The 263,960-nt window shown below is 50.4% G+C and overlaps 6 protein-coding genes, 2 non-coding genes and 1 pseudogene across 24 annotated transcripts; 6 read left to right on the top strand and 3 right to left on the bottom strand.

The window, feature by feature from the left end:
* Window positions 1–35,672: 35,672 nt before the first annotated feature.
* ULK1 (unc-51 like autophagy activating kinase 1) lies at window positions 35,673–58,679 on the top strand. Its single transcript, XM_043902137.1, has 28 exons — window positions 35,673–36,010; window positions 36,346–36,438; window positions 36,521–36,562; window positions 44,331–44,363; window positions 44,667–44,703; window positions 45,400–45,573; window positions 45,650–45,723; window positions 46,031–46,132; window positions 47,168–47,226; window positions 47,317–47,399; window positions 47,844–47,894; window positions 48,236–48,324; window positions 49,176–49,329; window positions 50,003–50,063; window positions 50,272–50,361; window positions 50,872–50,997; window positions 51,415–51,563; window positions 51,687–51,773; window positions 52,549–52,817; window positions 53,489–53,682; window positions 53,967–54,076; window positions 54,166–54,309; window positions 54,740–54,930; window positions 55,027–55,199; window positions 55,286–55,404; window positions 55,729–55,886; window positions 56,745–56,880; window positions 56,965–58,679. The coding sequence occupies exons 1-28, from the start codon at window positions 35,900–35,902 to the stop codon at window positions 57,018–57,020; spliced, it is 3,165 nt and encodes a 1,054-aa protein (XP_043758072.1). The 5' UTR covers window positions 35,673–35,899; the 3' UTR covers window positions 57,021–58,679.
* A 3,644-nt stretch (window positions 58,680–62,323) lies between these two features.
* PUS1 (pseudouridine synthase 1) lies at window positions 62,324–72,605 on the top strand. Of its 4 annotated transcripts, none has more exons than XM_043902140.1 (6): window positions 62,324–62,446; window positions 63,188–63,419; window positions 66,249–66,386; window positions 67,243–67,345; window positions 70,035–70,726; window positions 72,290–72,605. In XM_043902140.1, exons 2-6 carry the CDS (start codon window positions 63,198–63,200, stop codon window positions 72,335–72,337), a joined length of 1,203 nt encoding a protein of 400 aa, XP_043758075.1. In that variant the 5' UTR covers window positions 62,324–62,446; window positions 63,188–63,197; the 3' UTR covers window positions 72,338–72,605. The 4 variants fall into 4 exon arrangements, with proteins under 4 accessions (XP_043758075.1, XP_043758074.1, XP_043758073.1 ...); XM_043902139.1 differs by having other exon boundaries at window positions 62,324–62,405; XM_043902138.1 differs by having other exon boundaries at window positions 62,412–62,879.
* Window positions 72,606–78,171: 5,566 nt separating this feature from the next.
* LOC122694020 (small kinetochore-associated protein-like) lies at window positions 78,172–81,838 on the bottom strand. Its single transcript, XM_043902156.1, has 2 exons — window positions 81,445–81,838; window positions 78,172–79,922 (listed from the first exon to the last, which is right to left on the bottom strand). The coding sequence occupies exons 1-2, from the start codon at window positions 81,536–81,538 to the stop codon at window positions 79,123–79,125; spliced, it is 894 nt and encodes a 297-aa protein (XP_043758091.1). The 5' UTR covers window positions 81,539–81,838; the 3' UTR covers window positions 78,172–79,122.
* A 24-nt stretch (window positions 81,839–81,862) lies between these two features.
* EP400 (E1A binding protein p400) lies at window positions 81,863–189,378 on the top strand. Of its 12 annotated transcripts, none has more exons than XM_043902143.1 (54): window positions 81,863–82,033; window positions 103,451–104,811; window positions 106,291–106,401; window positions 117,598–117,688; window positions 119,059–119,166; window positions 119,674–120,059; window positions 122,056–122,352; window positions 122,833–123,018; window positions 124,139–124,279; window positions 125,330–125,408; window positions 126,091–126,140; window positions 126,549–126,606; window positions 127,438–127,527; window positions 132,124–132,231; window positions 133,180–133,370; window positions 133,618–133,795; window positions 138,408–138,544; window positions 139,566–139,735; window positions 140,053–140,227; window positions 140,310–140,446; window positions 140,992–141,178; window positions 143,488–143,654; window positions 145,113–145,282; window positions 146,105–146,347; window positions 148,187–148,351; window positions 149,561–149,716; window positions 150,949–151,043; window positions 151,546–151,817; window positions 153,003–153,205; window positions 153,295–153,464; window positions 156,245–156,441; window positions 158,454–158,565; window positions 158,715–158,858; window positions 162,456–162,599; window positions 162,810–162,893; window positions 163,198–163,332; window positions 163,609–163,653; window positions 163,756–163,909; window positions 164,030–164,271; window positions 164,405–164,578; window positions 166,349–166,485; window positions 166,607–166,663; window positions 168,223–168,301; window positions 168,395–168,646; window positions 169,638–169,683; window positions 169,766–169,875; window positions 172,208–172,415; window positions 172,529–172,716; window positions 174,357–174,575; window positions 176,382–176,577; window positions 176,941–177,065; window positions 178,548–178,694; window positions 184,279–184,356; window positions 186,392–189,378. In XM_043902143.1, the coding sequence occupies exons 2-54, from the start codon at window positions 103,486–103,488 to the stop codon at window positions 186,662–186,664; spliced, it is 9,393 nt and encodes a 3,130-aa protein (XP_043758078.1). In that variant the 5' UTR covers window positions 81,863–82,033; window positions 103,451–103,485; the 3' UTR covers window positions 186,665–189,378. The 12 variants fall into 12 exon arrangements, with proteins under 12 accessions (XP_043758078.1, XP_043758077.1, XP_043758079.1 ...); XM_043902142.1 differs by having other exon boundaries at window positions 81,864–82,033; window positions 169,635–169,683; XM_043902144.1 differs by having other exon boundaries at window positions 81,864–82,033; window positions 117,601–117,688; window positions 169,635–169,683.
* LOC122695762 lies at window positions 93,071–93,177 on the bottom strand. Its single transcript, XR_006341517.1, has one exon. It is a non-coding gene; the product is annotated as a U6 spliceosomal RNA (small nuclear RNA).
* Window positions 155,871–156,000, top strand: LOC122695918. Its single transcript, XR_006341649.1, has one exon. It is a non-coding gene; the product is annotated as a small nucleolar RNA SNORA49 (small nucleolar RNA).
* A 1,477-nt stretch (window positions 189,379–190,855) lies between the features above and the next one.
* Window positions 190,856–199,408, top strand: LOC122694019 (annotated as a pseudogene). Its single transcript, XR_006341081.1, has 2 exons — window positions 190,856–191,145; window positions 197,213–199,408. The product of XR_006341081.1 is annotated as a putative tRNA (cytidine(32)/guanosine(34)-2'-O)-methyltransferase (transcript).
* A 4,589-nt stretch (window positions 199,409–203,997) lies between these two features.
* Window positions 203,998–210,569, bottom strand: DDX51 (DEAD-box helicase 51). 2 transcript variants are annotated; one of them, XM_043902158.1, is made up of 15 exons: window positions 210,266–210,569; window positions 210,028–210,179; window positions 208,026–208,176; window positions 207,570–207,715; window positions 207,413–207,484; window positions 207,213–207,319; window positions 206,939–207,047; window positions 206,723–206,868; window positions 206,362–206,560; window positions 206,168–206,283; window positions 205,963–206,079; window positions 205,676–205,777; window positions 205,497–205,560; window positions 205,251–205,385; window positions 203,998–205,066 (listed from the first exon to the last, which is right to left on the bottom strand). In XM_043902158.1, exons 1-15 carry the CDS (start codon window positions 210,567–210,569, stop codon window positions 205,040–205,042), a joined length of 1,947 nt encoding a protein of 648 aa, XP_043758093.1. In that variant the 3' UTR covers window positions 203,998–205,039. The 2 variants fall into 2 exon arrangements, with proteins under 2 accessions (XP_043758093.1, XP_043758092.1); XM_043902157.1 differs by having other exon boundaries at window positions 205,676–205,873.
* Window positions 210,565–216,403, top strand: NOC4L (nucleolar complex associated 4 homolog). The gene is made up of 15 exons (XM_043902159.1): window positions 210,565–210,808; window positions 211,139–211,259; window positions 211,755–211,861; window positions 212,128–212,235; window positions 212,391–212,540; window positions 212,625–212,724; window positions 212,804–212,838; window positions 213,184–213,234; window positions 213,325–213,436; window positions 213,673–213,733; window positions 214,132–214,242; window positions 214,395–214,555; window positions 214,642–214,724; window positions 215,016–215,129; window positions 215,232–216,403. The coding sequence occupies exons 1-15, from the start codon at window positions 210,608–210,610 to the stop codon at window positions 215,349–215,351; spliced, it is 1,635 nt and encodes a 544-aa protein (XP_043758094.1). The 5' UTR covers window positions 210,565–210,607; the 3' UTR covers window positions 215,352–216,403.
* Window positions 216,404–263,960: the final 47,557 nt, after the last annotated feature.

A 263,960-nucleotide genomic window follows, 5' to 3' on the forward strand; every position in this document is an offset into this window, starting at 1 on the left:
GTCAGGGACTAGAGCTTCCACATACGATCTTTGGGGGGACACCAACACTCAATCCGTAACCCACAGGTAGAGCAAGCCACAGCACTGAGGCTGTCCACCAGAGGGGACCGAGGCCAGACCCAGATTCCAGCCACACCTCATCCCCATAGGAGCAAATTGTGAGGGATGAGGGGGCTCTGGGTGACTCCCTCCAAAGGATAATCATGACGATACAGTTACTGGTACTGTTCTGCACTTCACAAACACATGGGAGGGAATGTGCTTAGGTCCATTTTCCAGATGAGGAAACTGAGGCTCAGAGAAGCACAGTGACTTGCTGAAGCTCAGCCACTTAGTGGGTAGATGGTCTTGCTCTGGGATCCTGCTCCCAAGGTGTGGCTGTCCTTGTGTGGGGACAGGGTGTGATTATGGGATGGCAGCGTGGATGTTCCTTGCTGGAATCCCGTGAGCAACTTTTCCTCCAGGGCTCTGGGGACTAACCAGCACCCAGCTGGAGTCGTCCCAGCTCCCAGGCGTCCCCCAGGCCTGCCACCCCAGCCAGACATTGGGCCCCTGCTGGTTCTGCAGCCCCAGCCCTCCCTGAGTCAGCAAAGGGTGACAGGACCCCAGGGGGTCCAAAGAAATGAGAGGACCTGAAGCAGATGGACCCCAGCACAGCTGCCCGCTCCCCTGCCTCCCCAAGGAGCTGCAGCAGCCACACCCATCTGCTCTCTCCTATTTCTGGGTTCTCACCTGGACTTGCAGCCAGGTGGTGGCCAGGGCCGCGTCCTCCTCCTCCGTGAGGCTGGTTGGCTGTCGCTGGAGAACCCGTGTGGCCTGGGTTTCCTTGCTCTGTGGCTGGTGCCAAGGGCGAGAGTCCCCAGATGGGCAGAAGTCACAGGTCACTTCTTCCATCTCAAGCCTGCTGGCCGCAAGGGAAGGGAACAGACCCCTCCTCTCAATGGGTAATGAGAGTGGGTCCATAGTCTGAGGAACTATGTGAGGTTGAAGGACTTCTTTTGCCCATCTTAGAAAACTCAACTGGCCACCCTACTCCACATGGGAAAACCAGGGGTCCAAGCACCCCAAAACTGCTCCTCCATGGGTGGACAGCAGGCCACTCCCGCTGCTCAGGAAGAGATCCTGCTCTTACCTCCGCCCAGCTTGCCAGCTCTTCTGACCCCCTTGCAAGCCACCATCCCCGGTGCCTCCTGACTGCTCCCTCTTTTCCCCACCTGACAGCCACATGACCCATGAAAAGCTTCATCAGACCAGGTCCCTCTGGTCTCAAAGCCCTCACGTGGGCCCCATGGCTTTGTGGGTGGGGTAAAAACCCAGTCCTTACTATGGCCTAGAACTGCCCCCCCCACCCTACCCCTCTTCCTCTGTCCTTTGTCTCCCATCCCCTGTTCCCTTCACTCCAGCCACGCTGACCCAGCCCCTCCCAGACCATAGCTCCTGCCCCAGGACAGACTCAGGTCCCCAGGCCTGTCTACAGTGTCACCTTCAAAGCGGTGCCTCTCTGACCAACCCCTGAAATTGCAAACAGCCCTCCTTCCCCACAAACACACCCAGACCCTTTCCCACCTTTATTTTCTCCTTACTACCACCTGACCTATTATTTAGTCAATTTCTAGACTCAGCTTGAATTTTGTTAACTGTCTTGCCTCTCCACTAGAGTATAAAGATTTGGCCTATTTTGTTCAATGCCCTGGTCCGGGGTTACTAAATGTTTGTTGAGAGAGTACACGGATGGGGGAAATGCCACAGGTGGATTTGGGCCCCTCGCTGGTGTCTTGTCTGGGCCTTCTTTTTCCTGCAGAGTCTTGTCTAGAGTCTGGAAGGGACTCTGGAGTCCCCTCTTCCTCCTGGTCCAGGAAGCGACCTTTGGGAGAGCCGTTGCTCAAGTTGGATGAAAACCAGGACTCTCCTGTACAGACCTGGCCCCTAGTTCTAGGCCAGACCAAGGGTGCAGCGCCCAAACTCCCTGGGACTTAAACAAGCTCCATGCTCAGGTCTCCCGCAATCAGGCCTTCATCCTGGGGTCTCTTTTTTTTTGGCCTTGCTGCAAGGCTTGTGACATTCTTGTTCCCGGACCAGGGATCAAACCTGCACCCCCCTGCCCCGGCAGTGAAAGCTTGGAGTTCCAACCCCTGGAGTGCCAGGGAATTCCCAGTCCATGGTGTTTGAATCTCTCCCCATCCAGTGTTAGTTTCAGAGGGGAGAGGTAAGCATCTTACGATCAACTATTGGGAGACCCAGAGGTGGCGCAGCAGAGAGCAACACACGGACCTCAAATGAGCCCAGGGTGAAGACAGGACAGGCTCAGCAGACAGAGGCCACCCAGAGGCCTCAAGATCTCCTGTCCGTCTGTTTAGTGATGATCCATGAGACACGAACAAGCGATTCCTGAACAGTATGGCTTGTCACGGAGACACAGGGGCACTGAGCTAGAAGTATTGACTGAGCCCACACAGGGCATGGTGGCCCCTGAGAGGATGGCACCGTGGCCTTTACTCTCAGGCCTATTTCACAATCAGGTCCAGGAGTCAACAGGTTAGGGTTATATAAGACGTGTGCTCTGCGTGGGGCAGGAGTCCAGGGGGAAAAGTGAGTAAATAGAAGGAAAATGGGTGGTGACCGAGTGTGGCAAACCAGGGGTGGGAGTTCCAGAAAGAACGAAGCCTCCAGGGGTCTCTGCGGAGCAGCCAGGGCTGAGAGCTATCTGGGGACTGTCCAGGGGATCATGGAATGTGAGCTCCAGGAGCCCACCCTGGTCACAGTCATGGCCAGAGGAGGTGGCCGCTGGCCAGGGTTGCATCACCCCAGCGATGCCCCAGGAGCCTCGTGCCACAGCGGCCTGGACCCTGATGCAATCCTCTGCCATTGGGCAGCCTGGCTGCCCTGCCAGCCTGGACTCTGCCCTTCGTGGGGCCCAGCCCCCACTGCAATCTCCAGCTGCCCCCTTCTTCCAGTCTCCATCTAGAAGCCCTTGGGGTTATGGCCCTGTGGCGCCAAGCAAGTCACTTCTAGTCTCTGAACCTTCCTTTCCCACCTCCCGAGCAGCCCTGGGGTTTGAGGAGCCACGTGGGGGCTGCTGGGGACGTGAGTTCCCTAGCCAGGCCTCTGTTTACATTTGCTCTTCTCCTTGATGGTGGGACTCCAACTAGCTACTCAACTGCTTCATCTGTGAATTGGGGATAAATGTACCTGCCTGGTGGGCTGGTACCACACCTGGAGGAGATGAACCAGCCGGGCCACAGGTGCAGTACCAGAGTCTGCTAGTGTGATGACTGAATTTCACTGAGTCGTCAGTGAACAGTTTTTCACATGAAATTAGGGATGTGTCTTAAAATTGATGAGGGTTCTTAAAAAAAAAAAAATTGATGAGGGGTCAAAGTACAGCCCACCGCATTTTGCTTTTCCTTGTTGTTCAGTCACTCTATCCTGTCTGACTCTTTGTGACCCCACAGACTGCAGCATGCCAGGCTTCCCTGTCCTTCACCATCTCCCAGAGTCTGCTCAGATGCATGTCCATTGAGTCGATGATACCATCCAACCATCTCGTCCTCTGTCTCCCCTTTCTCCTCCTGCCCTCAATCTTTCCCAGCATCAGGGTCTTTTCCAATGAGTCAGCTCTTTGCATCAGGTGGCCAAAGTATTGGAGCTTCAATAGAAAGAGTAACAGCTGCTCTTTCTAGCAGCTTATAAATAAACCAGGGTCTTTTCCACCAATGACATTTAGATGTGATGGAACACAGAAGTGTTACTAAGCACAGCTGTGCAGGCCGTGACAAAATCCACAGAGGGGAAGTTGGGGAAGGGCTCTGTGAACCAGGAGTGATGTTAACAGTGCCTGGGCTCGGGGTCCCCAGAGAAGATCCTGGGCACCACAGCCCCTAGACCCTTGATCCCTTTCCGGGAGTCTAAGAGACTCCAAGACACCCACAGACCGTCTTGATCTCTCAATCCAGAGGCAGAAGAGATGGGTGAACAGGTCAGTGCCACCATCAATAAAAGGAGGGTCATGAGCAGTGATGATCACAGTGGCTGGGGTCAAGGTGGGGATGGGGCACTTTTAGACCAGGTGGTCCCGGAGGGCCTCTCGGAGGAGGTGACATTTGAATGAAACCTGCATGACAGGAGGGCATGGGGGAGCGTTCCCGGCAAAGCGAACAGCCTCAGGTCTCAGGCTGGAGCCAGCCTAAGAGGAAACAGAAAGGGACCGATAGTGGAGCTGCCCTCACCACGTTATCGGTGGCAGGACAAAGAGGAGGCAAGAGGGCGGCTCTGGGCATTTGGGAGGTGGGGTGGCAGGTGCCTGGGAGGGGTCAGAGGGTGGCCAGCAGAGGTGTACCTTATATTTGATCCAGTGCACCCCTTACCATCGCCATGGGAGGGACTGTGCAGACCAAAAGTGTCCCCAGACCAGGCGGCCCTCTGGCTGGAAACAGGCAGCTGGGCATTGGGGACAGTGCTGGGGGGAACCCGAGGGTCTTCTTTCTGAGCCCAAGCCCCTCCCCTCGGGGTGAGATACTGAGACAGCAGCCACACCCCAGCTCACACCTCGGGTTACGGCTCCCTCCCCACGGAAACTGACATGTAGATTTGACTTCCCTTTTCATGTATTCATACTTTGTTTCAGCTCATACCTTTCTCAACAATTGTGTGATTAAATACACATGACACAAAACTGATCATTGGTGATACTGAGTACACTCCCAGAGCTGTGTGGCAAACCCCCCACCCGGTTCCCAAATATTTTTCTCATCTAAAGGGAAGCCCCATGCCCACGAGCAGTACCCTCCAGCCCCGTGCCAACCCCCAGTGAACACAAATCTACTTTAAGTCTCTGTACATTTGCTTATTTGGGGAAACTCTTCTGGAAGGAAATCATACAATAGTTGCTATTTTCTTTAAAATATATATATATTTGTTTATCTATGTATCTGGCCTGTGGGATCTTTAGCTGTGGCCTGTGGAATCTAGTTCCCTGACCAGGGTTTGAACCTCAGCCCCTTGCATGGGAAGTGTGGAGTCTTAGCCCCTGGGCCACCAGGGAAGTCTTGAGTCTGGCTTCTTTAACATAACGTGGTTTCAAGGTTCATTCACACTGTAGCGTGAATCAGAGCTTCATTCATTTTTACGGTTGAATCATATTCTCTTGTACGGCTGGGCCACACTGATTTATTCATTCCTCTGTGGACACCGGGGCTGGTGATTGTGGGTTTCACTGCTGTGAACGTGGGTGTGTGTTTCTGCTGAGCTCTGGTTTTAGTTCTCCAGGGGATAGACATAGGAGTAGAAGCACCGGCTTTACAGGGGAACCCAAGTGGGCTTCTGCGAGCATGGCAGGGGTGCATGTGGTGGCCACACTGACTCACCCAGCCCAAGCCAGGCTTGGAAGAGCAAAGCTCCTCAGCCTCCCACACACCCCTCCACCTAGCCGTGACCCAGCAGCTGTGCCTGGGGAGCCGGTGCTGACTGGACCTAGCATCAGGGCTGGAGCCGAGGAGTTCCCACCCACCGGCCCACTGGACAGTCTGCAGCTCAAAACTGATAGGGACAAAGTAGATGATTAAATAGTTAATCCCATCAGGGGGTTATAAGTGGAAAAACATGGGAGACCCCTGTACGTTAATGATTACTGAAGAGAGCAGGTTTGCTTAAATACAAAACCAAGCAGGCTTGCTTAGCAACAAAGCCTTGCCACAGAAGCACGAGACATGTCCCCAAACAGTAAGACAATGGTGGCATGAGCCCCACATCCTGCCCAGTGAACTCCTCAGGTTAATGATCCCTAGGACATGTTGTCTGCACACATGAGGAACAATTTGTGCGCCTAACTTGAAATGTACAGACAAGAAAACTCCCCTGCCCAACCTGGAGGAGAAACTGATGATGAAAGCATGATGTCTTCTCAAGAAAGACAAAGGTGGTCTTCTCCCCCTCCCCGCTTTTCCTTTGATTATAGCCCAGTAAATTCTCACCTGCCCACTTGTAAGCCCCACAAGCATCCTATTCTAGCACCTATATCCTTAGGCACTCAGTCGTGTCCGACTCTTTGCAACCCCATGGACTGTTGCCCACCAGGCTCCTCTGTCCATGGGGATTCTCCAGGCAAGGACACGGGAATGGGTTGTCATGCCCTCCTCCAGCGGATCTTCCCATCCCAGGAATCGAACCAGGGTCTCCTGCATTGCAAGCAGATTTTTTTTACCAGCTGAGCTACCAGAGAAGCACCATCCTATTTTAGTAAATCACTTCGCCTCTTGCTGAATTCTCTCTGTGATGAGATATACAGGATTGTGGTACTGGGGCATTTCCCCCACCCGGAAATGCCGCCCAAATGGTTTCAAAAGCATAAGTGCTTGTAACACCTTTGCTCGGGTTTGTGCAATACTGGGCACCCTCCACGTCCTGCAGAGGCTCTGCTGCACCGCTGAGGGCATCTGGGTTTGAGACCTAGGAACCTGCCTTGGTCCAGGGAGGGGTAGGGTCTCCTGAAAAGGCCCACCAGGAAAGTCCCTTTCCAGGTGAGACCAGGGATGCCGAGGTGTGGGCTCTGCCGGGATGCCCAGGTATGGGCTAAGCTGGACCTATTGTTGCTAAAACCTTAGCTCTCTGTGCACCTTACTTTGCCAGGCAAAGGGGGAACACAGTAGGCAAGTGCTTCAAGAACCAAGCCCGTCTCCATACTGAGTAGGGAGAGCTTAGGCAGGGGTATGTGATAAGGATCAAGGCAGTAACAGTCTTAGTTCCTTCTTCTGCAAAGTTTCAAAAGGAGGGTGTGCTGTGTGCTCAGCTGTTTCCATCGTGTCCAACTCTTTGCAACCCCATGGAGCCCACCAGGCTCCTCTGTCCGTGGGATTCTCCAGGCAAGAATATTGGAATGGGCTGCCATTTCCTTCTCCAGGGGATCTTCCCAATCCTCATTCCCTGCGACTCCTGCATTGCAGGCTGATTGTTTATCTACTGAGCCATCTGGGAAGCTCAAAAGGGTGGGTTGCTGACATGATTAGGGTGAGTGTGTGTGTTGGGGGGCGGGGGGCTGGGCGAGGAGTATGGTGTCTTAGCTGATCTCTATCCTAATCTTGATGAGCCTCTCTGGTCCCTTTGACCTGGCCTCAGGTGGTTTCATTGCTGCTTCTCCCTTTGATTAGCCTCTGTCCTGCCCTTTGAAACTGAGAGGAAGTCATGGAGGCTGGAGTCTTATCCCCCATACCTACAAGGAATGGGGGATAAAAAGGCCTCCATGCCCAGGAACCCCACAAAGCCCTGCTGGGCATCACTATCTCCTTGGCGGGGGGGTCGCCTACTGTGGCTAGGGTGTGAGGGGTGTGAGAGCACAGAACAGAGGGGACCCCTGTAGGGACACTGAGGTAATTACCCCACAAAAGCCATGTATTAGGCAAACTCATCTGGAACCAGTACCAAAGTTTGGCCACCTGATGCAAAGAGCATCTTTTTCACTGGAAAAGACCCTGATGCTGGGAAAGATTGAGGGCAAGAGGAGAAGGAGGAGACAAAGGATAAGATGGTTGGATAGCATCACCAGCTCAATGGACATGAGTTTGAGCAAACTCAGGGAGATAGTGAAGGACAGGGAAGCCTGGGGTGCTGCAGTTCATGGGGTCACAGAGAGTCAGACATGACTTAGTGACTGAAGAACAACAGCCAGAGTTTATCACTTATCAGCATGGGAAGTAGCAGGATATAAGAGAGTGCCCTTCTCGAAGGGTTTGGAGAATGTGGTTTAGGTATGTGGGAAAAAGGGGAACAGATGTCTGTTTTGTTTCAGGTGATCCTAAAACATTTTGCCCCCATCAGTTTGTAGACAAAGAATGTCACCTGCCTTTTCAGTAAACAAAGGATCCTGTGGCCATAAAGCCATGAGCTACTGCAGCTGACCCTGTGGTACACCCTGAGGGGAATTCAAGATGCAGAAAAACAGGATACTGGCCCTAAGTAGTTAAGATGTATATTCAAGAATGAGTGAGAGAGAAGGGGGAAAAAAAAAGACATATCACAGGAATTATTTCAATCAGCGGGGACTCTTTTATCTTACCATACAAAGAAAGGCACTAAACTCATTAATCTGAGGACTTTGCTGGTGGAGTAGTTGATAAGAATCCTCCTGCCAATGCAGAGGACAGGGGTTCGATCCCTGGTCTGGCAAGATTCCACATGTCTCAGAGCTACTAAGCCTGTGTGTCACAACTACTGAGCCTGCACTCTAGGGCCTGTGTGATGCAACTCCTGAAGCCTGCATGTGCTAGAGCCTGTGCAACGCAACAAGAGAAGCCTCCACAGTGAGAAGCGTGTGCTCCACAATGAAGCCAAGATAGATCTCGATGTAAATGCATATGGAAAAAGCAAGTCTCATTATCACCTGGCTTTGTCCTCTGACTTTTGACCCCAAGGAGCCTTTATGTTCATGTGCAGCATCTCCCTTGCCCCAGAATGGGAAACATACGACCTCTTGATGATTTACTCTCACACAAGGTTTAGCCCCTGTCTGTTCCTGCCCTGACTATTATCTTAAGGTGTCCACATGAGACAAAGCCTGGCTATTTACCGTTTCTGTTTACTTCCATTTCAGAGAGCAAACAGGAGTCTGGTTGTAAATGTCTAACCAGGAGCCCATCTATCTACTGCCTGAAGAAATGTAAACAGGAGGCCTGTTGTAAATGCCTAGCCTGGGGCCCATCCATCTCCTGCCTCAGTCTCAGAAAATGTTGGCTGCCTGCCTGCGTTCAGCTGACACTCATCCCCGACTTCGTTCACCACAGAGCTATTTGTGGAGCACCATGGCCTTCCCTGGTGGCTCAGACCGTAAAGCGTCTGCCTGCAATGAGGGAGACCCGGGTTCAATCCCTGAATCGGGAAGATCCCTGGAGAAGGAAATCGCAACCCACTCCAGTATCCTTGCCTGGAGAATCCCATGGACGGAGGAGCCTGGTAGGCTACAGTCCACAGGATCGCAAAGAGTCGGACATGACTGAGCGACTTCACTTCACTTCACCCTTACTCCCTTCCATGAGCTGTTCCAGGCACAAGGGATGGCAGATAACCTGAGCCCCAAGGGCGGATCCTCCTCCACCCTGGCCCAGCCTGCTGGTGCATGAACAGTCACTTCAAAAAAGAGGCTGGAAGGAGTTGCAATTTGAGGCAGCAAAGAGCTATTCTTTGATTAATTTTTTATTTTATTTATTTTTGGCTGTGCTGGGTTTAGTTGCTTTGCGAGGGCTTTCCCTAGTTGCAGTGAGTGGGGGCTACTCTTTCTTGCCATGCATAGACTCATTGCCGTGGCTTCTCTTGTTGCAGAGCGCAGGCTCTAGAGCGTGCAGACTCAGTGGTTGTGGCTCCCAGGCTCTGCCCCGGCTCAGTAGTTGTGGGAGCTCGTGGCATGTGGGATCTTCCTGGACCAGGAATCTAACCTACGTCCCCTGCCCTGGCAAGTGGATTCTTATCCACTGTGTCACTAGGGAAGTCCAAGAAATGCTCTTTGAAATGGACACTGTCTGGTACCAAGTGCTGTCGTGGGCCAGTGTTGAGGGACGGAGGACTCAAGGTCAGGGGGCTCCGGTGGGTGTGTGGTGGTGGTTTAGTCGCTGAGTCATTTCTGACTCTTGCGATCATGATCCCATGAACTGTAGCCTACCAGGCGCTTCTGTTCAGGGGATTTTCCAGGCGAGAATACTGGAATGGGTTGCCATTTCCTTCTCCAAACCCTTTCCTTCTCTGCAACCGTTTCGGAACACAAATTGGCATGATTTTGTAAAGTGGAACCTTAGCATACTTAGTTGCTCTGCAATTCCACCCCTCGATATGACCCCAGAGAAACTCGGGCAGTGGACATGAAGGAGAACGTTTGTGGCAGCCGGTTCCAAATAACAAAAATCTGGAAACAACCCACACGTCCATCATCAGGAAGAATCGTGGTTCTGGGCTAGATCTTACAGGGTGGTGTTAGGCAGCAATGAGGACAATGAGATGCTGCTGCTGCTGCTAAGTCGCTTCAGTCGTGTCCGACTCTGTGCGACCCCATTGATGGCAGCCCACTAGGCTCCCCCCTCCCTGGAATTTCCCAGGCAAGAACACTAGAGTGGGTTGCCATTTCCTTCTCCAATGCATGAAAGTGAAAAGTGAAAGTGAAGTTGCTAATGAGATGCTGCTGTAGGATAATTCGGAATGGATCTTGGCAACACAATGAGTAGAGCAAGATGCAAAAGACTACAAGTGCTACTGTTAATGATGATTAAGAAAGGAAAAACTAGGATTCAGAGCTATAAAAGTGAAGAGGTGTTAAAGAGTTTGCTTAAGGAGGGCCCCAGGCAGACGTTAGAAATTTCAAAAGAAAAGAGAGACTTCCCTGGTGGTCCAGTGATTAGGACTCTGCTTCTGCTACAGGGTTGCAGGTTCAATCCCTGATTAGGGAACTGACAGCCTGCATGCCTGGCTGTTAAGGTCAAAAAAAAGGAGAAAAAGATACCTTTATAGATAAGGAATATTGAAAATACATATGTAAAAGGAGGAAAGTCTGTGTTTTCCCCCGGGGGTGGAAGGAAGATAAGCTCTGTGGATATGAAAGAATTTGCATGTCTCTCAGTTACTGACAACTTGCAAAGTGTTGTAAAACAGCTCAGAAACAAATGGAAGCCCTGAAGCAGCACTGTGTGTCCCTGATCCTTGGAATATTTTTCCATTCCTACACTTTCAGCCTGCATTTGTCCTTAAATCTAAACAGAGCAGCTTATAGAAGGCAGCACATAGTTGAGTCTGGGTTTTTTAATCCATTCAGCCATTCAATGGCTTTTCTTTTAGGGAGTTTAATCCATTTGCATTTGTGAATTTACATTTACATTTATGTAATTATAATCCAATTACACAAAGTAATTACTAATAAGGAAGGATTTGCTCTTGCCATTTTGTTCATGCTCTTGCCATTTCCCTTCATCTTTCTTTTTTTAAAAATTTATTTAAAATTTAAAATTTTACGGTGTGTCTTCCTTGTTGCATGTAGGTTTTCTCTAGTTGCAGCAAGCGACAAGAGTTGGGCTACTCCCTAGTTCTGATGCACAGGCTTCTCGTTGCGATGGCTTCTTTTGCTCCGGAGCGCTGGCTCTGGGGCATGGGCTTCAGCAGCCGTGGCTCCCAAGCTCTAGGGCACAGATTCAGTATTTGTGATGCACGGGCCTAGTTGCTCCCCAGCATGTGGGATCTTCCCGGACTGTTGCAGGAAAGAGAAACCTCTTCCAGGGCCCGAGAATGAGCTTTTATCTAACACTCTGAAATGAATTATCTGAAGAGACACCCGAGCTGACAAAGCAAGAGAGTTTATTGGGAAGGGACGCCCTGGTGGAGAGCAGCAGGTTAAGCGAATCCAGGAGGACCGCTCTGCCACGTGGCTCTCAGTCTTGGGTTTTATGGTGATGGGATTCGTTTCTGGGTTGTCTTTGGCCGATCGCTGTGACTCAGGGTCCTTCCTGGTGGCGCACACATTACTCATGATGGATGCCAGTGAGAAGGATTCTGGGAGGTGGTTGGACATGTGGCGTTTCCTTTTGACCTTTCCCAAACCCTTCTGGTTGGTGGTTGCTTATTAGTTCCATGTTACTTACCAGGACTTTCTGTTGTAAAACAGCTCACGCCAGTGGTTACTCTGGTGCCTGGCCAGGGTAGGCGGTTTCCGTCAGTGCTTCCCTACGAGGACCAGGAGTGGGACCAGTGTCCCCTGCATCGTAAGGCGGATTCTTAACCACTGGACCACCAGGGAAGCACCATCTTATAATCTCTTTTCCTTTTGCCGGCTTCCTTGGGTTTGCTGATTTTTTTTTTTAATATTGGTATGCTTTGATTGCTTTCTCCTCTTTTGTGTAACTCCATAGGTAATTTTTTGTGTGTGGTTACTTTGGGATATACATACACTGTCTTAGTTATAAAACCCAACTTTAAGCTGATAACTTATGTTCAGTTGCATACAAAAGCCCTAAGTTACCTTCCCACCCTACACACACTTTTTTTTTTAACTGAAGTATAGTTGATTGAATTAGACTGTATTATATTGTATTAGATTCAGGTGTACAACAGCAATTCAATGTCTTTATAGATTGTACTCTATTTAAAGTTATTAGAAAGCATTATTTTCCTTGTGCTTTATGATAGATGCCTGTAGCATCTTCATTTTATTTATAATAGTTTGTGCTTCTTAATCCCCATCCCAATCTTGCCCCTCCCCTCCCCCACTGGTAACCACTAGTTTGTTCTCTGAATCTGTGAGTCTGTATCTGTTTTGTTATGTTCATAGACGTGCTTTACTTTTTAAGATTGCAGATATAAATTACAACATAGAGTATCTGTCTTTATTTCACTAAGCATAATACCCTCCAGGTCCATTCATGTGTTGCAAATAGCAAAATTTCATTCTTTTTTATGGCTGAGTAATATTGCATTGTATATATGTACACTACATCTTCTTTATCCACTTATCTATTGATTAGCATTTAGGTTTCTTCTATATCTTGGCTATTGTAAATAATGATGCTATGAACATTGAGTTGAATGTATCTTTTCAATTTTGTGTTTATGATTTCTTTGACTCTATACCCAGGAGTAAAACTGCTGGACTATATGGTAGTTTTATTTTCAGTTTTTTTTTTTTTTTTTTTGGTTTTTAAGGAACCACCATAATGTTTTTGTTAGTGACTGCACCAGTTTACATTCCCACCACACATGCACACACACATCTTATGGTATTATTGTCACAATTTACGTCTATTCATATTGTGTATTTTAGCATGTTTATTAATTATAGTTACTGTTTAATACTTTTGTCTTCAAACTGTTATACTAGAATTAAAAGTGATTTACCACCACCATTGCAGTGATGTGCTACATTTGTCTATATATTTACCTTCACCAACAAATTTCTTACTTTCTTATGGTACAGTGTTGTGTTTTTATAAACACAGTCAGTTTTCTAAAACTTGAGAACAAACAAAACTGAAAAAAAAGAACCCACTAACCAATGTAGGAGACAGCAAAAACGTGGGTTCAATCCCCGGGTCGGGAAGATCTCCTGGAGGAGGGCATGGCAACCCACTCCAGTATTTTAGCCTGGAGAATCCCATGGACAGAGGAGCCTGGCGGGCTATAGTCCATGGGGTCACAAAGAGTCAGACACGACTGAGGTGACTTAACGCGGTACATGCTAAGAAGAATACTGAAGTGGGTTGCCGTGCCCTCCTCCAGGGGATCTTTCCGACCCAGGGATTGAACCCGTGTCCCTTATGTCTCCTGCATTGGCAGGCAGGTTCTTTACCACTAGTGCTGGGAAGCACGTACAGATACATGAATATATATATACAGGTACATACATATGTACATTATATATATATAACACACATATATATAATATGTGTAAAGATTATTTTGTAAAAACAAGGGAAGGATGAAATTTCATGGGTGAATCTTATGGACATAACTCTTCCTGAAAGAAGCCAGACACAGGGACTGAGGTCTGCATCATCCATTTTTATCAAGTTCAAAAACAGGCAGCATCGCTCTGTGGTGAAAGAGCCCGAGACAGTGGTTCACTGTCAGGGGTGATGGAGGCCACCTGAGAGTTTTCTGGGGCTGGGAAAGCACCACATTTTGAGCTGGGCAGTGGTCACATAGGTGGAAACAATTGTAAAAATTAATCACCGTATCCTTCAGATTAATGCACTAACTGTGTTGATTAAACCCGAGTATCCTGCATTGCAGGCAGATTCTTTACTGATTGAGCCACCAGGGAAGCCATTGTTAAGTTACGTCTCAATTAAAATTAAAGCAAAAAGAGGACCTCCCTACTGTCGCAGTGGATAAGAATCTGACTGCCACTGCAAGCAACACGGGTTCGATACCTGGTCTGGGAAGATTCTACAGGCCAAGGAGCGAGGAAGCCCATGCACCACAACTTCTGAGCCCACACTCTAGGGTCATCAAGCCGCGACTATCAAGCCCATGCACGGCAACTACTGAAGCTTCTAGAGCTTCTAGAGTCTGTGCTCCACAACACGAGGAGCCACAGCAATGAGAAGTCTGTGCAACACAACAAAGAATAGCCCCCGCTCACTGCAACTAGAGAAACACGTGCACAGCAACAAAGACCCAGCGCAGGCAAAAATAAAGAAAAGTAAAATTATTTTTAAAATTTTAAGCAAAGGAATAATAAACCCAGGTACTGATAACTTCCGGCTGAGGGATTGAGCAGACAGGATGGGAAGGAACACAGACAGAAATGGAAATTATTGGCAATGTCACCCCTCTTAGCTTAGTGGGGGGTTCAGGGTTGTTTGCTGTCTGATTATGTCTTCCATGTGTGCTACACATGTTATTTTCTATGTTGCTGTTTTTTAGTGGCTAAGTCTTGTTTCCCTCTTTGCAAACCCCTGGACTATATCATGACAGGTTCCTCTGTCCTCCACTATCTCCTGGGGTTTGCTCAAATCCATGTTGAGTCAGTGATGCTGTGTAACCATCTCACCTTCTGCTGCCCCCTTCTCCTTTTGCCATCAATCTTTCCCAGCATCAGGGTCTTTTCCAGTGAGTCGGCTCTTCGCATCAGGTGGCCAAAAGACTGGAGCCTCAGCTTCAGCATCAGTCCTTTCAATGAATATTCAGGGTTTATTTCCTCGAGGATTGACTGGTTTGATCTCCTTGCTGCCCAAGGAACTCTCAAGTCTTCTCCAGCACCACAATTTGAAAGCATCAGTTCTTCAGCACTCAGCCTTCTTTATGCATACATGACTACAGGAAAAACCATACGTTTGACTATATGGACCTTTGCTGGCAAAGTGGTATCTCTGCTTTTTAATACGCTGCCTAGGTTTGTCATAGCTTTCCTTCCAAGGAGTTAAGTGTCTTTTAATTTCGTGGCTGTAATCACCATCTGCAGTGATTTATGGGGGCCCAAGAAAATAAAATTTGTCACTGCTTCCACTTTCCCCCTATTTGCAATGAAGTGATGGGACCAGATGCCATGATCTTAGTTTTTTTTAATATTGTTTCAAGCCAGCTTTTCCACTCTCCTCTCTCACCCTCCTCAAGAGACTCTTTAGTTCCTCTTTACCCTGTGCCATTAGAGTGGTATCATCTGCATATCTGAGGTTGTTGATATTTCTCCCAACAACCTTAATTCCACCTTGTGATTCATCCAGCCCAGTGTTTTGCATAATGTACTCTGCATATAAGTTAAATAAGCAGAGTAACAATATACAGCCTTGTTGTACTCTTTTGAACAATTTTGAACTAGTCAATTATTGTATGTCCAGCTCCAACTGTTGCTTCTTGACCTGCATACAGCAATCTCAGGAAACAGGTAAGGTGGTCTAGTATTCCCATCTCTTAAAGAATTTTCCACAGTTTGTCGTGGACGTCTTTCTGGAGCTCCCCTACTTTCTCCATGATCCACTGAGTGTCGACGATTTGATCTCTGGTTCCTCTGCCTCTTTGAAACCCAGTTTAAACATCTGGAAGTTCTTGGTTCACGTACTGCTAAAGCCTAGCTTGAAGGATTTTGAACATAACCTTGCTAGCATATGAAATGAGCTCAATAGTATGGTAGTTTGAACTTTCTTTGGCATTGCCCTTCTTTGGGATTGGAATGAAAACTGACCTTTCTCAATTCTGTGGCCACTGCTGAGTTTTCCAACTTTGTTGGCATATTGAGTGCAGAGCTTTAACAGCATCATCTTTTAGGATTTTAAATAGCTCAGCTGGAATTCCATCACATCCACTAGTTTTGTTTGTAGTAACACTTCCTAAGGCTGACTTTGGCTCCACACTCCAGGATGTCGGCTCTAGGTGAGTGACCACACCATCGTGGTTATCTGGGACTTTAAGACCTCTCTTGTATAGTTCTTCTGTGTATTCTTGCCACCTCTCCTCAATCGTTTCTGCTTCAGTTAAGTCCTTACCATTTCTGTCCTTTAACGTGCCCATCGTTGCATGAAATATTCCCTTGATATTTCAAATTTTCTTGAGGGGATCTCTAGTCTTTTCCCATTTTGTTGTTTTCCTCTATTTCTTTGCATTGTTCACCACCAGACACATTCACAACTAAGCATCATTTCTGCTTTCCCCCAGCCACTTCTTCTTTCTGGAGCTATTAGTAATTGCCCTCTGCTCTTCCCTAGTAGAATATTGGACACCTTCTGATCGAGATAGGGGGTAGGGAGGGGCTCATCTTCTGGCACCATATCTTTTTGCTTTTTTATACTGTCCATGGGGTTCTCTAGACAAGAATACCGAAGTGGGTTCCCATTTCCTCCTCCAGTGGACCACATTTTGTCAGAATTCTTTGCTATGACCCATCCATCTTGGATGGCCTTGCACGGTATGGCTCATAGCTTCATTGAGCTACACAAGCCCCTTCTCCAGGACAAGACTGTGTTCCATGGACAGGATTTTGTGTGTAATTGAATGTCAATAAACATTTTCAAAATAGATAGGAATGAATGTCCAATAAGTACTTTTTTATATCTCTTACGCAGAATTTATTTTCTGTTTGTCGTAAAAAATGTCAAGCTTAGAAAATAGTTCATTGAGCAGTCACACAATGCCTAAATTTAATCATTGTTAGCGTTTTGCCATATTGCTTCGCTTATTTTTGTCCTTGCTGAAGTAATTTTACATAAAATAGACCTTGTTTCATTTCCACTGCATTTTGCAAAAATGTAGACTTGCGTTTTTTTGGACCAATTAAGGTGGTAAGTGAATTACATTACTTGGAAAACATAATTTGCTTTATCAGGAGACTTCATTGTCTTAATGCAAAAAAGTTTCAAGTGCAATGATTTCAGGCAAGACTGGAAGTAGTGAAGGAGCTAAGTTTTTGAAATTTGTTCAATAAATATTTCCTGAGTACCTGGTAAAAGCAAGATACTATGTATTAGGTGCTGTGAAAGAAATCCAATTGCATGAGACCTGATCCTTGCTTTCACAATTTGGAAAGTGAAATAAAATATTTATGCAGGTGTCCCCCAATTTTTAAAAATAAAGTAACATCATGACACATTATCCTAACTGCTTTGTATACCTCTCTTTCAGAATCAAGATATTTTTATATGTAATTACATGTCAATTAAAAAGAAAAAGGTCATTTTCCTATAAGACAGCAACAGCACTGTCATACTTTCCAAAACTGACAATAATGCCCTAATGTCATTTCACATGTGACCATATTCAAAGTTGCCCCCTTGTCCCCCCAAATGTCTTTACAGTGGATTTGTCCAATCACGCCTAGTCCAGAGCCATGGTTACATTTGTAAATCTCCTTTAATCTACAACACACACTTATTTTCCCATGCTCTTAACTTGATGAGCAGCTAGGATTGATTGTCCCGAGACAAGTTTATTTATTTTTTGAAGTTTAATTTTATTTAGTATTGGAGTATAGTTGATTTACAATGTTGTGTTAATTTCAGGTGTAACCTATATGGTTACTATAGAATCCTGAGTAAAGTTCCCTGTGCTGTATAGTAGGTCCTTGTTGGTTATATATTTTATATATTGTACTGTATATATGTTAATCTCAAACTCCTAACTTATCCTCACCCTCCACTTTTCCCCTTTGGTAACCATAAAGGTTTTTTTGAAGTCTGTGAATCTTTTTCTGTTTTATAAATAAGTTCATTTGTGTCATTTTTTAGATTCCACATATGTGAGGTCATAGGATATTTGTCCAAGACAAGAACTTTATGTTTTTTTTAACTTAAAAAAAAAATTTATTTATTTGGCAGCCCTGGGTCTTAGTCACGGCATCCAGGATCTTTAGTTGTGGGATGCAGTGTCCCTGACCAGGGACTGAACCCAGGTCCCTTGCATTGTGAGCATGGAGTCTTAGCCACTGGACCACCACAGAAGTCCCCCAAGACAGGTACTTTAGGCAAAGTAGACCAGAGAGAAGTGATGGAGGTGGGGTGAGGGGGCGTGGCTTTGCTTTAAGTGGCCAGGGATGCCCTTAGAGGAGGAGACAAGTGGGCTGAGCCAAGAGTCAGCCACGCAAATTTCTAGGGGGAGGGTGTGCCCTGCAAGGGTGAGGCACAGGCTCAGCATGTTTGGGGAGGAATGTGGAGGCCGGAGAGGGAAGGCCAGTGGGCAGGAGGAAGTGCTAGAAGTGCAGCCAGAGGAGGTGGGGAGCTGGATCATGAGGAGCTGAACAAGCCAGCGGACAAGGCTGGCGCAGACATTCCGGTTGGATGACCTCCCATATCTATGAATCATCTGCTGGGCATGAGCTGCGTGCTGGGCACGACACATGCCCATCCTCACGACAGCCCAGTGAATTCCTGACTATCAGGATTTGCTAGGCTCTGCGGCAGTGACAGACAGCTCCACAAAGCTCTGAGACTTGAAGCACACAGGTTTATTTCTTGCTCCTGCTATGTGGTCCTCCATCGCAGGGTTGGCTGGGGGCTCTGGAACAAACATTTGACTGTCTGACATCGGCTTACGGGGGGCGAGCTCAGGAGGGGCCATTAGGAGCTCCCTTCTGGAAGCTTCTACGGATAAGTCATGGGCCAGAATCCATAGCATGGCTGTAACCATGAGAAGGGCAGAAAGTTTGTGCCCAGGAGCTGGGAAGCTGGAGACATCCTCATAGCGTTGTGGCCCCATTGTACAGATGACAAAGCTAGTTTAAAAAAGATAAAAGTGCGTTGCCCAAGGCCTCACACCTGGTAATGGGAAAGGCAGGGAGAGTTGACCTGGACTTTGGCTCTGATGGCAGAGGCCACAGCAGGAAGATGTGCCGGGTGTGGTGGGCGTGGCTGCTCTTCCCTGCCCTGACACAGGGCACAAGCGTGCTGTCCATCTGCCTCAGAAGGCTGGAATCTGCCTCCAGACAGATTCCAGACTTGCTTCCTACCCTGAAGACTCCCCAGGTTCCCAGGGGGCCACGCAGCTGATGGTGGGGGCTGGGACCAGGAGCCGCTGGCCTTCTCTGCCCGGGCCTCCCCTACCTGCGTTTTCTCCCCTGAGAGGGGTGTCCTGCACACTCTGTGCCCCACATCCAGACCAGGCTCTGGACCCTGGAAGCTGTGGCACCCGGACTTCTGATTTCTTCCAAGTTTGGTCAAGCAGAGGCCCTTAGTCCCTCCTCCTTCACAGCTGTGAGCTCTGTGACCACCTCTCCATCCACCCACCCAGCTCCAGCAGCCCCTGAAGGCTGATGAAGTCCCAGCTCCTCACAGCTCTGGAACTGGGCTTCATTAATGTCCAGTGAAGCTCTCCAGAATGGAATCCTGTTTTCCACCAGGATACTGACTGACGGGGGGTGGTAAGGATTATGGTCACTTCATCAGGAAGGTCTGGAGGTGAGGCATGGACCTCACACATGACTGCTCACACAACAACTTCCACTGAGTGCTTCCCGAGGGCCAGGTACCAACTGGGGTTCTGGAAAACCCCTTCCATCATGGAACTCATGTTCCAGTGAGGGCAACAGACAATAGACGCCATCAAACAAGGTCCATTAGATGATGCTAGGTTTCCTGGAGGAAAACAGAACAGCAAAGGGGGATTGAGTGTGTGGGAAGGGTCACAAGTCTAATTGGGAGGTCAGTACCTGAGGGAAGGGGTGCTGGGGGAGATCTGGGGAAGACAGTTCCCTCCCAGCAGAGTAAACAGCAAGTGCAAAGGCCCTGGGGCAGAAGCAATGCCCTATGTGTTCAGGAGGAGCATGGAGGCTGGATGGGGAGGCCAAGGTGTCCAGCCTGGAGCATGAGGACCTGGGCTCCTGTTTGGAGTTACCTGGGAGTCCTTGGAGAGGAGGTGCACATTCCGACTTGGGATTTTCCAGAACTGTCAGCCTGCAGAAGTGAGAAGAAACTGCAGTGGGAACCAGCTAGAGGCTGGGGATGTGACCCAGGAGGGAGATGCTGGCGGCAGAAACCAGCGCCTCCCACCTGAAGCAGGTGCTGTACTGGGTAGGATAGAGTCCCCAGAAATTCATGTCCACCCGGAACCTCAGAATGTGAGCTTATTTAGAGAGAAGGTTTTTGCAGATGTACTTAGTTGAGTTGAGGTCATGTTCAATTAGGGTGGGTTCTAAATCCAGTGACTCAGGGCTTCCCTGGAGGGGAACACGCCTGCCAATGCAGGAGATACAGGTTTGATCCTTGATCCTGGAAGATTCCACATGCTTTGGAGCAACTAATCCCTTGCACCACAACTATTAAGCCTGCACTCTAGAGCTGTGGAGCTGCAACGATGGAAGCCCGTGCACCCTAGGGCCCATGCTCTGCGGCAAAAGAAGCCACTGCAATGTGAAGCCTATGCAATGCAGCTAGAGAGAAGCCCCTGCTCTCCGCAACTACGGAAAAGCCAGCACAGCAAGAGACCCAGCGCAGCCAAATATAAACAAATAGGTTAAATTATTGTTGTTTTTTTTTTAATAAATCCAATGACTCATATTCTCATAAGAGGAGAGGACACACAGACACAGGAGAGGAGGCCATGTAAAGAAGCAGGCAGAGGTGGAGAGACGCAGCCATAAGACAAAGGCTGTCTGGAGTCCCACAGCTGGCCATAGCAGGAGCCTCCCCACCCAGGGCCTCCAGAGGGAGCGCAGCCCTGCCCACACCTTGATTTTGGATTTCTGGCCTCCAAGGCTGTGTGGGTGGTCATTTGTTACAACAACCCCGGGAAATGAATCCCTGTGGTGGGACGTGGCAGGACTCTAGATGTGTCTTTGAATATAGAGCCAACAGGGTTTCCAGATGTGGGAGAAAGTGTGGGTCAAGGACACTGCAGGGTTCTGGCCTATACAGCACAAAGGATGGAGCTGGCATCTTTTAGTTACTGGGATGCCTTCAGTAAATGTGACCTGGAGTTGCTAGTCTGCCCACCCTGTCCCGAGACCAGCAGGGAAACAGCCAAGATGCTCCTGGGCTGGGGCTGCCTCAGCAGAGGTCCCTGCCTCTCCCTGCACCCCGCTGTGGCCCCAGCAGGATTGCTCTGATCAAAGACCCTCAGTGGGCAGAATGCACAGTCCCCTGATGTCCCCTGACAGGCTAGGGCCACCCTAACCTCAGACAGCAGGGCCTGGAGCTGAGGGGAAATTTTGAGGGATGGGGAAAGAGCTACGACTCCTCTCAAGATGCCTCTGGGCCTTCTCCTCCTTTCTGACGGGGGCCCCAGGGCCTTTGCACTGGCCGATCCGTCCTGCCCAACTCACTTTGCCACCAGCTCCTGTCCACATGAGCGCTTTGACCCTGCCCTGAACAGGTCTCCTCTCCCCACAGACCTGGGGTTTCTTCACCTGGAAATTGGGATAAGTGCTCATAGCAGGATTCTGTGCAATAGCCAAAGGTAGGTTAAAAAAAAAAAAAGTCAGGCTCAGATGGTAAAGAATCTGCCTGCAATTCTTTACCAGGAGACCTGGGTTTGATCCCTGGGTCAGGAAGATCCCGTGGAGAAGGGAATGCAACCCACTTCAGTATTCTTGCCTGGAGAATTCCACGGACAGAGGAGCCTAACAGGTTACAGCCCAGGGGGTCACAAAGAGTCGGACATGACTTAGCGACTAACAAACACACTTACCTGTTCAATTAAAAAATGTGGAGCATCATTCAGCAAGAGAAAGGAGTAAGGCACCAATATATGTCACAGCATAGAGGTACCTTGGAAAGAATATGCCGAGTGAAAGAAACCAGACACAAACAAAGCAATAAATAAATTAAATAGAAGAAGGAAAAAAAAAGAGCAGAAATGTCAGACATAAAAGACCATGCATTGTACGATTCCATTCATATAAAATGTTCAGAAGGGGTAAATCCAGAGAGACAGAAAGACTAGTGGTCGCCAGGGGCTGGGGCGGGGAGGGGGTGGTGCCTATCAGTGGATGTCGGGTTCCTATTTGGTGTGTTGAATATGTTGTGGAATTAGATGATGATGGTCACAGAGCTACATATGCTAAAAACCACTAAGTGTCCACTTTAAAAACCTGAATGTTATGGCATGTGAATTATAGCATACAAACATTTTTAATTATGAAAAATAGAGTGCTGCCTGACCTGCCTGCCTCTGGGTGCCAGCAATTGGAAAAGCAGCCTGGGTTGGAGGATGCGAGGCGTCAGGGGTGCCTGAGAGAGGTGTGGGGTGCCACCCCCCGTGCACCGCCCTCAAGGCACACTGGCGAATGTGGGTGCTGGTCCACAGCTGAGCTCCAGGACGCCAGCGTGTGGCTCTGGGCTAGGCCTCAGCTTTCTCACCTGTGGAATGGTCTAGTGGTTAGGACTTCAAGCTGCCACAGCTAGGGGCACAGGTTCAATCCCAGTCTGGGAACTGAGATCCCATAAGCCAAACAGTGCAGACAAAGAGAAAAAAAAAAAAAAGGATGGGGAGGGTAATGGTACCCACCTGGGTGTGGAAATGAAAGGATGTGGGTTGGTTTCCAAGAAGAACCTAGAGCCAGGCCTGGACAGGGCGCTGTGCTATCCATCCCCTCACAGATCCCTTGGAGCGCCTCTCCCCAAGCCAGAGCCCCTTGAGATGTCTTTTCTGAGGTGCGATTCACATAACACAAAATCACCCGTTTTAAAATGAGCAACTCAAGGACGTTTAGTACTTCCACAACGCTGTGCAGCCACCACCTCTGTCTGGTTCCAGAGCATTACATCACCCTGAAATAAACCCCGTTCCCATTAGCAGTCCCTCCCCACTCCCCTCCTCCTTCCCGCTCGCTCGGGGGCAACCTGTCTCTGCGAGTTCACCTCTTTCAGATGTTTCATATAAATGGACCACCCATGTGGGACCTTAGACTTTCCCTCATTTGAGGCTGCCAGGAGATAAGAAAATAAAAATATGTCCCCACATGGTTATATGAATTGTCCTTTTAAAAAAAAAATTCTAAACAAACCTCAGATGCACTATTTGGTTGAATCTTAGTTTGTAATGTAGTGTCACTAGCAAACTGAACTTATTTTATCTGTAATATAAAAATGCATGAATTCGCCAACCCCCGCCAAGAAGTAGGGTATCAACAGTAACTTCTTTCACCCGCCTCTGTGCCCCACACTGTCTCATCCCTCCCAGGAACCATTGATTTTGTGTTGGATGGCAGTTTTAGCACAAACAGACAATCACCCACATGTTCATCATACATGCATCACAATATCATGTTGAGTTTTAATTGTCTTCAGCTTTGTAGACAGGGTGTCATGTTCTAGGTCATCTTCTAGGACTCATTTTTCCCCATCGCATATTATGAAAGTAGAAAACATCTTAGTTGTTGCAGGAAGTTGGCATCTGTTCCTTTTTTCACCACTGGGTAATAGTCCACTGAATATTATGTTAAACATATTATAACAAAGTTGGGGGAGCTCTAGGTTTTTTTTTTCCTTTTATAAAGATTACTGCTGGAACTCCCCTAGTGGTCCAGTGGCTAAGACTCCATGCTCCCAACACAGGGGGTCCAGGTTCAGTCCCTGGTCAGGGAACGAGACCCCTCATGCTTGAGCTTGCATGCTGCAACTAAAGATCCTCCATGCCACCACGAGCCACAACTCAGACCTTGTGCAGCCAAAGAAATATGAAAAAAAATAAAAAAGACTACTGCTGTAAACATCCTAAGTTCCCCTTTGTGAGTGTGAGTGAGTCCAGGGCATGGGCCTGGACGGGGTTCCACAGGAAGAGGGAGCCATGCTCTGTCAGCAGAGAGTAGAGGAGGGTCTCTGGGGATGGATGGGCAGGTGAGCTCCTGGACACGCCCAGGCCCTGTCCCCGCCCATTCATTTGCTCATTCATTCATCGATCAACAATAATGGATTGAAGTTCTCCTAAGTTCCTTTTAAGTTAATGACAGATTCAAGTTTTCTGTGTTAGAGCTTGGACACTAGTGGAGAGAGTTAAGCCTGTGAGCCACAACTGCTGAGCCCAAGCTCTAGAGCCTGCAAGTCACAATCACTAAGCCCATGTGAAGTCTCTCTTCACAACAAGAGAAGTCACTGCTGTGAGAAGCCTGCTGCACATCACAACTAAAGAGAGCCCTTGTCCAACAGCAAAGACCCAGAGTAGCCAAAATAAATTAAAAAATGACAAAGACAGTTAAGGACAAGGTAGGAAGAAAATGATGTAGGGATGAAGGATTCTTACTTTTTAAATCTTAAGCACTTTGGAGTGGGTGAACATTAGCTTTCTATTGGAAGTAAGTGAAACAAGGATTTAAGTGTCTCTCAACCCACTTCCCTCAGCTTCGCAAGTGGCTCAAGTGGTAAGGAACTGGCTTGCAATGCAGGAGATGTAGGTAGACCCCTGGGTCAGGCAGATCCCCTGGAGAAGGAAATGGCAACCCACTCCAGTATTCTTGCTTAGAGAATCCCATGGACAGAGGAACCCGGTGGACTACAGTCCATGGGATCACAAAAGAGTTAGACACAGCTGAGGACACGTCCCCACTTCCTAGACCCTTGATTGTGTTCTTTGGTCCACAGCGCACTATTGTTAGAATGCCTGGAGAGGAGGGGGCTTCTTTAGATGGAATGGAAATCAGGGAAAGCCTCTGGAGGAGGTGACTTTAGAGCTGAAACTAGCATTTGGCCCAAGATTGGGTCAGTGCAAAGGCCCTGTGGCTGGGACAGGTAGAGTGGGGCTGGATGAGGGAGGTGAAGAGGGAAGAAGACAGCATCGCTCTGAGGAGTGTGGCTGAAAAGGAGGCAGCAGGACTAAGGGATCCTGGGGTGGTCCAGACTCCAGACAGGGGTTTGTGTGGCCAGGGCATGGAGCTGGGGGAGAGAGAGGACAGCAGGTTGTGGTTGGGAGGCAGGAGGAGCATGGGCATCCTCAGAAGACACACCTAGGTGCTACTTAAAACTGGGGCTACTAGAGGGAGAACAGGTTTGCCAGGTTGGGAGAGCAAGAGCTCACAGGATTCCGGAGTTGGGGCCCAGAGACTTAGAGAAAGCCCCAAGTCCTGGTCCCTGCCCCAGGCCTGGCAGGGGCTTGGGCATGACTTTAAGATGTCCCCCAAGGCTCCTGACTGTCTGTCATCCGTCAGCAGGGTGGCTACTGTCCATGTCAGCCTGAGTCACCCACCCAGTAGGATATGAAGGCCTTGGGGCAGTCTGCTTTGACTTCTCCAGGAACAAGTCTGGCCAGCTGACGGCCCTGAGCCAGCTTGAGTCTCACTCAGGAGCTGCTGACTTCCAGGGCTGGGAAGATGCAGGGTAAATCTCGAGTCACTGGACGCAGCAGTCACTCACTCCTCCCTCCAGCCTTCGCTGACACTGACTCCTGATGTGTATCCTAGGGCCACACCACCAGCACCCCCAGGGCAGCGTCAGTGGGCACAGTGGGAAGCCCGCATACACATCAGCAGTCACTGCTCCTCCCCATCCCCATAGCCCCTGCCAGCCACCGGTCCTCTCTCTGTCTCCATGGATTTGCCTGTCTGAACATTTCACATAAATGCATACAAGATGTGGCCTTTTGTGTCTGGCTTCTTTCACTTCCCAGGATGTTTTCTGGGTTCATCCAGGCTGTAGGTGTCAGTGCTTCCATATGTGGCATGCAAGAGCTTTAGTTACAGCTTGCAAACTCTCAGTTGTGGCATGTGGGATCTAGTTCCCCACCCAGGGATCAAACCCAGGCCCCCTGCATTGGGAGTGTGGAGTTTTACCCACTGGACCACCGGGGAAGAGCCCCCAGTGCTTCCTTTTAAAATTGAGGTATAATTCACACACAATTAAATACTTGTATTTCGGGACCTCCCTGGTGGTCCTGAAACTGTTTACCTCAGGCTGGGACTTGAACCTATGTGCTGGGACTCGAACCTGGCCAAAACCCAGCTTGGGACTCTAACCCCTGGGGCTAGGGCTCAAACCCAGCCAAAACTCAACTCAGTCTTCCAACTGAGATCACAGACCTGGTTTCAGGACCTAATGAAGCTCTGGTTCTTGATGTTTCATTGCAGAAAGAATTCAGTGAGAGACAAAGTGATAGATAAGACGTGGTTTTATTTGAAGAGAAACAAATTCCACAGACATCTCAGAAGGTGAGTGTGGCCTTGGAATGTGGTGTGGTTAGCTTTTATGAGCTGGGTAATTTCATAGGCTAATGAGTGGGAGGATTATTCCAATCATCTGGGGAAAGGGGAAGATGTCCAGGAATTGGGCCACCCCCGAGTTTTCGGTCTTTGATGGTCTTTTTGGCCTTGGAACTGTCATGGCACCCTGGATGTGTCATTTAACTTGCTGGTGTGTTAGACTGAGCATGTAAAGGACGTAGGTGTAGTCAAAGTTTACTGCCATCCAGATCCCACTTGACTCAAATGAGTTTATGTTGTGTCCTCGGGCTATGTCATTCTTTCTATGTCATTCTTTGTGTCCTGCCCTCTTCTCTCCCTGTCAGTCCAGGGGTTAAGAATCTGCCTTCCAATGCAGGAGTTACAGGTTTGACCCCTGACTGAACTGAAATCCCCTGAGACTCCTGGTCAAAAAAATGAAAACATAAGAAACAGAAGCAATATTGTAACAAATTCAATAAAGACTTTAAAAATGGTCAACATCAAAAGACCTTTAAGAAATACTGACATTTCAAGGGTGTTGAGAACTGTATAAAGCCCTGTATCTATCACCATCCCAATTACTATAGAACATTTGTCACCTGCAAGGTCCCACCTGTCCTTTCTCAGTCAATCCTCCCAACCCAGACAACCAACAAGTGATCCAGTTTCTGACAGATGAATTCCACACAGGATGAGTCACTGCAGGAGAGGTCTTCTGTGTCTGGCTCCCCCCTCTCTGCATCCAGGGTGTCAAGTTTCACCCACGAGGGTGCAAGGACCAGATGCTTTTTCTCTCCACTCCAGAGTGTGGATATACTCCTCTGTGTCTGCCTTCACCTGTTGAGGGACATTTGTTTCCACCTCTGGGCTACTCTGAATAAAGCTGTAAATAACATTTCCCATCAGGGACTCTGTGTAAACATCTAGGAGTGGATTGCTGGGTAGTAGGGTAAGTTGAGGGCTTCGATGGTGGCCCCACTGTAAAGAATGCAGCTGCCAGGGCAGGAGATGCGGGTTCGATCTGTGGGCCGGGAAGATCCCCTGGAGAAGGGCATGGGACCCTTCAGTGTTCTTGCCTGGGAAACCCCATGGACAAGGAGCCTGGTGGGCTACAGTCCATGGTGTTGCAGAGTCAGACAGGACTGAGCAACTAAAACAGCAAGGTAAGTTTATGTTTAGCGTTCCCTGCCTGGGGGTCACAAGTGTAGCCCTTCCCTCTGGGCTTGGAGCTGGAAGAGATTGGCTGAGAAGCCATGGTGGGTATGGCCTTGAGGTTCACCCAGTTCAGTTCAGTTCAGTTCAGTCACTCAGTCCTGTCTGATTCTTTGCGACCCCATGGACTGCAGCACACCAGACCTCCCCGTCTATTACCAACTCCCGGAATTTACTCAGACTCATGTCCATTGAGTCCGTTATGCCATCCAACCATCTCATCCTCTGTCATCCCCTTCTCCTCCTGCCTTCAATCTTTCCCCAGCATCAGGGTCTTTTCAAATGAGTCAGTTCTTCGCATCAGGTGGCCAAAGTATTGGAGCTTCAGCTTCAACATCAGTCCTTCCAATGAATATTCAGGACTGATTTCCTTTAGGATGGACTGGTTGGATCTCCTTGCAGTCCAAGGGACTCTCAAGAGTCTTCTCCAATACCATAGTTCAAAAGCATCAATTCTTTGGTGCTCAGCTTTCTTTACAATCCAACTCTCACATCCATACATGACTACTGGAAAAACCATAGCTTTGACTAGACAAACCTTTGTTGACAAAGTAATGTCTCTGCTTTTTAATATGCTGTCTAGGTTTGGTCACAACTTTTCTTCCAAGGAGTAAGCATCTTTTAATTTCATGGCCACAGTCACCATCTGCAGTGATTTTGGAGCCCCAAAAAATGAAGTCTGCCATTGTTTCCCCATCTATTTGCCATGAAGTGATGGGACCGAATGCCATGATCTTAGTTTTCTAAATGTTCAGCTTTAAGCCAACTTTTCAACTCTCCTCTTTCACTTTCATCAAGAGGCTCTTAAGTTCTTCTTCATGGTGTCATCTGCATATCTGAGGTTATTGATATTTCTCCTGGAAATCTTGATTCCAGCTTGTGATTCATCCAGCCCAGCATTTCTCATGATGTACTCTACACATAAGTTAAATGAGCAGTGTGACAATATACAGCCTTGACATATTCCTTTTCCTATTTGGAACCAGTCTGCTGTTCCATGTCCCAGGGGCCCCTTCAAATTCTCATCCTGCCCAATACTGAGCTTAGAACCAATACTAGCCCCAGGGCAAAAGCCATTCTGCCTTGCTGATGTTTAAACAAAGTCTGAAGCCCCTGAAAAGAGTCTAGGCCCTGGGAAGCTTTGCTTAACATCCCCTAGGGGAGGACAAAGATCTTTCCTGGATGAGATCACTCCTCTCCCTTCAGCAGTGTGCTCTCCTGGCTGGAATTAGCTTGGAGGTGGTGGCATTCTAGGGAACTCCTCTTGAGGAAGCAGGCTGTCTACATTGTTCTAATTAATCCTCTTTATTATCCTGGGTGAGATAACCCAGGCTCAGAGGACCTAGGTGGCTACCCTAGCCTCCACCCTGTGCCTGGAGGGGACCCACCCAGGCAATGTCATCCATTCAGTTGTCCAACCCATGTGGGGGTAGGGATCAGGGCTAGAGGAGGAGGAGGGCCATCAGCAAGTAGTGTTTCAGTGGAATTTGAGGAGCAGATTTATCTGTGGGCATCACAGACTGGGGTAATACAGACAGAAATTCCTAGGTTTTGTTTGTGTCTACCACTCTTTGGAAAAATGACCCAAAACTTGTCAGTAATGACTTCACCATGCTCTTTTGTGGTCCTGTTGGAGCATCATTGAAGGATTACTTAATAATTCAAGGCCAGGGTCACCAAACTCATTTTGTAAAGGGCCAGATGGAAAATATGGCTTTGTGGGTCACACAGCCATCTTTGCAGCTACTTAGCTTTCCAGGTACAGCTTGGAAACAGCCAGAGACAATAAATAAGCAAGTGGGTGTGGCTGTGTTTCTTTCCTTTTCTTTTTTTTTTTTTGTGGCTGTGTTTCAATAAACTTTATTTACCAAGGTAGGCAATTAATCTCCAGAAAGTATAAAAAAAACTACAACTCAAATAATCCAATTAGAAACTGGTCAAAGGACTTGAGTAGGCATTTCTCCAAAGAAGATAAACAAATGGCCAATAAGCACATAAGATGCTCAACATCACTAATCATTAAGGAAATGCAAATCAAAACCACAGTGACAAACCACAATCACTAGGACAGCTATTTTTAAAAAAGCAGAAAACAATAAGTGTTGGTGAGGATGCGGAGAGGTTGTGATTGCTGATGGGAATGTAAAATGGTGCAGCTTCAGTGAAAACCAGTATGGTGGCTCCCCAAAATACTAAAAATAGAATTACTAGTAACCCGACTTCTGGGTATATAGCTAAAAGAATTGAAAACAAGATCTGGCAGAGACACATACACACTCATCATATCCATAGCCACAGTATCCACAATAGCTAAAATGTGGAAGCAACCCAAGTGTCCATCAGTGGATGAATGGGTAAATAAAATGTAGTATATACATACAATGGAATATTGTTCAGCTTTTAAAAAGAAGGAAATTCTGACACACACTACAACACCGATGAAACTTTGGACACTATGCTAAGGGAAATAAGGCAGATGTTAAAAGACTGTAGGATTCCAGTCTGATGAAGTACCTAGAATTGTCAAATCCACAGTGACAGAAAGTGGGATGGTGGGTGCCAGGGGTGTTAGTTGGTTTTTGCGGAGTGGCACATTAGTGTTTAATGGGAATAGAATTTCAGTTTGGGAAGATGAAAAAGTTCTGGAGATGATGGTGGCGATGGCTGCACTGAATTGTACACTTTAAAATGGTTAATTTAAGATGACAAATTTTAAGTTATGTATATTTTAAAGCTATTAAAAAATAATAAGAAAGAAAAACACAAGAGGAGGGCTGGATTTGGTCCCTTAGACCATAAGTTTGCGATCCTTGTTGCAGGGGTTCTGCACCTGTGTTTACCTTTCTGTTGACTATAGAGTGAAAGCTAAGGGTCTATGACATGATCTCCATGTTAACTTGCAGGTTTTTGTCAAACAGAAGATAAATGATTTCTCTGAAATAGAAAAGATAATCAAAGGTTAAGGTTTTACCCTGGGAAACAATAACCAGTCCTGAATGTGACTGACCCATCTTATTCTAACATTCTTCTTTTCAAATCCTGTAAATAACCAATTCCTCAAATTTCACCCAGAAACCATCTTTCTTATTTGGTTGGTTCCCTCATTATGGAATTAACTAGACGTCTAGCCCACTTTTTAAGAGTTTTTAACTTCTTGGAAATTACACTGGTGAGGTCACGATGACATGAGCCTTCCATCTGTTTTAAGGCACACATCCCCTCTCCCCTACTAATCAATCACAGAACTCTTAAGAACTCTAAAGCTTAAGGCTGTGAGGAGCCACCAATAGCCCCTTTGAAATAACACCCGTTCACTATTCCTTTCACAGAAGGTGGCAGCCGTACTGGAGTCCTGTCTGGGTGGGCAGGTGGCACCTCTATGGAAGGTGGTGTGTTTTGGGTATTGAGTAAGCAAGTAGGAGGTGGTCTTCATTCTTTCAGCAAGTTTCTTTACTGATTGTTGGTCACTGAGCTGACCACTGGAGGTCAGAGATGAACAGGATTTAATCCTTGCCTTCAGGAGTTTGGGGGGCTTTCCTGGTGGCTTAGATGGTAAAGAATCTGCCTGCAATGCAGGACACCGAGGTTTGATCCCTGGGTCAGGAAGATTCCCCTGGAGAAAGGAATGGTGGCTGCTGCTGCTAAGTTGCATCAGATCAGTCATGTCCGACTCTGTGCGACCCCATAGACGGCAGCCCACCAGGCTCCCCCATCCCTGGGATTCTCCAGGCTGGAACACTGGAGTGGGCTGCCATTGCCTTCTCCAATGCATGAAAGTGAAAAGTGAAGTCGCTCAGTCACGTCTGACTCTTAGTGACCCCACAGACAGCAGCCTACCAGGCTCCTCCGTCCATGGGATTTTCCAGGAAAGAGTACTGGAGTGGGTCACCAGTGTGGCTACCTGCTCCAATATTCTTGCCTGGAGAATTCCATGGACAGAGGAGCTTGATGGGCTACAGTCCATGGGGTCACAAAGAGTTGGGCACGATGGAGAGAGTTTCACTTTTGGAGGTTTGGAGAAGGATGAGGAGCAAGGGCTTACAGTGGAGAGGCACCACTTCCACAGACCATAGGAGTCTACCTCCAAAGGGTTGATGTGGACATGAGTTACCTCCTATAACTCATATACTATCCTGAGTATAGCAAGGATAGTTGATTCTCACGGTTCAAGGTACTGGGAATGAAAACTGTCACCTGCCACATCCTTCAGTAAACAAAGGGTATTGCAGCCATCAAGCCATCACATTACAGCTGCCCAGATGGGGCACTCTGAGGCAACTGGGGCTGAAATGCACAGGATACTGGCCCCAGATTGCTGGGGTGCACATGAAAGGAATGATTTCAATGAGCTCAGACTTTGTGTCTTCCCATACACAGAAAAGTGCTAAATTCCTTAAGTTGAGATATCTGGTTTTCCTTGATGAAGAGTAATCTCTCTCTTTTTTTTTTTTTTTTAAATTTACAGAAGGTTTCACACTGAGACAGAACAGGTTACAATGTATTTGTACAAAGCAGATCTTCCCTTTAAATTAAAAATTTTTTTTACTTTATTTTTTTTATTATTGTTTTTTTTAAAATAATTTATTTATTTTTTCAGTGGGTTTTGTCATACATTGACATGAATCAGCAATAGATTTACACGTATTCCCCATCCCGATCCCCCCTCCCACCTCCCTCTCCACCCGATTCCTCTGGGTCTTCCCAGTGCACCAGGCTCGAGCACTTGTCTCATGCATCCCACCTGGGCTGGTGATATGTTTCACCATAGATAATATACATGCTGTTCTTTCGAAACATCCCACCCTCACCTTCTCCCACAGAGTCCAAAAGTCTGTTCTGTACTTCTGTGTCTCTTTTTCTGTTTTGCATATAAGGTTGTCGTTACCATCTTTCTAAATTCCATATATATGTGTTAGTATGCTGTAATGTTCTTTATCTTCCTGGCTTACTTCACTCTGTATAATGGGCTCCAGTTTCATCCATCTCATTAGAACTGGTTCAAATGAATTCTTTTTAACGGCTGAGTAATATTCCATGGTGTATATGTACCACAGCTTCCTTATCCATTCATCTGCTGATGGGCATCTAGGTTGCTTCCATGTCCTGGCTATTATAAACAGTGCTGCGATGAACATTGGGGTGCACGTGTCTCTTTCAGATCTGGTTTCCTCAGTGTGTATGCCCAGAAGTGGGATTGCTGGGTCATATGGCAGTTCTATTTCCAGTTTTTTAAGGAATCTCCACACTGTTCTCCATAGCGGCTGTACTAGTTTGCATTCCCTTGATGAAGAGTAATCTCTTGATGTTCCAACTACCTGGTCTTTGTTGCAAGTCTATGTATCCTGGCTCCCCCTTTGCTTCTTTGGAGTGGTCCCCTCTCAGAGTTATCTGAGATACCATGTCCTAGGCTTAAGTCCTCAGTTTTGTCCTTCAAATAAAGCATAACTCTCAAATTTTAAGTTGTGCATTTTTTTCAGTCAACAGTACCTATGCTCTAAGATGCTGCCACCAACACAGGATTAACAAGATTCAGAATCTGCTCCAGGAAAAATATAGAGTTAGGTTCCTGCTACCCTCGAATCACATTTTTGCCAACTGTTCAATCCATCATGTTGTCTTTATGTGTGTTTTTGTTCTTATTTGATACAGACTGTTGATTCATTAATATTGTTTCATTTTAAACAGTGAAATCACCAAGAAAAAGCACAAAGATTCAAGGAGTGTGGCCCTAAGTAGCTCACAGAACACCTGTTTGCAATGTGAGAGCTGCCAACACAAGGCAGTCCCCTCCCTCACTCTCAGGAGGGTATGAGGGCCTCAGGAGACTCAAACTTTTTGCCCGTGAAAGCATATACGTATGGATTTGAAAGTTATAAAAAAAAAGTTAATAAACAGGCAAATTTGCAAATATGGAATCCGAATAATGAGGATGGACTTGGCACAGACCATGGTGGTCATGTCCCACAGAGGAGGGCGGCAGCCTGGGCCACTGCAGGACCCAAGGGCATGGGGATCAAACACATCTAGCCTCCCTGCCTTTCCTCCCTCGAGGGCCTAGAAAACTTTTCCAGGTGCATATTTCATCTCATCTGCCCCCTCCTAACTTCTACCCCATCAATTCACAAGTTAAGAGTAAAGATCTCCTTCCCAGGGTGGGCTGGACTCTTTCTAGCAATCTTAGCCCCTCCTGTCTGCCCTGCTCATTCTCTTCACTTTCCTGGGTTGAAATTTTACAACTCTTTCTGCAGTCATTGCTCATCTTGTTTCCCAACCCCAACCACTGAACAGCAAGGTCTTGGGCTTCCCTGGTGGCTCAGTGGTAAAAGAATCCACCTGCCAATGCAGGTGACATGGGTTCCATCCTTGGTCTGGGACGATCCCACATGCCACGGAGCAACTAAACCTATGCGCCGCAACTACTGAGCCTGTACTTCAGAGCCCAGGAGCCACAACTACTGAACCCATGCACCACAGTCGCTGAAGCCTCAGCACTTAGAGCCCATGCTCTGCAACAGGAGAAGCCACTGCAATGGGAAGCCGGCACACCCACCGCAACTACAGAAAAGCCCCTGCTCACCACGACTAGAGAAAAGGCCACATGAAGCAACAAAGACCCAGCATAGCCAAAAATAAAATAAATAAATAAAATTATATATTTTTAAAAAGGAAGGTCTTGAAGGAGGGGATTCTCTCTTTTTGTCCTGTGGCAACTCCTGGCATTAAATAGTCAATGAATGAAGTAGGGGTACAGATGAGGAGGTAAGGGCAGGCTACGGCTGACCACGTGGCACTGCAATACCTGGTCCTTGGAAAACAAAGATAACCCATTGTCCAGTCCCGCTCTGATGGCCTCTGGCCCCAGTCCAGGGTAGAGAGCCCGCATGTCCTGAGGCTTGGAGTGGGGTTCCTCCCTGAGTGGCCTGGGAGCCTGCCCCTCAGAACTGCATCCCCACAGGCTGATGCAACCATCCAGGGCTATTACTGAAGATTGGGAGTGGCAACAAAGATTGTTGAAGATTCTGCATTTCCAAAAGCAATACTTGAAGGTGATAAGAGCAATTCACACTAGTACTCAAGGAGTAAGGTGAAAAGGACTTACTCTTCCCAAAGCAACTGCTGTTAACAGTTTCTCCTGTGAGAATCCAGACTCTTGTCAGCTATGTGACTTTTGAGCCTACTACCTAACCTCTCTGGGCCTTCAATGTTCTCATCTATAAAACAGGGATTTAATAGTAAGTACCTCATGGAATCACTGTAAAGAAAAATGTATTAATATATAAAAAGACAATAGCCTGGCAAATGGTAAGCAATAGTTAGCTGTTATAAATTATACAATGTACTGTTAATACATACATATAGTACTAAGTACCCTGTACCTGTATGTGCTCAGTTGCTTTCATGTCTGACTCTTTGCAACCCCATGGAGTATAGCCCATCAGGCTCCTCTGGCCAAGGAGTTTTCCAGGCAAAAATATTGGAGCAGGTAGCCATTTCCAGGGGATCTCCCGACCAAGGGATGGAACTTGCTTCTCTTTCGTCTCCTGCTTTGGCAGGCAGATACTTTCCCATTGTCCCACCTGGAAAGCCCTCTATATATGTATACGAATATATGTATACATTTGTAGGTATTGTATACACATCTCCTTCTCCAGTGACTTTCTAAAATGACAGTGACCAGTTCATTGTTTGAAATCTTGCTTTCATTGAATTATATACTTTGGAGCACTTTTTTTTTGGCCAAGAGCCATGGCATGTGGAATCTTCCCCAAGCAGGGATTTAAACCCCTGTAGCGGAAGGGTAGAGTCTTAACCACTGAACCACCAGGGAAGTCCTGGAGCACTTTTTATCTGACCATCTCTGCCTTTAAGAATCTGCTGTGTATTATTCCGTAGAAAAGATGCACCGGGATTGACCTAACCTTTAGGACTTCTGGGCTATTTCTTCAGTTTGGTGCAGTTTGGGGGAAAAGTTTGTAACTATTGAGCACAATTTTAAATGTTTAACCTGCAATGCAGTAGTTGTTTTTCGAAGAATTTATTCTATCCAATCCCCAGCCCTGGGGTACGCAGAACACGTCCCAGGTATTAATGGCGACTATGGCAAATGTGCACCGCTCGGGTGTACAGACAAAGGACGTAGCGCAAGGCTGCTGGAGGAGAACTGGCTGGAGGACCAATCTTGGCCTATGCCCAAGCTTGTAGCTCCCATGCCGTTCCCAAAGGGGAGGGCCTGTTACTGTCCCCGCCTAACCATTCGATAGGTCCCGCCCCTAATAGGACCCGCCCACTATAGCCCCGCCCCACAACCGGCTCCACCACCTACTAAGCGCGGCCACCGGCCAGGTCCCGCCCCTCCCAGGCCAGACACGCACCAGTCCCCGCCCCTTCCTGGACAGACCCGCCCCCAGGCTCCGCCCCACCCGGCGCTCAATGCGCTTGCGCGGGCGTCTCAGGCTCCGGGCCCCGGCGGCAGCGGCTCTTTTGTTTGCCCGCCGGAGCCCGAGTCGGATCCAAAGCTAGGGTCTCATCCCGGGTCAGGACGGGGTTGGAGTCGAATCGCGTCCGCATCCCGGGCTGCCCGATGGGGTGCGCCCCCTGCCTACCGCCCCCGGTGTGTGCCGTCGCCTGAGCCCCGGCCTGCCTGGCCCGGCCCGCGCCATGGAGCCCGGCCGCGGCGGCCTGGAGGCCGTGGGCAAGTTCGAGTTCTCGCGCAAGGACCTGATTGGGCACGGCGCTTTCGCCGTGGTCTTCAAGGGGCGCCACCGCGAGGTGAGGGTCAGACGAGCCCGGGCAGAGCCCTGCAGAGGGCGGCCCCGCGCCCCGGTCCCCCCACCTTCAGCTCCAGGGACCCCCTTATCCCTACCGCCGGGCACCCCCCGTCCCCACCTCCACATCCCAGAGACCCCTCATCCCGCCGGGGACCCCACATGTACATAGCCAGGCGTTCCCTCATCTCCACCCTACAGCCCGGGGACCGTATCCCTCTCATAGACTCCTGACCGGTCATCTCCAGGGACCTACCAGGTGCTTACCTGGCTTGGGCAAGGCCTTCAAGGGGTTGCCAGGTTCTCGGCATTTGAGGGACACCCACGCTTGGTTTTCAGAAACACGACCTGGAGGTCGCGGTCAAGTGCATTAATAAGAAGAATCTCGCCAAGTCTCAGACTCTCCTAGGGAAGGAAATAAAGATCCTCAAGGTGAGCCGACACCAGAAGCCGGAGGGGCGAGGGTGGTGGGTGAGTCCACCTCACTCACCGGAAACTTGGCTTTCTGTCCTAGGAATTGAAACATGAAAACATCGTGGCTTTGTACGACTTTCAGGTAAGGCTTGGGGCTGTGGTTGTGGTGGGAGGGGGGGGTCTGCCCCTCCCCAGGCTGGCCCCAGCGCAGCCTCAGGCCCTGGTGACTCCCGTTCCCAGGCCAGCTAACTGCTGGAGACCCTGTCAGGAGTAGATTGTTCTGGGCCAGCATCTCGTTTTGGAGAAAGGAGCTGGGCACCCCCATGTGTGGATGGGTGTTGGAGGCCTGATGGGACCTTGGAGACCCCACCTTCAGCCCTGTTGTTGGGTCTGAGCTTCCTCTGGGCATGTTAGGAGAGCTCCCGCCCTCCCTGGCCCCTGAACTGCCACGGGCACCAGCACTTTTCCACCGAGGGAGGTCTGGCTACTGTGTAGCCCTCCGGAAGTGTCTGACCCAGTGGTCCCGAAGGTGAGTCCTGTCCCCAGCCCAGGCCCAGGGCTATCCTGCCGGCCTGGACCACCTGTCTGGGCCGCCCGATTGTTTGTTGACATTACTCCAGTGGCCTGGCATTGGCCAGTGTCTCCCTGCGTCAGACTGGGGGAGGGGAGGAGCCAAGGGAGATTCCTTCTTGCTGGCAGTTGGGGCCAGCCACCCAGGCCGGAGGCAGGAGGGAGGCAGGCACCCAGCTGATGAGGCCACCCCAGGCCTAGCTGGCCCAGAAAGCCGAGGCCAGCTTCCCCCAGTGCCCCTGGCCTGTGGGCCTGGCGGCGGGGCCCAGCCTTGGCCCGGGTCTGAGACCCTGGAGACCCAGTTTGGGACCGAGGAACCTGAGGCAGCAAATCTGAGGGCCAAAGTGCTGACTAATGGTTTTGAAACCTGTTTACTGAGGCCACGGGACCAGCCCCGGGCTGAGGGGAAGTTCCCAGCCCGACTTTGTTTTGGTGGCCTCCTCCCTCCTGCCCTGTCCTCTCCCTCCCTCTTCAGAGCTGGGCTGTGGCCTTGGGTGCTGTGGCATGACATGAGGTGACTTGGGGAGGGCCCACGTCCAATGTGACAGGAGAGCGAGTGCTTGGAAGCTGTGTCCTGGGGCTAAGAGGGCGGCCTCCTGTCTCCTCCTCCTCTTTTTCCTCTCCCACTCTTCCCTACCCACCCCCGCTCCACACACACACACATACACGCGTCTCTCCCTTCTTCCCATCCTGGCTGGGCCACACACCTGGTTGTGGGCAGTGCTACTTCCTCCAGGGCTGGCAATGCTGTGGCTTCCCCTGTGCGGAGGAAGTGCTTAGGGGCCAGCCAGCCTCTCCTTTCCAGGCTGCTCACCTGGGGCTCTGTGCTGTCAGCCCTCAGAGTGTAAGGTGGCTTCCCAAGTCCTGAGACACCAGTCTGAGACATGCTTTGTTTAGTTGCTAAGTCATATCCGACTCTTGTGATCATATGGACTGTAGCCCGCCAGGTTCCTATGTCCTTGGGATTTCCCAGGCAAGAATACTGAAGTGGGTTGTCGTTACCTTCTCCATTGAGACACCCATGGGACCTGGGAAATCATGGCTTTAAAAAACAATTAATGTTTTGACTTAAAAAACAAAAATGAAGAAGCAGTACGAAGGGGGTGTGGAAAAAGGTGACTCTACCACCCCTGTCCCAATGAGCCCCATCTCCCCCAGAGTGGGAGACACATCACTGGGGTTAAGACACATCCTCACGCACCTTTTTGCTGCCACACCATCCACTGTTCTACTATGGTATTTTTGCTTAAGTCTTGGAGAAAGTCTGTGTCACTCCATATTAACTGTCTCAGTCCCAAGGTGAGAAATGACACCCCCTCTCCTCCCAGGAAAATTATCCCCCATTTCTTCTGCAAGATTTCAGAGCCCAGGCTCTGAAGCTAGGTGACCTAGTTCCAGTCCTGGTTCTGCCACTTAAACTAGCTGTGTGCCCTTGGACAAGTATCTTAATTTCTCTGTGCCTCCATCTCTTTCTCTGTAAAACAGAGTCTGGAGTTGTTTGGTTGAAACTGGTGTGCTAGTAAGCCCTGTGTGTCTTAGTGTTGTTAATGATTGTGACTGTAGGTGTTATTTGCAGCCGTGGGGCGTTCATGGGCCCATATTCCACAGTTGACCTCACCAATCCGCCGCTGATGGAACATGGGGTTATTCTGGGATTCTGACATGTCAGCAGTGTGGTGGTGACTCTCCTTGATTCACCTTTGCCATGTGTATGTGCAGGGTGGATTCCTAGAAGTAAGAGGATGCGTATTTTAGTTGGGAATAGTTGCCAGATTGTGGTCCATTGAGGATGGACTGTGGAAATAGCAGTGCTGCCTGTGAGAGGGCCTGTCTCCCCACATCCTTGCCAGGAGATCTGTTATCAGAGTTTCATCTTGGCCTCTCTGAGTGGTGGAAGATGGCATCTCGTATGGTTTTGTTTCTCACTTTTGAGTGAGGCTCAGCATCTCTCCTTGTGCGCATGAACACTAGGAATGTCTCCTGCCCAGGGATGTATTCCAGTAGGTCTTGTGATTCCCAAAGCTGGACAGCATGGTGGTGGATGGCATGGACCCTGTGCCATACTGCCTTTCTGGGCCCAGCTCCCCCATTTACTTACCTGTGTGACCTTGGGCAAATCACTCAGCCTCCTGGTGCCTCTGTTTCCCAGAAAATTAGAGATTTTAACAGTACACCTGTGTTGTAGGGTGGTTGTGATGACAGCTTGAGTCTGTATATATATCAAGTGCTTAGACCTGTTCATGCTAAGTCACTTCCAGTTGTGTCCGACTCTTTGCAACCCTGTGGACTGTAGGCTGCCAGGCTTCTCTGTCATGGGATTCTCCAGGCAAGAATACTGGAGTGGGTTGTCATGCCCTCCTCCTTGCGATCTTAGCAACCCAGGGATCGAACCCGAGTCTCTTGTGTCTCCTATGCTGGCAGGCGGGTTCTTTACCACCAGTACTACCTGGGAAGCCTGTTTAGACCTGTACTTGATACTTAATAAGAGCTATATAAATATCATTGATTTGTAGGAACTCTTTATATATTAAGGAAAGCCCTTCTGTGATAGTTTACAAATATTCCCCCTCAGGTTGCCTCTCGTCTGTTGAGGTGGTTTTTGTTTTGGGGCCATATGGAATAGTGACTGTTGTCAGGCCAGGCTGATGTGGGTGGGTGTTAGGTAGGCACCTGGCTGGGGTGGGGGGTAGGGTGGGGGATGGGGGTGGTGCTCTGTCCTGAGGCCTGCAGACTTGTGGGGAGGCACCTGGAGCCCTGGCCTTTCCTTGAGGGGTAGAGGTTGGGCCCTCAGTCTTACCCTAGCCTGCTGTGTGGTGTCCAGATGTGCTCTTTCTGGAAAGAGCAACCATCCCCAGAATCTGGGGACCAGCTCTGCCCAGCGTGCCCTGGGAGGAGGGCCTTCCTGAGGCCGGCACGCCGTCTGGCTGGTTCCCACAGCTGGATGACTCACTCTTGCCAGCCTGGCCGACAGAGCCAGCCTCTTGTGACTTTGGGCTGGTGGACACCTCGTCGGGGGTGGGGGGGGAGGGGAGGTGGTCTGCCTCCCTGTTGGAACTTTGAGGACAGTGCCAGCCCTTGGCCTTGCTTTTTTCAGAGCCCCGGCTCAGTAGTGGGTGGACTTGGCCGTCCCAGGGAGAACCGTGTAAATTCCGTGTTTTCCGTTCTGGAAGTGTCCCTGCTTTTCCCGAACCCGGGGCAGGCCCGGCATGCGGGAAGAAGGGGGCTGGAGAGAGCAGCCGGCCTCCCCTTCCCCCCTCCCAGGAGCCGCAGGCACACAATGGAAGCTGAAGGAGGCTCCCTGAGGACGGAGGGTGGGCCTTCCTCCTCAGGGTGGGGCCGGGCATCCCTTCCTGTCTGGGCGCTGTCCAGGAGAGCCCAGCCTGGGGGCAGGGAGCAGCCTTGCTCCCGTGGGCGGCTGGGTTCTGGTGCTGGCTGTGGCTTTTGCCACCTTGTTGGAAGCCAAGACAGCCCACTCCCCAGGAGGTAACTAGGTCAGTGCCCGCCCACCCACCTGCCCACCAGGCCCAGCCCAGGATCACCAGACAGAGTGGGCTCGGCCCAGCCTGGGAGCTCGGATCCTATTAAGCAAAGCACCTTAGCACCCTGTGGCGGGGCAGCCTCCTACGTGCCTGGGCGCCCGTGCCAGGCTGCCCAGGACACCTGGCCCTGACACCCAGGCCAACCCCATCCCCAGGGCCTGTGGGCACACCGCTGAGAGACTGAGAGGGTTTGTGTCATCCTGCCTTGGAGGCCTTGCCCATTCACCTCAGGCGCACAGGTCGGGGCTCACCGCCCCCTGCCTTGGGGGCCGCATGGTGGGGTGGTCAGGACTCCGGTACCCAGCACTTCCCCTCCCTCACCAGTTGTGTGAGAAGCAGAATTGCAGGATCTCTATCTGCCCTCAAATAGGAGGACATCACTGGGACCTGCCCAGTCCTCAGGTTGCGCTGGGGGTGACTGGCGTGATAGAGGTGGGGGCCCTGGTGTGCTCCCTGCAGGACCCGGGGGTCTGGGGGGCCAGCGCCTCAGTCGTGTGGGTATTCTTGTGTTAATGACGTAACGGACCCCTGAGGACAAGAATATGGCTGGTCACGCTCATCTGCCTACCTTCTCTCGCTCCGGCGATCACTGCAGCCCCAGGAGGCAGTCAGGAGTCTAGACTGAGTCTGGACTGACCTCTAAGGAGGAGGCCTGCCCTCTGGAGCCCACTTGGTCCCCACTCCCTGGGGGAGTTTGTGAAGACCAAATTTAGCTTATGAGGAGGCAGGCCGAGGCAGAACCTTTTCAGGCTCTGAGTGGGCAGCAGCCTGCCAGGGGCTGACCAGCTGTGCCCTTGAGGCCGCGCTAACCTCTCTTCCCCCAAGGGGCCCAGAGAGTCATATTCTTCAGGGATGGGTGGGTGGTGGGGGTCACCCGGCGAGGCCCCAGGTGGCAGGAGGGCCTGGGCACGCAGCCTCCTTGGAAAAGTGTTCCACTGGGGGCCCTGCAAGCCCTGTCGTTGGGGCTCTTTGTCGTTGGACCTGGCCTGGGGTTGGCATGAGGGGTGGCAGGACCTTGGGCACATTTCCTGACCTCCTCAGGGAATGGCCGAGGCTTGTGCCAGCCAGCTGGTTTAGTGCCTTACAAGCTGATGCCACTGGCAGGGAGACAGGCCCTGGCCTAAGGGGCCCTCTGACGCTAGGCTTGAATCCCACGTGGTGAGGTTTGGTGGGTGTGACTCCTCCGCCCCCCAGCCTTGACCCTCTATGCCCAGTAGGACCTGTGGGGTATGGGGCGGGCCCCAGGCCTAGGAGCCGCAGGGCAACGGGCCCTGTGGGCTGGCACCTCGGGAGGGAGTGCGTCTGGCTTGCATTTGGAAGCTCCCTGGCTGGAGTAGGTATGGTGGGAATGGGGGTCCCGTGGATTCCTGGGTGCAAAAGCATGTTGTCACTGAGGCCACAGGGACATCCTGGTGAGGAGGTGATCATGAGGTGTGGGTGCACCAGATTTGGGGGATGACGGGCAGTGTGGAGTGCATCTCCCAGCCTCATCCCCAAGCAGGCATGGTGGTGGCATCGTTCCTGCCAGGCCTGGGTGACTCTCTGGGGACAGACACCCCGTGGGCATGGATGCTGCATCTGTCTCCTGTCCTTGTCAATCAGTCCCTGGCTTGGTGGGTGAGTTGGGGGCTTTTCTGGGGAGCAGGGACCCTGAGTACCCACTCTGCTGCCCCTTTGGCTGCACGGCCCAGGTGAGGGGCCGAGCCTCTGGGCCACTGGAGACAAGGGTGCTCCCTGGTGAGTGAGTTTGGGAGCCTGCTCAGCACGTCCGCAGAGGTGGCCGTGGTCAGGGTGACAGCAGGTGAGGGAGCAGGTGGCCTGGGTGTCACGGGGAGTGGGTGTTCCGATCTCCGGGGTTATTTCTGGGTCCTTATCTTTGGCACCTCCCTCCGCCCTCTGCTGGGTCCTCTGCTGGGAGCCTCCAGCTCTGCTCCTGAGCCTCCATGTGCCTTCCTCTGTCGTGATCTCCCTCTTTCTGTCCCCTGTCTCCCTGTGTGCCTTCCCCCCTGGCCTGGGCCCCCCCAACCAGTCCCCGTGTGACCTCTTGGGACTCCCTCCCGCCCCTACCCTGAGTTATCTCTGCCCACAGCTGGCCTGGGAGGGCGGGGCCTGTAGGCAGCTCCCACGCTCTCACTCCTGGGGGGAGGGGCAGGGCCCCTGTGGACTTCTGTGGACAGAGCCTGCCCCCCTCCTGGAGGAGCCCCAGCTGGGCACTTTGGAGGCTTCTTGCATGCCTGGTGGGACGCAGAGAGTAACCAGCCTGGGGAGGTGGGGTGGGGACGTGTGGAAATGGGCTTGATCTGGGCCCCAGCCAGCACCAAGAGGTTTCTGTGTTGACCTCATCCCTGCTCCCTGGGGTATCTCCACCCCAGACCCACAGACCCTCTGTTGGTAGAGCAGTGGAGGCGGAGTGGAGGGGTTGTCTTATTACAAGGCACTGACAGTTACACAGGGGGTGTCGCTCGTGGCTTTATGTCCCTATTGGTGTGGATCTGAGCCCGGAATCAACCTCCTGGGGGCAGGGTGACTGAGTCAGGGTCCTCCGTCCTGCTGGATGGAATGGGGACATGTCTGGGACCTGAGTAGGGGTGGAAGGCGGTGGCCCGCTGCTGAGGGGTCAAGTCTATCTGGGCCTTGTGTGCCCTCCCCCAGAGATCACTGAGAAATGTCCCTCCTGCAGCCACCTCCCCCTTGGGAGAGCCTTGCCTTGAGAGCTACAGGGCCAACTCACACACTTGCCCCCTTGCGTGGGGGTGGGTTAGAAGTTGGAGTTTCTGGGAGTAACGTGCTGGGAGGGAATGAGGACTTGGTGATTTGGGGGGGTGGCGGGTACGGGGGCGGGGCTCTTCCTGGTTTCTAAGACCCTGCAATGTACTGGTGCTGAAGGGGCTTGGGGACCTTGTCCTGACTGGCAGAATCCCCACAGTTAGGGAAAACCCCACCTGGAGAAGATTGGAGGGGATGGTCTGCAGGAGAGCAGAGAGGTTAGGTTCACACCTGCCTGGTTGACTTGGCTTCTGCAGCCTGTTTCCTCATCAGTGACCTGGGATCTCAAGGGCACCTCCCGTAGGAATACTGGTGGGGGTTCCGCACTAGCCCAGGCAACGGGCCCCTCAGTCCTGCAGCTGTGGACCAAGCCAAGGATGCTAGTGTCTCTTCGAGGCCATGGGTGGCCAAGGGCTGAGCTGGAAGCTGGCCTGGTGCTCCTGGCCAGCAGTGGGCTGGCAGCATTGACCTGTAATCCTTTTGGCATCTTTGAGTCTGAAGGCAGGAGAGGTTGCCTTGGCCCAAGAGACAAGGCCCTCGTACCCCAGTTGTGTCGTTTTTGCAGGCCTGAATCCCCCACCAGGTGGGTCTACTCGGCCACAACTCTCCACTCAATAGGACGGGAAGTCTGGTCAGGACCTCAGGGCTGGAGCTGACCCTGACCCTGTTGGAGTTCTGGGGTTGCTGGGAGCCCTCCCTGGAAGGTGGGGTTGTCACTCCAGCCCTGACATCTCTCCTGGGACCTCAGCCCCTTTCCCAGCCTAGACAAACAGAGTGATGTGAATGGCTCCTCCTCCTGTCACTCAAGCTCACTTGGCCCTCAGATGTCCTTATGTCCTGGTCACTAACCAACTGGCTGAGCCCTGGCGTGACCCCTGGAGCCACTGCCTGAGGCCAGGCGGTGTGTTGAGGGCAGCTGCAGAGGCCGGGCGCCCAGGTCGCATTGGGGCTAAGCCAGGCTTCCCAGATGGTTGCCAGACTGGGGGACTGGGCATGCTCCCCGCCACCTCTCACTGCCTCTTCTGTGTCCTGCAGGAAATGGCCAATTCCGTCTACCTGGTCATGGAGGTGAGTCCTGGCGGCCAGCTGTGAGGACTGGGAGACTGGGCCCTCCTGGTTCGCAGGCCCCTTGTCATCAGGGGGTTAGAAGTTGTCCTCATGTCTGTGGGCTTATCAAGCCAGCAGCCCAGCGGCCACAGCAGGGGCTGAAGGGGTGGTGAGCGTCCCTGTTGACCTCCTTGAGAGTTGCAAGGCACGTCTGCCCCAAGTGCCAAGGGAGCAGGTGTCCTGGGGTTGGGTGATGGGGAGACCTGGGCTGGGCTGCGGGGTCTCCCCGGCAGCTGACGAAGACATGCGGCTGGTCTTTTGCAGTACTGTAACGGCGGGGATCTGGCCGACTACCTGCACAGTGAGTGGACACCCATGGCTGGATGGGCTGCACGTTCGGGCTCACCCTGACCCAGTGTGAGAGGTGGCCTGATGTGAACGAGCTCTCTTAGGCCTAATGGTGGCGGCGCCTGCTGGGAAGGATGGAATGGGGACTGAAGCCCTGTTTGGGTTACATGCTGTGTCAAAACCATGAGGGATGGCCTTGCAGGGCGGACTTGGTCTGGAAGGGTCACTCTTGAGCTGGGCTCCATTCAGTCTGCTGGGATGTGGTGCCCTGCGGGGTGTCCCTATGGCCACTGGTTGGCGACTCCGCAGGATTCAGGCCTGTCCTGAGCGCTCTGGACTCCAGAGATCCCTGGCTATACACAGGGGGCCGGCCTCCCCAGGGTCCTGGCAAAAGTGGGGAGCTACTCTCACCTGTTGGATCAGCCCTTCACTGGTTGAAGCTGGACCTGGGGCTTGTCAAGAAGCCGCTGGCCATGGTGTTTACCTTGAGCAGTAGGTGGAGGAAGCTGCTGAGAAGTGGTCCTAACCTGAGAAGGGGCAGGGTGCGCTGGGCAACACCATGGAGCTGGCAGGTGGGGAGGGGACCCCGGAGCAGCTCAGGGTCAGGTGGTGTGAAGGATGGGTTCAGAGACTGCAGGGGAGCTGGAGGAGGCCCCTCACTCTGGGTGCCCGAGTGAGCCGCATCCACCTGAACCCTGTCTCCCTGCAGCCATGCGAACACTAAGCGAGGACACCATCCGGCTCTTCCTGCAGCAGATTGCGGGCGCCATGCGGCTCCTCCACAGCAAGGGCATCATCCACCGGGACCTGAAGCCCCAGAACATCCTGCTGTCCAACCCTGGCGGGCGCCGTGCCAACCCCAACAACATCCGGGTCAAGATTGGTGAGGCGGGGTGGCTGGGGCCCAGGGGGCCCAGGGGCCTCAGCCACGCTCCTCACACATCTCTCTTTGCCTGCAGCCGACTTCGGTTTCGCCCGGTACCTGCAGAGCAACATGATGGCAGCCACACTTTGTGGCTCCCCCATGTACATGGTAGGTGGATACCCCCAGCCCCTGCTGCCTTGTCCTGTCAAAGGGGGCCTCCATCCACACGGGAGTGGGGTTCCCTCCCATGTCCAGAGCTGAGCCCCATCCTGTGGTCTCACCTTGGGTGGCAGGCGACATGGATGTACCATTTGTTCCCCGCCATGTCTGGCGTTTGACACTTGGCTGGTGTCTGTTCTGACTGGGTGGCACCTGGCTGGTATGTGTTCTGATTGGCTGACGCCTGGCTAGAGGCAGACTTTGGTCAGCACAGTTCAGTGTCCGTGCTCACCACACAAACTTGTACACCCCGGAGGCCCCAGAGGTCATCATGTCCCAGCACTATGACGGGAAGGCAGACCTGTGGAGCATCGGCACCATCGTGTACCAGTGCCTGACGGGGAAGGCGCCGTTCCAGGTGAGGGGCCCAGGGCAGAGGGCTCTGGTGCAGGTGTGGGCATGCTCATCTCTGAAGCCTGCCATAGTCGTGGGTCGTTACAGTCCTGCAGCCTCCCCTCCACTTGCATGACGTGGTCACCCAGCTTCCCACTGTGCAGTCACTTCAGGGCCCTATCCTGCTTAGAGCCAAGGCTGGAGTCTCCACTGGCTCTGGGGCACTCCTGTGTGTGTCCATGTGTATGTTTGAACCAAGTGTCATGGCCTCCCTCCCACCCATTCCAGTGCCGGAGTGAGCCAGGATGTTGATACCAGGACCCCAAGCTCTGGGGTGTACCCTACATTTGGAAGGCAGTGGCCTGTCCTGTGCTGGACCCCAGAGGCGCATGCATCTGAGCCCACCCCACAGGGACACGCATCCTGCAGTGACCCCACGGCCTGACCTGGCAGCTCTCCTTTGCCACCAGCTTGCCCCAGAGCCTCTGTGCCCAGTGACCTAGGCTAGCCTCCACCCCCCCTCCCTCCCCCCGCCTACTGTTTTCCCCGTGTGGGCAAGCACAGGGCTGTCCCTGGCTGGCATGCCGGCCTTGGGAATGTTGTACCCTCGTGCCTGGAACAGTGCCTGGCACATCGCAGGGCTCAGTGAATGATTAATGAACACGCATGTGCCAGCCATGTGTTATCAAGGGAGGCAGGGCCCTCTTGGGGAGCGAACTTACTCTGGGGCCCTCTTCTGGAGCTGGCGCATGGGCTACTTTTCAATTTCAAGAAGCAAACAACCAGTTACAGCAGTTACCCAGAAGTCATCTCCAGCAGGTGGGCCCAGCAACCTTCTCTGGGTGCTCCTGGCCTCTGCCTTTGCGCGGGTCCCCGCAATTCCACAGACTGAGTGGGGAGAAGGGGTGCCCCTTCCTTGGATGCATGTGAGGGCCCTCAGTGTTCAGACAGACAGGCTAGCAGTGCTGGACCACGGACCTTTTCAGGGTCAGAGGCTCAGAGTGGGCAGTGGCCATGTGGAGCGGGCACTCACACCTCACCCCCTGTCCCCGCTTTCCAGGCCAGCAGTCCCCAGGACCTCCGCCTCTTCTACGAGAAGAATAAGACGCTGGTCCCTACGTGAGTGCTCCCCCCCGGTGGCAGACCCCCGCCTGCTTCCTCTCTGCCTCGACCAGACTGCCCTGTCAACGCTGTGTTCTGTGCCCCCAGCATCCCCCGGGAGACCTCGGCCCCACTGAGACAGCTGCTCCTGGCTCTGCTTCAGCGCAACCACAAAGACCGCATGGACTTCGGTGAGTGCCAGCCGCCCGTCCCCTCTACTCCTTCTGACAGGCCTGGGGGACGGGCCCTTCTAGCTCTTGGCCCTGCACCCCTCATCCTGCAGCCCCAGCTTCCAGGGCCCCTGTGACCACAAGTGAGTGGGTTTCCCCGTTCCCACAGCTCCTTTCCCAGCTGCGCAGATAGAAAAACCCCCACTTGTGCAACAGGCAGCGTTGCTGGGAACTGTCGGAAGGGTGGGTGGAGCCGGGCCTGGGCCATACTGGGGGTGCCAGATGTGTTCAAGAGCTGCCAGCTGGGGCTCTGTCTCCCTCTGCGCCTGGCGTGAGGCAGCCAGGACAGGGGCCAGAGCCTGCTGGAGCTCAGGCCCACGGGAAGGGATGGTGGGGGCCCAGCCTTCACCCTGGGAGCCCTGGTGTCGGACCCTCCTGAGCCCTGGCCCAACCTTTCTCCTGCAGATGAGTTTTTCCATCACCCCTTTCTTGATGCCAGTGCTGCTGTGAAGAAGTGTGAGTTCCCTGAGGGTCCTAGGACGCCCGTGCCTCCCTTCTCCCCATGGGCTTCTTCCAGCCCCACCCCAGGAGGTTGGGGGGTACCAGCTCCCCGGTACTGCTCCAGCTTGTAGGCCCCAGGGGCCCCTGGGGCTCGAGCGCAGCTGACTTGGTGCAGCGGGATTGGGGAGGTGGGGGCAGGGGCCTCGCACAGGTCCTCTGCCTGGCTTTCTCTGGGGATGGGGTGGGGCCCTGGCCAGCTTCTGTCCTCGGCATGGGGTTGTCGTGGGCGGGGTGGGAGTGTGCAGGGCCCGGGGAGCATCCTGTGCTGACGTGCGCTGGCCCACACCCTCCCCCAGCCCCGCCCGTGCCCGTGCCCTCGTACCCGAGCTCCGGGTCTGGCAGCAGCTCCAGCAGCAGCTCCACCTCACACCTGGCCTCCCCGCCGGTGAGTCACGCGTGGGGCTGGGGCTACGGGCTCCTCTCCCCTCGGCTTTGGGGCATATAGATGGCTGCAGGAACCCTGTCGGGGCTTCTGTCCTACCCCAACCCCCACATTTATTTCTGCAGTGCTGTCTGGTCAGATAACACCAGACTTACACATTCTGCTTGTGGATGTGGAGTGGATAGAAGTGGGTGAAGTCCCCTTTCAGGGCCTCCTCCCCACTCATGTCGCGGAGGCTGACCTGATGGCCATCAGCGGGTTCAGGGCTGCATCAACTCTGGACCTTATTGTGCATGGGTGGACACGGACAGGGGCCCCGGGCAGGATTGTGTGCAGGGGTCCCCGTGTTCTGGGACCCAATTCCTACAGCCCACGTTCCCAGCACAGGGCTGGGGAGAGGTCTGCCGAGGTTGTGCGCAGGGTTGGGGGCACTGGGACTTGAACCTCCACCTGTCCATCCGTCCGTCCTGCTAGGCAGGGACCAAGGCTGGACTGGTGGCGGAGAGAACACCTCTCTGATGCCCCGTCTGCTGAGCGTGGCGCAGGGCTAGCGCACAGGCAGCCTTGCCCCTGTACACGTCCCCAGTGCGCCAGGCTGTACGACCCTTCACAGGACGGAGGGAGCAGTGGAGGGTCGCCTGAAAGGGGGTCTCTCTGGAGCTTGTGGGAGTGAAGCGCCTCCTCACCCTGGGGGTGCAGGTAGCTCCATGAGATGACTGTCCTTGTGAGGAAGTCGCAGGCCAGGTGTGACCCAGTGGGGAGAAGATCACGTAGAGCCCTGGCCTCGTCCCCAGCAGCCCCGCTTCCCCCAGGCCCTGGGCCTGAGTCTCAGCGGGCTCCCCTCTGACCCCCAGTCCTTGGGGGAGATGCAACAGGAGCTCCAGAAGACTCTGACCTCCCCAGCCGAGGCCGCCGGCTTCCTGCAGGGCTCCCGGGACTCAGGCGGCAGCAGCAAGGACTCATCCTGCGACACCGACGACTTTGTCATGGTCCCGGCCCAGTTTCCAGGTGAGGGGCCCCCCACGGGGTGGGCAGGGGCTCATTCCAGACGTGCCAGACACACCCCTAAGAAGGGACTCGGAAGCTCCCACCCCAGATGAGCTTGGTCATCGAGTCAGAGCTGAGTCCTGCCTTTGGCCACGCACAGGCCCTGCGCCCCGAAGTGTCCAGAGCATCCAGAGCACCTACCCATCTGTATCTGAGTTGTAGCCTCTGCCCCGCAACCCTTCCAAAGCCCTGTCCTGGGGTCCTCGGTTCCTCTCCAGACCCTAGATGCTGGCACGTCTCTCACTGGCCCTGGCCACCAAGACTACTGAGATGGGGCTGGGTGGAAGCCAGCCCTGGTGTCCAGCGGGCCACCCTGAGCCTGTCAGCTTGGCTCTGATGCAGAGGAGGGGCCCGGTACCCAGCCGAGGGCAGCGCAAGGCGGGCAGCAGGAGGGAAGGTGGGAACCTGAAGATCCGGGAGGAGGAGTCAGACCCAGATTGGGAGGTGCGGACACCTGGCCTGAGGTTGGCTCAAGGCTGGTGGGTAGGGGAGGTACCAGGGTCTCCTGAGTCCAGACAGGCAAAGGGAGGCGGCAGTGTGAGTGCCAGAGCAGGGACAGGAGAGTGCTGGGCCCCGCGTGGCCCCCACCACCCCAGGAGGAGGTGCGGGTCCAGCCTGACCCATCTGTCCACAGGTGACCTGGTGGCTGAGGCAGCAGGTGCCAAGCCGCCACCGGACAGCCTGATGTGCAGTGGGTAAGCATCCCCCCGGCCCGTGCCCCTTGACCCTGTTTTTGGGGGGAGGGCAGTGCCTGCTCTCAGGTTCTCTTCCGTCCCTCCGGGTCAGAGTGTGGGCAGGGCCAGGTCCGCTGTGCCCAGTGCAGGATGGAGTCCCGAGGGTGACGCCAGAGCCTGTGTGCCCGTTTGTCCTGAGTGTGGGGACTGCCTGTTGCTCTGTCCCCAGGAGCTCGCTGGCAGCCTCCACAGGCCTGGACAGCCGTGGCCGGACCCCGTCTCCTTCGCCGCCCTGCGGCAGCTCCCTTAGCCCCTCAGGGTGAGTGGGGCAGGGGCCACCTGGGCTCCCCTTGGCGTCACGGCACGCCAGCGCCAAGCCGGGCCGTGCAGGAAGCAGTCATGTCCAGAGGCTGGGCAGGCTGCCAGGCCCCTCATGGGTGGTCCAGCGGAAGGGAGGTTTTGTGGTGGGAAGGATGCAAGGTGGGGGCTGGGGCCCACGGGGGCTGTAGAAACTGCCAGAGACCAGCGTCATCAGCCCCGCTCCCTGAGCTTGTAGGGCCAGGGGGGGCAGGGGTGCCCAGAACCCACAGGAGCAGCTCACTCACTGTCCTCTGTCCCTTTCCTACTGGCTGGTCCCAACCAGAAGCCACCTGAGTGCAGAGGAGCAGGGAGGGAGTGCCAACAGATAGTCCCCCATTGGAAGCAGTAGTGGCCGTGTGCAGAGACAGGGAAGCAGGTGGCTGGAGTGGCCTCTGCCCCGGGATATTGGGCCTGGGGTTCAGCCCAGTGCCTGGCCTGCAGTGACCCTGACTCCCTCCGCCCACCACAGCCGGACCGGCACGTTCTGCAGCAGCAGGTGTGGGGCCTCTGTCCCCATCCCAGTCCCCACGCAGATACAGAACTACCAGCGCATAGAGCAGAACCTGCAGTCACCCACCCAGTACCAGACAGCGCGGTGAGTGCCGGGGCCCCCCGCCGGCCAGGCTCGTCTGTGGCAGGAGCCCCACTCGGGTGGTGCAGGGCCATCTCTCGAGCGCGGTCGTGCAGGCTGCGCACTGTGTAACTGTCAGTGCCGCCACCTGCTTCGTGGACGTTCTGGCTCTTGAGCTGTATGGTGGCTGCTTGTGTTTGTAAAACTGATGGTGATTTGTGTTAAGTTCCAAAAGAGAGTAGGGAGGGGGTACGTTTTAAAATTAATTCCCAGAAGCCCCTCTGAGTTGGCAGTCACCCTGGCAGGGACTGGGGACCCCCAGCTGGTTTTGGCTCCTGGCGAGGCTCATTATTTGAATGGAGTGGGACAGACACGTGGCATGCTCGTGGCCCTTGCCGAGCGTGGCTGGGGACCTCACACCTTATACCTGCTTGTCCCCAGGTCCTCCGCCATCCGCAGGTCAGGCAGCACCAGTCCTTTGGGATTTGCACGGGCCAGCCCATCACCCCCGTCCCACGCTGAGCACGGAGCTGCCCTGGCCAGGAAGCTGTCCCTGGGCGGGGGCCGGCCATACACACCATCTCCCCAGGGTGAGCCTGTATACTGTTGGGAGACCCAGCCTCTGAGCTGGGACTGGGTGTCTCCACCCTGGGGCAGGGGTGGGTCTTGCTCGCCATCCCATGTTGACCCTGGCAATTTCTCTTTCCCCCAAGTCGGAACCATCCCTGAGCGGCCAGGCTGGAGCGGGGCACCCTCCCCTCAAGCATCTGAGATGCGGGGTGGCAGGTCCCCTCGTCCAGGTGGGTGCAGCCCCAGTCTGATTGATGGGTTTGAGGGTGGAGCTGGGGAGGGGCAGAGGAGCTGGGCTTAACCTCCCCAGGCTGACCTGTCATTGCTTAGAACAGTGGTTGTCTTCCTGTCCACAACTATCTTTTTTTTTTTTAAAGATTTATTTAATTATAATTTTATGTCTTTATTTTTGGCTATGCTGGGTCTTATGGTGCTGTACAGGCTTTTCTCTAGTTGTGGAGAGCAGTTTTGCAGGCTTCTCATTGTGGTGGCTTTTGTTGCAGCACACAGGCTCAGTAATCGCAATTCCTAGGCTCTAGAGCACAGGCTGATTAATTGTGGAGCACAGGCTTAGTTGCTCCACGGCATGTGGGATCTTCCCGGATCGGGGATCAAACCCAGGTCTCCTGCTTTGGCAGGTAGATTCTTTACCATTGAGCCACCAGGGAAGCCCTCCTAAGCATCAGTTCTTATGAGTTGAAGAGAGAAAGGAAATTCCATAAGACTGTTTAACAAGCTCCAGCTTTCAGGTTATGGAGGCTGACTTCGGGGTTCACATTCAGCCCCCACTCCTGTCATGCTGTGTGATCTTGGGCAGGTGTCTCAGTGTCTCTGTGCCTGTTTCCTAGGGTACACAGTGGAGCATGGGTGCAGTGAGGCTCGGGTGACTGAGGGTAAAGAGGATCCTGAGCAGGCTGGGGACCTCCATACACGATTGGCTGGTGGCGTGGGCGGGTCCTGGCGTCCGCGGACGGCTGTGACTGGGCCCATCCTGTCCCCTCCCAGGCTCCTCCGCGCCTGAGCACTCTCCCCACACCACCGGGCTGGGCTGCCGCCTGCACAGCGCCCCCAACCTGTCTGACCTGCACGTCGTCCGTCCCAAGCTGCCCAAGCCCCCCACGGACCCACTGGGGGTGGCGTTCGGCCACCCGCAGGCCAGCCCCCCCCAGCCCTCCCACGGACTTCAGTCCTGCCGGCCCCTGCGCGGCTCGCCCAAGCTGCCCGACTTCCTGCAGCGGAACCCCCTGCCCCCTATCCTGGGCTCCCCCACCAAGGTAACAGGGCCCCAGACCTCCAGGGGATGGGTGGGAGTGACGCTGTACCTCTCCCACGTGCCTGGGCCACTGGGCTTTCTCCCTGGTGGGATTCCCGCAGGACATGAGGGTCCCCAGAAGCCGGAGGTCGGGCCTGCATGCTCCAGCACAGCTGGGCCTGCCCTCTGCACCCAGATATTTTGCACCGACTGGTGGCTGACTCCATAAATCTCCCCATTTACACGCGGAGTCCCGCGATGAAGACTGGCCCCCAAAGGCAAAACATCTCTTGGCCCTTGATGGGAAGTGTCCTGACCCTGGTCCAGCGTCCAGAGCACCAGAGAACCTAACCTGCTGCCATGGGCAGATGATTTAATTCATCCCTGGCTTCAGTTTTTCTGTATGTGAAACGGGGCTAGGACCTGCAGCCACCTGATGGTGTCTCTGTGAGGGCATAGATGTACACGTGTGTGCCCGGTGTGGTACATGTCTACATGTGTGCCTTTGCTGCAGCACAGGATGGAGTCAGCCACACACAAGTCCCACTTCTTTGCTGTGAAGACCCGGGTCAGTGAGGGCTGGGGCTTTGTGGAGGCATGGGGCCTTGCAGATTCAGGCCAGCACTGCTGACCATGTCAGGATGTTAGTGTCACCGTGCATGTCATTCTCAGCACCTTCCCTGCCCCTCCTAGACTGTGCCCGCATTTGAGTTCACCAAGACCCCCAGCTCCCAGAACCTGCTGACCCTCCTGGCCCGGCAAGGTGTGGTCATGACGCCGCCACGGAACCGGACGCTGCCCGACCTCTCTGAGGCAGGGCCCTTCCAGGGGCAGCAGCTGGGCCCCGGCCTGCGGCCCACCGAGGACACCAAGGGCCCTTTCGGAAGGTGAGTGTTGAGGATTCCCCCAACACTGCCTGGGGAGTTGAGGCCCGGCCTACCTGCTGTTTGCCTGCACCTGACTCCCTCCACCACCCCTCTGAGCCTCAGTTTGCACATCTGTTCAATGGGTGACAGTAACCGCCTGGGATGGGCAGGGCTGGGCACGCTGACCAGGCTGTGAGGTTCCTCAGGCCCTGCCTGGGGGGTGTGGGGAGCCAGCCCTGGGAAGTGGGTAGACTGGTACCCCCGAGGCGGCTCACGGCACCTCTCCACCACCCTTCACCCTGCAGGTCCCTCAGCACCGGCCGCCTCACGGATCTGCTCCTTAAGGCTGCGTTTGGGACGCAGGCTCCCGACTCAGGCAGCACGGACAGCCTGCAGGAGAAGCCCATGGAGATTGGTGCGCCGGAGGGGGCCAGTGGGCAGCTCTCTGGGAAGTGGGGGGACCTGTGGCGGGAGGAACCTGAGCGCCTCTTCTTACTCCCCCAGCGCCCTCTGCTGGCTTCGGAGGGAACCTGCACCCAGGAGCTCGCGCTGGGGGCGCCAGCAGCCCTTCCCCCGTAGTGTTCACAGTGGGCTCGCCCCCCAGCGGGACCACGCCACCCCAGGGCCCCCGCACCACCATGTTCTCAGGTGAGGACTGTCTGGTGGCCTCGAAGCTGCAGTGAGTCCGTGGCCCACGCCCTCCTTCAGGAAGCGGGAGGGGCGGTGGCTGATGGCACCCGTGGAGCCGGGGTGGTACCCTGGGCACCAGGGCACCGCCCCCATGCTGAGGCCTTGGGAGGGTCCTCCCAGTAGGGTCAGGGGTCTGGGGCTCAGAGCTGCCTCTGGGTGGGCACAGGTCACGCAGACAGGCCTCTGCAGCCCCAGCCTCTGAACTCGAGGGTCCCACCTGCAGTGGACGGAGGCCCGGGAGTGGTGAGGCCGCCACTGTGGGCTCTGCTCCCTGGAGGGAGAGAAGCCAGGTGGTGGGGACCAGACTTGGTGTCTCAGAGTGGCAGAAGATGGATGGGGAAGGGGTGGCCGTGGTGGGAGCCCCTGCTCACCAGCCCTCTCCCCACAGTGGGTTCCTCCAGCTCCCTCAGCTCGGCCGGCTCCTCCTCCGCCCGCCACCTGGCGCCCGGGGCCTACAGCGAGGCCACCCTCGAGGTCCCCGCCCCCCACTGCTGCAGCTTTGCCGACCCTGTCACCGCCAACCTGGAGGGGGCTGTGACCTTCGAGGCCCCCGACCTCCCCGAGGAGACTTTGATGGAGGTGAGGGCGGGGGCCGGGGTAAGGCCGGCATGATCTCTGGGCAGGGCTGGTCACGGGGCTGTCGAGGTCCGTCGCTCAGCCGCCCCGTCTCCCCAGCAAGAGCACACGGAGATCCTGCACAGCCTGCGCTTCACGCTCGTCTTCGTCCAGCACGTCCTGGAGATCGCGGCCCTGAAGGGCAGCGCCAGCGAGGCGGCCGTGGGGCCCGAGGACCAGCTGCAGGAGAGCGTGGTGGCCGACCAGATCAGCCTGCTGAGCCGCGAGTGGGGGTGGGTGTGCCCAGTGGGTGCCCAGCGGGGAGGCCGCCTGGGCTGTGGGCTTCCCAGCACCCTGACACATCCGGGCCGCCCTCCAGTTTTGCAGAGCAGCTGGTGCTCTACCTGAAGGTGGCCGAGCTCCTGTCCTCGGGCCTGCAGACCGCCATCGACCAGATCCGAGCTGGCAAGCTCTGCCTATCGTCCACCGTGAAGCAAGGTGAGTGCAGATGGCTCGGGCTCCCAGCAGGGTCGGGGCAGGAGGCTGTGAGCTCGTGGGGAAGACAGGATACAGTGATGCGGGAGGCCTTTCTAAGGTTACCTGGTGCAGGCCCCATCCAAGTGGGCGAACAGCCAGGGAGATGGTAGAAGGCCAGGTGCAAAGGCCCTGAAGCAGGACCCTGTGTGTCTGGGGGTGGGAAGGTGCTGTGTGTGTTGCTGGGGCAGAATGCATGGGAGGTGGGGTCAGAAAGCTGCCCCGGGGATGGAGTGAGTTGCTCCCTACTCTGGAGGTCAGCCTGAGCTGCGAGGTCCCCTCCTGCAGTGGTGCGGAAACTGAATGAGCTGTACAAGACCAGCGTGGTGTCCTGCCAAAGTCTGAGCCTGCGGCTGCAGCGCTTCTTCCTGGACAAACAGCGGCTCCTGGACCGCATCCAGAGCGTCACTGCCGAGAAGCTCATCTTTAGCCATGCAGTGCAGACGGTAGGACCTGTGGGACCCCGCGTGGGGAGGAGCTGGGAGAGCGGGCCAAGAGTGGGCAGGGCTGGTTGATGGCCACAGCTCTGCCAGACTGCAGAGGGCATTGCTCCACCATGCTGTCTGCTCTGCCAACCAGTGATACACAGGCCCCTCCAGCCCCAGCCGGGAGCCCAGAGCTCACCTGAGCTTCAGCCCCACAGTGTAGCCCCGTAGTCCAAGTGTATCTTTGGCCGCACCCCTCTCTAAAACAGTTTTCTTACCAAGAAAACAGGGGACCTGGTTTTCAAGCCTCTTCACAGGTGAGTTGGTTTCTTCTGCAGTAGAAGAAACCTGTGCAGGCAGTCCAGCTCAGAAGACACAGCGTGAAGACAGCTAGGGGCGTGGAGGGGCCCTGCTCAGTGCTCTGCCTCTGTTGCTTTCCAAAAAGAGTGGCTTCTAAGGCAATCTCTGATTTTTGAAAAAAAGTCACTTGTAGTAAAAGCAATATTTGAATAAACATTTGGGAAAAGTCTGCCTTCTCATCCCCAAACTCCTGGGGTGACCATTGCTAAGTAATGCCATCGCTGGCCAGCACTAATAATGACTGGGACCAGGTCCAAAATAGTGAGTGGGATCAGGTCCAAGGGAGCCCTCTCCCAGGTTGCAGTGCTGACCTGGGGGCAGAGCTAGCCACCCTTGGGGTCTGACCTGCAACCCCGACTGCCCGAGGTGAGCAAGCATCTGTTTCAGCCTCACGTGACTTGGACAGCACCTGCACCACCCTGCCCCGTCTCTTATGCCCTCCAGCCTGCAAGCAGGCAGCCCCGGGTCCTCCTCCCTGTTGGGGGGCAGCCAGACCCAGCCTCCACCCTCGCCTGGCAGGTGCAGTCAGCTGCCCTGGACGAGATGTTCCACCGCCGGGAGGACTGTGTCCAGCGCTACCACAAGGCCCTGCTGCTCATGGAGGGGCTGCAGCAGATTCTCACGGACCAGGCGGACGTGGAGAACATCGCGAAGTGTCAGTGCTGCTGGGCCCGGGGGAGCGGGAGGGGGCAGCCGGGCACCCGCTCACTGGGTACCCTCTTTCCCTCCCTCACTGCAGGCAAACTGTGCATTGAGCGGAGACTCTCGGCCCTGCTGACCGGCATCTGTGCCTGACCTCTTGGAGGCCTGGCCTGTGCTGCTGAAAGGACTGGACCTTCTCTGCAGATCCCTGGGACGGGGAGCAGTGTGCTGGTCAGGCTGAAAGAGACAAGCCTGTGGCCTTGACACTGCTCGCTGGTGCTGGGAAAAGGACCTCGGCTCCCCACCCAGCGGCCAGAGCCAGGCCTCAAGCCATGTCTCCATCTCCTGGGCTCCTCGGCCGTCGACTTCAGAGCGGTGGAGGGCCCCACCCAGAACCTCAGCACAGGCCAGTCCCCTGGCCTGGCTAACGGGCAGAACTCCTAGCCCAGCCAGCGACCGGAACTTCTCTCTCGGCTGCCTCGATGGCAGGTGGGGATGCATGGGCATCCCCCGACCCCACCCAGACCCCAGGGCCGTCATGCTGAAAACAGGAGACCCTGAGACCATGATGCCCACTCAAGCCAAAGCCGCCAGGCCTGCCCAGTGGATCCACCCGGGAAAAGGTGTATCTTCCTGGCTCCCTCCGCTGCCCTTCCCTGAGACCACCACCCAGCTTTGTGAATCACCCAGCACTTTATGCAGGCGGACTGGACCCAGGGCTGCCACTCGGTCCTGGCTGTTGCACTACGAGGCGTGTGTGCACACCTGTATTCACATGTACGTGTGTAAACAGCCCCGCGAGCACGTGTGCTGTGCCCGCCACCTGGGACCCTCTTTGGGAGACAGCCGTCTTATTTAAATGTTCTTTTAGGGACGGACAGTACGAAGCACTGCGCTTCCAGAATCCAGCACAGACGTTGCAGTCTTTCACATTTTCCTCCTGAAACGTGTCTTATTTTCTGCAGCTCTTACTTTTACTTCTTTTTCTTTTTTTAAGAAAACTCATACGAGTTGATGTTTTGTTTTGAAAGGGTGGGAGCAGATCAGGGACAGCCTCGGCAGCGATGCCGAGACCTGGGGGGCTGATGGTTCTGGGCGCATGTGGTCTGCGCTTAGCTGTCTGCCCTACCCTCACCCTCACTTCCTGCCTGAAGATGGTGGGCAGGTGATGACCGTGTTTGTGCAAAAGCCTCCCAGTCCAGCTAGCAGTAGGTTTTGACATCAAGTCATCCCCCACACACCCAGGTCCTGGGCACATTTCGGGGGTTGGCGGAAAAGCCCTCTTCCAGGCCCTAGGGTGCCCTTCCCTGATCTGCCCAGCCCTGCCCAACTCCTCTCAAACCTGTTCACAAGGATGCAGAGGGGGCCCCAGTTCATCACCCACAGCTTTGAGGTCTCACCCCAGGCCCAGGCGAAGACCCTCATGTGTTTGTCTCTTGGTGATACTTGAAATCTTGCCTCTGTGCTTGGACCTAAAAGCAGCAAGCAGCCCTGGGACCTGTTTCTGTCTCATCACCAGTGACTTGAGTTTCTCCTCCAACGCAGAATGTGTTCGTATTTATTGCTTTATGATCAGCTGGAATCAGGGCTACTGGGAGGCCAGGGCCATGGGAGTAGCCACTCGCAGCTCTGTTCGCTGCCAGCCTCCCAGGGCATAGGGTGCGTGCTGCCAGCCCGTCCTGTTCTCCATGACACAGCTCTCCTCTCGATCTACCTTAAAAAACGTTTTGTGTGACCCCCACCCACACACACACACCTTTATGTTAAACTGTGTAATATCAATTTAAGGAAATAAACGTCTGGATTTGTTGAGCTGCTGTTACTGATGGTTTGTCACTGTCTTGTTCTGTCACCTTTCTCGGTCCCCCCATCCCCATGTCCTGCAGCATCACCTGGAGTTTGGGGATCAGGCTCAAGTCAAGGCTGAGGAGCTCAGTCTTCTGGGGGTTCACTGGCCGCCGGACCGTAACAGCAGCCACAGCATTTCCATCCCCACCCTCGGTGCAGGAGGGGCCCCCGCTCCACGTTAGTGTGGGTGTGAGAGTTGATTTGCACTACCCTGATGGTTAGTGACTCCAAATGTCTTCTCACGGGTTTGTCAGCAATTTCTAGATCTTTTCTATTTTAAGTTCCTTACCCATCCTTGAATTGGATGGTTTCTCTATTGTTGAGTGGTAAGGTTTGCATTTTTTAGACTACATATTGTTTCAATAGATTAAAAATAACTCATTAAGTTACCAAAGAGGCTAACCACAATGTGAGACGAAAGTTCGTGGAAAGGTAGCGTTAAGAGGAAGTGGAAGGTGGGGCCCCAAAAGGCCGGGTCCCAGCAGGGCTGCTCCAGTCTGGCTTCCTGGAGCGCGTGCTCCCTTCTCTGTAGACAGGAAGGGTCGTGCTGGTGGAGAGGCAGCCCCTTCCGTTGTGTGGGGCTCCCCCGTATGTTAGAAACGCCAAAAGAGGATTAAGACAACCATGGCATTTTGTTGTCATGTTTAATAGACTTCATTTCTTATAGCAGTTTTAGATTCACAGAAACAGTGTGCAAGAAGTACAGAGAGCTCGCACACACTACTCCCTCTCCCCTTCTGCCGCCTTCGCTGCCCCATTAATAACTTGCATGGGTGAGATTCATCTGTTACCACTGTTGAACCGACATCAACACATCATCACCCAGAGTCCACGGTTTATGTTGTGATTCACTCTTGGTGCACATGCTGTGGGTTTGGACACGTGTACAGTGATGTACCATTTCAGTATCATTTCACTGCCCTGAAAAATCTGCACTGTGTTCATTCCACCGACGTCAGTCCCCGTCCCTTTACTGTCTCCATAATTTTGCCTCTTCCAGAATGCTGGAATCATACCGTGTGTCGTTTACTCAGAGTGGCTTCTTCATGTCTTTTCATGGCTTGATGGCTCATTTCTTTTCAGTGCTGAATGATACCCCCGTCTGGAGTTACCCAGTTTATTTATCTGTTCGCCTACCAAAGGATGCCCTCTGGCTTCTCAGTGTTTATGGGTGAAGCTGCTACAAACTTCCCTGTGCAGGAGCGTGACATGAAGGGGGGCCCAGGAGAACTGGCCGGGCCTCGGGATGCAGCAAGCACACAGGAGGGGCTGGCTGCCTGCTTGCTTTCTGCAGACCTTGCGTTGCACGTTCCTGGCATGCTCACAGGGACCCTCAGCCAGGAGGCCCCACTCAGGGGCCTGTCCCACTTCAAACTGCCCCCTGGGCACCTATCCCAACCTCACAGGCTTCAGTGTGCACTCCATAGGTCAGAGATGGCGAGATCAGAGCTGCTGGCGTCCGGATGAAAGAGCAGGCGTGGCCGGTTTGCAGGAAGCCGCCTCGGTGGGCTTTTCCTTTCGTTCTGTCTCACCTGACGCAGGACCCGAGGGCAGGGCCCCAGGTTTCTATGGTCCCCGCCTGTTGACTCGGGCCCCCCGCCCCCAGGCACAACTCGCCGTCTTGGACCTGCCCCTGAGCCTGCCCTCACCCAGCCCGGGGTTTCTGTTCCAGTACAGTGGGCTTCTTGGTTCACTCAGGCAGGGAGAGGCTGACTGATCTCCAGGACACAACCCAAAGTCCCCATCATTGAGTTTCAACAGCTCTCCTCAGCAGCTCTGGTTCCTCTGCCGTTTCAGCCATCACAGTTGCCCAGGTCGTGTGCTCACATGAACAGCTCAGCCTGGGCCCCTGTGTCCATCTGCAAGTGCCAGAGCGGGGCCCACGCCTCCGGAGCTGCAGAGGCTGAGAGCCGGAAAGAACTGGCCCCTGACAATGAGTCTCTGTCTATGGTGAGGGGTGGGGGTGGGGGGCTCTGTGTGAAGGTGCTCTGCTGTTTCTCAAGGCCACTCAGCCACTTGAGTTCCTCAGACCACACATGACCTTGACCTTTACTCATGCCTGGAACCCTGGTACCGCTCTTTCTTCCCTTCCCCCAGAGGGATGGGCTGTCCTGGGGCCATGGGGGGGGGGGGGGGCGGGCGTTGTTTAGCACAAGTCAGCTGTCCCCTCCCATCTGCCTGAGCTCTTGTCCAACCAGGTCTGACTTGTGTGCAGAGGAGGAGGCTGAGTAGAGTTTGATCCACGAAAGAATCCTTGTCAGCAGTCACGGATCTACTTTCTTTCTTTGTGGATTTGCTTGTTCTGGACATTTCACATAGAGTTGACCCATGAACAACACGGTGGTTAGGGTCACAGACCCCTCAAGCAGTTTGGAAATCCACATATAACTGGACAGTTAGCTCTCCGTATCCATGGTTACACATCTGTGGATTCAACCACTGGCAGACTGAGTCATACTGCAGTTCGGATTTAGTGACACAAACCCCGTATAAGTGGAGCTGCATACTCAGCCCTGCATTGTTAAGGGATCAACCACACATGGAGCCACGCAAGATATGGCCTTTTGCATGTGGAGGCCCCCATGTCCACGGGGACCAAGCAGGAGCAGGATAAGAAGGCCGGAGTGGCTTCTCCCGCTGAACGTGTTCTCAGGTACCCCCGATGTAGCATGTGTCAGTACTTCTGAGTCATTCTTCACTAGGCATTTACTACTTGATCACATACTCTCTGACTGTTGGTTTGTTATGACCTGTCCCCCCAGGAATGGGAGCTTCCTGTGGACAGGGGTTCTGCTCCTCATCTGTTCCCAGCCTCTGGAGGCACCAGTAACCTAGCAGGTGCTCAGTAAATAGCTGCTGACCAAGTAACCCACTCAGGGAGATCTGAGTCCCATGCCTTCAGCAGACTTCCTTCCACCTTCTGTGGGTTCTGTTGCTCATTCCACCCACCCATAGTCTTCCAAACCCCACGCATGGATGACTTTCCCAACTGTCTTCCACCAGTTCCCAGGAGGTCATCACTCCCTGGAGCCTCAACATGACTCACTCTCTCCCTTGGATTTCGGGGCCTCTCAGTGTAAAATGGGGACAAGAAAACCTTCCTCAAGGTTTCATGAGGATTGAAGAAGCTAACATGCATCCAAGCCACTAGAGCAGCACGTGGCACATGGCAAGTGCTATCTTAGGACAGGTTTGTGGGAAGGCGCTGGTCTGCACGCTGTTGAAAGAGGCTCTCATTCCAGATGCCAGGGCTTGCTGCTGTGAAACTTCAGGCAAGGGGCTCAGCCTCTTTGTCCCTCGGGTCCCTCTTCAGTAACGAGGAGATCCTATGGTGCTTGCTCCTTAGGATGGGCGAAAGGACTGAATGAACTGACACGTGTAACACGGAGCAGCGCCTGGGAGCGTTAGCTGCGAGGATAATTCGTTCGCTCTAAAATGGTGCATTCACAGTGCCACGAACCGACCGGGAGTCGGCGGCGGCGGCGGCGAACCTGGCTCCAGGCTCCAGACCCCGCCCCTAAGCCACGCCCAGTCCCGCCCCCCGACACCAAGCTCCGCCCTAAGCCGCCTCGAGCCGCCTCGACCCGCCTCTCCCAGAAGGACTTTTGTCCACGTCCGGCCGCCGTCCGGCAGTGCTCTCTACTTCCGCCTTCTCCCACGTGGTCAGGTTCGGGCTCAGTCCGCGGCTCCGTGAGTGGGGCCGGGTCAGGGAGTGCCCCACTGGTCCCGGCGTAGGTGGCCGGGGTCTCCCCGACTCCCGAGGGAGAGCCGGCTGGGCGGGGCGAGAGGACGAAGGGGGAGCAGGAGGGACTAGGGAGGTCAGAGGTCAGCCTGGGGGTCAGGAAGTCTGAGGTTATCCGCGGGCGGGGCTGGAGCGGGAGAGGGTCCCAGGAAGGTTAGAGTTCAGAAGGGGCGGGGCTGGAGCGTGGCGAGGGTGGCGGGGAGTTCGGGAGGGGTGGGCTGGTGTGTAGGGGCCCCGGGGAGGTCAGGGATTTAAAGGGCCTGGGAGGGTGCGTCCCGGGGGAGATCAGGGGTCGGGCGCGTGCCCCCTCACCCCCGCCACTCCCTGCACTGTATGGGGCTCCCCGGCCTGCGGGCGGCGGCCTGGGCCCTGAGGAGAGCCTGCGGACCGTGGACCCCGCACCTGGGACCGCGCCTCCTTTGGTAATGACGGTGCACTTGTCTGTGACCCTGGGGTAGCACGCTGACCCCCACTGAGCCCGACTGCATGCCCGGCGAGCGCCAAGCCCTGATCGCGTTAAGTGCTGTCACTGCTCCATTTCTCGGACAGTGAAACGAGGCCAAGTTAGTGGTTGGGCAAGATCTACAGTTAGGGCCCAGCTGGGGTTTGGACGCCGCGGTGGTCAGCCCAGGGTGTTTACCGGCCCATGCTGCCACGGTCACTCTTTCACTGTGTTTCCTTCTGTGTTGCTCACCGCCCCGCACCCTACCCCCCAACCATGTCTTTTCAGTTTGCACCCGATGGCCGGGAACGGGGAGGCCCCCATGCCTGTGGGAACCAAACAGGAGCAGAACAAGAAGGCCCGGAGTGGCTGGCAGGGTCCCACCAGGATCTGGGAGGAAACAGAGCAGCAGGCGAAGAAGCTCAAGAGCAGTGAGGATGGGGAGCAGCAGAGGAAGCTGCCCAAGCGGAAGATCGTGCTGCTTATGGCTTATTCTGGGAAGGGCTACCACGGCATGCAGGTGAGGGCGCCCTGAGGGGCCTGGGCAGCTCTGACCTCTCAAGGCCACCGTGTGCTTGGGGCAGGGACCTCAGAGTGACATTTGCCCTGTGAGCCATCTCAGGAAATGGCAGAAAGCGAGGTCTCATTCTTCACCTATTCTATTGGGTGGTTTCCATCAAGTAAGAATCAAATGGAAGCAGCTTTGAGACTTGTGTCATCTAATACATTGCTTGGATACTTGTGGGGGGTGTTCACAAGCCTCCTAAGGTGAGTAAGGTACTAGGCCTGCTGATGACCAAGCATTGTGGCCTCGGGCAAGTGACTGGAGCTCTCCGTGCCTCGCTTCCTCTTCTTTAAGATCACAGTACTGGCATGAAGAGTCATTATTAGGCTGACTGATGCTGTTTGCTAGGATTGGGACAGTGCCGGGGATGCTCAGAAGAGGCTGCTGTTTCTCTTTGTCAGAGTCATGAAGGTGACAGTTTGCAGGTACATGGGCACATGAGAATTCCCTGCCCAGCCCCACCATGCAGTCCTTTCCTGAAAAGCAGAAGGGTCTGGGTGCCCCGACAGATGCACGTGGGTTTTCTTCTTGTTCCTTGTGGTCAGCTCTGTGGCTCTTAGACTTTGGTTTCTTGTTCTGTAAACGTCTTTAAGCTTGACTCCCAGGGAGTAATTCATGCTGTGTAAAGTATCTAACTCAAGCAGAAGTTTAAGAAAACGATGCCCAACCTTACCAAGGGCTGTGGTAGCCTTTACTGTGAATAACAGTAGTAATGAGCTACTTCATTTCCTATTTCATTATTTTCTTTAAAGTATAAGGTTGCACCCATGAACCCAATTTGATGACCACTGGCAGACTGTGACAGTGGGTGAAAACAGTGCTTCGGTCCCACATAGTGGAACAGGCTAACCACCTCCGCTGCTCTTTGTGGTTACTTAAATGCTTTTTTGAGGGTGACTTTGATCACATGTGTTGTTGCCTTATCGCTGGCTTGAGAATTTTGTCATGTCTCATCATATTCAGTTTGCCTCAGTTTCCTCGTTAGGAGAATGAATGAAGGGTGGAGAGTGACAGTATCCCACATGGTGACAGGACACCGTGGGATATGTGGAAGCGTTGTTATCCCTGTTTCCTAATATCTATGCCAATCACTGGAGGAGCATTTACAGCTTCTTGCTGAGTGATTGGCTTATGGTGCCATGGAAACTGTAAGGTGGACTTTGGGAAGAACCTTCCCACTGTGATGAGCCTTGACGAAGTGCTTGTAGGACTGTGTCCCTTCCTTGTCAAAGGTTTTCTTTGAGAATGTCAGGGTGGTGATCTCACCAATGTCACGGGATCCTGCAGGACTGGACTGGGGTTACACTGCATCCCTCACCAATAGCACATTCCCATCTGCACCCACTAGATGCTGATCGTACCCTGGGGTGGCTTCCATCTTTAGCAGGGGGGCCTGCCTCCCTGTAGTGATGCAGGAGGGCGTGCTCAGGACCTGAGGTGGTGGAGGGGGGGTACCCTAGGTTGCTGGGGGAGGGGATTCCCTAGGGTGATGAGGGAGACGAGTCCCTCTTTGGCTGGGTGCTGCAGACAGATGGGTCTTAAGCAGGAGGGTACTGGTCTCATATCTGACTTGTTATTCAGTTGTGTCTGACTCTTCGTGACCCCAAGGACTGCAGCATGCCAGGCTCCCCTGTCCTTCACTATCTCCTGGAGTTTGCTCACATCCACTGAGTCAGGAATGCTATCCAACCATCTCATCCTCTGTCACTCCCTTCTCCTCATGCCCTCAATCTTTCCCAGCATCGGGGTCTTTTCCAGTGAGGCGGCTCTTTGCATCAGGTGGCCAAAGTGTTGGAGCTTGTTTCCAAAGAATATTCAGGATTGATTTCCTTTAGGTTGACTGGTTTGATCTTCTTGCTGTCCAAGGGACTTTCAAAAGTCTTCTCCACCCAGCCCTGGTGGGGTTGCCCCATCCCCACCACAGCAGTATTGCTCACTCCCTCGACCCCAGAGGGCAGCCCTGGACCCATGAGCCCAGCGGGTGTGTACAGTGCAGACTGGGGTCTCCTGGGGTCCTGCCACTTGCCTCCCCTACTCAGCTCCAGAAGAGAGAGCTGCGGCTGGTAAAGAGCTTGGGCCCCAGGCACTGACCCTACAACTTGAGGACTTCTGGTAACAGTAGCAGCTGTAGGGGTGATGTCTGAGCCAGCACACAACTGCCATCAACTGTGCGCTGGCCTGGTGGTGTCGCTGACATGCTCATGACATTACAGAGAAACTGTGTTAGAGTTGACTTTGCCTTGATAATTACTGTGAACACTTTGTTCATTTTTTTTCTTTTTTATTCACAAACTAAACCCATCAGGAAATTTTAAAGTTAAGAAAGAAGTCTTCTCCAGCATCACAGTTCAAAAGCATCAGTTCTTCGGAGCTTAGCCTTCTTCATGGTCCAGCTCTCATATCCATACATGACTACTGGAAAAGCCATAGCTTTGACTAGACAGACCTTTGTTGGCAGAGATATCTCTGCTTTTTAATATGCTGTCTAGGTTTGTCATGGCTTTTCTTCCAAGGAGCAAGAGTCTTTTAATATCCGACTAGGTAGAGGGAAATGTTGTCTCAGGTGAGGCCAATGTTGGCTGCCCAGGGTTGGAAATTTCTAGGACTGTGGGGACCCACAGGTGGCTTTCCTACTTCTCTAGGTCAGGGGATGAGCTGCAGGGTCTCTCCGTGCCCACGGGTGTGGGCACACCACACATGCCCCTCCCTGGACCAGCCCCGGCCTGGGGCCCCTTACGGTAGGTAGTGACTCGGAAGAAACAATTTTTCTTCTCTTTTCCTCAGAGGAATGTTGGGTCCTCGAAATTCAAGACCATCGAAGATGACCTGGTGTCGGCCCTGGTACGCTCGGGCTGTATCCCTGAGAATCACGGGGAGGACATGCGGAAGATGTCTTTCCAGCGCTGTGCCCGGACGGACAAGGTAGGTGCTGTCCCCACATCCCCGGCAGGTGTGAGCAGTACTGAAGCTGCCCGTCTGTGGTTTGTGTTTGTCCTTGTCCCACTTTCCCTCTTAGTGTCTCTATCTCTCAAGATTCTCTTGGTCACAAGTGACAGATGCACAGATCAAGCTAGCCTAAGTGGAAAGAAATTTGTTGCCTCATGCGACCAAGAAGCTGGGGCATTTCCGGCTCAGGTGTGGCCAGACCTAGGTGCTTGGGGCCACAGGGCCTGATATCCTGTCTATTCTTTCTCTTTGGCTGCTCCTGTGAGTGGCACAGTGGCCACGACATCTGCCTTAGATCCATCCATCTCAGGCTCATGATACAAACAGGACCATGCGGCCGCAGAGGTGTAATACACAAATGGTTACTGCACTCATCCTGAGCACAGAGCTCGATCAGTTATGTAACCAGCGCCCTATCCCCAAAGGATTCCTGCTATTGCAACTCAGATGGTTACCTCTTCCTTGCTCTGCCCTGGAGTTTTGTCATCTAACTTGCATTTTCTTTTTTTCCTAAGTTTTGGAGAATCACGTCAAAGGTGGGACTTTATCTCCTATCTGCAGGATGTCATAGATTTGTTCCCTAGCTTTATGTTCTGTTGAGCTTCAAAGTTCACTTGTAATGTTTTATGAGTGGCACAGCATTCACTCCCTTGGTATACAGAGCACTGTTCTCGTCTCTGATTATTCCCTTCAGATGCATTTCTAGAAGCAGAATTCCTCCGTGGAAAGACGCAGCGTGTGCGTGGTCCTTCTGCTGAAGAGACCAGCGTGCCGAGCGTCGTGCTCCAAGTGCAAGGCCCAGCTGGCCCTCCCACGTCTGCTTCCTTTGCAGGGCGTGTCTGCGGCCGGCCAGGTCGTGTCCCTGAAGGTGTGGCTGATTGATGACATTTTAGAAAAGATCAACAGCCACCTTCCGTCTCACATTCGGATTCTGGGTAAGCCATGTGTCACCGGGGCTGCGCACCAGGTGGTGGCCGGTCCCAACAGGGACACACAACTTCTTTTCTCGCTGAGTTTCTCTATTGTGGAGATAAGACAACAGAGCAGTTCCTTAGCGGTTGGTTGCAGTGGCTGTACGTCAGTTACAGAAAAGGATTCAGGACTCGTGTCTCCTTCAGGAAGGGGCACAGCCAGACAGACAGACTCAGGCCTTCGGTGCAGCACTTTGGCACTACATGTGCCTTGTTTTAACCAAATGCTTGGGTATAAAAGTCTGGATTTGATCAAATTAAAACAGGGGCAATTATTCCCTTTTGTAATAGGCCTGATAATGGGATTTCTAGGACCTTTTCTTTTTTTTTTTTAAATCCAGTCTGACTGTCTGCCTTTTAGGTGGCGTATATATGCCATTGGTGTTAATAATTATTATAATGTGTGCTGGGATGGCTGGGCGTAGATCTTCTTGCCTCCTGTTTCTCTCTGTCCCATCTGTTACTTTGATCCCCTCCTCTGTTTGTCACTCCTTTTGGATTAATTGATGTTTCTTATAATTGCTTTTAATTATCACTTTGGGCTTCCTTTTGGCTCAGCTGGTAAAGAGTCTGCCTGCAAAGTGGGAGACCTGAGTTTGATACCTGGATTGGGAATTTCCCCTGGAGAAAGGAGCAATTTGGTTAGTTAATGCTATGACTCGCTATAGGTTTTTTTTTTGTTTGTTTTTTTAAGTGATTGCTTTGGGGTTTAAATTTAAAGCAAGAGTTGGCAAACTTTTTCTGCAGAGGGCCAGAGGGCCACAGAAGTCATGTCTTGACTCTTTGCAACCACATGGACTGTAGCCCGCCAGGCTCATCTGTCCATGGTATTTTCTAGGTAAGAATTCTGGAGTGGGTTACCATGTCCTTCTCCAGGGGATCTTCCTGATCCAGGGATCAAATCTGTGTCTCCTGCATTGGCAGGTGGATTCTTCACCATTGAGGCTCCAGGGAAGCCTGAATTTACTTCTAGTATAACATAGTTTTGTTTTTATTACACTGTGGTCTTTCTCTCCCTGGTAGGGTAATCCCTCTTGAAAACCTCCTTTTAGAGCCAGTCCTCTTAAAGTCCCATTTGATGCTTCTTAACAGTCATTTCCCCAGGGAATATTCTAATGTTTGCCATGGGTTATTCCCCAGTTTTGCTAAAACAATACCAAACCCTATGCACAGTCGCAGCTGTTGACACTGCCTCTATAACATGACACCACACGACCATTAGCAGCCCAGCTGTATGCTCCACTGCCCCCTCCCCCAGCCTCTTGGCGGTTATGTTCCACACAATGGAAATTACGTGCTGAAGCATACTTGTGGTGCTCAGTGTCGACCAAGATGAATTCTTAAAGCAAGACAGACAACAAAAATAAGATTACCCCAAATCAAACATAACAGCAGAAACAGGTGGTGGAGAGCACAGGGCAGGTGCAGCCTTGAACTGGCAGTGGCGGGTGGAGGGGCAGGGGCAGCTTGGAGGCACTGGCTGCTGTGGAGGGCTGTTCGGGGGGGCATCGACTCACCCCTTGATATCTGAAGCCAAAGTTGGCCTTTAAGTCAGGCTCCTTGTGAGGCTGACTCCTTGCAACTTGGTTGTGCCTTCAGCATGAGGACAGCCATGCAGCAGGGAGCATCCAGGCCACGGGGGACTCTCTGGTCCCCAGCTCCCAGAAACCATCTCTACCAACAGTTCTCACCATCCTTGTAGAAATTTTCTGTACAAATATAGACATAATCTCTATATATGTATTCCTGTCACAAAAAGAATTCCCCTTCCTGTAGTTCTCCATTTTGCTTTTCTTTCTTTTTTGTTTATAATTTATTTTTTGTTGTTGTTGTCCCTCTGGGTCTTCACTGCTGCGAGGGCTTTCTCTAGTTGTGGCAAGTGGGCACTACACTTTTAATTGCAGTGCACAGGCTTCTCATTGCGGCGGCTTCTTTTGTTGAGAGCACAGGCTGTAGGTGCTCAGACTCAGTAGTTGTGGTGCACGAGCTTAGCTGTCCTGAAACATGTGGGATCTTTCCAGACCAGGGATCGAACCCATGTCCCCTGCATTGGCAGATGGATTTTTATCCACTGTACCACCAGGGAAGCCCCATTTTGCTTTTTTTTTTTTCACTGAACAGTTAAATATATTTGGAGCTCCTGCCAGTGCAGTGAGCCCTCAGCCAGAGGCCTCCGGTCCAGGTGACGTGCCACCTGCCCTGCGGGCCTGCCTCCCATTTCATCCTGCAGATGTCTAGGAGCCACTGATGGCTTTCCTATTGCTGGGCTTTTTAAGTTTCTTTTGCTGTTGATCACAATGCTGCCCCTGGCCTCACCTGCAGGATGGCTTCTGAGCCATGGGTTCTGAGTCAGGGACACCAGCTGGTGCTTTGGTCTCCATGGCAACTGGTCCCCCTGTGCTGGGTCCCCCTGGGATCCGAGAGGCGAGAGCAGGATGTCCAGCACCTTGGCCGACCCTGGGTTCTGACAGATGCTTAAGAGTTGACTGTACTGGTTGGTTTGGCTCTGAGATGGAGTGTCTGGTGGACTGAGTGTTTAGCACATGGAGCTGGGTCCCCCTCGGGCTCATCTGGGTTTGGGAGGCCAGGTGCTAGCGCTCAGAGCTGGTCATGGGTGTCATCAGTCTGTCCTCATCGCTTCCTCTGCCTCCAGGACTGAAGAGGGTCACGGGCGGCTTCAACTCCAAGAACAAGTGCGACGCCAGGACCTACTTCTACATGCTGCCCACGTTTGCCTTTGCCCACAAGGATCACGACTCGCAGGATGAGACGTACAGGCTGAGCGCAGAGACACTGGGGCATGTGAACCGGCTCCTGGCCTGCTACAAGGGCACCCACAACTTCCACAACTTCACCTCCCAGAAGGGGCCTCACGAGCCCAGCGCCCGGCGTTACATCCTCGACATGTTCTGTGAGGAGCCCTTTGTGCGTGAGGGCATGGAGTTCGCTGTGATCAAGGTCAAGGGCCAGAGCTTCATGACGCACCAGATCAGGAAGATGGTGGGGCTGGTGGTGGCCATCGTCAAGGGCTATGCGCCTGAGAGTGTGCTGGAGCGCTGCTGGGGCGAGGCCAAGGTGGACGTGCCCAAGGCGCCGGGGCTCGGCCTGGTCCTGGAGCGGGTGCACTTCGAGAAGTACAACCAGCGCTTTGGCCACGACGGGCTGCACGAGCCACTGGACTGGGCGCGGGAGGAGGCAGAGGTCACGGCCTTCAAGGAGCAGCACATTTACCCCACAATCATTAGCACCGAGCGCCAGGAGAGGTCCATGGCCCAGTGGCTGAGTACCCTGCCGATGCACAACTTCAGCGCCACTGCCCACGCTGCCGCTGGCCTGGGCATCAAGGTGGGGCTGGGGGCTAGGGACCACGGGGACCATGGGGGCTGGCGCCGGCCTTCCCAGGAGCTCAGCCAGGCGCTCGTCCACACCTGTCATTGATTGCGCCCATTCTATAGATGAGCAAGGGTAGGTGCCAAGAGCTGCGTCATTCCTCCAGGGTCAAAGCAGTGGCAGGAGCAAAGGCCAGGGCAGAGGTTCTGGTGGCTGGCTCATCTGCTCTGTGCTTGGTGACCCTGGGTGAGGGACACGCTCAGTGGCCCATCTTCCCAAGTGTGAGAGGGAGGTGACACTGGGACGTCCTTCTCTGGCTCACGCACTTGGTCGGTGCGCATGTGTCTGACTCCAGAACGTGGGATTGCTTGGGCCCAGGACACTGAGCAGCCCAGCGGTGTTCTCCTCGCCCAGGGTGGTGTTCCTGTCCAGGCATACGGTACTGCCCTCCATCTGCGGGGGAATGCAGGCTGGTGCAGACCCTGCATTTTGGCCCAGCTCCCAATCAGGCCGCTCTGCTCAGCAAGCAAGGGAGCCAGGCTTGCTGTCAGTACCTCCCAGGGCCCTGGCTCCAAGTGTGACTCATCTGTTATGTAACTACCAACCTTATGTTAGAAGGAGAACATCCATGATTTAAGGTGCTGGAGCTAAAAGTTAACATTTTAACTTTAGTTCTCAATTCTTTATCCTACAGTGAGGGAGGTCCCCAAAGCCCATGTTCTCTCGTGGTGGCCCAGCAGGCAGTCAGAGGGTGAGATCCCCACCTGGAGCTATGGGAGATTTCTTCCCACGTTCTAGATATCCAGAAAGACACTGTCCTTCCTCCACAGCTGGGCTTGTAAACTCAGGTGCATCCAGGGAAGGGAAGTAAGCAGGGTGGGCCCAGTGTAAAGAAAGCAGGCGTGCAGGTCAGATGGTAAGTAGCATGCAGTGTCAGGAGGCAATAGGGCTTGGTGGAGACTGTAGCCAACAGGAGAGCTCTTGCTCCACCTGAAGGGGCAGGTGCGGTCGGTTCAGCCAAGGGAGGTGGGCCCAAGTGTTGTCAGAGCTTACATTTTTTTTTTCCGGAGAAACTAGCATTCCAGGATTTTATATGAAATATTCTACCCTTTATTTATGTACTTTGGGTTGCACTTCTACCCTTTGATGGTAGATGGTTATCAGTTTTCCCAAGCACCATGAGGCCAAGTCAAGCATATGTACAGATAGGACCTGGGGCCAGGCTTGCCCTCTGCTTGATTCTGTGAATAGAGGTCTCTGGCCATTTGCCATCTGTACATACTGCTGAGGGGCTTGTACTTGTCCAGCTTTGCAGTGGTCCAGATTTATGTTCCCAGGGTTCTGCAGTGGTGGCCTCTGGACATTTGAAGGAGCCCAGTGAAGACCTCCCTTCTTATTCCCAGCCCCTGGCTTTCCCAGTCTTAAGACAGGTTCTTGAACCAGTTGGGAGAGACATGGAGTCAGGCAGGTCACGCCTCAGGCAGGTCAGGGCAGCCTGACCTCCACCCTGGGAGGAAGTGCCTGTCCCTGAACAGCTTGGTTCCTCACGGCTGTCTCCTGTGTGCTGTTGCCTTGCAGGCCCCCAGCTCCCTGGAAGGCAGTGACGGGGTCGGGGACAGTGACTGAGGCCCCGGGAGCGTCTTGGAAGTGGCCCATGACACGTGTCGGACCTGCCAGCCTGCTGTTGGCTGCGTGCCTTCGCCAGATGGGAGAGCCCCCACGCGTGCCCTCTTCACCTCAGGGTCTTGAGACCTGCATCATTCTGAGTTTTCCTCACAGGGAGAACCTGCTGCAAATCTATTTTCAGCTCAACACGTTGACTACACACACCTGAGCATGTAAAGACTTATTTTTTTAAAGAAGCGATTTTCTTATTAAATAAGTACAAACTTGGCTTAGTCACTTGTGTTCATTTTTGAGCTGGGGCGCTGGGCATGTGGGATTCTTAGTTCCCCAACCAGGGATTGAAGCTGGGCTCCCTGCAGAGGCCTAAGGACTGGACCACCAGGGAATTCCCACTTAAGATACTTCTTTGACTTTTTTCTTGGTCTTTTCTGTGGGTCTTTCATGGAGAGAGACGGTATGTGCTGTGTTAGTGACAGGCCTGGCTCTGCCTCCACTCTGAGCTGTGAGAAGAGTGGGTTAGTCAGTGCGCATGTGCGGGCAGGCAAGCTGGTAGAGGCCGGAGTGGGCGGGACGCTCTTGGCAGGATGGGCATTTAGGTTCTCAGGATGGGGCTCGGTGGCCTGGAGAGATGCACAGACAAGAAGAGAACAGGGCGACTGTTGGGCCATGCAGAGCAGTCCCCAGCGCCAGAGAACATGGGTTCTTTCTGTGTGTCCACCTGGCCCCCTGCATATAGCTTTCATCTGGATCCATCCATCCCTGGCATGTTCCACACTTAAGGAAGAAGCATGAGACCCAGGTGGGAGGGCTGAGGGCAGAAGGAAGGGGCACATTGTTGAACCTATCCCTTAGCAAGCTCTCCTGCCAGCAACTGCATCCCATAATTGGCTAGAAGTGTGTCATGTGGTCTTCCATAGCTGCAAGGGAGGCAGGGAATGCTTTTTAAGTGGTGCCCTGCAGAAGAACAGTGATGTTCTGTCAGCAAGGAAGAGAGGGTCAGGAGGTGGCAGTCGCTGAGTAGCAGCAGAAGTTCATTTCAGTCCAGTTGCTCAGTTGTGTCTGATTCTTTGCGACCCCACAGACTGCAGCATGCCAGGCTTCCTGTCCATCACCAACTCCTGGAACTTACGAAAACTCATGTCCATCAAGTTGGTGATGCCATCCAACCATCTCATCCTCTGTCCCCTTCTCCTGCTTTCAGTCTTTCCCAGAATTAAGGTCTTTTCCAATGAGTCAGTTCTTCACATCAGGTGGCCAAAATATTGGCGTTTCAGCTTCAGCATCAGTCCTTCCAATGAATATTCAGGACTGATTTCCTTTAGGATGGACTGGTTGGATCTCCTTGCAGTCCAAGAGACTCTCAAGTCTTCTCCAACACCATAGTTCAAAAGCATCAGTTCTTCAGTGCTCAGTTTTCTTTATAGTCCAAACTCTCACATCCATACATGACTACTGGAAAAACCACAGCTTTGACTAGATGGACCTTTGTTGGCAAAGCAATGTCTCTGCTTTTTAATATGCTGTCTAGGTTGGTCATAACTTTTCTGCCAAGGAGCAAGCGTCTTTTAATTTCATGGCTGTAGTCACCGTCTGTAGTGATTTGAGAGCCTCCAAAAATAAAGTCTGTTACTGTTTCCATTGTTTCCCAATCTATTTGCCATGAAGTGATGGGACTAGACGCCATGATCTTAGTTTCCTGAATGTTGAGTTTTAAGCCAACTTTTTCACTCTTCTCTTGCACTTTCATCGACAGACTCTTTAGTTCTTGTTTGTTTTCTGCCATAAGAGTGGTGTCATCTGCATGTCTGAGGTTATCAATTTCTCCCAGCAATCTTGATTCCAACTTGTCTTTCATCCACGCCTGCATTTCTCATGACATACTCTGCATATAAGTTAAATAAGCAGGGTGACAATATACAGCCTTGACGTACTTCTTTCCCAATCTGGAACCAGTCTGTTGTTCCATGTCCAGTTCTAACTGTTACTTCTCGACCTGCATACAGATTTCTCAGGAGGCAGGTCAGGTGGTCTGGTATTCCCATCTCTTTAAGAATTTTCCCCAGTTTGTTGTGATCCACACAGTCAAAGGCTTTGGCATAGTCAATAAAGCAGATGTTTTTCAGGAACTCTTGCTTTTTCGATGATCCAACGGATGTTGGCAATTTGATCTCTGATTCCTCTGCCTTTCCTGATTCCAACTTGAACATCTGGAAGTTCATGGTTCACGTACTGTTGAAGTCTGGCTTGGAGAATTTTGAGGATTACTTTGCCAGCGGAGACCCAGGAGCTTTCAAGTGGAGAAGTGGTATGTGTGTGTGTTGGGCCTGTGTGGGTACATGTGTCATCTGAGATGCAGACATTCATGTGCTGTGTGGTATGTGTTTACCCATGTGTATGCACGTGTGGTGTGCAAGTGGTCTATACATGTGTATTTATGTCATATATAAGTGTAGGTGATGTTTGTGCACAGATAGCTGTGTGTGCACAGATACCTATGTGTGCATGTGATATATGTGTGTGTTGCACACCCATGTGCACAATGGGGTGGATCTCTTTGAGGGGCTATTCCATTTGGGAGAACAGATGGAGTTGGGCAGTAGAATCAGGAAGACTGGCAGTGGGGGAGGCACTGTGGCTGGGGAGAGGCCGAGGGAGGTGTGCCTTTGGGTCACTGCAGGTGGTCCCTGGACTACTGGGACAGGAGGGAGGGTTTAATGCTGACTTGGGCCTTGTGTCTGATGAATTGATGAGCTGGGCCATTAACAGGTGGGGTGATTGAGAACAGGATGGGCTTGAAGGAGAAATACTGGGGGTTGTCTTTAAGCATGTTAATTTTACCTGTGATAGGGCTTTGTAAGTCACTTTTTAAGTCACCAGGGCAGAAAGTAACCTAAAAACTGCTCTGATCATGGGGTTCTCCCCGTGAAAAGTTACATGGTCTTGGTTTCAGGGTCAAACTAGACAATTCCAAAGTGGGACTCCAGGCAATTAGTGGGTAATCATTTCAGTCATCTTGGAGGATCCATAGGTATGTGATATTTTAAAATAATATGTGTTTGGAGGGACTTCCCTGGCCGTCCAGGGGCTAGGACTCTGCCTCCATTGCAGGAGGCATAGGTTTGATCAACCCAAAGTCCCTAAATATCCCTCCCCTGCAGGTAAGTCTTCAGTCTCTTGGTTGGCCATTTCTGCGTTTTCCCTTTGCTCCCCTTTTCCCATTTGTTGGCACCAATGGCCCCATGACTGGAGATGTGTGATCCCTGGCCCAGAGCTGAGTCCAGGGCTGGGGGTTCAGGTCAAGAAGTCACTCACAACTAGACCTCCCTTATAGGAGAGACTCAAATTTGTCAACTCCTGCCGCAAGTACAGCCAGGAGCAGCAAGGAAGCCACCTCCTGGTAACTCCACTCCTGCAGAGATGCAGCCAGTAGGAGGGGCTGGGACTCTGGCCTCCAAGGAGTCTGAGGGGTGTAGTTTTTTAAATTTCCAAATTTACTAAGTGGGAGGTGGAGTGAAGATTGAAAGGGCCTCCCTATCAGTGCTCAGAAACACGAAATTGAACTTTCCTGGTGGTTCAGTGGTTAAGAATCTGCCAGCCAATGCAGGGGACACAGGTTCGATCCCTGTGTCTGGGAATCGGGAATCTTCCTGGTCTGGAAAGATCCCATATGCCGAGGAGCAACTAAGCTGAGCACTGCAACTATAGAAACCTGCAGCTTGTGCTCTGTAGCAGATCAGCGCCTGCCCCCCTTCATCTCCACAATTAGAGAATTTCACACTACTTGTGGCTCAGTTGGTAAAGAAGCTGCCTGCAATGTGGGAGACCTGGGTTCGATCCCTGGGTTGGGAAGATCCCCTGGAGAAGGGAAAGGCTACCCACTCCAGTATTCTGGCCTGGAGAATTCCATGGACTATATGAATTGGACAGGACTGAGCAACTTTCACTTTTAAAGCCTGAGTGCACAGCAATGAAGACCCAACACAGCCAAAAATAAAATGACAAAAATGTTTTAAAAAGTAAAAGAAACATGTAATCACTCCGCTCTGCTCTTTTATCCAACTAATTATCCCCTTTTATGCTCCTTTATGGTCTCCCTTTTATAGTCAAGTTTGTTTTTTTTTTTCTTTTTCTGTGTGTTTAATATCAGAGGTGATATTTGCATCTGCATTTTGCTGAGGAGTTGGATCACTTTAGCCTGAATCTTTTTTAAAATAGATTGGTAACTGAGGTATAATTCATGCACCACAAAGCTCATCCTTTCAAAGTGCACAATTCAGTGGTATTTAGTAGATACACAAAGTGGTGCAATTGTCAGCACTACCTAAATTCATATATACACATAAACATTGGCTGTGCTGGGTCTTTGCTGGGGCACATGGGCTTTCTCTAGTTGTGGTAAGTGGGCTTCTCTTGCTGCAGAACACGGGCTCTAGAGTATGTGGGTTCACTGGTTTCCAAGCACAGGCTCTTTAGTCATGTTGCACAGGCTTAGTTGCCCTGTGGCATGCCCTGCGGCATGTTCACGGCCCAGGGATCGAACCTGCATCCCCTGCATTGGAAGGCAGATTCTGAACCACTGGACCACCAGGGAAGTCCCTGTAAATTTGATATAAATGAAATCATGATACATGGGCTTTGTGTCTGACTTCCTTAACTTACTACAGTATTTTCAAGGTTCATCTATGTTGTAGTCTATGTCAAATTCCATCCTTTTTTTTGCTGAATAATATTCCATTATATATAACTTTATATAATATATAATAATACGTAATACTCCATTTTATATATATATATATATATATATATATATATATATATATATATATATACACACACACACACACACTCAAGTTAAACAGATTTATTAGCCCCAGCGGCCACAGCAGCCAGCTCTTGGCAGACGGAGGTTTTGGGACCAGTGAGGTGCATTGACGGTCCAGTACAAACTACAGTACTAAATCAGGCCCTGAGAGAGTGCCCAGGGTCCCTCCCTCCCACCCAGCTGGTGGGAGGCAGGAGTGCAGGCTCAGTTCCCGGCTGAATGGCTCCAGGCTGGAGGCTTCCTGGACTGGTCTCAGCTGCCCTTGGTAAAAGGGAGTTCAAGCGCCCACACCCAGTGTGACATAGTTTATTGATTCATCAGTTGATGGACATTTTGGTTGTTTCCATTTCTTGGGGATTGAGTAATGCTGCTAAGAATATTTTTACATGCACTTTCATGTGGATGTGTTTTTAATTCTCTTGATACTTAGTAGTGGTATTCCTGGGTCATATGTTAAGTCCTAATAACTCTTTTGTGGAACTGCCAAGCCATTTTTTTCAAGTGGCTGAATCATTTATTTTTTATTTTAAAAAGTATTTAAGTCCTGTCAGTTCTCAGTTGTGGCAAGAGGGATTTTTGTTGTGGCATGCAAACTCTTAGTTGTGGCATGTGGGATCTAGTTCCCTGACCGGGGATTGAACCCAAGCCCCCTGCATTCAGACTGTGGCTTAGTCATTGGACTACCAGGGAAGTCCCTGACTGCATCATTTTAAATTCTGACTAGCAGCAGATGAGGTTTCTAATTTTTCCAATAGGCTTGTAAACACTTGTTACCTGACTCTTTGGTTTAAGCCATCCTAGTGGTTTTGGTTTATATTTCCCTGATCCCTAAAGTTGCTGAACATCTTTTCATGTGCTTATTTGTACACCTTCTTTTGAGGCATATATTCAAGCCCTTTGCCCATTAAAATTTTTTTTAATTGACGTATAGTTGATTTACAATGTTGTGTTAATTTCTTTTGTACAGCAAAGTGACTCAGCTTTATATATATATATAAAACTATATATATATAGATAGATGAGGAGGATTATTTTTTTTTAATTTGAAACATCACAAAAGCAATCCGGATTTCTAACATGGTAGTAATACAGATTTTAAGCAACATCCAGTTTATACAGTTCTGGATTAATATTTTAATGTCTTATGCCCAGTTCAATACTTTAAAGCAGAATTAGGAATAAAGCAGTAAATATTATAAAATGCATTTTGTACATTTTGGAAAAAACAAATTCCTTCATTACAGCAAATGTTTTTGCAAAAGAGTAAAACAGCAAATAGATTAACTTTTCTAAGGTAACATGCACTTTTTATAATGTAATAAAAAAAAGTGGCTCAAGTAAGTATACAAGATCTATACTATTTCACGCCATCTGCTCAAAATTTTTTTTTTTTTTAGATTAAAAGCTCCAAGTTGTATTGTTTCATACGTCTTATTGCTATCTATACCTTCACCCCATTATGAAGCCATTTCAAGTAACTTTCAGTTCATAAATTTACAGTGAGGTTACAGAGCCCAGCCAGGATGGGACAGAATGTGTTCCAAGTTAGGAAGGGATGTGACTCCTCAGTGATGTCTCCCACAGAGCATGTATGCTTCACTGTTTCTTTCTGCACATCTTCTGGCTTCTCTGGTTGTGGCTGGTTTAGAGTCTCCTGATGCTAATGATGTGCTGCTTTTTGATCCTAGGAGGCTGATCCAAGCTTTCAGGCCCCCTCTCCTGTAGGCCCTAATTATGAACTGTGAGGTTCAGGAGAGCTGGACAATCTGAAGGCTGGGAACGAATGCTTGCTTAAGGGAGGAATTGCCATTCCAACATCAATTGTCTTTAATCCTACTGCAGAAACTGTTTTTATTCTGGGGATGGTGAGTCCTAGAAGATCATGGCCAAGAAGCAGATGTCCTAAGTAGCTTCCTCTGAGAGTCTATCCCCAAGAGAGAGCCATGTGGCCACCTGCTTTTTATCATATTTCTAATAGCTGTTCCATTTCCTCAAGGGCTGTTGTGAAATCATTTACTTGACTGCTACATAAGGTCTGTTGTTCAAGGAACTGGGCTCTCTCTTCTTTCATCTTCAACTTTACCTTTAAGGCCTGTAACTCTTCCATCTGCTTTTTGGCTGTTTCGTTAAAAAGCTTCAGTTCATCTTGCAAAGTTTGTAACAGCAGCATGGAGTCCATGTGATCTTCGGTCGAGTCCTGCTGTGATGCCAGGGTCTCACTGCCTGGGGTGAGGCCTTTGCTTTCTAAAATTGCCAAACAGTTGTCCTGAAACTTCTCCAGCAACTCTACTTTTTGAGTCAGGTCCTTCAGCTCTCCCTGAGTTTCAATCAATTTCTGGTGCAACTGCTTGTTGACAGCCTCTAAGAGCTGGTTCTTATCCTTGAGCTCTTCTTCTGATTTCTGTTTACTCAATGGTTTGTAGCTCTTCCTCAGGTTCCTTCTGGAGGTATCTGTAGCCTTCACCTGCCCATTTTCTCGTCTCGGTTTGATGATTTTTGTAACATCATTCTCTGAAGCTCCCGAATGAGGTCTGGAAACATCAACTTCTTTGGACTTAACAGGTAACTGGCTCTTAAAAGTGGCTCGAGTTTGTGCATCTGCGGGCAGGCCGCTGCTCAGCACACAGGAGGGTTGCAGGGTGTACACTGTCTTAACCACGCTGGTCATCGTAACGAGGCGGCAAGGCTGGGGCCCAGGTGCCTGCTGCTGCTGCCCGCACGCCTCGTCGCTCTGGTTCAAAAGATGCTCGGCAATAACTCCATCTGCTCAAATTAAGTATTGCAAAATCTACACTGTTTCAAGTTATTTCAAGTATGGGCTTCCCAGGTGGCACAGTGGTAAAGAGTCTACCTGTCACCAATGCAAGAGATGCAGAAGTGGGTACGAACCCTGGGTCAGGAAGATACGCTGGAGCAGAAAATGGCAACCCACTGCAGTATTCTTGCCTGGAAAATTTTTTTGGACAGAGGAGCTAGGAGGCCATAGTCCATGGGGTCCCAAAGAGTTGGACACGACCTAGCACACACACATACACACACACGTGTGTGTGTGTATGTGTATAAAATCTTTTTCATATTCTTTTTCATGATGGTTTGTCACAGGATATTGAACATAATTCCCTGTGGTATACAGTAGGATCTTGTTATCCATTCCTTTGCCCATTTTAGAATTAATCGTCTTTTAATTATTTAGTTGCAAGTTCTGTATTCTGGATACAAGTCCCTTATTTGGCATACGATTTGCAAATATTTCCTCTCATTCTGTGGGTTTTCTTTTCTTAATGGTGTTATCTGAAGCACAAGTTTTTTATTTTGATTATGTCCAACCTATTGTTTTTATTACTTCTGTTTTTGGTGTCATAAAAAACCACTGCCTGATCTATGATACTGAAGATTTGTATCTATGTTACTTTCTGAGAGTTTTGTAATTTTAGCACTTACATTTAGGTCTTTGATCCAGTTTTATTTCATTTTTGCATATAGCATGAGGTTGGGATCCAACTCCATTCTTTATGAAAGCAGCTCTTTTGTCCCTGTCCTGTCAACCCATTTCTGTCCCCCTCTGACCTTAAAAGAACCTAATTACATGAATGAGATCACTAGGTAACTTAACCAAACTCCTGACTTGTGCTCTCCTTATTGCCCACTATGCCCGTGCCTAACATGTTGATTCTTTTCCTACTTTGAAAGAAGTCAGAATGAAGAATGAAGTAAAGAATGACTAGTTCTTTAAAAAAAAAAAAAAAAAAGAATGACTAGTTCTCTCCCCACAGCGGCTCCCTCAGCAATCCTGAGGGCAGTTCACTCGGGCAATATCTGAAGAGTCAGACAGTCTGCACACGGAGGAAGAGGATGCAGAACCCACCCTCCTGATTGATGATTCCCTGAGGTTCTCTCCGCTTTTTCCCTTTAAAAACTGTCAAGACTGAGCAGAATCTTCAGAGTTGGTCTCAGGACATAAGAACACCTCCTGCCTAGAACACCAGATTTCTTTTTCTTTGCCAAAATTAATTAATTAATTATTTTGGTTGCGTTAGGTCTTAGTTACAGCACACCGGATCTCTGTCCTCTATTGTGACCCTGCACAGACTCTCTAGTTGCGGTACACGGATTTAGTTGCCTGAGAAGGAATCAAACCTGTGTCCTCTGTACTGCAAGATGGATTCTTAACCACTGGCAGTTCCGATTGCCAATTTTTCTGATTAAAGCACCTTCCCTCTCTCCCGACTCTTGCCTCTCTTTATTGGCTTTGAGCAACCAGTAAGTTGAGTAGAGTAACACTTACAGGTGGACACCCGATCTCCCCGAGTCCTTTTGTTTGCTTCTGAGGCATGACTTCCTCTGCTCCCGCCCAGGTTCTGCACCTCCTCCTCACTCATCCCTGGACTGGCCTTTTCACCTGCTTGGCCCGCCCAGCTGTCAGCCCCTCGCCCCACCCGCGGCGGCCCCAGCCAGCCCTACTTCTCGGAGAGGCGGCTCCACAGGCTTTCGCGGTCTCCTCCCCAAGCCTAGAGCCGGCGCTTAATAGGCGATTCGGCCGGCCGGAGTGAACGCATGCCCCCACCGTCGTCTACGCAGCGCTCTCATGGCAACCTCCACTCTCCACAAAGCAGGGACCACTCCGCCGCCAGCCCAACAGCCCTCGCCCTCGCCTTGCGGGTCTAGCTCTCCCAGCCGCCTCGGCGCCTCCCGCTCCACAGACGTCACGCCAACGCGCAGCTGCGAGCGCGCGGCGCGCGTCCCTTCCGGCTCGCCGTAGCAGCCGCGCCGCCGCTTCTTCCGGCCGGGCCCCGGATGTGTCGAGCGGAACGGCGCTGTCTGGGCCCGGACCCCAGACCCAGCCCCAGAGCTGAGGAACGCGGCCCACACCCGGGGTAGGTGTGGGCGTGGCGCGGACGACCGACTTGCGGGTTAGATGGCCCGCGCCCCGGTCTCGGTTCGCCCTGGAGCCCCCGGGCAGAGGCCCGGGGCGCCGAGGAGGGAGGCCCGGAGTGGCGCTGGCTGTGGGACGGCACTGAATCTGTGTGGGGACCGCGGGTCGTGACGGGGGCCGCCGGCGGCCGGGGGCGCTGCGGGTTCGCTGCCTGCCGGCTCGTTCCTCCCTGTGAGTGGGGTGCCTCGCGTTGTTTTTTCTGCGCGGGGTTAAAGTTAGGTCCGGTGCTTTCTTTTCACCTGGTTTTCCGGGTTCGATGCTCGACTCCTTCCTTCCACAGGATGGGAATCGCACCACTTTGCTTCGCGCGAGGTGCTCCGCGCAGGGATAGGCTTGTCAGACCCGTCGTCCAGGAACCCCTGCGCCGCTCTCTCCAGCTCCTCTCCGTCGCCCACTAGCATCCCTTAAGTGGCGAAGCCCTTTCGCCCCCGGGCCTTTGCGCTGCCCGCCCGCCCTGCCCGGAACTCACCTTCCTGCAGAGATCTGCAACCCGCATCTCTGCTCAGACGTCAGCTTATCAGTTAGAGAAAAATAATAGAGCGGGATGCTAGTAGTGTTTAACCAGGGCGTTATAGATACGTTTTTTCTCTTCGTTTATTTGTGTTTTCTGATGGATTGGATTTTTCTTTTTTACGTGATATGTACCATGAAATAGTTTCTGTGACTTTTTTAGTGGAACCAATGAAATAGAAATATGCTTTCTGAATGATTGGAAAAAAAGTAAAAATACATCTTAAAACTAAATATTCAACCACCCAAAGATAAGCATAATTAACAGTTTCTTTGTGGCCTCTTGTCCTTTTCATTTAATTTTTTTTTTACAATTGATATTGTACAATGTAATTTTATGTGCTTTTAAAAACATGTAGTTAGCATGATCAGGTGCCATTAAATCTTCTATAACAGTTGCTGTTAGAAGGGCAATATCTGTAAGCCATTGGCTGTTTAATCTCTCGTATTGGATCCACCCATTCTTGCCTTTTCCAGCCCGTGACTCTAATATTCTTGTTTTACCTTCAGTTTATCTTCTCTCCAGAGTGTTTCCATCAATATGCAAATTCTCCAGCTACCGTTACCCTTTCTAGATCTTCAGATCTTCTTGTTTAGTTGCTAAATCTTGTCTGACTCTTTTGCAATCCCCTGAACTGTAGCCCGCCAGGCTTCTCTGTGGGATTTCCCAGACAAGAATACTGGAGTGGGTTGTCATTTCCTTCTCTAGGGGATCTTCTCAACACGTAATTGAACCCTCATCTCTTGCATTGGCAGGTGTATTCTTTACCACTGAACGACCAGGGAAACTCTTTCTTGGTCTTCGCTTCCTTTTATACCAGAATTAGGAAGAATCCTGAACTCCTATTTCCTTTTCTCTCATTTCTCTTGAACATGGTTCCGGCTAAGCTTTTGGTCCCACCTCTCCTCTGAAACAGCTCCTCTTGGGGTTAGGGACCACTCTATTGCCAAGTCCCCCTGTTGGTAGTCTTTAGTTAGGCCTCCCATGGCTTTCCTGAATCACTCTCCCCTGGTGGCACTGGGACACAACTCAGTTGGTTGTCCTTTTATCTTGAAGGCTGCTGTCCCTAGCTTCTTTGCTGGCTCCTTCTCATCTGCTTAACTGCTACAAATTGTACTGCCTCGGAGTGGCCCTCCCACCTCCTCTCTGGTCTCTACCCTGGGGTAATCTCATGCCAGGTCATGGCTAGGCCACTTGTCAATACTCTCAGAATGTGTAGCTCCTAGCTGGATCTTCCCGTCCCAAACAGCTGCTTTTACTTGTGTGTAATCTACTGATACCCTGTTGCATCTCAGTCAGAGGTAACTCCCTTCTTCCTGTTGCTCAGGACAGAGCTCCTTGTGTGGTCTCTGCATTTCTTCCAGGTACCAAATTTGATTGGTCGGCATTCAGACCTGGCGCTTCTCACTGCCTTCTTGGGTGCAGCTCTCATTTACGCCCGCTACATCATCTTGCCTGGGTTATTCCAGTGACCTCCCTGCTCTCCACTCACCTGAGCTGAGCTGCTCTGCAGATGACTCTTAATGCAGATCTAGGTGATGCACCGCTTAGTTCAGAGCCCTCCGTGGTTTCTCATCTCCCTCAGAAAAAAAGCCAGAGTCCCTAAGGCAGTTTATGAAGCCCCTTGCGGCTAGGTTCCTGCTGCCCCTGTGACTTCATGTCCTGACACTCCACTGGTTGTCACCTGGCTCCAGCTACACCCTACCTCGGCCCGCATCGGCTCTGCCTGACACATCAGGTCCCTGCGTGCCACAGGTCTGCTTCTTACTCAGTTCTCTTTTCAGAAGTTCCCTCCTCGGCGAGCCTGCTGGGTAACCCAGGGCCTTGTCCTCGCCCACACGCTCCTATCCCTTACCCTGACTTTGCCATTGCACGGATGGTCTGGCACTTACAGTTTTGTTCATTGCCTCACTGCCCCCTCCCCTCCCCCCGAGCCTAGGGGCAGGAGCTACGCTTTGTTCACTCTCCTACACACAGTGCTTCAGCTCATGTCTGATGGAGTACGTACTTAGTAAATGTTGAGTAAGTAAATTAATGAACAAATTCTTTCCTAAAGCAGATTAATTTGGTAGGGACCTAGGCCTACAGGGTATTAAAAGTTATAGGGGTTGCTGAGGAATAGACTTCACCTGCTGTAAGTTAGAGGAGAGAAGTTGGCTTTTCTTAGTAGAGCGAAGCTTATGCAGGAGGTGAGGTTTGATGTAGATTTTGGGTTTTGTAGGTGGAAATGAAAAGAATTGGATTTGACTCCTCCAGTGGAAAATGAGAGCTCTTGAGGCCCTTGAAGGAAGGATTCAGCTGCCAGATTTCACATTCAAGGGCCTTGTGTGAAGCTGGATGTCCCACACTGGCAGTGTGGTGCCCTTCAGATGGATAGGGGTCATCCATCTTCTGTTTTGAGTTCTCTTGTTGGCATTCTCTCTGCACAGCAGGCCCCACCCCCTCCAACAGATCTGGACATACCCCGGCACCCCCACCCCAGGTCCCATGTTCCCATTGTGTGGCAGTGAATGCCTGGTGCATCTGCCCCCTTCCTCCAGGAGGGCGAGCAGCTGATGGTGGCTGTGACTTGCACATCTTCCTCTGGAGCCTGGCTCTGAGGAAGGGGGCTGAGGAGCCCCCTATAGAGGGACCAAGTACCTGTTGCCTTTAGAAGTCAAGACCCTGACCCTTAAGAGTTTTCTTCAGGGTAGAGCATCCTTTGAACCTGTCATCTCAGGCCCACCCCCTCTGTGATTTCTGCTTTATTTCTAATCAACAGAAATTTTTAACTTGTTTTGGTGCATTATGATATTATAGAAATGAATTTTAAAAGTCATTTATGTTCTGAGTGAAAGGGAAGGTCTTTGGACATCCACACTTTGTTATTTTACTTAGCTTTCTTTTTTTTTTTTTTTTAATGTTTATGTAATAGTATTCACTTTTTTGGTATAGAATTCAGAGAATTTTGACAGATGTCTAATTTCCGCAGTAGTTAGAGTACAAAGAAGTTCCTTCCCTCCCAAAAATTCCCTTGTGCTGCCACTCTGTAGTCAGCTCCTGCCTAAGTGCTCAGTAGCCTCTGACCCCTATGTGTGTGTTTGTGTTTTTTCCAGGATGTCAGTTAAAGGAGCTTACACAGTGTGGGGCCTTTTGAGTCTAGCTTCTTCCACTGAGCATAATGCATTTGAGATTCATCCAGGTTGCTACATATACCAAGAATGTGTCTCTTTTTATGGAGGTGTGGTCTGCAGTGTGGATGGACTACAGTTTATCCATTTACTCGTTGAAGGGCTTTGGGTTGTTGCCAGCCTTTTAATACAAGTAATGAATGAACAAGTCACACTGCGTTATAGTCAGACAGTACAGAAGTACCCCACAGTACAGAAGTACCCCGAGCATGCTGAAGTGCCCCTTTGCTCTTTCTTCTCATTCTTGACTTTCCCAAACTAACTGATTTGGTATCCATTTCTTTTGTTTTTTAATTTTTTAAAACTTTACTTATCTTTGGCTGTGCTGGGTCTTCGTCGCTGTGCAGGCTTTTCTCCAGCTGTGGTGAGCAGGGGGCCACTCTGGGTTGCGGCGCTCGGGCTTCTCACTGTGGCGCGTCCACACTGTTGTAGAGCTCGGGCTCTCGGGTGTGTGGGCTTCAGTAGCCGTGGCTCCGAGGCTCTAGAGCCCAAATTCAATAGCTCAGGTGCACTGTTTTCATGGCTCCTCGACATGTGGGATCTTTACGGATCAGGGATTGAACCTGTGTCTCCTACATTGGCAGGCAGATTATTTACCACTGAGCCAGCAGGGAAGCTCAGTTTTGGTTTATTTTTAAATTAAAAAATTTTTTTTGAAAACATTGGCAGCTTGCAGCATCTTAGTTCCCTGACCAGGAATTGAACCTTGGCCTTCTGCAGTGAAAGCACCTAATCCTAACCACTGGGTCACCAGGGAATTCCTCACTGTCCATTTATTTTATTTTTTAAAGGTTTATTTATTTTTGACTGTGCTGGGTCTTCACTGCTGCTGGCTTTTGCTAGTTGTGACAAACGGAGGCTACTCTCTAGTTGCTGTGGGCAGGCTTCTCATTGTAGTGGCTTCTCTTGTTGTGGTGCTTGGGCTTAGTTGCCCGGCATGTGGGATCTTCCCAGACCAGGGATGGAACCTGTGTCCCCTGCACTGGCAAGTGGATTCATAGCCACTGAACCACAGAGAAGCCCCTCTATTTCTTTTAAAAGTGTATTATTATAAACAGCATAGAAAAAGTGAAAAGTCGCTCAGTTGTGTCCAACTCTTTGAGACCCCATGGACTGTAGCCCGCCAGACTCCTCTGTCAATGGAATTCTCCAGGAAAGAAAACTGAAGTGGGTAGCTGTTCCCTTCTCCAGGGGATCTTCTCAACCCAGGGATTGAACCCACCTCTCCTGTATTGCAGGCAGATTCTTTACCATCTGAGCCACCAGGAAAGCCCAAGAATCCTGGAGTGGGTGGCCTATCCTTTCTCCAGAGGATCTTCTTGACCCAAGAATTGAACCTGGGTCTCCTGCATTGCAGGCAGATTCTTTACCAGCTGAGCTTCCAGGGAAGCTCTTTTTAAAAATATATTGAGGCATGTGACTCAGTAGGAATACCGTGCGTGTGTGTATGCTGTTGCTTCAGCTGTGTCTGACTCTTTGAGACCCTATGGACGGTAGCCCTGGAGGCTTCTCTGTCCATGGGATTCTCTAGGCAAGGATACTTGAGTGAATTGTCATACCCTTCCTCCAGGAGATCTTCCCAACTCAGGCATCGAACCCGACCAAGTCTCCTGCCTCTCCTGCATTGCAGGCAGGTTCTTCACCCACTGAGCCACCTGGGAAGCTCAAGCAGCATATATCGAGTCTTATTTTCTTAATCCAGATTGAGACTGTAGGATTTTAATTGGATATTTGGTCTATTTAATTTTTAAACGCTTTGGAGTAACTTTAGATGTACAGAAAAGTTGCAAAAATAGATTTCTTTCTATGCATTAGAACCTATGTTCTCTGTGAAGGTGATATTTCCCACAAGGGGGTCAGAATGGTTCTTGGGAGGAGGGTGAAAAAAAATTGGATATGACAGTGTTTTGTGCCCTCCTGAAGGGCCATAGTTCTTCACAGAGATACAGCATAGCTGTGGTTTAAATCTTCACGGGCGGTGTTTGGGAGAGATAGGCCTAAATAGATTTCTTAGGGGGACAGTAGGGGGAAAAAAGACTGAGAAATAGCACCAGAATAATACACTGGGCTTTTGTGGCTTTATTGCCTGGAGTTTGAGGAAGCACTTCTTCAGTTTGGCTTGAATGTTCCTCTCAAACTGAGATAGAGCCCACTTACTGTAGTCCAGGGGGCTCTGGCCCATCGGGTTAAGGACCTGCCACCACTGCCATGATTTTGATCAGAAGGGACATTGGTGGCATCAAGTCTGGGCTTCCCTCTTTACATTGCAGCCCCTCAAGAGGTCATTTCTCTGTAGTAACACATGTAATGCATCCTAGACAGTTTTGTTTTATTTTTTTTAGAACACAGCAAATTGCTTTTACTTTGATATGCATCCACATCTCAGCATTTAGTCATCCTAGACAGTTTTAAAAATTAGTCCATTTTATCTTTTGGAACTTGCATATATTAGGGTCTAGTATGGAACCTTCATAACTTGCCCTAAGGTGGAAGAATGAAGTTTTGTTAGCAAATAGGACTTTTGTTACAGCCCTGTATTTATTAAGTGACATGTGACATTGCCATCTTAATAGATGCTAACATTCTGCTATGAAAAATTTCAAAGATATACCAGGACTGAAAGAATTTTATAGTAAATGCCTATATACCCACCACTCAATTTTCTTATTAACATTTTACTGACCTGCTTTATCACACATCCATCCACCCATCATCTTTTGAAAATTTGGGGGAGCGATTCAAGGTGAGTGAAAGCGTTGTTTTTAACATGTTTAAGCCCTTTTTTACTCCGTCTGGCAGATGTAATTGCTCCATTTTGGGGGTGTCTATCAAGTCCCTTAGGCCAGCACAAAGACAGCTTATAAAAAGCCCATGAGTACTGGTTACCAGGGAGTAGAGGGCAGAGAACATTCTCTGCGGAGGGAAGTTCTGGAGAATGGCAGTGCTTTCCCAGGAAAAGAGGGAGGTTTCATATGGCTAGACTTGGAAGGAAGGTTCTTGTGGTGTAGCTGCCACAGTCCTGCTGATCGGGGTCAGTCTCTGTCCCGGCCTGGGCGCCTCTTGGACTGCTTTCTCACAGAAGTGAGATGTGGTGGTCACGCGGGCCTCAGGCTCCCCGGCTGGTGCTGTGCACATTGCCGCAGCGCAGAGGCCTGTTCTGTGTGGGGGCGTGGCTCCCACGGTGCTGAGCTGTGAACTTCACCGTGGCCTTTCTTAACCCACTTGTGCCCATCACCACACCTGCCAGTCTGAACTCTTCTTGGTTTTCAGGAGTGTGAGTGTGTGTGCATCAGTAGCTCTGTTTGAGGAGAGCCCCAGGTAGAAAGGAGAAGCTTTACTCAATCTTCTTGGATTTGTTTGTAGTCCCATCAGTGACATGATTTGAAGTACGCATAGTGTTAAATGAGGGCATGGCTCTATTTTTTCAAAGATGAGAACCACTGTCCTAAAATTTCCTAACCTTTCTCTCCATCTTCCCTCACCACCCCGGGAGAGGCTGTGTACGTTGCTGCTTGTCCTGCAGAGCTCTCAGCTTCCAGTTTGCCTCCATTCTGCCAGGATGTCATTGCTTTTAGGCATTTCAGGAGAAAGAATTAGGAAATGTGTTTTAGGGAAAGACCATGAGTTGATGCTGACTCCTAATTCTTATCCAGTGTTGTGGAGTTGATTGGTGTTCCTTCCCGGTTCCCGTGGTGATTGCTGTGCTGTGCTGAGTCGTGTCCAGCTCTTTTGCAACCCAGTAGGCTGCAGCCCGCCAGGCTCCTCTGTCCATGGGGTTTCCCAGGCAAGAATACTGGAGTGGGTTGCCATTTCCTACTCCAGGGGATCTCTCCAACGCAGGGATCGAACCTGAGTCTCCTGCTTTAGCAGGAGGATTCTTTACCACTGAACTATCAAGGGAGCCTCCGTTGTTGATTATGTTGTCCTTTTCAGAGTTTCTGTTTATATTCAGCTTTAGGGAGTTCTTCATTCTTGCCGATTTAATCTTACTTTTTGAACATGTAGCACTTTAAACCTGATTCTAAAAGTCAAAATGATACAGATGGTGTACTCAGAAGCGCCCCTTCCTTCACTGTCCTGTGAGTCAGCTTGCACTTACCCCCTTCATTTCTGGCTTATTCTTCCTAAATTCTTTCCTTTTTTTTTTTTTTGCAAAAGTAAGCAGATATTTACAGGGCATCATTGCTTTCGAGACTCTTGGTGGATATAACTAGGAAATATATTTTTTAAGGAAAAAATATGTATACGTACATGCGTGCTAAGTTGCTTTAGTCTTTTCTGACTCTTTGTGACCCTGTGGACTGAAGCTTAACAGGCTCTCTGTCCATGGGATTCTCCAGGCAAGAACACTGGAGTGGGTTGCCATGCCCTCCTCCAGAGGATCTTCCTGACCCAGGAATCAAACCCACATCTCTTTCTCTTTTTAAAAAATTTTTTTCGAGTCTTTATTGAATTTGTTATGGTATTACTTCTGTTTTTTTTATGTTTCTTGGGTTTTTTTGAAGAGACATATGGGATCTTCGGTCCCTGACCATTGTCAAGCCTGCGCCTCTGCATTAAGGTGAAGTCTTAGCCCCTGGACCGCCCGAGAAGTCCTGAACCCACATCTCTTAAGTCTCCTGCATTGTCAGGAGAGTTCTTTTTTTTTTTTTTTTAGGAGAGTTCTTTACCCCTAGCGCCATCTGGAAATATATGTGTATCAGCTTATTTTTTTTTTGGAATGTAATTGACATACAACATTATATTAGTTTCAGGTGTCCAACATGATAATTTGACATTTGCATACATTACACAGTGATCACTACAGTAAGTCTACTTACCGTCTGTCCCCATATAAAGTTACAAATTTTTTTCTTACGATGAGAACTTTCAAGATTTACCGTCTTAGCAACTTTCAAATATGCAGTGCAATATTATTGATTATAGTTATCACACTCTATTATCCCATGACTTATTTATACTGGAAACTTGTACCTTTTGATCCCCTTAACCCTTTTCACCTGCCATCCAACCCTCACTGCAGCCACCAGTTTGTTCTCTGTATCTATGAGTTTTGCTTAGCTTTCACATACAAGTGAAATCATACAGTATTTATCTTTCTTGGTCTGACTTATTTCACTTAGCACAATACCCTGAAGTTCCATCCATGTCATTGGAAATGGCAGGATTTTATTCTTTTTTATGCCTGAGTAATATTCCATCACATCCATCTCTCTACCTCACATTTCTTAATCCGTTGATCTGTTAATGGACACTTCAGTTGCTTCCATATCTTGGCTGTGGTAAATAATGCTGCATATGAACATAGAAGTATTCATATCTTTTCAAATATTTTCATATCTTTTCAACATGTCTTTTCACATTAATGTTCTTTTTTTCTTCAGATAAAGTGGAATCACTGGTAGTGGAATTGTCATATGATGATGATCTAGTCGCTAAGTTGTATCTGACTCTTGTGACCCCATGGACTATAGCCTGCCTGTTCATGGGATTCTCCAGGCAAAAATACTGGAGTGGGTTGCCATTGCCTTCTCCATGTCATATGGTAGTTTTGATTTTTATTTTTTTGAGGAACCTCCATATTCTTTTCCATAGTGCCTGCACTACTTCTTTCCATCAGCAGTGCATGAGGTTTCCCTTTTTTCTAGATCTTTAGCAAAACTTGTCATTTGTCTTTTTTGATAATAGCCATTCTAACAGGTGTGAGGTGATACCTTGTGGTTTTGATTTGTATTTCCCTAAATGATTAGTGACTGGTTCCAAATAGGAAAAGGAGTACGTCAAGGCTGTACATTGTCACCCTGCTTACTTAACTTATATGCAGAGTACATCATGAGAAACGCTGGGCTGGAAGAAGCACAAGCTGGAATCAAGATTGCTGGGAGAAATATCAATAACCTCAGATATACAGATGACACCACCCTTATGGCAGAAAGTGAAGAGGAACTAAAAAGCCTCTTGATGAAAGTGAAAGAGGAGAGTGAAAAAGTTGGCTTAAAGCTCAACATTCGGAAAACTAGGATCATGACATCTGGTCCCATCACTTCATGGGAAATAGATGGAGAATCAGTGGAAGCAGTGTCAGACTTTATTTTTCTGGGCTCCAAAATCACTGCAGATGGTGACTGCAGCCATGAAATTAAAAGACGCTTACTCCTTGGAAGGAAAGTTATGACCAACCTAGATAGCATATTAAAAAGCAGAGACATTACTTTGCCAACAAAGGTCCGTCTAGTCAAGGCTCTGGTTTTTCCAGTGGTCATGTATGGATGTGAGAGTTGGACTGTAAAGAAAGCTGAGCACCGAAAAATTGATGCTTTTGAACTGTGGTGTTGGAGAAGACTCTTGAGAGTCCCTTGGACTGCAAGGAGATCCAACCAGTCCATCCTAAAGGAGATCAATCCTGGGTGTTCATTGGAAGGACTGATGCTGAAGCTGAAACTCCAGTGCTTTGGCCACCTGATGCGAAGAGTTGACTCATTGGAAAAGACCCTGATGCTGGGAGGGATTGGGGGCAGGAGGAGAAGGGGACAACAGAGGATGAGATGGCTGGATGGCATCACTGACCTGATGGACGTGAGTTTGAGTAAACTCCAGGAGTTGGTGATGGACAGGGAGGCCTGGCGTGTTGTGATTCATGGGGTCGCAAAGAGTTGGACACGACTGAGGGACTGAATTGAACTGAATGATTAGTGATGTGGATCATATGTTCATGTATCTGTTGGCCATCTATTTCTTCTTTGGAAAAATGTGTCTTTAATCTTCTGTCCATTTTCACTTCGATTGTTTGTTATTGACTGTTGGAGTTCTTCATATATTTTGGGTGTTAACCCCTTATTAAATATTTGATTTATAAGTATCTTCTCCCATTTAGTAGCTTGCTTTTTATTTTTTTGATGGTTTTCTTTGCTGTGCAGAGCTTTTAAGTTTGATATCTCCCATTTGTTTATTTTTGCTTTTGTTGCCATTGCCTTTGGAATCAGATCCAGAAAAGAATTCTCCAAGAGAGAATCAAGAAGCTTAACTACCGATATTTTCTTCTAGGAATTTTATGATCTTTGTTCAGACTTTCAAGTCATTAAGTTGAATTAATCTTTGCATGTGGTTTAAGATAGTAGTCCATTTTATTCTCTTGCATATAGCTCTCCATTTTCCCCAGCACCATTTATTTTCAAGACTTTTTCCCATTGTTTATTCTTGCCTCCTTTGTCATAAATTAATTGATCATATAAGTGCGGGTTTATTTCTAGACTTTCTTCTGTTCCATTGATCTGTGGGTTGGTTTTTTTTTTTTTTTTAAAATATGGAACGCTTCACGAATTTGCGTGTCATCCTTGCGCAGGGGCCATGCTAATCTTCTCTGTATCGTTCCAATTGTAGTATATGTGCTGCCGAAGCGAGCACTGTGGGTTGGTTTTTATGCCAATACCATACTGTGATTACTAACACTTTGTAATGTAGTTTGGAATGAGGGAGCTTGATGTCTCTAGCGTTGTTCTTCTTTTTCAAGATTACTTTGGCTAGTCATGATGGATACTTTGGCTATCCATCATTTGTATGGTTCCATACAAATTTTTATGGAATTTTTATTTATCCCAAAAATGGGATTTTGGGATTTTGATAGGGATTGCAGTTAATCTGTACGTTGCTTTAGGTAGTATGGACATTTTAACAATATTAATCCTTCTAATCTGTGAGCACAGGTTAGCTTTCCGTTTATTTGTGTCATCTTCAGTTTCTTTCATTGCTGTTGTATAGTCCTTAGTGTACAAGACTTTGACCTGCTTGGTCAGAAAATTCCTAAATATCTTTATTATTATTTTTTTTAATCTTTATTCTTTTTGATGCAATTGTAAATGGGATTTTTTCCCCTTAATTTCTCTGATAATTCTTAGTGTATGAAAAATAACTAAGATTTTTGCATACTGATTTTGTATTTTGCAACTTTACTGAATTCGTTTAACTCGTAACAGTTTTTTTGGTGGCGTCTTGAGGATTTTCTGTATATCATATGGTGTCATCTGAAGATAGTGACAGTTTTACTGCTTCCCTTTTTTAAAGAATAAGTTTTATTTAATTTTGTCTATGCTGGGTCTTTGTTGCCTTGCTCGGGCTTTCTCTGGTTGCAGTGAGCGGGGTCTGCTCTTCACTGCACGGGCTTCTCATTGCAGTGGCTTTTCTTGTTACAGAACCCAGGCTCTAGGTGCGCAGGCTTCAGCAGCTGTGGCTTGCCAGCCCTAGAGCGCAGGCTCAGTGGCATTGGCACACAGGCTTAGTTGCTCTGCAGCATGTGGAATCTTCCTGGACCAGGGATTGAACCCGTGTCCCTACCTTGGCAGGCAGATTCTTGTCCATTGTGCCACCAGGGAAGTCCCTGCTTCCTTTTTGATTTGGATGCCTTTTACTCTCTTTCCCTGTCTAATTGCTGTGCCTGGGGCTTCCAAAAGTATGTTGAGTCCAAGTGGCAAAAGTGGGCATCCTTGTCTTGTTCCTGATATGAGAGGAAATGCTTTCAGCTTTTCACTGTTGAGTATGGTACAGCTATGAGCTTGTCACATGAAGCCTTTATTATGTTGATGTTTGTTCCCTCTATACCCACTTTGTTAAAAGAGTTTGTATTCTAAATGGATGTTGAATTTTTGTCAGATGCTTTTTCTGCATCTATTGAGGTGATCATATGATTTTTATCCTTCATTTTGTTAATGTGGTGTTTCACATTGATTTGCTGATGTTGAACCATCCTTGTAGCCCTGGAATAAGTCCTTGTTGATCACAGTGTATTATCCTTGTAATGTATTGTTGAATTCAGTTTGCTGATATTTTGTTGAGGATTTTTACCTCTGTTCATTGAGGATGTTAACCTGTAATTTTCTTTGTGGTGGTGTTGTGTAGTTTTACATTATCAGTAATGCTGGCTTTGTAAAATGATTTTGGGAGTGCTGCCTCTTCATTTTTTTTTTTTTTTTTGAGGGGAGGTGCTGCACTACGTGTGGGATCTTAGTTCCCCTAGCAGAGATCAAACCCATGCTCTCTGGATTGACAATGTGGAGTCTTAACCACTGGACCATCAGGGAAGTCCCGTCTCTTCATTTTTTTGGGAAGAGTTTGAGAAGGATAGGCAGTAAATCTTTGAATGTCTGTTAGAATTTGTAAAAAAAGAATGAAGGAAAGGTATATTTCTAGCCTTCCAGTAGTTCATCTGTCTTTCTTTTTCCCTTTCTTATACAAAGTGTTTAAAGTGAATGTGCCATAATATAGTCAACCAGTCTCTGAAATATTATGGATGTGTAGTTTATTTCTGGTATTTTGTATTTAGAAATAATGCCATAGTGAATAAACTTTGTGCTCTTGTGTTTTCATTTTGGAGGTGGATATTCCTGGTGAATTTGTAGTGGAACTGCTGGGCCCAAGGGTAAGAGCATGTGCAGTTTGTTCAGTGGTGCCAGACCCCTCTGTCGGGTTGGACAGAGCTGGGAGGGCCTGATTTTCGAGAACCGCGCCCGTTGTCTGGCCTTTGAATTTTCTTAGGCTGATAGATGAGAAATGATGTTTCAGCTTAGTTTTAATTCACTTTTCTTTTATTATGAGTGATGGGCTTACACGTGAATGTGCTTGAGAAATTCAACTTCAAGTCTTATCTTGGAATTTCACTTTGTTTTACTGATGTTTGCAATGGAAAATCCCGTTTTATAAATATAGGCGAGGAGCTAATCAAGAATTTGGTTGATTGAATTGAATCAAGCATTTGGTTCATTGCTTGTGAGCAGCCTTGTAGAGACATACTGAAACAGTGTTTTTGTGTTGGTTAAGAAGCCAGGTCTGGGTTCTGGTCGATCCTGGCCACTGTGTTAGGAAGTGGACCTGGCCTCTTTTCTGGCAGGCCAGACCATCTTAGGTTTCTGTCTGCGCGTCTTTGCGGCATGTGAGGGGCTCTTTGAACCAGATGCTGTGCATTGGATGTAGGGGCTTCCTCCCTTTCAGAAATGGCCCTCTTGATAGTGTAGTATAGAAATATTTTTCCAGACTACTAGCTGTGCTCCCTGGGTGAGGAATAGTGCCTCGCCCTGGCTGTGGGTGTGGGGAGGCACACTACTGTAGTGGTGACCGCAGTCAGCCCGGTGGCCTGGAGCTTCTGCTCAGCTCCTGCTTCTTATTGCTGGGTGGGATGCGACCCAGTGTGGTGAGGATTTGGATTTTTCTAATGAATGAAGCTGACAACTTGCATTTTTATGGGAATTCTCCTGATTTAAAAATATTTGAAATAAATCCAAACAGCAGATAACATCATACAGACCAAACAAAGTATTTTTAGAAGATATTTCGGAAAAATATTTCTATACTGTACTATCAAGAGGGCCATTTCTGAAAGGGAGGAAGCCTCCATGTCCAGGGTACAGCATCTGGTTCAGAGAGCCCCTCACGGGCCGTGAAGACATGTGGACAGAAACCTGAGATGGCCAGGGTGCCCATGACCTCCGGCATCTCCTTCTGAGAGACGTCGGAACTCCGCAGGTGATGGAACAGCACGTTGAGCCCTGGCTCTGTGTGTCTCCTTGGTCTAGGTCTTCAGCACGGTAATGTTGCAGCAATTTGCCTGTCTCTGCTTTTCTTCTGCTTGCTGATTTACTCACCAGGCAATTACTGGCTATCTGTGATGTGCAGGCACTGTTCTCAGTGTTGGTGGTTCCTCACTGAGCCCATTCCAACAGCCCTCCTTTACTCTACATGCAACTGTGGCTGGCCAGAGATGTTTCTTTTAATGTGTATAGAGACAGCTAGAAATATGTATACACCCATATATATATATTGTCACACTGGAGTGTTAAAAACATGTGTATAGATATACATATATTAACATATGCTACACAGATGTTCAGCTTTACTCAACTTGACCCTGAGTATTCATTGGAAGGACTGATGCTGAAGCTCCAGTACTTTGGCCACCTGATGTGAAGAGCCGAGTCATGGGAAAAGACCCTGATGCTGGGAAAGATTGAGGGCAGGAGAAGAGGGTGATGGAGGATGAGGTGGTTGGATAGCATCACTGACTCAATGGACATGAGTTTGAGCAAACTCTGGGAGATAGTGGAGGACAGAGGAGCCTGATGTGCTATAGCCTGTGGGGTCGCAGAGTCGGACACGACTTATCTCCTGAGCAACAACAACAGTTTTTGGACATACAAGTATTTTCTCATTCTTTTAGTGGCTGCTTCTAAGGAGTGGTTTTACAAAATTTTGTTAAAAGTTCCCTATAGGTGAGCATTTACACCAATTGCAGTTTTGACCTTATAAATATCACAGTGAACATTGTTGGACAATTGTATATTCCCGTGACTAAATCCTTGGAAGCTGAGTTCCCTGATCAGTGTACGTTAGCACTGTGTCAGATGATGCCACGCTGCCCTCCAGCAAGCCAGATCTCTGCTTTCCTTCCCTTGTGTGTATGGCGGGGTCCCCATTTCCCAGCAGCCTTACTGAACCTGAATAATATCAGTGTTTTGATTTTCATTCACCTGTTAAACAACAAATAAGTGTCTCACTTTATTTCATATTTCATTATTAATGAGCTTAAGCATTTTTGGTGTTTTTCTGTCATTTGAATTTCTTGTTGAATTTCTGGTTTATATTTCTTGGGTTCTTGGCTCTTTCTGTGGGAATTCTTAAGGATGGTAACCTTTTGTCATACAGGCCTCAAATTTTTTTTTTAATCCATCTTTCTTTTGTATTGTAATGTTTTTCTTATAGTAGTGTTGTCAGTTGTTAATGCCTTTTTAAAATATATATTGTTTCTAGGTTTCACACCATGTTTAGGAAACTCTGTCACTGCAGGATTATAAAGATACTCTCATCTGTTTTAAAATATTTTTAAGGTTTGATTTCCCCGCTTTGAGTAATTTTTTTCTGAATGATGTGAGGTGTGGGGGTAGGTGGACCTCAGGAGTAGGTCTGACTTTTCTTTTCCTTTTTTTTTTTTTTAACTGTTTGGCCACACCGTGTGGCATGTGGCATCTTAGTTCCCTGACCAGAGATTGAACCTGTACCCCCTGCAGTGGAAGTGTAGAGTCTTAACTCCTGAACTGCCAGGGAAGTCCCTGACTTTTATTTTTTTTAATGGATTGATCTAAGAAACTCTGGATTTTAGTTCTCTAGCTTCACAGAAAGCTGTTATGAATTTAGTAGTGCTTAAAAAAAAACCACATTTTAAAAATCTCAGCAGCAGTCGGAGAGTCTTAAAAATGGCATCGGTCTGTAGGACGCGTTTTTCTCTTTGGTCTGCAGCTCTTGGTGAGGCACCCATTTGTGGATCCCATGGAACCCTGAGAGGCTCCCTGGGTGAACCAGAGCCAGAAGTTGCAGAGGCAGGGGGAGATACATCAACGGGGCCTTGTGTCTTACGGCCGAGAGCTGCTGGAGTTTGTGTGATGGGCTGCAGTGGAGGGTGAGGAGTCACTTCTATGAGGAAGGGTTTTCTTGTTTTTAGTTTTAGTTGAAAGATTGCTGGGGTACAATATTATGTTAGTTTCAGGTGTATGATGATTTGGCGTGTGCACGCGTTATGAAATGATCACTGTGATGAGTCTAGTAGCCATCTGTCCCCATACAAAGTTGTTCAGTATCACTGCCAGCGTTCCTCATGCTTTACCTGGCGCCCCCACGATGACTTACTGTACATCTGGAGGTTTGTACCACTTAATTCCCTTCCCTTTGCAAATGGGCAAAACCACCCATTTGCCCCCTCCCATCTCTTCCCTTCTGGCTTCCACTGTCTGGTCTCTGTATCTATCAGTCTCTTTGCATTTATTGTTTTCTTTATGTGCTGGATCAGCCGAGATATACCCAGTTCTTGCAGTTAACAGGTACACCCCAGATGCCCGTTGCTCCCAAGGCAGGGCAGAGTGCCCACCGCGTGTTTCTTGAAGTTAGCTTGCTTGTCATGCTCCCTGAGGCTTCATCTCTGTGCTCCTGTGAACCACCAAAGCAGGAGGAAATCAGCGTGGCAGACAGCATGCCCCTGTCCTTGCCACAGCGTGTCACGTGACCACTTGATCCAGGGCTGGGAGATGCTCACCAATACTCCAGGAGGATCAGAGTATTTGGTAAAAGCACTAACGACCGTGGCATGTACCAGTTAAGGACAAGCTTGGAAAGCAGAGAAAGATAGCAGGAAAAAGTAACGTGTGCACTGTCACATATTCAGTATTAATACTGTTTTGCATAGATGTATCAAAGTTTAGTGATATTTATTGCTGGGCATGCCAGCTTTCTGCTATAAATAATATAGTGAACATCCGTACTGGAGTGGGTAGCCATTCCTTTTGCCAGGGGAATCTTCTCAACCCAGGGATTGAACCTGGGTCTCCTGCATTGCAGGTGGATTCTTTACCATCTGAGCCACCAGGGAAATCCATGTTGAACACAACTCTGATGTTTTTTTCCAAGGCTGGCCTAAAAGTCAGATGACTGCGTCAGAAGATGTGAATGTGCTGTAAGACTCTGACACCTGCTGCCAAATTGCTTTCTGGAGTTTCCACTTGAAAATATTTCCAGATACTCTGTGGCTTCTGTCCTCTCTTCACTCACATCATGTTTTGTCTGTCTCTTCTGCCCTGAATTCATGCTCCAAGGCCTGCAACTAACACTTTCTTTATCTAGAACTGTGTGTCCAAGGCCTGTTCCACCCTCCTCCCTGTTCCCTTGTTCTTGCTCTCCTCCCATCCTGGGGGCTGTTTACTACAGAGCAGAACCACCCACAGCAGGAGACTGACTGGCGGGAGGGCCGGATCTGTCTTGGGAGATGTGGGGGCTGAGAGGGAGATGGCTCATGACCTGAGCTCCCTGCCTGTTGAAGGAGGAGGATTCTCAATGCCTGGCCGCCTGGACTCTGGCAACACCCAGAAGAGCAACTGGGTCGGGAGGGGCTGGGGGGCTGGGCCTCAACCTGGTGGGGTTGGGGTGGGAGCAGCTGCTATCAGGACCCCGTCTGCTGAGCCCTTTTCCCCTCACTCTTTCCAGTTCTCTCCTGGGACCCCTGTCCTGCACTAAGGACAGGGCCCAGGTAGGTATTTCTTAGGGTGGTATTTTCCCGGCACCAAATGCGCCCCTTTGTGATGTCAGCATTGTCCTGCGAGAGCAGCAGCCACACAGATGCCTGTCCCCCCGTCCCCCCGTGTGACAGTGGTGGGCACTGCTCACAGTGGTTGGAGGACTTGTCCCTGCTCCTCACAGGTTGTGGCGGTGCCCTGACCCAGCTCGCTGACCTTGGCCTGCTCCTGGGCAGTGTCCTCCGAATTGTAAGCCAAACAGCTCACCCCAGCTGCTTCTGATAGACCTTACAATTAGGAACATCGCCAGCACCAGTTCAAAGTTGTCTTGCCTTTGGTGGTGGCTTTGCTTTCTGCCAGGGTATCTCTACCATATTTTGGGGGGGATGCTGGTTCAGATAAGTGATTTCTTTACATTGCAATTCAGGAGACCCGGGTTCGATCCCTGAGCCAGGAAGATTCCCTGGAGAAGGAAATGGCAACCTGCTCCAGTTCTCTTGCCTGGAAAATCCAATGAATGAAGGAGCCTGGCAGGCTACAGTCCATGGGGTTGCAAAGAGTCAGACATGACTGAGCTACTTAACTTTCTTTCACTTCTTTCTTTACATTATAGTTGATTGGGTTTGTTCCTTTAACTTGACTTGTAAGGTCACTGAAGTCAGGAACCTTTTAAAAAAGTTGAGGTGTAGTTTACAGTTCTATGAATTTGGACGGACACACTCATTCTTGTAACCGTCATCACAAATCGAATGTAGAAGTGGCTCCATGCCGCCAAGTTCTCGCCTGCTTTCGCAGCTCCTTTTCCACCTCTCAGATTCTGTCTACTCTGTGCCTGTGGTTTTGCCTGTTCCAGAATGTCTTGTCAGTTCAGTGACGGGCAGTCAATGGTCCTTGTGTCTGGCCGTGCTCCTTGGCGTCCTCGTGGTGTGGGTGTGTCTGTAGCTCAGCCTTTATGTGGCTGAGGTGGCTCCATTGTGTGGCTCTTCGGGTGTCTTACCTCTTTGGCAGGTGAGGGTCAGTATTTATGTTTTCATATATCTTAGTAGACATTTTAAAATTTGTATTTTTAACAGAGGAGGGTTAAGTTGTGCAATTGATATCCTGCTTTTTTCACTCAATAACACATCTGAAAAACTGAGAATGGCAACCCACCGTAGTAGTCTTGCCTGGAGAATTTCATGGACAGAGGAGCCTGGCGGGCTACAGTCCATGGGGTGACAAATAGTTGGACACACCTGAGTGACTAACACTTACACACTTTCATATTCTCTGTCTAGAACTTGAGTATTGGATATTTCTGGTTACTCTTTCTACTTCCACTGCATTGTTCTGTCATAAATATTTTTAAGCATAATTTTAAAAAATTGGTAGGTGAATTTCCTTAGAGATTTATAGAGGTCAGATTATTGGGTCAGAGGTAATGAGGTCTGCTTTCCCACCGCTGTCTCACCCTTCTAAGCATACTCTGAGCTCTGAGCCCTCTGACATCTGCTCTGTCTCCCTCCACATTTTTTTTTTTAATTGAAGTAGTGTTGAGTTGGGCTTCCCTGGTGGCTCATCAGTAAAGGGTCTGCCTGCCAATGCAGGAGACGTGGGTTTGTTCCCTGGGTTGGGAAGGTCCCTTGGAGAAGGAAATGGCTACCCACTCCAGTATTCTTGCCTGGAAAATGCCATGGACAGAGGAGCCTGGCGGGCTACAGTCCATGGGGTTGCAAAGAGTCGGACATGACTTAGCGACTAAACAATAATAACAACAACAACAAAGTGTTGACTGACAATGTTGTGTCAGACTCTGCTGTATAGCAAAGTGTTCATCAGTTATACACATATAGACATTCTTTTTTTAAATATTCTTTTCTATTATCCCTCCGCATTTTTTCAACATGTTAGTGATCACAATGTATTCTCTTTATCCTATTTTTGTGTCTGTTCTACATGAATCTTCCTCATAACACTTGTTTAAAAAGATCAGGAACAAAAGCTCATTCTCAAAGCAGTCAGCATGGGAGAGTTCCCCCTCTCAAGCTGTGTCCCTCTCCCAGGCTGTGTCCCCCAACTCACAGTTCCCACCTACTTTGCTGGGCTCTCTGCTGGGGCTGACGGGGGACTGGGCTCCTGGCTTGATAATTAAGGCTGTTCTTTGCTGTAGTCCTGATTTCCCATTCAGCTGTGCTTTCTGAGCTTGCCTGTGATCCTTAGATTCTATCTTCAGAGATAGTTATCAGAGCAGAAAGTGACTTCTAGTTTGAATAGGCACTGGTTTTTATGTTTTCTCAGCCTGTACTGTGCATCCCATGAGATCTGTAGCTTTTGATTTCATGTATATGTATGTTTCAGCCAGGCGCCCAGGTCTGGGAGCTTTCATACAAATGTGTATTTCCACTTTGTAAGTTTTGTAACTTTTGGTATATAATGTTTTTCACCCCTTATCTGTCTTCTCAGTGAGATAATAGTGATGCCCTCAAAATGAAAGGCATCACTTTCCTGCTTTTCCTGGGGGGGTGGGGGAGCGGTGGAAGGAACACCAGAGATGGGGAGCTAGGCGTGTCAGTGAAGACTGAGAATTTTAAATGGTGGGAGGGTATTTTTGTGTCTGTGACCCAGCCACAGTGGGGAGCAGACAGGCTGAGGCTGTCGTTCTCTTCCCAGCGGGGTTCGTCCCCTTGCAGGCCTCGAAGCTCTAGCCGGGTGTGACTTGTGAGCAGTCTCCCTGCTCCTTCTCAGAATTGGCCTCCTCTCTCTCCATCCTCTGCTGTTTCTTGTCCTTTCTCCTGTCATTCCCTCTCCCACATCCTCCTCTAGTCCACTGCACTCAGCAGTGTCGGGGCGTGAGCCCCTTTAAAGCCGTGTCCCAGCTCCCAGAGAGTAGGTGAACCCCTGACCAGGACTCTCCTGGAACGGGGATCCAAGTCCTGGCTGTTCCCCTCTCTCCTGAGGTTTTCTTCCTGAAATCCCCCCTGTGGATGAGCTTGGAAAGAGGGCTGAGGTGCAAGACTGACACCCAGGCCAGAGCCCTCTCCCCAGGAACGCAGTATCTGACCTGGGATGGGGGCTGTGCGTGTTTGCACTCAGGTAACCCAGGGGTATCTGCTGGGGTCAGAGCACAGACGTTTATGAAAACTGCCGGCGAGTGAAGAGGTAGGGGTTCTGTTCTGGTGACACGCAGTGGTGGCATACGGTGGGAGTCACTGACCGCCTCCTGGGCGCCGTCCCTCCTCTGGGAGAGACAGGTGGATCACCTCAGCCTGTGGGGCATCGAGCAGGGCTGCCAGCCTCGGAGCACCCTCCCTGGAAGAAGTGTGCCAGCCATGAGTGCCAGCTCCAAGGTCAGATCCTGCTGGCCTTGAGCAAGTAATGGCTAGTTACCTTCCTCAGTAGCTGGTTGGGACCCACCTGCTCCTGGCAGGCTGTCCTGGCCCCGGGCACAGTGAGACCCAGAAGGCCCCATCCCTCCTCTGCCGAAGGAGGTGGTCTCCAGTGCCATCTCCTCAGGAAGACAGTGGTTTGTGTCAGATACTGGTGGGAATATTCCTTCAGAACACCTGTCCTGGGCTGTTGAGTGGTACTAGGAACAAGCAGTGATCAGATGGTTTTATTTGCCCTTAAGTAACTTGATTTTAACTTTGATTTTTCAGGAGAACATTAAGTTGGATAAAAGAGGAGGGCGATCATGCACCATGGCAGCGGCCCTCAGAATGTCCAGCACCAGCTGCAGAGGTCAAGGGCCTTCGCTGGCAGCGAAGGAGAAGAGCAGCAGGCCCATCCCAACCCCCCTCAGTCCCCCGCCACGCCCTTCGCCCCGGCAGCAAGCCCGTCTGCACCCCAGTCCCCTGGTTACCAAGTTTCACAGCTGATGAATCGGAGTCCTGTGGCCGGGCAGAATGTGAACATCGCCCTTCAGAATGTGGGGCCGGTGGTGGGCGGAAACCCCCAGATCACGCTGGCCCCCCTGCCGCTGCCCAGCCCCACTTCTCCAGGATTCCAGTTCAGCGCACAGCCGAGGCGATTTGAGCACGGGTCTCCATCGTACATCCAGGTCACCTCGCCGCTGTCCCAGCAGGTGCAGACTCAGAGCCCCACCCAGCCCAGCCCCGGGCCAGGGCCGGGCCTGCAGAGCGTGCGGGCAGGTGCCCCCGGCCCCGGCCTGGGCCTCTGCAGCAGCAGTCCCACTGGGGGCTTCGTGGATGCCAGCGTGCTAGTGAGGCAGATCAGCCTGAGCCCGTCCAGCGGCGGCCACTTCGTGTTCCAGGAGGGCTCGGGCCTGGCGCAGATGGCCCCGGGCACCCAGGTTCAGCTGCAGCATGCGGGGGCGCCCATCACGGTCAGCAGAGAACGGAGACTCTCGCAGCCCCATGTGCAGTCTGGGGGTACCGTCCACCACCTGGGGCCTCAGAGCCCTGCGGCTGCGGGCGGGGCTGGCCTGCAGCCTTTGTCCAGCCCTGGCCACATCACCACGACGAGCTTGCCGCCCCAGATCAGCAGCATCATCCAGGGGCAGCTGATCCAGCAGCAGCAGGTGCTGCAGGGGCCACCACTGACCAGACCTCTGCTCCCCGGGGTTGGGGTCGGGGTTGGGGGCACTTCGGCGTTTGGGATGACGTCCCCACCGCCCCCCACCAGCCCTTCCAGGACCGCAGTGCCCCCGGGCCTCTCTAGCCTTCCCCTCTCGTCTGCGGGGAGTGCAGGCGTGAGGAAGGCTCCCAGAAAGTTGGAGGAGATCCCCCCGGCCTCCCAGGAGTTGGCTCAGATGAGGAAGCAGTGCCTGGACTATCACTACAGGGAGATGGAGGCGCTGAAGGAGGCCTTCAAGGAGTACTTGATTGAACTGTTCTTCCTGCAACACCTTCAAGGAAACATGATGGATTTCTTAGCGTTTAAGAAGAAACATTATGCCCCTTTACAAGCTTATCTTAGGCAGAATGATTTGGACCTTGAAGAGGAGGAGGAAGAGGAGGAGGAGGAAGAAGAAGAGAAGTCTGAGGTTATCAATGATGAGGTGAGAAGCAGCGGGTCGTGCTATGTGGAGTTGAGTCTAGGCAACTTCAAATGAAAAGTAGTCTGTGAGCCTGGGGTGTGTATAAGATGCAGTCTCATGAGGATTTGATCCAGGAGTAAAACTGAAGAATGGATTTGCTTTTTCCTTCATGGAAGGAAAGGGCTGGTCTAGTTGGGAAGACGGTGCAGCGTGGTGCTGTGAGTAATGCTGGCTCATTTAGAACAGTGACACCTCCCTGGTTTGGAGAACTAACTGGCGTGACCCAGCTTTACCCTGTGGTCTGCCGGGTGTCTGGGCATTGTCCGGCTCTGAAGAGCCTGCAGAAGCCAGGGGCGTGGTCACCTTCCTGCTGATTGCCCAGATTTCACATTTTACTTCTGTAGGTCCACCCGCTAAAAACAGCATGGATACCATTTTTAAAGAAAGAATTTGAATCACCAGCTTGTTACAGTATATCAGATGAAATTTAAATCACTAGATACATTTTTAAGGTATCTTTATAAAATATGGTTATTACAGCAAAACAGAATTTTTTCAATTTGTAGATGTTTTAGATTTAAGACCGTGTATTTAACTCACACTTTTGCAGATACCTACAGAATGATATTTAAGATAAGACTCCTTTTTAGGTGGTGAAATTTTTGGGTGCCTGGAATGGGTACTTAATAAATCCTCCCAGGTGGGATTTTTCAACCCCGTAGTGATTCTTAAGATGCTTTTACTTACACTTCCTAAGAATGAAGCTGATCAGACAGGGTGACAGTGAGGTGCACTGTTTTGTGCCTTTGTGTTGTGTACTGTACACTATGTTGGTGGGACTGACTTTGTTTTTTGATATAGCTGAAATAATGTAAGTTTCTGTCAGCTCTTCTGCAAAGAAATCAGCTTTTGATGAACAAAAGCTGGCCTCTTTGCCCATCTCCTCATTGGTATTTATTATGTGTGGCTTTGCCATTTGGTGTTTTCTTTAACGCCCTTTCCAGGATGAACCATTTTTTATTTTCTAAAAGGCTTATATGATTTTTTTGAGGGCTTCCCCTCTGTTGCCGTGAAATAGTGAAGTTCAGTTCTCTTTATGTTTGTACACCAATGTTGTCTGTAGGCTCAGTCCCCTTTATCTGTCATTGCCATTCTGACCTGCACACAGTAGGCCAGGGTGCAAACTGCCTCTGAAGTTGTCAGGGCTTTGCTACTTGAAGACTGTCTGCCATTCCCATTTTTAAAGTTTGAAGTTACAGAATCTAAGGATGTTGTACTTGTGACTTAAATTGGAGTTTCTGCAAGATTTGCAGTTGAGTTAGGGTGTTATGTTATAAATCTGTCGTAACTTAGTTCAGTGTCCTTTTACAGGATTTGATGCAAAAACATTCCATTTTTAAACACCAGACATTGGTGAGCTATCAGCAGTAAAATTCTAACAAAATTTTGAGCAGTCTTAAAAATTATGTTGCCTTTTTTTCTCAAAATATTTCCTCTCAGGTAAAGGTTGTGACAGGAAAGGATGGGCAGACTGGTACTCCTGTTGCTATAGCAACCCAGCTTCCTCCAAATGTTTCTGCTGCTTTTTCATCCCAGCAGCAACCATTTCAGGTACTTTTCGATGGTTCTAAAATGTAGTCTCATCCGAAACTTTTCCTCATCCAGATATTTTAACCTTCAATTTACTATTTGCTCTTCAGCATTTTTTTCCCAGAGCCCATTCCTTATTTTAAAAAAGTAAAAAAGTCTTCCTGCATATAAAATTATACAACTAAATTGCATGAATAAATGACAACACAGACCTTAATGCATTATTTTTGTGTGTGTGTTGACCTGTAACGCAGTAGTAGCTTCAGCATGCATGTCATCTAATACCTGTAGTCCTGTTGAATGTGTGCTCAGGATTCCTGTGTGCTGTGTTTTCAATGTTGGTTCTTTCTTGTGTCTTCTATCTGTATTTTTGAGAACAGTGCAAACAGAGCAGAAAGAAAGATTATATAGATAAGTTGCTGTTTTCTGTAGCTGGAAGAAACCCTAAAGTAAAACATAGTTTTGAACTATCGGGACCTTAGGCTTCTAAATAGATGTTAATTGAATGCAGACTGGTTAATTTTTGAAAATTAAGTCACTCAGTGTTAAAATAAATGCCAAGAACCTAAAAGTTCAGGTCAGATTCTAGTCATTTTGGAATAGATTATGCTAGGTTCTGCAAGCAGTTTAATCTTGTGGTGGTATATCTTAAAATGCTTCTTAATTTTTAATTTTGATATAATTTCAAATGCATATAAAAGTTACAATAATAGTACAAGAACTCCCCTTATACCCGGTACCCAAAATCACTGGTTGTTACCTTTTACCCCATTTGCATTATTTTCATTTTCTCTCTCTCATATGTACACACAGACACATTTCCCCCCAAACTGTTTGAGAGTAAATTGTGGACATCATATTCGTGCACTTGTATCCCTAAGTACTCGAGCATGTAGTATCAGGTACCAGTGTCATCTGGTCTAACCAGAGTATAACAGTTGGTTCCAGAAACTGTACAGTAACTTTTACTATGACTAAGCCGCAGCTCATGTGCAAATTTAATCTCTTGTTCCAGTGATGTCCTTTGTATAGTTGTTTTTCCCCAGTCTGGGATCACAGATTGTGTTTAGTTGTCATGCCTCTCTGGTCTTCTTTAATCTAGGCTGACTTGTGAGGAGTCCTGGTCAGTTATTTTACAGAATGTCCTTTGACTTGGGCCACTAATCTACCGCCTCTTGATGAGCCTTGCTCGCATTAGTTGTCATGTTAAAGATGGCAAAGTGGATTTTCTAACTCCATTATTCCTTCTGCATTTACTAGTTGGCATTCTGCTGCAATGATGAGCTTCCTTTTTTCTCCCATTCATATATTCATATGTGGATTCTTATTTTTATTTTTTTAGATTTATTTATGTATTTGGCTGGGCAGGGTCTTCATTGCTGTGTTTGGGCTTTCTCTAGTTGCAGTGAGCGGAGGCAGCTCTTCATTGCACTGCATGGACTTCTCGTGTTGTGGTGGCCTCTTTCGTTGTGGGGTACGGGCTGTAGACACACGGGCTTCAGCAGGTGCAGTGCATGGGCTCAGTTGTGGTGCACAGGCTTAGTTGCTCTGAGGCATGTGGGATCTTCTCAGACCAGGGAACCAACCCATGTCCCTTGCATTGGCAGGTGTATTCTTAACCCCTGGACCACCATGAAAGTCCCTTATTTAAACTTACTTAATTCAGTAAAATTCATTTTTTTGGGTGCATAGTTTGGTGAGTTTTGTCAAGTGCCTCAAGTTGTATAATCACCACCACACAAGAAACAAAGTTCTCTCATCCTCCACGTGTTCCTCATGCTACATCCTTGTCATCAAATTCTCTCCCTCCCTTAACCTTTATTCTCTGTCTCTATGGTTTTTCCTTTTCCGGAATAAAATGTGAATAGAATCATATACTATAGTTTATGCTGCGTTTTCAGTCTGGCTTCTTTCATGTAGCATAATGCATTTGAAATTCAATTCATGTTGTTGAATTTACCAATGGTTTCTTTTTTTGCTGAGCAGTATTCTGTTGTATGAATGTTCCCCACATGGTTTATCTGTTCACCCTTTGAAGGACGTTGGGTTGTTTCCAGTTGTTGGCATATCTAGGAGACAGATTGCTTGGTTGTAATAAGTGTACATTCAGTTTTATATGAAACTGAGAAACTTTTCCACAATGGCTATTCCATTTCGCATTCCCACTAGCCATGAATGAGAGTTCCTCTTGTTCCACATCCTCCCCACTATTTGTTCTGCACATCCCCACTACTTGTTCTTGTCAGTTTTCTTTTGTTGTTATTCTAATACGTAAGTAGTGGTTTTAATTTTTATATCTGAAGATTAACGATATTGAAAACAACTTTTCTTGTGTTCAGTTGCCTTTTGTATATCTTCTTTGGTGAAGTATCTGTTCATTTCTTTCACCATTTTTTCCCTTATTGAGTCATTTGCTTTATGGTTGCATTTGAGAATCCTTTATATAATTTGGATGTAAGCTTTTTGTCAGATACAAATTTGGAAATATTTTTCTCTTCATTCTCAGCCTTAGCTTCTTTTACAGTGTTCTTTTATACAGCAAAACTTTTGAGTTTTGGTGCAGTCTCTTTTACCATTTTTTTCTTGTATGTATTGTGCTTTTGACATATATCTAAGAACTCTTTGCTCAACTCAGGGTCACAAAAATTTCCTCTAGTTTTTTCCCCTAGAAGTTGTATAGTTTTATGTTTTACATTTAGGTCTGTGATCCATTTTGAGTAAAGTTTTTTTTTTTTTTTTTTGGTTGTATTGAGTCTTTGTTGCTGTGCACAGACTTTCTCAGTTGCAGCTACTCTAGTTGCCGTGCGGAAGCCTCTCTCCACAGTGGCTTTTCTTGTTGCAGAGCACAGGATCCAGCGTCTGTGGGCTCAGGAGTTATGGCACGTAGGCCTAGTTGCCCCCGCAGCCTGTGGGATCTTTGCGGACCAGGGATTAACCCATGTCCCCTGCATTGGGAGGCAGACTCTTAGTCCCTGGACTAGCAGGGAAGTCCTTGTGTAAAATTTTGTATAACATGCAAGCATAGCTAGAGGTTTTTTCCTTCACATATTGATAGTTAAGCACCATTTCTTAAAAATGCTGTCTTGTATCTGCTGAGTTGACTTTGCATCTTTGCCCCAAATCCCATCTGTTGGGCCTGTTTCTAGGCTCTCTTCTCTCCCATTGATCTGTGTGTCTATCTTGTTGCTAATGCCATACTGTCTACTACTGCAGCTTTGTAGTAAGTCCTAAAATCAGTTAGTGTTATTCTCTTCAGCTTTATTCTTTTCCAAAGTTGTTTTGGTCGTTCTGGTTCCTTTCACTCTTCATACACTTTTAGAATCAGCTTGTTGGTATCTATAGAACATCCTGTTGGGATTGCATTGACTTGGTTGATATGTTTGGGGTGAAGTACTATCTTGACAACATTCAGTCTTCCAGACCAGAAATATGATATATTTCTCCATTTATTTTTGTCTTCTTTGATTTCTTTCATCAATATTTTATAGTTTTCAGCATGCACATTCTAGGCACATTTGGTTAGATTTCTGTCCCAAAAGTCTAGTTTTTCTGTGGTTCTTTAACTTGAAAAATTATTTTCTAGTTGTTTATTGCAAGTGTATGGGAATACAGTGAATTGTACAACCTTGCAAAAAACTCATTTATTAGTTTTAGGAGCTTTTTTTGTAGATCCCATGGAGTTTTCTACCTAGAGAAATCATGTTTGCAAAGAAAGCAAGATTTATGTTTTCCTATTTGTATACTTTTTTTTTTTTCTTTTTCTTGCCATGTTGCACTAGCATGGACTTCCACTGTGAGGCCGAATAGGAGTGGTAAGAACAGACATTCTTACCATGTTGATCTTAGGAGGAAAGCATTTAGTCTTTCACCATTAAGTATGATGTTAGCCATAGATTTTGTAGACATCCATTATCAGGTTAGGAAAATTCCTTTTTTCCTAGTATTTGTCATGAATGGATGTTGAATTTTGTCAAATACTATTTCTGCATCTAGTTACCTAATCATGTGATGTTTCTTTTTTTGTGTAGAAATGATGAATTATATCACTTTAAGGTATAATTTGTAAACAGGGAATACACAGATCTCAAGTGTTATAGTTCGGTGAGTTTGACAAGTACCCATGTAACCCACGCATATGTCGAGATGTTCACTTCCATCAAGTCTTCTCATGTCCCTGCCAGCCATCTGCTACCCAGCTCCCAGCCCCATTTTATTCCTGTTTATTCTACTACTACTGTTTATTTATTTATCTTTAAGGTGTATTTTAACCTCACTGAGTGTTAGTTGCAGCATGAGGGATCTTTGTTGCATCATACAGGATCTTTTGTTGCTGTGCATGCACTCTAGTTGGAGCACATAGGCTTAATTGCCTGAGGTGTGTGGGATCTTAGTTCCCCGACCAGGGATTGAACCTGCGACCCTGGTGGTGCTAATGGTAAAGAACCCGCCTGCCAGTGCAGGTTAGACATAAGAGACTCGGATTCGATCCCTGGGTTGGGAAGATCACCTGGAGGAGGGCATGGCAACCCACTCCAGTATTCTTGCCTGTACCACAACAAGGGAGGTCAGGCCCTAGAGCCCATCAATGGCAACTACTGGAGCCCCCGCACCTAGAGCCTGTGCCCTGCAATAAGACAAGCCAATGCAATGAGAAGCCCTCGCAGCACAACTAGAGAGTGGCCCCCGCCCCTGCTTGCCACAGCTGGGCCAAGCGGGCTGCAGGCTACAAGGCTGCGCAGAGCTGGACATGACTGAAGCAACTTCGTGTGCAAGCATGCCCCTGGTATTGCAAGGCGGATTCTTAACCACTGGACCACTGGGGGTAGTCCCTCTTACTGTTTATTTTGATGTTCAGTTTATCTGCAATTTGACCAATGAGAGCCCTCCCAGACAGGCTCTATGTACTTTTGACACATCCCTGTCACTCTCTGAGTACTTCCTTACCTTCTGGCACAAAATATTGAAAGTTTTTCTTCCATGTGCCTTGATTCAGTCCAGGAATCAGTCATTTCTGTAAGAAACCTGGTTCCATTTGAGGGGAATAATCATTTGAACCCAGCATTGAAGTGCTTGTGGTAATGAATGTGATACATTTTCTAAATTGGAAATTGTTGGAAAATTTATCAGTGAAACATCTTTCCTATTAGTGCCTAGAGGAATGTAATATATCAATGCATTTATAAACCACATTGATAACTATTTTTGTAAGAACAGTGGGACAGTGAAAGGCAGAGAGTGCCCGTAAATCTAGGTGCATGATCTCCACAATGACATAAATTAAACCCTCTGATTTACTGTCATACTAACCAGATTGCCAGATTAAAATTGGACAGAATCTGTTGATTTAGGTCTGTGGAAGTCTCTTCCACTTAAAAAAAAAAATTATTTGTGTATTTACTTATTTGTATTTATTTATTTATATTTAGCTGCACTGGGTCTTTGCTGCTGCACGGCTTTCTCTGGTTGTGGCAAGTGGGGGTTGGGGCTGCTTTCTAGTTGTATTGTGAGGGCTTCTCATTGCCTTGGCTTTTCTTGTTTCAGGGCATAGGTTCATGGGTGCCAGTAGTTGCCATTGATGAGCTATAGAGTGTGGCCTCGGTTGTTGTGGTACATGGCACGTGGAATCTTCCTGGGTCAGGGATCGAACTTGTGTCCCCTGCATTGGCAGGTGGAGTCTTAATCACTGGACCACCAGGGAAGTCCTCTCATCCACCTTTTTTTTTTTTTTTTTAATATTTATTTATTTGGCTACAGCTGGTCTTAGTTGCACCATGTAGGATCTAGTTCCCTGACCAGCGATCAAACCCAGACCCCCTGCATTGGGAGCACGGAGTCTTAACCACTGGACTACCAGAGTACTCCCTTCTCATTCACTTTTGATGGGAGTGTAGTGTGGAAACATTTCACATGATATGGAGAAGGTGAGTGTGGGCAGGCCCTTTGACCCAAACAGCATGCTCTAAAGATACTCTTTGTGTTTGTGAGCTGGAAAACATATCTAATAATGTTCCCAGCAGCATTGTTTATGATAACCCCAAACTGGAAAGAAGCAAAATGTCCACCGAAGCAGAATAGATCTTGGTCGTGCACACTCATACAGAGGAATGCTCTGTATGAGTAATCAGTGGTGAAAACGAGTGAGTGAGTGTGAGTGGGCCTCAGCAGCACCATGCGGAGCAGAAGGGGCTAAGGAGAGCCCAGGGGCAGCATTCTTAGGTTAAAGTTCACTAGGAAGCAAAGTGTTAGTCACTCAGTCGTGTCCCACTCTTTGTGACCCCATGGTCTATGTAGCCCGCCAGGCTCCTGTGTCCATGGAATTCTCAGGGTGAGAATACTGGAGTGGGTAGCCATTCCCTTCTTCAGGGTAGCTTCCCAAGCCAGGGATCAAACCCAGGTGTCCTGCCATGTGGGTGAATTCTTTACCATCTGAGCCACCAGGGGAACCTTCTTGACCTGTGGTCAAGAAGCAATAATCAGAACTGGACGTGAAACAACAGACTGGTTCAAAATTGGGAAAGGAGTATGTCAAGGCTGTATATTGTCACCTTGCTTATTTAACTTATATACGCAGTACATCATGTACATCATGCAAAATGCCGGCCAGTCTGGATGAATCACAAGTTGGAGTCAAGACTCCTGGGAGAAGTATCAGCAACCTCAGATATGCAGATGATATCACTCTAGTGGCAGAAAGTGAAGAGCAACTAAAGAGCCTCTTGATGAGGGTGAAAAAGGAGAGTGAAAAAGCTGGCTTAAAACTCAGCATTCAAAAACTAAGATCATGGCATCCCATCCGCTCCTATCACTTCATAGCAAATAGAAGGGGAAGAGGTGGAAACAGTCAGAGATTTTATTTTCTTGGGTTCCAGAATCACTGTGGATGGTGACTGCAGCCATGAAATTAAGACACTTGCTTCTTGGAATGAAAGCTATGAAAAACCTAGACAGTATATTAAAAAGTAGAGACATCACTTTGCCAACAAAGGTCCGTATAGTCAGAGCTGTGGTTTTTCAGGTAGTCAGGTATGGATGTGAGAGTTGGACCATGAAGAAGGTTGAGCACTAAAAAACTGATGCTTTTGAATTGTGATGCTGGAGAAAACTCTTGAGAGTCCTTTGGATAGCAAGGAGATCAAAGCAGTCAGTCCTAAAGGAAATCAACTCTGAATATTCATTGTAAGGCCTGATGCTGAAACTGAAGCACCAATACTTTGGCCACTTGATGCAAAGAGCTGACTCATTGGAAGAGACCCTGATGCTGGGAAAGATTGAAGGCAGAAGGAGAAGGGGACAGCAGGTGATGAGATGGTTAGAGAGTTTCACCGACTCAGTGGACATGAGGTTGAGCAAACTCGGGGAGATAGTGAAGGACAGGGAAGCCTGGCCTGCTGCAGTCCATGGGGTTGCAAAGAGTCGGACATGAGTTAGCGACTGAACAACAAGGAAGCAAAACCAAACACAGCATAGAGTGGAGCTCAGCCTGTAGGTTTTGGCACTAGGGAGAAATGTTCACCCATGGATCGGGCGGATGCCTTGATAGTGGGATGCCTTCATAGTGCACAAGGTTTCCAGGGCATTAAGCCTCAGGATCAGTACATGGGTGTTATTACTTTGTAAACTTATAAATCTTTCTACTTCTTAGCATTTTATTATGAAAAATTTCAAATAAAAAAAAACAGTGTTCAGTGGCCATTCATATCCCACTGTTTAAATTCTGTGGTAACTTTTGGGGAAGTCCCAGTTCAGAACTGTTTGTGTTACATATATATATTAATTTCTGTTTGCTTTTCAAAGATTTTGAGGTAGTATTTTTTCTTTTTGTCTGCACCACGCAGCTTACAAAATCTTAGTTCCCTGACCAGTGAAAACCTGGCCCATGACAGTGAAAGCGACAAGTCATAACCACTGTACTGCCAGGGAATTCCCCCAGATGGTTTTTATAACAGTTATTTAGATTTTTAAAAAATTCTAATTGGAGATTATTTGTCAGTGATTATAATGTTAAAGGGAATGAATAATAATTAGAGTTCTGTAACCTTATCCCAACTATTGATTTTTTTTCCATTTAGAAAAAATTTATTGAAAAATAGTTGATAAACTGATTTCAGTTATATACACATATATATATAAATGTATATATTCTTTTTTTTTTTACATTTTCTTCCATTATAAATTATTACAAGACATTAAAAATATAGTTCCCTGTGCTGTACAGTAGGTCCTGGTTGCTTATCTGTTTTATATACAGTACTGTGTATCCTTTAATCCTAAATTTCTAATTATCCCCCAATGATTGATTTTTTATTCTTATATGTGTGTTCATGTTTTTATGTGTATAGTTAAAAGTTTATAGTTATAAAGTGGTAGCTTAACTTGATTTAATAGACATACTTGCAGAAAGAAGGCATGAGTGATTTGTTTGTGCTTTCCTCTCCTTTATCCTTACTGAAGAATAACCTTGAGGAAACTTCTTTTTAGAATCTTGAATTGAGAGGCAAAGTCCTGTCTACTCACAAGTAGTTCTTTTCTTTTGCAGGCGCTTAGTAAGGTCATCATTTCACTGACCATGTCCTTTTCTTTCACCCAGCCCTTGATATATACCCCATGGTGCTACTCAGGTTACATGTGTTGTTTAAATTGGATAGAAATTTACCCATTGGTAACCACTAAATAGAGCTGTTGGTCTTAATATTTTTCTCCAGAGTAACATAAGTCTCCTATTCTTTTCTGTCAGCTACATCCCCAGTTCCTTCAACTGTTCTTTTTTATTCTCCCCCATAAGTGTTTTTTTTTTTTAAAGAGTTCTAATATATGATTGTTATTTAAAATCAAATTGGTATTTTAAAGACAGCAGTGTCTTTCCCATTAAAATATTCATGAAGACATATAAGATGAAACTAAAAATCATTCTGAAAACCAAGAAACAGTGGCTATCAGGAATTAGGCAAAGAGAAGTATCTTTGATGACATAGTCTTTTATGTTTAATGAAGTGTAATTTGTCAGTTTCTTCATATGCATGTCCAATCTTCTAGCTCATTTGGTTGTAAAGCCTTCTCATTCCATTTGTGTTGCTTTAGAGTCTTAAGGAACTGACAGGGTTGTGTAAGTCTGCGTCTCCCTCTGGGCTGTCTGCTCAGTTTTTTTAATCTGCCATCCATCCTTACGCAGCACTGTGCTGCCCTGGTGTCCACACCCTGCGGTGAGTCTTGGAAGTTCAAATCTGTTTTCCGTTCACTGACCTCTGCATCCCCACTCTACTGTTCAGCCTATCCAATGAATTTTTTAAATTTCAGACACTTTTTCAGTTCTAAAATCTCTTATTTGGTTCTCTTTTTATTTTTTTGCTGAAATTAATTTATTTACACCAGTGTTTCTGATGTAAAGTGATATATATATTCTTTTTCAGATTGGTTCTATTTTTTAATAATTTTTTTTTTCTGTGAAGGTTTCCTCTCATCCTTCATAAAAACATTCTTTTATGTCCTTGGACTTACTTATTAAAGCTGCTGTGAAATCCCTGCTGCTAATCCCAGCATGTGAATTGTCTAGGGGTTGGTGTCCATCGATTGTTTCCTGAGTATGATTCATGTTTTCTTGTCTCTTTGTGTTTTGAAGTAATTTTGAATTGGATTTTGGGTGTTGTGAATAATAGGTTGCAGAGACTCTGAGTTCTGTTAATATTCTTCTGAAGAGTATTGATGGTTTTGCTCTCACATTTAGTTAACGTGATTGAACTGAGACGGTGAACCCTGTCTCCTGAGATCTCAGTGCAGTTATGCTGGCCTGTGCTTGGAGCCTTGGCATGTGTGTGGTAGGAGGCAGCCAGAGACCAGGCGAGAACTTGTGGCCCCCTCTCCAGCTGCCCCCTGTGGTGACTCCCCCTCACTTCTCCTGTGGTCTCCTGTTCTCCATCCTAGTGGTCTTCAAGCCAGCGAGGCCCTCTGTCTCTGGGTCTGAGGCCTGCCTGTGCCAAATGCCATAAGCCTAGAAACCTCTCCTATTGATAGTTCCAGTTCCTCCGTGCAAGTATCGGGTTCCATCCTATATCTGCCCACCTTTTCACATTTTTAATGTTTCTTTTAGAGTTTATATTTATCTGGAATGTTTGGCCCAGTGGGAAGTTCTTGGCCATTACTGGACACAGAACCCTGTACCAGTTTCTTCTGTTGAAAAAAAAAACCCAAAACACCCTCTTCTTGATTACAGAAGTAAAACGTGTTCATCGTAAGACATTTGGAAAATTTAGAAAAAGTGCACACACACCAATTATAAATTAATTGTAATCTTGTCCCCAAAGATAACCACTGTTCACATATTGTCTGTTTTTCTATATCATTCTTTTCTCTCCTCCTCCCTCCCCCAATCTTTGTTACATGTAAACGGGGGTGGGGTGGAGTCCTTACTTTGCCTTTTCATTACTGAGTCCCTGCACCATGTGAGGCGAAACTTGCTGCATGGCTGGTCCTGGTGGTGTAGTATCCATTGCTAGGTGGCAAGGATCAACAACTGCTCTCACAGGCGGTTAACTTTGTTCAGACATCTAGAACTTGCATTTAAAATGTCTTGATAAGTAGAGTGGATATAGTTGAATTATTTAAAAATAATTAGCAACTGTTAACCTCATTTTTAGCATTCAGTATGTCTGCCAGGTGGTGCAGAGATGTCAAAGGTGTAGGGTACCCAGACTCAGCTAGTTTCTGTCTTTGCTGGTAGCTTTTCATTAGAACATTTTAAATAACCTATATGTATTTCACACAGCTATATATCAAGTAGGGTGCTAATTGCAGTACCATTTTGAAGTTAGATTGTTATTAATTGGAGTTTTAGTGCCATTTCCCAGTAGGAAGACAGTTTCAACCTTTCTTCTTATCATTCAGCTTTGTGATTTTGGCGGGCTGTGTGACGACAGGTAGTGTAATGATTAGGCGAAGCTGTGGTCCTGGACGAGATTAAGACTTCCCGCATTAGCTTCTGCTGTCATTCTGTGTGCATTTGCCTTGATCTGAAATTCCATTTAAAACCAGAATGCAAGTCCTTTTTTATTCTCCAGAGGTAAGTTAGAACTTAAATTATTTTTTACAATATATTGGGTAGATAACATTTCTCAAAAATGAATGAAGTCAGTGTTTGGGATAATTATGACAGTTTTAGTTTACATTCATTCTTGCGATGCACTTAAATTATGAAAACCTCAGTTTTTCTTTTTTTTCCCCCAGCAGCAGGCCCTTGCAGGGACCCTGGTGGCAGGAGCCGGAAGTGCAATCGAAACGGATCCCTTTAAGAGACAGCAGGCGGGACCCCCGGCAGGTATGTCATGGAGCACAGGCTCAGGGGCCTACAGAGCCAGTTGGCTTCTTAGTTTGGGAGTTCCAGTGTAGTGGCCACCTGTTTCTGAAGCGTGGCCCTTAAAGAATTTAGTTCTGGTTCGTTTCTACTTCGAAAGTTAATTTTTCTTTGGGTAGTAATCAACTCAAAAAAATATTCCTGTGCGTGTTTATGTGTACTGAAGTTAGAAGTTTGTTAGTTGAATAGGTATATTCCAGTTTCATTTTCTGTGTGCATTTATAGGCTCATGTCCTCAAGTGTAAAGCCATCTGCCTTTTCAAATTGTCATTAATTTTTTCAAACTGGATTTTTTCTCCAACTTAGAAACTTAATACACATTTTGTGTAAAAGATTCAAACAGTTAAGCAGGGTGTAATTTGAGCTCACCTCTGGTTTGGTATTCCTTCTCCGTTCCCTAGCCACAGAGCTGGCTGCATTTGCTCATTTTCCCAGACAAGCATTGCTTCAGGTGTGTCATTCTGAAAAAATTCAAATGCGATCCTATATGCACTGTTACGCCTTTAATATTAAACGACTAGATCATATTTCCCAGTCATGGACCTCATTCTTTTTGATGGCTGCAAAGTATTGCACTTGGTGCATGGATGTTTCATTTATTCATTAAAGAATAATGTCATTTGTTAGTGTTATCTTTTTTCTGTTATAATCAAAACAGGATTGAACGTTTAGGTTCACATTTTTTTCCTACATGTCTGTGCATGTTTGTAAAAGCAGTACTCCAAGAATGAGACTGCTGATCAGAGTGTGTGCATAGGTAAGGGTTAGTGATGCTACGTTGCCCTCCAAAAGGATAGGGCCAGTTTTTGCCCTCATTAGCAGTTTCTGGTTCTCTTAAATTTTGGCCATGTTATTAAGTATGACCAATCTTTTAATCTTTGTCAGTCTTATGGGTGAAAAATGAAATGTTTGTTTTGACATGGATTTCTTTCATTTCAGTAAGGTTGTAGTATCTCTTCACATTTTTAACCATTTGTGAATGTGTCCCTCCACTAGCTGTTTGTGTTCTTTGCCCGTTTTTGTCTGTCTGGTTGTTGAGCCTTTTCATATTAATTTGTAAGAGCTTTCTGAATGTTGCCCATCATGTATGTTGCAGATATTGTCTCTTAGGTTGACGCTTATCCTTTGCCTTTTTATGATGCTTTTCTTTATATTTACAAGTTTTTAACAGAAAAAATTGTATTTATCAACCTTTTATGGCTTCTGCATTTTGGTTCATGCATAGAAAGGCCTCTCTGTTCAAAGATGATAAAAACACTTACACATGTTTTTTCTACTACTTTTGTGGTTTTATTTTTTACATCAAACTGCACCTTTTCTGAAAATTATTCTAGAGCAGTCTAAGAGACCTCGACTTGAAGTGGGTCACCAAGGGGTAGTTTTCCAGCACCCAGGGGTGAATACAGGAGTTCCTCTCCAGCAGTTAATGCCGACAGTTCAAGGTAAGACCCAGCGCCAGAACTAGTTCTCCTAGTTCAGAAAAAGGGAGTGCAGAGAGGGCTTAGGGAAGTAGCACCAGGCTGAACGTGTGCAGTCCAGGTAGCATATCCAGGTGGTTTTTGCCACTGGGACGTTCCTCTGAGTCCCACTTAACACAGCATGAAGAAACCACTGGAGACCAGCTCTTGTCACCTTAGCGGAGCCGCACGCCCCACTGTCCTCAGCTTCTCTCCGGTTTTCCCTCCTGTGTATTTTCTGACTTGCTGCTGTGGTAGGGACCCTGCGGTTAGTCCGTGCCTGCTCTGCTTGGTGCTAACTCGCAAAGGCCGAGCGCCTTTCTTTCCTTGTTTGTGTGCTCATTTATCACGTTAGACCTAATACACACAGGTTTCCCGCCAGTTAAATTTCCCCTTTGAGTGTGTGGTGCTGTCAGCGCAGGGTCTGTGACAGCGCTGGGAGGTGGAAGCGAGCCCCGGAGTCAGGGCTGCTGGGTCTGCCCTTTCTTGCAGGAGGAATGCCTCCTGCCCCGCAGGCCGCTCAGCTCGCCGGCCAGAAGCAGAGCCAGCAGCAGTACGACCCCTCCACCGGGCCCCCGGTGCAGAACGCCGCCAGCCTGCACACGCCTCCGCCGCAGCTGCCCACCAGGCTGCCCCCGGCCGGCCTCCCTGCCGCGCCCCTGCCACCCGCGCTGCAGTTCCCACCGCAGCCGCAGATGGCAGAGCCCCAGACCCAGCTCCCAGTCCCTGTGAAGACGCAGCCGCCCAACGCTCCGGTCTCCGCACCCCCGCCCGGCCAACTCCCCACAGCTCCCCCGCAGTCCACGCCACCCACCCTCCACATCCCGATGCCTGGGAAGGCGCAGATGCAGGCCCCTCCACTCCCGGCCCAGCCACAGGTACTGCGGGCCCTTGCTGTTCCCCAGGTTAGAGGGGGAAGAAAAGACAGGTGGTTTGTTGGATGGGACAGTGCGTGGCTGGATAACTCACTCTCTCTTAGCAGCTCGCTCTCCACTGTGGAGCAGTTAATTCACTAGTTGCAACATCGTTTTATTTGGTTCTGCAGTCCTAGTTATTGTTATTGAAATGTCAGAAAATGACACAGTTCCTACTGCTGCTCCCAGTACCGAGAGCTGAGTATAGGGCACCATGGCCCTTGTCCCACTTGATATGCCGGGTCACAGTGTGTCGCTGCAGCTCCTGACCATCCACCAGGCTCTGTCCCCAGGTGCCTCCCCACGGATGCTGGTTCCACAAGTGTGGGCACGGCATAGATTTCCAGGCTTGATAGACGTTTCCTCCACTAATTCACTTCACCCAGATGCCTTTGTGAAATGTGTCCAGTGAACCATGTGGGGTCCCTGACGAGCAGTGAGGCCAAAAAGCGTGGGCCTGGGGCCCCAGAAGGGGCAGGAGGGAGTGTTTTCAGAGGCTTATCTTAGCTGCCTGTGGTCAGCTGCATAGGAAAACCACCCTGCCCCTGACCAGTTAATAAGGAGACTTCCTCGCTGGGTTTGGAACTTCAATTCTGGTGATTGGAGAAGCTTGCTCTCCCATGTGGTGATGCTGCCTCTCCCTCATGGCCTGCAGGTGCGGGGTGCGGCATCACCTTCTTCCCTCCACCTGGCACCTGCTGTGGTAGAGTCTTTATTATTGCCCCCATTAGCCATGAGAAGATTGAAGCCAGAGAGGCTGGATAATTTGGCCAGGGCAGCCAGGCAGCACTGCAGGGGCTGTGACTGGCTCTTGGCATTGGCTATGGAGCCTTCTGTGTGCCTTGAGAAGGAGCCCCCCTTCTCCCACCAGGGTGGCTGAGCCTCTCCCCAGGCAGGCTGGAGGTTTTCGTGGAGATGAGTCTGTTTTGGACACGGTTGTTGATCCTGGTACCAACTTCACGCAGCACTGATGTTTTTCTTGGGTTTGTTTCCTGCCCTGGTTGACCACATATACTGTGGGATGTGATTTTAGAGTAGTTCCTTACAGAAGCCGTGCAGTTCTGTTCCTTCCAGGTTGGGAGGGGCCCACAGACATCTTCTGTGAAGGGGCCACAGAGAGGAAGCATAGCGGTATTCCAGGCCTTGTGGGCCGTGTGGTTTCTCTTGGGCCACTCAGCTCTGCCCTGGAAGGTGAGAGCAGCCCCGGGGCCCACAGATGTGTGGCCGTAGCCAGTAGAACTTTGCAAAAGTCTGTGGCTGGCCAAGGTGTACCGACCACTGCGGTGGAGGACATTTCCTTAGATGTGCAGAGAGAAGCTGCAGGTTGTGAGAGGCCCGTCCTTGGCTGTGGTGTCTTCTCCACACTGCAGATTATAAACATGCTGTGTTTGTGCCTCTCTGTCCCTGGCCCTCTCAGTGAGGGCAGTAACTTGCCTTCCCTGCTCTCTGCACCCCCGCTTCCTCCCGACAGAGTTCCTGTGTGAATTTAACTTCACCTTCAGTCCAGGGAGGGGGGTGAGTTCTCAGCTTTACAAGCTTGGCTCTCAGGCCAGTACTGAGGAGGGCCCCTAACCTTACAGCTTGCCTACCACAAGAGGGTCACACAGAATTTGTATTTGCCCTTCAGAATTTGGTATTTTTCAATTAAGGAGAACTATATACAATTAAAAATTCTAAAAAATTATTTGGAAAAAGCAGTAAAAGCTGGAAAAATTTAAAAAAAAAACAACAGCTTACATAAGACATTTTGTGAAAGCACAGTTTACAGTGAGCCCTTAATGTAGTTTTGTGGACAAACAGGTCGTCTTTTCTGTGGATATGGTTTAGTTTGCCTATTACTGTGGTCTGTGGATGGGCTTCATGATTGGTTTGCGTGGCTTTGGAGAGGTGGCATTGGTGTGTGCCTCTCTGCTGGCCTGTGGGTTCTGGGTGCAGTACTGAGCCCTGTTTCCCCTGCTAGACCGTGGCACCGACCAGACCACCCGTGGACCCCACCCAGTCCTGCCTGCGGCCTCCGCCCTCCACCTCCACTACCTCGACTGTTGCCCCTGCTAGTGGCTCAGGCCTGGGACCTTCACCTGCACGCGCCTCCCCGGTGAATAGACCCTCCTTGGGAGCCAACAAGTCACTGTCTCCGGTCACCTCCCGCTCCCCAGGGGCAGCCGTGTCGGCACCCCCAAAACCACAGAGCCCAGCTCAGAATGCCGCGCCGCCCCAGGACAGTTCTCAGGATAAGCTGGCAGAACAAATAGCCTTGGTAAGTGCCTGGGAAGATTGTAGTGTGGAGCCCAGCTGGTAGAATGCATTTGATTTTACTTTCTAATGGGGCAGTAGTTTAAAACGAAGCCTCTGATGGTCAGGATGACTGACTGAGGTATGTGATCAGGAGAAACCAAGATAACAACTGCACAGCGGGCTCTGTCCTGCTGCAGGTAGACTGGTGTGGAGAAGGTCTTTTCTGTGCTGGTGTCTACAGTTTGGGTTGGGGAGTGGGCAAGACGAGAGGTGCTGACTGAGAGCTCAGAGCCGGCTGGAGGCTGCCCAGGCCAGTGCAGGTTGCGGCCTGCACTTAGTTGGTGCTTATTGTTTGTTGGCTGACTAAGCAGTTATGTGTAAGTGCTCTGCCATGAGTGTTGGTCTGGGCGCTCTGCCCCATGTGTGTGGGATGGGGCAGGATTGTACTTTCAGTGTGAATTAGTAGCATGCACCTGAACTGTGTGCTGGATGCTCCTTGCAGGAAAACCAGATCCATCAGCGCATAGCAGATTTAAGGAAGGAAGGCCTGTGGTCCCTCCGACGGCTGCCCAAACTTCAGGAGGCCCCGCGGCCCAAATCACATTGGGACTACCTGCTGGAGGAGATGCAGTGGATGGCCACAGACTTCGCCCAGGAGAGGAGGTGGAAGGTGGCCGCTGCTAAGAAGGTAGGTTTGGGACGCAGGCAATCACAGTTCTCAGGCAGCCTTGGGAGGTGTTATGGACGGAGCGTGCTGTACATGGCAGGTCTCCCAGCCCCAGTCTCTAAAGGGTTTCTTGACTCACGATGTGGATGAAGAATATCCTGTTGTCTAGAGTACCTGCTCTGTCATTCCTTTCTGAGGATTGTCCTCAGGGCTCCAGCATGGACTGCTGGGAACAGACCCGGCTCCTTTGCTGCAGTTCTGTCCTGGCATTTAGTTTATTTTCTGGCCAGTTTCACCTGACAGTTGGCATGAGGGTGCCTTCAGCCCCCCAGATCCAGGCTGAAGAGTAGGAAGGGGAAGAGGCCAGCTGCCTGGAGGGCAGCTCAGGCACTCGTGCCTGGCCTTAAGGCTGCTGGCAGGCTGCCTGCTCCGTGCTGCCTAGTCTTCCCATCCAGCTTCTCTCCATTTCTGCGTCAGAATTCATTTCCCTCTCTCTGTTCCCAAAGCAGGCACCCAGCCTGGGGGAGAACCTCTGGGAGGTGTTTCTGCTGATGCTCACAGTGTGGAAGGTGGCAGATTTCTAGGGCTCTTAGGTCCCAGAGCGCAGAGCAGCTATCCTTGTGTGCGTGTGTGTAGATCCAAGCCAGGTGTTTCTCCCTCCACTGCTGTGTGTTTCTTCCTCTGGATTAGATTCATATTTCCTATACTTTCAGGACTGAGATTGGTCTTGTGTGCCAGACTGTTCACGTCCCTCCTCTGAATTCTGAATACCCTTGCTTTCCCCGCATAGTTTTGATAGAGAGAAGCTGAGTCCATGAAGATGACAGGAAAGTGTGAATCTAAAGGGTCTTAAATCAGGTTCTTTGGTATTTCAGAACATAACAGTGTGATACTCCATTTTAGAGAAAAATATGTGTACTTGGTAAAATAACACTTGTAGCAAAGTCAAGCAGCACATTGGCAGTGGTTTTTGCTGGAGTCAGTGTTTCTCCTCTGTGCTGTGCGTGCAGGTGAGGGTGCATCTCTCTGTGAATTATGTGCAGTTAAGCGCTGAGAAGATTTTAAGAAAATGTAGCATATCTTTTTTTCTGATGGCATGACACAGGGCACAACATACAGTTCTTGAACTTTTACTTACTAGCTTGTCAGAACTGTAGCTCGTCATCATGAAGAGAAGAAGCTTCGGGAGGAAAGGGGGAAGAAAGAAGAACAGAACCGATTGAGGCGAATAGCTGCATCGACTGCTAGAGAAATAGAGTACTTTTGGTCAAATATTGAACAGGTAAGTTCTGACATTCTGATGGGGTCCTGGAACCATAGACTGTGTCAGAGTTGACAAGGCAGGCTTCTGAACCGTGCCTGACTCTGTGCTGGAGAATCACCACAGGTAGAGCCCCAAGTGTCATTTAGAAAGGCGGGGTCCCTGCACCGCTGTGGCACCGCCAGGCTGTCGGCTCGTTAAGAGACCTGGTTCTTCCTGTTTCTCTTTGTGCATCAGAATCTCCATTGGCCATGATCTACGCGCTCTGTGATGTCTGTGAGCCTCTGTGAGGGGCCCTTCAGACAGACCTCTGTTGCAGGTCACTAAAGGGCTTCCCAGGTGGCATAATGATAAAGACTCCACCTGCCAATGCAGGAGATGCAGGAGGCACGGGTTTGGGAAGATCTGGAGTAGGAAATGGCAACCCACTTCAGTATTCTTGCCTGGAAATTTCAGTGGCCAGAGGAGCCTGGCAGGCTACACAGTCCAGGGGTCACAAAGAGTCAGACATGACTGAACAACTGAGCACACACACACAGGTCACTAAAGACTGATTCATATGTCCAGAATGGCTCCTCTGTCTTCCTTTCCGTAACAGTGCTCATCTTACCGTCTGACAGAATTTGGGCAGGATGCAGCTGACACACCGTAATGAAAGAGTACCAAATTGAACATTTCTGTTTGAACAGCATGGGGGTGAGGCCACTGATTCCACGTGCAGTTGAAAATCTGTGTACAGCTCATCATCTGCCCTGTGTCCGCGGGTTCGCGGCTGCTTGTTCAGCCAGCCGCCGAGTGTGCGGTTGTCACACTGAGCCGGCCACCGAGCGTGCGATTTGTCACGTTCAGCCAGCCGCCGAGTGTGCGGTTGTGGAGGCTTTACCGCTGGAGGACCTCTGTGCACCAGTGACCGGCACAGCTCAAACCCATGTTGTTCAGGTGTCAGCTGCAATCTGAAGTGAGGTTGGACAGCTGAGCTTTTGGCCTACGAGTTTTAATGTTTTCAAATACGAAACTTTTATAATTTACATCCTTAATAGCATGCTTATTTATTTAACTTTTTGCGTTTAGGTTGTGGAAATAAAACTACAAGTAGAATTAGAAGAAAAAAGGAAAAAGGCTTTAAATTTACAGAAAGTTTCCCGGAAAGGTATGATTACTTTTTAAAAAGTCTTCCCTTTTTCGGGTTGTGTCTGCTTGGACTCTCTGCTCATCGTCTCCCTGTGACATCGTGGCCCCCTGTGGAGCCTGCCCGGGGAGACCTTCCTTCAGCAGCCTGGTCCTGGCATTTCAGTTCTTTTGAGATTTGCTAGTATGAGTCCGTGCCCACAGGGAGATCAGCTTCGTCAGGCTCTCAGAACTGAGGACAGTGAGGTGAACTCCCCCGGCTTCGCCCGTCGGGGTCCCCATCTCTCTAGCTGTCTCACTGCTCCCATGTTGCTCCACAGTAGCTGCCTGGTCACTGGCCACCCAGGAGGTAGCCTTTGCTGGGGGAGGGGATAGTTTCTCTCTTTTATCGATGAGGAAACTGAGGTGAAGAGGTGGTCCCTGCTGAAAGGCATGGATCTGTAAGATCATACAAATCATGAAATAGAAACTTTGCCAGATGGGAGACTGGGTTTCTGCAGAAGCATCAGTGCTGAAAGCCGAGAGCGCGTGTGGAGGGGGGGCTGGCGCTGTGCCACTCTGTGTGCCTGGAGGGGAGGCGGGCCTCACCCTTGCTGTCCTCTCCGCTCGTGGAGGGGGCGCAGCAGAGGTGCCCTTGGTTGTGTGAGGAACATCACCTCTTTCACAGCCCTAGTGAAAACGAATCATGTTACCTGTCTCTTTAGGAAAAGAGTTGAGACCTAAGGGACTTGATGTACTACCGGAAAACTTTCTGGTAAGTTTGGGACTGTCGTGTCACTGCATGAGAGGATGGAAGTGGTGTGAGTGAAATACAGTGCCTGACAAAGCAGAGTTACTTGTGTCTGGAGAAACTTGTAGACATGAGTAATGTTCTCTTTCGTTATGAAATCAGTCTCCCCCGGGCATAAAGCGAGTTCTTCATAGCTTTAGGCTCACCTGGGTGTTACTTTGGTGGTTTGGGGAGACACAGCTGAACACAGCGGGCGTGGCTTTAGTCTCCCTCCGGCTCTGCCTCCTCTGCACCTTTCCTGTGTCTGGTGTGGACGCACCTGTCACGGCTGCTCCCAGCTCTTCTAGGTGCATATTGCATAGGCATTTCTGCTTTGGTTTCTCACTCTGTGTTTTCAGATCGCACGCTTAACGATTTTTGTTCTGCGTACAGGATTCGGGAATATCTGGAAGAAAAAGAAAAGCAAGCACATCTTTAACCGATGATGAAGGTCTGTCCCCCTCCTAATGCCCTTGGCTGTCGGCAAGGCTCTCTGACATTGCGGCTAGAGAGCTCGCTCAGTGCCCCCAGGGTGTCGAGTATGGCCCTGCCTGGAAGAGTCAGTGGTTCAGAGGCTTGTGGTGTTGGGGGCCAGGTTCCTAGGTGGATGGTGGGGATTTTGCAGTGAAGAAGTGAGGAGCTGGATTGTGAAGGAGGGAGGGTGTCGGATGCTGTGTGTGTCTGTGTGTGCATGCGCACACATGCGTGCTTTTTGTTTGTAGGGAGGAGAGGTGGTAGTGTTGAGGAGTTAGTGGGAAGGAAGGCCTGCTGTCATGAGGGCTCAGTTCAGATGGGCGGTGGCCTGAGGGTGGGTGGAATTCTGCTGTGGGTGCTGGTGGCCTTTTCTCCACCAGGATTCGGGGGCAGGGGTGCAGGACAGGAGCTGAGCTCCGGGAATTTTCAGCTGGAGCCTCCAAAATGGCGATGGTTAATTCACAGTGACGCCATGTAAAGCGCTCGTGGGTTTTTCTTTAGTGCGCTCTGCAGGTGGACAAGAAGTTCCACGTCATTTCCTATTTTGGCCTGAATCGGTCTGTCATGTGATGAAAAACCAGGCTCTATTTCACACCCTGAAATGGAAGAGAAAGTGTAAAGCATGGCCCTGGTTTTTTGCTCACTTAATATACCGTCATTTCCAGATTCAGCCTGAGAAATTAGAACTTAGTTTTAACTTCTGTAATAGCTGTGTGAAACAGTTCTGGAGCCTTGTAGTGTTTCATGAATAGCTGAAGAGAAGCTGACATGGAGTCTCTCTCTCTGACATTTGGTGATGACGTTTCAGTGGAAGATGAGGAGGAGACGATTGAGGAGGAAGAAGCGAATGAAGGGGTCGTGGATCACCAAACAGAGCTGTCTAATCTAGCCAAAGAAGGTAGGCTCTGAGCAGCTTACTGAAAGTGCTCTGTTGAGCATTTGAGACATTATAAATGTTGAAGAGTAAGGTGTAAAAGCCCAAATATATTGCGTTTATTGTAGCCAACTACACTGCCCAGGGTTGGATAGAGTGTGGGGTAACCTTTTCCCAGAGGTGACTGCCAGCCTGAAACTTGCCTTTAGCATTTCTTTGGCTCAGTTTGTCCCCTTCCAGGCATGTAAATCCTGAACTATGGACAGCTTTGCTTGTATGTTGAAACTTTGTATACACAGAACCACTCTGGAGGCTCATCCACTTGCTTTTCTCAGTTCTGTTCCCGATTTTTGTCCCCTGTGGTCGTGTGTTGCTATAAATTCATTAATTCTCACTGCTGAAGTGTAGTGTGTATGTCCATGTCACGGGTTGTCAGTTGTACTGTTGGTGGGGGTGTTGGTGGTTTCCCCTGCATTGTCCTGATAGACGGTGCTGTGTGCATCACTCTCGTGTTTCCTGTGCGCACGTGCGGGAATGTCTGCTTGGAAGCAGAGGGGTCGGCTTGTGAGGCAGGCACACGTGAGGTGTGTCCCGTCATGGTTAGAGCGGTTGTCTCAGGCCCCACATCTCAGGAGCACCTGTTCTTGTCAGCCTGTGTGGGGGAGCATTGCCCACAAAGTGCAGTGTCTTCTTACCACTGTCTTTACCTGCTTGGTTTTGCATGTTCTTTCCTGTACTGACGGTGGGTGTTCTTCACATGTTCTGGACACATTTCCTTGTCAGTGACATTTGTCGTGGTGACCTTTTTCCAGTTGGTTTGGGGTGGATCTTCATTCTTTTTATGATGCCTTTTGAGAAATGAATGTTCTTAATCTTAGTGCAGTTGAGTTTGTCAGTGTTGATTAAAAAAACTTTTTTTAATCTCAAGATCAAAAGGATCTTTCCATATTGTCTAAAATTCTTTTGCTCTCATACTGATGTCTTTTCATTCACCACAAATTGGTTTTGTCTCTAGTGTGAAATAAGAGTGCAGTTTCTCCCCCCCGCCCCAGATAGATTACAGATTGTCCCAGTGCCACTTGAAATGGCCATCCTTCCTCAGTGATGCCCAGTGTCAACTCAGATATTAGGTTTTCTGATACGCACAGCTCTTTCTGGGACCTTTATTGTTTTGTCGGTCGGTTTGTACCAACACTACACTCTGTTGATTGTTCCAGCTTTATAATAATTCTTTCTGTATATAATACTTCTATTTTTAAAAATTATTTTTTTACTATTTTTGTTTGCACTGTGTCTTCACCGTGCAGACTTCCTCGAGTTGCAGCGAGCAGGGACTGCTCTTTGTGGTTGTGTAGGCTTCTCGTTGCAGTGGCTACTCTTGTTGCAGAGCAGGGGCTCTAGTGCTCGGGTTCAGTAGTTGTGGCCCAGGGGCTTAGTTGCTCTGCAGCATGTGGAATCTTCCCGACCCAGCGGTGGAACCCATGCCCCCTGCCTTGACAGGCGGATTCTTATTCACTGTGCCACCAGGGAAGCCCTATAATAATTCTTGAGGTCTAGCTAGGTCAGGCCTTCTGCCTCATTCTTCTTTGAGGAGAGCCTTGACTATTTTGGGCTTATTTCAGATATGGTTCAGAATCAGCTTATCAAGTTTCAGAGAACCGATTGGGGATTTTGATGTAAATGTAGTTGAGTTAGTGGGTGTTTGGTGAGAACCATGTCTCTATGAAGAGCTTTTTTAAACTGTGATCAAATAGTCTCTCCATTTACGTAGGTCTCTTTAAATAGCTTCCACTAATGTTTTCTGGTTGCATATCCTTGTTAGATTTAGTTCTAGGTGCATTATATTTTTAAAAGTTGTAACAAATGGTCTATTTTAAGATTACATTTTAATTTTTTTGCTGGTGTATAGAAATGAAGTTGATTTTTATTTGTTGATCTTAAATCCAGCAACACTGCTGAATTCTCATGTTGCTTGAATGTATACAACCTCTTCATCCCTAAAGAATAACATTCTTTCTGTATAATCTTGATCCTTTTATTACCATTTTTGCAATAAAGTGTAGCAACAAAGGTGCTGGTGGTGGACACCTTTGGCTTGTTGTTTTTTGTTATTGGCTGTACCGCACAACTTGTGGGATCTTGGTTTCCTGACTGGAGGTTGAACCCCGGCCCTCAGCAATGAAAGCGTAGAGTCCTGACCACTGGGCCACCAGGGAATTCCCTGGCCTTTGACTTGTTTTTGACTTGAGAGGGGCATCTTCACCTGGAAAGACAGTAGCTTGTGGTGGCTGGTCATGACTGGTTCACATTCAGTGTTCTGTTTCGCCTCTTAGTCTTTGAGCTTCACCTTGTCTTACGTTCTTGTTGTAGGCCTTTCTCATTCATTCTCATTCTTGTGTGCATCCTTGACTTAGTAGAGTCTGTTAACTTGAAACTTTAGCTCCTCCACTAGCTCCTCCACCATGTCCTGTAGTGCAGGAATTGGGAGCAGCCCAGCTGGGTGCTTCTGGCTTGGGTCTTGTGGAGATGCGGCCATCAGCAGGCCCAGCTTCCGGTCCATGCCCCGCCCCTCTGGCCACCCACAACTAGCTGGCTGGCTATTGGCAGGTGAGCCCCAGCCCCTTCACTTAGGGGACTTCTTCACATAGGGACTTCTCTGGGGGTTTGTTCCAGCATCCCCAGAACAGGGCGGCATGGTGGCTGGTCTCCCCAGAGGAGGTGGTCCATGAGCATCTGCATCTCCTACAGCAGAGCCTTGTAAGCTACTCACTGTCATTTCAAGCCGTCTGGTGGTCACCCTGGTTAGCCCTGACCACCGGGGGAAGCTGACCAGCCTGTGAGCGCCATGAATGATGTCACTGGGGGGGGGGGTGCGTCTTCATCCTTCCCCAGGGTGCCTCTTCCTGGCTGGCTCTCTTCTCATGCCCTTCACGAAACTTTCAGCACTTTGTGTAGATGTGAATTTTTTAAAACTTTAATTCTAAGTATTTAAAATACTTTCTATCTAAAGAAGTATAGAAATACTTTCTGAGTAGGATTTTTTTCTTCCATTATATCTGCAAGCTAGTTTTTATGTGTGAAAGCTGTTGATTCCATGAATTAAGTTTGTTTTAAGACACCTTACTAAATTATCTAATTGATGAAGTAGTTTCTCTGTTGTTTCTCCTGTTTTTTGTTCCTACTTTGATAACCATTATATGATGTATATGCACATTTCCCTGTATTTTGTTATGAAAACATTCAGACAACCAAAGAAATAAAGAACCTTATTATGAACACCCATGTACCTACCACCTCTCTTCTACAATTTCTTCTGCTTGGCTTTATCACGTATCTACCTGTCAGCCTCTTGTGATGAATAGTTTAAATTGTGAGCAAATCTAGTCACTGGAATATTAGTCTTAAATAGGTAGTGCCTTTCCTACTGCTCTTTTAGGGTACTTCTCTGTGGCATTTCTTATTTTGACCACCAATTTTATTGACATACAGTAAATATGCAGAAAAGCTTATGTGTCACAGATACCTAGCTCACAGTGTTCTTTGCCTTGTTTTATACATAACACCATGTGGAACTGTGTTTGAACATGAACCTGAAGTCCCAGTTTCCAGTTACTTCCCCGGACAGACCCATGGAAGTGGGAAATAATGACATTAGAGAGCATGACATTTAAAGCCCTTCAACTTTTCATACTGGTTACCAGAAAAATAAGCCTGTTTATACCACCACCTGCAGTGTTGAGAGTATTTGACTCAGTGTATTGGTCCGGCATTACAGTTTTTAAGATGGTTGCTGGTGTGATGGAGGACTGATTGTGCACTGGTTTCTGGAGAGGTTCAGTTAAATACTTCATGAGCCCTTTATGGTATTTTTTGAGTGTGAAAGCTCCATATCCCTTTCCCACTGTAACTGGGGCTTTAGTTTGCTGTGTTATTTGATCAATTAGGGTGAGCTCTTTATACAGAAAGGCTAATAATCTTTAATCATCCTTTTTGAGCATTTTTACTTGACTTTTATTTGATGTTTTGTATTTTTATGTGTCATCTCCACCAGTTATTTCCATTAGTAGTATTTTTATATTTTCACTTATTAATCTTTAGGTTTTATGTACATTTATTAGGTTGTATTTGGGTTATTTTAGGAGTATTCTTTTATGAATAAAAGTTGAGTTTCTCTTTTCAAAGATCCTTACTTTATAAAGAAAATGTCTTATACTTTGTATCAGTAATGGGCAATCATTATTAGCTTTTTTAAAATTCAATGTGCTTTTAGAAAATACACACTTTTCCCAAGGAATTATTTTAAAGTCAGGGAAAAGAATATACAGTTGAGCCTTGAGCAACACAGGTATGAATTGCGTGGGCTCACTTACACATAGATTTTTTTTTTTTTTCCAGTAGTAAAGACTACAATGTCTGCGATCCATGGTTGGTCAGGTGTGAAGAAACCTCTTACAAGGAGGGCTGGGAGTCGTACTCGTATTTTCCTCTGCAGAGTCAGCACCCCAACCCCTGAGTTATTCAAGGCCAACTGTGTGTGAAAGGGCCCTTCTCCCAAAGGGCCTTTCTTCCCAGCTGACACTGTTTGTGTAAAATAATCTTTCTTCCTGCAATCCTTTCCAGCTGAATTACCCTTGATCGATTTGATGAAGTTGTATGAAGGTGCCTTTCTGCCAAATTTCCAGTGGCCCCAACCTAAGCCTGACAGTGAGGAGACAAGCGAAGAAGAAGGTCTGTCTTGACATCTTTGAAGAATTCAGCTTTGAAAACAAAAGCCAAAATACCAAACAGAGGAAGGGCACTTAAAATAGAGTTTAAGAATTACCTTTACCTTTTTCAGTCTGATGAAAGAAAAAGTTGAAAATATATTTAATATAAAGTTTACATTAATAGTATTATTAAGTTCTGTGCTTTTTATTTTTATTGGTCAACTTGGCATAGTTTTCAGAACATTTGATCAAGTTGTGAACAGTGTAGAAACAACCTTCTTCAGATTGTATGTCACCTCGATTTTATCATGTTTATCCAGGCTGCGCTATGCTTGTTTAATTTAGCGCACCCATTTTAAGGTCTTTACCTGACTTTTATTGAATGTTCCAAGCAGGTTCACAGACTATGCCCCATAGAGTCTACTACTTGTTTTCACCCCACCTGTTCTGGTTGGTAGACATGGCTGCCTGTGGGGCGTGGTGGGCGAGGGAGGGGCCCAGAGGAATTCTGTGGGGATACAAGGGCCTTCCGGACCCCTTGCTGCAGCCGGACTCAAGGAGGGGCTGCTGGCCCCCTTGCCCAGACTCAGATGCTTCTGATCCTTCCTTTCTTGACGGCAGAGGTGCGGTCTCTGAGTCTGTGAGTGGTACTAGCTCTAATGCTGGGCAGATGTTTTCCAGTTTCACCCAGTGGCCTTCCAGAGTGCTCCTTCAGACTCTGTAAGAGTTTGTACCTGTTTATCTGGAGAGCATTGTTAGCTGTATAAAGGTGGATTAAAAACAAACTTGCTGCTTCGTTCTGTATTTGAAGTATTTGGGTTCTGTCGACTCCTTTTTTCTCTTCTCTTTTTTCTTCTTTTCCTTCTCCTTTCATTCTTTTTTTATTTCTTTTTCTTTTCATGCTAAGTGGGCTCGTAATATTATCACAGCATCTCTGACCCCACAAATCCCGTTTTCCCATTGATCACAGACATGGAAGACTGCCCAGGGGACCGGGAGAGTCGGAAGGATGTGGTTCTCATTGACTCGCTCTTCATCATGGACCAGTTTAAAGCTGCAGAGAGAGTGATTGTCGGGAAACCTCATACCAGGGACATCGCGGAAGTGACCGCTGTGGCTGAAGCCATCCTGCCCAAGGGCAGCGCTCGGATCAGCACTGCGGTGAGGCTGCACCCTTCGTAAGGGATGGTATCCCTGTGCGGGGAGGGTTCCTTCTTCTAAACCAGCTCTTCCTCCCAGTGGCAGAAGTTGTCGGGAAAAACAATCACTGATCTTTCCTTTTCTGTTATCTATGAATCACCTTTGTGGCCTTCCAGTAGGCTTATCCTGTGACTGCTCTGACTTCACTTTGGAGGAAGAATTGTAATGGTTCTCCTGAGATGTGTGTGTTGGCCCGTCTGCCCCACAGGTGAAGTTGAATGCCCCGGCCCTGCTGTACGGCGCCCTCAGGGATTACCAGAAGATTGGCCTGGACTGGCTGGCCAAACTCTACCGCAAGAACCTCAATGGCATATTGGCAGATGAAGCTGGGCTTGGGAAAACAGTGCAGATCATTGCCTTTTTTGCTCACCTAGCCTGTAATGAAGGTAAGAGACTGTTGTTGTTTAAATAGTTTGTATTTGCTGAGACTGAAGCATGGGTGGTACATCTAGCTTGAGGGTGGTGGGTTGGGGGGGGCGGCTTTTTTCTCAGTTCCACACTCTGATCCAGGGCTTGAGAGAATAGGGCTTAGAAGCACTCATCTCTGGAGCCAACAAAACTTGCATTTACAATAGATACTACATCAAGTAACTCACGAGTTCTCTAAGTCTAATGTAATACAGGATCCAGCTGGCTGTGACTGAGGCTTTGTGACTTCAGGGTTCTGCTGCCCGCCAGTGTGGATGGCAGAGCAGGCAGCAGGGCCTCTGTACTACTTCTCGTTGGCGTGAGTCCTTTTGGCTGGGTGCTCACTGCAGTCTGCCCCTGGGCTGGTTGGGGAGCGGTCCTCCTGGTAATTTCAGTAGCACTGCCCTCCTGTCTCTCTGCTGGATCCTGCCACCCACAGGGCTTCTTTCCTAGAAGAGTTTCATGCGAGTAGCCTGGAGCCCTGTGAGGGCTCGGCGTCTCCACAGCAACAGAAGGTCGGGGTGTCCTGTGCCCCCATAGGAGGCTGTGCCCTCTACCCTAAATGTCCGTTTCCTCAGCCTCTTTGAACTCACATGGAAGTTCAGCTTGGCACTGTTCACCACCCTTCATGCCCGCGGGGCTGCAAATGAGTCTGTGCCCATGTCTCTAACCAGGACGGGGGCTTGTGGGCTTCTCCCAAAGGAAGGGTCCGCTGGCACCTGGGGTGGAGTGATGGAGGGCAACAGAAGCTCATGCATGTTCCAGCACTTAGTCAACGCCCAGGGACCCTTCTTCTCTGTGTCAGCGCTTTAGAGGCAGGGCGGGACCGCTCGAGCTGGAAGAGTTGACATCCTGAGTTGCTGGGTGGAGGTTCCTTCAGCCCAGGAGAGGTTTCTTCCTCTGTGGCCCCTCTGGATTCGGACACGGTTACCTTAGCGTCCTCAGTGAATAACTCTGCCTTGCCTTTAGTTTTGAAAGCTTACGTTTAATACAAGTGCATCAACTTCGGGACCTTTTTTTCTTGTGTTAATATGTTTGTTTTTGACCCAATACCATGAAGTGTTCAGTGTAGTACTTTAAAATCAGTTTTAATTATCTCAAGATAGAAAAGCTACCGTGTCTCTTGTCTAGTTTAGTTGAAAAAAATATTTCTTATTATATTTATAATAGCGTGAAATTGGAAGCAACATACACTTCCAAAAATAGGGGATTTTTTTTCATTAATTGAACAAACAAGTGACTCAGTTATTCATTCTATAGGTGCTTACCTAGTATCTACCCCATTCCAGGTATGTTGTAGTCGCAGGGGGTGCAGCTGTGAACAGAACAAAGCGCCCACCCCCTCAGGAAGGCCCGCAGCAGGCACGGTGACTAAGGATGCAGCATATTGGCATTGTGTACCGTGTGCCTTGCAAGGCCTTTGAGCAAAGGCCTGAGAATGCCATGGCCACCTGAGCACGGGGCTTGGGGAGGTGGGGTGGTGGGTGCAGAGGTTGAAGGAGTTGCTGGTGTGTCCACGGGGCAGTATTGAGGCTGGTGTGGGGGCTGGAGGGTGCAGAGCCAGGAAGGCCCGTCTGCTGGCCAGGTGGGGGCCTTGGTCTTCGTCCTTAGAGGTTTGTGTCACTGCTATGTTGGAGGAGTCCCTCGGGCACCTTGGTGCTGGGAACAGACTGGAGGTCCAGCTACTGGGAAGCTTGACGAGTTGGAGGAGAGGCAGGTGCTTGGCGCTCTTAGCGGGCTCTGCAGGGTGGGTGGGTGAGCCTCTGCCGCCTGCTTCGCTTCTGCACGGGCAGACCGAGGATCGCTCACCTTGGATGTGGCTCCCCCGTCTGCCCTCACCCCAGGGGGCCCAGTGTCCTTGGGTTCATCACTGAGTAACCGTAAAACTGTGTGCCACTTCCTCAAGAACAGTGGGAGTTCCAGGAGAGTTTGAGGGGTTCTGATACATTCACACAATTAAAATTTCTCATAAACTCACCACTTTCTTTTCTTTTTAAAGTAAAACAGTAGGCTGCAGCTGTCCACACGCACCTGCTTCCATCCCCAGTGGTGACCACTCTGGGCAGTCTGGGGTGTGTCCTGCCCCGCTTCACCCAAGTGTCAACAGACATGTTCACAAACACAGTTGTGGACACTCTGCTCCTCTCCAGAAGTGGAACAATAATGCTAGTGGAAAAAAAATCTTGTTTTTCACTGGGAGGAAAGGGTCAGTGGGGTTGGTTTGCATTTCTATACTCGTGAAGTCCTGCCTTTCAGAGTTTATTGTCTGCTTGTGTTTTTTCCTTTGTGAAATTTCTCTCTCTCTTTTTCTTTCTTGACTGCCACACAGCTTATGGGATCTTAGTTTTCTGACCAGGGATTGAACCTGGGTCCTCAGCACTGAAAGTGCGGAGTCTTAGCCACTGTCCTGCCAGGGAATTCCCGTCCTTTCTGAAATTTTAGTTCACTTCCTTGTTCATTTTCCTCTTGGCTGGTTTTTTCCTTCATTTAATTGAAGTGTGTTTGATTGACATGATTGTGTTAGTTTCAGGTGTACAGCAGAGTGATTCAGTGTTATATGTATGTGAATATTTTTTTCAGGTTACATATATTTTTATATATACTTTTTAGATTCCAAATATAAGTTATAACATAATGTTTGTTTCTCTCTGACTTACTTCACTCAGTTTGATAATATCTAGGTCCATCCATGTTGCTGCAGATGGCATTATATCATTCTTTTTTTATGGCTGAGTAGTATTCTATTGTGTGTGTGTGTGTGCGTGTGTGTGTCCACACACACGCACACACACCACATCATCTCTATCATTCATTTGTTGACAGACATTCACATTTCTTCCTTGTCTTGACTGTTGAAATAGTGCTTCTGTGGACATTGGATGCAGTATCTTTTCTTTCTTTTTTTATTTAATATTTTTTATTTTTATTGGAGTACAGTTGCTTTACAATGTTGTATTATTTTCTACTGTACAGGGAAGTGAATGTTTTATATATATACACACATATATCCTATCTTTTTTGGATTTCCTTCTCGCTTAGATCACCACAGAATATTGAGTAGATTTCCCTTTCCTGCAGTAGATTTTCATTAATTTCTATTTTATACATAGTATAAACCCAACCTCACAATTCATTCCTCCCCACCCCCATCTCCCCTTGGTGTCCATATGTTTGTTCTCTGCGTTTGTGTCTTATTTCTGCTTTGCAAATAAATTCTGCTGTATCAGTATTCTAGATTCCACATTATACGATATTATAGGATATTTGTTCTTCTCTTTAGCTTCCTTCACTCTTTTCTAATTAGAGATTTCTCTGGATATATACCCAGGGGTGGCATTGCAAGATCTTGTGGTGGCGCTCTGTTTTTAGTCTTTTTAGGGAACCTCCAAGGAACACCTGTTTTCCACAGCAGTTGCACCAATTTATATTCCCACCAACAATGTAGGAGGGTTCCCTTTTCTCCACACCTTCTCCAACTTTTATTGCTTGTAGACTTTTCTCTTTGGCTACGCTGTGTGGCATGTGGGATATTAGTTCCCTGACCAGGGATCAAACCTGTGCCTGCTGCATTGGAAGCATGGAGTCTTAACCACTGGACTGCCAGGGAAGTCCCGCTTGTAGACTCTTTGATGATGGCCATTCTGACCAGAGCGAGGTGGTACCTCACTGTAGTGTTGATGTGCAATTCTCTAATAATGAGCAGTGCTGAGCATACTTTCAAGTTCTTGTTGGTTATCTGTATGTCTTCTTCAGAGGAATGTCTGTTTAGGTCTTATGTGCATTTTTTGATTGAGGTGTTTGTTTTCTTGGTATTGAGTTCTATGAACTGTTTATATGTTTTGGATGTTAACCCTTTGTCAGTCATGTTGTATGCATATATTTTCTTCCATTTGGATGATTCTTTTTAAGGATCAGTATAACACTTTGCATATCAGCTGTTACGAATATAGATGTGTGCGTTACAGATATTTTTTCCAAGTCTGCCATTCCTGATTTTTAACTTGGTTTAGGTTTCTTTTATAGCACAAGAGTTGAAATTTATGTATGTATTACTCTAGTAATTTAAACAGCCTTACTTTTCTGGAGAATGAGATTGAAACTGTGTGGTTTGGGATGGGTTGGGATGGTTTGGGTGTGTTCTGACTAGCAGTTGGCAACCGTCATGAGCATGAGTGTTGGACCAGTGCCCATAGCGTGGGGGTGATGGCAGGCCATGCTGGGTAGGGGGGCTTGGTGAGCAGGTGCAGGGCTCCTGCCTGAGGTTTCTTCCTTTCTGAGCATCGTTTTGTGTAGATGAGGTTTCTTCTCCCACTTACATTAGTGGTCTATGGTTTTGAATAAATTCTCATTTTACTGGGCGCTTACTTGTTCAGCACCTTTGTGGAGTGTGGCCTGTGGCGGCGCTGGGAGTGGGGACGCAGCATGTTGTGCTACTCTGCAGGGAGGACAGAGGACAGCCCTCTGTTCCTGGTGATGCCGGCTCTAGTCATGCCTGGGCTCTCGCACACACCTGCTCACCGGGCACAGTGCTGGGTGCCTGGACTGGACACATGGCTTTTGTTACAGAGGAAACTTCTGTCTCCTTTGTAGGCAACTGGGGCCCTCACCTTGTCGTTGTGAGGAGCTGCAACATACTCAAGTGGGAGCTGGAGTTGAAGCGTTGGTGTCCGGGGCTCAAAACGCTCTTGTATGTTGGCAGCCACAGAGAACTCAAGGCAAAGAGACAGGTATGTTATTTTAAACGTGAAATAGAATGAAACAGAAAACTATCTTAATTTCTGTAGAAAGCAAACTTCAAAGTGTTAGCATGTACTTGTTAGTGTAATTATTGTAAATCACTCATTTGCAAGACCCCAGACTTTGTAGTTGTCTGGACTTGGAGCCCCTGGAAGCAACAGACCATACCTAGTAAACTGGCCTGCAGGGGTTCCCTGGAGGGCTTATGCTTACCTCCCAGAAGTGAAGGGACACCCCCAACCCCAGAGCTCAGGTAGTCTCGGGAGGGGCTGCCATCCTTTTAAACCATAGATCTGTTGGTTATCATAGTCAGAAATGAGAAATTGTGATGCATCCTGAGTTCTGAATTATAAATCCATAAGTAATTCCCATGGACGTGTTTATAAGGAGTATTTGTGACAAACAGAAGAGCTTCTGAAGCAAATTTGGACTTGTATGTTTCTGTTTTCTGCCCAGTAGTTTCTAGTACTAGATTCTAAGTAAATGTTCCAGATCACAGTTGTTCATTGAAGAGAAAAATTTGGCTTATGGTTAAAGTCAACTGTGTTGAGTAGTACTTACTAAAAAAGTATCTTTTCTTTAAGGTGTCTCTTCTTGGCTTTTTCTTTTTTATTTTTACTGTCTCTGGTTATTGCTTTTTAAAACCTTAAATGTAATCAGTTGCAACATAGCTATTCATGTTTCCTGTCAGCTTCGGAATATATGTTTCCTTCACTAAGATTATATACCATGAAAACAAGCCCCACTTCAGGACACTGTGTGGCTAATATATTTTCCAAAAGCAGTAGTTAATGCCCCCAAAGCAGTTTCTTAATTTGTCCACACGAGGGCTTTCGCCTCCTAGAGAAAAAAGATCCTAAAAATATAAACGGCCGTTTTCTCTGTGGTGGCAGCAAGTTATTAAGAAAAAGGAGTGGAGTGACAGTGATGGGGACAGGGTGAGTGGGGGGTGAGTCCTCTCCAGGCGGCTTGCTCCTGAGCAGGTGGTGAGGCCTGGCTTGTGTGCTGCAGGAGTGGACGGAGCCCAACAGCTTCAACATCTGCATCACGTCCTACAAGCAGTTCTTCAAGGGCTTCGCGTCCTTCACGCGGGTGCGCTGGAAGTGCCTGGTCGTCGATGAGATGCAGCGCGTGAAGGGCATGACTGAGCGGCACTGGGAGGCCGTGTTCACCCTGCAGAGGTCTGACTCCCCCTGCGTGTGCCCTGTGCTCTCTGTTGCTGATGTGAAGGTTCTTTGGAGGAACTACAGGGAATTGCAGTTCCCCCAAATGGCCTTTCAGCTGCAAAGACTCCCCCTCACCTCTGTCCCAGCACTTGAGGGCTGAGGAGACCCAAAGCTCCTGCTTAATTCAGTTCATTAACTTGTGTGCGTGCGCGCGTGTGTGTATACACATGCGCATGCGTGTGCGGGCTCCACGGTCACCGTCCCTCTCCTTGAGCATTGTCAGAGAGAGCGACTCTGTGCCCAGCCTGAGTCGTCTCTCCGCCTCTGCTCAGCCAGCAGCGCCTGCTCCTCATCGACGCGCCCCTGCACAACACCTTCCTGGAGCTGTGGACCATGGTGCACTTCCTCATCCCGGGCATCTCCAGGCCCTACCTGCATTTCCCCCTGAAGGCCCCCAACGAGGAGAACCAGGACTACTACCACAAAGTGGTCATCCGACTGCACCGGGTATGCGGCTGCGGGCCCCCGACGTAGTGTGGATGTGACACCGTCTTTGGAAAGGAAACAATGGAGCGCGGTCTCTTTTCAGGTGACACAGCCCTTCATTTTGCGGAGAACTAAGAGAGACGTGGAGAAGCAGCTGACGAAGAAATACGAGCATGTCCTCAAGTGCCGCCTCTCCAATCGACAGAAGGCCTTATACGAGGATGTCATCCTGCAGCCGGGGTGAGTGTGCGCCCCACCACCCTCTCTGCCCGCACGGAGCAGGGCCCCCTCTGGTCTCTCAGAAGGCTCCTTTTCGGGAGATGGGCGTCTGGAGCTGGAGGCCACGCTTCTCTCAGGCTCAACAGTCCTGTCTCCTCTCTGGTCCCGTCAGAGTTTCTGCCCATAGCCGGCCCAGGAGGCGCACAGCATTGCGCCAGTGTGCAAGGACTAGTGTGGAGGCAGGGCATTCCTTCCCCAACCCAGACAGACCCCTGGGCTCTTCAGGATGCCTGCCCTGGCGCTCTTTGGGGGCATGCCATGGAGAGTGCCCCCACGTCTAACCCATGCCCTGGCTCTCTGGCCTCCCATACTCTCTCATGGGGCGGTGAGCGAATCTCAGAACCACAACCTCGTGGAGGTGGGTTGGCATGTGGCAGATTTACTCAGCAGGTCAAGGGGATGTACCAGCCGTGCATTGGTAGAATGGGGACAGCAGCGGGGAGAAGCCCGGCTGGCACGTGCTCGCAGCCCTGACAATGCTCTTGTCTCTTCCCGCGCATGCGCAGAACCCAGGAAGCACTGAAGAGCGGGCACTTTGTGGACGTGCTGAGCATCCTCCTGAGGCTGCAGCGGATCTGCAACCACCCTGGACTGGTGGCGCCCCGGCTCCCGGAGTCCTCCTACACAGCAGGGCCACTGCAGTACCGCTCCGCCTCACTTGTCCTGAAGGCGCTCGACAGAGACTTCTGGAAGGTACAGAGAGAGTGCCTTCATAGGTGTAATTTAGGGGTAGGGACCCAGGTCTTTTTATTAAAATATTAGTAGCTATACCTAGGGCTTCCCAGGTGGCACAGTGGTAAACAATCCACCGTGGGTTTGATCCCTGGGTTGGGAAGAGCCCCTGGAGAAGGACATGACAACCCACTCTGGTGTTTTTGCTTGGAAAATCCCATGGACAGAGGAGCCTGGCAGACTATAGCCCCTGGGGGTTGGAAGGAGTTGGATACAGCTAACAACTAGCCATATATACACAACTATCCCTAGGTGGGGAAATTTGGTTGCTTTTTAACCAAAAAAAAAAAATAGTTGTATACCTTTCTGTGTTTGAATTTGGGGGTAATGAAAGTTTTTGAAAACCCCAAATTTTAAAACAGAACAGATTGGGATAGGTCAGGTGATTCCGAGCACAAGTATGCTGAGCTCACGGGTCTCAGCGGGGTGGGGACATGCCCTCAGGGACTGGCATTCCTACTCTGGCTTCCACCAGAGAGACTTGACCTGAGAGCATGACCTGACCAGCCAGGCCACTGGCAGGCTAATGCCTGAGTTCCCCTTTGCTGCCTCTACCCCGGAGGACCAGGGATCAGGTCTCACAGACACTGAGGAAAGGGAACCAGCTCTGTGGCCTGGATAGACTTGTGCAGGTTTAGCACATGACCCTGGGGCCAAATCGTTGGGGGTGGAGGTCCCGGCTCTCCCTCGTCAGGGGTCCAGCGTTGGGTGCTCAGTTGACCTTGGTCTCCTCACCACACCAGGCACTTGTGAGGAGTCAGTTTATGTACATGTTGGTCTGAAGAAGGGGCTGGTTGGTGAGCAGTTTGTGGTGAGTTAGTGTGAGGGATGTCGTGCTGCCACTGTGATCACTGCTCTTAATGTAGGGATGTGTTCTTTGTTGAGTTAGAGAAAACCTGATCCATGAGGAATAAAGATGAGTCAGAAGCAGGTTACCTGAGATACTGCTCGGGTGGGGAGATGTTTCATGAATGGAAGTTTTTATGTTGTGTTTTCGTTTTCAAAACAGCTTAGTTGAGATAATTCACTACCATAAAGTTCACTGTTCTGAAATGTACAGTTTGTTGGTTTTAGTATAGTCACAGAATTGTGCAAGCATCACAACTAATGCTAGAACATTTCATTGCCTCAAAGAAAATCCACACACACTGTCACTCCCATTCTCCCTCCCCATCCCTGCTACTCATCTGTGTCTGACCCTGTGGATTCATCTGGTCCAAATATTTCACATCAGTGGCTTATTTCACTGAGCGTAGTGTTTTCAGAGTTCATTCATGTTGCATCATGTGTCATAATCTCTTTCCTCTGTTGTCTGGATGGACCACATTATGTTCATGTGTCCACGAGCTGATGGACACTTAGGTGGTTTACACTTTTTTGGTCACTGAGTGCACATTCATGTATAAGTTTTGTGTGGGTGTGGGACTTCCTTCCTGTGGGGCTCTCTTCTTGTGGGCACATGTGTGACAGGTGAAAAATTGTGGGGTCGTGTGTTGAGTCCATGTTTAACCTTTAGATGAACTGCCAGACTGTTTTCCACAGTAGTTGCTCAGTTTCCCATCCCCATCCATGTGTGAGGGGATGAGGGCTTTCATGCCTCCACTTCTTTGCCCACACCTGCTGTCCCTCCACTTTGATTCCCACCATCCTGGTGGGAGTGAGAAAGACCCAAGAGAAGAACAGGTGGAGCAAGCTTCCCCAGGGCTCTGGACATAGAGACATCCATATGCCCACCACACCCGCACCAGTGCGCTGGGGTCTCTTCCCAGCTCCGCCTTGACAAGACCAGGCATCTCCGTCTGCTTAGACCAGCATCTCCCAGGCTCGTTCCTCTCCGCTGCTGAGTCTGTTCTGTCTCTAAGTGCCACCCTCTTCTTTCCCACCCGCCTCTCGGGATGACCACATGCCATCACTCCCATGTTAATGATGGGGAACTTGGGACTTCCCTGTGGTCCAGTGGTTAAGATTTTACTTTCTAATGTAGGGAGTGTGAGTTCAATCCTTGGTCAGGAGCTAAGATCTCACATGTTTCATGGCCAAAAATCCAGAACATAAAATGGAAGCAATATTGTAACAAATTCATTAAAGACTAAAAATGGTCCATATAAAAAAAAAAAAGCAGACCCGAGCATACCACGTCCCACCAGGTGCCTCTCGGGAAGATGGCCAGTCGGGGCCTGTCCTTCCCAGTTTGGAACCCACTTTGATTCCTAGTCAGTTATTTTTTCTCCTGCCGCATGTAGCAAAATTGTTTTCTTTTTTTCCCTTAGGAAACGGACCTTTCTATATTTGATCTTCTTGGCTTAGAAAATAAAATGACTCACCACGAGGCAGAACTGCTGGGTAAGAAGAAGGTGACGCGGAAACTCTTTGAGGAACTGTTCACTGCGCCGCCGCCGACAAGCAGGCCGGCGGCCGTCAGACTGAAGCCCAGCAGGTATGTGGTATGGTGTGGAGCAGCACGTCCTGCTCACCGGCTGCCTCTGGCTGTGGGTTGTGGGTTGTGGGGTCCGGGTGGCATCCCCTCTTCCTCCTGCTGAAAGAGACCCTGGCCTCTCAGGGAGAACTGGGATGACTGGGTTTCCACATGAGAACTTGGGCTACAGCTTGTGAAGAGAAAGGATAATCCTCTAATCTGGTTATCTGCTTCTCCTGGAAATGCCCAAGTGTGCTTGGTTTTTGGGATAAACAGCAGGTGTGATCAGGCCAGTGTGGCCGCTCGGCTGCCTGAAGAGAGAGCCCTTTCATCATTTCGGAGAAGCACTGGGCTTTGGGAGGGCTCTCCGTGGGGAGGCGGTCAGAGATGGGGCAGTCAGACTGCCTATAACCTGGTGCAGGCTCTAGTGGCAGCCGTCAGAGTAGGAGGGCAGAGGGGGTACTGTGGGGGCGGGATTAGGGGCCCTGAGTGCTGTAGGGGTGGGGTTGGGGCCCTGAGGTCTAGCAGAGACTCCACCCTGGCTACAGCATCAGGGGCAAAAAGGGACATCTGCGGGTGCCATGAGACTAGTCGGAGCAGGCACCCTAGATGATGAACTCAAAACACAAATGACTTGAGGTAGACGAGGTAGGCTAAATCCATGAGTTGGATTTATGCAAAATTCTGGGCACCAGTCAGAAACAAAGGAAAAAGCAGGTTGGTGATTTAGGGAGAAAAGGGCCAGCTCTGCAGTTGGCAGCCTGTTCTTACTGCCTTCTTACTTGATGACTTGGGTCCGACCACCCTGCCCTCAGCTGCCTTGCCTGCACTCGTAGGAGCCTGCAGCCCTCAGTTAAATACAAAGTTGGGCAGAGAAGCCCTCATTTAGTTGCTTCTGCTGGTCGTCTCCACCTGTTGCATTGCACAGGGGTTTTGAAAATACAAAATTCCTGCCATTATGGTTTCTAGGTGAAAGAAACATGAAGAGCACATTGCCTTGTGATAAAGTCAGACAGGGAATTTGTGTTGTGGCTCCCCCTTTATAGTTTTCCCCACTGACACCTATGAGGTGCCTTTATCATTTCTGCTGTTTCTTGTTACCTAATTGTGCAAGTTGATTTTTCATTCTACTTGACTCTTAATCAAAAGAGTAGTCTAATGGACTTTGTGTTAGATATAATTTTTCTAGTTCACATTCATGGGAACCTAAAAATTGCCATCACATTCACTCCTGAACATTGCCTAAGCATTGGGGGTAGAGGTACCACTTTTGTGTCCTAAGCACCCCTCCCCCTGTCCTTGATGAGCGTATGCTTCTTAATACTGTATTTAGAAATCTCCCCATTTTTTAAACTGCCCCTAGGGTGGGACGCCCTCTGCCCTCAGGTGGCCCTGTATCCCCAGCGCCCATCTAGGGGGCCCTGCCTTCCGCGTCTCAGCAGTGTTCATCTCTCCCTGCCCATGCACACGGGCGTCCAGGTTGTTCCAGCCTGTGCAGTATGGCCAGAAGCCTGAGGGCCGCACCGTGGCTTTCCCCAGCACACATCCACCCCGGACGGCCACCCCTGCCACAGCCACGGCCACGCCACAGGGCCACGTTCGAGGACGGCCACCCATTGCCACATTCTCTGCAAATCCAGATGCGAAAGGTATGCCTCTCAGGGGGCTGTGCTCGGCGTCACAAAGGGTTTTTGTGGAAGAAATTCTCTCGCACTTTCCCTGGCCCCATGGGGATGTGTGACCACTCCTCTGAGCAGGACTGGGACTGTCTGCTCTGGCTCTCCCAGGAGGCCATGTGTAATTCTTACATGAGTTTTAGTTTTTTTCATGTCTTTGAATTGTACAAGACATTACATTCTTAGTTGAGTCACTGTTGATGTGATGGTGAAGATGTACCTCAGCAGAAACATTCTTTTTTATGTCGGGAAGTACACGTCAAAGTCATTTAAGAAACTTCTGAGGAAGTCTGCTCTTGTGTTCTGTGCCACCACTTCAACGTAACCTGCTTGTTACTGTGAAGAAGGATAGGGTTAAACGGCAGAAAAGGTAATAAATAGTCTCGTAACCCTTATCCGTGGGGTCACGTCCACTGTGTTTTTCTGAGATCTTCATAAATGCCAGAGCAGCTTGTTGTAAGAAGCTGGGGGTGCCAGGGCTGCCTACCTTCTCGTGTGGTGAGGACATGGTTCTCACTGATACGTCTGAAGGGCCGACTTTTGACACTCCGTTTACTCCAGAAACATACCATGTAGCAGGGTGGTGAACATGAAGTGAAAATAGCTAATGACATATAAAAAATTAGATTTTTCTCATCCCATAGGCCACCCACCCCCCTTTTAGGGAGAGCTTCTCATTTGAGAGGTGGTATGAAAGAAATACTGTTTGTTTTATTTCTGTAAAATTCGGATTTAATACTGCATTGTATGAAGATCCTCTAACAGCTTTGCACAAACCAACCTTATCAATTGCAGCGGCAGCAGCCCCGTTTCAGACCTCTCAGGCCTCCACCAGTGCTCCGAGACACCAGCCTGCCTCGACCTTCAGCACAGCACCTAGCCCAGCCCATCCTGCGAAACAGCGGGCTCAGACCACTGTCCCGGCCTCCGCCCCGGGCCCGCCCCAGCCCCAGCCCCAGGCCCCCTCGCACCCGGCCGGGCAGAGCGCGCTGCCTCAGGGGCTGGTGCTCACCTCGCAGGCCCAGGCGCGCCTGCCGAGTAAGTGGCCTCGCCTCTCCCGGGTCTGCCACCTCTTTGCACAAGGACATTGTGTTCAGATGAGCGGCGTGTGAAGAGCCTTGCTGTCCACTCCCTTCGTCTCCCTGACCCTGTGTCCGGTGCTGCCTTTCGCCACACTGTCCTTTCCAGCCCTTGGCCTGAAGAGGGAGGCCCCACTCAGGGCCAAGATCCAGGGTCCTGTCCTCTCTCTGTCCTTTCTCCTGGCCCCGTCCATCAGCTCTGCTTCCCTCCTGGGCTTGTGCTGCGCCTTGGTGGCTGAGGCTGGCACTTCTCCTTAGCAAGCCCTGGGCTCATCCTGTCAGCCTCCAGGGCCCCTCGGAGAGCAAAGGGCAGGGGAAGGAAAACCTGTGAACTACACTCCCACTTCCTGCTAGTCTCTTGGCTTATCCTCAGATTTGAAGCTGCAATGAGTTATTACTTAAGTGAGACATTTTGCAGTAGATCACTGACATTTTTAAATAGAACTTTTTGTTGTGACCCGTGTGATTAGCCTACTACCTCTGTCCATGCTGCAGTCGGAAGTGTACTTACAGAACTATCTGGGCTATGCTACTTCTCAGATGCCACCTAGAGCACCTTATTTGTTGGAGCAGCAAGTTATGTTGAGGCCTCTCTGGAAAGATAGGAGAGGGAAGTAGGGTCACGAGGAGACCTTGAGTTAAGTTAGTTTTCTCTTGTGTCACGCCTCTCTCTTTCATGCCAGCAGATGAAGAGCACTTACCCTGGTTCATTGCCCAGGGCAGGAGAGCCCTTGCCTGTGTTTTGCGGGTGTTTTTGGCCTGAGGTAGTAGTCCCATGGGGTGTGCTGCAGGAGCTGTGCTTGGGGCAGTGTGAGGGGCCAGGCCACCTTTCACTCTGGCGCCTCCACTTCTGGGCTGAGGGGAGCTCATGGGAGAGTCATGTTTCTGTGCACAGATCTCTGCGTCTCCTTTTCCGTTTCTCCTCCCTTGTTTACGGTTTCTGTGGGCAACATATCCTTGGGTGTTTTTCTAGTCTTTGGCTAACTATTCTCTTTATAGTATCACTAATAATTCTGGCATGAATTTTCATGGGAGGAACATTTAGACTCAAATATCAACCATTGGGTTTAAAGAAACCTTTGAAGCTGTTACTCAATTCCAGCTTGAAGGTAGTATCTTGAGTTAGGTACATATGATCTCATCTGAGTTCTGTTTGAAAGAATTTAAGCAGTGTTAAATTTTGCATTTTTTCACAGTTAAAATTATAGATCAAATCCTACAATCTAGTTCAAATTAGTGTGAATATTGTATTGTAAAGTGTGATGTATTTATGTACTTAAATACATTCCCAAATTTTGAAAAGGTTATGGGTATAATTGAAGCTAGTTCTGTATTTTATATCTGTAGTGATAAAATCTCATTTGTCTCTGTGAGCTAAATTGGATATGTACTTTCTCACATTTTAAAAGTATTCTGAAATGAAGAGGTTGATATGAGAGTTTCAAAGTGTATGACCAGTACATTTCTGCTACTTTTGATGTTTGCTATTTTTTCTTGATCGGAAAGAAAAGTAAAATGTTCCTTAATGGTTTGGTTAATTATTAATATCTGATAACTCTAAATTTTCTACCAGTTAGGATTAAGTAAGTTGACCATTAAAACCTGGTGTTAATTCTAATTGTTTTTTCTTTTCTATTAAAATATCTTCTGAAAGTGTTAGAAAGCAATACCTAATGAACGTTCCTGTGACACTTTAGTTTGCTACAGATGGTCATCCTTTGTGACAAGTGATTGTCAGTATACCAGAGGCCAACCCTTCCAAAGAGTGTTCACTTCCGTTTTGCCTGCATCTCTGCAGGTGGAGAGGTGGTCAAAATAGCCCAGCTGGCTTCCCTCGCAGGCCCGCCAAGCCGAGTCGCCCAGCCAGAGACCCCCGTGACGCTGCAGTTCCAAGGCAACAAGTTCACCTTGTCACACAGCCAGCTCCGGCAGCTCACGGCCGGCCAGCCCCTACAGCTCCAAGGTAAGGCTCTCTGGTGGGTGGTGGCTTGACTAGGGCACCCCCTGCAGCTGTGATTCCGGCCCCTTTAGCGCAGGTGCTTCACCTGGCAGTGGCCTAAATGAGTCTCACCTTATAGGTACTCTGAAGACAAGGGAGGTGACTGGTAAATCACCCAGTGGCCTGGCCTTGGTCCATATTACATAGAGGATAGTAATTTTAAAAGTTTTTGAATACAGTTCCCTATTCTAAAAATCAAAATAGAAATAATTGCTCCTTTCAGATTTTGGCATGAGGTAAATTGCCCTCAAAACGCTAAAAGACTAGCAATTTACATAGGAGAAATTATTTTCTTTTATGTACAGACTTTAAAACTTCCAGATCACCTCTGGCTGAGGGCAGTGTGTTCCTGCAGTAACTGCTTCTCAGAGGAAACAAGGGGATGCAGTTTGAGTGGGCTGTTAAAATTCATCCTCAGTGACTTGGCCAGAGATCCCAGAGGTGGAGTCCGGCCACCTCCCCAAGCAGCCTCCCCAGACATGTCGTTCACGGCTCCTGTCAGGGTGGACAGTTCAGCTGTCAGCCCAGTCTGGGGTGTTCCATGTGGACACCAGGGTCACACGTTAGCAGAGTGGAGGCCCCCAGAAAACCTGCAGCAAAAAAATGGTTTCATTTGGTTTTCTCCACTTTTTTGACCAGAAGGGCAAGGCCATCGCTTAAGAATTTCTGGTGTACTCTAGTTTTTGTAGAGTATAATTCCAGAGTAAAAGACTTCAGGACTAAATCACACAGAGGCTGAAAATGGCAGGTTTCTTAAACAGTGGTTATAGAGCCACAGAGATTTTTGATATTTCTTCATCCAGCTTGACCAGCTGGCACGCACCCAGTGTGTGATCTGGGGGCGGGAACTCCCCCGCCCCTCACATGATGGTTCAGGCTTGGAGCAGACAGTGAGTGGGAACCTGCCTTGCTGCCTGAAATCTGGCATTGTAAGGAGTTGGAGAAGTTTTTCTTGACATTAAGCCAAGTGTCTTTGATCCTTAGAGTTTTCATTCATTGTGAATGAAGTAGTTCCATCTTTCTCCAGCGAACTGAACTTTGTGTTGCCTCATTGGAGTAAAATTGATTCTGGATTTTTGGTTTCTCGCCTCATTCTGTACCTTTGGAAGTGGGTGTGGTGGGGGGATGGAAGGCACAGGCACCTCGTGACTGACCTGTGCCCTTTGCTTGTAGGCAGCGTGCTCCAGATTGTGTCGGCGCCTGGGCAGTCCTACCTGCGCCCTCCTGGCCCCGTGGTGATGCAGACTGTGTCTCAGGCGGGTGCCTTGAATGCCCTGGGAAGCAAGCCTCCAGCCAGTGGCCCAAGCCCCACGCCTGTGACCCCGCCAGGTAGAGTGGAGTGCTGTGAGCCTGGGGGATACTTGGCTTTGAAACCTCTTATCAACTCTTTTTGCTTCTGAGGCAGGTGGAGGGTACTGATGGGTTCTGTGAGGCCCCAGAACCTAACAGTTCTGTTTGTGGCTGCCTCTGATTTCTGCAGACGGCCCGTGTCTACTATGTCTCTTTTCTTTCTCTTCTGTTCCCAAAGGTCCTTGTTGAATACAACCAGCTATCACTCACCTTAAGACTTTGTTTTGATTTTGCTCTAACAAGAGACTTGGAATCATGAGAAATTTTGCTTGTTCATGTTACAAATACATTTAGGGAATGTGCTAGAATTTCCCTTGGTCAGATAATGGAACAGGGTTGTTCCTGCCAGCCGGCTGGTGCTCCTCTCAGCACCCCCACAGCCTACTTCCTGTCAGGTTCCCTTGCTTCAGACATACCCACCCTCCTGTGGTGCTTGCTGGGGAGTCCGTTCGTTGCACATGGGCACTACTTCAGGTTGATATGTAGAGGTGGCAAGGATCTCTCCCAACTGGAACCCCTGGTCACTACAGCCCATCCCTGTCAGGGACTCTGTTGGTGGGGTGGGTGCTAGAGGGTCCTAGTCACTGCTCGGTGTCCAGCTGGGCCACTTTCAGTTCTGTTTGTATTTGGTTGGCTTCGTGCTTCAGGTTTTCTCTCCCCAGAGGGTGCTCAGTCCTGCTCTGTGAGGCCCCAGACTCCCAACCTAACACCAGTCCAGCCACTGGGTTCTAATCATCTCGACCCTTCCCCTTGCTCCCTGCAAGCGGATCCTTCTCAGTCCTCGGCCATCCCCTTCACAGTCCTCATGGAGAAGTCTCTGTCAAGACGGGCAATGTGGCTTGGCTGATGGGAGCAGACTGTCCTGGGCCCTGGCATCCCTCTGTCCCGGCTACACAGGGTTGATGCTGCTGAGATGCCAAGGACAGCAGAGCAAAGGACCCATGTGGCTGTTGCTCAGCAGGATGGTGGGGAGGTTTGAGTTGCACACAGGGCTCTTGCCAAAGAGTCAGACCGTGATGTTCACTTCAGATCATGGCCAGAGAGCAGGAATGCCTCACTGTTGGTTCTGAATGATTTAGACTTGAGTTGACATATTCTAGAAATGTGCTCGTGAAAGCCAAGAACGCTCCAGGGAGCATGCCGGTGAAGGAGGGCCTCTAGAGGGCATGCCAGTAGTTTTGTGTGCCAGCCCTTTGCTTTTGCATTTGTAGTGGGTGTACCTGGTCGAGTGGCAGTCAGTCCTCTGGCCGCAGGAGAACCCGGAGCGGCCTCCAAACCAGCTTCTCCTGTCGCTGGCCCCACCCAGGTATGGTGCAACAGACCCCAGGGCAGCATCGTGGCATCCCTGCACACATGAAGGTCCTTCTCAGAAGCTGCTTGTCATGGGGGAGGGTTGTGATATTAATACATTGCCGCCTCTGTGAGGTATTATCTGTTTACTTGCCATCAAAAACATGCTGTCTCCTTGAATTAGAGAATTAAAAACACTTTTTCTAGTCATCTAGGCTTTAGGACTGTGAAAATTACATTTCCCATTTTTTTTTGTATGCTTCTACTAGTCTTCTAGACATTAGAAATGCTCACTGTGTGTGAAGAAATACTTCTCATGTTGGCAGTGAAAGTGGTGCTGTTTTCTCTGCTTGTTTTTCTGTCACTGTTTTCTTCTGCCACTGTTTTCTGTGGAGCCTGGCCCCACAAGTCTTAAGCGTGCTCTGTGGCCAGTTGCCACACACAAGGGACTCACAGGGCTTAGTAAGGCCAGCCATGATATTTCTCAGTAGCCATTTTCATCCCTGTTTTTGATGAAGGAGGAGAAGACCAGACTTCTGAAAGAGCGGCTGGACCAGATTTATTTCGTCAATGAACGGCGCTGCTCCCGCTCCCCCATCTACGGCAGAGACTTGTTGGGGGTTTGTTCCCTGCCTGGCAGAGAGCAGGTGCCTTGGTTCCGGGCTTCTGACCGTGGTCACGGGAAGGGGGCTGGGCCTGCAAGCAGGTACACATTGCCCTCGAAAAGTCACAGGGACCTGATTTTGACGCTGACTCAACGTCAAGAATCCCTCCAGGATGTCATCGACAGGTAAGGTAGAGTATTGTAAGCATTCTTTACTCACTCACTGTTGGTTTTGGTGTTCAGTCGCTAAGTCGTGTCTGACTCTTTGCCACCCCATGGACTGCAACACGCCAGGCTCCTCTGTCCTTCACTATCTCCTGGAGTTTCCTCAAACTCATATCCATTGAGTCAGTGATGCCATCCAACCATCTCATCCTCTGTCGCCCCTTTCTCCTGTCCTCAATCTTTCCCACCATCAGGGTCTTTTCCATTGAGTTGGCTTTTTGTGTCAGGTGGCCAAAGTTTTGGAGCTTCAGCATCAGTCTTTCCAATGAATATTCAGGGTTGATTTCCTTTAGGATTGACTGGTTTGACCTCCTTGCCATCCCAGGGACTCTCAAGAGTCTTTTCTAACACCACAGTTCAAAAGAATCAATTCTTTGGCACCCAGCCTTCTTTATGGTCCAACTCTCACATCCATACATGACTGCTGGAAGAACCATAGCTTTGATTAGACAGACCTTTGTTGGCAAAGTGATGTCTCTGTTTTTTAATATGTTGTCTAGGTTGGTCATAGCTTTTCTTCCAAGGAACAGCTGTCTTTTAATTTCATGACTGTAGTCACTGTCCACAGTGATTTTGGAGCCCCAAAAAATAAACACTCACTGTGTTGCACCCCACCAACTTTCGTGGTTGTTTTGTGGACATTCATCTCACTTCTCTCCACAAGTTGTCCTTTGGAGTCTGTTCAGAGTCAATTGTCTGGGTCCTCTGAGTCGTCGTCTTGCTGCCCTTGGTAGGGCCTCCTCCTCCCAAGCCTGGATCCCAACCCTGGCTGGGGATGCTGTGGCTGTAGCAGCTTCAGGGCTCACACCCTCCCCAGACCATCCAGGAGACAGAGTGCTTGTGTCCTGCCTCCGCACACATCCCTGTGCTCTCAGGGGGTAGGGGGCAGTATTCTTCACTGCTTATTTTGATCTGGGCAGCCCTCACTGGCCGGCACCCACTCCTGTGGCTGCTGCGATGGTGTGTTCCAGCAGCCACGTCCCCCCCATGTGACTGGAGTCAGGCACTCTGACTCCTCTCGTGACTCCCCGCTGCCAGACGGTTCTGCCGTCTGCCTTCTTGGGCCTTCGCTGCCTGAGCCAGAGGGACTGCCTGGTGGAGGTGCCGTGCGTGTCACCTGTGACACGCATGCTTTCTGCTTCTCAGGGTGGTGTGCGTGATCCCGCCGGTGGTGGCTGCGCCCCCGCGCTTGTGGGTGGCAAGGCCACCCTCCCTCTACAGCCACAGGATGCGGCTCTTCCGGCACTGCCTGCGGGAGCACACCGCGCCCTATGCGCAGCAGCTGCAGCGGATGACGGCTCTGCACTCGCTGCGGTTCCCCGAGCTGAGGCTGGTCCAGTTTGACTCAGGTACCGGAGGTGTCCCATCCACTCTGCACCCTGTGTCGGGCTTACTCGCTCTGGATTATGAGATGCTCTCGGTGTCCCTCATTTCACAGGAAAGCTGGAGGCCTTAGCCATCTTACTTCAGAAGTTGAAGTCTGAAGGACGCCGAGTGCTGATCTTATCGCAGATGGTTCTCATGTTGGACATCTTAGAAATGTTCTTGAACTTCCATTATCTCACCTACATAAGAATTGATGAAAACGCCAACAGTGAACAACGGCAGGTAGGAAGGAAATCATTTCTTTTGTTACCGTTTATGATTTGGTTGGGTTAACTTTGATTGCCAGTTTCTAAGCTGGTTTCTCGGAGCCGTGCTATCTAAACAAGAGAAGAACCTCTTAATGTCTCTGGACTTTAGCTGCACCCTTTGACATTTTTTCATAAGTCCTGTTACCTGGGAAATCCAGTTGGCTAGATGTTTTCGGAATCAAAATTAGTGATGTGTAGTCCTTATAAGAACAAGATGAGGGACTTCCCTGGTGGTCCAGTGGCTAAGATTCCATGCTCCCAGTGCAGGGGGCCAGGGTTCAATCCCTGGTCAGGGAAGTAGGTCCCACATACCACAGCTAAGACTTGAGGCAGTCAAATGAATAAACAAATAAATAAATATTAAAAAAAAAAAGAAGAAGTTTATAATAGCCAGGACATGGAAGCAACCTAGATGCCCATCAGCAGATGAATGGATAAGGAAGCTGTGGTACATATACACCATGGAATATTACTCAGCCGTTAAAAAGAATTCATTTGAACCAGTTCTAATGAGATGGATGAAACTGGAGCCCATTATACAGAGTGAAGTAAGCCAGAAAGATAAAGAACATTACAGCATACTAACACATATATATGGAATTTAGAAAGATGGTAACGACAACCCTATATGCAAAACAGAAAAAGAGACACAGAAGTACAGAACAGACTTTTGAACTCTGTGGGAGAAGGTGAGGGTGGGATGTTGCGAAAGAACAGCATATATATTATCTATGGTGAAACAGGTCACCAGCCCAGGTGGGATGCATGAGACAAGTGCTTGAGCCTGGTGCACTGGGAGGACCCAGAGGAATCGGGTGGAGAGGGAGGTGGGAGGGGGGATCGGGATGGGGAATACGTGTAAATCTATTGCTGATTCATGTCAATGTATGACAAAACCCACTGAAAAAAAACAAATAAATTAAAAAAAAAAAAAAAGAAGAAGAAGAACAAGATGATTGTCCTTCAGGAAGTAGCCATGTGAAAACAGAAAAGCCCTCATGACTGACTTACACTTAAAAAATGCAGGTTCAAATAATATGCCCAGTTTTTACCTGCCAGGTTAGCTGAGGGTAGCTTGATTCCATCAGGCTGCTGGTGGGGGTGCAAATTAGGACACCTTTCTAGAAAGCAAGTTGGCAGGATGGGTTGTAAGCCTTAAAAATTGTTATAGGTTAGCCTAGTAATTCTGTATCTGAAGTGAAGTGAAAGTCCCTCAGGCATGTCCAACTCTTTGTGACCCCGTGGACATGGTCTATGGAATTCTCCAGGCCAGAATACTGGAGTGGGTAGCCTTTCCCTTCTCCAATAGATCTTCCCAACCCAGGGATTGAACCCAGGTCTCCTGCATTGCGGGCAGATTCTTTACCAGCTGAGCCACAAGGGAAGGGAAGCCCAAGATCCAGCGGGTCTTTCCCACCCAGGAATCGAACCAGGGTCTCCTGCATTGCAGGCAGGTTCTTCATCAACTGAGCTATCAGGGAAGCCCTTATTCTGTATCTAGAACTCCTTTAGCAGCACCACGCTTCTTAAAGATGTATCTACACAATTGTTGCCTGTGAAAGTGTTTGTAATAACCCCCAGTTGGGAGCACAGTCCACGTCCAGGAATAGAAGAATGGGCCACAGTGGTCTGTGGGCCACAGGGCTTGGCGCTGTCCTGAGTGTCCCACAGGGTGAACTAGGAAGTTGTCCTCAGCAGCGTTTCATGACAGGCCTTGGTATCACGGTACAGTGTTCCTGAGTGCAGACAAGCTGCTGGGCTGTGCATCGCGTTACCCACTTGACATCATCCAGTACACGCAGGCCTCCCCACGCTGAGAAGGCCTGGAAGGAAATACACCACAGTCTTAAGTAGCAAGTTCCCTCGAGAGTAATGTAACACATTACAGTAAGTCCCCCACATACAAACAAGTTCTGTTCTGAGAGCATATTCATAAGTCCAGTTTGTTCGTAAGTCCACCAAAGTTAGCCTAAGTCCCCAACTAACACAATCAGCTATGTCACCACTGCCTTTACATTGCTGCTGGACATTCTGGGCTTGATATAAAGATGATGTACCACTATGCTCTGTACAGTAAAGTGCACAAAGTCACAATCCCTTGGAGAGGATACACTCACGTGACAATCTACACCAGACACGTGAACTAACTTAACGTGGTTGAACATGCGAACTCACCTTTGCATCTTTGAAAGCCAGCAACTTGAAGGTTTGTGTGTAGGCGATTTACTGTATGTAGAGAATTTCTTGAAGAAGAGGGCTGGTCTCCTGCTAAGGTCTGCTTGGGCGCTGAAATCATTGCAGGAGAGACGTCGTGGGAAGGAAGCCATTTCAGCTGGCAACCCTGAAGGGAGTGGAGGGCCCTGCCCCTGGCTGGCTGCAGCTCCCTCGGCCTTACTCCAGGGGCTTTTGCTGTAAGGCTCCTGGCATTGCTGGAGGGTACATGAACAAGCACGCATCCCTCCCCAGGGAGACTCTGCTGTCCTCTGGGGCCTACACGTGGAGCTGACAGTTTAGGGTGGGAGGCTGGCAGGCAACCTTCAAACAGGGTAGAGATGTTAGCTATCAGTAAGTGAAGGAGAGTGCACATGCCTGAAAGAACCAGGATAAAATGCTAAACTCCGATGTAATTGGAACATGAACCAGGAGTCAAAGGAAAGACACACCAAATAATTTCTAACTGATTAGCATCCGAACATGTTGGAGATTTCTTGTCGTTAGTCAGGAGCGCTAACTTGGGAGCTTATCTCATCTCAGGAACTGATGAGGAGTTTCAACCGAGACCGGCGCATCTTCTGCGCCCTCCTCTCCACACACAGCCGCGCCACAGGTGTGAGCCTAGTGGAGGCGGACGCGGTGGTCTTCTATGATCACGACCTCAACCCCGTGATGGACGCCAAGGCCCAGGAGTGGTGCGACCGGATTGGGCGGCGCAAGGACGTGCACATATACAGGTGGGGTGGCTGCAGCGCACTGCAGAAGCTTTTGCCTCGTGTGTTTCCTGTCCTTCAGGCAGGCTCGTGTTCCTGCTGTCCCGTCTGTTCTTTCTTTACCCTCAGCCTTGCTTGGGACGTAGTTGAGTTGTTCGCAGTGGTGACTGGGTTTGCTGCTGAGACACAAGTGCTGTCCTTCTAACATGTACCTATTATATTTCTTCTAGAGTCTCTGACCCTTAAGAGGGTGTCTCAGGTTTTATGTTGTTTGAGGTGTTGTCAAATGTAAATGATTTGTTATCACTTAACTGTGGCAACTTGTAAACAGGCTACTGAAATAATTTAAATCTTATAAGCGGTCATCCACACACAGCTGAGAAAAGCAGAGGAGGCTGTGCCTGTGTGTCAGCCCTCTGTCTGCCCATCTGGTGCCCAAGTGTGCAGGCCTGTGACACGCCCCTTCCTCTGTGCTCCTGCCGCCTCTGGGAGGGGTCGTTGCAGAGTGTGTGGTCCCTGGTGGCTGGCCCAGGGCTGGAACCCCAGCCCACGTGCATAACCCTTACTGTTTTCAAGATGTAGTCATCTACACACTGTGTTTAAATAGCTTAATTTTTTTTTCATTGTAAATGTGTTACTTGTTCATTGAAAAGAAAAAAAAAAAAAAAAAGCACATGGAGAAAAAAAAAACAACAGCACATGGAGAAGGTAAACAGTCTGCCCAGTTGTCAATTAGTAGCATTTTAATGTCTTTCCAGACATATCCCCAATTTTTTAATATAAATTTGTTTTTAATAATTTTACTTATTTTTGCCTGTACTGGGTCTTTGTTGCTGCGCAGGCATTTCTCTAGTTGAGGTGAGCGGGGGCTACTCTCTGGTTGCAGTGCACAGACTTTTCCCTGTGGTGGCTTCTCCTGTTGCAGAGCATGGGCTTTAAGGCGCTCAGGCTGCAGCCGTTGCGGCTCTCCGAGCTCTGGAGCGCAGGCTCAGTGATGGTGGAGCACAGGCTTAGTTGCTTTGCAGCATGTAGGATCTTCCTGGACCAGGGATCGAACTCATATCTCCTGCATTGGCAGTCAGATTCTTTACCACGGAGCCACCAGGGAAGCCCTCCCTGATTTTTTTAAATGGCTTGTGCCAGCAGTCTTACCATGTAATGCTGTTTTGTTTTAACAGTATGTCTAGAGCCTGTTTCCATGCAAATATATATAAATTTGGTATATTGTTTATGTGATCGAATAATGTTTCATTGTGTAATTGCTTACCATTGGCCCTTTAGCAGTTACTAGATAGTGATGGGGAAAACATTTTCTTCTCAGTAGCCACAGTCTGTAGACACTTAGGAACGACCTTGGCAGTAAAGGTGCAGGATGTGCAGGAGTAGAGGGTAAAGTCGTGAAAGGGAATAACCTGAGTGATATCATGAGCGTAGGACATGCTCTGTTCTGGGACAAGAAGACCTGGTTCACAAAACTGTATAAGGTTTTCCCAAAGCAATAGTGAGGTTTAACATCATCTTAATGAAAGCCCTGATCATGGAAGTATGGAGTGGTTACTGCAGCTTTCCAGGTGGCACGAAGCAGCAGCCAGGGGACACTGGTCCTGGGCTATAGCCGCTAGACACAGGTTCCTTTGGGAGGTGCACAGAGACTTGGGGGCACCTGCCTGCCATCGTCAGCACTGAGGGAGACAGGGCTTAAGGGGTCCAGAGTCCTGGAGGGGTCTTTCCAGGTAGAGGCCAGTGAGGGGACACAGCCGGCCAGCATGGGTGATGTGGGCCTCTGGGGCCAGCCCTCCTGCTGCATGGGAGATGGTGGTGTGGCTCACCCCATGTGGGGTAGTGGCCAGGTGACCCCGCAGGCCTCCAGTCCCCTCTGGCCACCACACAAAGGAAGGAAGCAGCTCAGAGCACTGCCAACATGCTGCTCCACGCGGGTGCTGTTCTGCTGGGTGGTCCAGACATCATGGCACTCAGGCTGTCCTCGGGCTCCCAGGAATTTAGGTGTCGTGTGTGTGTCCGCGTTTGGTTTGTAGGCTCGTGAGTGGCAATTCCATTGAAGAGAAGTTATTGAAAAATGGCACCAAAGATCTGATCCGAGAAGTGGCTGCTCAGGGAAACGACTACTCCATGGCGTTCCTCACGCAGGTACTGTCCTCTGCGAGGAGGCCTGGGGCAGGGGAGGGGGTGCCACACAGTGACCAGAACTGGGGGGTTTAATGCTGTTGAGGGGTTGGTGGTTGGTGGTTTTCTGGGTGCAGAGGTCATGGGCTCAGTGAGACACATTTTTGTTTCAGCGGACAATCCAGGAGCTGTTTGAGGTTTATCCACCCATGGATGATACTGGCTTCCCAGTGAAGGCCGAGGAGTTTGTAGTTCTTTCTCAGGAACCTTCTGTCACAGAAACCATTGCACCCAAAATTGCAAGACCTTTCATAGAGGTAAGGATGGCTGGTGCCTGCCTGGCATCATTGGATCTGGAGCTTTGGGTCTGCCCCCGCTCCTGCAACACCACTGTTCCCCCTCCCCAGGCTCCAGTTGCTTGGGCCTGACCTGTCAGCTTTCTCCTTCCCTGCTTTCGTTGTTGGGGATTTTAGCTGTAAAAAGAGGTGAGGGGCGCGGGAGAGAGTGGTGTGCCCCCACCACTGCCACCCGCTGTCACCGTTTCCACCCATGCTTCTCGGGCCACCCCACACTGTCCTGTGTGACCTTCTGCTCCAACCCCTTGGCCCTTGCCCACTGCCGTCTCAGCGCTCCCCTGTCGCAGTGCTGCTGGGCTGAAGGCAGCCCTGGCGTGTGCCCCACGTCCCACTCTGAGGACAAGACCACAGAGAACAGCAGCTGTTTCACTCAGTCGTCATTGTGGGTTATATACTGAGATGACATGCTTCAGGTTTATGAGATTGAATGAAATCTTGCCTTCTGCATTTTTGGCCCAGACGCTCGCAGGTTGCACACTTGTCTCACAAGCTACTGTGCAGACACGTCACACACCCACCCATCAGGGCCACCTCGCTCTCCTCCCTGAGGCTCTGTTCCCGCCCTGCCTCTTGGAGGGACTTTTGGCTACGGGATGACTCCTCTTCTATTTTTGAAACTTAACTGTTTGATTATTGAGTAGTTATAAATACATGTGGTAAAATCTTCAAAAATTTATGGTGAAAAGTAAGTCTCTTGCATCACGCCCTCACTTCTCTCTCAGAGACAACCACTGTCCACTGTTTCTCACATTTTCTTCTAGGAGTTGTCTGTGGGTAATGTCAGGTGCATAGAAGTACTTAACAGCTGTTTCTGTATCAGGAACAGATCGATTTACCCTGTTGTTTTTAAAATAGGTGACAAGTGCTTTAGGCTTTAAGAAAATCTCAAACAACTTGACGGGGACTTCCCTGATCATCCAGTAGTTAGGAATTCACTTTCCAATTTAGGGCACATGGGTTCAGTCCCTGATCAGGGAACTAAAATCTTGTAAAGCCTCAGGACAGCTGAACCCTTGTGACACAACTACTGAGCCTGCACACTCTGGAGCCCAAGTTCCACGCTGAAGACCTAGTACACCCAATATTTAAACAATAAATAAAAAACAAAACATAACTCTCAACTTAAGAAACACTGCGCCCCCCCCTGCCCCCGCCGCAAACCCAAAACATCATAACATAAATGAAATGATAGTGGGGAAACAGTAGGTTACTTTTCCTGGAGGTAATCATTCAGTTCAGTTCAGTCGCTCAGTCATGTCTGACTCTTTGCGACCCCATGAATCACAGCATGCCAGGCCTCCCTGTCCATCACCAACTCCTGGAGTTTACTCAGACTCATGTCCATCAAGTCAGTGATGCCATCCAGCCATCTCATCTTCTGTTGTCCCCTTCTCCTCCTGCCCCCAATCCCTCCCAGCATCAGGGTCTTTTCCAATGAGTCAACTCTTCACATCAGGTGGCCAGAGTATTGGCATTTCAGCTTCAGCATCAGTCCTTCCAATGAACACCCAGGACTGATCTCCTTTAGGATGGACTGGTTGGATCTCCTTGCAGTCCAAGGGACTCTCAAGAGTCTTCTCCAACACCACAGTTCAAAAGCGTCAATTTTTCGGCGCTCAGCTTTCTTCACAGTCCAACTCTCACATCCATACATGACCACTGGAAAAACCATAGCCTTGACTAGACGGACATTTGTTGGCAAAGTAATGTGTGGTTTTTAATATGCTATCTAGGTTGGTCATAACTTTCCTTCCAAGGAGTAAGCGTCTTTTAATTTCATGGCTGCATTCACCATCTGCAGTGATTTTGGAGCCCCCCAAAACTAAAGTATGACACTGTTTCCACTGTTTCCCATTTATTTCCTATGAAGTGATAGGACCAGATGCCGTGATCTTAGTTTTCTGAATGTTGAGCTTTAAGCCAACTTTTCCACTCTCCTCTTTCACTTTCCTCAAGAGGCTTTTTAGTTCCTCTTCACTTTCTGCCATAAGGGTGGTATCATCTGCATATCTGATGTTATTGATATTTGTCCCGGCAATCCTTAACCATTGGTAAAAATCTTACATGGATCCTGGAAGAAAAATGTGAGGTCTAAAGGGGCGAGTATTTGAGGAATGTGAGTCTGTCATACACCCTTGCTGTTGCTTCTTAGTGTGACTTAGAGACGTTGGCTTGGCATGTTCTTTCAACATACAGATTCTTTGAAGTGTTCTGGTGGGTTGTCTTACACTGTGTGTCAAACACTGTTCTAAGCAGTAGGGGTATAGTGTTGAGAAAAAGACCTCTCATCCTCCCTGGAGCTTCTGTTTTAGTGACAGGAGAGATGCTAGACCATCACCTCATGGCGATGGTGTGATGAGCAGTGTCTAGGAGTGTTATGGGTGGAGGGACAGCACCTCTGAGTCTGGACAGCAGGAGTCAGGTGTGACTGGGGGTCAGCGGTGATGGAGACAGGCTGCCCAAAGACATGTGGCTTAGGACCATCATCTGGCTCTGTGTTGACACTGGGCTGGGGACCAGTTCAGAGGTGCAGGCATGGGGGCCGTGTGGGCGCGTCTCTGGTTGAATTGCAGCTTGCTCTCGGCTGGTGAGCTTTGTGTTCATTGGTCATGTGGGTACTTTTTTGTGAGATGCTCGTTAGCATCATTTTCTGTTTTTTTTTTTTTAAACTGGGTTGTCTCTTTTTCTTAATGGCTTGTTGGCATTTTTTCTACATTCTGAATGCAAGGCCTTTGTGGGATACATGTAAAATATATTCTCCCAATCTGTGGTTTGTCTTTTTTAATACTCTGTCTCTGTGAGCAGAAATTCTTGGTCCTCATGCCACTGTCTTTGTCAAGTGATTGATGCTTTTGCGTTCTGAGAGGTTCTCCTATACTTTCTTGTAGATGCTTCAGTGTTTTATCCCTCGTGCTTAGATGGACAGTCTGTCTGGAAATAATTTCTGGGTATCGTGTGAAGTTGGTTTACCTTTTAAACTTTGAAGATTTGCCTAGTTGCCCTGCCTAGAGGATTTCTTAACTGAATCCTCTTAAGCTGCGTGATCCCTCTGCACCACCCCCCGACCACGTGAGCGTATGTGTCTTGAGTCTGCCAGCCCCTGACAGTTGTACTTTCCGGCTGTTGAGAGAGGAGCACGCGTTATTTGCTAGTCTAATTTGTGTTTCTTGAACGGTGGTGCCAAGGACTGTCTTCCTGGGGGTTTGGTTTCTGTCTACACCACTGACCAGGGCGTATGTCACATGCACCATGAAGTGCCCTTGTGGTGGGACTGGGGTGGAAAGGTGGGTGTCGGGTGTGCAATAGAACGAGCCACCCCATTCTGCTCGGTTCTCTGAGCCTGGGGGCCTTGCTGTGCATGTCAGCCTGTGTCCTGAGGCTTTTCCCCAGAGTGTGTGAGGGTCTGAAGAGCACACGCATCGCTGTGGGTGGGGCGTGGGGGCTCGGTGTGCAGTGTGGGCGTATAATTGGGTCCGTGTGTGGCTCTTTTCCAAGACCCCTTATTTAGAGTGCTCAAAGCATATTAAAGTCACCCCACGCAGCATGTACATCCTGCAGGCCCTCAAGAGCATCGAGTACCTGGAGGAGGAGGATACCCAGAAGCCGGCTGAGGAGGCCGTGCCCGGGTCGCCTGACTCCAGCGGTTCCAGGTGGGATGAGGAGCCCTCGCAGCTGGAGGAGTTAGCGGACTTCATGGGGCAGGTTTGGGCATTTTCTCTTCTGGGTTTCTACTTCAGTTTTTCTTTATACCTAAATATTTTAAGCATGTGACCTTTCTGTGAGGCATTTCTTGTTCATTCTTGACCAAGACCAGTTGCTATGTTGATTCAGGTGCTGGTGGGGGGTTATATGAGGAGCTAAATTCTTATGAACTTGCTACTAATTCTGTTCAAAAAATGCATTTTGATACAGCTCACACCAATTGAAAAATATGCTTTGAATTACCTGGAATTATTCCATACTTCCATTGATCAAGAAAAGGAGAGAAGTAGTGAGGTAAGAGATTGCACTTTTGACCATCTTCACATGTGAGAATCTCAGATTCTTCAGTGTTAAACTGGGTTGGAAGTAAGCGTGACTCACCCAGAATTCAAGGCATTAAAACCAAACCCCACCCGTATGTAAAGTGATCACATGGGCAAAGCCTTTGAAACCCTACACCAGGCGGTTTTCCTTGGTTTTGAAGCAGCTCGGTGCTTGGTTAGAGGGTCGTGTATTGGGAAGAGGAAAAGGGGCCTGAGGACCGGGAGGCTGGCGGGGCAGTCTGGGGCAGCGATGGGAATGGCCAGTCTTCCCGCAGGGCACCGTGTTGACTGCTGTGCGTGAATGGGAGGCCCGGAACGCGCGGAGCCTGCGGGAGCAGGAGGCCAGGGTGCGGCTGGAGCAGGAGCAGGAGCAGCTCCTCACCTACACCCGGGAGGACGCCTACAGCGCGGTATGGGCGCCCCTCCAAGGCCTCCTGTCTGCGGACCCGGGGCTGGCGGGCTGAGCCTGTCTCAGTCCAGCGCCGGGTTAGAGGGTTTCTGTTCCCTGCTGCTGGCTTTCCCCACCGTCGTGCCAGCTGTGATGGAAGTGCAGTTTAGGTCTTAGCAGTAGCGGTGCTGCGTGCTTGTTTCGAAGGCTCATTAACTGACATGAAGGTAGACAGTTGACCACTCGCAGCTCAAAGCGAGGGCTGCGCGAACCTGAAAAGCCTCCCCTTTTCCCTCAGGAGTTTGTGTGTGAGGGCGCCGACGGGCAGACGGAGGTCATGCCGGTGAGTGCCCGTGTCCCCATGGCCCCAGACCCTTGCCTCCTGCCGTGCTGGGCCAGCTGCCCTTGTGGCCACCCAGCTCAGACTTGTCCCTCCTGCACGCAGCTCTGGACGCCGCCCACACCCCCCCAGGACGACAACGACATCTACATTGACTCGGTCATGTGTCTCATGTACGAAACCACGCCCATCCCCGAGTCCAAGCTGCCGCCTGTGTATGTGAGGAAGGAGCGCCGCCGACACAAGACGGACCCCTCAGGTGGGCTTGTGCGCGGGGAGAGGGCTTGTGGCTGCCGGTGGCCTCGGTTACCCTCCCCGTGGCTTTTCCGCTCCCCACCTTGGCCCACTGACCCGCTAGCTGAAGCAGCTTTCCGTGCAGCTGCAGGCAGGAAGAAGAAGCAGCGGCACGGGGAGGCCGTGGTGCCCCCGCGGTCTCTGTTTGACCGCGCAACCCCCGGCATGTTGAAGATCCGCCGGGAGGGCAAGGAGCAGAAGAAGAACATTCTGCTGAAGCAGCAGACGCAGTTTGCCAAGCCTCTGCCGACTTTTGCCAAACCGACCACTGAGTCCGGACCCGACAACCCCGAGTGGCTCATCAGTGAGGACTGGGCGCTGCTGCAGGTGAGTCCGAGGCCCCGACCTTGGTCGGCCCCGTCACTGGGGCCCTTGGGACGAGGGGTAGGGAGGGTAGGGGCATGGGGAAGCGTCCGACGGGCAGGGCCTTGACCTCCGGGTCCTGAACCTGATCCTCCAGGCTGTGAAGCAGCTCCTTGAGCTGCCTTTGAACCTCACAATCGTATCCCCGGCCCACACGCCCAACTGGGACCTGGTCAGCGACGTCGTCAACTCGTGCAGCCGCATCTACCGCTCCTCCAAGCAGTGCCGGAACCGCTACGAGAATGTGCTCATCCCCAGGGAGGAGGGCAAGGTGAGGCTCATGGGGGCTGGGGGTTAGGCAGAGGCGGGTGAGGGTGTGCAGTACTGAACAAGGCCCTGAGAGGGGGCGGCGCGGTCACAGTTACTGTCGGCAGTGGTCTGGGTGCTGAGATCCCACCTCATAGGGAGCGGCCACACTGCTGTGTCCTCTGGAAAGTTCTGTGTGCTGTCTGGTGGCCCCGGCGCCATCTGAGGGCTTCCTCCATCCAGGGTTGGGTGAGTGGAAGGACCCCTGCTCTCTGCTGTCAGCTGACATGAAGGAAGGTGTCTGTCCGTGCCTCCACCTCCACGCCTTACTGCAGGGGGTTGATGGGTGCTGGACACCCTGGTCCTAGCTGCAGGCGTCGTGGACACTGACTGCAGACATGGTGTGTCGTCAGGAGGCCCAGCCCCACAGCCAGTGTGGCTGCTGAGGATGTCTCCACTGTAGCACCTTTTCTCATCCCCCTTGAACTGCATTTGTCTCTTGCCATTTCTCCATCTGCTCTGTCCTCACCTTCTTGCCTTTGGGAGTGGGTCCATAGCCTCCATGTAGAAAGCCTGTGTGCGCAGTGTTGGGCCTGTGGCTGGTGGCCTTTGGGGTGATGGTCCTCACATCCAGTCACAGAACAGGAGCAATGACCTCATCTCTGCCTGGGACCGCCCGGGGCAGATGTAGCAGCAGGAGACGTCCTGAGCTTTGATCAAGTTTGCTCCTGTATTTCTAATTCATGAACATTACCTACTTTTTTCCTATAAGCCCCCTTTAACAAATCTCAAGTTTTCACTTTTCTAAAAACAGTTGTCTCTGGATAAGACATGTTTGTTTCCTCGTTTGAAAACAAATACCAGAAAAGCAGTCTTTCCTCAGAACACCATTTTGCGATGCTTTCATCAACAGGGCTTCTGGTGTCAGGTCCATTAGGTTTGGGAAGCATTTCTAACGATTGTCGTAACTTGGATACAGTAAATCGTCAAGCTGAAACTTGACACTCTGTTATAGCTCGTGTGTGAAGCTAAAGAAAATGGCAAAGGTTGTTTATAGGGTTTGAAGGTGGTGTTCTGAATAACCTGGGAAGTTTGTTAAGTGCCTGTGCAGCAGAGCATAGAGCGAGGTTAGAAATGAACTGTATTCCAGTGACCGGTATGCACTCAGTGTCCAAGGTGTTTCACTTCTGTGTGCGGGGATTTGCTACTTTGCATTAGAGCGCTGCTCCATAGGGGCATCCTACATCAACGACCTGCTTGCACCCATTGAAGCAGGGGTGGCCAGACATGTTACATCTACAGGAGGGACTCACGCAGCCTCTGTGGGGTGGCCTGTGGGCCGGGAGGGACCGCCCTGAAGTTCTACAGGAGCAAGGAGGTGCCTGGTTTCACCATAGGGCCCGTGGAGGAGAGAGTCCCAGGCACAAATAATGCTAGAGTCCCGTCCTTCACGTCCACTGGGGGCAGAGGCCCCTGGGAGGGCAAGCTGGTGCCCAGGGGCAGATCACAGTCAAGGTGTCCTGGCTGTCAGTGGCTTGCTGTGTGATCCATTGGCCTCACTGTTGTCTCCCCAGCTGGAGGCGTCCCCTTCTTCCTCCAGGGATAGGCAAGGAGGCCTCACACAGGCTGGGGAGTGTGGTCGGTGGATGATGGCCGCTGTGTCATTGCTGTTCTATGTTGAGTCTCAGAGAGAAGGTCAGGAAGAAGGGGCTCAGTGGTTTCACATTAGGCTCCCAGTCGGGGACCCCATTCACAGGTCAGTGTCTGACTGCTGTGCTGCCCCGTTCTGTTTCAGAGTAAGAACAACCGCCCTCTGCGCACAGGCCAGATGTACGCCCAGGACGAGAATGCCACACACACCCAGCTGTACACGAGCCACTTTGACCTGATGAAGATGACTGCCGGCAAGAGGAGCCCCCCCATCAAGCCCCTGTACGCTTCCCAGGTCCCCCGTGCCGGCTGCGCGGAGTCAGTGGGGGCCCGTTCTCACTGTCGGCCTTCCCGCCTTTGCGTTTTCCTTTGTTCAGTAACTTTCTCTCTTCCTGTGTTGCAGGCTTGGCATGAACCCCTTTCAGAAAAACCCCAAGCATGCTTCTGTATTGGCAGAAAGGTATTCCTGTTTTTGTGATACAGTTTTAACTATTTGAAAATGACCTCATTTTAGGGCTTTCTTAAACTCTACAAGTTCAGTGAATTATTGTACAGACAGGGTGTCCAGGCATCGAGGTGGGGCGTGCCCGGCTGGCTGGTGTCCCCATTCACGTGATGAGGTGGTGTCCTATCTGCAGTCTGATGGCCTGATGGGCTGCAGGAGGGAGAGCGGCTTCTCCTCCTTCAGCGTCTCTGCACTGGCAGATGTCTGGTTGGCTCTGCCCTGAAAATATATGCTGTTGGGGGTGGGTATTCTTGCTTTGAAATTTTGCAAAGGACAAAAAAAAATGACTAGGTAGATAGGTAGTGAGACGGTGGGTGAGAGATGGGTCGGGGTGAGAGAGCAGTGACAGAGAACTGTGCAGTCTGAGTTGCTTGGCACCTGGGTGTTGGCTGTAAAATCCCTGCCACTTTGTGTGTGTTTGCCTTCTTAAAATTCGGGGAGGAAAGAACGTGTTCAGATGGAACCTAGGTGCCACTCAGACTCAAGCTTTCCTTGTAACCAAGCAGGTTTTGCAGATACTGCCAGACACGGGCCTGTCCCTGCTAAGAACCCCGGCCCTTCCAGCCACACCAAGGGCCTAGGCCTCTGAGGCTGCTCCTCGAGTAGGCCGGCAGTCCCTGCCTCATGGCTCTGCCGTGTGGGTCGCTCTGTCTGGGATGGTCTCCCCTGGCATGTGGGCCCCTCCCCTAGCCTCACTCTCACATGTCACCTTTTTCTCATGGCAGCTCACACCCCAGCCCCTCTCTGTGTCTCTTCATGGTACAGATTGTCTTTGCATCTTTACTTGAATATGGGGGCAGCTGGATGGGTTGCAGGGCAGCCTCGGGTGGCTGAGTGGACTGACATGGGTGGTCAGAGGATGGGAGACAATGTGCTGGGCGGGTTGGGGACATGTGACTTGGGGGGGGGGCTGGCATCCAGAGGTACCAGACTGGTGCAGCACAGCACCTGGGCCGTCAGCACCTGGGCCGTGCTGGTGAGCTGCCCTGAGAACTGGAGGGAGCGCACAGGGCAGAGCCAGCCTTCCTGTGACTGTCATGGGGGGCAGGGGGCACAGGAACCTTGGAAGCAAGATTGCTGTGAGAGGCTGGAGAGGACTGGCGGGTGCTCACGGTTCTAGGCGGGTGACCAACTGACCTCTCCTGAAGGCTCCTTGGAGGAGGGCTGATGCTTAGGACAGGTGGGGTGAACAGTTTGCTGTGCTGGGTGGAGGGGCAGGCAGTCTGCTCTGAGGGGCACAGTGCTGAATGGCCGTCTTGTCCCTACATGCTTGGGGCCCCAGCCGAGTACCGCTGCAGAGGGGAGTCAGGCCCAGGCCCCCCTTCCAGGAGTTCCTGTTGGAAGGTCATCCTTTCCCCTTCCCAGGGCCAACCCACCAGGCACCCTGGCCTGTGAGGCTTTGTAGGAGTCGTGTCCCAGCACCTGGCAGGATGGGAAATGGGGGATTCGGGTTCCTAGAATATTTGTCTGCTTTTGAACTTGCAATACATTTCTTTTTTGTTTTTCGTCTTTAGTGGCATCAACTACGACAAACCCCTGCCTCCTATTCAGGTTGCGTCCCTCCGAGCAGAGCGCATTGCCAAGGAGAAAAAGGTGTGCTGCAGTGGGTGGGCAGGGCCCACAGGGTCCGGGGCGGTCTGCTGGGCCAACTCCTTCCCACGACACTGTTACTTCCTGCCCCTGTAGGCGCTGGCCGACCAGCAGAAGGCACAGCAGCCGCCCGTGACACAGCCCCCACCGCCCCCGCCTCAGCCACAGCCCCCGCCGCCCCAGCAGCCGCCTCCGCCTCTGCCCCAGCCCTCAGCAGCGGGCAGCCAGCAGCCCGCGGGGCCGCCTGCCGTCCAGCCCCAGTCTCAGGCACAGCCCCCTGCACAGCCTGCACCACCCCCACCAAAGGCACCCCCTGCGATCACGACGGTGGGCAGTGCCGCAGTGCTGGTGAGAAGGAACAGGGAGGTCGGGTCCAGCACACCCACCAAGGGGTCCTGCAGCTTCCAGCCCAAAGCCCTTCAGAGGCTCAGTCTTCCCCCGCTCAAGGAAGCGGCTATTTCACCTGCATCACCCCACGCAGGCCCGGCTCTGCTCTCCGGGCTAGCTTAGCTCAGTAGGGATGTGGGAGGCGAGGCCACTCTTCTTGGTGAAGGAGGCAGGAAGTTTGGGTTTAGGGATTTGTGAAGTGTAACTGTGAAGAGGTTGACCTCTGCGGACTTGCAGAGCAGTTAGTGCAGACCTCCCATTCCCGACCCTGCCCCACCCTCCCCCGAAGCTTGTGCGCCCGTGAGAGGGAGGCAGTAAAAGGTGTTTAAAAAAGAATGGTAGTCTGCCGGTCTCACGCAGCATGCCCCACCATGTGCTCTCTCTGTGTGTGCGTGGTGACACATAAGAATCCCCTATGGGAAGACACCGCCGCCCAGCGTGGGATGGCTTTGTTACATAAAGTCGTTTCCTCCCCGTGTTCTTTACTGCATTTGCCACAGTGGTGTTTTTATGGGCACTTGGGCAGCTCTGTCCTTCCTTGTTCAGAAAACTAAGCACCTGTTTGGTGTGAGAGCTGTTGTCTGCCCAGTGGCAGGTGGTCAGGAAGACTTTGTGCAGGGCTGGCCCCTAACCTATAGCCAAGTGACACTAGTCAGAGAAGAATGGAAAATAGCTAGCACAGAGGCCCTGAGTTTGACAAGTATGGGGTTAAAAGGATCAGTGTGGCTGGAGCTTGGTGACTGAGGCACAGACCCAGAAGTGTGGGAGGAGGTGGGAGAATGGGTAGGTGTGTGGGGAGCACGTGGGGAGAGAGGGGGGCTAAAGTTGGCCACGTGGTCTGAGTAACCGCAGTTAAGACTTTGAATTTTATCCTGATGAAATGGAAGGCTTTGGAGCATCTGCACAGGGGAGAACTTGACCTAAAATTCAAGTGGTTTCCTTCCTTCAGCAGGCAGGAGCCATCAAAACATCTGTCACAGGGACGAGCATGCCCGCGGGTAAGAAGCCTCACGGGTAAGATGCCACAACTGGAGGTGAGTTCTCTCCTGTCCTCCTGCCTCACACCCTCTCTGTCTGCAGGCACCGTGAGTGGAAATGTGATCGTGAACACCATCGCCGGTGTCCCCGCCGCCACCTTCCAGTCCATTAACAAGCGTCTGGCTTCGCCCGTGGCACCTGGAGCCTTAACTGTGAGTTGTCCCTGCTCCTGGGTGTTTTGGGTGGTGTGCATGACCTAGGATGCTGCCAAAGTTGTCTGGTTTTTTAAAAAAAGAATTCCATTGGTATAGAAAGTACTGATCTAGTCTGAATTTCATAAAATACCAAGAACATTCAGGTGTGCAGAGGATGGTTTCCATATTGTTCTTTTTGAGGGAGAGGGTGTTGAAATCCCCCACCGTGACTCCAGGAGAAGGAAGGGGGTGAGAGCATGTCTCTGACAAACGGATAGGGTACCCCATGTACCGTAGTGACAGGTTAGCCTGGGAGTGGATGGTGGCCATTGCACAAGTATAGGAGTGGATGGTGCTCGATGGGGCACAAGGCGGGGTGGTGGGTTTCTGGGATATCTAAGCCCATGAGTAGGAAGCAAGAAGGGGCCAGACCTGGGCAGAGGGAATGACGCAAAGCGGCAAAACCCCTGAGCACAAAACCAGAAGACAGGGCAGTCACCAGCAGACACACCTGCTGGGTGGGGTGTTTCACCATAAAAGGAAAAAGTGAATAACTGAAATTGACAAGTTTACATTTATGTCCTGAGTTCCAGTTTAGTCACTGACCTAGAGACAACATGTGCCCCGAGTGAGAAGAAGCAGCTTCAGAGTCAGCCGTGCATTTGGCAAATAGAGTACTATCCTTCTTGGGCCTTTTTTAAAAGTTTACATATTTGTCTGCGCTGAGTCTTCGTTGCTATGCGAGGGCTTTCTCTAGCTGTGGCGGGCGGGGGCTACTCTCCAGTGGTGGTGCACAGGCTTTTCATTGCAGTGGTTTCTCTTGCTGCAGAGCACAGGCTTAGATGACCTGTGGAATCTTCTAGAGCGGGGAATTGAGCCCAAGTCCCCTGCATTGGTAGGTGGATCCTTTACCACCACCACCACCAGGGAAGGCCCCTCTTGAGTTTTGAAAAATGTCTGTGCTGTGCAGGTGTTGTTGGTAGTGATCTGGATGCGTGGTGTTGGCAAAAGGATGGACACACAGATCCATGGAGTAGGATAGAGAGTCCAGAAATAGACCCACATGTACATAGTTGATTACTTTTCACTAAAAGTGCTGGAAGAGTTCATTCAGTGGAGAAAGGACAGTCTTTTCAACAAGTGGTGCTGGAGAAATTGCGGAGCCATGTGCGTACAATGGACTTTGACCTGTTTCACTAGTACTGTATATAGAAAGTCACTCAAAGTGGGTCATAGGCCCAAACTATAAAATTTCTAGAAGAAAAATAGAACATCTTTGCTATCTTGGTTTAAGCAAAGATTTCCTAAGATACCAAAAGCTTGTGAATTATGAAAAAATTAATAAATGAAGCATCATCAAATCAAGAATTTCTGCTCTTTGGAAAACATTATTAATAAAATTAAAGGCATAGAAAATGTACCTGAGAAAGAACTGGTATTTAGATTATATAAAGATTCTTCCAGGCTTCCTTTGTAGATCAGTGGTAAGGAATCCTCCTGCCAGTGCAGAAGACACAGGTTTGATCCCTGGTCTGGGAAGATACCACACAATGTGGAGTAGCCAAGCCCTTGCATTGCAATTACTGAGCCTGTGCTCTGGAGCCCAGGAGCTGCAACTACTGAGCCCATGTGCCATAGCTACTGAAGCCTGTGCGTCCTAGAGTATGTTCTCCACAAGAGTAAGCCACCTCAATGTTGAAAATAAAAAAGAGTAAGCCACCTCAATGAGAAGCCCGCTCACTGAAACTAGAGAAAAGCCCACGCGGCAATGAAAACCCAACACCAGCCCAAAATAAATTATATAAAAAAAATATTTTGTCCACTATAAAAAGTTGTTGATTTTCTTACTGTTGATGCAAGATTCTTTTAATGTTGTTGATGCAACAACTTTTAATAGTGGACAAAATAATTTTTTTTTTAATGGACAAGAGATCTGAGAAGTTGCTTCAGCTGGGACGCCACGAGGCCTGGAGTGGATGGGAGCGGGTTCAGGGCTGCAGCTTCCACGCCCAGCTGGGGATGAGCATGGAGAGTAGGGTCCTGGTGTGTTTTGCAGGGATAAACATGGGCATCTAGATGGTTTCTTGGAAACCAAAGGTCTTTCGAGTGAGGACACCTGGATAGGCACAGGGCAAGTGTTAGACGGGGGAGGGGATCTTCCTTATCTGCGTGTTGCCACCTGCTGTAGCCCAGGGCACAGGTTTTGCCCTCACAGGTCTCTCAGCACTTTGTCAGAAGGCTTCGTTTTCTAGGTTTTAGAGTTTTGTGGCGTTTTTTCTTCACCCGATGACTGTAGAGTCTTGAGTATCGCGAAGCAGCCTGACAGTTCTCTTCCCTTTGCCTTTTCCAGACCTCCGGAGGCTCTGCTCCTGCCCAAGTGGTCCACACCCAGCCTCGAGCAGTTGGTTCCCCAGCCACGGCCACATCCGACCTGGTGTCCCTGGCGCCGACTCAGGGTGTTCGAGCGGTCACCTCAGTGACAGCCTCGGCTGTGGTCACCACCAGCCTGACCCCCGTGCAGACCCCGACCCGGTCTTTGGTGACTCAGGTGTCCCAAGGTAAAGGCAGGGTTGGTTTCCTACATGACCTTCCCTGCTCTCACAGCTCCTGAGGGCTCAGGCGTGCGTGCGTGTGTCTGGGGGGCTGCGGTCTCACCAGACAACCTCTTCAGCCACAGGAGTCCAGCTCCCGGGGAAAACCATCACGCCCGCACACTTCCAGCTCCTCCGGCAGCAGCAGCAGCAGCAGCAGCAGCAGCAGCAGCAGCAGCAGCAGCAGGCCTCTCAGGTGCAGGTCCCGCAGATCCAAGGCCAGGCCCAGTCGCCAGCACAGATCAAGGCTGTGGGCAAATTGACACCGGTGAGCATCTTCGAGAAACCCTGACGCCCGCTGTGTGATGACGCCTTGTTGTGTTGTGTCATTCAGAATGTGTTCTGCACAACCTGCCATCATCTTTGTGTGGGAAGTGTGTGTGTGTTGTCTTGAGAAACAACCTTGCCTACAGGGCCGCTTCCATGATCATGTGACCAGCTTGTTCCCAGCTCTCTGAGGCCTTAATCCCTGTTTCCAGATGGATCTTCCCACCTGCTTGCTTGTGCTGTGTGCAGCAGCTCAGGCTCCAGGGAGAACTTGAAGGCCACTGGACCCTTTTCCCAGCCTGAGAAAATGTTGGTGAAAAGCATTCCTCTACAGTTTAAGAGCCAAGGTGGTGAAGACTTGGTTTCTCTAGGAGTAGTTCATTTGCATTATCGTTTCTCAGTGTCAGTCATTTGAGTACTGATGTTCCTGAATTTTGCCACTCTCTGTACCACCTGTGCTGTTATACAACCAAACACATTCATTTTAAAAGGAAATACTGCCACAAATGGAAAAGCATTAATACTCAACATAGAAAGGAGTCAGAAAAACGTATGTAATAGAAACAAGATGGTATTTTAGAATTGCAGCTGGCTGTCGGAGCTGCCACAGTAAGTACCTGCCCTCGGGCCTGCCCCTTGTGGGTGATAGAGGGGCCCAGGGTGCTGGAGGACCCTGAGGACCTGCGAGCACCAGTCAGGACTTCATCCTGGAGGGGCACCCGCGTGCACACCACAGAAACAAAATGTGACCAGGCTCAACTTTCCATCCTCCATCACACCAGCCACAGCTCAAGGGTGCAAGGCCACACGTGGCTGTGACCATCTCATTGGACAGCCCAGCTCCAGAGCATGTCCATTGCTGCGGAATGCTGATGGGCAGCGCTGAATTAGGGTTGTCCAGCCCAAGAGGGGCGAGTTGTCAGAGCGGGTCTGTGCCGCTCCCCACGCTATTGCCTCCCCTGCCCACCTCCCTGCTCCTTCCACTCTATAGTGGCAGGGCCTTTAGTGCCCTGCTCCCCGCTTTCAGCTGCTCAGAGCCCCGCTGACCCACTCATGCACCTGATTCCTTTCCTCTCTTCCCTGCCTTCTCCTAAACCAGTTGCAAAGTCCTTTTCTTTTTCAGCATCTTGAAAGAGATCTGATAGTCATGAATGAATAACTCAGTATCAGTTTTCCTAAAAAATTTTTATTCCCTAGAATATTTTTATCTTGTTATTTCAACTTCTTTTAAAGACATGGGTTTATTTATCAATTAAACTTTCATTTGGAGACAGTTGGAATACAAAATTTAGAGCTACTGCTTATAATACATTTTAAAATTTCAAGAAGGACTACGATTTTAAGACTTTTAGAATATTTTTAATGGTACTGCAGATTTAAATTAACTTGTTTATGAGTGATCAGAACCTAGAAATTTTGTTACAGATTTGCTGATCTGTCAGAATCACTGTTGCTAGTTTTCTTCAGTGATAAACAAACATTTAAAAAATGTTTGGCAAAGGCCTGGAGGATTGTTTGCAGACAGTAGCAACTGTTTTCTTCAATATTTAATGGGTAGTAGAACAGTAACTGAAAACCGAGATTTATACAAAGTGGAATACAGTTAATGTTGATGAAAAGATTACTTTATCTGGGTTTTAGGAACACCTGATCAAAATGCAGAAGCAGAAACTGCAGCTGCCCCAGCAGGCGCCCCCAGCACAGGCCCCAGCGGGGCCCCCGCAGCCAACGGCTCAAGTGCAGGTGCAGCCCCCGCAGCCCACGCAGCAGCAGAGCCCCCAGCTCACCACGGTCACGGCCCCGAGGCCCGGCGCCCTGCTCACGGGCACCACCGTGGCCAACCTCCAGGTGGCCCGGCTCGTAAGTTCCCGTTGATACGCTTGTTTTTCCAGAGCAGCGTCTTCTTAACGTTTTAACTGAACTGTTATTGCTTGCTCAGGCCCTTGCAGGTATGATGGTGGAGTGACAAGTAAAGACATGGTCTTTCCCCTGGAACTTTTAAGTTCTCCTTGGAGAGGGCGAAGCACAGCACATGTATGGGAAACATTTACACAGTCATGCCTTCCAGAACATCAGTGTCACAAAGCTTACGGTGGCCTGAGAGGTTAGGGAGGAGGGGAGCAAGCCAGACCATGGAGGGAGAGCAGGGTTTACATGGGGGATGAGGGGAGCATGAGACCTGGCACGTGGAAGGTATGCCAGTGCTGCTGGGCAGAGGGGAGGTGGGGGAGACTGCAGGAGGCAGAGGGGCGAGCAAGGCCCCAGAGCCAGGCTCAGGGATTGCAGTGCTCTGGGGGCACGGAGAGACATCAGAGATTTCTGAAGGAGGGGATGATGCTGGGGAGAGAGTGGTGTCTGGGGTGGTCAGTCACAATCAGCAGGAATTGAGGGAGTGTCCGGTGGGCCAGACTCTGTCACACCTGGTGACATCTAGCACTAGGAACCCTGCTCTGGGCTGGGTGCTGCCTGAGCCTCTCTGCCTGTCAGCTGATTGGTGCTGAGGTGGGAGTGGGTGCTGTGATGTTAACTCCATTTTGCAGGTGCAGAAACCAAGTCACACACCTTTAGTAACACCCAGATCCTACAACTCATCACCCACAGCACAGCTGTAATTTGGGAGTCCAGGCTCTGCTTCTCATGTGCTTCACTCTAAGTCTGTAAGAGAAGGGACAGAAGTGGATAAAAACTGTGAGAGCAAGCTTGGTGTTGCCTGTGTTCACAAAAAATGCAAATTCAAATGAGCAGAGTAGTAATCACACTTGAAGCCCAAGTTGGGGAGCCCATTCCTTGAATGGGACTTCCTGGCAGGAATCAGCTCCCTCTGGAGAGAGTTCTAGTCAGTTGAGCTAAGAAATGTGCACGTTATCTTACCCAGTGATTCTATTTCTGTTACATTCTAAAGAAATAATAGAACAAGTGCAAAGTGATAAATGTACAAACTTGTATTGAGAATGTTAGGAGAGAGTTAAATCGCCATTGCTAAAGAGTCAACTAAATAGACTGTATAGCATGCACACGGTGAATAGTATGCAGCTTCGAAAAAGGATTGTTACAAAAGGAAGAGACTCAGATTACAAAATACCTAAAGTTCATCTCATTTTATACACTTCCCCAGTGAGCCATATGGATAAGACATATGTTCTTTTTCTGAGTTTTTGTACATGTAAAAACAGGTCTATTTCCATTTTCCTTTTTAAAAATACAACTTAAGGAAAGAAGTGTTTGGAAGCAGTGTGATAATGAAGTCTCAGGAGATGGGGACCGAGGGTGGCCCTTGGGAGGCTGTGGCACTAATTTCAGGGTCAGGGTTGTTGCTGAAGGACTAGGAGATGAGACTAGGAGATGTGGCAGTCTGGGGCTGCTGTGAGGTTCTGAGGTGGAGGGCGAGGCAGAGACGCACGCGCACTGTGGGACAGGACAGGCGCCGTGGCTGAGTGGCGGTGTGCCCAGGCACATGTGGGGCTTTCTGAGCCCCACTCCCCGCGTCGCCTGGTGATGGTCAGGGGTCGTAGGCAGCCCACAGCAAGATGTTTTCCCTTAGCTGACCACCACATTGCACCTTCATAAATTTTTCAGTTTTTCACCACTTGACCTCTGGTGGGAAATGTTTGCAGATGCATGGAATCCTGAATATCTCTGGACTCTCCCATTATTTTCATTGTCTAGACCCGGGTCCCCACTTCACAGCTGCAGGCCCAAGGGCAGATGCAGGCCCCAGCGCCCCAGCCGGCCCAGGTGGCACTGGCGAAGCCCCCGGTGGTGTCAGTGCCGGCAGCTGTGGTCTCCTCGCCGGGCGTCACAACCCTGCCCATGAACGTTGCTGGGATCAGTGTGGCCATCGGGCAGCCGCAGAAAGCCGCAGGTGCCTGTCTCACACCGCCCCTCGCTTCCCCCCCACATCACCCTCTGCTTACAGCCTTGAGTGGGGCTGACAAGCCTTTTCTAGCAGCCATGGCCGTTAGCCCCCTCGGGAGTGTCACTGTGTGTTAGCAGAGGTGTCCCTTGATTTAATTGTTAACATTCTCAACTTCCCAGACCTTTGTCTGAATGTTATTATGAACCCAGAAACATTTAAAGTAGTCATAAAGGATGGCTTTATTTGTCTCAGCACCGTTTCAGACTGTTGTTTTCTGTATAGAAACCACTAAAGCTGAACTCAGTGTGAGTCCTGAGACCTTGTTCGTCCCTGGTGCTCGTGATTAAAGGATCTGCTTGGTGTTCGCAGGACAGACTGTTGTGGCCCAGCCCGTGCACGTCCAGCAGCTGTTGAAGCTCAAGCAGCAAGCCGTCCAGCAGCAGAAGGCCATCCAGCCGCAGGCTGCCCCAGGCCCTGCCACTGTCCAGCAGAAGGTACTGGGGTCCCTAGTCATCCCCTCTTCATTTGAGCTGGGCCCTGCTGCCAAGCGTTGGGTGCACAGAGGTGGAGAGGGTCCTGAACGGGCCCTGCCTGGCTGCCTGGCCTCTTCACACAGGAGACCCTATGGTGGTGGGCTTGGGCAGCACAGAGGATGGTCTTGGGGTTTGTCCTAGGGGGAGAGGGACCCCTATGCACCGAAGGTTTGTGGGGGCAACCATGATGGACTCGGTCTATGGAATTGCATAACTGGGGAGGGGCCAGAAGGATTCTAGGACACAGGTGTAGCTCATGGTGTGTGACCAGGGTACACCTGGATGTACCAGACAGATGGAGCCAGGCCATAGCTGTCGAGCTGTCAAGAGGCCAGGCAAGGACTGTGTCTGCTTGAGAGAGTGTGTGTACGCTGGCGCTCACGCTCAGAGGATGGATGGAGGGAGGGGAGAGATAGTGGGCAAAGGTACTGCGAGAGGAGTGTCGTTGGTGTGGTGATGATACCCTGACTCAGAAGGCTGGGAAGCAGCTCTGAGCTGATTCAGCTCCCAAAAGCAGGGCCTCCTTGGAGGTGGGGGTTTGGGGCTGTACTTGCAGGCCCCGTGTTGATGAGCAGGAGCAGAGTGCGAGGCACTGTGTTTCCCAGGGCTTTTGCCTTGTCTGCTTCCGGTGGCATGAAGCCTGGCCTACAGATGATGTATCATCACGCTGATTTCTGACTGCTGATACTGAACTGCATGCTGTTTCTGTGTTTTCTGAACCAGAGCTGGAACATTCCCTCTGTGTGCTGAGGGCTCTGTGGGCGCTGGCACCCATTCTCAGAAACTGACACGTAGAGAAATGAAGCGACTTATGGGTGGAGAGTGCTGGGCAGGGTCAGCATGGAGGCTTAGCCAACGTCTCAAAGAGAGAAGAAGGGCTTTAGGAAAGTGCTGGTCTGTATGTTCATATGACTTGAAAGAAGACTTTTGAGACCTTAAAAATGTTTATTCATGGAGGTGACTTTGTAACCAAATATATGGTCGTATATTACACATGACTTTCTGAATAGTTTTAAATTCTTCTGGCAGGGAAAGCTAAAAATCAGACTGAAGGCACAAAGATTGTGCATATGGTTTGTTTCTATCTGTCCTAAATATGTTTGCGTATATGCCAAATTCATAAAATTAGATTTGAGAAATTATGCACGTGTGTCTCCTGTCTTGTCAGTTTCACTCACTCACTCACTCACCTGATAAGCTGACATGGCCCCCGGTTCTGAAGAGGATGTGGAGATGAAGCCCAGCCTGGGTTGTGAGGGGACCTCCCAGGAGAGGAGGCAGTGACCCAGGACTGGGTGCCGGGGGTGGGGGCAGTGGGCAGGCAGGGCCGGGAGCTGAGGTGGCCAATGCTGTGGGCACCTGGGGGCAGGCAGGGCCCAGGAGGAGGCCTGGCGGCTCTGAGACGGGGATGCAGCTCTAACCCTGGGCGGTCTCTTTCCTCAGATCACGGCACAGCAGATTGCTGCGCAGGGCCAACCCCAGAAGGTCACCTACGCCACCCAGCCAGCCCTTAAAACCCAGTTTCTCACCACACCCATCTCCCAGGCCCAGAAGCTGGCCGGGACCCAGCAGGTGCAGACCCAGATCCAGGTGAGCAGGGGGAGCCTGTGGGCTGACAGCAGACTGGGCGGACGGGCACTCGGAGGCAGAACAAGGGGACACCACAGATCAGCACCCCGTGAAAAGCTAGTGAGGCCCCACAGTGTGGCCTGGGGGCCGTGCTAAGGTCCCACTGCAGTGGCGGCCTCTGTGCCGGTGAGGCTCCTCCAGGGCTCGTGGTCATCCCGGTGCTTCAGGAGCTCGTGAGCTCTGTCCCTCTGCTGCTCCCAGTGCTGCCCAGCCCAGTGTCACACATCCTGTGGGTCCTGCCTGTAATCGCCACATGTAATGTCTGGGGCAGGGTGTGGGGCTTGGGCACACACACCGCTGAGGTGCTGTGCAGTCCCCTGGCCTCCACCCTTGCCGGCCTGGCCTGCTGTCTGCCTTCCTCTAGCAGCCGTGTGATTCTGTCCTTGGTGAATCTGCTGACTGTCAGGGCCCCTTGCAAGGGACGAGCCTGTTCGGGGCTTCCCAGTGCAATTGTACATCCTGGTGTTCACCTTTGGGTCTGTGTCACACTTTTCCCAGCTTGTAGAGTATCTTCTCACTCACTTTACGAACAGAAGTTCTGAATTTTGAGTCAGCATATTAAGTGTTCACACCACAGTCAAACTGATGGGGTTTTTGTTAGAATTACATTGACCCTGTAGATCAGTTTGGGGGAGAATAGACATCTCTACAGCCTTGACTTCAGATTCACCAACATGAGACACCCTTTACTGTTTAAATCTTCTTTAAGACCCTTCAAGTAAGTTTCTTGATGTTTTTTCCATAAGAATCTTATTGCTTATCCTGGGTTTATTCCTGAGTAATAGCATTTTCTGGTGCTCTGCTGTAGGTTCCCTCTCTTTTATGTGTCTCTAAGGCACTGTGTGTGTTGACTTCTGAATCCTGCAGCCTCAGTCTGTTCTTTTGTCATTTGTGTTGACACTGTCACCTCTAAGTCCTGGTGGCGACGCCTTCCCCTTCCTCCTTCCCGTTCTCCCTGCCTCGTCGTGCTCACGAGGGCTTGCAGGGCAGGCACAGACAGGCAGCTCGGCTGCGTCTCTTTCCTTATGGTCATTCTGCAGGGTTGGGTTTTTAAACTCATCCTTCAGCGCGTAAGAAAATTCCCTTCTCGATCTAGTTGGCTACAAGTTCTTGTTCCTTTAGTTGTTTGGTGTTTTGTCTTTTTTAAAACCCTTTGTCTGCATCTCTGTCCTCGTGGTCGCTCTAGTCTTGAGGCTGTGAGCCCATCTCTGCTGATGAGTCCAGATTCATATCTGTAGCCAGTTGCCACTCTTCGCAGGGTTTTTGTTTGTTTGTTTTTATTATGTGTTTTGACTGCGGCAGGCCTTCGTTTCGGCACTTGGAATCTTGTGTTGTAACGCTTGGGTTTAGTTGCTCTGGGGCATGTGGGATCTTAGTCCCCAACCAGGAATCAAACCTGCATCCCCTGCATTGGGAGGTATATTCTTAACCACTGGACAACCAGAGAAGTCGTGTCTACCCCCCTGCCTCGTGCACAGTTTTCATCCCAGCTGCCTGAGGATGGCTCTCTGGAGGTGTGCACATCCAATACCTGAGACCCTCCTGTGCACCGCAACTCCTCTTCCAGCCCTGGGACAGCAGTTCCATCCTGACCCTCAGCCTTACCTGAGCCAAACCCTCCGCTGCTCTTCACACTCCAGCCCTGGCCCAGGGCTGACCTTGAGGGGAAATGTGCTGAGATGTGGTTTGTGGTGGTGCGGGGTGTGGCTGTGGGCTCCCTTTGTCACCTCCAGGTCAGGTTTATTCTGTCAATTATGAGACAGGTGTATTAAAAGCTCCCATTCAGGGACTTCCCTGGAGCTCGGGTAGTTGGGACTTTATGCTTCCAATGCAGGGGGCATGAGTTCAATCCCTGGTCAAGGAACTAAGATCCCACATGCTACATGGCGTGTCCAAAAATTGGAAGAAAAAAATTTCCCATTCTGATTTTGGATTTATCTGTTTTTCCTTATATTCCTTTCTATTTTCTTTATTATTGTGTATATGCTAAGTCACTTCAGTCATGTCCAACTCTTTGCGACTCCATAGACTGTAGCCCGCCAGGCTCCTCTGTCCATGAAATTTTCCAGTCAAGAATATTAGAATGAATTGGAATTTCCTTTTCCAGGGGATCTTCCTGACCCAGGGATTGAACCCTGGTTTCCTACATTGGCTGGCTGGTTCTTTACCACTAGTGTCACCTGGGAAGCCCTTTATTATTAGTTACACATAAATTAAACTTTTTAATTTTATTACTTTGAAGTACTGTTTTGGTCTGGCAGCCTGCTCTGCCTCAAACTGAGAACTCCACCTGTTTTGTGTTACAGTTTTCTGGTGCATGTTTCCCTCTTTCATTTTCCCTGTTTCACACGTATGTCAGAAATGGTCAGGTGGCTGCTGCCGCGCTGCCTTCGTCCTGCATCTCAGCTTTGGTCCTTTACCTGTGACAGATTTGCTCGCCTTTGTGGCGAGACCCAGAAGGGTGGCCTTTAACTTCCATTTTGCTTGGGTTTTCAGCTTGTTCTGTTTTCTCATTCCTGCCTTACTTGTCTTCTCTTCTTCCATTTATGTATTTATTTTTGTCATTCTGTTTTTTTCTACTCTATGTGTTTGAAAATTGCATGTTTTCTCTCGGTTCTCTGAAGTGGTCATCCTAAAATGTCCATGTGCAGGTGCACCTTTTGAAAGAGCCGTGCAAACCCCCTCTCGGCTCTGCTCTGAGCACTGGTCTGTCACACTGTTGCTGCCAGCCTCTGCGCCCACATGTGCTGTGATCACACAGTTTCCTTCTCTCCTGTTTCATTGTCACTTTTCATGTAAAACTACTTTTCTTCTGCCTGAAGTCCATCCTTTGGAGTTTTCCTATAGTGTTTGAAAATGCGTGTTATTTCACTCTTGTTCCTGAAAGATACTTCTGCTTGGTTTGGAATTCTAGATGAACATTTGTTTTCTCAGCACATTAACAGCTGTCCCTGTTCCTGGTCTTTTGTTGTTGATGAGAAATCAGATGTTTGTCTAGCAGGTCACTGCCTCTGTGTAACTTGTCTTTTCTTCTTTGTTTCCTTTTGAGATCTTTTCTTTGTCTTTGTTCATCTTTGTAATCTCGGCATTGAGCCCAGTGTCTTGCATATAATTGCTGCTTGAGAAATATTGGTGGTCTTGAGACAGGCTGGGACTTGGGGCCTTTTGCTGCAATACTTGCACCTGGACAAACACCTCCTGTAGCAACAAAGTACAAAGAAACTCTGTGTGCCTGCTTAGTCATGTCCGACTCTCTGTGACCCCACGGACTGTAGCCGGCCAGGCTCCTCTGTCTGTGGGATTCCCCAGTCAAGAGTACTGGAGTGGGTTGCCACTTCCTTCTCCAGGGGATCTTCCCGACCCAGGGATCAAACCTACGTCTGTTGTGTCTCCTGCATTGCAGACAGATTCTTTACCACTAGCACCACTTGGAAAGTGCCTTTCTTTGTCTTGGGTGTTTTATGAATGCCATGATGCCCTGGCTTGGTATCTGTCGATCTCCTGGAACAACCTGGGCATTGACCAACCGTTATTTCGGTGGATGCCACCTCCGCTCCATTTCCCACCCTCCATGTACCTTCAGTCTTTGTGTTTTCCTCTCTCTGTCTCTCTGTGCTGTGTTCTGAGGAATGTCCTCTAACCTGTCTCCCACTTCAATGATCTTCCCTTTTGTTAGGTCTAATCTGTTAAAAGTTTGCCCATTGAATTTTAATTTTGGTGATACGTATTTTATTCTTATTCTTTGAAGTTCTGTTTGTTTTTATCTCAAATCTGCTTGGTCTTTGTAGTTTCTTGTTCACATCCATGTTTTCAGGCTGTGCAGAGCTGCATACTAGTTTGTGCGTGTCTGGTAATTCCTTTATTTGAAGTCAAGGTTCATCTGATTTTACTTATTTCTTTTCCACTGTTCTTGCTTCAGGAACTGTGGGGTTTTTGTCTTTATAGAAATTGTCTTGTTGTGAGCCAGTTTCCTTTGAAGCTTGTTTGTGGGAAGGCTTTGAGGTTTGGGTGGAAGGTAGGTTCTTCCTTCTGCTAGGCTTCCGTGGGTGCAGTCAGGACCACATGAGCTTGTGGCTTGAGGGTTTGGTCTCTCAGCTTGTGTCTCCTCTTCCCCGGCCCAGCACTGAGGCCTCAGACAGGTGACTTCCTCACAGATCCTTTGAGTGACAGGCTTGCAGCTGTAGGGGGCAGCATGAGGCCCTCCCGTCAGCTCCTCCTGAGAGCGTGTTTGGATGCATCTCCTGTCTGCCACACCCCGGGGGTGGTGAAAACCCCGTCTGAGGCTTCACCTGCAGCACAGGGTCTTGGGAGCCTTGTCATGGTTGGGGTCTCCCCTCTTTGCTTAGATTTTGGAACTGGGAGCTCTGGACTATCTGTAAGTTTATTGATGCATTTGAGATGTCACCTTAGGGGAGGGGTGGGAGGGAGCTCAAGAGGGAGGGGATATTTATATAGTTACAGCTGATTCGTATCATTGTATGGCAGAAACCAACACAGCATTGTAAAGCAGTCATCCTCCAATAAAAAAATAAAGAGTGGCTAGGGTAAAATAAAAACAAAAAATAGGTGTCGCCTTAGTTTTATCCACGGCATCTCAGCATATCCAGTGTCTGCCCATCTGAGCTGTGGTCCATGTGCTATAGCAGCTGACTGCCCATTTTTCCTGTCAGAGGAAGCACACAGGGTTCAGTCAGGAGTTGCTTTGATCTCAGCAAATTCTATTCAGTTTTTGACTTAAGTTATAGTAAACACCTTCTGATTAATTTTAATTTCTTAGTGAGAATTCATATTTACTTGGAGCTTGTTATTTGCAAGTACATCATATAATTTCACATTTTATCTAGAGTTACCTTGGGCAAGACTTATTTTCATCCCTGTTCTACCAGTTAGAGGCCTGAGCGGGGTTTCCGTGGCCCCTAGCAGCTGCCCACTCAGGAGCCCCTTCTGCTTCTTTGAGCCGATGTCCCTGAAGCCCTGAGTAGACAGGTGGCCTGAATTGTCTTATTGTGTCAGGACAGCACGATATGCAGGTTTACAATAAGTGACCATTAGGTAGAAAATTTTGTTTTGTAAAGAGGAATATCTCAGTTGTGATGAAGAAAAATGATGAAGTAACCACTTTTTGGCACATTTCCAGACTAGGGCTGAACCGTGGTGTTGGTCCAGGGCACTTCACAGTGGAGGCACACCTGGAATGGTACCCAAATGTTCCATCTTCCATTTAATTCTCTCATATAAGCTTCCAGAAATTTTTAGTAAGAGAAAAATGTGACTGACTGAACTATGAGACCAATAGAGCCTCAGATTACAGTTGATTACAGGTTAGGAAGACAATTGTTATTCAGTGCAAAAGTGCAATAACCAGTTTTCTGGGTTCCAGGTAAGCACACTTTGAGACTTGCTATTTTGTGGCGTCTAACCGCTGTTTTTTGTTTTTGTTTTTTGTTTTGCATTAAGAGCTGAGAAGGAGAAAAAGGGTGAGAAATCTCTTTTCATGCACACATTGATTCGGCCTCTGTGTTTGGCTTTTTTCCTTTTGTTCAAGGTTGCAAAACTCCCTCAAGTCGTCCAACAGCAGACACCCGTGGCCAGCATCCAGCAGGTTGCCTCTGCTTCCCAACAGGTAGGATCCGGAGACCAAAGCCACCTGGGAGATACTCACAGAGAGAGATCTTGATTTCATCCTGAGGAAACAGAATTTTAATTCCTAGAGAACTGCTTGTCATTTTCATAGTACAGAAAAAGCAATTAACTTTAGGGAAAACACTTGATATCGTTAATCTGGCAGGAAAAAGCCTGAACAGATATGTTCAGACTCAGTGTCATGTGTACACAGAAGGGGCTCATTTCTGGGCTTCTTCCTTGAGCCAGTAATCTTAGGTGTGTCCTGCCAGCTGAAGCCACCACACATGAGTTTTAGGGAACAAAGAAAAGAGAATCTGCTTGTATTGACCTTATGTCCAGAAGTAGAAATAATACAGGCAGCAACCAGGACTTATTAGGTTGGTGCAAATGTAATTGCAGTTTTTGCATTATTGAAATTTGCTGTTTGATATCGGAATACATTCTTAATAAATGTGGCTGCGTTATACATTATTTTAACGTGCAGTTCTCAGTTTATGTTTTTTGCTAATGACATTACTTCCTGTTTATTTTATATTTATTTTAGACTATGGAAATGTTAGACAAAAAGCAAATCTGAGTGATTTTTTAATTCAAATTCAAAATGGGTCGTAAAGTAGGGAAGAAAACTCACAGTATCAGTGATGCATTTGGCTTAGAAACTACTAACAAACATACAGTGCACTGGTGGTTCAAGAAGTTTTGCAAAGGAGGTGAGAGCCTTGAAGATGAGGAGCGGAGTGTCCAGCCATCGGAAGTTGACAGTGACCAGTTGAGAGCTATCATAGAAGCTGATCCTCTTACAACTACCTGAGAAATTGCTGAAGAACTCAACCTCAACCATTCTACAGTCCCTGGGCATTTGAAACAAACTGGAAAGGTGAAAAAGCTCAATAAGTGATGCCTCATGAGCTGACTGCAAATGAAAAAAAATCGTTGTTTTGAAGTGCTGTCTTCTCTTACTGTACACAACAACAAACCATTTCTTGATCAGGCTGTGACGTGCCACGGAGGTGGATTATTTATACGACTACCAGCGACAACCAGCTCAATGGTTGGACCAAGAAGAAGCTCCAAAGCACTTGCCAAAGCCAAACTTGCACCAAAAATGGTCATGGTCACTGTTTGGTGGTGTGCTGGTGGTCTGATCTTTCTGAATCCTGGCAAAATCATTACATCTGAGAAGTATGCTCAGCAAATCGATGAGATGCACTGAAAACTGCAACACCTGAAGCTGGCATTGGTCAATAGAAAGGGCCCAATTCTTCACAACAACGCCCGACTGCACATCACACAACCAGTGCTTCAAAAGTTGAACAAATTGGGCTGTGAAGTTTTGCCTCATTCACCATATTCATCTGACCTCTTGATAGCTTTTTGCAGGGAAAACACCTTCACCACAAGCAGGATGCAGAAAATGCTTTTCAGGAATTCATTGAATCCAGAAGCACAGATTTTTATGATACAAGAATAAGCAAACTTACTTCCCATTGGCAAAACGTGTTGATTTTAATGGTTCCTATTTTGACTAATAAAAATGTGTTTGAGCCTAGTACAATGATTTAAAATTCACAATTCCAAACTGCAATTACTTTTGCACCAACCTAACACCTTCCTAACAGAGCCTAGCTTTCGGGTTCTTACCATTTTATTTACTGCTGAGAAATGTGGTAGTATAAAAGCAGTGCTTTAAAATAATTTTATTTTGTTCAAAATCACACTGACATGTAGATTTCAAAAAACCAAATGGTATTAGAAGCTGAGCACCAGCACTGTCAGTCCCCAGTGGTCGACTTGTGCACTTCCCCAGAGGCATCCACTTTTAGCCTGAAAGCACCAGTAGTTCAGTGTTCTGACTTTTGTTTGGTTAGAAACTGGAGGTCCTATTTTGATATATTGGGTAGTTTTTACATTTCACAGATGCATTCGTGCTAGCTAAGTTTCTAAACACCCCTCCTTCCCGTACCCAAGAATGTTTAATTTTGTGTGTCACCTGACATGCATTTTCTACACTGTGTGTTTCTGTTTTGGCTCAGGCTTCCCCACAGACTGTGACCCTCACCCAGGCGACAGCTGCTGGGCAGCAGGTCCAGATGATCCCTGCGGTGACAGCGACAGCACAGGTGGTGCAGCAGAAGCTCATGCAGCAGCAAGTGGTGACCACAGCGGCTGCCCAGCTGCAGACCCCGGGCGTCCCCACCCCTGCCCAGGTGCCAGCCGCCTCCGACAGCCCGAACCAGCAGCCCAAGCTCCAGATGAGGGTCCCTGCTGTCAGGTTAAAGACGCCCACCAAACCTCCATGCCCCTAGTTGGGACAGAGGGGCAGCCCCAGGCGGGCTACCTGTGTGTTCCACCGTCCCACCGAGACGGGATAGACTTTATTTACTGAACCCTGGGACTGGGTCCTGTGGGATGTTCAGCACTTGGAGTAGCAATCCTCAGCGAACACCCTTTCTGTGTTACGTAACTGACTGAAAAAGTGACAGTGGCAGTCTTTGCTAGATGTTTTACCTTTAGTTTCTCCTCCTGAGCAATAGTGCTGGGTCTTGAAAGCCAGCTAGAATTTCTCTGTTAGTGTACAGTGTTTTGCACATTGTAAGCAGCCATTTGGAAGGTGCAGTGAGTCATAAAGTAGACCTTATGAAGCTAAAACGTGGTCTGACAGCATCTGCCTCTGTTTGGTTCTTTATTCCTAATTGAAAACACATTATGGTCCTTCGAGAGGAGAGAAACTGTCTAATATCTAAGGTAGGTCATCTCAGAGAAAACTAGTATGGTTTTTTCCCTCCCTCCTAAAATGTGACTTGTTTGGACCCTTAAAGGAGAGACTTAGTACTGATAGACATCGAAGCACATTCATAACGTGTCCCCAGCTGGTGTTGAAGGGAAGTGACCTGAGGTTGAATTTTCATTCCAAAGAGCACTGGTGTGGCTTCCCCTAGAGTGACCAGTTTCCATGTAAACGGAACCTTTGGGACTGCTCCCATCCTAGTACATCCACAGTATTTTCCCAGGTTTTGGATGAACTTGTAATTGGACTTAAGAGTATTGAGGCAGCTCCTGAAGACTTTGTGAGGCTCCCCCAAAGACTTTGTGAGGCTCCTATGTGGGAGTTGTTTAGGGCCCAGAGTGCTGTGCAAGGGTCGTCACATTGCAGAGGGCACTGCTGAGTGCAGGGTGGGGCAAGATGCCCACTGAGGGCAGGCAGCCTGCATCTCCTCTTTGCTCTCATGCCCAGCCCAGCCATGACCTGCGGAGGTGAGGAGTCTCTATGTACAGGTGGTGTGTTTATGCACCTACAGGTATAATCTACAGAAATGGATGTGGTGGCATCTTCATACTAGACTTGTCATGTCTCATCTGTGAGCAGATCGGCTGCTTGGGTTTCTGCCTAAAGCAGGGAGTTGTCCAGGCTCTTTGGGGTGGCAGCCCCATGGTTGAGGGGCAGAGAGGAGGCCCTGTGTTTGCTGCTTTTAGGTTTTTTTTCCCCCACTATGGCAACTGCAGTGGACTTGGTTGGGTGATGATGTCTGCTTACCTGGAAGTGTCCACCCAAGGAAAAGGCACATGTCTGACGACACCCTCTGCTCTGTCTCCGCGCATATTTTACAGTTTTGGTCCAGGAGATCAGGTTGTGTGAAGTCTTTGTGTACTAAGGAACAGTTCTAGCATACCAAGAGATTTTTCATTTTAATCAGTTTCCTCCCCCTTTATATCACTTTTTATGACAAAAAGGAAAGTGTTCTGTCCTGAATTTTTCTTATTTCCCATCAATTTATGTGGACAGTAATATGGCGATTGATACCTTAGTGAAGCCAACTAAGCAGCTCATTTTTGCCTTCTTGGCACGAAATTTGGAAAAAAGTTAAAATCAGGTGTTGAAAGTGGGAGGGATTTAACATATCAATAAATTGAACATACCAAAACAGAATACTGTAATTTGCCTTCTGACTTGTTCATTGTGCTTTGGTACCTGCTGTGATGAGAGAGTACTGTGTGCAGGAGATACTTCATAGCTGGGTGCTGAGGAGAGTTTCTACATTTTTTTAAATCCTCAAATGTGTAGAACTAAAAAGGAATTCTCCTTTTCAGCTTACTTTAATTTGTGCAGCCGATGGTTTTGTTCTTATCTTTCATGGAGTGTTGACGGTCTCTTTGTAGATGGTGGTGAAATGTTGAGTGTTTAGAATATCCTAGGAATAGCTGCCTGAATAGAAGTCCTCTATTAATCTAGAACACTAGAAGAGAAATTTAGAAAAGTTTCTCAAAAGCCTTCTAAGAGAACAGAACTGGAGTCTGAATATTTGCAGTGTGGAACTCCTGCCCTGTCTTACCATGTGAGTTAAAGAAGTTTCCTTCGCAATTCCCTGTCGCGAGATACGGGAGAGAAAATAGTTTTATTGGTATCACTCAATTTAGTAACATCTAGATGTTGCCACTGACCTCATAGTCTTCAATAGTGTCATTTGTAAGTAAAAGTTACAGTGTATTGTTTTCTTGACCTTCTGTTTTAAAGGTTAAACTTTCCATATTTAAGTGTGAGTTTAGGGTGTTGTTTTCCAGGTTTCCTCTGATTGATACTGTTGGCAGAATCCCACATTACCTTGCAGAACAGGGTTTCCCCCCAGTGCAGTGGTAATGATTGAAAGAAATCTGCAGAACATAAAACATAAAGACAGCAGCCAAACACTGTCAAACTGGAATTGGCTACCATGGAAGTCAGTCACCTAGTTTTTCGTTGATTCAGAGACATTTGTTCTAGTGGGGGCCGGGCGGTGGTCAGAGGGTTGGGGGAAGCAGGAGACTGAAGTGAGCCGCCTCAGGCGGAGGCTTTCCCTTTTGCCACCTTCAGGATTTTTTGTTAACTGTTGTGTCCAGATAGCTGTTGTGTTTTAAAATATAAAGAAAGAAGACTGAAATTGTAAATACTTTGTAAACATAATCATTTGTACTTGAATAGTAGGGTTTTAAAGGGCACTGATATCCCACCAAACAAAAGGTATAATAAATTGACCTTTTTATATGCTTGTTTGTTTTGTCTTTCATAGAAAATTACTGTTCAAGTTAAAATAAGATATTAGTTATATTTATTTCATTCATGTGAAAACAAAATACAGAGAAACCAAGTAGTGTTGGAAGCTGAAGTTTTCTTTTCCTGCTTCTCCCCTGCAGGGTAGAAGGAACTAGAAGGAATGGAGTCTTTCAGTGAAATCACCAATGTTTTCCTCAGAGACCATGTGTTCCTAGCCACTGTGTTCCATAGCCACACACGGAGGAAAGACCTGGTGCATTTTATTATTCATAATATTCTTGTTCTCCAGTACTGCCTTGTACACGGTAGCAGTGTTTTCCCAGCTGTGCTGTGGTCCTATTTTATCCTCTTTAGCAAATATTTATTGAAGCATATTGCATGCCAGCTTTATCACTAGTGATGGAAATATTTTTTGAAAAAGCAACACTTGGTTCATTTCTTTAAGAAAATCAAAGCTAATGAGAGAGATGGAAAATTATTGGTTTATTCAGCTGATGTTTATTGAGCATGTGAAGTGAAGTTGCTCAGTCGTGTCTTTGTGACCTCATGGACTGTATAGCCCACCAGGCTCCTCCATCCATGGAATTTTCTAGGCAAGAGTACTGGAGTGGTTTGCCATTTCTTTTTCCAGGGGATCTTCCCAACCCAGTGATCGAACCCAGGTCTCCCGCATTGCAGGTAGAGGCTTTACTGTCTGAACCACCAGAGAATCCCTTTATTGAGCATAAAGTAAATAGTCGCTTGGTCGTGTCTGCCTGTTTGTGACCCCATGGACTGTAGCCTACCAGGCTCCTCTGTCCATGGGATTTTCCAGGCAAGAGTACTGGAGTGGGTTGCCATTTCCTTCTCCATTTATTGAGCATACCATGTGGCAATTTGTTTTCAAGGCCCTGGAGCTAAATCTATGAGCAAAGTAGAAAAGGAGGTTACATTCTCCTACTCCAGACAGGTAATAGAAGAATTCAGAACAGTGTAAGTACCATGCAGAAACAGGGACAAGGTCATGACAAGCAATCTGGATTTCATCCTAAGCAAATGGGGAAGGTTGAAACCTGGAAGACGACTTGATTTTCAATTTTGAAAGCTCACCCTGTCTGCAGTGCAGATGGTGTTTAGTGGCAGCAAGAGTTAAACCAGGGATAGACACACTAGACCATCCCCCTGTTCACAAGAGAAAACAAATTATCCCTGTGGACCTTTAAATCCCAGCTTAGCCTATTAGGTATTTTCTGACTCCCTTCCCCCAACTGAAAATAGGCACTCAACCATCACCTCCCTTTCTCAAGCTGCTCGTCCTGTCTGGCCTAGCCTTATTTTCTAATTGGTCATTTACTTGTTGATGTGTGTCCCCGCCTCCCTAGACTGCAGGTTCTATCAGGGCAACTACGAGATGTGCTTCGTCAACGTTAACAGGTAATTAAGTATGTGATGAGGGGGTGGACGGGACGGGGGAGGAGCGGAGGGACGAGTTGGATGCAAAACGGAATGATTGAACGAGGGCTTGGGCCCTGGTGACCGCGGGAGAACAAGGCCGGAGGAGTGCGCAGGCGCTGACCGAGGTACCGGCGCGCAGGTCCCGCCCGCATCCCGCCTCTCCTTCCGGTTCCTACACCCTCGCCCCGCCCCGCTTAGCCGACGCTGCGCCTGCGCACTTGACTAGACTGGCCTGCTGGTAAGTTGGAAGGGCCTGGTCACCCTTCCGGCTGACGCAGCTCTCGCCCCGACTGGCGCTCGCCGCCGCGTCGCCGGGCAGCCACGGTGAGTGCAGAAGCTTGTCCGCAAGCGGGTGTGGGGCAGGGGAGGCGCTCATGGCGGCGCAGCTTTCAGCTCCCGGGCCTGCCCGTGGCCCCGCGGTTCCCCCAGCCCACCTCACCCTCAATCCTCCGCCCCCCCACCCGGTGACCTTTGCGCTGGTGACTCTCCTCCCGGGTGCCCCCAGCCGCCCCCGGGAGGACGCTGTCCTCGGTACTGGCGCCTCCCCACCCTCTCTCCCCGGAGGCCTTCCCCAGGACCCAGCGAGAACTGCGAACACCTTTGCGCAGTTTCAGGGACGGAAGTGTGTCCCCGAAGCTGATACGGATTCCTTCCGTCCTCACGGAAACCTGGTTTAGCTTCGCGTAGCTCGCAGTTCACGTGCGAAAAAGCTCTAGATTCCCAAGCTGCCATATTGGGTTAACGGTTCCCCTGCCTCAACGGTGCCGGGGTCTGAGAATGATGCGTGCTGTCTCAGCGTCTGCCGAACTGAGGGCGTGGAGGGTCTCTCAAAACCAGGTTTATTTTCCAGATGCTATGTCGAATCTTAAAATCTTCCTAGGGTCTTTGTGTATTGTGTAGAGACGGCCAACGCCTACAAAATGCCTCAGGTATTGCACACATATTTCTCTAACCTTTAGCAAAGCAAATGGACATGTTGTTAGTTTATTTATAAAAGTGCCTACTTAATGTTGACGTCGAGGTAATAGATAAATAGAACTTTCTCCTTTACCAATATGTAGCAGATGAGATTGCGAAGAAAAATAGGTTTAATGAGAACAGTGTGATACAGAGTACTTCTGGGTGTGACTCTGTGTACTCCTGGGCCTGTTGATACACCACTGATCGTTCATAATGTTAATAATTAAATATCAATGATCATCATAACAATTTCCTTTATGGATGATCAAAAGCAATGAAGTTTTAATATTTGAAAGTTGATGATAAAGGAATGTGGGGGTCCTTGGGGAAGTTTTGGGAGGATCATCAATTGTTGGGTGGTGTAAGAATATGGTTTTCAGGAATGACCTTGAGAACTATGGGGCACTACACGTTTTGACTAGGAGAACAAAATGATCTAAAATGATGCTTGGTCCCTCAAAGTTTTGGTGACACCGACCATGTGGAGGAGAGTGGTGAAGGATTGTTCTCGATGCAGAGTTGTGGTGCTGAGGTAATCTAAGAAGAAGGAAAACCCAGCTCCTGCTGTTCTGTTGTGTTTGTTTCATTCCAACTGCCCCAGAGATTACATATTTGTGTCTGACTTACTTTTTTAAAGTACTCATTTATTTATTTATTTATGTGTTTGGATGCATTGCATCTTAGTTGTGGTATTGCAGGCTTAGTTGTCCCACAGCATGTGGAATCTTAGTTCGCTGATCAGGAATCCAACCCATGCCCCCTGCATTGGAATGTGGATTCTTAACCACTGGACCACCAGGAAAGTCACCTGGCTTATTTTTGTATTTTTATTTATTTATTTTTGACCACACCACAGCATATGGAATCATACTTCCCTGACCAGGGATTGAATCTGTGCTTCCTGCATTGGAAGTATGGAGTCTTAACCAGTGGGCCACGAGGACAGTCCTACATAGTTTTTAAATATTACAAAATACATTCTCATAAAAATTCAAACAACATAGAAAAATAAGAATTCCTTTCTGTTCTTTGTCCTTCTTAGACCTATTTACCCCACCCCACCCCTCTTTTTTTCCTTACATAATAGATCTCCAGCATCTATTCAAGTCAAGAGATAAACAACTTAATTCTTTTTATGACTGATAATAGTCCACAGTGAACATATATTATATTTATTTCATTATTCCCCATTGAAGGGTTTTTCACTTAGAGTCTGGCTTTTGCCACTATAGAGTCATACTGAGGTAAGTATTAAAAAAATTTTTTTTTTAATTTTTTAAATTATGAAAGCATGATAACACATTTACAGGAGACTTGGAAAATACAGAACAAAGTTACATATAAATCCACTATCACAATTATTTTTAAGTAGATAAGTTAAGATTTTTAGTTGGATTTTGTTTCATTATCAAGCTCTCAAAAATAATAGAATGAGTAGACAGAAAAGTAGGATATAGTAGACCTGAAAAATGCTGTGAACCAATTCAACATAATTAAGATTTATACAATTTTCACCTAATAGCAGGATAAAAATCCTATTCAAGTTCCCATAGAGTATAAACCAGGAGACACTGGAACACATCTAGGAACATAAAACAAGGTGCAAAAATTTCATGGTATAAAGGTATTGAAATCATACAGAGTCTGTTCTGTTATCACTGTGGAATTATGTTAGAAATCAATATCAAAAGATATTTGAAAATAACCCACGTATTTTCAAGTGCACTGTGACGTTTACCAAGAGAGATCTTTGGTTTTAGCCATTGAAAGCTGAGGTAAGTATTTTAAAACGTAGGTCGTGCTGCTTTGTTTCTATAGATTCCCATTAGTAGGAACTAAGTTAGGATAATGGGTCAAAGATACACATATTTAAACTCTTCTTAGGGATCCTACTGTACAGCACAGAACCCTGTTCAGTGTTACGTGGCAGCCTGGGCGGGAGGGGAGTTGGGGGAGAATGGATACATGTGTATGTGTGACTGAGTCCCTTTGCTGTCCACCTGAAACTATCACAGCATTGTCAATCAACCATACTCCAGTATAAAATAAAAAGTTTAATAAACAATTAGTTTTAAAAATGAATAAATTATAAAAATCTTTAACAGGTATTGACAGAATATTTCTCCCCAAATACAGCAACTTACATTCCTATGTGCCATGTAGGGGAGGACCCTTGGCATCATGAAGGTTTGCCAGTTGAGTAAGTGAAAGGGCATCCCGCTGTTGAGCTATATTACTTTTTCTCAGCTGCTGTTGCCCGCTGTCATGATCTCTTCTGTAAATGCCCTTCAGACTCTTCCCCATTTTCCCAGTAAGTTGTTTTCTTACTAATTTGTAGGGTCTCTTTTTATATTAGGGATATTTTCCCTTTGCAGCTATAAATTATTGCATATATTTTCCCCTTGATTATTTTTGTCTTTTTACTTTGTTTAGAACATTTTAACTTTGTTTAGAACATAGGACTTGCCTGTAGCTCAGACCGTAAAGAATCTGCCTGCAATACACTAGACCAAGGTTCGATCCCTGGATCAGGAAGTTCCTCTAGAGAAGGGAATGGCAGTCCACTCCAGTATTCTTGCCTGGAGAATTCCATGGACAGAGAAGCCTGGTGGGCTACAGTTCGTGGGGTCACAAAGAGTTGGACACGACTGAGCGACTAACACAACACAAACCCACAGAACATTTTTACATAATCGTTTTCTCCTTTATGGCATCTGTTTCTTTTTGTATATAATTAAGAAAGTTTTCACTTCAACTGTACACTGATAAAATTTTAAAAAAACAACTCGGGAAAAAGTTTTGGGGACTTCCCTGGTGGTCCAGTAGTTAAGACTCCGTGCTCCCACTTGCCACAACTAAAGATCCCACAGGCAGCAACGAAGATCACTTAATGCTGCTGCAAGTAAGACCAGATGCAGAAAAATAAATTAAAAAAAATTTTTTTTCCTTCAAATTGAGTTTGAGACTTTTTCTGCATAGAAATTCTATATCAGGGATTTCCCTGGAGGTTCAGTGGTTAAGACTTCACCTTGTAGGGATTTCCCTGGTGGTCCAGTGACTAAGACTCTGCACTCCCAATGCAGGGCTGCCAGGTTCAATGTCTGGTTGGGCAACTAGATCCCACATGCCACAAGCAAGAGTTTGCATGTTGTAACTAAGACCTGGTACAGCCAAATGAATAAATAAAAATAAATATTTAAAAAACAAAAAAGACTTCTTCTAATGCAGGGGGTATGGGTTTGATCCCTGGTCAGGGAGCTGCGGTCCCACATGCCATGCATCCAAAAAACCAAAACAAAACAGAAGCAATTTTGTGACTAATAAAGACTTTTTAAATGGTTCACATAAAAATCTTTAAAAGAAATTCTGTATCAGGTAATGTGATCTGAAAAACTTAAAAATGTTTCCCTTGAATTTATATGATGTACTGGGATGGAAGAAATGAGATCTGAACATCTTACAAAATACATTTGTCTATAATACATGTACTTTATTCAAGCGCATTTGGAAATAGGGAATCACCTGTGTCCTGGGCTTTAGTCCCAAGTTGTGAAGGAGTGGAGGGGCTGAAGATACCAACTGCATTTTGTCCTTGTGCAGGAGGCTCCCCTCTCAGCCTCAGTTCCCTCTGTGTCACATGGGATGATGGTGTTCTCGTGAATAATCACCGAATGAGGGCTGGGAAGCCATTAGCACCATGTCTAAGCCCAGAGGGCTGGCCTCAGAAAATGTTAGCCTTACTGGAGGAACTCTCACCTCCAAGCCTCAGGCCAGCGGACCCCCCAGAATGTACGTTCATAATAGAAAACCACAGTCTACATAGCACAGAGGCCTCAGGAGTGAGAGACTCACAGCTGAAGATATGTTAGATGCTAGAATTGCTGGGTCTAGAATAAGATATGCAAAGTGTTTTTAATATGGTGAAAGAAGCAAATGGAGGAAATAGCAAGCATGGAGAAGAGACAGGGCCATCAGAGACCAAGCAGCTGAAAACATGAACCAGATCTAGAAATTAAAACAACTGAAATTGAAAACTTTATGGCAATAATCTCAATCCCTACCTCATACCATACGTAGGAATGGACGCAAAATGGATCAGAAATGTAAAACTCAAAATTCTGAAATACAGAAAAAAAATCTTTGTAGCCTTGGATAAAATTTCTTGGAACTTCCCTGGTGGTAGAGTAGATAAGAATCTGCCTGCCAGTGCAAGGGACATGGGTTTGATCCTTGATCTCGGGAGCAGCTAAGCCTGTGTGCCACAACTACTGAACCCAGGTCCCCAGAGCCTATGCTCCACAAGAGGAGAAACCACTGCAATGAAAAGCCGGGGCACCCCAACAAGTAGTAGCCCCCACCTGCCCCAACTAGAGAAAGCCCATGTGCAGCAATGAAGACCTGGTGCAGCCAAAAAGAAAAGTTTTAAAAAAGATTTCTTGGATACAACACCAAAAGCTCAATCTATAAAAGAAAAAAAAAGTGGAACTTAAAAACATTTTTGCTATGTGAAAAGCATTAAGAGAATGAAAAGAGTTACTAGGAGAAAACATTTGCAAAAGACACAGCTTATGAAGTACATAGAATATATAAATAATAGTACTAATAAAACACCCATCTTCTGTACTGACAACACTTTGACACCAGATGTGTGGGGTTTCCCACACCAAGCAGTTCTCCAGGTTCCCATGACATTGGCCAGCTGTCCTGGCAGAGCGCAGTTGGATGCTGAGGGCCCAAGGCTAGCGCAGAGCCCCTCAGACCTCAGTTCAGATGCCAGTTACACATCCCAGGTTGTCACCTGGCCTTTTGACCCACCAGCTATAAATCGGAGGATTCCATGATCCTCAGGTTGAATCATTTGCTAGAACAGAACTCAGGAAAAGTTTACTTCCTAGGTTACTGGTTTATGATTAAAGGGTATAAGTCAGGAACTGCCAGATGGAAGAGATTCATGGGGCAGAGCAGAGTGGGGAAGGGGTGTGGAGCCCCTGTGCCCTCGCTGGGCTCCAGTTTCCCCACCTCCCTGCATTCACCAGCCAAGACGGTTCCCTGGACCTGTCCTTTTGTGATTGAGTGGAGGTCCCGTTACTTGGGCCTGATTATTAACTCAGTGTCTAGCCCTTCTCCACTCCGCAGAGGATGGGGAGTGAGGCTGAAGGTTCCAAGCTTCCGACCATAGTTTAGTCTTTCTGGTGACCATCCTGTGGCCAGGAGCCCACCAAGAGTCACCTGGTTAGAACAAAAGACCCTCCTGGCAGCCCTACCACTCAGGAGAGTCCATGGGTTCTAGGAGCTCTGTGTCAGGAGCTGGGGGCAGAGACCAGTATATTGTGTATGTATTATCATTTCACAATGAAGAACTGTGAAAACTTACTGAGAAATAATTCATTTTTCTTTTCTTTCATTTTTGGCCATGCCATGTGGTATACAGGGTTCGAGTTTCCTGACCTGACCACGGATTGAACGTGTGCCCCCTGAGAACAGCAGTGAGAGAGTTCGCCAGACTGGCCACATAGGCACGAGATACTGGAACTCACATGGTACATTCAGGTCTGGTCTCGGCTTCGCACAAACCACCGCTTTCCTTGATGACAGGCTTGCCACACTCTGGTGGCCCTTAGGCATCCGCGACAGATACTCAGATCAACTGAGAACACAAAGTGAAATCCTGTAACTTCTCACTGGTTTGTCCTCACGCCGAGGCCCGTACTGCTCCTGGAGTGGCGACCTGCTTCATTCCTTTTCTCCCAACTCCGAAAATTTGAGCTTACTGTTGGCAGGTGCCTGGACAAACTGTGAGATGGGCCGGACATCAGAGGACAAGCAGGATGTCTATCACCGCCTCGCCAAGGAGAACGGCTGGCGTGCCCACAGCGCCTTCAAGCTGCTGCAGCTGGACGAGGAGTTTCACCTCTTCCAAGGCGTGACGCGGGCCGTTGACCTGTGCGCGGCCCCGGGCGGCTGGAGCCAGGTGCTCAGTCAGAAGACTGGGGGCCAGGGCTCTGGCCACGTGGTGGCTGTGGATCTGCAGGCTATGGCCCCACTCCCAGGCGTGGTACAGATCCAGGGGGACATCACCCAGCTGTCCACTGCCAAGGAGATCGTCCAGCACTTTGAGGACTGCCCCGCGGACCTAGTGGTGTGCGATGGGGCCCCTGATGTGACCGGCCTCCACGACGTCGACGAGTATATGCAGTCCCAGCTCCTCCTAGCTGCTCTGAACATTGCTACACACGTTCTGAAGCCAGGGGGCTGCTTTGTGGCCAAGATCTTCCGAGGCCGGGATGTGACACTGATCTACAGCCAGCTGCGTGTCTTCTTCTCCAGTGTGCTCTGTGCCAAGCCCAGGAGCAGCCGGAACGCCAGCATTGAGGCCTTTGCTGTCTGTAAGGGTTATGACCCTCCTGAGGGCTTCCTGCCCGACCTGACCAAGCCGCTACTGGACCACTCTTACGATCCAGATTTCAACCAATTAGATGGCCCCACCCGCATCATCGTGCCGTTTGTGACCTGTGGGGTCCAGAGCGCCTATGATTCAGACTGCAGTTACCCACAGGACCTAGAAGACGGCTCAGAGTAGACTCCACCCACTCAGCCCACACCCTCTCACCATCGTACCAGGAGGCCTGAGTATTGAAGAAGAAGGGGCGGCTGGCCAAGGAGGTCTGCCCCCAGGACTACCCCATCAGCACAGTGGCCACATTGCCCCCATCCCTGGCCGCCCTGCAGGTCACACCCTGTTGACCTCTGAGGTGGAAGACAGTGAAATGAATTGTTCCCCTTAACATGTTAACTAAGCTGGCAATCTGATAAGGACTTGGAAGCTGTTTGCTGTTCAAGGAAAACTATTACTTGAGTTGATGAACCTGTTTTCAAATACATCGTCAGCGAGTCCTGAACATAAAGGCTCCAAGTGGGAACCTCCAGCAACCACCACAAACACAGCAAGGACAGAAACATCACAGAACGTGTGTCTGTACTGCAGAGGGGATTCTTGAATAGGGTCTTGCCTCTTCTCTAAATCTTTGCAGCCGTGTGTCCTGAATGTGTCCAGAATTTACTCTGAAAGCAGTTCTTCTAAACCCTGGTAGAGGTCAGCGGTATCGGTGAACTTAGTGGAAGAAAATATTACATCTTTATTTTCACAGATATAGCTGAAATTTTAGCTTTACTCTGGATCTGAATGCTGGCAGCGAATCATGACAGTAAAAGCAATGCCTGCAACTTTCCCATGACTACAGATCAGTTACTTTTTTGTGTTGTGTTACAGTTGTGGGCATCTTAAAATGTTGTTCATGTTGGCCACTACTTTGAATAAGATCTCAAAATTAGATGTACTGATTTTTAAAAGTTCATATATTTAAAAAACAGCAGTGAGATACAAGGATGCACCTGTTAGACTGGCTCAACAGTGAAGACCTTGGCTCCTGAGGATGTAGGACAGCCCATTCTCGCGCTCTGTTGGTGGGCACCTGAAAGTGTAAAGCCTCTTTGGAAGCAGTTTGTTTGATTTAAACCATCATTTACTCTCTGACCCAGCAAGCTTACTTCTCACTGTTCACACAAGAGGAGTGAAAACAGGCATTTACATAGTCACCTGTATGCAAACATTTAGAGCAGCTTTATTCATAATCTCCGCAAACTGGAAGCAACCCAGTCATTTAACTGACAAACAGAGAAGCAAACTGTGTTCCCTCCAGATGATGACACAGCCCTCAGGAAGCAGGACCAGGCTGCTGGTGCTGGGACAGCAGGGGGATCTCAAGTGTACTGTGCAGAAAGGAAGAGGCCAGACACACAAGGCTGCATTCTGTAGTTGTGCATGCATGCATGCTCAGTCGTGTCTGACTCTTGTGACCCCATGGACTGTAGCCGGCCAGGCTTCTCTGTCCATGGAATTTTCCATGAACTGGATTGGGTTGCCATTTCCTTCTCTAGGGGATCTTCCCAACCCAGGGATCAAACTCATGTCTCCTATATCTCCTGCATTAGCAGGCAGGAAGCAACCAGAGAAGCCCCTGCATTCTGTATGATTTCACCTATATGACATCCTGGAGATGGCAAAACTATAGGGTCAGACTATAGCTTGAGGGTTTTGGGGGTGGAATGGGGGTGGGGAGAAAGGATTGAGCTCAGAAGGGCCATTGGAGATGTGGGGGTGATGCAGATGTCCTGTTCATAACTTCTCAACACTCACAATCCCATGCATCAAAAAGATTTGGGGTTTCTTTTGTGGTCCAGTACCAGATCCCTGGTGGCTCAGATGGTAAAGAGTCTGCCTGCAATGCAGGAGACCCAGGTTCGATTGCTGAGTTGGGGAAGATCCCCTGGAGAAGGAAATGGCAACCCACTCCAGGATTCTTGCCTGGAGAATTCCATGGGCAGAGGAGTCTGACAGGCTACAGTCCATGGGGTTGCAAAGAGTCAAACACGACTGACACTTTCACTGGAGGTCCAGTGGTTAGGGCTCCAACCTTTCACTGCTGAAGGCCTGGTTGGAGAACTAAAATCCCACAAGCTGCCCAGAAAAGAAAGGCTGGGGGTGGGGGGCGGGGTGGGGGGTGATTTTTGCTGGATGCAGATTCCACTGCAGACTCCTTAAAGCTTCGTGGGAAAGTAAACAGTCCATTAGAAAATTAGTGACTGAGAGGGTGTGGAGAAAGCCTGGCTAACTTCTCAGTGATAACTCTGGGAACCAGAAGGTTCTTGCTGGTGTTGAGATAAACAGAGGCTCCGAGGAGTGCCTCGCTGATGGCTTCAGGGGAGTGGCCTCTGCAGCCTTCACACCCCTCATCCGTCCCTCTGCCCAATGTGCCCGCAGGTGCCTGCTGTGGGCACAGGTCAGGACGGATGCTCTCATGTGGGCTGGGGCCGGGGCTGTAGCTGCTTCCAGCCAGGTGGTGGCTTCTGCTTTGTCTCCACCTGCAGGACTCGTCCTTCCAGCTGGGAGGGCATTGGTCTGGACCACAGACCCGAGAGCTCAAAAAGGGAGCAAAGGATTGAGGAACGTTTCAACAACAAAGCTCTTTCTCATCCCATCAGTTTATTTTGGGGATGGGAGTTTTTTCCGTGTTTTGATCTGTAAATTGGAAAACAATAAGAGTTGACATTGAATCCTGTGGATCTAGGAACTAATTGAAGAATAGAATAGCCCTCTCCATCTGTTAGATTTCACTTTTTATATTTAGTAATTATTTACTATAACCATAGTACACTTGTCAGTTTGATTACTTACATACCAATAATAATTGTACCAGTTTATCAATCCAGATTATTTTTGAGTACTTAAGAGTCTTGTGGTCAGTTTTTGAGCACATTTCTATTGCAGAGACACATGATCTGGTGTCTATAAAATAATTCCAAAAGAAATGTTAGGATTAGATCTGTGGGGGAGTGGGACGGGGATAGGGATTCACAGAGGGGAGCGTGAGCTGGACCCTTGGTTATTTAGGACTTGTGTGGTCACACATAGTTTTGTAGGGTGATGACAAGTGTCCAGTCGTGGATGGAGTATTGGGTGATACCCGACAGCCCCCTCCTTTGCCTTTTCATGCCTGGCTCTTGTGATGCTGTGAGTGGAGATGCGGATTCACAGGCAGGTATTCAGAGCTGTGGCCATAGCCTCGCCATCCTCTTCTGTCTCTTGTATCAGAAGGTGTCGATGTGCTGGGGGAGGGGAAGCTGGCAGGCCAGGGCACCCCCTTCACACACCTGCCAAGGAAAGCTCCCAGAAGCACCTGTGGGCACATTCTAGACTGTTCTGTAGCAGGAGGGAGCCTTTGCTGCCCCAGGGTATAGCACCTCCCCCAGCCCCAGCCGAGAGGCAGCACCTGGGTCTTTCCTGGATGACAGGACCTGCTGTTGCCTTCCCTCCCCCAATCTGGCGGAGCTGCTCGCTCCCCATCCTTGCCCTGCACCCCTAGGTGGGCGAGGGCAGCAGAGTGGTTGCGCTGAGGTCACGCTGTCTTCTGGCCTGACCCAGGGGTCACATAGGAGGGCTGATCAGCCTGCCCAGGGACGTCAGATGACCACCAGCACAGCTGCTGGACTGCTGGGTCCCCACCAGGCCCCCTGCTCTGGGGGCAGCCTGGAATGTGCTCAGTTCGTAAACCCCCGGGGATGCAGTTCTGGGGTCTTAGGTCCCCCTAGCTCCTTGGTGAGCTCAGTGCCCGCCAGCCCACCCTGCTGCTGGGTGGGCCCAAGGCCACTGCTGGTGGGCCACGTTCCCACCCTCTCCCGTTCTTTCCTTTTTCCCCCGTTTTATTGAGATGTAGTTGAGATACAGCACTGTGTACAGTATAATCTGGCACATACCATGGAATGATTATCACACTGTTTAGTGAACATACATCTCATGTAGATAGAAAATTAAATAGAAAAAAAATTTTCCTTATGGTGAGAATTCAGGATTTACTCTTTTTAAAATAATTTATCTATTTGGTCATGCCAGGTTTTAGTTACAGCACAAAGGATCTTTGATCTTCACTGTAGCATGCGGGATTTAGTTAGAACATGTAGGATCGCTTACTTATGGCATGTGGGATCTAGTTCCTCGACCAGGGATGGAACCCAGGTCCCCTGCATTGAGAGTGTGGAGTCTTAGCCACTGGACCACCAGGGAAGTCTGTGATCTACTCTCAACAACTTTCCTACATGTCATATATAACCTATAGTGTGTTAATTATACTTGTCATGTACATTACATCCCTGGTACTTATTTACCTAATAAATGGAAGTCTGTACCTTTTAACCGTCTCCAGTCCCTGCTTCTGGTAATGACAGATCTTTTTCTATGAGTTCGTTTAATTGGTTTACTACACTGTTAATCCCTCCTACTTCACTCTTTCCTGAAGTCTTTTTTTATTCCAGATAAAATGCCTAGCAGGTCACTGTTGAAACCAGCACCAAAAAGTGACCTGTACCTCCAGCCCACCTGAAAAACTGTTCCCTCCCGTCTCCCAGACACCCAGGGCCCTGGGGCCCAGCAGGTGCAGGCGCTGCTGCAGGTCGACTGTATCTCCAAGTTTAGAGCGAAGTCTAAGGCAAGCCATGTCCAGTTTCCTTGTGGTCACTTGGCTACTTCCTTGAAGTGAGGATGCCAGCAGGTCAGGACTCAGACCCCTTCCCCACTCTCCCGCTGCTCAGGGGCACAGTTGCATGGAGCCCTCAGAACATGGCACCCTTGGCCCCCGGTTGAGGCCTCCTGGCCTCCCGCCCTCTCTGCTGACCTGACCCAGAGCCTCCACCCGTATCCCTGCAGGCGTACCCTCCCCTCCACTTGCACCCCTTCCCAGAACTTGTGGACATGCTCGGGGCCCCTGTGCATACCCTGGGGCCCTGCTGGGACAGTGGGGTAGGGCAAGCCTGGCCACTCCACAATACTCAGTATACATGATACTGGAATTTTTTGTCCTGCTAGCATTTATTATAAAACTTTCAGGCTCAGCTGTTGTCTTTAGTCACCTTCTTCTGATACAAGTGTCTGAATGTAAAGAAAAGGGCAAGCTGAGGGGCAATCCAGGATTTCTGATAATCCTATCACCATGGGGCACTGCACCCACCACCAGCCACTGCCCTCGCCTGCCCCTCCCCAGCCCATGCCAGCACTTCATTCCTTTTATTCCAGTGTGCGCACACCCTGTGTTCTCATCCATTCATCAGGTAATGAACACCTGGGATGTTTCCACTCCCTGGCTGTTAGGAGGAACACTGTCCTGCGTGCACACACATTCATTCTCTGGGGCGTGTGCCCAGGTGTGGGACTGGGGTCCCACAGCAGCTGCATGGATGACAGGTCACACCCACCAGCAGTGCCAGCGTGCGGGGCCGTCTCCGTGTCCATGCCACACCTGTGCTGTCCCGGCTGACTGCTGCGGGGGGTGGCCGGTGTCTGGTGTGCACCTCCTGGGTGGTCAGTGACACCAGGCACCTTCTGATGGCTTGTTGGCCAAACCCACCGGGAGGGGAGCCTCCGCCATGCTGGGCTGAGGTGGGAGGTGGGGTGGTGCGGGAGCTCAAACACAGCTGGCCCTTGTCTGGATTTTCTTAGAGAAAATTTCTCCATTTGCTATCTGCCCTTAGGACAATCTCTAAACTCTAAGTGGCTATGTTTTTATGATTTTGCCAGTAGTTTTGTTAGGGAGAGGGTCTACAGCATTCCCCGTTCCACCTCCTGGAAGTTGATGCTAGTCAACCTTACCTTCTGTGAGCAAAAGCTAGTCAGCAGGGGCTGTTTATTTATCAGAAACAAGACTCAGGTAATTTTGGGCACTGTTTTTCAATAAACTGGACACATCCAACCTGATGTTTCCTGACAAGTGAGTGACTCAGAGGCTTCTGCTTCACCACTGGCTACAACCGTGCCTCCGCCCCCCGCCACCCCCACTTGTGCAGACTGGTTCCAGCTCCTCAGGAAGGTGTGAGCCAAGCCACCTGTGATCGTGTCCCTCCAACACACAGGCTCACCACAGCCAGAGAGCAGGCCCCCGTGCTCCCAGGGACTTTGCAGAAGCAGTGCAGCTGCAGGTAGCCGCCACCGCCTCCCTGATGCGGTGACCGCGCACCCGGGGCGCCAGGACTCGTGGGTTGGGTTGTTGCTCTGCCAAAACAACTGACGCGTGTCCAGGCAGAGATGAGAAGCCACAGTTCGTCCCCAGTTTAACACTTGAATGTCAGCATATGAGCCTTAGAAATGAGGCTTGCTCACAGCCAGTGGTTGGTGCTCCGAAGCCATTTTCTAGATGTTCATCTCACACGAATAGTCATGAAGTAAAGCACTGATGACCACACAGCGCGTCCTCTGGTCTCTGCAATGCCTCTCAGCAACGGCTACCAAGTGGCCAGTGCTTCACCCCAAGAGTGAGGGACCCAGGGCCACCTCTCCCACTCGGGGTGGTGGCTCAGGTCCTTAGAAGAACTGCATTCCTGAAGGCACTTCAAGGCTGGCCCCCAACTTACAGCCTAACGCATGGCAGACACCACCCCGTCAGTTCTGGGCGAGTGTGAACAGCTTCACTGGAGCCTTATTTCCAGGAAGACACCTGACGGGAACTTACGTGACCTTGTGCCCCTCTGCCAGTCTTGGGCCTGGGCCAAGCCTCGTGTGTGTGCCGGGGCCTGGCCTGAGGCAGCAGAGTACTTGGGGACCGAGACTCTTGGAACTGAGGAATCCCTGTCTCCTGCTCAGGCATCTGGCAGCCACTGCTCAGGATCTTTCCAGGAAGGAGGGCGCCCTTGCTGGTGTGTCCCCAGTCCTGGCCTAGGCTGCCTTCTGCTTCCGCTCCTCCTGCAGGAGGGGAGACAGGGTTGGCCCACACCACCTCCCCTCACTCCCTGCGCCAGCCCTGCCCCTCCAATGCCGAGATGCCCCGCGCCTGCTCAGAAAGAGCCTGGCTGTGGGCTTCCCCGCCCCATCTCCTCCCTCCACCTTGGGTTGCCCCGAGAGACGAGCCCCGCGGGCGGCCCCTCACCTTGATGGCCTTCTCCAGCAGGGACAAGGCCTCCTCGTACCGTGGGACCAGCGGCTGCAGGAGCTCGCTGGGGGTGTCACGCCGCTCCAGCCCGGGCACCCCACCTTCCTCAAGCATGCGGAGGAACCTCCTCTCCTGGAGAGAAGCACAGGAGGGGAAGAGGTTCATCTCCACCCACCCTGCCCCACCCCCAGCGCCCCAGGTAGAACCCAGCCCCGGCCTCCTGCTGAGACCACGAGGACTGACCTGCACTTTAAGGAGCAGCGTGAAGGCCTGTCCAGATTTTCCTGCCCGGGCAGTTCTTCCAACCCTGAAACCAAGCACAGCTGCTGCAGAGTGCTGGCCCCCAGCCCCTCAGGGATCTGAGGGAACTGTGGTTCCTCTCCAGGCCACCCCTGCCCCCAGACCCAGGGTCAGGCCCGCACCTGTGCACGTAGGTCCGCAGGTACTGGGGGGCATCGTAGTTGACCACCAGCTGCACGCCCTGCACGTCAATGCCGCGGGCCGTGGCGTCAGTGCTGATGAGACTGGTGGGATACAAGGGGCTGTGGGTCCTGTCCGAGGCCAGGAGCGGGGAACACCTCCCGCAGGGGACACTCCCATGAAGTCCAGAGGCACATTTCCTGCACCAGGAGACCTTCAGGAACCCAGCTGACCCCTGAGTGAGCGCCCCTCCCCAGAGCAGGACCCGGCCTGTCTGCCAGGTACTCACAGCTGGATCTTCCCCTGCTCAAACTGCTTCAAGATGCTCTTCCTCTGGCCAGGCCCGTAGCGGGAGGAGAACTCAGCCACGGTCACACCCCCGAAAGCCTGGACCAGCAGGAACAGCCTGGGTGGGAGAAGCCAGAGCCCAGTGGGCTGGGGCCAGAACCACCTCTGCCTCCGCTCCTGCCCCACCCTGGGCAGCCAGGCCTCACCTGTGTGAGTTCTCGCGGGAGTTGGTGAAGCAGAGGACCCGTGAGAAGTTCATTTCCAAGATCAGATGCAAGACCACCAATGGCTTGAAGCGGAGACTGCAGGGCACGTAGTGATGCTGTGGGGGACAGCACGGGGTTGGCCAGAGCCCGGGTGCCTAGATGCACCCCCTCCCCACCCCCAGTCCCCTGCTCACCGTAAGCCCTGTGGGGAAGGTGTACTTCCCACCCGAGTCGCCGTCCATGTCAATGTCGCAGTCTCTGGGGCCCTTGTGCGCTGACCCCGTTGAGAAGAGCCGGGGCTGGTAAAGGCCAAGCTGCTGCAGCTTTTCGGGGTTCTGGGTCAGGGTAGCTGAGAAGAGCAGCTTCTGCAGGGGCATCTGGGGACAGCACATGCTGAAAGGGAATGGGGTACTGCAAAAGCAGCCACAGCCCAACCAGCAGCCCCTCCAGCCCAGCAGGGAGCATCTCAGATGGGAGACAGCTCAAGGGACCAGCTCAGGGCAGCCCCCCTGGCAGTCCCACTGCAGGGAGCAGAGCGAGCTCAGGGCTTGGTACCTGGCAGCAGTCACCACCCGGGGCTGTGTTCTCTGGAGCACAGCACAGGGACCCTTTGGGCCCTCGCTGGGAAAGGCGGCAGCCACCACCCGCGGCAGCCAGGACTGGTGCATGCTGTCGATCATGCGGTCGGCCTCATCAATGATCTGCAGGAGACAGGAAGCTGAGGTCAGCTTCAGCTCTAGGCCCGGGCCTCCCTCCAAGTGGGCGACCTACCAGGAAGCGGAGGTGCTGGAGGCTGAATCCTGGGGTCTGGTCGACGTGGTCCACCAGGCGGCCAGGGGTGGCCACCACGATGTCAGCCAGGCAGCGGAAGCCATCTGCTCTGTGGGCAGAGGGTGGCTCAGCAGGGTCCCCTGACACCGACCCCTCCTACGTGGGGACCCTGTGGACGGCAGTTGCTGCCGCTCCCCTGGGGCCAGATGGCTCCCGCTCAGCTGCACGAAGTGAGCCTGCCTCCCCGAGGTGCCCACAGCCCAGTGGGACCTACGTCTTCTGCACGAGGCTCTCCTGCTCCTTAGCCAGCGACTTCTGCCCAGTGATTAGGGCCACCCGAAGAGGAGTGGCATCCGTGTAGACGTTGAACACTTTGCTCACCTGGGAGAGAAGTGGCCATCACCAGTGTGATCTGAGGCCCCCCTGCAGCAACAAAGACCCTAGATCTGACCTCCAGGCATGGGGTCCACGTACCTGCTGGGCCAGCTCCTTGGTTGGCAGCACAACCAGGGCACGAACCTGGCACACAGCTCGATGTAGCAGGGCCTGCAGAGGAGGACGACCACCCATGTCAGCAGGGTCGCTCCCTGCCTGCATGCCCAATCGGAGGGTGAGGGGTCCTTACACTCACCTGCACCACAGGGATGACGAAGGCCAGGGTCTTCCCACTGCCCGTTGGGGCAGAAACACAGAGGTCGCTAGGCCGGTAGCCGCCTCTGCTGACCAGAAACCCATTGGCTGTGCTCTCTAGGAGAGCAGGAATCACTGCAGCCTGCACTGGACAGGGAAGGGCGAGAGGCAGGTCATGTCTGTGCAGGGAGACCCAGGATTAGCACAGGCTCTGAGGCCAGAAATAGCCTCTTCCCCGTCTGTGACCTCTAGGCTGGGCTCTCCCTCAGGGTCGGCACCAGGGCCTCCAGGAGTGTCGAAGAGGCTGAAGGTGCTGAGACCAAGTCCACACCTGACACTGGACGTTTGCAGGGGCTGCCTGTGTTGGCAGCTGCTGAGTGAGGCCCTGCATGGCTCTGAACATGCTCTAGAAGGAACCCCACCCCTGCCCCCGTCCACCTGCCCAGGGCTGGGGCACCTGGAAAGTAGGATGAGATGCCCTGTGCCCGCAGCTTCTTCTGCAGGTCTGGGTGGACTTCAGGGATGTCTTCAATAGGCACCAAGCCTTCAGTTACATTCTTTCCAACGCAGCTTGGCTGAGCCAACCACACTGGCAGGAAAGGCTGGACCTATCACAAAGGACAGAAGAGAAAGACCAGGTGAATACTCCAGAGCCAGCTGGGCAAGCTGGGAAGCCAAGAACTCAAAACACTCAGGCTAAAGAGGCTGTAGAAACAGGCAAGGCTTTAACCTTCTCCCAGCTCTTTTTTTTCTGCACGGCTTTTGGGATCTGAATTGTTGTTCAGGGATTGAACCCTCAGGAATCGAACCCAGGTCCTTGGCAGTGAAAGTGTGGAATCCTAATCACTGGACCATCAGAGAGTGCCCAGCTTTTCCCAGCTTTTCCTTGACCCCCACAACTCACTCTCCATGTGAGGTTTAAAGGAACTGAGAAATACAATCCAAAATGCGCCACTTCCTGAGCCAAACCAACCACCCAGGGACTTACCTTTGCACCTACGATAACATTCATGCTCTAAAAATATCTGTGCTCTGAGCCACAGCTCCAGTGCCCCATGACCTGGCAGTTTCTCGCCCCCCCAAGTATACAATCCCCTTCATGTTTTTATACACTAAGCTCATTATTACCTCAGGGCCTTTGCTCCAATCCGGCCTTCTGCCTGGCACACACTTCCCTGCTCCTCTTCCCCGATCTTAACTAGGCTGATTTCTGTCTTTAAGAAAGACAGATCCCAACTCAACATGGATCTCCCAATAAGAACCTACTCTACAGCACAGGAAACTCTATTCCATACTCTGTAATAACCTATATGGGAATAGAATAAAAAAGAGAATGGATATAAAATGCTTGCTCCTTGGAAGAAAAGCTATGACAAAGCGTATTAAAAAGCAGAAACATTACTTTGCCAACAAAGCTCCATATAGTCAAGGGTATTGTTTTTCCAGTAGTCATACATGGATGTGAGAACTGGACCATAAAGAAGGCTGAGTGCCAAAAAAACTGATGCTTTTGAACTGTGGTGTTGGAGAAGACTCTTGAGAGTCCCCTGGACTGCAAGTAGATCCAACCTATCAATCCTAAAGGAAATAAGTCCTGAATATTCATTGGAAGGACTGATGCTGAAGCTGAAACTCCAATACTTTGGCCACCTGATGCAAAGAGCTGACTCATTAAAAAAGACCCTGATGCTGGGAAAGACTGAAGGCAGGAGAAGGGGACGACAAAGGACAAGACGGATTGCATGGCATCACCGACTTAATGGACATGAGTTTGAGCAAGCTGTGGGAGATGGTGAAGGACAGGGAAGCCTGGCATGTTGCAGTCCATGGGGTGGCAAAGAGTAAGACACAACTGAGCGACTGAACAACAAATATATAACTGAGTAACTCTGTTATACAGCAGAAATGAACAAAATGCTGTAAATCAACAATACTCTGATAAAACTAAAAGAAAAAAAAAAGTGGATCTCTTCACATGGACTCTGCCAAGCCTCTCTTATTCTTTCTAGTGACTGTCACCGTCCAAACACCCTTTAGCTCCAGTATTTATTTACTGAAATCTCTTGTGCTAAGATAAAGCTGCAACTCCCAGGTAGAATCTCCTGTTTGTTTGGTCAGCAAGTGAGCACTGTAGAACCTCCTTAAATGTGCACCAAGGAAGCGAAGCTGGTTAGAGATCTCTGTGACAACAGCACAGAAACCAAGTCGATCTTATAGATTATGAAAAAAGAGAACTTTTACAATTGAAGGTAGAAATGCTGAACTTGCACAGAACTCAAACGATTAGTAGCCACCGCAGACAAAACAGCTGAGGCGTCAGTAGTTCGTCTACTCAGGAATCCACTCACTGAACACAAACCTGACACCCACCAGGTGCAGGCACCGTCCTCCAGTTCCACGAACACGAGCTGCGTTAACGACAGTCACCCCAGCTCTGCAGCCTTCCCCGGGCTGCTCACCTTTGGCACCTTGCTTCTCCCGAAGCCCCCGAGCACCAGGGCGTGGGTTAGGGCCCCAGAGGCCTCTTCGGGGGGCGGTCCGCCCCGGCCCTCCAGCGATCGTGCGGCTTCGGCGCCCACGCTGCTCTCCGCCGGTGTCTCCTCACTGCTCTCTGCGCGGCAGAAGCGGGGCCGGGGCAGCTGTCAGCAACACGCGGCCCCGAGTTTCAGGACCCCGCCCCGCCCCGCGAGGCCCCACCTGCGCCCTCCTCCTCTTCTTCGTCGTCGGTCTTCTGCCGCTTGTTGGGGGGCGCGGGCGGGCTCCCCGGCTCCCTGCCGCCCTCGCGCCTCCGAGTTCTGCGAGGCCGTCGCCGCCGCTTCCCCGCCGCCGGCGCGCTCTGCGCGGCCTCCTCGGGCGCTTCCTGCGGCGGCTGCTTCTTCAGCTGCCGCTCTCGGGCCAGGCACTGCAGCCGCTCCAGCAGCGCGCGAGCCCGGCTGTCTGCCTCTGCCTCCGCCCCGGCCGCCTCGGGGCCAGCGTACCGCGCGACGTGGAAGAGCGCCATGCCGGCCACCGCGCGCCTCTCCTGCCCGGCGCGCCGCGATGACGGCGCGGGCGGGGCGTGACGTCAGTGGCGCGCCAGGCTGCGGAGCGACAGGTCTGGTTTGTCCCGCGTGGGGTGGCGGCATGGAGGGGGACGCCGGCCCCGGGGGCGCGCGACGGGCGCTGGGCCACCTAGTGGAAGCGGTGCTAGCCAGCCGCGGCGAGGCCAACGCCGTGTTCGACATCCTGGCCGTTCTGCAGGTGGGGGCATGTGTGGTGTGGCTGGGGTCGCGGCCGGGTCCGCGGGTTAGAGACCAGAATGGGGGTCTCCTCGGGTTCGGACGAAGTGGGACTTGGTCTCGGATGGGGGCAGATAATTGTGAGGTGGAGTCCAGGGCTATACTGGAAGTTTTCTCCAGCCTTGCAGGGCTCTAGGTTGGAGGGGGTCGGGGAGGTTTGGCAGAGGTGGGATGGGAGAGTCACGCCGGGATCAGGGGTGGAGGGTGATGGAGCTGAGGTCCTGGTCGGGAAAGGGAGCAGGGGCCACAGTTCCTGACGGAGCACCCTGCGAACACCGGCACCTCCCCACAGTCTGAGGACCAGGAGGAGATCCAGGAAGCGGTGCATGCATGCAGCCGACTTTTCGGGGCCCTGCTGGCCCGAGGAGAACTGTTTGTGGGCCCACTGCCCTCTGAGGAGATAGTCCTGACAGGTGAGTGTCCAGGAGGGCCTGGTCTTGACAGGGTTGGAGAGGGACTTTGCTGACATGGAATGAGCCCCCCAAACCCACCCCAAACTCCGTCATGGGCCATGCAGGTGGGTGGGATCAGGGGATTGTATTTGGGGAAAGGGATGGGTAATACAGACTTTTAAGCCGAGTTTAAGTAAAGGATGGGTGGGGTGTACCTGTGTCTCGTGCCTCTTGTGGGATTTGACGTTGTGGAGTGTTGACTGTAAGTACCACAAAGATTTGGGTTTAGGTGGCTGTTCCTTGGGATGTCTGGGTCTTGGGGTGAAGAGAGAGGGCCTAAGTAGGTCCAAGTAGGACCTGCCCTGCCTGCCTGTGGGAACGTGCTGGTCCCACCCCAGGTCCAGAGCCACAGTGACTCGTTTCCACTCGTTCCCTGGTTGCCCAGAGTAGAAGGCAGGGGGAGGTTGGGGCTGGCACCAGTCAGGGTGTGGGCTGACCACCCTGTCCTGCCTACAGGGTCCCGCGGGGCCACTCGCAAATACAAGGTGTGGATGCGGCACCGGTACCAGAGCTGCTGCAACCGCCTGGGGGAGCTGTTGGCTCACCTCTCCTTTCAGGTCAAGGTGAGCTGGGGTGGTTGGCTTTGCCTCTTACCTGCACCGCCCCTGCCCCACCTTCTCTGCACAGCAGGGGTCTGGGGCTGTGACTGCAGACCCCTCTCTGGGTAAGGATATTCTCTCTTTCTGTGGCTGGTTTCCTGGGCTGTGGGTTCTGTCTCCTGACTCTGCCCGGAGTGTGGTTTTGCAGGCATTCAGGTCTAAGCGCCTGTCTGCAGGGGGTAACGTGTGGTGGGTGTGCAGCGTGGTCCCTTTGCCACCCCTCCTCCTAGGAGCTGGCCCTCAGCACACTCATGAAGTTTGTGCAGCTGGAGGGTGAGCACCCGCTGGAGCAGCCCAAGTGGGAAGGCAACTATCTGTTCCCCCACCAGCTCTTCAGGGTGAGTCTCGGGGTCTCCCCCAGCCATCTGTGGGTTGTAGGGTTGAGGGGACTCTCGCAGCTGCCCTAGACTCTGCTCTGTGAGTGCCACCCCTGGGCTGCCTGTCCCGGGGGTGGGAGAGATGCTCACTGCCCTGCCCCGCTCCCCACATGCAGTTGGTGGTGGGAGGCCTCCTATCTCCAGAGGAGGACCGCTCCCTGCTCCTCTCCCAGTTCCGGGAGTATTTGGAGCACGACGACATCCGCTACCACACGATGCAGGCCGCCTCCGACACCGTGGCCCGGGCCACCGATGGGCGCCCTGAGGTGAGCCGCCTGGGTCCCTGGGAGCAGGGAGGGAGGAGGCAGTGGGCGTGCAGCATCCAGGTGCTCAGGCCAGGCCTCTGGCAGGTGCCCCTCGCTTTCTGGAACAATGCCTTCATGCTGCTGTCCTCCGTGAGCCTGCCCCGCCAGGAGGGCACCCTCTCCAGCTTTTATGTGAAACACACAGGTGAGTGTCGGGGGTGGGAGGGTGGGCAGGAGGGGCCCGGCTGGGTCACACATTTGGTGACCCCTTGCATTCCTTACAGAGCTGTCAGACAAGTGGAAGGTCATTCATCTGAAGGTGAGACTCCCTGGACAGATGGGTGGTTGGCCTTCCTGGGAACCACCTGATCCTGGGCCAGCACCTCCTTCCTAGCCTTGACAGCGGGGTCACAGGAGGACCCACGGGGGAGAGGATGCCCGCAGGCACGGTTCCCGGAGGTCAGAGGCAACCTGCCCAGACCTCTTGGGTGCTGAGTGTTGTTTCCAGGGTGGGCTGTGAACCCCGACCCTGTGGCCCCGAGGGAGGTTTTCTCTCGATGCGACTCCTTTGATCCTGATCCTGTCTCCTACTTACCGGAGGCAGGAGGAGGGTGGGGCGGGATTGCGAACATGGGCGACCTCGACCCCTGCTGCTTCCTCGCAGGAACACAGGAAGGCCTTCCAGCAGATGTGGCTCCGCTTCCTCAAGCACCAGGTAGGGAGAGGGGGAGGGACCCAGGGCAGGGCTCCAGTGCGGGGCTCTCCGAATGGGGAAGCCGGCACCCTGACCTGCTGCTTCCCGCAGCTGCCTCTCCGCGTCTGCAAGAAGGTGCTGGTGATCATGCACGACTCCATCCTGCCCCACCTGGCGCAGCCCAGCCTCATGATCGACTTCCTCACCCGCGCCTACGACATCGGTGAGCAGGAGATGCCCAGTGGGCCCAGAGCGGGACCAGGCATGGGGTGGTGCGCTGCGTTCCTGGATGCTGGCATCGAGCAGGGTTGAGAGCAGGGGCCCAGCTGGTCAGCAGTATTTGTGCTGGAGGTTTTTTCCTACCTCCCACCTGGCAGATGGCCTCTGGGTTTGCTGGAATCTCATCCCTGGAGTCAGGGTGCTATTGGGTTGGGGCCTCATGGCTGTGTCTATCTGTAGGTGGAGCCATCAGCCTGCTGGCCTTGAATGGACTTTTCATCTTGATTCATAAACATAACCTGTGAGTGTCTGCTTGGGGGTTTGTGGGCCTTTTAGCTCTACTTGTCTGTCCTTGACCTGAGCTGGCATTTTTTAAAAAACTTAATTAATCTCTTTCTGGCTGTGCTGGCTCTTCATTGCCACGTGGACTTTTCTCTCATTGAGGCAGACAGGGGCTACTCTCTAGTTGCCGTGACTTCTTTTATTACGGAGCACAGGCTCAATAGTCATGGTGTACGGGCTTAGTTGCCTCACAGCATGCAAGATCTTCCTGGACCAGGGATCGAACCCGAGTCTCCTGCATGGGCAAGCGGATTTTTTTACCACTGAGCCACCAGGGAAGCCCCCGGGCTGGGGTTCCGATCTGTCCTCTCTGTGGCTTCTCCCCACACGTGCCCCCTCACTTACCTCACCCCCTAGGGAGTACCCTGATTTCTACCGGAAGCTGTATGGTCTCCTTGATCCGTCCGTCTTCCACGTGAAGTACCGGGCCCGCTTCTTCCACTTGGCTGACCTCTTCCTGTCGTCCTCGTGAGTACAGGGGTGGGGGTGGAACTAGGGGACACCCGGCCTGGCTCAGTGTGACAGGGGCCACCTGAGCCCCACCGAGCTTGCGGGGTGGGAAGGGGAGCTGGGGGCCGGTGCAGGGGGCAGCAGGGTCTCATGCCCACGGCCCTGCCCAGGCACCTGCCTGCCTACCTGGTGGCTGCCTTCGCCAAGCGCCTGGCCCGCCTGGCCCTGACGGCACCCCCTGAGGCCCTGCTCATGGTCCTGCCCTTCATCTGCAACCTGCTGCGCAGACACCCAGCCTGCCGGGTCCTCATGCATCGGCCCCGGGGCCCTGGTGAGTGTAGCTGGAGGTGGAGGAGGCCTGGCTGCGAGGCCAGTACGTGGGGACGAGTGGAGATCACCCCTGGTTCTTGTTCCTAGAGCTGGATGCCGACCCCTATGACCCCACAGAGGAGGACCCGGCCCAGAGCCGAGCCCTGGAGAGCTCCCTGTGGGAGCTGCAGGTGAGGGCACCCTGACTACCCAGATCACACCCTGAGCTTCCTAGAGCCGCCCCTACTGGGGCGCTCCTCCTGGCCACCCGCCCAGCTCCGCCTGTGTGTCTGCCCAGCTCCTTCCTCTGGCCTTTGTCCTCCGGGATCCCATCTTGCCCCATCACTTTGGTTTCCCAGGGGAGTCTTTGTCTCTGTCTGGAGTTTCCACTCTGTCCCCCTCCCCGGGCTGCTGAAGCGCTGAGATGTCCACTGCTCAGGGCTGCCCCAGGAGGGCTGGTGAAATCCCATGTGTCCCTCCAGGCCCTCCAGCAGCATTACCACCCTGAGGTGTCCAAGGCCGCCAGCGCCATCAACCAGGCACTGTCCGTGCCCGAGGTCAGCATTGCCCCACTGCTGGAGGTCACCGCCTTTGAGGTGAGGACATGTGGCGGGGCTGCAGTGGAGAGGGTGGGGGGACGGGGGGTGGGGTGGCCGTGGAGGCACAGCGCAGACTGACTGTCCATCCTTTCCTTGCAGATCTTCGAGCGGGACCTGAAGAAGAAGGGGCCTGAGTCGGTGCCACTGGAGTTCATCCCAGCGCAGGGCCTGCTGGGCCGGCGGGAGGACCTCTGTGCCCAGCTCTTCACACTGAGCTGACCCTGTGCACCCTGCTCCCCACCACCCCCCAGAAGTGGTTTCATAGGAGAGCTGTTCGGGTGGGCTGGTGGGTGGGGGTCTAGGGAAGCCCACCCCCGTTCCTGTGCCTGTGGGGCTGGGGTCAGTGCTGGCAGCGTGCCCTCATGACTGCAGTTGCTGGCCTCGCTGGAACATGCTACCCAGGGACCCTCCATTCTCTGCAGTCTGGTGGGGATACAGGTGGGGGTTTATGTAGGGGAGGATACAGGAGCAGTCCCTGCCCCCAGGGGCAGTTACAAGCATGCTGGTTCATCCCTCCAGCCCCTCCACGCCCTGAGCAGAGCAGGCACCTTGGCCACGGGCCAGCAGCTGCTTGTGTTTCCAGGGTGGTTATTTTTTTTTTAGTCTCCTGTTTTACCATGGATCCCTGGTTCTCCATCTACAGCAGTGACCCCATTTCTTTAAGAAACTGGTTTATTCAAGCACACAACTGGTGCTAGCTTACATGTGGCAGGGACTGAGCGAGCTGGGGCGGGGGCAGGGAGCAGGCGGTGGCTCTCAAGCCCAGCAGGGAGAGACCCTCGCTGCCCCCAGCAGCCTCCTGTCCCCACCATGTTCTGGGCACACCCCTCCCCCGCCTCCGCCTGCACCCCCGTCCAGAGGAGCAGGGCGGGAGCTCACAGCAGACACCCTGGGAGTCACAGCAGGGAATAGTTCAGCCAGTTTGGTCTCCGGGGACCCTCACTGCCGGCCCAGGGTCCCAGTGTGCGCTCAGCACCCCGTTGGGAGCAGCACACGGCACGGCCCCGCTGTCCTGAGAGACCCAGGGACGCTCCTCCCTACCCTGGAGATCGCCTTGTCCCTGGGGCGCAGGGCCTGCCTCGGGGTTGGGGGCCCTCATGCCCGTTCATGGTGAGTGGTTTCCAGGGTCCCGGACAGCCTGGCACCAAGAGTGTCCAGAGGCTGCCATGGCCTCATCGGGACACCAGGGGGCAGTGCTGGACGGGCCTGAGTCTCGCTTTTCTTGAAAAATAGCAGGATGTAAAAATTTTAAATAAATTATGAAATGCGAACACGTTTTCTTGGTCTTACCTGGGTTCAGCCTCCTGTGCTCCCCGCAGTTCCTCACTCTGGCAGCTCGGGGATGCCCGCCCACTGCCACTCTGACCCCCAGGCAGCTGCCCTTGGCGATGGTTGGCCCTGGGCAGGTTCCCGCTTCCTGTTGGAGAAAGGGGCTGAGAATGCCCTTCCCAGGGGCCATGAGGCTGGCTGAGTGGCTGCAGGTGAGCAGTGGGCGGGTGGTGAGAACTGAGCAGGGCTGGAGAGGAGGAGGGCGGGGTATCCTGCTGGGGTCTTTTCTCTTTCCCCGTCTCTGTACTCCTAGAACAAATACATCCCGTGTGCTGCCCACACTCTAGGAGAGGTCGGGTGCGCCCCCCACCCCCACCCCATGTAGGCATGTTATTTGTGGCACTGGGGATGTTATTTCCTGGCTTGGGTCAGAGTTTTTACAATCAGCTTTTAAAATTTTCAGATACACAACGAATACGTTTTTGGTGTAAGTATGCCCCATCTGATATTTGAGGTGCACTAAATTTTAAAAGTTGAAGTCCACAAAGCATAAAATTAAGCACTTTAAAATGCATGGCTCTGTGGCATTTATGCATTCATGGGTGTGTGGTCACTGTCTGTATCTAGTTCCAGAACTTTCCATTGCCCCATGGGTGTGTATCTTGACCCCTCCTGCTTCATGATGAAGCCCGTGGGAAGGCATCTGAGAAGCAGAAGCCCCCACTTGGGAACCCATGAGAGCAGAGCCTCTGCCATCCTTTCCCTCTAAGGTTGGGTGGCCACCACAAGCTGGGTCAGCCCCAGGCCTCAGGCAGGAAACAGAAACCTGAGTGGACCCGGGGAGCCCATACCCTCGGGCAGAGGCACCCGGGCTGGGGGTCTGGAGGTAGGAAGTGCCATGCCCACTCCGGGGAGTCTGGCATCTGATGGATGATTTAACCTGGTCCAAATCGAGGGCTGGCCTTTGTCTGGCTCCAGGAGGGACTCAGGCCCTGGGCATCCTGTCTCCTGGGATCACTGGGCTGGGGTCCATCGGAGTCCCCAGTGGGGTTCACAGTGGGGCTTTGGACTGGGTGGTGTCCACTCCCCCTCTGGAGGGGCTGGACACTTCCCTTCCCTGCAGTGAATTGGGATTGTGAGAACAGAGCCCTCAGGTGCCTGGGGGAGTCCTCCCAGCGGCTTGTCCATCATGAAAGAGTTTCAAGGACCCCAGACTTGGCAGTCAGGGTCAGGATGGGGATGTTCTTGGGGAAGGGAGTGTGCATGACATTGGAGGGCTCCTGAGAAAGAGGGTCCCTGCACCTGCTACCCCACCAAGCAGTAGGAAGGGTGAGACCCTCCGACTCCACCTTGATAAGGGTCCCGGGGTGATCTGAGCAGGGAAGGAAACACCCCCAGAGAAGGAAGGTTGGTGTAAGACCTTGGATGGAGCATCCAGGATCGCCGGGGACAGCAGGGCAGACAGGAGCCTCACAGCGGGGAAGAGAGGACCGGTGGCCTCCAGACAGGATGGTGGGAAGGACGTGCCTCTTGGGGTGCCAGCCAGGACAGGTAGTGCCCCGTGTATCAAGGGACCACCAAGTCCTTCCCCTGTGACCTGAGTCCAGGCTCCTCGCAGGCAGCCCCATGGGAGGTGCGGCTCTGCTCAGGGTGACAGCTTCCTGTGGCTCCAGTCTCAGGGCCACCTCCCTCCTTGCTGGCTCTTCAGCTCTGGTCACTGGAGCAGCTCCCGGGTGAGGCGCTGCTTCTCTCTACCGGCCCTTACCCTGGCACACACACCTCCATCCTGACACCACCTGGGAAAGGGGGCACCCTGGCCAACATAGACCCCATTTCTGCCTCACTCAGAGTTGGAGCTTGAAATAAAATTTGCATCCCGCGGCAGAAACACAGGGATGCAGCATCTCCTGCAGGTCCCGTGGTCCTGCCCCTTAACTTACTGAGATCCAGTGAGCCAGGGACACAGGGGACCCCTTCCTGGGTCCAGGAGTGGCCCCCCACTGACTGCCCCCCTGCACAGTCAGGCTCCAGGGCCTTCAGGTCCAGAGTTTGCCCAGAATTTCAGAAAAGCTTGGAGGGAGGGCAGTGTGAGCAGTCACTGGGGCCAGGGTGGGGGATGGATGCTGCCCGCTGTGTGCCCGGCACACAGTCTGTCTGCTGGTACATCCCGAGCATGCAGGGCAGTCCTGTCTCCGGAGCTGCCCTCCTTCTATTTCTCAGTCTCTCCCTCTCTCTCTCCCTGTCTGTCTCCCTGTCTCCCTCCAGGAGATGAATGAGGCTGGCCGGCAATTAAGTCATAGTCACACAAGTAATGAGGAAGTCCGACGAGACGTGGAGAACACTCTCCAGCGATAAGGAACGCTCAAGCATTTCACTGGCATTTAGCAAATTAGCTGCAGAAAATTGGATGTCAGAGGCGTGTCTCCTGAGATGTCAGTCAGGGCTTCAAGCTGGGGGAATGCGCCTGCCCCCTCCCATCAAGTGTTTCCCTCTGGACCAGGGGCCAGGGTAGGGGTCCCCTCAGCACTGAGTCACCCTCCTCCGAGGGAGATCCTCGACTAATAGAAGCCACTCCTGCCCCGGGGCATCAATCCCATCTCAGCAGCTGAGGGTGAGGTCACGGCCTAGCGCCCACCAGCTCGGGCTCTGCTCTGTGCTCAGAAAAGTCGCTCGGACCCTCCAGGTCTCAGATGTCTCATCCACAAAGCGGGCAGTTCCAGGAGACTTAGCTGCTCAGGAAATCACCCAAAACTTAGTGGCACAACAACATCCATTTTGCTCATGAGTCTGCAGCCTAGGCAGGGCTTTGGGGGGACAGCTGGCCTCCGCTTGGCTTGGCAGGAGTTGGGGTGGCTGGAATCTCAGGGTTGAGCTCCCCTGAGGTCTGGGGCGTTCTAGGGTGAGAGTGGGAGTGACTGAGCTCGTGTATAGGGCTGTCGGAGGTCATACAAGGCCTGGACCACTGACATGGTCTCAAGCTCAAAGATGTGTCCAGATGTGCTGGAATAGGGCAGAATATTGTTCACTGCACAATTCATCCATGCCCATTATCGAACTTCAGTTATTACAGAAGTAGATATAGGTGGGAAGGGAAAAGTCGCATATGGAGAACCTGTGAGGCTCTGAAATGATCAAGAAGGTTCCCAGGAGATGTCTCTGGGAGGCTGGAAACTGTCCAGTGGGGCCACCTGCAAAGCTTCTGCAAAGGCCTGGAGGTTGGCTGGTGGCAGTAGCTCACCTCTGCTGCAAAAAGCCACCAGGACATGGTGGACATGAATGCTGTGTGCCAAGAAAACTCTCTCCAAAAGCAGGGGGCAAAAATCAGTTTTCATTCCAATCCATGTCATCTAACTGTTTTTTGGGGCTCCAAAATCACTGCAGATAGTGACTGCAGCCATGATATTATAAGACTCTTGCCCCTTGGAAGAAAAGCTGTGACAAACCTAGACACCGAATTAAAAAGCAGAGACGTTACTTTGCCAACAAAGGTCCATCTGGTCAAAGCTATGGTTTTTTCAGTAGTCATGTATGGATGTGAGAGTTGGACCATAAAGAAGGCTGAGAACCAAAGAATTGATGCTTTTGAACTGTGGTGTTGGAGAAGACTCTTGAGAGTCCCTTGGACTGCGAGGAGATCCAACCAGTCCATCCTAAAGGAAATCAGTCCTGAATATTCATTGGAAAGACTGATGCTAAAGCTGAAGCTCCAGTACTTTGGCCACCTGATGCAGAGAGCCGACTCACTGGAAAAGATCCTGACACTGGGAAGGATTGAAGGCAAGAGGAGAAGGGGATGACAGAGGATGAGATGGTTGGATGGCATCACTGGCTTAATGGACATGAGTTTGAGCAAGCTCCGGGAGATGGTGAAGCACAGGAAAGCCTGGCGTGCTGCAGTCTATGGGGTCGCAAAGAATAGGACATGACTGAGCCACTGAGGAACAACATAGAAAACTCTACAAAAGCAGGGGGTCAGATCCAGCCTGCGGGCCACAGCTTGTCCACCCCTCGTCTAGCGACCTTCCCAGGTTATGTCTGTGTCCAGGTCTTCGTTAGTGGACATGACCATGGACATAGTTCTCGTCCACAGAATGAACTTGGTCTGTAGGAGGGACAGTCATATCCCTTCTGCAGGTGGAAGGGGCCAGCTTGGCATCATTTTGGGGGATTTACTTCAGTTCTCCCCATCGACCTTCACTTGGGTTCCCTCCCTTCAAACAGGACCTGTTTGAAGTCTTTCCAGCCCCTTCCTTGATTACTGGTTAAATAGACTCTGCCAGAGGCTCATTTGTATCTGCAGGGGTTATGTTTTTCCCTTTTTATAGGAGTTGTCCATTAATGGTCCCCGGGATGTCAGTCCCAGACTTGACCATGGTTACCAGGTCGGTACACATGTGTCTCCTCCTCAGGATCCTTTAATTAAAAATGCCAGCTTCCCATTGTACGTCTCACATGCCCTCGCCTCCCCTCTGCCTGGGACACGTACAGGTGCAGCTTGAGCACACAGCACTCTCTTTGACTGGCTGCCCCCAGGGTCCCCTGAGTTGTGATATATTGACTTGTCATCGAATGTCTGTCATTGCAGTATTGATTCTCCCTCTGTTTTTCTTCTTTTGGCCTTGCTCTGCAGCATGTGGGATCTTAGTTCCCTGACCAGGGATCGATGTGCGCCCCTTGCAGTGGAAGCATGGAATCTGAACCACTGGACTGCCAGAGAAGTCCCCCCCCCACCCCCCGCACCTTTCTTTTTTTGACCAGTGAAGAGTATTTGTCTGCATTTCCAAGAGGCTGTTACAAATTTCTAGTATTACTGGACACAACAGATTCTTGGGAAGTGGATTAAATATTAGACATGTGACCAGGTGTTCTGCCAGGAAGAGGTGGCAGTATCTGCTCTGTCACCTTCTGGGTCCCTCACTCTGCATCCTCGCCACGCCCAGAAGCTGCCCCTGAACCCGTCACAGGGCAGGGGGCAGAGGGGAGGGATGGTCCTGAGTGGCGGGGCCTCTGCCTTGATGCCCCCAGGCAGTGGAGTTCAGAGAGGTGAGTTTTCACCCTGGAAATCTGAATTTCTTACCAGAAGAAGCGTCCCCTTTCTACCCTCTCCCCACCCCGTGGGACCTTTCTCCGCCTGCAAAGCCATTCAGTGCTGCGACCCTTCCCCAACAATCCCATCACACGCTTTGTATGGCGGGGTTCCGGGTGAGCCTCCCCAAGCAGGGTACAGCCCAACAGCCCCTGGAAGGATGTGTGCATTTCCCAGCAGGCCTCCTACCCCTCCGGTTACTGTTAGCATGTAACAAACTGCCGCCAAACTCAGTGGCATGAACTAGCCCAAACACCTAAGTCCTTTGGATCAGGAATTTCGATGGAGCCCCCTGGACGGCTCACTTAGCTCCACAGTGTATGGGGCCCCAGCAGAATGACGGAGTCTGTGGTGGGGCCAGGTCATTTGGAGGCAGCTGGACACCCAAGACTGGTTCCTCAGCTCCAGGGGCCTCAGGAGTATGAATTCCATGTGGCAAGTGGGGCTCTGTGAGCATGTGGACGCTGCTTGGCTTTTTAAGACTCAGCTTCAGAAATCTCCTGGGGCCACCAGCTATGCTCCCAGACTCAAGGGGGGAAGGACATGAACCTTACCTCTGAACTGGAAGGGTGTCAAACTGTGGTGCCTCTGCTGACCTTGGGCTGGGGGAGGGGAAGGTCCTTCCTCTTATAAGCACAGGGAAGAGGGCTGTGCATGGGGGGAGCCATGGGCAAGTGATCTAGCCTAGCTGGGCCTCAGTGTTCCCATCTGTAAAGTGGGGACAAGAACAGCACAGATCTCATGAGGGATGAAAGTGAAAGTCGCTCAGTCGTGTCCAACTCTTTGTGACCCCATGAACTCTACAGTCCATGGAATTCTCCAGGCCAGAATACTGGAGTGGGTAGCCTTTTCCTTCTCCAGGGGATCTTCCCAACCCAGGAATTGAACCCAGGTCTCCCTCATTACAGTTGGATTCTTTACCAGCTGAGCCACAAGGGAAGCCCAAGAATACTGGAGTGGGTAACCTATCCCTTCGCCCCCAGATCTTCCCAAACCAGGGATCAAACCAAGGTCTCATGCATTTCAGGCAGATTCTTTGCCAAATGAGCTATCAGGGAAGCCCCTCATGAGGGGTAAATGAAGAAATGTGGGGGAATTAGTGTCCAAGGGCCGCGTAACAAGCATCACAATCTTTGAGGCTTAAAACCGCAAGAATTTATTCTCTCATAGTTCTAGGGGCCAAAAGTCCAAGATCCAGGGGCCATGGGGCCATGCCCGCTCTGAGGCTCTAGGGGAGGGCCCTTCCTGCCTCTTCTGGGGTGGCCGACAGTCCTTGACTGTGGCCGCCTGCCCGCCCAGTCTCTGTGGGAGGGTGCTGTCTTCACATGACTTCTCCTGTGTGTCTGTGTCTAACCTTATAAGGACACCCTATATGGAATCCAGGACCCTCCCTACTCCAATATGACCTCATCTTAACTACACCTGCAAAGGCCTTATTGCCAAAAAAGGTCACCTTCTGATATTTCAATGGATGTGAATTTTGGGGAGATTCTGTTTAACCCATTACAGTGAATATGTGTAGAGGAGACCCTGACCCAGCCAGTGCTCACCCGATGGTAACCAGTGTCCACCTCAAGGGATCAGTACTATGTGGAGGTGGTCAGAGATGGTCATACTGGGTAAACAGATGCTGGGGCCTGGCCTCTCTCTGTCCTGCTGCCCAGCTGGGACAGCCTCTCCCATCCCTGGACTGGTCAACTTTAGCCCCTTAAATTTGGTTGGGGACTTCCCTAGTGGTCTGGTGGATAAGAATCCGTTTGCCAATGCAGGGGACACAAGTTCGATCCCTGATCTGGGAAGATCCCACACGCCACAAGGCAACTACTGAGCCTGTGTGCCTAGAGCTTGTGCTCAGAAGTAGAAGCCACTGCAATGAGAAGCCCGCATGCCACCCACTAGAGAAAGCCCACCAGCGAAGACCCAGTGTAGTCAGAAATAAATGCTATTTTAAAAAAGAGATCTTGCATATGCTCATGTCTACTTTTTAAAAAACATACACATGCATATGCCTAAAATATCACTTTAAAAATACTCAAGAAATGATGTTGTTGTTGTTCAGTTGCTAAGTCGTGTCTGACTGACATGTGTTGTCCAGGGACTGCAGCGTTCTCGGGCTGCAGCTTGATTAGAATTTCAGCTAGCGCTTGGGCACCTCTGCAGAGGTGGCAAGAGAGCCCGGGGTCCCATAGATGAGGGAGGCGTGGGGCTGGGTTTTGATTTCCCCAGGGGACGACAACACCGGGGGCAGGGAGCTCGGGGCCTTGCTGGAAAGGTGGCCTGACTTCAGCAGGAGGACGTGACGGGACAGGCGGCCAAGTACAGCTCGTCTGCTTTGGGCCCATAAGTCAAGCTTTAATTTCAAGCAGGGCTTTATATTCAGGTCAGAAGTGAAGTCGGCCACAATTTAGGATAACCGGGGGACGTGGCCACCAGAGTCCTGGTTGGCGTGGGCCAAGGGGGCGACCAGGCCGGGCACCCCCGAAGGTGTGCCTTGATGGGCACTAAAACGCTACTACCACCTGTCTTCCAAATTGTCCTCCTGGCCTGTGGTTGGCATCAGCAAGGCACAGGATTGGCTACTCAGATGCAAATTCTCCTTGAAGGGAAGATACAAGACTCCCTCATCCACCATTAACAGGGGCTGGATCCATTTATCACATCCTGCTGTGGGAAGAGCTGTGTCCCCAGAGAGCGGCTGTTGTTGTTGTTGTTTTCCAGTCGCTCAGTCGTGTCTGACTCTTTGCGACCCCATGGACTGCAGCAGGCCAGGCCTCCCTGTCCTTCACCATCTCCCAGAGCTTGCTCAAACTCAGGTCCATCGAGTCAGTGATGCCATCCAACCATCTCACCCTCTGTTGCCCCCTTCTCCTCCTGCCCTCAGTCTTTCCCAGCGTCAAGGTCTTTTCCAGTGAGTCCGCTCTTCGCATCAGGTGTGTTCACGTTCTAAGCCTGGAACCTCGTGGAGCAAGTGGGGTTCAGTTAAGGATGTTGAGGTGGGGGCCTGCTCTGGATGGTCCAGGGGCCCCATGGATCACAAGTGTCCTTCTAAGGGGAGGAGGGCCGGAGTCAGAGTGCTGAGGAAAAGAGACGTTAGCAGAGGCTGGAAGGAGGTGCTTGAGGGTGGGGGAAGGGGCTGCCAGCCCAGGGCAGTGGGCACCTCCTGGAAAAGGCAGGGAGCAGAGGGGCCCAGCTTCCACGTCATCTGGGGGCCCGTGGGGATTCTGGCATGAGACAATGAGCACAGGCCTTCTCATGCATAGGCTGTGGCACCTGCCATCAGGAGGGGTGCGGGCAGCCCCCCAGCCTCCCCACAACCCAATCTCACTCTTCACTGTGTCCCCCACTTTCCTGCCTTTGCCTGAGGGACACAGAAGCTGCTTTGTAAGCATTTATTTATTTATTTGGCTGTGCTGGGTCCTGGCTGTGACCCAAGGGATCTCCCATCTTCATTGTGGCATGAAAGATCACTTAGTTGCCACACATGTGGGATCTAGTTCCCTGACCAGGGATCAAACCCGGGTCCCCTGCATTGGGAGCTCGAGTCTTAGCCACTGGACCACCAGGGAAGTCCCCGAGAAGCTGCTTTTGCAGTAAGCAATTCTCTAATGGCAGCAGCCTTGGACCGGGGTCCCTGGGCAGGAAGGGACCTCCTTCCACGCCCTCAAAGCTCCACGCCCTCAAAACTTCACACCCTCCATGCCCCTCCCACCTCCAGACAGACCGGCATGTCCCTGGTCATTCTGTCTCCACGGCCCCAGCAAGGAAACCTCAGGAAATGGCTGCACAGTCCAGCCCTTCGATGTCTGTCTCCATGTGCCCTGGGCTTCTGGCCTCAGAGGCTTATGATCTGAGTTCCAGTTTGGAAGCGGGGCTGGGGACAATTCCTCCAGCGAAGATCGCCTGGAGGAGGCCACGGCAACCCACTCCAGTATTCTTGCCTGGAGAATCCCATGGACAGAGGAGCCTGGTGGGCTACAGTTCATGGAGTTGTAAAAAGTTGGACATGACTGAAGCGACTTAGCACAGTGACAACTGGGCTCCTTTGTCCCAATGCCTGTGGCTTTTCAGCAGGAGACAGTAGGACCCCACCACCAACGTCCTTCCTGGACTCAGGCAGCCTCGGGCTGACCACTCAGACTGCCTGCGGGACCACTTTCTGAACCAGGCGGCACCCTCTGGAGGCAAGTGAGGGCCACCTCGGGCCAGCTTGTATCCACAGGAGCCCGAGGCCACATCACTGGGAAGACAGTGTTGGAGTTTCCTGTGGCTGCTGTAGGAAATGAAAGACTTGAAATGACACAGATTTATTATCCTATAGTCTACAGGACTGAAGTCCACAGAGCCTTGCTGGATGAGATCAAGTTGTGGGTTGGTTGGTCTCTCTGGGGCTCTGGGGAGAATCGCTCCCTGCATTCTCCAGCTTTTAGAGGCGCCTGTGTTCCTGGGCTCCTGGCTCCTTCCTCCAACTCAGAGCTCATGACTCCAACCTCTGCTTGCATCCTCAGGTTTGCTTCCTTGAGACAACCTTGGGCCCATCAATCATCCAGGACAAGCTCCATATTGCAAAACCCTTAATTTAATCTTGTCTGTAAAGTGCTTTTAAAAAAAATAAAAATTTTATTTATTTTGGCTACATCGGGTCTTAGTTGCGGCACGTGGGCTCAGCTGCATGTGGGATATTAGTTCCCCAACCAGAGATCAAACCCGAGTCCCCTGTATTGGAAGGCAGATTCTTAACCATTCTGGGCCACCAGGGAAGTGCCCTGCAAAGCGCCTTGTGCCCTGTAAGGTGATGTGTACACAGGCTCCTGGGTTCAGGACGTGGGTGTGTGGTGAGCCCAGCTCCAGGAGATGAAACGCTGTCTCCTTTTCCCTCTGCCTTCCCTTCTCTCAGCCTTTCTCTGCCTAGCCTCCTGCCATGGACCTGGGCACTGTCCACATGATGTCCAGGGCACCCCAAAATCCTAGCACTGAGTACCAAGACCCAGCTGGGAAGGGCTCCACAGGGCCCTCTCTGCCATCACAGAAGCCTGGGGTCAGGCCCCTCTGCTGGGCAGGTAGGTGTCATGTCTGGCGCTGGGGGAATGATCAGCGGCCACGGCTAACACTGTCACCGCTGCCCGATGGAGGTTTCTGACCGGGCTGTCTGGTGGGGCCAGTGTGGCTGGTGGCTGAGGAGGCCGTGGACCTGCTGACTGATCCCACACCATGTGGGTTCAGTTGCAGAAGAGAAGGAGAACTGCGGGCAGAGAACAGAAAGAAGTTAAGAGATAGGGGTGCTAGGTCATGGAGACAGCTCTCATCTCCAGGTCTGCCAAGCTCTGGGCCTTCCAGGGTGGCCATAGTGATTGGAGTGGAGGAGGCCACCCGCAGGGGCTCTGCAAGCTCCTAGGAACCACGGAGGGTGTCCTGAGCGGGTGCCTGAGCGTACGAGCTTCTGGATGGTTCTAGCGCCCAGACATGGAGTCCCTTTCCCAGCAGAGGCTCCCGTCCTATGGACCAGAGGCCACCCGGCCAGCCCTGAGGTGTCCTGTCTGAGCCTGACCCACAGAGCCGATGGTGTGAGCCAGTTGTCCCCGACCATTTTGGCACTGGTACCGGTTTCATGGAAGAAAAATTTTTCCATGGACCAGATCGGGGGTGGGGATGGTTTCAGGTTGATTCAAGTGCATTACATTTATTGTGCTCCAAAGGCTGCTGCTGATCTGACAGGAGGCGGAGCTCAGGCAGCTGTAAATACAGATGACGCTTTGCTCACGTTCCCGCCGTTTACCAGCCCACTGTTCACCCACCTACCACTCACCTCTTGCTGGGTGGCCTCTGAACCCCTGGTGTAAGAAAACAATTGTATTGCACCTTTATTTTAGATATATATATATATATATATATTTAATAATTTTTTAATTGAGTGGAGCTTTTAAATTTTATTTATTTATTTTATTTGGCTCGGCTGAGTCTTCATTGCCGTGCAGGCTTTCTCTAGTTTCGGCAAGAGAGGGCTAATCTCTAGTTGTGGTGCCCTGGCTTCTCATTGCGGTGGCTCCTCTTCTTGGGGAGCACAGGCTCTAGGGTGCACGGGCTTCAGTAGATGTGGCTCCCAGGTTCTATAGCACAGGCGCGACAGTTTGGCACATAGGCTATTCGCTCTGTGGCATGTGGGATCTTCCTGGACCAGGGATCGAACCCGAGTCTCTTGCACTGACGGGTGGATTCTTTACCACTGAGCCATTGATGAGGGATGTTTGTTACACAGCCATGGGTCCGTGGCTGGCTGAGTGAGTGAGTTCCTTGCTGTTCAACATCTATGACTGTCACCTCTGCTGACCTCAGCTCCCACAAGGTCATCGCTGTCTTGGAGTCTACACTCCAGCTGTTTTCCGGGTGAGGGGCCAGCCTCCCCAGTGACTCCAATGATCCCTGCCTCCTGCATTCACGCCGGTGCAGCCTAGGAGCAGGATACAGCTGCACCACCATCACCAATAGCACCTGGCAGAGGAGATGGTGTGTCACTTCCAAGGTTCAGAATGAAAGACCACGGCTTCAGTCTTCAGGGTCCTCTCTCTCCATCACTCACTCCTGGGTCACCAGCTGCCAGGCCACAAGGAAGCTTGGCAGCCTGGGAGAGAGCCACGTGAGGTGTCCTGGAAGAAAAAGGTCGGAGGCCAGGTGACCAGGCACACAGGATCCAGGAGATGTCTTCGGGGGGGATCTGTGGGGCAGATAGAGGGGCTTGGCCAGCGCCTTGGGTCAGGACTAGGAGCAGGGCCCTCTGGGTCGGCTCTGCACCGCTGCCTGATTCCAGCGCTGGTCATTTTTATCGGTTGTACCAACTGCACTCTGAGGAAAAATTACTGTGCTATGAAATATTTCCCCTTGCCTCTGCAGTCAATTTCAGCTTCATTTAAAATTCAATAATGGCATGGCCGTCTTCCCGGGCAGTGGTGGTAATCGCCTTTGGTGGCTGGAAATGCAGAGTTAGGAGACTGGCAGGGCACTTTCACGCCCTCCCCGGCCACTGCCCCACTTCTTCTGTGCCCGGGTGAGACCTGTGAGGGTCCCAGGGGGCTGCTAGAGGGTCGTGGTCTCTGGAGTGGCTCCTGGGAAACGCTGTATTCCAATTCCTTCACTGTCCGGCAATAGGATTGCTTATTAATATTTCAGAGAAGACTGGGAATAATCTCTGAGTTTGCAGTTTATTTCATTTGGACCACAGAGCTGACCTCGTTCATTTGTTCTGGCTGCAAATGCAAGGGCTCCAGGGGGCGTCTGGGCAAGGTTCTGGCTCTGCTCTGTCTGTGCTTTTCTCTCCTGCTCCCAGGTTCTTGCTGTCTCTCTCTGTATCTGTTTCCCTCCCCAAGTTTTCCAGGCTATGTGCCCCCTTCCTTGGTCCCTCCTCCCTCTGACAGCCCACTTGGCTGCAGCCACCCAGCCAGGGGCCTTCTAAGGGGTGGTGTGATGGCAAATTCACCTCTTGGCAAGTGGGAGGCACTCCAATGCCTTTTAATTTCCTTTTCCTGAAAACATACTTGACTCACACGGGGGCACTGATGGGCTCAGGTCCCTCTGGCGATGATGGTAGGGTGCTCCGGGCAGGTGGAAGGGGGCTTTCTGCTAGTTGGGTGGAGGCGGGTGGGTGCTGAAGGAAGACCCCAGAGCTCTAGAGCAATCACCACTGTCATATCTCATCTCCCTCCACACATTTGAGATGTCCCCTGAGTCTAAATGCCGACAATTAACACAAAAACAGGTGCTGCGCAGAACAGGCCCACAGAGGCCAGTCTCTGAGCTCGGCCAATGCCCGGCCAGGTAGGAACAGCAGGGGGCCACTCCCAGAAGATGCTGTCCTGAAGGTTCAGGGTGTCGCAGCATTGCTCACAGAGCCAGAAATCGTTGCCGAGTCTGCTTGCAGAAGCAGCAAGACCTCTGGGGTTTGATTATGTCCCATCTCTGAGGGATAAATGGCCAGGGGCTGGCTGCACCCACCCCATCAAGGGCAAACACTTTGAGGGGTCCCAGAGACTTGCAGAGACTGATCCCTGTCTCCAGGACATCCTTGATCATTGCTCAGCATGCTAAGCCCAGGACTGTACCCTCCTGGGGACCACAAAGCCCATCTCTGCCCCCACAGAGCCCAGCAGAGAGTCTGGGGTTGGAGATATGCGAGGACTGGTGTGTCCCTGCCCCCACCCCCGAGGCTCTGAACTACCTACTGTGAGCAAAGGGAGCCTTTTCAGTGTATGGGGCTCAGGTGGGAGACAGGGCAGAGCAGAGGCAGTGCATCGGTTGCAGGGGGAACCTGATCATTCTTGCTTCTGGATCCAGCTGTACCTGAAGCTGAACCCACACCTCCCTTCAAGAAATCATGTGAAAATGCTTTGGTTCTGCAGCTTAGGGGACCCCAAGACCACACTCAGGTTTAACAATTCATGAGAAGGGCTCAGCATGGCTTAGTGAAGCAAGAGGACTCATGATTTACTTCAGTGAAAAGCCCAGACTACAAATGGCAACAGGAGGAGCAGTGCATGGGGCCAGCTCAGGAGAGACCAGCCACCAGCTCCCACCGTCCCCTCCCAGGGGCCATGTGGACAGTGCTGAGGTCTCCTAACAGTGACATGTGACAGTGTGTGGAGTGTGGCCGACCAGGGGCTCACCCCAGCCTGGGGGCCCAGGGTGTTTACTGGAGCTTGACCACTTGAGATGACTACACACATGGCTGACCTGCCTTTGTTTTGCCCGATGTCCGAATCCCCGAGCGGGAAGAGAGAAGGCTTCCAAGACAATGCAATTCGCAAAAAGGGAAGTTTATTACTGACTCGAGCCCGGGCTTCTGCCGCATCCAACGCAGTGGTCCAGGGTCAGAGAGCCCCGAACCCAAGCTGTTACCCAAATTTATAGGGTATGCATAAGTGGTTGGTAGCTGGCTTAGGCGGATTGGTTACATGTTTGCAAAGCAATTTTATTGGTACAAACTTTCGCGGGCTTTTTTCAAACTTGGGCGTTCGCGGGCTTTTCAGCTTTCCCTTTGTTTCTTACTGGGCGCATATTGATTGGCTGGCTCCAGGCGGCCTGATGGGGGTAGGGAATCTTACCATTTCAGGGGAAACCAAAACTTAGGTCCGGGCCACCTGTCATAGTGTTAGCCCTGGAAGCCTCACATCTTATCCCCAGAGGTCAAGCTGATACCACACAGCCCAAGACCCCCAAGTAAACAAAGACACTGATTGGACAGGGCTTAGGGCCTGAGGTCACTTCCTAGGAGCTGGTCTAGGGCCAGCTCTCACTTTGAGCACAGTTAATGTTTTACTACACAGGGTCTTCTTGAGACACTGGAGCAAAGGTTCACAGCCAGGCACACTCAGCAATCTTGGGCACATCACTGGATCCATCCAGCCCCTAGATCGAGCCATGCCTGAAGCCAGACCATATGTTTTTTCCTCACTTCTGAGCCAAATTTTCCCTTTATCATTTAAATAAGTCAGAGAGCTTTTCTATCTTGATTAATTTGTCCCTACAGCTCAAAGTTATTCAGTTTCTGAGTAAGTGTGGTCTAAACCTGCCCACAAGTTCTCTGTCATACTTCCCACCCAGAATGCATGACTGGGGAGGGTCCCATGTTGGGGGTCCCACAGTCAGGAACCCTACAGGCAGTGGAGGCTCGACCACACCCAGCCCCATGAGCCATTGTTGAGAAGCTGGGGTTGGGCTGAGCTCTGGGGAAGGGATGGTCATTGTGGGCAGGATGTAGGGGCTGACCTGTCCTCAGGGCTGGTCTGGCCATGGTGGGGCCGGTGAGCACTGAGCCACTGTCCCCACTGTCTGTCCCACCCCTCAGAGCCTTGCCACAGGCCCAGGCACCTTTGTGTGGACTTGTGCTCCCCCTGGACTGGGAGGGGGGAGTATGATGAGGTGGGGGGTGTGGGCTCTGAAACTTCAGCTTCCCACTCATCCTGTGATGGCTCGTTCCCAAGTGACCAGAGCCAAAACAGCCCCTGCCCACAGGCTCCGTGGCAACTCTCAAGCTGTGGGTGCTCTGGGAGCGGGAGTCAGGGAGCAGGATACACCAGCTGAGGGCAAGGGGTGCAGGGCTGGGAGGGACCCTAGTCTGAACTCGTGGAGCCTACAGCAAAGCGTGTCTGTCAACCAAGGCGGGGAACTGGTGGCTGGTGACTGGTCACAGACCTGATCTCGCCACTGATGGGACGGGAGCTCAGGCCTCAGCTGTCCCCAACCAGGGGTTCCTCCTCCTCCTTCCAGCCAGACTTGGAGAGAGCCCTGTCTGCACACAGAGGACAATGCTTGCTCCTTGACTTCAGCCATGGTCTGGCCCCCCGGAGGCTCGTAAGCTTGTCAGCTGAAGTACGTCCACCTAGAGCTTTGGCCTGACCTGTCTGATCAACCTTCAGATTCTTCCCTGGAGGGGAAATTATGTTCCCACTGATTCAGCTGCTAAGTTGAAAAATAAAATTTAATACTTTCTCATAAAACACACCTGGTGTCCTTGGCAGGCAGGGCTGTCAGAGGAGCTGTTTAGGAGGCTCTGACCTGGATGAAGGCTTGTTCAGCTGGGTGCAGTGGGGGTCACCTTCTGGGGTGACACAGGGTGCAGATGAGGTAGGTGTGAATCTTCAAGGAAGATGGCCCCACGCGGTGAGAATTGGCTCCTGGTGGTGTGGTCCTAGACTTGCATTTGGGAGCATTAAGATCACTGATGGCCATGAGGCTGGATGGAGACTGGGGATGGAGGTGCCGGCAGATGGGTGGGAAGTGGGATGACTGACCTCTGGGCCTGCACTTAGGGTCTCTCCCTTTATATTCATACATTCAATTATTCATTCATTCAAGACTTACTGGCACAACCGTGTGCCTGAGGCATTGCCGAGAGGATGCTGCAGCCCAAAGTCCCTGCCCACCTGGAGCTTGTATTCTAATCAAGGTGGACAGATGGCAAGTGAGACAAAATTTTTTAAATGTTCAGTGTTCTAGAAAGCAGTGTAGGGAGAGAGCACTGGGGCAGAGACAGGAGGTGAAGAGGGAGCCCTGGGGCCTGGGGGTGGGGTGAGGGCGTGGGGAGGACTCCCGGTGCAAGGACCTCTTGGAGGCTGGAATGGCTGGAGGTGGGGCTGCAGGCTGGAGCTCTGAATACAGGGCGGGGAAACCACCGGAAGCACAGGGGGGTCTCTGTTTTGGGGGAAAAGGAGGGGAGGGTCTTGGGGAGGTTCGGGTAGTTTTCAAGCCAGTGCGCGGGGATCAGCTTTCTCCCAGCAAGTAGCCAAGTCGGTGACTCTGTCCCTGTGTGTTCCCAGCTCTCAGCTGCAGAACCGGGCTTCACCCCGGGGTCACCCAGCACAGGCCGAGGTGGGGGCCTCTGTTCTCAGGCTGAGCCCTGGTCTGCGGTGTCACGGCTGTCTGGGCACAGGCTGAAATAGAATTTCCAGACACAGAGTATTACATAAGGGAGTGAGTTTATTAAGAACAAAGATCAGAGATAATGTGAACCCTACGAGCACAGAGCGCCGACCTCCTGACAGGCCAAGGAGAGTCGACTGCTAGAATAGTGGGCCAGCTCGAGGGAGAGCCGTCCCCTTTTGTGGGTTGTGTGTGTGTGGGCTGAGTCACTCCGTCATGTCTGACATGGGGTCTTTGTGATCCCATGGACTGTAGCCTGCCAGGCTCCTCTGTTCTTGGGATTTCCCAGGCAAGAATACTGGAGCAATTTGCCATTTCCTTCTCCAGGGGATCTTTTCAACCCGGGAATCAAACCTATGTCTCCTGTGTCTCCTGCTTTGGCAAGTAGGTTCTTTACCACTGCGCCACCTGGGAAGTCCTCTTCTGTGGGTTAGTAGCCATTGTTTATAGCTTCAGGACAAAGAAAGCTCCTGCTGAAAGGGCGGCACCAGGTGATTGGTTTGGGCACTGTAGGTTGAGTACTGGGGTGGGTATTTTTGCCTGACATGTGGTCAGGGAGCTAGCCGGTAAGGATCAGGGGTCTTTTGGTAATGGTTACCGTCAGGTGAGTGTATACTCCTCGGTTCTGTCTCGTCACAACAAAGATCTGGAGTGACGGACATTAAAGCCCTCGGCGTGTCACAGCTCTCGGGGCTTGGACAGACCGTGTTATAGCTCTCAGGTCTCGAACGGACCGTGTTATAGCTCTTAAACAAATCAGTGTTACAGTTCTATTTTATTTAGATAATAACAGGAAAATCCATCTTTGAGGCATGAGGGCATGTTGACCCAAAGACGCGAACAGGGGAGAGAGAACCCTTTGGCTCCTCTTTGTATGTCTCCGCCCACCCCCTCCCCAGCCCAAGCCTGCCCTTTGTAAACTGGGTTAGCCAGGAGTCTTGTTTGTTCTACCTGAGGTCCTCACTCCGGTCCTCGGAGCTTCCTTTGTTCTGTTTTTGCGGGCTTTTCTCTTCCTTACCTTATAGCCACCGCCATTCTGGACTCCTTTTCCCTATTCTAACTACCTAACACTTACGATGGGGCTCAGGCTTCCCAGATGACTCAGCAGTAAAGAACCCACCTGCCAATGCAGGAGACATAAGAGACACGGGTTTGATCCCTGGGTCACGAAGATCGCCTGGAGGAGGGCACGGCAACCCACTCCAGTGTTCCCGCCTGGAGAATCCCACGGACAGAGGAGCCTGGCGGGCTATAGTCCTTGGGGCACAAAGACGGGGACACATCTGAAGTGACTTAGCATACACACACAATGGGGCTCAGTCAGCTATGGAGATGACCTTGGTTCTGGGCCCTGCTTCTGTGACCTTGGTACAAGGTTTTGCACCAGTGGCCTTGGGGTAGGACTCTACACCCAGATCAGTGAGGGGTGGGGGGAGGTGGAAGCTCACATCTCGGGTTCTTCTCACCGTCTGAGGATCCAGCAGCTTCCTATGCAAAGCCCCCAGCTGGACCAGGAGCGGTCACCCTGTGTGATGGCACAGGTCAGGGGACACGGCAGGCGAGAAGGAGGGTGGAATTTCTCCTGACACACTTTCCCAGCAGGGGAGGTGGGTCTGGGTGTGGGGAGCTTGCTTAGCACTGATGTGCTGGGTGCTCTTTCTGTTCCACAGGCTCTGGGTGCTGGTCGCTGCCCTGCAGGTGGCCATGTCTTCCTGCCCGGGGCCTCCAGGCCCTCAGCTGAGCTGAGTTGAGCTGCCAGAACACTCTTCAGGGTGGGGAGCCTGCCTTCTCCATCTCACAGGCTTCAGAGCATCTGTTTGCCCCTCCAAATCCACTCCCACCCTGCCCCCTCAGTGGCTATACCCACGGCTCAGTGGGGGTGGAGTGTATGTGAGGGGCTGCCTCTCCCCAGCTCCCCCCACCGCAGAGAGGCCTCAGGCTGTCCCTCAGCTGAGGAAGGTGAAGGGCCCCGGTCCCAGGAGAACTTGGTATCCCCTGGCAGGGCCTCGAGGCCCTGACAGAGACAGGGACCGCACCCCCCTGCCCCGCCCCACTCTCTGTGGCCCTGGAGTCATCACCTGCCCTGTCCACACAGTCTGGGCAGAGGAGAGAGGGCACCCCTCACAGTCCCAGCTCAGGGTTAGAGCCCCCAGTCTGGGGTGCTTTGTCACAGGGACAAAGGAAACTTTGTCACAGGAAACTCTCAGAGACCCCGCCGTGCCCAGCGGGGAGACAGCACCAGCAGCAGATGGGGGGACCTGGGTCTGGGTCCCAGCTCCGGGCCTGGATCCAGGCTGGCATCTCTGAAGCTGGGGAGAGCGCGTGAGTGCCAGGAGGAGTGTCCATCCCTCTCCCATCAAGCGGCCTGGGTGGGGGTCCCCACGGCACACTGGTGATTAACGAGCTTTCATTCCTGAACTTTCTCCTCGTCCAGAAGTCTGGGTTATTAATGGACACTGACAGGCTTTAGCATAGTCAGCGAAGCAGAAGATGATGTTTTTCTGGAATCCTTTGCTTTTTCTGTGATCCAACGAATCTTGGCAATTTCTCTGGTTCCTCTGCCTTTTCTAAACCCAGCTTGTACATCTGGAAGTTCTCGGTTCACATATTGCTGAAGCCTAGCTTGAAGCATTTTGAGCATAAACTAACTTACTAGCATGTAATGGGCTTGCTAGATGCAGGGCTAGCCCCAAAGAAAGGCACACTTGTTACACAGCATTGAGATGGACTGATACCAGACCCTCACCTCTGCCCTCTGGGGCTCTAAGCCCAGCACAAGCCCTGACTCTTCCTTTTAAATTAATAGATTTTTTTTTAAAGAGCGATTTTAGGTTTACAGAAAAACTGAGAAGGAAGTACAGAGTTTCTATGAACTCCCATTGTTAACCTCTTGCAGTCATTGGAACATCTGTTACAATCTGTTAGAACTGAGCAGCCAGCACAGACTGGTGTCAATAACTGAATTCTGCTGTTCACATCAGCGTGCCTCTCTGTGTTACACATCCACGGGTTCTCTGAATGCACAATGCCACGTCCCTGCCGTTGTCCCACACGGAAGAGTTCTCTGCCTTAAAAGGTCCTGAGTCCTTGCTAAAAATGAGATATAATTCACTTATTAGGAAACGCACAGAGAAATGTTCAGTTCAGAGTACTGACGACTGTCTATACCCAGGTAACACCCACTCTAGCAATATATTTGGAGAGTGTGCCCACTTCTTCTGAGAGTTCGAAAAGGCTCTCCCAGTTCCTTTCTTTTCCCACCATCAACATCCCAACAGTGGGCAGATGTTTACTCCTCCCCAATCCTCAACATTCAGAAAACTAAGATCACAGCATCTGGTCCCATCACTTCATGGCAAATAGATGGGGAAATAGTGGAAACAGTGACAGACTTTATTTTCTTGGGCTCCAAAATCACTGCAGATGGTGACTGCAGCCATGAAATTAAAAGACACTTGCTCCTGGAAAGAAAAGTTATGACCAATCTAGACTGCATATTAAAAAGCAGAGATATTACTTTGCCAAAAAAGGTCCATCTAGTCAAAGGTATGGTTTTTCCGGTAGTTATGTATGGATGTGAGAGTGGGACTATAAATAAAGCTGATCGCAGAAGACTTGATGCTTTTGAACTGTGGTGTTGGAGAAGACTCTTGAGAGTCCCTTGGACTGCAAGGAGATCTAACCAGTGAATCCTAAAGGAAATCAGTCCTGAATATTCATTAGACGGACTCATGCTGAAGCTAAAACACCAACACTTTGGCTACCTAATGCGAAGAACTGACTCATTTGAAAAGACCCTGAAGGTGGGAAAGATTGAAGGCAGGAAGAAAAGGGGGCAACAGAGGATGAGACGGTTGGATGGCATCACCAACTCAATGGACATGAGTTTGTGTAAACTCATGTCCAACATGAGTTGGCGATGGACAGTGAGGCCTAGCATGCTGCAGTCCATGGGGTCACAAAGAGTTGGACATGGCTGAGTGACTGAACTGAATTGAACTGAATCCCCAAATCTGGGCTTCCCTGGTGGCTCAGATGGCAAAGAATCTGCCTGCAATGCAGGAGACTCAGGTTCAATCCCTGGGTCAGGAAGATCCCCTGGAGAAGGGCATGGCAACCCACTCCAGTATTCTTGCCTGGAGAATTCCATGGACAGAGGAACCTAACAGACTATAGTCCATGGGATTGCAGAGAGTTGGACATGACTGAGTGACTGAGCAGGCAAACCCCAAATCCATCCTCCTTTTCCCACCTCCAAGCCCCCACCCCCTCTGGCCTGAGGGAGCATAAAAGGCCACCTCCATCTTCTACTTCCTCTTTGGGACCTCCAGCCCCCAGTAGTGGTCCCTAAGCAGCAGGGCCACCTTTGCAAAAGGCCGCTAATATCACATGCTGCTCAAATCCCATCAGCAGCCTCCTATCACCCTTGAACAAAATTCCAGCTCCTCACTCTGAGTCCCAGACCCTGCATGACCCTCACACTTCACTCTCATGCTCCCCTTGCACTGCTTCTCAGACATGTTGGTCTCTGTGTCCTTCAGACACACACAGGTGGTCCCTACCCCAGGGCCTTTGCACCTGCACTGCCCACTCCCATAGTGCTCTGTGGTGGGTTGAAGTGCATCCCCGGAATTTATGTTGAGTCCTAATCCTCAGTACGGCTTCCCAGGTAGCACCAGTGGTAAAGAGCCTGACTGCCAAAGCAGGAGACTTAAGAGACATGGGTTCGATCCCTGGGTCAGGAAAATTCCCTGGAGGAGGGCATGGCAACCCACTCCAGTATTCTTGCCTAGAGAATCCCATGGACAGAGGAGAGTGGCAGGCTACAGTCCATGGGGTCTCAGAGTCAGACACAACTGAAGCGACTTAGCACAACACGGTAACCCCCAGTACCCGTTAAAACTAACTCCCCAGCCCCTGGTACCCATCCTTCCACTTTCTGTCTCTGTGACTCTGTCAACTCTAAGGACCTCATTTAGATGGAATCATCCAGGATTTGTCTTTCTGTGGCCAGTTTATTTCACTTAATGTCAGAAGCCGCTAACTTTTCTGTGAAGCATAAACTTCAAAGTTCCAAAGAAAGGTCAGAGGATGCGGCTCAACACCACGAAAGATCCTGGTGCCCTGCCTAGAGCAAAACCCCAGGAGGTGTCAGGGGTCCCTCCCTGGACTGTCCTTCCTCAGTCGGGCCTGAGAGATTCTGCTCTTGGTCAGCTTGCCCTGATGTCCCCACTGCAATCCCCGGGCTGAATGTCCAGGCAAAGAGCCTGGCCTTCCAGAACAGGAGTGCGGGCACTGCTGATATAAGGACCCCACGCGCTGCAGCCAGATTTAAGCCGCAGAGAAAGCAGATGCTCAGTGGTCACTCCAGGCCGGGTTGGGGGGCACTCTCCACCATCTGTCTCTCTCACTGGGAATGATGATCCTCCTCATGGTGGGGCTCTGCTCCCATGCCCAGGGCCATGGAAGCCCCAGCTTCCATGCACCACTGGTGCAGTAGGCCTCCGGGGTAGGTCACAGCCTCTCTCTCTCCTCGTCGTTCTGTCTCCTCCCCAACCTGCCTCCTCTCTCTGCGCATCTTTGGAGCCAGTGTTAGTTTCCTAGGGCTTCATAACAAGTTACCACAAGCCAGACGACTAAACAACAGAACAACAGAAATGTAATCTCTTGCAGCTCCGGAGGTCAGAGGTCAGAAACCAAGTCTCTTGAGATTTGAGAAGGATCCTTCCAGCTTCCAGTGTGGCCAGGAGCGCTTGGCCTTCCTGGGCTTGTAGCTGCATCATTGCAAAGGCAGAGGGGCCTCTGAGTCTCTGAGGCTTGAACCCTTTCCCAGGCCCAGTGGGGGTGGCTGTCAACCCCTGGGGGGTGGGGGCAAAGGACAGTCTGGCATCCACTCTGGCCTGGACAGAGAACTTACATACAGGCTTGGCGGTCACTGAGAACAGACAGCTGGCTGGATTCCATCAGCAAGCCCCTCCCTGGAATTGATTTTGAGTTAAATTTTGTTTCTTTCATCGCCATCAATACCTGGGCCAGGTTCTCATCAGAGGAGGCCACCTGAGCATGACTGAGTGATGGAGGCCCTAAAGAACTGGATGCCAGATGCCTCTGCAAAGAGACCATGCCTGCCGTTTTCCCACAAACACCCCCATATGAAATGCCCGTTTGGGGGTCCTGGGCAGCCTCTCTTCCCAGGTCCTCCCCACGGCTGGAGCTCACCCTCCACCAACTGGGAGGACAGCACTGATGTGGGAGTGACTTTGGGTTACGAGTCACCAAACACTCAACCCAGACTGGCCTAAATCCTTAAGGGAATTTTTGGGCTCATGCAACTGATGAGTCCAGAGGTAGATGGGCGTAGGGGGAACATCTGTCTGGATTCTCCAAAAAGCAGCAGTCGTGTCTGACTCTTTGCTATCCTATGGACCATAGCCTGCCAGGCTTCTCTGTCCATGGGATTCTCCAGGCAGGAATTCTGGAGTGGGTTGCCGTACCTTCCTCCAAGGGAATCTTCCCAATCCAGGGATTGAACCCGCGTCTCTTAAGTCTCCTGCATTGGCAGGCAAGTTCCTTACCACTAGCGCCACTTGGGAAGCCTACTTTGCCTATGAGACTAGAGCTTGTGCGCACATCCTCTTTTGTGGGGGATCCTGGAACAACAGCCCCCAAAGATGCCCACGTCCCAAACCCCAGATCCTGCAAACGTGTCGCCTCACAGGGCTCAGCTGATGGGATCAAGTGAAGGACCTTGAGGTGGGGAGGGTATGCTGGGTGATCTGAGGGCCCCATGTAAGGCTCCCACAGGGACCTGAAAACCTGAGCACCCTCTTGGCTCTGGTCAGAGGGTGGCTGCACGGAGAACCGCTGCCTTTGGGGGAGGTGCCGCTGCAGAAAGAGGGGAGGTAAGCCAACATTGCCTGCAGGAAGCAGAACTATCCATCTCTGCTGTGTTGGAAATGAGGGGGTAGAGGCAGCTGCCCCGCCTATGGCCCTCTGGGGACATTGTGTGTTTGCAAGGGGCAGGGCAACCTGCATGGGGGGCGGATGCTGATGCGGGAGGAATTGGACCGGCAATGGGAAGGGATGCACGCAAGGGGTGAGGCAGAGACCCCCAGGGACACGGCTGCTGTGGAGAGCATGTTGGACCTGGCCAGGCCACCAGTGGGAGGGGCTGCAAACTCATGAGGACCTCAGCCTGACCAGCTCCTCTGGAAGTTTTTAAGTTCTCTGTTCCTTTGAGAAACAGCAGCCATGCATGGCAGTTGCCCCTGGTCACTTTTTGTACCAGCAGCCATGACTCCCTTTGGATGTCCAGGGAAAAGTTCATTTGTATCCTGGGTGCTGCAGCAGAGCCGGCCAACCCTGCTCAGGACACATGTCAGGACAGTCTTCTGCTGCCTTGGGGGTCTGGGGCCACATCCTCTGCTTATGTTGAGGGTCCATGGGTCCTCCCCCACACCCTCTACTCTTGGAAGGGGGCATGTCTTCCCTGGGGGACACTTTCCACAATCCGCAAACCACCAGGGCAGTAGGCAAGGGCTGTAACATGGGTTTTCTCCCAGACCCCTTGGAACCACTGTTATGAGGCCAAGCTGTAGATAGACTTACCCAGCCCTCTTTTGCCTGGCTTTCCTCAACTATTAATATTAAACCAACAAACTCATCATCAGACTCTCTTGCAGCTGGGGTGGCTGTGTGACGCAGATTTACCCATGAGACAAAAAGCAGTTTCCCAAGGACTTCTGGAAAAGTCTTTGTCTTTCTGATATAAACTTCTGCATTATCCTCCTTCCCTTTCCTCTTTTTTATTGCCTAGAATGTGTATGCAATGGCTGGAGTTGCAGCAGCCCTCTTGAGATCACCAGGAAAAGATAAGGGAATCAGAGACATTTGGTTCTGATTTTCTTGAAATGCTTCCCCAGAGGGTACATATATGAGGAAAATAAAGCTTCTAATCTGTTTAAGATACTGTTTTTTTTTTTTTTCAGGTTTCCCATTTCTTGCAGCTGAATGTGGTCCTTATCTATCCGTACTCCCAAAGGGGTCTCTGCTTTCTTTGGCAAGGACTCTTCTATGCTCCCACAAATAGGACCAGATTTCAGAATCATAAACAAATGACTGGAGGATAAGTATAATTTTGTATGAAAAGGATTTGTTAGCAAACAGAAGTCTGACCCAGAAAGGCAGAAGCTGAAGGAACTTGATTTGCTGTCTTCCAGTTGCTTCTCCTCTGAGTTTAATTAGGACTCCCAGCTCAGTTGGTAGATGTGTGCTTCCTTTTTAGTGTCTTCAAACAGGATGGTGGATTAAATGCCCTGTGAAAGGAGTGCATTAAAAAAAAAAGCAAGATGTCAGTGGAGACCCTACTGTTGCTTGATGTAAGTGTTAGGAAAAGAGCTATGTTCAGAATTCACCCCAGGGAGAATATTGCCCTTCTTTAGAGGAAAAGCATCAGCTTGCTTGTGGAGCAGGGGCTCCCCGATGCTTGCAAATACAGGATGCATTGAAGCTGCTCAGCAGAACAGGGAGGGGACCGTGGGGGTCAGAGCCCAGTGCAGGGCACCTGCAGGGTGATCCTTGAGACCCACCACTCCGCAGATGGCAGGACTGCGTGCATCAGAGCCCCGGGGGCTGCTGTAACAAGTGACCATGAACTTGACATCTTAAAACAGCAGACCTTTGTCCTCTCACGGCGCAGGAGGCCAGGAGTCTGAACCAAAGGTGTCTCAGGGCTGTGCTCCCCTGAGGCTCTAAGAGGGGAAGCCTTCCTGCCTCTCCAGCCTCCGGTGCTGCCGGCACCCACGGTGTCCTGGGCTGGCAGCCGGATCTCTTCTTTCTGGATGAGCATGAGGGCAGATGCGCTGCTCCAAGGACGTGAAGGCGGGGAAGGAGTTTGGGCCATGTGGACACAATTTCGGACATCTGGGCTTTGCAGCACTGGGTAAATTCTCACACGTCCGAAAAGGGATGAGGTTGTCTGTTGGTTGTTGTTTGAGGGACTGAAACTTGGGGTCCAACTGAGTGTTCAAAACGACGGATGGATGAGCGAAGTGTAGCAGGTGCAGACGGCGGGGCACAGCCGCAAGGGACCAGATACACAGAAAAAATGTGGAAAAATGGTCAAAGGTAGGGTTTGATGGGGAAAAAAAGCAGAGGTAATAGATCGAGATGTGGAAACACAATACCACTGATGTGACTGGAAAACACAAAACACTTCTACACATTTTGCAAGGATACGTGCCTTTTTTTTTTTTTGGCCACACTGTGAAGCAGGTGGGATCTTAGTTCCCCAACCAGGGATTGAACCTGTGACCCCTGTAATGGAAGGCACAGAGTCATAACCACTGGACCACCAAGGAAGTTCTGGTACCTATTTAAAGATAGGTATCAGACACACTGGAGAGGTGCACCTGCGGGGAAGGAAGTGGGAAGGGGGTGCAGACGGTGATGACGCATCTCAGAATGAACACCTGAAGAAGTCACCTCTGCGTTCCTTGTCGTGAGGGCCCAGTAACAAGAGACATGACTTCCTGAGCTTCTCAGGGAGCAGGGGGCTGATTCCCACTCCTGGTTCTCAAAGTGGGGTCCCTGGAGCAGCATCAGCAGCACCTGGGAGCTTGTTAGAAAAGGCAATTATTGATATTATTTTAGAAGTACTTTTTTTTAAAATTGTAGTAAGAACTCAGTGTGAGATCTACGCCCTGTGTGTGTTTCTGTGTTGGACACAGCACACCTCAGCATGTCTTTAGCGCTGTGAAATCTGGTCAGGCATCCTGCCCATTTTTCTATTTGACTTTTCTCTTGATCTGTAGATGTTCTTTGTGTATGTACTTGATGTGGTTCTTTGTTATATGTGTTAAAATATCTTTTTGCCCTAAAAACAAAGACAAGAACTGCAAATTCCGGCCCCACGTGGCTCGGAAACTCTACAGCTGGCGTGGCCTCCAGGCTCACACAGGCCCCCAGGCCCAGCGGCACTGGTTTAGAGGCAACACACACTCAGTGCCCCCCTGCCCCGGGCTGGCGGAGGGCCTCTCGGGTGCTGCTGATGGAGCCTGTCTGGGATGGACCCTGAAGCTGAAGTGGAGAATTTATTAAGAGGCATCACTTTGCCTAATGGTTGGGATGGGGCAGATGTAGACTTGGTTTTACTGTAAGTAGGACAGCATTTCCTAAAGCTGCTACACTCCATTTTCTGGGTTGGACCTGGAATTAAGAGAGTGTCCTGAGGGGGCTGGGGAGGGGGATGAATGAAAACATCTGGCTGGAGATGAAGGGAGGTGGCCGTGCTATGAGGACAGGGCCAGGGATCTGCTAGCTGGAACCAAGGCTTTTAGGTCTGCCTTTGAGGAGCAAGGTAGGGTCTCAGGTCTGGGGGCTCCTGCTGCCCACTTCTTGCAGAGGTGGTAGCCCCCCTTGCCCCCAGAGGATGCTGCCACTCACCCTCACAGGCCTGAGCTTTCCTAAGATAAGGTGGGCCCTGCTTGGAATCACAGGTGGACACCAGTGTTACCAGGTGTTACCAGTCAGGACATGTTACCCAGACTCTGCCCAGAAGGTGGTCTCAGTAATACATAGCTGCCCCCCTCTCTTCCCCCAGCGGCCAATGGGCCCAAAGATGTCTTTTCAGTCCCTTCAGCCCAGCAGAGACCTGTGGGCCCTCACTTGACTCATCCCTGATTTAAGAAATAATCATTTCCTTTCTTAAAAATTTATTTTATTGAAGTATAGTTGATTTGTCTTCTCAGGTGGCTAAATGGTAAAGAATTCGCCTGCCAATGCAGAAGACACAAGAGACACAGGTTCTCTCCTTGGGTCGGGAAGATCCCCTGGAGAAGGAAAGGGCAACCCTCTCCAGCATTCTTGCCACGGAAATCCGATGGACCGAGGAACCTGGTGGGCTACAGTCCGTGGGGTTGCAAAGAGTTGGACACAACTGAAGTGACCTAACACGCACATATACTTTTAGTTGTAATAACTACGTAATTATGTCATTAATTTATTTAAATAATTTCTAGTATTTGTATTAACAATTAAATAAAACTATTAATATAATTACTATAGATATTAATTATAACTACAATCCCCAGGAGTAGGAAATGGTGACCCATTCCAGTATTCTTGCTTCAAAAATTTTACGAACAGCGGAGCCTAAAGTCCATGGGGTAGCCCCTGTAGATAAGTTAGACCACTGATGTTTGGGGTATATTTGCTTCCAAACCTTTTCACATGCTTACCCAAAAGTGTTACGTACTAAGCAGAATTACACTTTATGCACTTAAAAATTGTTTATTTATTTTTGACTGTGCTGGGTTTTCATTGCTGCACAGGCTTTTTTCTAGTTGTGTGTGGGCTTCTCACTGCAATGGCTTCTCTTGTTGGGGACCACAGGCTCTAGGCGCGGGAGCTTCAGTAGTTGGGACACAGGGGCTCAGAAGTTGTGGCTCCCAGGCCCTAGAACCTTGTCCCAGTAATTGTGGCACACAGGCTTTGTTGCTCTGAGGCATGAGGAATCTTCCCAAGCCAGGGATCAAACCCATGTCTCCTGCATTGGCAAGCAGATTCGTTACCACTGAGCCACCAGGGAAGTCCATTTTATAAACAAAAAATTTCTTTGTTGAGGTATAATTTACATACAATAAAATGGGCATTTTAAAAAGTCTTTTCTTAGTTTTGCCTTTTTCATCTGAAATGATTTGACTGGTAGAAACAGAACAAAGAATTCCTGAATGCCCTTCCTCCAGCTCCCCACCTGACATCAGCCTGATGTCAGAAGCTGGGGGCCCTGGGGTGCAATGCAGTTAACCTTCCCTATGTCCTTGTTCTGTAACGGGATAGCCCAGCATCCTCAGGGCACCCTTGGGGCAGCTCACTCCCCTTAACTCAGCCTGTCCTTTGGTCCTCCACTTCCCTGCACCCCTATCCTTCCAAAGAATGTTGTGTTTGGTCACTCAGTCATGTCTGACTCTTTGCAACCCCATGGACTGTAGCCCGCCAGGCACTTCCATCCGTGGGGATTCTCCAGTCCAGAATACTGGAGTGGGTTGTCATGCCCTTCTCCAGGGTATCTTCCCTGGGATCAAACCCAGGTCTCCTGCATTGCAGGTGGATTCTTTACCATCTGAGCCACTAGGGAAACCCATGAATACTGGAGTGGGTAGCCTATCTCTTTTTCAGGGGATCTTCCTGACCCAGGAATCAAACTGGGGTCTCCTGTATTGCAAGTGGATTCTTTACCAGCTGGGCTGTAGTGACCAGTTTTCTCTCCACTGAGTGTGAAGTTACCAGGATTAAATCCAGCTTATCCACTTCTGGCAAAAAAAAAAAAAAAAACCAACAACAACAACCCAGAAGCAATGCCTGCCTCCTCAGAAACTAACCGTTTTAAGTGTGTGGTTTGGAGAGCTGGCTGGACATGCACATCACACAGACCCTACATCTCCCAGAGCACCCCAGGACCTGGCTTAGTCCTCAAGGAGGGTGGGAATAGAGTTCTTAGAGCGGAGACCCCCCAGGGCACTTGCTTCCCCCTCTGCCACATGAGTTCACAGCCAGAAGGTGCCATCTGCAGCCAGGAAGAGGGTCCCCATGAGAACCCAACCATGCTGGAACCCTGGACTCCTGCCTCCAGAACTGTGAGGAATTCACGTCTGCAATATTTGTGAGGACAGCCTAAGCTCACTACAATGATCTCCAGCCAGGCCCTGCTGCCAAGGAGCTGGGCCGCCTTGGAGTAACTATCCGCACAGTCAGCAAGGACTCAGACCCTCCCAGGTCACCCAGGGGTCTCCAGTGACAAGTCCTTAGTGAAGGGGTGGCAAGGCTCGTGGAGACTGGCAAGAGTGGGGGCTTTGGGACCCATGTCCGAGGGGCAGCTGTGTCTCCAGGCCTTGGAGGAGGGCCAGAGCCTGGAGTGGGGGCCACCCAGTGGGTGCTGCAGTAAGAAGGGGCCCGGCTCCCAGGGAGGAGTCCTTGGTTCCCTGCTGGGGCTTCGGAGGCCATGGAGGCCATGGAGCCCATGGAGCCCATGGAGCCCAAACGCAGCATCACCAGCAGCCTCCAGGGCAGAGGAAGAGGGTGGTTGGAGAAGGAGGGGTGCTCCAGCAGAAGGGGCCCAGTGCGGGGCTGGGCAAACAGCTGACATTTAATCTAGGAAGTACTGTAAGCCATTCTGACAGGCTCTGCTTCCAAGAGTCCACTGCACCTGAGGCCACAGGGCCAAACCCCTGGGACAGGCAGGTGGTGGCCCACTCCTGCCTGGCCTCTACCCTGGACTCCTCGTGGGTCCCCTCTGCAGCCTGATGCAGGCTCTGGGCCTCCCCATCCAGGGGGGCTTGACGGTGGAATGCAGGCAGGGGCAGGGTGACATCTGGGCAGAATCTGTGCCACCTGAGCTGAGGAGCCACTTCCTGGCAGCCCAGCAGGTCCAGAGGGCTCGCAGAGGACGCCCAGCCCCCACCTTCAGGAGCACTCTGCGGGCCTTGGGGTCCTGGCTTTGCCAGATGACCTGGGCATCTCATAGAAGCTGAGGACAGATGCCTGTCCCCAGCAGATGTCCCTGGGCTCTGAGGTTTATCCCCTCAGCACTTCTCATTTGTTTCTCCATAAAGTTCATTTCTCCATCCCCAGGAGCTTCCTCTCTCACCACTGGCCGGACGGTGGGGCTGCTCTGGGGCAGAGTGTGTGTCAGCCAAGACCCCTCACCTCCTTCTCAGACCCACCTGCTCAGTGACACCCTGGGCTGTCAGCGCTTCGAGCAGCCCTCTCGTCTCTGAGGCTGGGGGCTGGGGCGCTCCGAAGGACTGGGGTTCCCTCCGTCTGCCCACTATGCCCATTTTCAACAGGGAATCTGTGTCCAAACGCTGATCAGCATGTGTCTCTCGTGGCCCTGGAAGTATGGGCTCTGAGGAAACCCACCTTGACCACTGTGATGGCTAGTTTTAGGAGTCCATTCAGCTGGGCCACAGGGACGCCCAGGGAACTGGTAAAACTTTATTTCTGGGTGGGTCTGTGAGGGCGTTCCCTTGAATCAGTGAATAAAGAGAGCCATCCTCTCCAGTGTGGGTGGCATCATCCACCATCACTGAAGGCCTGGATACAGTGAAAAATGAGAAGAAAGGCAAATTGGCTTTATTTGTGTGAATGACAGCCCCTCTGACAGGGGCTCCTCTGATGTTAGTTCAGCCTTTGAATTTGGACTGAGCAACACCTGTTTTCCTGAGTCTCCAGCTTGCAGATCTTTCAGACTGTGGGATTTCTCAGCTTCCATACCACGGGAGCCAATCCCTCATAAGTCTCTTCTATCTATTGATCCATTTATCATCTACCTATCTATCATCCATCCTTCCATCCATGTACCATCCATATTGGTTCAACTTCTTTGGGGAACTCTGACTAATAAACACAACTTCTTGCTGGCTGTGTGACTTCAGGCAAGTTACCAAGCCTCTCTGTGCTGCAGTTTCCCCTTCTGCAAAATGGGGTTTAATACTGGCATTTTCCTCCCAGGCTCTTTGTGAAGATTAGAGAAGTGAAATATGAAAGTGCTGGGAGCAGTGAGTGCTGTGCCCTGCAAGAGCTCACAGTTGTGACCATTGCCACTGATATTTGCTGCCCTTTTGCATGTGTGTGCAAGTTTCTGTCTTCCACAGAGGCATCTAAGAGACGTGACTCCATCTTCCTTGAACTTACACCCTATTTATTTCCAGCTTTCATCTAGGCAGAGGTTGGGCAGTCAGGGACCCTGGACTTGTCAGCATCTGCTGGGAACTTGTCAGAAGTAGAGATTCTTGGGTCGCCCAGATCTGCTGAATCAGGAGCCCTGGGGGTGGTCCTGTGTCTGTTCTCATGAGCCTTCCAGGGATCTCATGCTTTCTCAAGAGTGGGTCCTTGTCTGAGGGTGGACCTTCAGCTGAGGGTGTCAGGAATGGAGAACTCCAGGTGGCAGGTGAAATCCTGGCCCCTCATGGGAAGACCATCCTCCCACAACACTGACTGGGAGCCTGACCAGTGGAATGCAGACAGAGCAGGACATCATGGGGCCAGGTCCCCAGGGAAGCCTGTATCCTTAAACAGTCCACAGCATCCCTGATCCTTTTAGCATCTGTAGGGTTGGTAGTGGTATCTTGGTTCCATTGTTGATCCTGGTGATTTGTCTTCCATCTTTTCTTTCTGTCATTCTCACTAGAGATTTGTCCACTTTATTGATCTCTTCACAGAACCAGGACTTTGATAGTCTGTACTGTTTTCCTGTTTTCAGGGTCTCTGATTTCTGTCCTTTATTCTCTGCTGCTTGATCTGGGTTCATTTCGCTCTTTCCCAGTTTCTTGGGCTGGATGCTTAGATGATGGATCTGAAAAATTCCTCTTTCCTATGAGGGTTGGAGGCTGCACATCCCAAGTGCCCCCACATCTGAGGTATTGTTTTCCACCTCCATTTGGGGTGGGGGCTCCTAGTCCCTGATGGCCTCTGTGAAGAGAGCTCTGGCAGGAGAAGCAGGGCTTGGTGTTGCGGATTGGGGTGGAGGTCCTGGTTCCCTGGGTGGTTTCCCACTGACTCCATGGATGGGCTTCAGTGCTTCTTGATGGGGCAGCATGCATGGGTGTAGGGGTCCAGACTTTCCTCAGCATTTGGGTAGAGGAGAGCAGTTAGTGTCTGTGCGTTTTTGGTCCTTGGGCTGACAGCAGGCTTTGTTCGCTGGGCCCATCATGGTTTCTGGGTTGCTGGCTTCTTGGGCTCCAAGTCTGTGTAGGATGACAAGACAAGAAGAAATTCACTCCTATAACGAACCAGGACCCTACAAGGCCCTCTCAGAATAGAGAACCCCTACTCCCCCATGTCCTCTGCTTGCCTTTTGCCTGTAGAGAAACTTTAGTCAAATAATAAATTTAATCAGAAAAATGAGAAAATGCAGAAAGGAAAACAGTCATGCAAGACAAAAGAATAATACTTTAGCCATTAAGCAAAGTCAAGGACCTTTATTTCCTCCTTAAGGACTATAGGTAATATTCTGAGCTACGTCCTAAGAGATGTTTTGCAGATACTGAAACTCTCACAAGGTGGAAGAAGTTAACAGCATGCTGCCCATAAACACTAGACCCCAGACCAGTTGGAGCCAGAAGTTTGATGATGCTGACTCCCACTTACCTCACCACCAGCCCATCAGAAGGATGTCCATGAACTACTCACGCCCTCCTCTTTGAACCATCACTACGAGACTTCTCACTACCCCCTCCAGGGCAGGACACAGTCTTACAGCCATTAGTCTGCCATGGCCCCCTTTGCCTGGCAAAGCAATAAAGCGATTCTTTTCTACTTCACCCAAAACACTGTCTCCACATTTCCATTCAGCACCAGTGAACAGAGGCTGAGTCTCGACAACACGCCCCACCCATTACCCCTCAGGCCCGAGGCCCTCAGCCAGCCTGCCCTTCTCTCCCCTTTCCAGAGTCTCTCTCCTTATGTTTACTCTCTCTGGAATGTCTTGAGTTTTAGGCTGAGCTTGTGGGAGGAACAGAAGACAGCACATCTCCTTGTCTTGATGGAGGCAAGTCCGACTGTGACGTTCTTTGACCTTGAGTGCTTTGTCTGAGGTCAGCCCCTCCTGGCCTGTAGGTGTTGGCCTGGGTTGCCAGTCAATAGAAAGTTTATATCACATGTCCTTGAAGCACTGTGGACTTGTTCAACATGAGCTCAATTCATTGAACTCATTCATCTCCCTTCATCTCAGGCGACTTTGCTTTCATTACATCTTTGAACAGTTTTCCTGGTTTTTCTGTTGAAGTTTGTTCCTCTGGACACTGGGTATCCTTGGGCTGATGCATCTTTGTGTCGATTCCCAGTGGTTTATCATCTCTTCTCTAGTGCTTTTCTCAAAGGGTTTTGTTTGTTTGTTTGTTTGTTGTTTTCATCTCTAACCAGTGTGACTGCCTTGAGTTTTTCTGCTGCATCAGCAGTCTCATCCTCGGTCATGCTTCTGTTTTCTTTGTTTGATTTACTCTTTAGTTTTGTATTATGCTGTTCTGAGCCTTATTTTGTTTCTTTCACTCTGAAATCAGTGGTTTTTATCTCATAGGGGTTTCGTGGTCTAATCTGTAAGCTCTTCTTTTGAAATCTTAGCTTCTTAGACAAATACCGTATGATATCACTATATGTGGAATTTAAAATATAACACAAATAAACCTATCTACGAAATAGGAACAGATTCATGGACATAGAGAACAAACTTGCCAGGGGGTTGGGGATTGGGGGAGGGATGGAGTATGAACTTGGTGTTATGAGATGCAAACTATTATATACAGGATGAACAGACAACAGGGACCTAGTATATAGCATAGGAAACTATATTCAGTATCCTATGATAAACCATAATGGAAAAGAATGTAAATATATGTATAACTGAGTTTCTTTACTGCACAGCAGAAATTAATACAACGTTATAAATCAACTATAATTCAATTTTTTTCTAAGTTTAAAAAAAAGTTAGCGTCTCAACTTCTTCTCAAGTGAGAAGCACTTATAGAAAGTTTTCTTCTATTTGGTTTTTTTTTTTTTCTAAAATGCTTTTTGTCTGTCTTCTGCCTGCTTTTCCCTCCTTTTTCTCATCCTCTGCACCCTCCTTTCTTCTTCTTCTCCTTCCCCTGCTCCTCTTCCTCCTTTTTTTGCAGAACTACGTGGAGGGGTTGCCGTATGAGGCCCGGCACAGGAGGAGGGGAGGTGGAGGGGCAGCGGGGCCCCAGCGTGGTCCTGATGGCGAGCGCCCAGCCGTTCCTGAAGCAGCTCCACAGCCCTGCAGAGAACACCGCGAGGATGCCCCTGATTCTGTGGGAGCACTGGGAGCAGATCCCACTTCTACTGCTTCCAGACCCCACCCAGGAAGGCGGGGTCTGAGGCTAGAACGGACAAACCTTGGAAGCCACACAACTGTGACCTTCAGGAGGAAAACAAAGCTGGTTTTGAAAGTCAGCACTTTCAAAAGTGCTTGAGCCAGGCTATGCTGGGCTGAGGCGGATATTCGCAGGGTGAGGACACTGTCAGCCGTCACTTGTTACAGGAGGAAGATCACCCCGTCCATCTGCATTAGCACAGATAAGCCATTTAATTTTAAAATGTCTATTGGGTATCCAAAAGGGCAAGAAGAAATAAACAGGCTTCTCATCTTATTTATCACCGAGCTGTTACTTGTACCACTTATCAAGACTGTTGGTTTAATTAACTTCGGCCTGGGAGGCAGTTCTCCTCAAGAAGAGGGCGCAGCATGGCTGAGCCAGCCCTACGGGTCCGGCCCCTTAGCGTGGGTGCGGCTCTTCTGGGAGCAGAGGGTTGGGGGTCTCAGGCCCCGTCGGCCCTGCCTCCAGCACACAACCCTTGGGGTGCTCTCCCCTCTTCCAGCCGCAGACCCGGAGCCCCCGGGGCTGGTCCCTCCCTCCTACTTCCGGGAGCCCAGTGCCCGTGAGGATGGTTCTACCCGGGAGCCGGAGAAAAGCGCATCTCAGCCGGTGCAGGGGGCTCCTCGCGCCCCTCCCCTGGGCCAAGCTCCTGTGGCTGCAAGGATGCGACAGGAACCAGGTAAGAGTGAGCCCTCGCAGCAGTCCCCAGGGCCGGTGAGCATGCGAGGGAGAAACCGAATCTCTGTCTTCACTACCCTCTGAATGGAAAGCAGCGTTTCCTTCCATTATAAACAGGCTTAGTTCTCATCCGCTTTGGGGGTCCCGCGCTATGAGGTCGTGTGATCGTGAAATTATTGGTACCAAACCTGCTCCAGGGAAAGCCTGAGCCTCTGGACACCATATTTTTGCCAGCCAACTAACAGACAACTTTATTTGATGTGTTTCTGTTTAAAGACACCTCATTTAATCTACATTGTTAACTCGTAGAGGGGACCTTACAGTGCCCACAGCGCTGTGATCACGCCGGAACGAAGTCCGTCTAACACGCATCTTTTCAGTGACACGTCACAGCCTTCTTGTCCTTAGGACACTGGATGGCACTTGAGCTCTGAGCTTAGGGTCATTTTAAACAGCAGAACAACAAAACAGAAAAATGCAAAAAAAAAAAAAAAAAAAAAAAACCCTACAAAAAATCCAACCCTACATAGATACGAAAGGCACTTGCTTACAGCCTCAGAGCTAACAGGAGATGGCTGTGTCAACTGGTTCCGCGCCCGCCAGGAACACAACGGTGGGGCCAGTCACGTCGCTCCTGCCTTGCCAATCTGAGTGACCACAGAAGCACCCACCTACTGAGGCTGGGGTTACAGATAGATTTAACAAGCAGGTGCATTCACAAATACAGAATCTGTGCATGATGTGGGTGGCTGCACAGTGGCAAACCTCGCGGTTACTAGCTGCACGTTGATGGCGATGTTGTTGTCAGTGGAATCACAGAATTTCAATCTGCATCATTGTCACCACTGAAGAATTGCATCTTGGCGGCCTCTAGTCACCGCTCTCACACGTGTGGCTGCATCTTGATGTCTGAAGCATGAATATAGCAGCATAGTCTATCCTCTCACACTGTGTTTATTTTTAATATTTTGACAACTGGCTGGATTCCAGTAGAATCGGTTTCCTCTATAATCCTATGTATTTTATTTGATTTTGGTACAAAACAGCTGTGCATCTTCCCCGAGGTTCCTCTCTCCCCAGGTGAAGACGATGTTCCGAGTGGACCTCATTCTTGTTCAGTCCCCGTGTGGACGCCCTTGGCCACCAGGCCTGGGAGATCTGACTTCTGCTCTGCGCCCCCTGGAGGCAGTGCTTGTGTGCTGGTCCAAGGAGTAGGCAGGGAGTGGGGAGGGTTGTGATGTGATGTTGTGATGCTGGCAGGGAGTGGGGAAGAGTTGAGGGAGCGGGGGGGCATCCATGATACAAGAAACATCAGCTGAGCTCCGGGGTTGCTGTGGGCACTGTCTCTGTCCTTCAGGTGCTGTGGGAGGGGAGCATGTCACCTCATGCATCTCTGAGATGGGGTTACCTCTAATGGAGTGTATCAGTGTCCTGGGGCAGCTATACCAAGTGACCACAAACGTGCTGGCTTAAAACAGCAGGTGTTTATCTTATCATAGTCCTGGGCCAGAAGTCTGAGACCCAGGTGTTGGCAGGGCTGGCTCTTCCTGGGGGCAGAGGGAAAAACTGGTCCAGGCCCCTCGCCCGCTCCTGGAGCTGTCAGCACTCTTCATGTCCTGGGCGTGTGGCTATAGCACTGTCTCATCTCTGCAGGGCTGTGTTCTCAGTGAGCGTCTGTGTCTCATCGCTTCTTATAAGGACCCTGCGAGGGGATCACAGCCCATCGATTCCTGGCTGACCGCATCTTAACTAATTACATCTACAAAGACCCCAGTCCCAAAGAAGGTCACCTTCTGAGGTTCCATGTGGACCCCATCTTGGGAGCACTGCTGATCCCAGCACAGGAAGTGACTACCTCCCTGGCCCAACTGTGTCCCAGGAAGGCATCCTGCCTGCCTTCTAAGTCACCTCAGTTGTGTCTGACTCTTTGCGACCCTATGGACTGCAGCCCACCAGGCTTCTCTGTCCATGGGATTCTCCAGGCAAGAATACTGGAGTGGGTTGCCATGCTCTCCTCCAGGGCATCTTCCAGACCCAGGGATCAAACCCATGTCTCCTGCAGCTCCTGCATTGCAGGCAGATTCTTTACTGCTGAGCCACGAGGAAAGCCCATAGATAGGCATCGTTCCCACCTAAACTGCCCAGAACGAGTTGGCTGTGTGGTGCTTCCCTCTGCACCCATGGGCTCCTGCTGGCTCAGGCCACCTCCATGCCCATTTGATGCTTCTGTAGCCTGTGTTTTCTGAGCCAAATTCAACTTGGGGGAGTTGGTGGTGGCCCCACTTCTGTCTCCATGTTTTCCCTGCTGGGATGGCTTCCATTCTCCACCCACTGTTCTGGGGAGGGGACCTGGGGTGCTGCTAGAGACTGGACCTGTCGTGGGCTTGGGACACCTTGGGCAAAGGAAGACCAAGCCTGAAAGTTAAAGTAAGTCCTCGTCCCCAAGAATGGTTTCTACCTGTGGTCAGGCTATGACTTCCAGCAGCTTGCGAGAAATTCTCAGAAGGGAGGGAAACCAGGCTCCAGGGTGGGTGTCCACGGGGGTATTTAAGAGCTCAACCTCCTACCTTACATTTTACCCGCCACTTGCTGCAACCTCCCAGAGCTCTGCCCTCCCACCCAGGGAGCCAGGCTTGCAGGATCTGTCCACCCAACTTGGCTTCTCATCACTGTGCTGGGATGTGGCTCCCGCCCTGGCCCCTCCGATCCTTGCTCTCCCTGGGGTCTTGCTTTCCAGGGCTGATGGTGCTGTGGGTATCAACAGCCAGCACCCCAGCCTTCTTCCCAGTTCTGCCAGGACAGTCCGTCTGCACGAGGCCACAGCAGGGCGGTGTCAAAGCTGTGTCTCACACAGGGGAGGACTGCATCAGGGTGGGCAAATCCGGGGGATTTGGGGTTTGGGGCCTTGTCTGCCCTCTGAGTTCTTCAGGACAGTTTATCTCTGAGTGTGAACACCCTGGCCTCTGCACTCCCCCACGTGTGGGGCTTGGCTGCCAGATGGCTCTGTCTGCCACAGAAGAAAGTTAAAGCAAAAAAAAGAAAGTTAAAGCATAGGTGTGTGATGTGAACCGTGTCTCCCACCCCCAAGATTCAGTCCCTGGCATCTGCACTGGCAGCTTCCTCATGTGGAAGTAGGGCCTTTGCAGACACCATCCAGGTGAAACGGTGGGTGGGGGTGGGGGTCTCATCCATGGCTGTGTGTCCTCAGGAGGAGGGGGAGGGGCAGACACAGGAGCCAGATGCTGGTGAAAGAGTGGGGCAGTCAAGCGGGCAGAGTCCCCGGGGGCACCTGGGATGTGCCTCCTGAGGGCCCTGGGCACCCCTGGGGGTGATGGGCATTGGCAACCAGCAGTGTGGTCCCATTTTATGCTCCCCTCTGAGCCTTGGGGCTGGAAGGCATCTCTTGGGGTCCACTTCCCAGGGGCCAAGGAAGCAGGATGCTAAACTGTCCAGGAGACCTGTCCCTGCAACCAGGGGTACTTGCACCCATCGCGTGCAAGGACCTGAGTAACCCTCTTCCCTGCGAGAGCTCCCCATGCTCTCTGGAAGCTGTGGAAGGGGCTGTCTCAGCCTCTGGGGGTCTTTTCCCCATTGTCTACTGGGAGCCCCAGGACAAATGGTGCCCTTGCCTGCCCGGGAGGGGTGGGTTTAGGACCCTGTGCCAGAAGTCCCATGGGCCTGGGGCAGTTTATGTCCTCATCTTTAGTCCTCTGCTGCCAAGCACAGAAGACATTTTTCAAAGACAGGTGATTGATTTTTCTCTTGCTCTTCCTGCTCAGTCATTCGTCTCCTTTGAAGCAATGCAGGTGAGAGATCCATGCACGACAGCTCAAAGCAGCAGTGTTTGGAAGCAAAAGGGTCTGTGCTGGTCTGGATCTAGGAAGGGAAGGATGTTTCCTTTTCCAAGCCTCAGGGGTGCTTCAGGGTCCCTTCCCGGGTAGACAGCAAGGCCTCCGGATGCCATGGTGGGGATGATGGAGGCAGTGTCCTGGTCCCCTGGTGGCTGAGAGCCACCCAGTAAAGCCACTCCAATGGGGATCTCTTATTTCCTTTTGGAGAACTTTGATGACCCTGGGAAATAGCAGACCTTGGGGCTTAGATTGCAAGGATCCACAGACCAGCTGTGGGTCCCCCAAAGGCCACTACACAGAAGGTGCTAACTCAGTGCCTGCCAGCTGGCCACCTGACCCCACTCCTGCCACCAGATGTGCTGTGGGTTAATAAAATCTTGGCCCATATCTCATGCGAGCTCCAGGCTCCTCGTCCTGAATAGAGTTCTTTGTAGACTTTTGTTGAGAAAGCACTTGTAATTCACCTTGTCAGGGAGGCCCTGCATCCTGTTCCCCAACTGTGGGGGGACCAGTCATGTGCTGGGGGACTCCTGGTACCTTTGACTCCCCAGCATTTACTCCCCGACTACCCACTCTCAGCCAGGGTGCTCAGAACACATTCACTGAATAACTGAGCGAGTGAATAAATGAATGAATGGCTCAGGCAGGTGGAATTTCCCTCCAGTCACCATTGAAAGGGCATCTTGGCAGAGGCTTTGGGGTGCGGTGGACGTGTGGTGGACCAACCATACTAATTGCCAGACTCCCTGTTCAATAATGTTTAGGGACCTTGGATAAGCATTAAATAAAGCCGAGGCCCTGGTGAGCAGGAAGGGAGGCCCCATGGGGACGTCAGGTAGCACCCTGCTGACTCTTAGTGAGTGTACTTGGGGGCGAGGTCCACCCTCGAGAGAAAGCCCTGGAGGGTGAGACCATAGCGCTGGCCCCTCTCCATGTCTACATTTGGCCAGGGACCCAAGGACAGGGTGGGTGTTGGGGCCCCCCTCATCCTGTTTCCCCTTTCAGGCCAGTCCCTCCCTCGGGGGTACTTGAGGACTATTAATGACTGTGCTGTGCTTATCTTCACACATTGGTGGGCAGTGCTTTATACAACTCTTACTGTCTATCTGATAGTCATTTCAGTTTTCCTCTTACTCCATCCATGGGCACACAGTTTCTCCCCCATAACATACTTTCTTTTTTACATTTACTTATTTATTTAGCTTATTTTGTTTTTGGCTGTACTGGATCTTCATTGTAGCTTGAGGACTTTTCTCTAGCAGCGACAAGTGGGGGCTCTTCTCTATTGTGGTGCATGGGCTTCTCATTGCCGTGGCTTCTTTTGTTGAGCTAGGTGCAAGGGGTTCAGTAAGTTGTGGTTTACAGGCTTGGTTGTCCTGCAGCATGTGGAATCTTCCAGGACCAGGAATCGAACCTGTGTCCCCTGCATTGGCAGGCAGATTCTTAACCACTGGACCACCAGGGAAGCCCACGAAGCGATTTCTTCACTGGCACCTGGTGCTGTCCTGCTGTGGGTGGAACTGCACCCTCCTTGAAAAACACCCGTTGAAGCCCTAACCCTGAGGACCTCAGGCCATGAACTTATTTGGAGATGAGGTCTTTACAGAGGTGATTAAGTTAAAGCGAGATCATTAACGTGGGCCCTGATCCAACAGGACTGGTGTCCTTATAAAAGGGGAGATTTGGACCCAGCGCTCACACATGGAGAAGGCCATGTGCAGCAGAAGCAGAAATGGGGTGATGCTTCTACAGGCAGAGGGGTGCTGCCCATGGACCACCAGCACCTGGGGGAGGGGCAAGGACAGACCCTCTTGCACGGCCTCAGGAGGAGCCAGCCCTGCCGGCACCTCAACCTTGGAATTCTGGCTGCAGAGTTGGGAGACACATCTACCTGTTGCTGAAGGCACCCCCTCTGTGGCCCTTCATCTGGCAGCCCCAGCAAACGTGTTCTCCTTCCCCAGGGCCTCCTTGTCTCCAAGACCTTTCCCCATGATCCCTTCCTGGTTTCTCCTCCTGGTGACACTCACTCCTCAGTGCTCTCAGCCAGTCTGATGTCTTGAGACATCCCTGTTCCCAGCCCAGACCTCCCCCCCAACCCCAGACTCCATTGATGTCCTCAGTGAACCTTCCCCACCTTCACTGTCCCCAGACCCCCATCTTGGTTGACAGCAACTCCATCCATTCTAGGGCTTCTCCGGTGTCTCAGATGGCAAAGAATCCGCCGTAATGCAGGAGACCTTGGTTTGATACCTGGGTCAGGAAGATCCCCTGGAGGAGGAAATGGAAACCCACTCCAGTGTTCCTGCCTGGAGAATCTCAGGAACAGAGAAGCCTGGTGGGCTGCAGTCCATGGGATCACAAAGAGCTGGACACAACTTAGAGACTAAACCACCACCACCACCATCCCTTCTAAGCCCAATACCTGAATCAAAAGAGTTCTCTTCTTCTCTTTCACCCCCAAGTCCAATCCTGGTGGTCCCTGCCACTACAGACAGTGATGCTGCTCTGCCTGACCCCAAACGGCCCCATATCTCACCTGGAGGCAGTCCCCAAGGGTCTACAGGGCTGCCCTCTCTGACCGTTTCCACTCCTCTCCCCATACCTGCCCCACCCCATGACACTCGCCTTCTGGCTGCTCCTGCCCCAGGGCCTTTGCACAGGCTGTCCCAGCTGTTCTTTTCTCCATGAGGTTTCCCCCAATGACTCCTTAACGATTTCATCTCAGCCTCTCTCTCTTCTGTTGTGCTTTATTTTTCTCTCAGCACATACCAGCTTCCGACAGGCACTTTGTCTACTGTTTATTTTACTGGCTCTGTGAAGGTGAGGCCCAGCTCCATGGCAGGGCAGGATTTTATTCTGTTCCATTCCCTGCAGAGTCCTCAGCACCAGGGATAATGCCCAGCAAGCAGAAGGTGTTGAATACCTTAATGAATGAAAGAGTAGATTATCGTTCACAGCAGACACATTTCTTGGCAGAAAAATAAATGCATACAGACAAGGAAAAAAGCAAATAAAAACTCAAAACCACCATGGATAAGAGTTATTTCTTTTTTCCTAATCCTCAGGGCAAACTTTGGGGCCGGTAATACTTCTCCTTTTCAGGTTCAGACAGGGAAAGAAATTGACCAAAACCACACAGCAAATAGAATCCAGGTGTGTCTGCTCCTGGCATTCCCTCCCTAGGACACAGGGCTGATTCCCAAAGGTCCCACAGACCCCAGAACCACCCCTGTGTGTATTTGTCAACGTTGCTTCCCTCTTAGCTAAATTTTGCTCATGAACAAGGACAAGATGCTTCTCTTGGATTCTCAGATGACTGTCCATCCCTTGTGTCTGTTGGGTCCCTGGCCAGCCCTTACCAGGCCTGCATCCCTGCCCCCCTGGGGGCTGCTGCTCCCACCTACTCCCAAGTGTTGTGGGCTGCCTGCTCCCCTGCCTCTCTCCTGGGGACCCCACCCTCTGGGCCCAATCCCACTGCAGTCTGCTCCCTCAGGGTCACTCACTCAGTCTGAGCCATAAATGAAGATTCAGAGGAGTGATGAATATTTTTATTAGACAAAATTAAATTCTGGCACACATCATCTCTATCAAGAGTGGAGGAAAGGAAAAAAAAAACAAAACCCTGCACATTCACTGTTTTCCACCAGAAGCATCTGCTTATTAATGGTCTTTCCCAGAAACCCATTTATTAGGTTGGGTTACAAATGAACCATTTTAAACAAATGATGTGGATTTTTCTGAGTTTGCTGCAGAGCCAATTAATAATTGAATTAACGAAAGAAGTGTGCCTGCTATTAGGTTTTATTAAATGCTATTTGTTGCATCTTTGTCATTTAAAACACAACTGTTGTTTAAAAAGAAAAAAAAAATCCACTAGGCAGCTGGGCAGAGTGGAAGGAAGGAGCCAGAGGCTTGGAGTCAGCGGGTCTCATTGGGATCCCCACCTGCTTCAGCAAAGTGTGTGCTTGTGCCAGCTCACTTCACTCCTCGGGGCTCTGTTGCCCCATCTGAGAAATGCGCACAGAAGTTCTCAGGGCTACTTGGGGTTATTTCAAGAATTAAGTGGGTTGGGACTTCCCTGGAGGTCCAGTGGTTAAAGAATCTGCCTGCCAATGCAGGGGACACGGGTTCAATCCCTGGTCCGGGAAGATTCCACAGGCCAGAGGGCAACTAAGGCCATGTGCCTCAACTACTGAAGCCCGTGTGCCTAGAGCTGGTGCTCTGCTACAAGAGAGGCCACCACAATGAGAAGCCTGAGCACCACAGTGAAGAGGCGCTCCCTCTGGCCGCAACCAGAGAAAGCCCACTCGCACCAACAAAGAGCCCTTGTGCAGCAACAAAGACCCACTGCAGCCGTAAATAAACACACAAATAACCCACTGATTGTTAAGAAAAAAAAAAAGAATTAAGTGGGATTAAAATCGGGCATTTAAAACATATTTCTCCCTCCCTTGCTCCCTCCCTTCCTCCTCCCTCCCCCTCTTCCGTCTTCTGAGAATGGTCACCAGCACTTTCCCCAAGCGGACAGGGTGGGAAATCACATAGCAATAGTTCCTCTTTGTTCCATGTGTCTGTTCTATTCCTGGTCATGAGACCGAATATGGGGCCTGGGGAGAACACAGTAAGGGTGTGTTGGGCAGAGCCTACTTGCAGACCCTGTGACACCTGACCTGGTTTGCAGCCTGGCCAATTTCCATTTAGAAATACCCCCCACCAGGGGCTATTTCCAGCTACCAAACAGCCCTCTGGGAGCGTGGAGTTGAAAAGAGGGAGCTCCCCTTAAAAAACTGTACATAGAACTGCCATATGACCCAGCAATCCCACTCCTGGGCATACACACTGAGGAAACCAGATCTGAAAGAGACACGTGTACCCCAATGTTCATCACAACACTGTTTATAATAGCCAGGACATGGAAGCAACCTAGATGCCCATCAGCAGACGAATGGGTAATGAAGCTGTGGTACATATACACAATGGAATATTACTCAGCCATTAAAAAGGATACATTTGAATCAGCTCTAATGAGATGGATGAAACTGGAGCCCATTATACAGAGTGAAGTAAGCCAGAAAGATAAACACCAATACAGTATACTAATGCATATATATGGAATTTTAAAAGATGGTAACGATAACCCTATATGCAGGACAGAAAAAGAGACACAGATGTATAGAACAGACTTTTGGACTCTGTGGGAGAAGGCGAGGGTGGGATGATCTGAGAGAATAGCATTGAAACATGTATATTATCAAGTGTGATCAGATCACCAGCCCAAGTTGGATGCATGAGACAAGTGCTCAGGGCTGGTGCACTGGGAAGACCCAGAGGGATGGGATGGGGAGGGAGGTGGGAGGGGGGATCAGGATGGGGAACACATGTAAATCAATGGCTGATTCATGTCAATATATGGCAAAAACCACTACAATACTGTAAAATAATTAGCCTCCAACTAATAAAAATAAATGAAAAAAGAAAAGAAAAGAAAAGAGGGTGCTCCCCACCATCCCCAACATACAGATTCGTAGACACAATAATCTCAGAAGCACAGAGTATAATAAAATAGAGTAAATCACTAGGAAGTGCTGAGTTTTGAGTATTTATTGCCTTTGCTTTTATTATAATTGATTGAGTTGTAAGTAGCTTATTTTTAGTAATAGCCATGTTTGGACTCCAGGGAGATTAAGCCAGTCAATCCTAAAGGAAATCAACCCTGAATATTCATTGGAAGGACTGATGCTGAAGCTCCAATACTTTGGCTACCTGATGCAAAGAGCCCACTCATTGGAAAAGACCCTGATGCTGGGAAAGATTGCAAGCAGGAGGAGAAGGGGTTGGCAGAGGATGAGATGGTTAGACAGCATCACCGACTCAATGGACGTGAATTTGAGCAAACTCTAGGAGATAGTGACGGACAGGGGAAACCTGATGTGCTGCAGTCCATGGTCTCACAAAGAGTCGGACATGACTTAGCAGCTGAACAACAACAATGTTTCCCAATTGATGCACAAAATTTCTGAGAATTTCAAAATTGACTCTTGCCAGCTACAGTGGACCAATTTCAAGTGAAGCTGGAGGAGATAAAGCAAGCCAGATATTATCAAGGGTGCTGTTCCGTGAGCCTCTGGTGCCCAGTCCTGGCCCTGTGATGGGGAGGGGGGTGTCCTGGGCACTCTGGAAAGAAGGGTGACCCTCTGGCCCACCTTGCACTTGTCAGAGTCAGGAATCCTGTCCCGTTGAGATGACCTGTGGCCACCACCTTTGGGTCTGTTCTCGGACCCCCTTCTGCTCTTACGTCCCTGCTCTGCTTCACAGAGAGGTCTGTATCCCATGATTTCTTGTCCTTCAGCTCCAGATAGTTTCAGCCGAAAGAAAACATTGGAAAATTGGAGGGTGGAGAGAAGCCAGGGTGCTTCCGTCCCCATCTCCGGTTTCAGGAGCATTTCTGGAAGTGCCATGTCTCTTCCATCCCTCTTTCTAGAGTCCCAGTCCTCACAAGGGGCCCCAACTCCTGGCTCCAGTAACACTGCCCTCTCTTGGGTCCCTTCAGGCCATGGAAGATGAGTCCCTGGGATGCCTCAGCCCTTTTGTAACTTGTGTGATCAACTCCTTGTGTTGAATTCCCTTTGAGAGACGCGATGCATGCTGGTAATCACTGGGGTGATCTCAACTATGGACTGATGGTTAAAAGGGGTAGAGGGTTTAGGGGGGCTGGGTTGGCTTCAGAACAGTCCATGGATGACGTTAGTGGCTACTCTGAACCCAGAATTACAGAGGGGGACGATGAAAGCACATGTCACCATGAACTAGAAAGCTCTGTGAACTTGGCCCCAGACAAGCATATGCCTGGAGTGCAGGCAGGGTCTCGACTGGCAGGGACGTCCCACCAGCCGTGACCAAGTGTTGACCACAAAACTGCAGAGACCATTCCCAGTGGCTCCATCACGTAGTTGCCCCCACGTGGCAGCATGGGGATCATGGTCCGTCTTCAACTCTCTTTCCAACTGACTTTGGGCAGGGGCTCTTAGCATGGAGTTACCCCCTGGATTCTATGGCAGTTTTTCTGAAAGAGGGCCAGCCTCATGAGGAATTCATGTGCTCAGGAGGCAGGTAAGGACTGGAGGCAACAGAAATAAGAGTGCTGCCTGGCCGTCTATCAGGAAGAAGGATGCTAGATTCAATCTTGGTTCTGATAGACAGCAGCCTCTAAGTAGGAGAGCATGGATGGCGCTGGGCAGTTGTGGGCTGACCTGACTTAGTCCTGCTGCCCGTGGACCCACTACTGCCCCACCTAGTCAATGCCTTCATCCTCATGTGTCCTGGGGGCAGGCAGGACCCTGACAGAAAGAGCAGGCTTTCAAAACACGGGAACTCCCCGCCTCCCAAGAGGATGAGAGGTTTGTCAAGATGCTGAGAGGCAATTTTCCAGGTGTCAGGCTTCTGTGGCATCCTGTGTGGGCTGCAAACCACCCAGCTTTGACGGGACTGTCAATTTGCCTAATGAATTGTAACATGAGCGAGGTTTATAAGTTCGAGCCTGTGATGTTTTCTATTTTAAAGCAAAGGCAATACATTTGGCATGCTAATGGCTGCTACGTGTTGTAACTTCACTTGGGAATCTTCTGAATTCTTGCAGTCCAGTCCTTGGCTAGTGACTGTTTCATTTTGAAGTCTTTATCCAGTTTGTTACAATATTGTTTCTGGTTTAGTTTTTTTTTTTAATGTTTTGTTTTCTCAACCATGTGGGATCTTTTCTCTAGTTGTGGCACAGGGGCTCAGTAGTTGTCATGCACAGGCTTAGTTCCTCAGACAGGCATCAAACCCTCTTTCTCTGCATTAGATGGTTGACTCAATCACTGGACCACCAGAGAAGTTCCCTTTGAGCTATTTTGCAGATACTGAAACCCCCACTAGATAGGAGAAGTTAACTATATTACCTCACCACCAACCAACCAGAAGAATGTCCACCAGCTGATCACATACCCCACAACCCCCCTCCCTCACCCCATCTTTAAGAATCTTTCCCTGAAAGCCATTGGGAGTTTGCGTCTTTTGAGCACGAACTTCCCAGACTCCTTGCTTGGTGCCTGCACTTTCCTTCACCACAAACCCGGGTTAGTACATTGGCTTCACTGTGTGTGTAGGTGAGTGGACCCAAGTTTTCTTCAGTAACACTTTTGCTTCTTTCCTCTCTTTCGGAAGCTCATCTTTAGGGAAAACTACCCCGCCCCTCCTGGCAACAGGATATAAGATCCCTGGCACTGGTGGAAGTGACTTTTCCTCTCCTAGGAAGAGGCAGTGCTGGGAGGCAGGGAGCAAGATGGGGGAACACAGGAGGCAAGGGGGAAGGGCCACTCTCCCACTTCTGGGAGGACAGACTACCTGGCTACACTTCAAGTTTCCCCCCAGCTTAAACCCCTGTTGTTTGGGACCCCTGCCACCCTGCCTCCCAGGTTACTCTGTAAGAATGGGGAGGAGGGCTTCCACGGTGACTCAGTGGTAAAGAATCTGCAGGCTAATGCAGGAGACACAGGTTCAATCCCTGGTCCAGGAAGATCCCACAGGCTGTGGAGCAACTAAGCCCCGTGCATCATGGAGCAACTAAGTCTTCTAGAGCCCATGCTCTGCAACAAGAGAAGCCACTGCAATA

Source organism: Cervus elaphus, chromosome 5, assembly GCF_910594005.1.
Source record: "Cervus elaphus chromosome 5, mCerEla1.1, whole genome shotgun sequence".
NCBI lineage: Eukaryota > Metazoa > Chordata > Mammalia > Artiodactyla > Cervidae > Cervus > Cervus elaphus.

Excerpts from the sequence above, each read along its gene's own strand:
- DDX51 (XM_043902157.1), bottom strand. The coding sequence starts at position 210,569 with ATGGCGCTCTTCCACGTCGCGCGGTACGCTGGCCCCGAGGCGGCCGGG. Across the intron at positions 207,716-208,025 it reads CATCTCATCCTACTTTCCAG|TGCAGGCTGCAGTGATTCCT; the intron begins GTGCCCCAGCCC and ends TTCCCTGTCCAG. Across the intron at positions 207,320-207,412 it reads CCAAGGAGCTGGCCCAGCAG|GTGAGCAAAGTGTTCAACGT; the intron begins GTACGTGGACCC and ends CTTCTCTCCCAG.
- EP400 (XM_043902142.1), top strand. The coding sequence starts at position 103,486 with ATGCACCATGGCAGCGGCCCTCAGAATGTCCAGCACCAGCTGCAGAGG. Across the intron at positions 104,812-106,290 it reads CTGAGGTTATCAATGATGAG|GTAAAGGTTGTGACAGGAAA; the intron begins GTGAGAAGCAGC and ends ATTTCCTCTCAG. Across the intron at positions 148,352-149,560 it reads CCAGCCCCTACAGCTCCAAG|GCAGCGTGCTCCAGATTGTG; the intron begins GTAAGGCTCTCT and ends CTTTGCTTGTAG.
- NOC4L (XM_043902159.1), top strand. The coding sequence starts at position 210,608 with ATGACGGCGCGGGCGGGGCGTGACGTCAGTGGCGCGCCAGGCTGCGGA. Across the intron at positions 212,725-212,803 it reads CTTTTATGTGAAACACACAG|AGCTGTCAGACAAGTGGAAG; the intron begins GTGAGTGTCGGG and ends CATTCCTTACAG. Across the intron at positions 213,235-213,324 it reads TCCGCTTCCTCAAGCACCAG|CTGCCTCTCCGCGTCTGCAA; the intron begins GTAGGGAGAGGG and ends TGCTTCCCGCAG.
- PUS1 (XM_043902138.1), top strand. The coding sequence starts at position 62,791 with ATGGGGCTCCCCGGCCTGCGGGCGGCGGCCTGGGCCCTGAGGAGAGCC. Across the intron at positions 63,420-66,248 it reads AGGGCTACCACGGCATGCAG|AGGAATGTTGGGTCCTCGAA; the intron begins GTGAGGGCGCCC and ends TCTTTTCCTCAG. Across the intron at positions 67,346-70,034 it reads GTCTCACATTCGGATTCTGG|GACTGAAGAGGGTCACGGGC; the intron begins GTAAGCCATGTG and ends CTCTGCCTCCAG.
- ULK1 (XM_043902137.1), top strand. The coding sequence starts at position 35,900 with ATGGAGCCCGGCCGCGGCGGCCTGGAGGCCGTGGGCAAGTTCGAGTTC. Across the intron at positions 36,563-44,330 it reads TGGCTTTGTACGACTTTCAG|GAAATGGCCAATTCCGTCTA; the intron begins GTAAGGCTTGGG and ends TGTGTCCTGCAG. Across the intron at positions 51,564-51,686 it reads ATACACACCATCTCCCCAGG|TCGGAACCATCCCTGAGCGG; the intron begins GTGAGCCTGTAT and ends CTTTCCCCCAAG.
- LOC122694020 (XM_043902156.1), bottom strand. The coding sequence starts at position 81,538 with ATGAGTGAGGAGGAGGTGCAGAACCTGGGCGGGAGCAGAGGAAGTCAT. Across the intron at positions 79,923-81,444 it reads GGGAGATCGGGTGTCCACCT|ATGGAGTTATTGCCGAGCAT; the intron begins GTAAGTGTTACT and ends TAATTTGAGCAG.